The following is a 224960-nucleotide window of genomic DNA, read 5'->3' on the forward strand; positions in this document are numbered from 1 at the left end:
ACTAGGGTGGGCCACAGGATCCCTAGCATGTGGGGCCCCTGGCTCCGCCTGGCGGCGTCTCCGCCGCCTTGGTGGCTCATCGTCATCCGATGATGAGGAGGAGGATGCGGATGATAAAAGGAATGTGGGGTCATCCTCATCCTCACTGGGGCTCTCAGAGTCGGAGGCAATCTGGGCGTATGCCTCCTCGGCCGAGAACATCCAGCGGGCCATGGGTGTGTGTGCGTGTAGGTGTGCGTGTGTGGAAAACTTTATTATATGTGCGTGTGTGTGGGGGCAACGGGTGTTCACATACTAAAAAAGGCAAAAAAAAAAAGGGCAAGTGTTAGGAAAAAGAAAAGTTTAAACTTGAGCTAACAGTGGACGGACGCTAAAAAGTGCCGGCCAGTCAGCGCACGCAGAAGAAAAAAAATAATGGTGGTGAGGGGGGGAGGCTGGTGGGGGTTGGGGGGCAAGTGGCAGGGGGGGTCTGGGTTAGGGTTAGATGGATAGATGGAAGTTTGGAATAAAAGTACTTTTTCTTTTTTTTTTCCTAACTTACTTTTCCCTTCTTTCCCTGCCTAACGGTGCCTCTCCCTCACTGACCCTAACCTACCTGGATGGCGATGGGTGCAGGAGGGTGAAGCACCAGGGCCAGCACCGCCTCTCCAAATCTTCGGACTGCGATTGGTGGTGTATAATTACGCCACCGATCGCAGTCTTTTTCCGGTTCATCGGGTCACAGGACACCCGAATGGACCAGAAACGCAGAAAACCTCAGGTCTGAATTGACCTGCGGTTTTCTGCGATCGCCGATACGGGGGGGGGTCAAATGACCCCCCCCTGCGTTGTTACGGGATGCCGGCTGAATGATTTCAGCCGGCGCCCCGTTCCGATTAACCCCCGCGGCGCCGAAATTCCGATTTTAAGTCAGGACGTACCGGTACGTCCTGGGTCCTTAAGGACTCGGGAAATAGGGCGTACCGGTACGTCCTATGTCCTTAAGGGGTTAATAGTGAATGGAGAACAGGCTAATTTTCTATAATTTGACAAAGATGGGCCATATCTTTAAATGTCCAATAGTTATGGAAAATCCTGCGCTTGTGCTGGGTCCCCCATGAATTTATGAACAATTAAACGCCACCCCTCTGCCTTACAGGAGACCGTCACCACATTTCTCGTGCGAGTGAGGCCCCAGCATTTTCATGTCTAGGTTCTACCTTCTATCCTCGATACAGGCTTCATTTTGGGGTGGGTCTCATACCGGTACCATAATAACATCCTGAGTTCTTGAAAAATTTATTTTCCTGGGTGGCTAAGAGACTGGCCTTACATGTCTCATTATGCTAATCCTCCCTACCAGCTCTCTGCATTTCTGAGGTGTAAATTAACCAGGCATAAAGGTAGGGGCAATTAGCATGTGTTTAGCTTGGGTGCCTAACAATAGCACCAGGAGACCTACGGTCTGAGGTTTCCTTATGAAGCTGCATGAGGTGTGAGGTGATCTCAGCAGATGGTTATTAGGGTATATATACAAATTAAGGAGGGGCACTCTCTGCAGACGGGAACACACATGAATCGTGGAATGAATAATCAATTACTTTAATTGGACATCTACACTGCAAAATGAAATAAAATGGACAATCCTTAAAATGTTAAAATAGTACACACTGTAAAATCACATAAATCAATGTAAAATACAATCCTAAAAATCAATACATGTGAAAGAGGTAGGTAATTGGTCCACCATATCTATGTCTCTATGTCAGGGATGATAGGTCCTTAGTACTGATGCAATATATTTGTAGTATCTTCAAAGGAGAGCTTAAGGTGCACTCGTGCCGTTCCTTAATGACAATATGCAGTTAGAGCAGTTCAAAATTGTACCGTTATCCTAATACTGTAGGTCAGATCGACCTCAATAGTCCCTGGATCCGTGACTCTGGTGCGCTGTATATATCTGCCAGCCGGCTATAAGGTGCGCTGATAGTGTCCAGAGGTAAACATGAGTTAGCTTACCGGATTCTAATGTGTCCTCCTCGCCCATTCTCGGCGTCTCTTACCGGCCTCCCGCTCCATGGCGTCCCCCGCTGCCCTGCTTCTCACACTTCACGTAGCGTCCCACGTGGTGACGAAGCTGGCGTCGGTACGGCGTATCACGTGACGGAGCTCCCCCTGCTGGTCAGCTGGGTATACTTGCCGGAGGTTTTTTTTAGATCGGGCTTGCTTTGCTTCTTTAGACAGGCCTGTCGTATTAGTCGGATTTCCTTAGGTATTAGCGCTCACTTCCTGGGACCATACGCGTTTCGGGGACAACCCCTTCCTCAGTAATTGATTATTCATTCCACGATTCATGTGTGTTCCCGTCTGCAGAGAGTGCCCCTCCTAAATTTGTATATATATTTTGTCTATCTAGGCTTGAGGTGAGGCCTTTTGGAGGAGAGCACCTCATATCCAACACTGATCTGTGGGTGTAGCCGCTGTTCCCCATTATCTATATTGGTTATTAGGGTATGTTGTCTTCAGAGGCTACAGGTGCGGCCATATGACATCCTGCTTCCTGGCTTAATATTCTTAACCACTTCAGCCCCCAGTGCTTAAACACCCTGAAAGACCAGGCCACTTTTTACACTTCTGACCTACACTATTTTCACCGTTGGGTGAGATAAATATCTTGGTCAAATGCCAACTTTGTATAAAAAAATGGGAAAAGTTGTCTTTTGCCAAGATATTTCTCTCACCCAGCATGGGTATATGTAAAATGACACCCCAAAACACATTCCCCAACTTCTCCTGAATACGGAGATACCAGATGTGTGACACTTTTTTGCAGCCAATGTGGGCAAAGGGGCCCACATTCCAAAGAGCACCTTTCGGATTTCACTGGTCATTTTTTACAGAATTTGATTTCAAACTCCTTACCACACATTTGGGTCCCTAGAATGCCAGGGCAGTATAACTACCCCACAAGTGACCCCATTTTGGAAAGAAGACACCCCAAGGTATTCGCTGATGGGCATAGTGAGTTCATGGAAGTTTTTATTTTTTGTCACAAGTTAGTAGAATATGAGACTTTGCAAGGAAAAAAAAAAAAAAAATCATCATTTTCCACTAACTTGTGACAAAAAATAAAAAATTCTAGGAACTTGCCATGCCCCTCACGGAATACCTTGGGGTGTCTTCTTTCCAAAATGGGGTCACTTGTGGGGTAGTTATACTGCCCTGGCATTTTCCAGGGGCCCTAATGTGTTGTAAGTAGGTAAATGACCTGTGAAATCCGAAAGGTGCTCTTTGGAATGTGGGCCCCTTTGCCCACCTAGGCTGCAAAAAAGTGTCACACATGTGGTATCGCCGTATTCAGGAGAAGTTGGGGAATGTGTTTTGGGGTGTCATTTTACATATACCCATGCTGGGTGAGATAAATATCTTGGTCAAATGCCAACTTTGTATAAAAAAATGGGAAAAGTTGTCTTTTGCCAAGATATTTCTCTCACCCAGCATGGGTATATGTAAAATGACACCCCAAAACACATTCCCCAACTTCTCCTGAGTACGGAGATACCAGATGTGTGACACTTTTTTGCAGCCTAGATGCGCAAAGGGGCCCACATTCCTTTTATGAGGGCATTTTTAGACATTTGGATCCCAGACTTCTTCTCACGCTTTAGGGCCCCTAGAATGCCAGGGCAGTATAAATACCCCACATGTGACCCCATTTTGGAAAGAAGACACCCCAAGGTATTCAATGAGGGGCATGGCGAGTTCATCTAAATTTTTTTTTTTTGGCACAGTTAGCGGAAATTGATTTTATTTATTTTCTTCTCACAAAGTCTCCCTTTCCACTAACTTGGGACAAAAATTTCAATCTTTCATGGACTCAATATGCCCCTCACGGAATACCTGGGGGTGTCTTCTTTCCGAAATGGGGTCACATGTGGGGTATTTATACTGCCCTGGCATTCTAGGGGCCCTAAAGCGTGAGAAGAAGTCTGGAATATAAATGTCAAAAAATTTTACGCATTTGGATTCCGTGAGGGGTATGGTGAGTTCATGTGAGATTTAATTTTTTGACACTAGTTAGTGGAATATGAGACTTTGTAAGAAAACAAAAATAATTTCCGCTAACTTGGGCCAAAAAAATGTCTGAATGGAGCCTTACAGAGGGGTGATCAATGACAGGGGGGTGATCAATGACAGGGGGGTGATCAATGACAGGGGGGTGATCAGGGAGTCTATATGGGGTGATCACCCCCCTGTCATTGATCACCCCCCTATAAGGCTCCATTCAGATGTCCGTATGTGTTTTGCGGATCCGATCCATGTATCCGTGGATCCGTAAAAATCATACGGACATCTGAATGCAGCCTGACAGGGGGGGTGATCAATGACAGGGGGGGTGATCAATGACAGGGGGGTGATCAGGGAGTCTATATGGGGTGATCACCACAGTCATTGATCACGCCCCTGTAAGGCTCCATTCAGACGTCCGTATGCGTTTTGCGGATCCGATCCATCTATCAGTGGATCCGTAAAAATCATGCGGACATCTGAATGGAGCTTTACAGGGGGGTGATCAATGACAGGGGGGTAATCAATGACAGGGGGGTGATCAGGGAGTCTATATGGGGTGATCACCACAGTCATTGATCACGCCCCTGTAAGGCTCCATTCAGATGTCCGTATGCGTTTTGCGGATCCGATCTATCTATCAGTGGATCCGTAAAAATCATGCAGACATCTGAATGGATCTTACAGGGGGGTAATCAATGACAGGGGGGTGACCAGGGAGTCTATATGGGGTGATCACCACAGTCATTGATCACGCCCCTGTAAGGCTCCATTCAGATGTCCGTATGCATTTTGTGGATCCGATCCATCTATCAGTGGATCCGGAAAAATCATGCGGACATCTGAATGGAGCTTTACAGGGGGGTGATCAATGAGAGGGGGGTAATCAATGACAGGGGGGTGATCAGGGAGTCTATATGGGGTGATCATCACAGTCATTGATCACGCCCCTGTAAGGCTTTATTCAGACGTCCGTATGCGTTTTGCGGATCCGATCCATCTATCAGTGGATCCGTAAAAATCATGCGGACATCTGAATGGAGCTTTACAGGGGGGTGATCAATGACAGGGGGGTAATCAATGACAGGGGGGTGATCAGGGAGTCTATATGGGGTGATCAGGGGTGATCAAGGGTGATCAAGGGTGAATAAGGGGTTAATAAGTGACAGGGGGGGGTGTAGTGTAGTGGTGCTTGGTGCAACATATTACTGAGCTGCCTGTGTCCTCTGGTGGTCGATCCAAACAAAGGGGACCACCAGAGGACCAGGTAGCAGGTATATTAGACGCTGTTCTAAAACAGCGTCTAATATACCTGTTAGGGGTTAAAAAAAACACATCTCCAGCCTGCCAGCGAACGATCGCCGCTGGCAGGCTGGAGATCCACTCTCTTACCTTCCGTTCCTGTGAGCGCGCGCGCCTGTGTGCGCGCGTTCACAGGAAATCCCGGCTCACGCGAGATGACGCGTATATGCGTCGCTGAGCGCAGGGCTCACGCGAGATGACGCGAATCTGCGTTAGGCGGTCCGGAGGTGGTTAATATTCTTATTTTACATTACCAGTTAGCCTGATTATACTCCTCAAAAATTTTATGAATAAGATCCGGATAGGGATATGACATTGCGTAAGACCGAACTCATAGCATACCGCTGTGTGGTTGTGCCATCATCCGTCATATGACTGAATATTTCAGGAGCTGAAAAGTGGTCAAAACTTGTGATCAGTGCTTCTTGCAACCGGGGATAGGACCTGCGAGCTTGTATTAACTGATAAGACAACATGTGTATGGCTATTAGGCTTGTATTGGCTATCATAATGTTATTTATTTGGGTATGTATCTGGATAGTAAGTCCAAGAGAGCATAGAACACAGCAATAATTATTTCCTGTTAGCAATGGATCTGTGTTAAAAGTTTCATTGAAATCAATGGTTGTTATTTTGGAGTTTTTGAGGGACATACATACATATGGTACATTTGATATATATATATAAATATATATATATATATATATGTGTGTGTGTAAGGAATGATTTGCTATGTTTCTAACCATGTACAAAGTAAACAATTTGAGATGAATATAAACAATGACTTTCATAAGAGAACATGTACATTACTGAGTGTTGGCGATGTTATGTCAGCATTGTACCGGGACATTATTTTGTCTCGGATCTACGTGATCCATTGAAATGGTCCAGCATATGGTTGGACCAATTCTTCACTATGACTATTTTATTGTGCCGGTGGTCATGTGTGTGCCACAATTCAAACCGAATACTGTGGACTGTGGCGCTCATGGCAGCACGCGTGACGGGACCAGGTCCAATCATAGACATTGTACAACATGTATGCATGTAATGCAAAAAAAATGAAATACAAGTATTAGTAATTAATGTGATCATGTCACCAAAATAAGCGAAAAATTATTTATATTAATGTAAAATTTATGATTTGAGGTTACCGTTAGAATATTTCATTGAATTTAAATTGTATGTTTGTGGTGTATGAGGAATGGTGTATTAGCCATCTGAGGAGAGGTTTTCCTGTCTAGTGAATTGACGGTACGGTATGGGGTGTACAGCTGGTTCGCCTCCACGTGGTGCACCCTGGGCAACGCAAAATGAACCAGCAAATACTGAAATACTGGAGGTTGATCATTACTTCTCCTAAACTGTGTATGTGTGTGTGTGAGTGAGGAGTGGGGGGGGGGGATTAATTGAAGGAGGGGGGTTTAAGGTGGTGAAGTGTTTAAGGGGGAAGGTGGGGTTGGATGTGGGTTTTATAGCGTGGGATATACAGTGTGTAGCACGTAAATAGAGGTGCTATGTGCATATGAGAGATATTTGTCTGCTATCCAAACATACATGTTACAGACATTGTAGTGTGATGTAACCACTTTAATTTGTGCCATAATCATTTACCGCTTCACACCCAATGACGTAGCTATACTTCTGCGTCTGATGTCTGTGACCGTCAGTAATACTGATGGTGGACATTTAACCCATAAGATGCAGTGGTAACTTGTTAACTGTAACAATACAAACAATAGGGAACTTTAAACAATACTAAATTCTATCATTGCCATTCCAGCTTTGGCAAATTTGTTATAGGGGGTATTGGTAGACTTAACCTCTTCAGGACACATGACATACCAGGAACGGCATGTTGTCCTGTTACTTAAGTTTACGGCTTTACCTGCGGTTTGCGGCGGCAATCAGCAGTTCCATCGGGTCCCCATGCGGCTGTGGGGGGGACCAGATGGCATGGAAGGCAATGGCAGCACGATGCCTAAGGAAGGCATTGCACTGCCTTCCGGTTATGAGCCTGTGAGATCCAGCCCCCTGGATCTCACAGGCCCCGGGAGCTTTATGAGTAACACACACAGTATTACTCATACAGCCAATGCATTCCAATACTGAAGTATTGGAATGCATTGTAAAGGAGATTAGACCCCAAAAAGTTGAATTTCCAAAGTGGTAAAAAAAAAAGTTAAAAATAAACTTGAAAAACAATATTTTTCCCCCCCAAAAAAAATTTCATGTAAAAATCAAGTATTTTTCACCAAATAAATTTAAACAAAAAAGCTAAAAAGTACTGTGAAAAAAATAAAATAAATATTATGTATAAAGCCAATTCAAGTGCCAATAAAACCGTCATCTCATCCCGCAAAAATCATACCCTACCCAAGGTAATCGCCCCAAAAATTTACAAATTATGGCTCTCAGACTATGTAAACACTAAAACATGATTTTTTGGTTTCTAAAAATAAATCATTGTGTAAAACATACAGAAATTAAAAAGTATACCTATTAGGTATCCGTGACAACCTAGTCTATAAAAATATCACATGATCTAACCTGTCAGATGAATGTTATAAATAACAAAAAATATAAAGGGTGCTAAAACAGGTATTTTTTGTTAACTTGCCTCACAAAAAGTTTAATATAGAGCAACAAAAAATCATATTTACCCTAAACTATTGCCAACAATACTGCCATCCTATCCCGTAGTTTGTAAAATGGGGCTATTTTTTCCAGTTTCTACTCTAGGGGTGCATCAGGGGGGGCTTCAAATGGGACATGGTGTCAAAAAAAAACAGTCCAGCCAAATGTGCCTTCCAAAAACCATATGCAATTCCTTTCATTCTGCGCCCTGCCGTGTGCACGTACAGCAGTTTAAGACCGCATATGGGGTGTTTCTGTTAACTACAGAATCAGGGCCATAAATACTGAGGTTGGTTTGACTGTTAACCATTGCTTTGTAACTGGAAATAAATTAATAAAATGGTAAATCTGAGAAAAAAGTGAAATTTAAATATTGTATCTCTATTTTCCATTAATTCTTGTGGGACACCAAAAGGGTTAACAATATTTGTATAATCAGTTTCAAATACCTTGAGGGGTGTAGTTTCTAAAATGGGCTCATTTTTGCATGGTTTCTATTATGTAAGCCTCACAAAGTGACTTCAGAACTGAATTGGTACCTAAAAATTTGTTTTGTGAAAATGTATGAAAAATTTCAAGATTTGCTTCTAAACTTCTAAGCCTTGTAACAACGCTAAAAAATTATATATCATTCACAAAATAATCCAAAAATTAAGTAGACATATTGGGTATGTAAAGTAATAACAAATGTATTGAGGCATTAATATGTATTATAGAAGTAGAGAAATTGAAACTTGTAAAATTTGTAATTTTTAAAAAAAAATTGTTAAATTTGGTATTATTTTATAAATAAAAATTAATTATTTATACTTCATTTTAACAGTGTCATGAAGTACAATATGTGACGGAAAAAACTAAATCAGAATGGCCTGGATAAATCCAAGCGTTTTAAAGTTATCTCCACTTAAAGTGACACTGGTCAGATTTGACAAAAATGGCCTGGTCCTTATGGTGAAAATCAGCCCGGTCCCTAAGGGGTTAACGAATCAAACGGATATATGACTATATTGTATATAGGAATAGGGCATTATAGCATTTGGATTAGAAATGCGAATAATGCTAGTAACTATTATCTCATTGAGATTAAAACTTTCAATTCACCCTATAGGTTGAATTGATATCTGCGTTAATCCTGGCAATTGCAAGCTGTTTTTGCAATTCGATTAGTTGAACTTAAAGGGGTTGTCCCACTTTGCTTTTTCAGTCTTACGAGCAGTAGATGTCCTGATAACTTCCTGGTTTGGCTCAGGCAGTTGAGTGAAGGCCGGCCACGCCTCCTCATGACTCACCCTGAGAGCTCAGTCCTTGCGTGCTCGTTCATGTGGATGAGTCATCCTTCTGGAGCCTGCAGAGTATGTAAAGCCCATCCCCCTGCTGGGGAATCACTCAGTGACCACTGACCAATGCTAGGGAACTAATGTAGTAACTTGTGGCTGTCCTGCAGTCTAATACACTTTTACACATAAAACCTGTGTTACAAACCCATTCTGTGCAGCAAAAACAATAAATCACTACAGCCCAAATGCATGTTAGATAGTAGCCATATGATCTGTGCTAGATATAGATAGATATATTCACTGACTTATTACCCAGCTTTCCCGGTGTCTGATATTATCACTGACTTATTACCCAGCTTTCCGGGTGTACAATATTATTACAGACTTATTACCCAGCTTTCCCGGTGTCTGATATTATCGCTGACTTATTACCCAGCTTTCCCGGTGAACAATATTATTACAGACTTATTACCCAGCTTTCCCGGTGTCTGATATTATCGCTGACTTATTACCCAGCTTTCCCGGTATCAGATATTATCACTGACTTATTACCCAGCTTTCCCGGTGAACAATATTATTACAGACTTATTACCCAGCTTTCCCGGTGTACAATAATATTGTACACCGGGAAAGCTGGGTAATAAGTCAGTGATAATATCTGACACCGGGAAAGCTGGGTAATAAGTCAGTGATAATATCTGATACCGGGAAAGCTGGGTAATAAGTCAGCGATAATATCAGACACCGGGAAAGCTGGTTAATAAGTCTGTAATATTATTGTACACCGGGAAAGCTGGGTAATAAGTATCTGATAATATCTGATACCGGGAAAGCTGGGTAATAAGTCTTATAGACTTATTACCCAGCTTTCCCGGTGTCTGATATTATCACTGACCTATTACCCAGCTTATGGGGGGGGGGGGCATCTGTGGATGGCACTTATGGGGTGGGGGGCATCTGTGGATTGCCGCCTGGACTCCTTCTGGGCACCAGAGAGCACGGCGTCCTCTGTTGCTATGACGCCGTGCGCTCCCTCCTGCCGCTGGAATACAGTGATACTCTCTTATAGATCATAGCAGTATATCACTGCATTCCGGCTGCAGTAATGTCTCTATATAACGCCCACAGTAATGACCCCCAACTGCCCCCGGTAATGTTCATGCCCCCAGTAATGTCCCTATAGTGTCAACAGTAATTTCCCTCCACTGCCCCCAGTAATGTCCCCATAGTGCCCACAGTAAAGTGCACCTAGTAATCTCCCTATAGTGCCCATAGTAACTTCCTCCACTGCCCCCAGTAATCTCCCTTCAATGCACCCAGTAATCTCCCTATAGTGCCCATAGTAACTTTCCAAACTGCCCCCAGTAATGTCCTTACACTGCACCCACAGGCTGTCATCAGAAGATTACTAGCACTGGCGGCGGGCCAAGTCACTTACATGAAGCCCGCCCCGCCGGTCACCAGCAGCCTCTTGCTGAAGCTCCCAGGCGGCTCGCCGACAGCACTCATGGTTATGAGGTAAGAACTACCACAGGACCGGAGTAGAAGGACATGCTGCGTCCCGTCCAATGGCCGCCAGCTGATTGGACGCTCAGCATGACGTCACAGCCCGTCCCGTTGCCTCTGCAGATGCGGCGGCTGGAGCTGCGAATGTCGCCGGGCAAGGTATAGGAGGAGATGCTGGGGCTCCTGCTGACTTTGTCGCGAGGTTTGGGGCAGTGGTAGTTTGATTCGGGACCCTGGCCCCGGATAAAAAGCATATAGATCATAGCAGTATATCACTGTATTCCGGCGGCAGGAGGGAGCGCACGGCGTCCTCGGTTGCTATGACGCCGTGCGCTCCCTCCTACTGCCGGAATACAGTGATACTCTCTTATAGATCATAGCAGTATATCACTGTATTCCGGCGGCAGGAGGGAGCGCACGGCGTCCTCGGTTGCTATGACGCTGTGCGCTCCCTCCTGCTGCCAGAAAACAATAATACATTGCTATGATTGGGCGCCCGCGCAAAACTATGGGACGTGCGCGCTCACAGTGTGAGGGAGAGGCTGGCTGTAGGATCGCAATAGTTACCAGTGCGCAGGTGCAGCATGGATGCGGCCGGCAAGATGTGGCCGTATCCATGGGATACCAGCACAAACAAAGGAGAGAGAAAGGAGCGTTTTTAGGCTGAATGCTAAGTTTTTTTTAATTACATGTATTGGAAGAAATGTTCAGTGGGGGGCAATGATTTAATGTAACCATATTTAATGAAGTGGGACAACCCCTTTAAATTAATCGCATTGCTATTTTAATTTACAGCTATCCAGATTGAATAAGTTTTAATCGCGTTCGAATGGAACATTAGAGCTATTAGTCTGATTTACTATTGTTTGTCTCAATAGAATTAAGTTTCATTCGTACGCGAATATAACTTAGAGCAAGGTACCAATATGAAATGTGCCTGCCTATACAGTCTAAGTTTCATTCGTACGCGAATATAACTTAGAGCAAGGTACCAATATGAAATTTGCCTGCCTATACAGTCTACTATGTTTGGTTTGTTATCGCGATAATACGTAATTTAAATATTCGTGAGCGTGCGTCTGTGCGTGCGTGCGTGCGTCTATACGTGCGTGCCTGGGATCGCAAGGAGAGTGGAGAGAGGCCGATTCTACTGACGAAAATGGCAAGAAGCAATTTCGATGCAGAAGAGCTGGAATATTTGATCACTGTAAGTAATTCTACCTGGAAAAAGTATGTCACTGTGCTGTTGTCCAAGTCCAAGGTGCGGTCACTGTTCAAAGTCACTCTTAAAGGTGCGGCCCCTGTTTTAGTCACTGTGCTGTTGTCCAAGTCCAAGGTGCGGTCAATGTTCAAAGTCACTCTTAAAGGGGCGGCCCCTGTTTTAGTCACTGTGCTGTTGTCCAAGTCCAAGGTGCAGTCACTGTTCAAAGTCACTCTTAAAGGGGCAGCCCCTGTTTTAGTCACTGTGCTGTTGTCCAAGTCCAAGGTGCGGTCACTGTTTAAAGTCACTCTTAAAGGGGCGGCCCCTGTTCTAGTCACTGTGCTGTTTTCCAAGTCCAAGGTGCGGTCACTGTTCAAAGTCACTCTTAAAGGGGCGGCCCCTGTTCTAGTCACTGTGCTGTTGTCCAAGTCCAAGGTGCGGTCACTGTTCAAAGTCACTCTTAAAGGGGCGGCCCCTGTTTTAGTCACTGTGCTGTTGTCCAAGTCCAAGGTGCGGTCACTGTTCAAAGTCACTCTTAAAGGGGCGGCCCCTGTTTTAGTCACTGTGCCGTTGTCCAAGTCCAAGGTGCGGTCACTGTTCAAAGTCACTCTTAAAGGGGTGGCCCCTGTTTTAGTCACTGTGCTGTTGTCCAAGTCCAAGGTGCGGTCACTGTTCAAAGTCACTCTTAAAGGGGCGGCCCCTGTTCTAGTCACTGTGCTGTTGTCCAAGTCCAAGGTGCGGTCACTGTTCAAAGTCACTCTTAAAGGGGCGGTCCCTGTTCTAGTCACTGTGCTGTTGTCCAAGTCCAAGGTGCGGTCACTGTTCAAAGTCACTCTTAAAAGGCCGGCCCCTGTTTTAGTCACTGTGCTGTTGTCCAAGTCCAAGGTGCGGTCACTGTTCAAAGTCACTCTTAAAGGGGCGGCCCCTGTTCTAGTCACTGTGCTGTTGTTCAAGTCCAAGGTGCGGTCACTGTTCAAAGTCACTCTTAAAGGGGTGGCCCCTGTTCTAGTCACTGTGCTGTTGTCCAAGTCCAAGGTACGGTCACTGTTCAAAGTCACTCTTAAAGGGGCGGCCCCTGTTCTAGTCACTGTGTTGTTGTCCAAGTCCAAGGTGCGGTCAAAATGTGCAGCGGGAGCAATGTGAAAGGATGAAAAAGTTGAGGGTGCTGCACATGAGAAGGATGAGGGAGCAGAAGCTCCAATACTCCCATGAGTTGACCCTAGCAGAGGAGGTCAACCAAAAGGCCATGGATGGACTGCTTAAAAAGCTCCAAAAAAAAAAAAAATACCTTAATTTTTTTTTTCATTTGTTTTTTGGGCCTTCCTTCGGTTATTTATGTTAATATTTTTCTTTATTTAAAGATTGTTTTATAAAAGTTTATTATTCTATAAAATTTTTTTTTTTTTTTTATTGTAACCAATGGGGTTACAGTACGGAAAATTTTGTCTGGGCCAAAGTAATAATTCATTATCATTACATAAAGCAGCCGCCGTTACATGGAAACAGGGTAATAGACATGGTGCCGCTTATGGTCGCACCACTTATTCACTATGACTATTTTCTTGTGCCGGTGGTCATGTGTGTGCCACAATTCAAACCGAATACTGCGGACTGTGGCGCTTTTAGCAGCACGCGTGACGGGACCAGGTCCAATCATAGACCTTGTACAACAGGCACACATGTAATCCAAAACTTTGAAAATAGAAGTATTAGTACTACAAGTATTAGTACTTAATGTGATCATGTCATGAAAATTTCAAAAAAATTATGGCTATAAATGGAAAAAATTTGATTTTAGGTTACCGTTATAATATTACATTGTATTTAAATTGCATGTGTGTGGGGTATGAGCAATGGGGTATTGGCCAATGGCCATCTGAGGAGAGGTGTACCTGTGTAGTGAAGTGACGGTACGGTGGGGTGTACAGCTGGTTTGCCTCCGTGTGGTGCACCCTGGGTTATGGTAAATGAACCAGCGAATACTGAAATACTGGAGGTCAAACATTACTTCTCATAAACTGTGTGTGAGTGAGGAGGTGGGGGGGAGTTGATGGAGGGGGGTTTAAGGTGGTAGAGGGTTTAAGGGGGGAGGGGATGTTGGTGTGGGTTTTATAGCATGGGATATACAGTGTGTAGCACGTAAATAGAGGTGCTATGTGCATATGAGAGATATTTGTCTGCTATCCATACATACATGTTGCAGACATTGTAGTGTGATGTAACCACTTTAATTTGTGCCATAATCATTTACCGCTTCACACCCAATGAAGTAGCTATACTTCATACAGCAGAATAATTAAACATAGATCAATACTTATGCGGGCGCCGTGGCCACCTGCTTTGTGTGACTGCATGAACCCACGGCTAATGTCCGTGACCGTCAGTAATACCGATGGTGGACATTTAACCCATAAGATGTAGTGGTCACTTGTTAACTATAACAATACAAGCAATACGAATATTTTAGCAATAGTGTTGAATTCGAAATGCAACTAATTTTTATTGCATTGCAATTCCAGCTTTGGAGATTTTGCTATAGGTGGTATTGGTAAAAGTAACTAATAAAACAAATATAGTACTGTATGTCAGAATAGTGCATTATAAAAGTTGGATTCGCAATGTGGTTAATAATAATAGCAAATATTATCACATTGTGATTGAAACTTAGCACTGATAGATTCAATATCAGTTAAGTTCGTTAATTCTAGACCCATCCCATTAGAGACCCATCAGTAGCCTCAAGTTGAAATCGCAATGCGATTAATATAACTCGAAGTAATCGCATGGCGATTTCAACTTAGTACTTCTATTTTCCATTATTGTTAATTCTCGTTAATTCTAGCCTAATATGGAATATAGCATTGCTAAGTTGAAATCGCAATTGGATTAATTAAAGTTATAATAATCGAATTGCGATTTCAACTTGGACCTGGTTTACTATGGTTAGCTTGATAGAATTAGCGAATGTATTCGTCATATTCCTCAAAACGAAGATAACGAAGTATTCTCCATCTTCGTTTTAGCTATCTATTCGTCAACTTGGCTAATTCTAGCAATCAAATAGGAAAGTTGACTATAGAGATAGCTAAGTATAGAGTAAGTAAAGTATAGAGACAGCTGTTTTTAATTCGCTATGCGATTATATTATTTTTGTCTTTTTTTATAAATAGAATAATTATAATAATTATCAAGTATTATAATTATTCTATTTTTAAAAAAAGCAGTAATATAATCGCATAGCTAATTAAACACAGCTGTCTCTATAGTCAACCTTCCTATTTGATTGCTAGAATTAGCGAAGTCGACGAATAGATAGCTAAAACGAAGATGGAGAATACTTCGTTATCTTCATTTTGAGGAATATGACGAATACATTCGCCATATTCGCTAATTCTATCAAGCTAACCATAGTAAACCAGGTCCAAGTTGAAATCGCAATTCGATTATTATAACTTGTATTAATCGAATTGCGATTTCAACGTAATTCTCAAATCCGACAGTACATTCTAGTATGGAGAGACATTCCCATGGTGATGGGGACGCTCCATGAGCACGGAAGTCGTCAGAAGCGGCAACGGGTACTGACTGGAGCAGCCAGGAAGTCAGGAATCCTAAGGACAGGTAAGAACAACTTTAGGGAAGTGGGAAAGAAAAAAATATAACAATAAAAAAATAAAAAAAATAAATGAATATTCGAAATATCGAATTTATAGCACTATATTCGAAATATTCGCAAATTAACGAAGTGCCGATATTCACCAAAAAAATTTGATATTCGAATATTCGCGCTCAACACTATTAGTTATGAAGAAAGATTAAAAGAATTGAATTTCTTTAGTTTTGACAAGAGACGTCTAAGGGGGGACATGATTAACCTATACAAATATATAAATGGGCCATACAAAAAATACAGTGAAAAGCTGTTCCATGTAAAATCCGCTCAAAAGACAAGGGGGCACTGCCTCCGATTGGAGAGGAAAAAGTTCAGTCTCCGGAAGCATCAAAGCTTCTTTACTGTAAGAACTGTGAAGCTGTGGAATAAACTTCCTCAGGATGTGGTCACAGCAGCAACAGTAGACAGTTTCAGAAAGGGTTTAGACGAATTCTTAAAAGTAAAAAACATTAATGCTTATGAAAACTTGTAGAAATCGGAGTCTCAATTCCTTCTGGGATTCGCATCCCCACCTATCCCTTGGTTGAACTTGATGGACGTATGTCTTTTTTCAACTGTATTAATTATGTAACTATTTAAAAATCATACAATGTGATTTTTCTGGATTTTTTATTTTTTTTAGATTCCGTTTCTCACAGTTGAGGCGTACCTACGGTAAAAATTAGACCTCTCTGTTCTTTGATACACTGGTGATTTTGGAAGTTTTCCTAACTACAAATATTTTCCCCACTAATTTATAAAAAAAATGTTTTTGATATATATATATATATAATGGAAAAATAGAGCAGCACTTCAAAGTAGCAGTAAAAAGTGGTATCTTTATTCACCCATAGGTGAAGTGACGTTTCGGCTCCAACCTGAAGCCTTTCTCAAGCAATGTGAACTTTCCAAAGTGAACATATATAGTGAGAGGAAGTGACATCATCACATCAAAAAAGGGTGTTTACAAATGAACTAGCAATTAACCCATGCTGGCACGTTCAATAATAAATACATCTAAATATTACAATTGTATCAAAAAATCTTGTGTAACAAATTTATAACATCATGTAAAAAAGAGCAATACAGTAAATGTCAATACATAATTGGCACAAAATTAATGTGTACATAAAGTGCTAAAAAATTACCCATGATTAAATGGTTAAAAACAATTATTCCAGTTCATTTGTGTGTGGAAAAAACCGGAACACATGATGGTGGGTGTAGGTGAAAGCACACGCCAAGGCAACTTACACAACCCCATTGTAGATCGACCGCTATACACGGCGTCCCTGATCCTCCAGTGTGCATGCTCCAGGTGGCTGTCAGGACTGTGACTGATCCAGACAGGTCTGGGAGGAGAAGGTCGAGCGACTTGCTACTCACGATAGCTTGTGAGTTTGCTCCATGGTTCAGGGTATGTCATCCGGGTTTTGCCTTGTGAACCTTTTTGTCCTGACTGGGAGTTTGTAGGCATCCTTCTCAGGTGAGTCCTGTCTGCCACTCCCAGCTACTATATTAGTTTCACTTTCACTTGCAGTCATTGCCAGATATAGTCCTTACTTCCAGTTCTATTCTGACCTTTGAAGGAGATCGTTTGATGGTGTTGCTGTGTTGCTCTTGTCCGGCGTGGACTGTCGTGATTGGGATCGCCTTCTCTGCTCGTGACTGGATAAGTCTATCTCTGCTATAGTTTGTTTGTTGCTGTCTTCCCCTGCTGTTCTCCTAGACATGAGTGATGGTGACTAGTGCTCCCATCGGCCTTTCCCCACTCTAGGCTTGTTAGGGTGACTGAGGGTTTAGGCATCCTGCTCGCCGCACGGGTTCACACCCCGTCTAGGGTTTTAGGGCAGACAGGTGCCAGCTTAGGGTTAGTCAGGGGTGGCCATACTATTCCCATCCGTAGATAAGGGTCCCCCTTCCCCTCCGTCTGGTGCGACACGACTGCTGCCGGGATAGCGGTCGTGACAGTGGCGCATCGTATCAGTATCATATAGCAGCGTCATAACAACCATGCGCATGCGCAATACTCAGTATTCCTCCACAGTCGCCATCTTGGAAGAGGTAAAACACAGGCGAAGCACAACTATAACATAGCGTCCCCACCTGTGTGAATACCATTCAAACCATGGCGATACCATACTATTCACACATGAAACACACTGTTGCTAATAGGATCACCTACGCCAACAAAAGTTACCGTGAGGTACCAATTGTTGAAACATACACAGGGAACCATGTGCGGAAAGAGCCGAGCCACCAGCAATTCCACACAGTGTTAACCCTGCTGATCCCGCAAAATTATGAGGGATCTCCTCGTATCTTCACACACATGCACAAGGAATCTGAGCAGCCATATCACCGCAAAATAAAAAACGCATGTAAAAAAAAAAAGACGCCTAATGAATAAGTCCGGGGTTGAAGTTGCGTTGATTGTGCATCACATCGTCCACCAATCACATAGTCCCTGGTCCTTTACCACCACAATCTATATGCAGAAATAGAAAAGGAAAGAGAGAAAAGGTTATTATTCATATATCCTCCATATATTGTAATACAATAGTTACATTACAACCTAACCCTAGGAAAAAGACATAAACGCACATACAATTAGACCGGGCAAGCTACCCTCCAAATACCTATCCTAAATTGAAGTCTGCATTAAGGCCATGTGCTTTTAAAGAATTATGGGTATATATCACCATATTTCTTTTTTCTTTAATAATGAAACCCTTTTGCCCCCCCTCCTGGGCATTGGTACACAATCAATAAGCCAGCATTTGAGATCTCTTTCTTTGTGGTTGAGATCTGCAAAATGTTTAGAAACAGGCAGATCCACTCTTTTCTGTCGAATACTTAATCGATGGTTGTTCATTCTAGATTTAAAATCTGTAGAAGTTTCCCCGACGTATAAGATATTGCAAGGACAAGATAATACGTATATCACATGGTCAGAAATACATGTCAAGTGAAAACGAATGGGGTAATTCACGCCTGTAGATGGATGAATGAAGTAGAATGCAGTAGATTTACAAGCAAAGTGTACTTGGCTTGCATGCTGACCTGCATTCCCTGGATTTTATGTGGCTGTCATGGCCCATGAACAGGTGGGAACAAAAGTTAGGGACCACTCAATTGAGACGACCTTGACGCGGTGAGTGGCTTACTATGCTTTGGCCAAAATATAAACCAATGTCTCATCCAGCATGGAGGGCAGAGTGCTGGATGTAGTGTGCGATCACATTTGCATTTTCCGTTTGTGTATGTATTTCGCCATAGTGATGTGCACCTGCAGGCAGGTTGTGCGGACTCAACCCCCTATATTTTTTTCTTTGTAGCATATATTGGAGGCGTGGCGATCTCCTTTGAGTCAAGCACACCTGACCAGTTAATCTGTCCTGGAGGCTGGTTTTAAAGTCAGTATAAAACAGAGTCTGCTTATATAGAACCTACCATTAGCCATCTGGCTCCAGGAGAAGTATATGGTGGGTTCAGCATGCATGTTGGTACTTGCATCCCTGGATCCGATGAAAGCTGTAATGGCACCGGACGGGGTTACAAGCAAAGTGTACTTGGCTTGCATGCTGACCTGCATTCCCTGGATTTTATGTGGCTGTCATGGCCCATGAACAGTTGGGAACAAAAGTTAGGGACCACTCAATTGAGACGACCTTGACGCGGTGAGTGGCTTACTATGCTTTGGCCAAAATATAAACCAATGTCTCATCCAGCATGGAGGGCAGAGTGCTGGATGTAGTGTGCGATCACATTTGCATTTTCCGTTTGTGTATGTATTTCGCCATAGTGATGTGCACCTGCAGGCAGGTTGTGCGGACTCAACCCCCTATATTTTTTTCTTTGTAGCATATATTGGAGGCGTGGCGATCTCCTTTGAGTCAAGCACACCTGACCAGTTAATCTGTCCTGGAGGCTGGTTTTAAAGTCAGTATAAAACTGAGTCTGCTTATATAGAACCTACCATTAGCCATCTGGCTCCAGGAGAAGTATATGGTGGGTTCAGCATGCATGTTGGTACTTGCATCCCTGGATCCGATGAAAGCTGTAATGGCACCGGACGGGGTTACAAGCAAAGTGTACTTGGCTTGCATGCTGACCTGCATTCCCTGGATTTTATGTGGCTGTCATGGCCCATGAACAGGTGGGAACAAAAGTTAGGGACCACTCAATTGAGACGACCTTGACGCGGTGAGTGGCTTACTATGCTTTGGCCAAAATATAAACCAATGTCTCATCCAGCATGGAGGGCAGAGTGCTGGATGTAGTGTGCGATCACATTTGCATTTTCCGTTTGTGTATGTATTTCGCCATAGTGATGTGCACCTGCAGGCAGGTTGTGCGGACTCAACCCCCTATATTTTTTTCTTTGTAGCATATATTGGAGGCGTGGCGATCTCCTTTGAGTCAAGCACACCTGACCAGTTAATCTGTCCTGGAGGCTGGTTTTAAAGTCAGTATAAAACTGAGTCTGCTTATATAGAACCTACCATTAGCCATCTGGCTCCAGGAGAAGTATATGGTGGGTTCAGCATGCATGTTGGTACTTGCATCCCTGGATCCGATGAAAGCTGTAATGGCACCGGACGGGGTTACAAGCAAAGTGTACTTGGCTTACATGCTGACCTGCATTCCCTGGATTTTATGTGGCTGTCATGGCCCATGAACAGGTGGGAACAAAAGTTAGGGACCACTCAATTGAGACGACCTTGACGCGGTGAGTGGCTTACTATGCTTTGGCCAAAATATAAACCAATGTCTCATCCAGCATGGAGGGCAGAGTGCTGGATGTAGTGTGCGATCACATTTGCATTTTCCGTTTGTGTATGTATTTCGCCATAGTGATGTGCACCTGCAGGCAGGTTGTGCGGACTCAACCCCCTATATTTTTTTCTTTGTAGCATATATTAGAGGCGTGGCGATCTCCTTTGAGTCAAGCACGCCTGACCAGTTAATCTGTCCTGGAGGCTGGTTTTAAAGTCAGTATAAAACTGAGTCTGCTTATATAGAACCTACCATTAGCCATCTGGCTCCAGGAGAAGTATATGGTGGGTTCAGCATGCATGTTGGTACTTGCATCCCTGGATCCGATGAAAGCTGTAATGGCACCGGACGGGGTTACAAGCAAAGTGTACTTGGCTTGCATGCTGACCTGCATTCCCTGGATTTTATGTGGCTGTCATGGCCCATGAACAGGTGGGAACAAAAGTTAGGGACCACTCAATTGAGACGACCTTGACGCGGTGAGTGGCTTACTATGCTTTGGCCAAAATATAAACCAATGTCTCATCCAGCATGGAGGGCAGAGTGCTGGATGTAGTGTGCGATCACATTTGCATTTTCCGTTTGTGTATGTATTTCGCCATAGTGATGTGCACCTGCAGGCAGGTTGTGCGGACTCAACCCCCTATATTTTTTTCTTTTTTTTTTCTTTGTAGCATATATTGGAGGCGTGGCGATCTCCTTTGAGTCAAGCACACCTGACCAGTTAATCTGTCCTGGAGGCTGGTTTTAAAGTCAGTATAAAACTGAGTCTGCTTATATAGAACCTACCATTAGCCATCTGGCTCCAGGAGAAGTATATGGTGGGTTCAGCATGCATGTTGGTACTTGCATCCCTGGATCCGATGAAAGCTGTAATGGCACCGGACAGGGTTACAAGCAAAGTGTACTTGGCTTGCATGCTGACCTGCATTCCCTGGATTTTATGTGGCTGTCATGGCCCATGAACAGGTGGGAACAAAAGTTAGGGACCACTCAATTGAGACGACCTTGACGCGGTGAGTGGCTTACTATGCTTTGGCCAAAATATAAACCAATGTCTCATCCAGCATGGAGGGCAGAGTGCTGGATGTAGTGTGCGATCACATTTGCATTTTCAGATTTACACATATACCTACAATTGACACAACCTAGACAGGGAAAACACCCCAATCCAGGCCGTGCCAAAGTGGACTGTCTCAATACTTTTTTAGTTCCAACATCAGCCCTAACCAGCTGATCCCTCAAACTCATGGATCTCCTATAGGAGAACAATGGTGTACTGTTAAATTCCGGTACATCCTTAATAGACCCCGCTAAAGTGGGCCAATGTCGTCTGATAATACAACCAATATGATTGCTCACCTCTGTATAGGTAGATACAAAGGGAATTCTAGATGTTGTACATTTCACCACTGGATTGGAGAGGATTTTCTTCCTGTCCAATTCCATTGCCGCATTACGATGTTCTTTCAATAATTTATATGGATATCCACGATTTCTAAATTTGCATATCATGTTATCCATAGTTTGTCTAGATTCCACTTCATCAGAGACAATTCTCCTGATGCGAAGCATCTGCGAATATGGAAGAGAGCATATAATTTTTTTTAGGATGACAACTACTATACAGAAGTGCAGTGTTCTTATCTGTGGGCTTGGTGTACAACTGTGTGTGGAAAATTCCATCAACAATTGACACCTTAGTGTCCAAAAATTGCATTTCACTGGTAGAATGTACCAAAGTGAATTGCAATGATGTATAAACACCATTGAGAAAACTATGGAAATCCATGAGTTGATCCTGACTTCCTGTCCAAATGAGGAAGACATCATCCATGTATCTCCACCACCTCAGTATATACATGAAGTGGCTAGATAGATGACGTCCTCCTCAAACACACGCATGTATATATTGGCGTAAGTGGGGGCCATATTGAACGTCTTTTTTTATTTTGCGATGATATGGCTGCTCAGATTCCTTGTGCATGTGTGTGAAAATACAAGGAGATCCCTCATAATTTTGCAGGATCAGCAGGGTTAACACTGTGTGGAATTGCTGGTGGCTCGGCTCTTTCCACACATGGTTCCCTGTGTATGTTTCAACAATTGGTACCTCACGGTAACTTTTGTTGGCGTAGGTGATCCTATTAGCAACAGTGTGTTTCATGTGTGAATAGTATGGTATCGCCATGGTTTGAATGGTATTCACACAGGTGGGGACGCTATGTTATAGTTGTGTTTCGCCTGTGTTTTACCTCTTCCAAGATGGCGACTGTGGAGGAATACTGAGTATTGCGCATGCGCATGGTCGTTATGTTGCTGCTATATGATACTGATACAATGGGCCGTCTGGAGCATGAGCACTGGAGGACCGGGGACGCCGTGTATAGCGGTCTATCTACAATGGGGTTGTGTAAGTTGCCTTGGCGTGTGCTTTCACTTACGCCCACCATTATGTGTTCCGTTTTTTTCCACACACAAATGAACTGAAATAATTGTTTTTAACCATTTAATCATGGGTAATTTTGTAGCACTTTATGTACACATTGGTTTTGTACCAATTATGTATTGACATTTACTATATTGCTCTTTTTTACATGATGTTATGAATTTGTTACACAAGATTTTTTGATACAATTTTAATAATTTGATGTATTTATTATTGGGTTAATTGCTGGTTCATTTGTAAACACCCTTTTTTTATGTGATGATGTCACTTCCTCTCACTATATACAGTTGCAAGAAAAAGTATGTGAACTCTTTGGAATGATATGGATTAGTGCACAAATTGGTCATAAAATGTGATGTGATCTTCATCTAAGTCACAACAATAGACAATCACAGTCTGCTTAAACTAATAATACATAAAGAATTAAATGTTACCATGTTTTTATTGAACACACCATGTAAATATTCACAGTGCAGGTGGAAAAAGTATGTGAACCCTTGGATTTAATAACTGGTTGAACCTCCTTTGGCAGCAATAACTTCAACCAAACGTTTCCTGTAGTTGCAGATCAGACGTGCACAACGGTAAGGAGTAATTCTTGACCATTCCTCTTTACAGAACTGTTTCAGTTCAGCAATATTCTTGGGATGTCTGGTGTGAATCGCTTTCTTGAGGTCATGCCACAGCATCTCAATCGGGTTGAGGTCAGGACTCTGACTGGGCCACTCCAGAAGGCGTATTTTCTTCTGTTTAAGCCATTCTGTTGTTGATTTACTTCTATGATTTGGGTCGCTGTCTTGTTGCAACACCCATCTTCTGTTGAGCTTCAGCTGGTGGACAGATGGCCTTAAGTTCTCCTGCAAAATGTATTGATAAACTTGGGAATTCATTTTTCCTTCGATGATAGCAATCCGTCCAGGCCCTGACACAGCAAAGCAGCCCCAAACCATGATGCCCCCACCACCATACTTCACAGTTGGGATGAGGTTTTGATGTTGGTGTGCTGTGCCTCTTTTTCTCCACACATAGTGTTGTGTGTTTCTTCCAAACAACTCAACTTTGGTTTCATCTGTCCACAGAATATTTTGTCAGTACTGCTGTGGAACATCCAGGTGCTCTTGTGCAAACTGTAAACGTGCAGCAATGTTTTTTTTGGAGAGCAGTGGCTTCCTCAGTGGTATCCTCCCATGAAATCCATTCTTGTTTAGTGTTTTACATATCATAGATTCACTAACAGGGATGTTAGCATATGCCAGAGACTTTTGTAAGTCTTTAGCTGACACTCTAGGATTCTTCTTCACCTCATTGAGCAGTCTACGCTGTGCTCTTGCAGTCATCTTTACAGGATGGCCACTCCTAGGGAGAATAGCAGCAGTGCTGAACTTTCTCCATTTATAGACAATTTGTCTTACCGTGGACTGATGAACAGCAAGGCTTTTGGATAAACTTTTAAAACCCTTTCCATCTTTATGCAAGTCAACAATTCTTAATCATAGGTCTTCTGAGAACTCTTTTGTGCGAGGCATCATTCACATCAGGCAATGCTTCTTGTGAAAAGCAAACCCAGAACTGGTGTGTGTTTTTTATAGGGCAGGGCAGCTGTAACCAACACCTCCAATCTCATCTCACTGATTGGACTCCAGTTGGCTGACAGCTCACTCCATTTAGCTCTTGGAGATGTCATTAGTCTAGTGGTTCACATACTTTTTCCACCTGCACTGTGAATGTTTACATGGTGTGTTCAATAAAAACATGGTAACATTTAATTCTTTGTGTGTTATTAGTTTAAGCAGACTGTGATTGTCTATTGTTGTGACTTAGGTGAAGATTAGATCACATTTTATGACCAATTTGTGCAGAAATCCATATCATTCCAAAGGGTTCACATACTTTTTCTTGCAACTGTATGTTCACTTTGGAAAGTTCACATTGCTTGAGAAAGGCTTAAGGTTGGAGCCGAAACGTCGCGTCACCTATGGGTGAATAAAGATACCACTTTTTACTGCTACTTTGGAGTGCTGCTCTATTTTTCCATTATACATTTGGGTAAGCTTTTTCCCTTTGAGCTAGCACCCACCTGTGTTTTTTTTTGGTTGGTGCTGCCATATTTTTTAGCTTATACATTTAGCCTTTTGGCTGAGCACAACCTTTGCTCTTGTTTTTTAATTTTTTGCCTTTGATCACTATTGCTTTTTGCATCATGTCGAGTTCCGACACAAATTCATCCGGCAGTGTCACATACTCGCAGGAGGAGACTGAGCGTATCGTGCGTGGGATCCAGGGAGATGCTACCTTCCTTAACATACCATCACTTAAGAAACTTAAGAGGAAACATGAATCTCTAGCCAGGAGATCCATCTCATTACGTCTGCACATGACCACTTTGGGGGAATATTTAAAGGAATGCAGGATTCCAAGGGGTATGCGGTTGAATTTACGTACCAACCTATTTTCTGGTGATGATCTTTTTTGCAAGAGATTTGAAACCCTTTCCAATCAATATGCATTTTATTTTATTTTGATGAACATTGAATATCTTCAGCGTGAATTATGTTCTTTGACATGTGATATTGAGGACATTATACACAGATTAAAGGCGAATATGTCAGTTGATGATTTTAATATCTATACTAATGTCTTGAATGAACACCTGTTGAAGTATATACTTGGCATAGTGATTCATCGACATCGCACTACAGGGATAATAACGCATTAAAACGCAGTACAGGGAAGAAAACGCATTCCAACTGTCTCATCAGAGAGTGATTTTTTTAGGCGACAAGACACAGATACAGTCAAAAGAAAAAGTAGAACCAAACGTGGCGGTCGACGCTACAAACGAAATCAACAAATAACGCAGTTTCAAGACTCGAGGCATGTCCAGCAAAGCCGTGAACAGGAAAATGACAATACAAGTAGAAGTATCTGGGAAATAGCTCACCTCCTCACAATCACGGAGAGGTGCTCAGATCTATGTTGATCTGCATATAATATCCAGTACTAGAAGACTGGCACACTCGACATATGGAACATAATGGATGGGTTCAAATCACACAATTTATTAACATACAGATAAAATAATAATGATAAAAGGATAAAAAATTAGTATAAAATGCTTGAATATTCAAATGTTAGACAGTGTGAAAATGAGTATTCAATAGCTATCTCAATAAAATTCGCATCATAGCTAGCTCAATAAATTTGCATCATAGAATAAGATACACCATAAATATTTGCATCATATGATATAGTACACCCTTGATGTTTGTAGAGTGTCTTACACCTTTGATAACCTATAGCTACTCTCAAATGAATTCACCAGTAGTAGGTAGCATGAGAATGACTTCATTGATTATGTCCTTTATGGAAAAAATACGGGGAGGTTATTGTCCACCGCTAGCAATGACGTCAGTGATATAGCCAAGATGAAGATTGCTTAGTACTGCTTTAAGTATGATTATGTATTTTTGTGCAATATTGTTCACAGGTCCTCTAGATCTTAGGACTGTTAATGATGACCCACTATTGTGGGCTTACCTTCCCTTTGTCCTGGCTGGTCGATCGAATTTTTCGGGACCCGCTGGATACCGGCGTCCCGGCTGTTTCTCAGAATGGTTCGTAGCTCCGGAAGTGACGTAGCCAGCAGACAGGACTGGGACTTTCGATCTTTCTTAATCCCGATCTTCGATCCAACGATCGATACTGTCAAAGCGGTAATCGTATAAAAATTTTACAGTGCACTGTTGATTCGCATAATAGGGTCCGTTCTTTTTTAGAGAAGGGTCATATTCCGATCTTATGCCAGACGCGTTTCGGGGACGGCTCTCCCCTTCTTCAGTGGTAATGACCCTTCTATATGCCTTGTGCGTTTTTATACCCTTAATTGGTCGATTCCAAAACCCGATATGGATTATGTTCGATGCCATTCTTATGGATTTTGTATACTTGTTTTACTTCATTTTGGATAAAAAGTCTGTTTATCAATTTTTGTTGGTTCTGGTTTCCATCCATTTGGTTTTACACTCGATTTTTCCACTTGCGATTTTGTTGCGGTTCTTGTGCGTTTTTTTCTTAATGGTGCATTTTTTGGGGATAATTTGCAGTTTCTTATATTGCACAAGCTCCATAGGAAATTTTTATTGCACATCGCCAGGACCGGATGGCATACACCCCCGTATCCTAAGGGAATTAAGTAATGTCATAGCCAGACCCTTATTTCTGATATTTGCAGATTCTATAATGACAGGGAAAGGCCCACAGGATTGGCGCATGGCAAATGTGGTGCCAATATTCAAAAAGGGTCCAAAAACAGAGCCTGGAAACTATAGGCCGGTAAGTTTAACATCTGTTGTGGGTAAACTGTTTGAAGGTTTTCTGAGAGATGCTATGTTAGAGCATCTTAACGGAAATAAGCAAATAACGCCATATCAGCATGGCTTCGTGAGGGATCGGTCATGTCAAACTAATTTAATCAGTTTCTATGAGGAGGTAAGTTCTAGACTTGACAGCGGCGAATCAATGGATGTCGTGTATCTGGACTTCTCCAAAGCATTTGACCCTGTACCACATAAAAGGTTAGTATATAAAATGAGAATGCTCGGACTGGGAGAAAACGTCTGTAAGTGGGTAAGTAACTGGCTCAATGATAAAAAACAGAGGGTGGTAATTAACGGTACATACTCACATTGGGTCACTGTCACTAGTGGAGTACCTCAGGGGTCAGTACTGGGCCCTATGCTCTTCAATATATTTATTAATGATCTTGTAGAAGGCTTGCATAGTAAAATATCAATTTTCGCAGATGACACTAAACTGTGTAAAGTAATTAACACTGAAGAGGACAGTATACTACTACAGAGGGATCTGGATAGATTGCAGGCTTGGGCAGATAAGTGGCAGATGAGGTTTAACACTGACAAATGTAAAGTTATGCACATGGGAAGGAATAATGCAAGTCACCCGTACATACTAAATGGTAAAACACTCGGTAACACTGACATGGAAAAGGATCTAGGAATTTTAATAAACAGCAAACTAAGCTGCAAAAAACAGTGTCAGGCAGCTGCTGCCAAGGCCAATAAGATAATGGGTTGCATCAAAAGGGGCATAGATGCCCGTGATGAGAACATATTCCTACTACTTTACAAATCATTAGTCAGACCACACATGGAGTACTGTGTACAGTTCTGGGCTCCAGTGAACAAGGCAGACATAGCAGAGCTGGAGAGGGTCCAGAGGAGGGCAACTAAAGTAATAACTGGAATGGGGCAACTACAGTACCCTGAAAGATTATCAAAATTAGCGTTATTCACGTTAGAAAAAAGACGACTGAGGGGAGATCTAATTATTATGTATAAATATATCGGGGGTCAGTACAGAGATCTATCCCATCATCTATTTATCCCCAGGACTGTGACTGTGACGAGGGGACATCCTCTGCGTTTGGAGGAAAGAAGGTTTGTACACAAACATAGAAAAGGATTCTTTACGGTAAGAGCAGTGAGACTATGGAACTCTCTGCCTGAGGAGGTGGTGATGGTGAGTACAATAAAGGAATTCAAGAGGGGCCTGGATGTATTTCTGGAGTGTAATAATATTACAGGATATAGCTACTAGAGAGGGGTCATTGATCCAGGGAGATATTCTGATTGCCTGATTGGAGTCGGGAAGGAATTTTATTCCCCTAAAGTGAGGAAAATTGGCTTCTACCTCACAGTTTTTTTTTGCCTTCCTCTGCATCAACTTGCAGGATGACAGGCCGAACTGGATGGACAAATGTCTTTTTTCGGCCTTATGTACTATGTTACTATGTTACATGCTTCATTTGAGTTTGTATATCACTTCTCCAGTCTATTCGGTGTATCTGCCAATAATATCGGTTTATATCTATTCATATGCGATTATGGTGATTATGTTGTTTACATAAAACATTTAAAAACATTAACACTTTTCATGTGGTGTGTTAATAAACCTACTCAGTTCAAGCCTACATTTGTACACAATATGGATTCTCATGTTTCTATTAACTTGTACATATTTATACATGTAATTATATTCCCTCACTTTTGCATTGCCCCTTGTTAGCAGTTGTTATGCGTTTTTTTAATGTGTCGCTTCTATAGGTGACTGTCAAACTTTGTATATTTAGCAACATTGATTTGTTGCTTGTATACAAGACATTGCTATTTTCATTCGCATGATATACATTAGTCTCTTGTGTGGGTTTTTTGGGATACTTGGTCTTCATGTGAGTACCATCTTGCTAGATGGAGAGGGTGCATGCGCTCATCTCCAAGGGAGGATCGCAGTGCTGATAAACAGCCAGACATGCGATCCTCCGTCGGAAGAGGAGCGAATGCCCCATAATTTCATAGAAAACCAAATATTTCCAAATCAGCATTTAGTCCCATTGGTATGAGGCTGCCAAAATCCTATATTCATCTTGATTCAGCCCTCGACATTTTCTCAATGTGGTTGCCTCCCCCTCCAGTCATGTTCTATCTGATCCAATGCCATAAAGGACAAACCACTGCAGTCTTTGTTATGTACTTCTTTAAAGTGTTTTGATAAGGCGTTGTTTTCACAGCCCTTTGCTATATTATTTAGATGTTCAGATATTCTAACTTTGAGTTGCCTTTTTGTTCTGCCAATATATTGTTTTGGACATGGGCATTGGATCAGATAGACAACACTGGAGGAGTTACACGTCATGAAATGTTTGATATTCATGGAAAATGAGTTCTGGGTCAAAGAGATTTCTGTTGTCTTTTTTTGAAATTTAGTTTTTCTGCAACCCATACAGCATCCACATCTAAAAAAGCCATCGGGTGTTAACCAATTTTGGCTTGTTTTTTTAACAGTTGGTGCTATCTGTATGCCCAAATTGGGTGCTTTAGTATATGTAATTAGGGGACTTGTCGGTAATAACGGACCAATAAGTTTGTCATGGAGGAAATGGTGCCAATGACGTTTAATAATTCCTGTTACTTGTCTAGATCGTACATTATATGGGAGGATAATTCTAAATTCTGAGTTTTTGTTTTGTTTTTGTATTTTTCTCTCGTCAAAGAAGGACTTTCTATCCAATTTTCTCACTTTTTCGAGAGCTTCTCCCAGTAGTTGATCTGGGTATGATTTTTCTTTGAACTGCATTTTCATTGTAGATGCCTCTACTTCAAATTTGGCATCTTCCGTACAGTTTCTCCTAATGCGTCGAAACTGTCCGAAAGGAATATTGGTAAGCCAATTGGGTAGATGGCAGCTTGAAAAGAGAATAAATCTGTTTTTGGCTTTGGGTTTATGATAGGTGTTACATATATATTTGTTTTCTCTCTTAGTGATCTGAATATCCAAGAAATCTACCCTATCTGTGTTTGTTCCTGATGTAAAACGTAGGTTGTATATATTATTATTTAACTCTTCCATGAATTGTTGCAGGCTACCCTCATCTTTTCCGCCAAATGAAAATAACATCATCGATATAGTGCCGCCATAGGACCAGGTCCTCCCCCAGCCTGGGACCTATGATCTCTTGTTCGCACTGTGCCAAAAATAAATTGGCATAGCTGGGGGCGAACCTGGTCCCCATGGCGCTGCCCTTTAACTGTAAATAATAATTCTCCTCAAACAGAAAATAGTAATGATGTAAAATATGATCAACACCTTCTAGTATAAAACTTATCTGTTCTGGTTTCAGGGTGTTGTCGATATTTAGTTGGTTTTTCAGGGCCTCGACTCCCTGTTTGTGGTCGATCACGGTATACAGGGATTGAACGTCCAATGTATTTATGATCCATTCTGGATGGACGTCCAAACCTTCTAAAACACTAATGATTTGTGCAGTGTCTTTGATGTAAGACCTAGTAATTTTGACCAACGGTTGGAGTAAAGTGTCGATATACTGTGACAGATTTGCTGTCAGGGAACCTATTCCTGATAGGATAGGGCGACCAGGGGGATTTATTGGGTTCTTATGTACCTCTGACAAAGAGGCCCTGAATTTCACTATAGGATCCCTTTTATAAGTTTATATGTAGACTGGTCCGACAGTTGTTTCATACATTCGTTATTATATTCCTCTTTGCCCCAGATAACTATAGCGCCCCCCTTGTCCGCTGGGCGGATTATGTTTTGTTTTTCTGTAGTTCTTGTAATGCTTTAATTTCTCCCCTGGTTAGATTGTTCTTGCTGTATCTTTTTGCTTTTATTTTTTCTAGATCTATCTCCACATTTTTTTGGAAAGTCATCATCTCCGGGCTGATTTCAGCCCTAGGGAATTTTTTTGATTTACCCTTCAATTGGGTATGTGTAAAATAATCTGTTACTTCAGTGTCAGTAGTGATCGGATTTTTAAAAAAATACTTTTTTAGGCACATCTTTCTAATAAATTTTTGGATGCCTATGTATACATCAAACTTATTTAGTTTGGTAGTGGGAGCAAATTTTAATCCCTTGTTAAGTAAAGTGATCTGGTGTGGGGTAAGATCAATTTGACTAAGATTAATTATGTTACTTTGATCTGTGTCTAATAGTGTCCTCTGTGCTCTGGTTTTCTTTTTTCCTCTTCTTGTCTTTTTGGTTTTGGAAAATATTGTTTGTGATACTGTTGTTGGGTGTCTTGTGCATGATTCTTCTGTGCATTGTGTAAATGTGAGTCATGTTTCCTCGGATGTGTCTTTACATATGTCGGTTTTCTCTGTTCTTGGGGTGAAGTTCTGTGTCTCAAATTGTATGGTGGTCTGTATGGGGTTTGTGTTGTTATCCCTTGGTCCGGTGATCGTGACTGTCTGTGTCAGATTTTTGGTGGATGATGTGGAGGAGTCTGATCTAAAAAAGAATATTGTGCCAGGGTTTCATATCGATTCTGGGTGGGTATATTGTATCTATTGTGTTCATCATGATTATCTTGTATGTGGTCATATATTTCTCTTGTCGAGTCTACCCTATTGGGTTGGGTCTCGTTTTTCTTGGGTTTAGATATATTTTTATATTTTCTCGACATGATGTGTTGTTCCATTTTGTCTAAACTTCTACAGAGTCTTTCTTGCCACATATTATATATCTCGTTTTTCGGTAATTTATCTAGTACAGTCTTAAGTTTGGAAATTTTTTCGGATAGATTTGCCAGAATTTCAGATCTCCTTTTTACAATCAGCTCTACTAGTGCGCGTGACTGTGTCATAAGGAGTTCTTCCCATTCTTTGTTGAATTCGTCTCCCAGTAGATCTTGTGCGGGTGCTTTAATTAGTTGTAGACCTCTTGGGATCTTATTACATGTTAGATATTGTTTTAGGGAGCGTATTTCCCAGATTTGCCTTAGCTGTTTTTGCATTACATATTCAAGTTCTCTGAATGTATCTGAAATGGGTATCTCCCCGGTTTGGTTGTCATGATCTTCCTCTATTTTATCAAATATAAATGTTTCTGCTTTTGTTTTTTACTTTCCATATGGCTCCATATGTCCATGATTGTGGGGTAAGGAGCTAAATTTCCTCAATGGGTGAAGAACAATACAATACAAGTAGAAGTATCTGGGAAATAGCTCACCTCCTCACAATTACGGAGAGGTGCTCAGATCTATGTTGATTCACTCTTCAAAAATGCATATAATATCCAGTACTAGAAGACTGGCACACTCAACATTTGAATATTCAAGCATTTTATACTAATTTTTTATCCTTTTATCATTATTATTTTATCTGTATGTTAATAAATTGTGTGATTTGAACCCATCCATTATGTTCCATATGTCGAGTGTGCCAGTCTTCTAGTACTGGATAAGAAGAAATTACTGTTGTTAACCTTTCTTCCAAGGAACTCACCGCAAATCAAGTGAGTGTTCTAAATAAGGGTTTTTCTTTCTGTCCTACCATGCATGTGGATTGGTTGAAACTTGAATATGATTTATTAGCATTTTTCCGTTCCATCAAATTGAAAACTTGGTTCAAGGGTAAAAGCAATAAGGTCACTGACAAAATTAGTGAATTATCTTTACGTGACTTTGATTTATGTACCAAAAGCGGATTCACTCCTGACACGAGTGAACCTGCTGTTGATGCATTTATCAAAGGCATATGGTTTGATATTGAGAAGTTGAGATCTAGTCATGATGATTCCACCTTTAAACATCCTAACCTCACTAGGGATGAGGTACAAGCCCTGAAACAACTTAAAAACGACACCACCCTTGTGGTGCTGTTGTTGTCATGGATTCCAAGAAATATGTGGCTGAGATATTACGGCAATTGGAGGATACTGAGGTCTATGGAATCTTGGATGGTGATCCGAAATTTTGAATAAGCTCCATGATTAGACGGTGCCTTAATGATGCTCATATGGCAGGGGTAATAGATAGTGAGCTCATGAATTATCTCATTGTACCTCATCCTGTAACCCCAGTACTATATGTACTACCAAGATCCACAAGACACTGGTAGACCCACCTGGGTGACCAATAGTATCCGGTTCTGATTCTATTTTTAGTCATCCAGCCACATTCCTTGACAGATTATTAAGAGGTTTTGCTATTGGTGGTACTACTTATATTCGTGATGCCAGTGATTTTCTGGTTAGATTGAGTCAAGTGGATATTTCTGATTTTCAGAATGTAATTCTAGCATCATTTGATGTTGTTTCTTTGTATACCTCAATTAAACATTGTATGGGGATTAATGCGGTCAGGAGAATGCTGTCCACCTCCACACTGACTGATGTGGCCGTGGACTTCATTCTTAGTTTGCTTACTATCTTATTGGAACATAACTATTTCTTGTTTCAAGATACTTTTTATATCCAAAAGGGGTGTGTGGCTATGGGGTCTAATATGGCCCTCACTTACGCCAATATATACATGCGTGTGTTTGAGGAGGACGTCATCTATCTAACCACTTAAGGTATATACTGAGGTGGTGGACATACATAGATGACGTCTTCCTCATTTGGACATGTAGTCAGGATCAACTCATGGATTTCCAGAGTGTTCTCAATGGTGTTTATACATCATTGCAATTCACTTTGGTACATTCTACCAGTGAAATGCAATTTTTGGACACTAAGGTGTCAATTGTTGATGGAATTTTCCACACACAGTTGTACACCAAGCCCACAGATAAGAACACTGCACTTCTGTATAGTACAGATGAGTCATCGCTACCGCTCCCTTATTTCGCAATTTGTTACTAACTAAACGCGATTTTATCTCCTCCAGTGTATCAATACACACCAATGCCAGTAGATGGCGTTGTTGAGTTAAAGTACTAGATTAATCAGTAGTACCGTACTTTATGTGAATTTCTAGTAGTGTAACTGGATGTACAGAGCAGCATGTGCTGTGTATTAATATCGCTATCTGGCTCCTGATACAGCCCGTAGTCATCCTGACACTGTACAGGAGACGGGCGCCATAGGGGATGGCACCTGAACAGTCAATCATTAAATAAAATAATAAAAATGGGTGAGCGGAACCACACAGGCCTACAGTACATCGAGTTGGGGAGCCGCAGGTTCGGTACTGTACCCCACTGTACTGTCCTGTACCCCACTGCACCCGACTGTACTGTCCTGTGCCTCACTGCATCTTATTGTCTACTGTATGTACAGAACTGTACATGTGCTGTGTATTATTATCGCTATCCGGCTCCTGATACAGACTGTAGTCATCTCGACACTGTACAGGAGCCGAGCGCTATGGCACTAGGGTTGAGCAAACTCGAACTGTAAAGTTCAGGTTCGTACCTAACTTTACTGTGTTCGGCACCCGAACCCTAACATTTCAGTAAAAGTTCGGGTTCGGGTAATATTAATATACCATCGGATCGGAGTTTTCTCCAATCCGATGGTATATTCTAACTTGAAGCGTCCCCATCACCATGGGAATGCCTCTATGTTAGAATATACCATTGGGTTTGAGTTAGATCGTGAAAACTCAGATCCGACAGTATATTCTAACACAGAGGTGTTCCCTTAGTGATGGGGACGCTTCAAGTTAGAATATACTGATAACTGTGGACATAACTGCCCCCTGCTGCCTGGCAGCACCTGATCTCTTACAGGGGGCTGTGATCTGCACAATTAACCCCTCAGGTGCCGCACCTGAGGGGTTAATTGTGCGGATCTCAGCCCCCTGTAAGAGATCGGGTGCTGCCAGGCAGCAGTTATGTCCACAGTTCTCAGTATTAAAATCATTGGTGGCCAGTGCGGCTTCCCCCCACCCCCTTATTAAAATCATTGGTGGTTAGTGCGGCCCCCCCCTATTAAAATCATTGGTGGCTAGTGCGGCCTCTTCTCTCTTTCGCTGGGGCTCCGATCGGTTAACATGGCAGCCAGGACGCTACTGCAGTCCTGGCTGCCATGGTTACTTAGCACTTTTAGCAGCATTATACTTACATGCGCTGTCTGTGGCCGGCCGGGCGCTCCTTTTACTGGTAAGTGACAGGACTGTGCTATAAGCAATGCGCCGCACAGACCTTTCACTTACCAGTAGGAGGAGCGCCGGCCACAGACAGCGCATGTAAGTATAATGCTGCTAAAAGTGCTAAATAACCATGGCAGCCAGGACTGCAGTAGAGGGGTTAATTGTGCAGATCACAGCCCCCTGTAAGAGATCAGGTGCTGCCAGGCAGCAGGGGGCCGTTATGTTCACAGTTCTCAGTATATTCTAACTTGAAGCGTCCCCATCACTATGGGAACGCCTCTGTGTTAGAATATACTGTCGGATCTGAGTTTTCACGATCTAACTCAAATCCGATGGTATATTCTAACAGAGATGTTCCCATGGTGATGGGGACACTTCAAGTCAAAATATATCATCGGATTGGAGAAAACTCAGATCCGATGGTATATTAATATTACCCGAACACCAAACCCGAACCTTTACTGAAATGTTCGGGTGCCGAACACAGTAAAGTTCGGTACGAACCCGAACTTTACAGTTCGGGTTCGCTCAACCCTAGTGCCATCCCCTATAGCTCCCGGCTCCTGTACAGTGTCGGGATGACCACGGTCTGTATCAGGAGCCAGATATCGATATTAATACACAGCACATGTACAATACTGTACATACAGTAGACAATAAGATGCAGTGGGGCACAGGACAGTACAGTCGGGTGCAGTGGGGTACAGTACCGTACCTGCGGCTCCCCACCCCGATGTTCTGCAGGTCTGTGTGGTTCCGCTCACCCATTTTTTATTTAATGATTGACTGTTCAGGTGCCATCCCCTCTAGGGCCCGTCTTCTGTACAGTGCCGGGATGACTACGGGATGTGATATACGTATGATCTTGTCCTTGCAATATCTTATACGTCAGGGAAAGTTCTACAGATTTTAAATCTAGAATGAACAACCATCGATTAAGTATTCGACAGAAAAGAGTGGATCTGCCGGTTTTTAAACATTTTGCAGATCTCAACCACAAAGAAAGAGATCTCAAATGCTGGCTTATTGATTGTGTACCAATGCCCAGGAGGGGGCAATAGGGTTTTATTATTAAAGAAAAAATAAATATGGTGGATATATACGCTTAATTCTTTAAAAGCACATGGCCTTAATGCAAACTTCAATTTAGGATAGGTATTTGGAGGGTAGCTTGCCCGGTCTAATTGTATGTGCGTATGTCTTTTTCCTAGGGTTAGGCTGTAATGTAAAAATTGTATTACAATATATGGAGGATATAGGTATAATAACCTTTTCTCGCTTTCCTTTTCTATTCCTACATATAGATTGTGGTGGTAAAGGGCCAGGTACTATGTGATTGGTGGACGATGTGATGCACAATCAACGCAACTTCAACCCCAGACTTATTCATCAGGCGTCTTTTTTTTGACATGCGTTTTTTATTTTGCGATGATATGGCTGCTCAGATTCCTTGTGCATGTGTGAAGATACGAGGAGATCCCTCATAATTTTGCAGGATCAGCAGGGTTAACACTGTGTGGAATTGCTGGTGGCTCGGCTCTTTCCGCACATGGTTCCCTGTGTATGTTTCAACAATTGGTACCTCACAGAAACTTTTGTTGGCGTAGGTGATCCTATTAGCAACAGTGTGTTTCATGTGTGAATAGTATGGTATCGCCATGGTTTGAATGGTATTCACACAGGTGGGGACGCTATGTAATAGTTGTGCTTCTCCTGTGTTTTACCTCTTCCAAGATGGCGACTGTGGAGGAATACTGAGTATTGCGCATGGTCGTTATGACGCTGCTATATGATACTGATACGATGTGCTGCCTGGAGCATGCGCACTAGAGGATCGGGGACGCCGTGTATGTCGATCTCCAATCGGGTTGTGTAAGTTGCCTTGGCGTGTGCTTTCACTTACACCCACCATCATGTGTTCCGGTTTTTTCCACACACAAATAAACTGGAATAATTGTTTTTAACCATTTAATCATGGGTAATTTTGCAGCACTTTATGTACACATTGATTTTGTACCAATTATGTATTGACATTTACTGTGTTGCTCTTTTTTACATGATGTTATGAATTTGTTACACAAGATTTTTTTTGATACAATTGAAATATTTTGATGTATTTATTATTGCACGTGCAAGCATGGGTTAATTGCTGGTTCATTTGTAAACACCCTTTTTTGATGTGATGTGGTCACTTCCTCTCACTATATATGTTCACTTTGGAAAGTTCACATTGCTTGAGAAAGGCTTCAGGTTGGAGCCGAAACGACACGTCACTTATGGGTGAATAAAGATACCACTTTTTACTGCTACATTGGAGTGCTGCTCTATTTTTCCATTATACATTTGGGTAAGCTTTTTCCCTTTGCGCTAGCACCCACCTGTGTTTTTTTTTGGTTGGTGGTGCTGCGAAAAAAATATATATATATATATATATATATATATTTATATTAGGGGTGCACCGAAATGAAAATTCTGGTCCGAAACCGAAAATTCAGGATGCCCTTGACCGAAAACGAAACTGCCTTTTTGCCCAAATACTTTTAAAATACTTTTTTTTTAAATGATTTTATTAATAATTCTTTTTCATGAATTTAATAAATCATATTACCGTATTTTTCGCCCTATAAGACGCACCGGCCCATAAGACGCACCTAGGTTTTTGGGGAGGAAAATAAGAAAAAAAATTTTTTTAACCAAAAGGTGTGCTGTGTGTTTGGAACTAATTGTGGTCTGTGGATGGCACTATTACTGGGGATCTGTGGATGACAGACACTGTTATGGGGGAATCTGTGGATGACAGACACTGTTATGGGGGGGATCTGTGGATGACAGACACTGTTATGGGGGGGATCTGTGGATGACAGACACTGTTATGGGGGGGGATCTGTGGATGACAGACACTGTTATGGGGGGGATCTGTGGATGACGGACACTGTTATGGGGGGGATCTGTGGATGACGGACACTGTTATGGGGGGGATCTGTGGATGACGGACACTGTTATGGGGGGGATCTGTGGATGACGGACACTGTTATGGGGGGATCTGTGGATGACGGACACTGTTATGGGGGGGATCTGTGGATGACGGACACTGTTATGGGGGGATCTGTGGATGACGGACACTGTTATGGGGGGATCTGTGGATGACGGACACTGTTACGGGGGGATCTGTGGCTGGCGGACACTGTTACGGGGGGATCTGTGGATGGCACTGTTATGGGCTGGGGGGATCTGTGGGTGGCACTGTTATATATGTGCCATCCACAGACCCCCCCAGCCCATAACAGTGCCATCCACAGACCCCCCCCCCCCAGCCCATAACAGTGCCATCCACAGACCCCCCCCAGCCCATAACAGTGACATCCACAGACCCCCCCAGCCCATAACAGTGACATCCACAGCCCCCCCCCCCCCAGCCCATAACAGTGACATCTACAGACTCCCCCAGCCCATAACTGTGCCATCCACAGATCGCCCCCGCCTCCCCCCCGCTGCCGCCAGTATACAAATATAAGATGTTATATTCATTTATTGGTTATTAAACATGCCCCCTCAGTTCTATTACTACCTTACATCCTAATCGCTTCTGTAGAATTCAGGCAGCCCAAGCCGGGCGGCCGGCGCGTCTCTCACTGACGTCACTTGCCTGCGCCGCCGGCTTCATTCAGGCACATGACAAGAGTTACGCTGCCGCCCGCCTTGCCTGCCTGAATTCTACAGATGCGATTAGGATGTAAGGTAGTAATAGGACTGAGGGGGCATGTTTAATAACCAATAAATGAATATGACATCTTATACTAGTATACCGGAGCGGCGGGGCTATACTACAATGACTGCACCGCCCCGCCGCTATTGGCAGCCCCCAGATCCTCCTCCCAGTCCCTCCCCGAGTCCCCGCTCCCTCCTATATCGCAGCTTGCGATGTAAAACGGCAAGCATTCGCCCCATAAGACGCAGGGGCATTTCTCCCCCATTTTGGGGGAAGAAAAAGTGCGTCTTATGGGGCGAAAAATACGGTACTTGGTGGGTGACAAATCCCACACCCCATATTTTCTGCCGATATGTACCAATATCGGCCGAAATGGATTAGGCCCATTTTCGGCCGCCGGAATTTCGGTGCACCCCTAATTATATATATATATATATATATATATATATATATATATATATATATATATATATAATACCACAAATAATGCAGCAGCACAGTCAGATGTGGAGCTCTGGGTGCAAGAAATCCTCACAGAGGCTGGCTTGTCCTCCAATTGGCTTGACAAAGGCCTCATTGAGAAGGCAGAAACGTAGCTGGAATAAAGTTTGGGGTCGTCACCCTATCACCTAACAACTGGAAGTGCTGCCTCTTCATTCTTTGAATATATATATATATATATATATATATATATATATATATATATACATACATACATACACACACACACATACATACATACATAGATAGATATATATATACACATACACACAGTGGCATGCAAATGTTTGGTTAAGGGCTCATTCAGACGGCCGTATGCTGTCCGCAAAAATACTGAATGCTATCCGTTTTTTTGCGGATCCGCAAAAAAAATGAAACATGTCCTATACTTGTCCGTGAAAATCAGGACATGGCCCCATTGAAGTCTATGGGTCCGCAAAAATACTGAATGCTATCCTTTTTTTGCAGATCCGTTTTTTTGCGGATCCGCAAAAAAACAGATAGCATTCAGTATTTTTGCGGACAGCATACGGCCGTCTGAATGAGCCCTAACCCTGATTAAAACTACTGTTACTGTGCTTTACGGTGAACAGTTTATGCTTTTTGGAGATTTAATTTTCAAATTGCTTAAGTTAAAGATGACATATTCCCTTTGAATTTTAAGCAAAAACAACTTTTTTTTGTTTATCTTTTACATTTTCAAAATAAAACTTTGTGGTGCAACTTACAACACTGGCTAATCCCACAAACAGATGTTAAGAACTGAGACTTTAGCCAATGTATTCCTTTCAGGAACACATCTGAGCCCTTTTGCACCACCATCAAGGTATCTCTGTGTGGCATGGGTTCTTACCACTAGACTACCTACGGTGTGTGAACACTGTCTGAGAGGTGTTAAGATATAAACTTACAGTCAAGCTCCCATATACCTCCATAGTAAAATCACTCATGTAGTGGGAGAGATAAGGCTGTAAGCCCCACCTATAACAGGCCATGTGACACAGGCTACCAGGTGCCACAGAATGCTACCAGCAGTACGCGATGGCACATTCTAAGCATATCAAGAAAAAGAACTGAAATAAAGTGGCCTAAATGGGAGGAAATGCTAAAAAATAAAAATAAACACTGTGGCGTGTTTATAACCGGGGGAGCAATTCCTCTGCATGTGATCCGTTGCTAACAGCAATCCTCAGCAAAAATGCATACAATGGAGGATGCCGGCAGTGGACCACACACACCACATCTTCCATTGTATGCATTTTTGCTGGGTATTGCCGTTAGCACCGTATCACATGCGGAGGAATTGCTCCCCTTGTTATAAATATGCCACAGTGTTTGGGGTTTTTGAGCATTTCCTCCCATTTAGGCCACTTTATTTCAGCTATTTTTCTTGATATGTTTAGAATGTGCCATTGCGTACTGCTGATAGCATTCTGTTGCATAAAACTTCCGTTAGAATACTGTACGGAGTGAGCGCTCCGTACAGCATTAGAATGTATTGGCTCAGATAAGCTGAAGTTATTACTTTACAAAGTCTTGCGAGACTTCGGGTAATAACTTTAGAAATTATTACCCGAAGTCTCGCAAGACTTTGTAAAGTAATAACTTTGGCTCATCTGAGCCAATACGTTCTAATACTGTACGGAGCGCTCGCTCCGTACAGTATTCTAACCGAAGTCGATTCCCTCATCCCTAGTGATAATATATTTTGCTCCATTACTTTTTTGTGATTACTAAATAAATTACACTTTTGCTGTTATCCAAATGTACTGGTAGAGATGTATCTGTAGATACCAGTGCATTGTACATAAATACTAATGTAGGTTTTTAGTTAGAAAAATTCATTTAGCACACTAGGAAGGCTTCAGGCTCCCATAAAGAAGGTTGTGAATTTGCAACACAGTAGTAACAATTTAAAAGTAGAGACTGAAAAAAATGTAACTATACAGGAGTATCCCCATACACTGTTAGAATGCTGTGCAGTGTTTAGGAATACCCACAGGGATGCTCTATATATGGATATAGCCATATATAGAGTCAGCATGGGACTCCCAGAGCAGTGACTCCATATATGGAGTTAGCCATATATGGAGTCAGGCAGGGGACTCCTAAGCAGTGCAGGGACTCCCAATTGCGTGCTGTGTTAAGGGGGTTGTCTGCTTTTTAATATGGATGACCTATCCTCAGGACAGGCAAGAACATACTGTATAAGATACAACTTTGGTTACTTAAGGATGTTGTTAAGATTCTAAAAACATTGCTTTTTTTGAGAAACAACACACTTGTCCTCAGGTTTTCTGGTATCACAGTTAAGCTCCATAGAAATAAATGGGAACAAGCTGCAATAACCTTTCAAATCAGTCTTCATTTTGCTCCTTTGTGTGTCAAAAGGTAAATTTACTTACTGCTTTAATTTTTTTAAATGCATTTTATTACTCTTCATATGGTAATTGTTCAGAGCCTTTGGAGGCTTTCCTATGAATAGCGCGTTCCCCAGTAGCACTGGTCTTTGTTGACTCTTGAATTAAGTCTCATTGCTCCTCTGTGCTCTGAGTTTAGCCTCCACATAGGCCTCAGATCTCCTCCTATGACCACTGGAGTTTGCAAAAAGGGTCTCCACAAACAGCTGAAGATAAAAGGAGTGCAAACTATGCTACCTCCCACTTCATATCAAATTTTTGAAGATCAAGTAATCAACACAATGCAAACTGATCATATAGGGCTACAGTTTTTTTTTTAATCTTACAGTAAAATTTTGAAATAATGCAATCTACCATAATATTCCATGCAATCATTCAGTAATTGTTGCATATTAATAATGTTGTTTGCCAGAGAAATTGAAAAAACTATGCTACAGATATCACATATTCCTAATAAACATATCCATACGTTCTAAAGTCAAACTACATAACAAAGAGATTATGCTTTAGTGTTGTCTTGTGTTTCTTAAATAATTACTTTTTCATTCGATAAATTATAAGGTGCAAGGCAACAATGAACTGCGGAAGTATGTAAGTGCTCACAGATGCCAAGTCTTTGCATACTGAGCTGGTTTATTATGTGGATGTTAGATCAGATTCATATATTCATTTGTCCCAGTCTGGGAATAATTGAGTTTTGAAGCACAATACAAGAGAAAAAAAAAAAATGATAAAGAACTATGAACAGAAAAAAAAAAGAATACACAGTGCTTGTAACATTCATGGAGCAAGATATTGCCCAGAATTGAAAGAAGAGGCAGAAGTGTGCACTTACATTCACACGACTGTGTGTAATCCTTGCCGTTTTGCGGTCCGCAAATAACGGAACAGTGTGTCCACATTTTGCGGATGAATGATTTCAGTTTGTGTTCCGTATGTCTTCTGTTTTTTACGGTCCGCAAAAAACGTAAGGAATAAAAGAGAGAAGAAAAAAAATGAAGGCCTTCAATAATTCAGAAATAGAACCGCAAAAAACTGATGACATACAGAAACCATTCCGTATGGCATCCGCAATTTGCGGATCCATTGACTTGAATAGGGCTGCGGACCGATCTGTGCGGACAATAATAGTACAAGCTTCATATTTTTGCGGAGTAGAAAAGCGGAAACACGGATGCGGACAACATACTGAACGTTGTCCACACATTTTATTCACCCATAGGAATGAATAGATCTGCATCTATTCCGCAAAATGCGGAATGGATGCTGATAAAATTATACAGTCGTGTGAATGTACCCTAACTGCATGAAAATCAATAGGATAATAAATGCCTGCTTGTTAATTGATTAAAAAAATTTAAGATAAAAATAAGATGTTAGATGCAATAAAGTACAGGCATTCTGTGTTCTGGCTTTTACTAAATATTTATATAATTTTATGTTAACATGTCCCAAAGGCAGCAACAACAAAGGGCAGTCCAACAAGCTGTTAAACAGGCACTTTCTCCAGAATCATCCCTTCTTCTCTCTTCTACAACGTACACTAAGAAAGAAAAGAAAATAATTCATTAAGTCCGCTCTTCAACCACTGTACTCAATTTGGTATTTTTAATACACTGATCTAGCGTAATCGACACATCTAATCCTGTGATTTAGTAATACAATTTTACATTAAGGCCTCATGCATACAACCATTGTTTCGGTCCGCATCTGAGCCGCAGTATTTGGGGCTTGGATGCGGACCCATTCACTTCAATGGGGCAGGAAAAGATGCGGACAGCACTCAGTGTGCTGTCCGCATCCGTTGCTCCGTTCCGTGGTCCGCCAAAAAAATATAACCTGTCCCCCGTTCTTGTCTGTTTTGTGGACAAGAATAGGCAGTTATATTAATGGCTGTCCGCGCCGTTCCGCAAATTGCGGAACGCACACGGACACCATTAGATCCAGTGACGTACCAGGTCTCTGCCAAAACAGGATAGGGCAGCGTTAAAGCCCGCCCATTAGTGCCGGTGACATCACCTGGAACACTATTAGGCAGAAGCCTCCGCCTAGCAGTGTCAAAATCTAAACAAAACAGCCCTTGTCCTGCGCGATGCAGAGGGGCTGCCTGGGGTGAAAAAGAGGATATGTCTGGATTCAGCTCTGAACCCGGACAATCCCTTTAATGCCTAACTTGATAGAGATGTGAGATCTTTTTTCCGAAATAAGGCAGGTTTCTTTTTTATAAGAAATATTTGCAGAGTATGCTTTTGATGCAATGTTTATGTTTACAGTTTAAAAAAAAAAGCAAAAAAAAAAATGCATTTTAACTTTTGTTTCTGGTGGCAATACCCGAAAACTGACATTTGTTTTGCATTTTTCATCGTCCACAAGAATTTCTATTCATTAAATTTACCATTTTGGGTAAATCAGATCATAGCTTGTAGTACGACAGCGATGAAGCCATAAAAAAATATGTAGTGGGATCAGTTTGTATATATTTTTTTAGTAATTTTTTTTCCCATCACAAGGTCAGAAAATACCTTTGGATGACATTTTTTTTTTACATTATACAGTACTTTTCCACTGCACCTGGGGCTGACATTAGAATGGCTGGAAAGTGATGCAGAATGTGATTCGGTAGATGAAGCCACCTTTTTCCATTGCACCAAATAGATGGAAATAAAAACTTTTGGACTGCGTACATATGTGCTTGTAAAGGTGAAAGAAGTGCATTTGGGCCCATGTTGATATGTGGCCCCAATTCAGAAAAATAAACCTTTGTAGTTTATGCAAATTAGCTCCTAGATGGAACAAGGACATTGCTACTGCACCTGAAGCTGCAGTCAGTCACTTTCTGTGCTAGCTGCATCCCCACCACTTTGATTGACAGAGCTATGCAGTGTAGACAAAATCATGCCTGACCCTGAAATCTTGCGTCTCAATCTCTAGCCCTGTATCTATCAACATGAAACAAGGTGCGTTTCTTTCCACTAACAAGCAAATATGTACACAGTCCAATGGTTTTATTTTCAGGTATGTAGTGACAGATTGCCTTTAACCACCTCAGCGCCCCTAGCTTAAACACCCTTAATGACCAGGCCACTTTTTACACTTCTGACCTACACTACTTTAACCGTTTATTGCTCGGTCATGCAACTTACCACCCAAATGAATTTTACCTCCTTTTCTTCTCACTAATAGAGCTTTCATTTGGTGGTATTTCATTGCTGCTGACATTTTTACTTTTTTTGTTATTAATCGAAATTTAACGATTTTTTCACTTTCAGTTGTAAAAATTTGCAAAAAAAACGACATCCATATATACATTTTTCTCAAAATGTATTGTTCTACATGTCTTTGATTAAAAAAAAATGTTTACAAACTATGGTACAAAAATGTGAATTTCCGCTTTTTGAAGCAGCTCTGACTTTCTGAGCACCTGTCATGTTTCCTGAGGTTCTACAATGGCCAGACAGTACAAACACCCCACAAATGACCCCATTTCGGAAAGTAGACACCCTAAGGTATTCGCTGATGGGCATAGTGAGTTCATAGAACTTTTAATTTTTTGTCACAAGTTAGCGGAAAATTATGTTTTTTTTTTTTTCTTACAAAGTCTCATATTCCACTAACTTGTGACAAAAAATAAAAACTTCCATGAACTCACTATGCCCATCACGAAATACCTTGGGGTGTCTTCTTTCCAAAATGGGGTCACTTGTGGGGTAGTTATACTGCCCTGGCATTCTAGGGGCCCTAATGTGTGGTAAGTAGTTTGAAATCAAAATCTGTAATAAATGACCAGTGAAATCCAAAAAGGTGCTCTTTGGAATGTGGGCCCCTTTGCCCACCTAGGCTGCAAAAAAGTGTCACACATGTGGTATTGCCGTACTCAGGAGAAGTTGGGCAATGTGTTTTGGGGTGTCATTTTACATATACCCATGCTGGGTGAGATAAATATCTTGGTCAAATGCCAACTTTGTATAAAAAGAAAATGGGAAAAGTTGTCTTTTGCCAAGATATTTCTCTCACCCAGCATGGGTATATGTAAAATGACACCCCAAAACACATTGCCTAACTTCTCCTGAGTACGGCGATACCACATGTGTGACACTTTTCTGCAGCCTAGATGCGCAAAGGGGCCCACATTCCTTTTAGGAGGGCATTTTTAGACATTTGGATCCCAGACTTCTTCTCACGCTTTAGGGCCCCTAAAATGCCAGGGCAGTATAAATACCCCACATCTGACCCCATTTTGGAAAGAAGACACCCCAAGGTATTCAATGAGGGGCATGGCGAGTTCATAAAATTTTTATTTTTTTGGCTCAAGTTAGCGGAAAATGATTATTTTTTGTTTTTTCTCACAAAGTCTCCCTTTCCGCTAACTTGGGACAAAAATTTCAATCTTTCATGGACTCAATATGCCCCTCAGTGAATACCTTGGGGTGTCTTTTTTCCAAAATGGGGTCATTTGTGGGGTGTTTGTACTGCCCTGGCATTTAAGGGTCTCCGCATTCATTACATGTATGGCCAGCATTAGGAGTTTCTGCTATTCTCCTTATATTGAGCATACAGGTAATGAGATTTTTTTTTTCCGTTCAGCCTCTGGGCTGAAAGAAAAAATGAACGGCACAGATTTCTTCATTCGCATCGATCAATGTGGATGAAAAAATCTCTGCCAAAAAAAAAAAAAAGGAGGGGAAAGGCGTCTGCCCAACATCCATACCCACTTAGCCCGTATGCCCTGGCAAACCAGATTTCACCATTCACATCAATCGATGTGGATGAATAAATCATTGCCGGGATTTTTTTTTTTTTTTTTTTATATATACAAAGTGTTTGCCAAAGCATATGAACACCGCCGCCTCCTCAGCTCATATGCCTCGGCAAACGTATCTTTTACTGCAGAGGAGAAATCTCGTCTTGCAGCGCCGCATACACCAACTTGTGTGTAATCTGACAGCAGCGCAATGCTTCTGTCAGAATACACATCAGTGCTGCAGCTAGTCAATCGGTTGGTCCACCTGGAAGGTAAAAAAAACAAAAAACAAAAAAGAAAAAACCAGGCCGCAACGCAATAAATTTTATTAACTTTATAATAACTCTTGAACTGAACATATAAAACGTTATTTTTACTTTTTTAACTGAAAGTTAACTTTTTTGCTTACTGGTGTTTTTTTTTTTTTTTACCTTAATAGGACAAACCTCTCCTTCCCCATGGGACAATGTGCAAAGCGCAAATCGCCCAAAGATGTGGCGAAGTACATTATGCACTTTATCCCAGGTGAAAGGAGAGGTTTGCAGCAGCTGTGAGTAAAAGGACCCTAATAGCCCTGTGTGCCTGTCCTGTGAGATGCAATCCCTATGCTAAGTGTACCTGTGTGTGGTACTTCCGGAAACACTCTCCAAAGCATAGGGCAGGGTGGTCAGGGCAGTCAGGACAGAAATAGCGGGTGTCACGCCTTATTCCACTCCTGCTACAGACACGACATCTTTTTCGGGGTGGCAGTCGGTTTGAGGTATCAGCAACGACACTGGGGAAATGTCGCTCGTGTAGACGGCTCACTACACTGGTGGTTGGGGCCACGGAACCTCCTGGATACAGGAGGTTCGCGATGATCTCTTCCTGAAATTTGAGGAAGGATCCTGTTCTCCCAGCCTTACTGTAGAGAACAAAACTATTATATGCAGCCAATTGAAATAAATATACAGACACCTTATACCAGCGTCTGGTGCGTCGGGAAACTAAATAGGGAGCCAACATCTGGTCATTGAAGTCCACCCCTCACATGAGCGCATTATAGTCGTGGACACAGAGGGGCTTTTCAATGACACTGGTTGCCCGTTCAATTTGGATTGTCGTGTCTGCGCGAATGGAGGAGAGCATGTAAACGTCACGCTTGTCTCTCCATTTCACCGCGAGCAGTTCTTCGTTACACAAGGCAGCCCTCTCTCCCCTTGCAAGGTAGTCAGGGCAACCGACCGGCTCCAGGGTCTGATCTTTTCCCTCATAGATCCGAAATTTGTGGGTATAGCCTGTGGCCCTTTCACAGAGCTTATACAATTTGACCCCATACCGGGCGCGCTTGCTTGGGATGTATTGTTTGAAGCCAAGGCGCCCGGTAAAATGTATTAGGGACTCGTCTACGCAGATGTTTTGCTCAGGGGTATACAAATCTGCAAATTTCTGGTTGAAGTGGTCTATGAGGGGCCGAATTTTGTGGAGCCGGTCAAAAGCTGGGTGGCATCTGGGACGGGAGGCTGTGTTGTCGCTAAAGTGCAGGAAACGCAGGATGGTCTCAAAAACGTGTCCTGGACATAGCAGCAGAGAACATGGGCATGTGATGAATCGGGTTCGTGGACCAATATGACCGCAATTCATGCTTTTTGGTTAGACCCATGTTCAGGAGAAGGCCCAGAAAAAAATTTAAATTCGGAAACTTGGACTGGTTTCCACCGGAAAGACTGGGCATAAGAGCTTCCCGGGTTGGCGGCTATAAATTGAGTGGCATACCGATTTGTTTCTGCCACAACTAAGTCCAAGAGCTCCGCAGTCAAGAACAGCTCAAAAAATCCCAGGGCCGAACCGATCTGAGCTGTCTCAACCCGAACTCCAGACTGGGCGGTGAAAGGGGGAACTAATGGTGCGGCTGAAGTTGGGGACTGCCAATCAGGGTTTGCCAGCATCTCAGGGATTCTAGGGGCTCTACGGGCCTGTCTTTGCGGTGGCTGCGACGGGGTAACTATTGCACGTGCCACCGTACCAGCTTCAACTGCCCTTCTGGTGCTCGCCACTTCACCATGTTGTACGGCAGTGCTGGTACTAGGTCCAGGATGGGCTGCACTGCTGGTGTATGCCTCACCACGTAATCCGACAGCGTCAGCCCCACTCTGCTGCCCTTGAAACGGATCCTGCGCAACCTGTGGTCTAGCAAAAAGGGGCCGGGTACGCCTGGTGCTATCAGGGACCTCAACCTCCTCGTCCGAACTTTGGGTCAGACTGCCACTGCTTTCTACAGGTTCATATTCTGACCCGCTAGATTCGCCAGATGAGGGTTCCCATTCCTCATCCGACTGGGTCAGAATCCTGTAGGCCTCTTCAGAAGAATACCCCCTGTTTGACATTTTGGACTACTAAATTTAGGGGTATTCCCTGAGACTACCCAAGAAAAAAAGAAAGCCTGTCTTACAAAGGGGAGGCTAGTGAAGTACCGGAGGCCGCTGTGATTGATAAAAAAATATCAAAACAGATTTTTTTTATCGCCGCAGCGCTTGTAAAGTGATTGTGCAGTGATCAAAAAACAAAATAAAATTTGTCACTGCGGCGGGGCGGGTGTAGGTGAACGCACGTGTGGGCGACCGATCAGGCCTGATCGGACAAACACTGCGTTTTGGGTGGAGGGCGAGCTAAGGTGACACTAATACAATTATAGATCTGACTGTGATCAGTTTTGATCACTTACAGATACTATAAAAGTACAAATGCTGGTTAGTGATACGCTAATCAGCGAATAAGTGACTGCGGTGCGGTGGGCTGGGCGCTAACTACCTAACCAAGGGACCTAAACTATCCTAAAACTATAAATCAATACCAGTGAAAAAAAAAAAAAGTGACAGTTTACACGGATCACTTTTTTCCCTTTCACTAGGTGACTGACAGGGGCGATCAAGGGGTTAATTGGGGTGATGGAGGGTGATCTGGGGGCTAAGAGTGGTGTTGGTGGGTACTCACAGTGATGTGTGCTCCTCTGCTGGAACCAACCGACGAAAAGGACCAGCAGAGGAGCACAGAAGCCATTTAACACATTATATTTATAAATATAATGTGTTAGATGGCTTCTGATTAGATTTTTTAAAAATCATCAACCTGCCAGCGACGATCATTGGCTGGCAGGTTGATGACGAACTTGTCTTTTAAATTTTGCCGGCCCGCGATGCACATGCACGGGCCGGCTTTGCCCGAAACCTCGCGTCTCGCGAGAGGACGCACCGGCGCGTCCACCCAGAGTAACAGGACCGCCGCAAAGACGCAATCCTGCGTACGGCGGTCCTGAGCAGGTTAAAGAGTACCTTTCACCACTCCAGACATGTCCATTTTAAAAGCTGCATGCATTCCACATGTAGTAACAATTCTGGAGCATCTATTCTTATGTCTGTATGTTGTGCCATTTCTTTTTTTATTTCTACTAGAAGTTATGAATGAATTGCTAGCAGTCTGCAGTAAGGGTACAGTGGGGTGGTAACCAGTTTGCAGGCCCCCCTCCCCCCAACTGGTTACCACACCTCTGTACCCTTACTGCAGACTGCTAGCAATTTATTCTTGACCTCTAGTAGAAATAATAAAGGAATGGCACAATATAGAGTCATAAGAATAGATGTTGCAGAATTGTAATTACTTGGGGAACGCACAAAGCTATAAAAACAGGCATCAGGAGAGGTAAAAGGTCCTCTTTAAATAAAAATAAAAATCATTTTACTGCTACAGTATAAATTGCTGTAATTTATGTAAAAACTACATAACTGACCCCTCAAAAAAGTCCCCATCCCTACATGAACTGACCATGGAGCATTTGTATGGCTTATTCGTTCCAATTACTACATTTATTCTACAATTTATACTGTATTTTTCGCCCTATAAGACGCAACTAGGTTTTAGAGTAGGATAATAACCAAAAAATAATTTTTCGGGCTTCCGGTTCCGGCGCTGGTATGAGGAGACGCGCTTAGCGGAGCTCCGCCACCTTCCCCAACAGCCTTACCCTCCGATCACCGCCTACGGGCTCAATTAACCACACAAAGTGTGGCAAGTGTTGGCAGGCAGCGCTTTGTGCATGGAGAGGTACCTGCTACGTAGCGGGAAGAAACCGGAGGACGGAGAAGAGTCGCGGCTGGAGCGGCTACCTAAAGAGGCCAAGATGGCGGCCGAGATTGAGACCACGCCGCAGGTAGTTGAATTGAACCAGACCCCGATATCCTCACAAGAGGACTTGTTCCAGTCTACCCCGCTACCAGCTGCAGATCTCAAAAGGCTGGCATTAGAGGTCGCGGCCCACCTGGCACCTGATCTTAAATCTACGCTGGCAGCGACGATACAGGATTCCCTTACAGAGCTGCAGGAAGCCTACAACCAGCAGGGGTATCGCATAGACGAACTTGAGCAGAGGACGTCATGCGTGGAAGAAGACATGCAAGGCACACAGTCGCGAATAAAAGTGCTGATGCAGACGGTGAACGAGCTAAAAGATAAGGTCGATGACCTTGAAAACCGCTCACGTCGCAGTAACCTCAGGTTAGTGGGTCTCCCTGAGGACATACTGGGCACAGAGCTTAAACACATTTGCGAGTCAGAACTCCCCAGAGCGCTGGGACTGTCGATTCCCCGCAAAGTGGAAAGAGCGCATAGGCTGGGGTCCCTGCAGAGCCCTCCTGAGGGATCTAAGGAGGTGGCTAACCGTCGCAGAGAGGCAGACAGGTCATAATGAAATACCTCGATTTCTCTGATAAGGAGGACATTATACGCGCTTTTAGGGCGCGAAAAGAGCCTCTAACCTATAGGGGGCAGAAGATCATGCTTTTCAACGATTATTCGGCAGTGATCACAAAGAAAAGGAGAGGTTTCAGCTAAATATGCACTTCACTGTTTCAGAGGAAAATCCGTTTTCAACTACTGCATCCGGCAGTGTTAAAAGTGAAGTGTGCAGATGGAGTCTACAGGAACTTTAATAACGCCTCAGATGCTGCAGCTTTTTTTGCTCAAGGCCCATATCTCACCGAACCTGAGGATCCGGTGGAAAAAGGAAGAAGAGGGTCACAGAGTCCACAATCAGGCTCACAAGGGACTTCCAGAGACAAGCAGCAACGGAGAGATGAGATCCTGCACTTCTCGTCTGGCAATCAGCGGAAGCAGCGAAAATGAGGGGTGCCATGCCTCATGTATCTACGCCTTCATAAAGGGGAATGTAAGAAATAAGTGAGGGGAATGAAGGTTCTGGTGGTTTTCAATCCTCCATTGTAAGCTAATCAGGGGGAATTGTGTGGGTTTGAAAGATGGTACCAGAAAAAAGTGGAGCCCAGGATGTAATGTTTGGTTCACTGGCCTGTACAGGCTACTCAGGGATGTTTGTGTAAGTTTTTTCTTCATGTTTTAGTTATGTTAATATTGTCCTGCCAATCTCTTTGTCTCATACCAACGACAGCGGGGGGAAAAACCTTCTAAAAATGTGGGGTGATGATTAAGATTGTAACGTGGAACGTCAAGGGCCTGCGCTCCCAGCAGAAACGCATAATGGTGCTGCACCATCTCAAGCGCCTGAAGGCAGATATTGCGGTTCTGCAGGAAACGCATCTCCTGGAGGCGGATTTTATAAGAATGTCAAGGCTCTGGGTGGGCAAGGTATATGGTTCTCCGGCTATACAGGGCAAGGCGGGTGTGATCACACTGGTACACAAGAACTTACTACATAGGGTCCAGGGTTACACTGCTGATGATGAGGGCAGGGTGTTGATTCTGACATTGAAAGATGGGAGCAGGAATCTCAACATATATAATGTTTATGCACCCAATGTACAGCAAGGTCGTTTTTTTGCCTCCCTGAGAGATAAGATACTGGCAGATCAGGTGGGCAATATATTGGTGGGAGGGGATTTTAATGCCACAATGGTGGAAAGCGAGGATCGTAAGCAGTCAGGGTCGGTGAGGAATAGAGCTCATGGGAGAGGTGGGGTTTTGTCTTCCCTTACAGAGGACATTGCTATGGTGGATACCTGGAGGATGTCACATCCGGATGAGAGGGACTTTACCCACTTCTCCCATGCGCAAAACTCGTGGTCCCGTATAGACTACTGGTTGGCTAAGCCAGAACTCTTATCCAGAGTTAGCGAGGTAGTTATTGAAAACCTGGTGATCTCAGATCATTCGCCAGTGTTTCTGTCTTTGGCGGATATGGAACCGAGAGGGACAGAATACATCTGGAAATTCCCGTCTTTCCTAGCTGAGGATGAGACCTTTGTAGAACTACTACGGGGTTGGTGGCTGGAATACAGCACTACTAATCAGGAGCATGAATCTGACCCTCTTCTTTTCTGGGAAGCAGGCAAATCAGTTATACGGGGCAGACTGATAGCATACATAACAGGTCTCAAGAAAGCTACGAAGGCACAATTTATTAAGTGTAGTCAGGCGGTCCAAGGTTGTTATAGGATTTTTGTGCAATCTCCTTCGTCAGAGAACAAGGAAAAGTGGAGTGCAGCAAGAGAGGAGTTCGAGCTTTGGGCAAAGAGAAAGGAAAGCTTTCACACAGCTAGATGGGAACTGGAGCTGCACAAGTTCGGTAACAAGGCAGGTAAACTCCTGGCAAATCTGGCTAAGGGGCGCAGACAAACAATCCCAATCACCCATCTACGTGACTCAGCAGGGAAAGTTAGGTCCCAACCCCCCGACATCCTGAAAATCTTTAGAAGTTACTATTCTGACCTGTATAGTAGGCCTCCTGACAATGTAGGCTTGGGCCCTAGTTTCTTGGAAGGCTTAAATCTCCCAGTGATAGCACAGGAGGACCTAGATCAGCTTAATAGGCCCATCACGGAAGAGGAAATCTTGAAAACGATAGCACAGTTACCTGGGAATAAGGCACCGGGTCCGGATGGATATTCGGGTGACTTCTATAAAGCCCTTAAAGCACAAATATCACCGGTACTATCTAAACTTGGAAATGTCCTCTTGCAGGGGGGGGAGGTTATCTGCTCAAATAAATATGGCGCACATACGTATGCTCCCTAAGGAGGGTAAACCAGCAGAGGACCCCGCGTCGTACAGACCTATATCCCTCATCAATCAGGATGTTAAAATCCTCTCGAAACTTATGGCCAATAGATTAGCATGCATCCTCCCGAGCCTGATCAGCCCATCACAGGTTGGTTTCATTAGAAACCGGTCAGCAGTCACTAACATTCGTTGAGTCTTGGCGGTCTTGGATGAGGTGGGTCGGGGGAGGGGAGGGGTTTCGGCGCCCTCCATAGTCACTCTTGACGCTGAAAAAGCTTTTGATAAAGTACATTGGGAGTGGCTATGGAGGGTGTTGGACAAATTTGGGGTGAGAGACTCTTTTAGGGAATACCTTACTCAGCTTTACACAACTCCTATGGCCAGGATAGGCATGCAAGGCTTTCTTTCTGACCCTTTTAGCTTGCATAGGGGAACAAGGCAGGGCTGTCCTTTATCCCCTTTGTTGTTCGACCTAGCTGTAGAGCCTCTGGTTCGTCTTCTAAACTCGGGTGGGATTTTCGAGGGTATTAAAATAGGGAACTCTGAACTGAAAGCCATTTTTTTCGCAGATGACATACTCTTATTTATGGGTAACCCTGTGTCAGATCTACAGGCAGTACTGAGCAGCATTGCAAAATTTGGTCAGTTCTCAGGATTCACGATAAATACAGCCAAGTGTGCTCTTCTACAACTAGGGAGAGGGGAAACTATATTGAAGCCTGGGAGTACTTTAGAAGGGATACCGGTGGCTAAAGGTCACATTACATATTTAGGTATCAAGATAGGTCCTATGGCAGAATCATTATACGGTCTGAATTATACCCCCTTATTAAGTAAGGTGACTAATGAGCTGCGTAGATGGCAGAACCTACCCCTGCCCCTACTAGGCAGAATCCATTTAGTTAAAATGATCAGCTTCTCCAGACTCCTTTATCCTCTCCAGACGTTACCCTTGCTGATTAAGCATGTGGACGTCAGTAGGCTCCATGGTGAGGTGACACGCTTCATCTGGAAGGGAAAGAGACCACGAATAGGTCTGAGGAAGCGGGTGGCCCTTAAACTGAAAGGGGGAATGAACATGCCTGATGTCAGGATGTATAACCAGGCATGTCTTCTTAGACACATTATTGACTGGCTGCGTCACACAAGTTTCCATTCTGATTATACTTTGGAGAGGGAACTTTGCGCACCTTGGGATCCTTGCACCCTGTTACACACGGCCTTGAGAGCCCTACCCATGCATCTGCGGAATTCGATTATCTTCCGCCACACATGGGCAGCGTGGAGAATTATTAGGAAGAATCTACGACTCTGTCAGAAAGTCTCAAAATTTTTACCTCTGTGGGGGCATCCGGAATTTGAACAGGGAAGGAGGAATGCTCTGTTTAAAGAATGGAAGCAGAAAGGAATACTGACGGCCCAGCAATTGTTACACAAGACTGAGAATAGATGGTTATCATGTCAGGAGGTTAGGGACGTTTATCACCTGAGTCCTTTCCAAACTATTCAATACTCCGAGGTTAATAAATTCTTAACTGATAGGTTGAGGGATGTCTCTAAGGAAATGGCGACGAATGACTTTGATAAGATAGTAATGAAGGGTACAGGCCCGCAATCCATTTCTCTATTATACTCCCAATTAAGGGTGATTTTGGGGGACGGCCTGCCACACCTAGCTTTTCGCCCATGGGCTCGTATATTAGAGGACAACGTGGCAGGAGAGAAGATTCTAAAGGGATGGTGGGCCATGAGGAATTCAGTCATAAATGAAGTTTGGAGGGACACACATTTCAGGATAATGCATAATGCTATTTATGCTTTTAACCTCCCGGCAGGTACCAACAGGTCGGACAGGATCACTAGTTGCCCAAAATGTAAGGTCATGCACACTGATCTATTTCACGGTCTTTGGTCCTGCCCCCACATACAGGATCTATGGAATCAGGTGGCCCAGATATCTAAGGATAGTTGGAACCTGACGGTCCCGTTGAGCCCTATGACCTTTCTCTTTCATTATTGGGAGGAGCTAAAGGATGGGGTCCTTCTGGAATGGAGGCTACCGACCCTCTTCCATGCACTCTGTATGGTAACTAAGAGGAGAATTTTACAACATTGGCTCCGGCCCTCGGTCCCCTCAAGGGATGACATTTTAGCTTGTCTTAGAGAACTACTGAATTTGGAGCGAGGGGATGTTATGAAGCATAAGGAAGGGAAGGGAGGCAAATTCCTAAAGAAATGGAGAGGCTTTCTGACACAGTTTTTCTCTGACTCTGATATTGAGCACATCATGAGACCCTTCACTTTAACAAAATGGTATCTGGAGGAACAGTTGAAGGGGTCGCTAGGCCACTTGGCACAATAACAGGTTTCCTACAACCACCCAGAACGTTACTAGTATGTTGATATCATTTTTTTAGACCATGTCTGTCGAAAGGTATGGCGAATGTTCTGGCAGGACGATAGTTAGTTCCGAATAAGGGGTTGGGGGGGGGGAAGGGCGATTGAGTTTTCTCAGATTTGGGGAGGGGGGGGGTTTAATTTGAAGGGTTATGAGAATAATTAAAGTAAAGGACAACTTGTTTTGAGTCTCTACTGTATACATAGACATCAATGTCTGTTTTCTGAAAATATTTGTAACAAACATACAATGCTTTGGAATTGTACTTTATGTATGTCCTTTCTTTTGAAAATAAAAAATTTTCTTGAAAAAAAAAAAATAATAATTTTTCATTAGACCTCAGGTCAGACCCCAATGTGAATGACCCCCAATCAGACCTCGGCTAACAGCCCCAATCTAAATAAGACCCCCATTAAGACCTCAGATCAGCCCCCCATGCCTCCTATCAGCCCCCAGCCTCTTATCAGCTTCCATGCCACGGCACTTACACAGGAGCAGGCATGTGTGTAGACTTAGAAGCGGAGCAGGCATGTGTGGCAGGAAAGCCTGCTCCGCCCCCCATCTGCCTGCTCCCACCGTCTCCCTGCAAATCTGCCAGCCGGCCCCTGCCAACCTCCACCAGACCGGGCCGGCCGTTCTGTCACCCTGCACCGGCCACACCACCTGACCCCACCACCCAGCGGCCGTCCTGATCTCCAAGTACGCGCTGCGGCCGCCGGGCTCTCCCTCTCCAGGGTACTCTGATGTCTGGTACATGACACAGATTATGCCAGAAAGCATGTTTCTTGCAAAACCAGTGTGCAATTACATTTTCAAACTCACAATCCACTATCTGACTCTGCAAACAAGTATTTGGTATAACCACACACTGTATTAGATTTAAATAAATAATGAACCCTATTAAACCAGACATACTGCCTGCTAAGGCTAGGATGATGGGTAGGATAGCCACCTTACTACCCGCAGGAAGGGGAGGAGGTAATTTTATGTTAGAATTTTTTTTTTTTACTTTGTAATCGTTAATAATAATCGCTTTCATTGTGGAAGCACTCATTAGTACAAAGGAGCTGCCAGCCAGGGAGCCGTGAGTGTACTGCTGGCATAACTTACCACTCCCTGTTTTTGGAAGGCAGATTTTGCCAGACTGGTTTATTTACACCATGTCCCATTTGAAGCCCCCCTGATGCACCCCTAGAGTAGAAACTCCATAAAATTTACCACATCTAAGAAACTACACCCCGCAAGGTATTCAAAACTGATTTAACAAACTTTAACCCTTTATCTGCCTTCCAGAAACCATATGGCATTCCTTTCCTTCTGCACCCTGCCGTTTGGTCATACAGCAGTTTTACGACCATATATGGGGCGTTTCTGTAAACTGCAGAATCAGGGTCATAAATATAAAGTTTTGTTTGGCTATTAATCCTTGCTTTGTTACTGGAAAAAATTAATTAAAATGGAAAATTTGCAAACAAAATAGCAGTTTTGGCACAGTTTTTATTTAATTTTTTTGACCGTGTTCATCTGAGGGGTTAGATCATGGGGTATTTTTATAGAGAAGATTCTTACGAACGTGGCGATACCTAATATGTCTACTTTTTAAAAAATGTATTTAGGTTTTACACTATATTATCCTTTTTATAAACAAAAAACGTTTTAGTATCTCCATAGTCTAAGGCCTCATGCACACAACAGTTTTTTTTGTGGTCCGCAAAAAACAGGGTCCGTAGGTCCGTGTCAGTTTTTTCTTCCGTGGGTCTTCCTTGATTTTTGGAGGATCCACGGACATGAAGGAAAAAGTCGTTTTGGTGTCCGTCTGGCCGTGCGTAGCCAAACAGATCCGTCCTGACTTACAATGCAAGTCAATGGGGACAGATGCGTTTGACGTTGACACAGTATGGTGCAATCGCAAACGGATCCGTCCCCCATTGACTTTCAATGTAAAGTCAGGAGTCCCTATTATACCATCGGATCTGAGTTTTCTCCTATCCGATGGTATATTTTAACTTGAAGCATCCCCATCACCATGGGAACGCCTCTATGTTAAAATATACCATCGGATTTGAGTTATATCGTGAAAACTCATATCCGACAGTATATTCTAACACAGAGGCGTTCCCATAGTGATGGGGACGCTTCAAGTTAGAATATACTAAGAACTTTGTACATGACTGCCCCCTGCTGCCTGGCAGCACCCGATCTCTTACAGGGGGCTGTGATCCGCACAATTAACCCCTCAGGTGAAGATATGATGTTGAGTCAATATTTGTTTTTGACTGTATTTTATCTAAGGGAACAGCTTTTGCTCATGTTAGGTTTTTTCGTGTTATATTGCAAATGGAGGTATCAAACAATATATATACATTTATATGCAGGATAAATGCAGACATTTATCCTGCGCTGGTTGCAGACCGCTATTAAACTAACCGGGGGGGGGGGGGGGATTTTAATTAGGAGGGGGGGGGACTGCACTGGCCACCAATAAATGTAATACAGGGGAGGGAGGGGGGTGTGCGGCACCTGAGGGGTTAATTGTGCGGATCACAGCCCCCTGTAAGAGATCGGGTGCTGCCAGGCAGCAGGGGGCAGTCATGTACACAGTTCATAGTATATTCTAACTTGAAGCGTCCCCATCACTATGGGAACGCCTCTGTGTTAGAATATACTGTCGGATCTGAGTTTTCAGCTCTGAAAAAGCTTTTATGCAGACGGATCTGCGGATCCGTCTGTGTGAAAGTAGCCTACGGCCACGGACCACGGACAGGAAACACGGATCACGGCTGCGGATGAACAACGGTGCATTTTCCGAGTTTCCAACGGACCCATGGGTCCGCAGAAAATCACGGAGAGTCAATGGGTCCGCAGAAAATCACGGAAAACGGAACAACGGCCACGGATGCACACAACGGTCGTGTGCATGAGGCCTTAGAGTCAGTTTTATTTTAGTTTTTAGCAGATTGTCTTAGGTAGGTGCTCATTTTTTGCGGGATGAGAGGACTGTTTTATTGGCACTATTTTGAGGGGCATGTGACTTTTTGTGAATTATAGTGGCTCACTCTGTTTGACACCGCGGTAATGGTGCTCTGCTGCAAGTGATTCACCCAATCTCTTAGCAAGTAAGTAAATATAAAAATAATAGGCAGGCACTCACCATCTGTATTTCACACATATATAACACATTTATTATTATTTAAAATTTAAAATATTAAAATAAATAAAAAAAGAGAAAATGGATATCAATATACCTTAATATACCTTAATTGTGCACACAGTATAGAAAGTTAATAACCATATGTTAATATATAATATAGAATGGATAAATGTGGTAGAGTCAATTTATAAAAAAAATCGATTAAATATTCCAATAAAAAAGATCGATTATATAGTCAGATAAAAAAATCGGATAAGTGGTCGAATAAATAGCAGAGAAGTGTCTTTAGATTATTTCATATAAAATTTTCGGATATTATATGAATATAATTTTGAAAGAATGGAAACCAAACTATTTTTCTCCTTATATATAGTGTCTTTGGTTGTAATTAAAACCTGGATTTTCAGAGTGTTGGAAAATCTGGTAAGGGTGTATCCCTTTGTGCAAATATCAAGAGTGGGTCATCGTATAGTTCAGATAAATTCCAACTTTTAAGATTGTACTTTGTCTCATAGAAAGGGATACAAATAGCCAAAAAGCGCATATACGATTCTCTCATATTTTTCTTATGATTTTTCTTATAATTGCGTTTTTTTACTTATTGGATTCCTAATTATAGGATATTTTCTTTTCATATGTATCTCTTGTATTAGACATAAGTGGAGTCTCACTCAATGAAAATCCAGGTTTTAATTACAACCAAAGACACTATATATAAGGAGAAAAATAGTTTGGTTTCCATTCTTAAGCCACTGAGGAAGAGGTGAGGTCACCTCGAAACGCGTCTGGCGGATTAAAGGAACCAAACTACAGACCAAATCATCCTGCAGGATTAAAGATCAAAGAATCGAAAAAGTAAGGCTCATACAAGATTTCCAACAACTTCATCTTTTTTCCATTCAATGCCATGTGAGATGCTGACAGCTGAACGAAATCAACACATCACATAGACAAGCGCTCTAGACCTGGGTGAGTAAGCTTAACTGTGAGAGGGACGCCTCCACAGCAAGCACAATCAAATTTTATAACAAGACTATCTATACTAAACTATTAATTCGAAAATCACCCACTGATAAACTATATAGCTGCAGTGCTCTATTGTGAATATCAGATCTTCCATGGTATAAATTAAGGAAATGTATGAAAATTGATCAACTTATAATATATTATGAACATTCTGCAACTAATTTAACACTGGAATATGTTGGATTACCCATAAGAATAAGAAGACAAGTTCACTTAGCGAATTTTCAAAATTATATTCAAATAATATCCGAAAATTTTATATGAAATAATCTAAAGACACTTCTCTGCTATTTATTCGACCACTTATCCGATTTTTTTATCTGACTATATAATCGATCTTTTTTATTGGAATATTTAATCTTTTTTTTTTATAAATTGACTACCACATTTATCCATTCTATATTATATATTAACATATGGTTATTAACTTTCTATACTGTGTGCACAATTAAGGTATATTAAGGTATATTGTTATCCATTTTCCCTTTTTTTATTTATTTTAATATTTTAAATAATAATAAATGTGTTATATATGTGTGAAATACAGATGGTGAGTGCCTGCTGATTATTTTTATATTTACTTGCATGTGACTTTTTGATCGCTTGCTATTACACTTTTTGTGATGTAAGTTGACAAAAAAAACAACCTTTTTTGCACATTTTTATTATTTTTTGGACAGTGTTCATCTGAGGGGTTAGGTCATGGGGTATTTTTATAGAGCAGATTCTTACGGATACCTAATAGGTCTACTTTTTTTTATTTATTTTAGTTTTACAAAATAAAATTTTTGAATTTTTTTTGGGGTGTCTCAAGTCTGAGAACCATACGGACGGCACAAAAGAGTTGTACAAGGCAACCTGCACCAAGTAGAGCGCATCTTTTTTTGTACCATGCCCGGGTTTTGGTGTTATATGGCTTGAGGACTTGATCAGAGAGATTAACTCCTCCCATATGCAGATTGTAGTCGACGATACAATCAGGCTTGAGGACCGTTGCCGCGGTACCTCACACAGGGACACGGGTGATGCCGTTAGCGTGAATTGTGGACAGTACAAAGACATCCCTCTTGTCCTTATATCTGACCAGCAACAGGTTTCCACTGGTAAGGGCATGGGTCTCACCCCTGGGGATAGGTACCTAGAGGAGGTGGGTAGGGAGGCCGCGTTGATTTTTCCGCACGGTCCCACAAGCGGACGTGGATCTGGCGGCGAGGGACTGGAACAAGGGGATACTAGTATAAAAGTTATCCACGTACAGGTGGTAACCCTTATCTAGCAGTGGGTGCATAAGGTCCCACACAAGTTTCCCGCTAACACCCAGAGTGGGGGGACATTCTGGGGGTTCAATACGGGAATCTCGCCTCTCGTACACACGAAACTTGTAAGTGTACCCTGAGGTACTCTCACAAAGTTTGTACAGCTTCACGCTATACCTCGCCCGCTTAGAGGGAACATACTGGCGGAAAAGTCTCCCATTGAAAGCAATGAGAGACTCCTCAACCGCGACCTCCCTTCCAGGTACATAGGCCTGCACAAATTTGGCCCCAAAGTGATCGAGGGGGGACATGCTGCATTATCTGCATAATGCAGGCATTTCCGAATGACCTCAAAATGGGAGCGTGTCATGGCCGTACTGTAAAGTGGGGTCTGGTAGAGGACGTCCCCACTCCAGTACAGCCTGACACAGTTTTTTATTTACTAGGCCCATGAGCAGCACGAGGCCCCCAAAACATCCTCATCTCGGCTTCACTGACCGGAGTCCAGCCATCGGACCTAACCAAAAAGGAGCCTGGGTGTTAAGCAATGAACTGTTGGGCGAACAAGTTCATTTGCTCCACCATCAGATTCACAAAGTGGTGACTGAAAAAAAGACTAAAATAGTCATATTCAGTGAAGCCCACTGTGGGAATCTGGATTCCTGATTGGCCAACAAAATCAGGAATCATGGGCTCAAAGTCCTCTGGCGTACACCAGACAAGTTCACCGGTAGGGGGCTCAGGTGGACTTATCTGGTGGGCCGGAAAACTAGTACGAGCCCCAGAGCTGCTCGTACTAGTGTGGGCCACAGGGTCCCTGGCATGGCGGTCCCCTTGCTTCGCCTGGCGGCGTCTCTGCCGCTTTGAGGGCTCATCATCGTTAGATGATGAGGACGGGGATGACAAGAGGAAAGTGGGGTCATCCTCGTCCTCACTGGGGCTCTCTGAGTCGGAGGCAAGCAGGGTGTATGGCTCCTCGGCCGAGAACGTCTGGCAAGCCATAGGGGGGTGTGTGTGTGTGTGTGTGTGTGTGTGTGTGTGTGTGTGTGTGTGCGCGCGAGTGTGGAAAACTTTATTTAGTGTGCGTGTGTGTGGGGGCACGGGTGTTCGTGTACTTAGCCCTAAACCTAACAAAAAAATAAATAAAACAAAATTTTAAAAAAAGCCCCAAAAATGTGAAAGTGATCCGTAGCTGATCAGCGGTGGGGTGGGCGATACGCTAACAGTGGCCGGACGCTAAGAGTGCCGGCCACAGTCAGCGCACGCACAAGAAAAAAAAATATATTTGCGCCCCAAAAAATATGTGCGTGTGGGGCGGAAGGGGGGGCAGGGGGACAAGCTGCAGCACCCCTAGGGGGGGTCTAGGGCCCCAGACACCCGATCAGGGTGATGCAAAAATAAAACTTATTTATTTTTTCTAAACTTTCCCTGACTATCCCAACCTATCTAAGCTTTCCCTAACCTGTCCCTATGCATCTTTTTAGTGCCAGATGGCACTATGGTGGCTCAGTGTGGGTGCTGGGCTCTGGAGCTGGACGACGCTGCTCCTCTCTTTCCTGGATCCGGACACAGAAAGGAGGAGGAGGCAGAGCTGCAGTAAGTTAAACCGCCTGCAGCCAATCTGAAGCGATCCTGAGAGGTGATGTCACCATCACCTCTCAGGATTGCAGGATGGCGATTGGTGGTGTATTATCACACCACCGATCACCATCCTATTCCTGGTTATCGGGTCACCAGAGACCCGAATAACCCGGAAACGCAGCAAACCGCAGGTCTGAATTGACCTGCGATTTGCTGCGATTGCCGATACGGGGCGGGAGGGTCACAGGACCCCCCTCGGCATTGTCCCAGGGTGCCTGCTGATTGATTTCAGCAGGCACCCAGTGCCGATCACCACCCGCTGTGCGGCGGTGATCAGAAATACACAGGGCGCACAGGTACGCCCTGTGTCCTTAAGAAGCGGGACATCAGGGCGTACCTGTAAGCCCTGTGTCCCCAACAGGTTAACATACAGAGCACAGACAAAAAGGAATCAGAATGATAAACCCTACCAGAGAGTAGGTCTGGTTTGATAGGGTTGACCATGCTGATAGAGGCTCTTTAAAAGTGTTGTCTTTTTTATATTGATGACTAGTGTTAAGCGAATCAAAGAACCAAGTGGATTTGTCACAAAGTCGAATTTCCTAGCGCTTTGTGGTAACTAATTTGATTTATTCTATAATGGTTGCTGCCTATGTTACAAAGAGGAAGTAAGAAGCCTGGGAACAAGGGATTACTCATAATGCTGGCCAATCAGCAGATAGCCAGCCCCGGTGATGTCGCAGTCCTATAATAAGCCTCATCCTGCCCGGTCTCCACCATTTTACAGTGAACTTAGTGCAGGAAGAGACGTTACAGGCACTAGGGACAGTGATTAGTTAACACTTTATTTAGAAAATATTACTTTTGAGAAGTTCAGGGACAGCTTACACTAAATGGGGTTAAAAAGATTTCTAACACTACTGATTTTAGGTTGTTCACAATCTTTTATACATAACTCCATTAATCCTTAATCGCGTAATTGGGGCAAAACTGCGGCTTGATACTACACATTATTGGGCTGTTCACGTTCTTTTATACAAAAGTACATCCACTAATTATTGATTCTGTAGTGAAATTGCACCCTGATACTACAGATTACTGATACTACACGTTCTTTTTTTTTTACATAATTCAATCCTTAATTGTGTAATTGAGGTGAAATTGTGGTCTGATACTACAGATTTTAGGGTGCTCTCATTCTTTCACACATAATTCAATCCTTAATCTGTAATTGGGGTGAAATGGCAACCAGATACTACACATTTTGAGGTGTTCATGTTCTTTTAAACATAAGTACGTCCATTCATCCTTGTTTCAGGGGTGAAATTGCGGCCCAACACTTACTGTTACAGTACAGTATGTCCGACAGACAGGTGCCAGGCCCTTCTACGGGAACTGGCAGTGGCCAAAATGTACCACCACCTGTCATTTTGTGTTCACAGGTATTGTATGCCATCTGCTCTGCACGGCTTTTCAGCGAGGACGAGGACTTATTGAGGACAGTCAGCCAGCTACTGCCCAGCCAAGATGTGGAGGAGGAGGAGGCAAGTAGCGATGATGAGAGTCGCATGGGAGCAGGTGTTGAGAGTGGACAGGCACACGGCCCTGAGACTGGTGAGGGTGACATCAGTGATGTACAGACAGTAGTGTATGATGTAGCCAATTGTACATGGGAGCTGGGTTAAGAAGAGGCTACATCATCATCAGGGGATGAGGGTGGCTGCTTGCATGTGAGGAAGCAGAGGAGCTGGAAGGTGGTTACGAGCTAGCAGTGTGAGGTCTGGAGCCAAACGTGCCTGAAGAAGACCATCTTCTACTCAGGAGCCTATCTGTCCTGAAAGAACTAGCGGTACACCGGTTCACGGAGGCCGCAGGCAGTCAGCACAGAGTGGTGGGAGGAAAAGGCCATACTTGCCGGTGTGCAAACTTTTCATCCAGTCACGGGAGGAAGTCAGCGTGGCAGTTTGTAGAATCTGTGAAGCATGGCCAGGGTGCCAATGTTGGCACCACGGCCCTGCATAAGCACATGCAGCACCACCATAAAGTGGCCTGGGAAAGCTGTGGCACTAATGTAGTGGTACAGCCTGGCTGCATCTCCCAGTGCCCCGCACCCCTTCTCCAGCAGTCAAAACTCCACCACCTCAGCAGAAGGTAGCCGTGTATCCTTCCCATCATCACATTGCTAATGTCAGCCAGTTTAACTGTACTATTTTTATGCGTATGGATGGCACGGTTACTGAACAATTTTAACTTTGATATGCAAATTAGCCTCAAGGAGCTCTTGCTCCTGCTCCTAAAGGCTCCGTTCTCCCACCTTAAGTCACACCCTGCCGTCCTTGATTGACAGGGCCAGCACTAGTCTTCTCCTGCCGGCCCTGTGCGCTGGATAAATCATGCGCCTGCGCAGTCCCAGCACACAGGGCCGGCAGGAGGAGACTAACGCTGCCTGGCCCTGTCAATCAAGGACGGCAGGGCGTGACTTGAGGTGGGAGAACGGAGCCTCTAGGAGCAGGAGCAACGCCCTCCTGCTCCTAGAGGCTAATTTGCATATCAAAGTTAAAATTGTGCAGTAACCGGGGCATCCATAAGCATAAATAAATATAGTACAGTTAGGGTCTGCTGACATTAGCAAATCGTTAATGTCAGACAGTTTAATAGGGTTAATTCTGGTGACAGAAACCCTTTAAGTTCTTTATTCCGGACGCTAACATTGACCCGTAAGGCTGAGTTCACACTTCAGTTATTTGGTCAGCTTTGGCTCTGTAACTGACCAAATAAGTGAAGTGTGAACTGATTCTAATATTGACACCTATCAAATGCCTGCCATAATGACGTACAGTAACTGTTTTACTACCACAGTGGACCAGTTATACATGTTTCTGCAATGCACAGGGGTGTACACCGATATACAGGCTTCCTGCAGCTGAGAAATAGCAGATTTTTAACGCGCTTCGTCACAAATTAATTTGGATGGAATTGAATTTGTTTGGAAAATAATTTTGGGAAACTATGGTAAAAAGTATAAATCTTTAGGCTACTTTCACACTAGTGTTTTTTATGGATCCGTCATGGATCTGCAAAAATGCTTCCATTACAATAATACAACCGCATGCATCCGTCATGAACCCAGGATCTTATTTGTGGACAGAAAGCCAGTTTCTCAATGTATTCCTATGAGAACCTCACTGTTAGGGCTCATTCAGACAACCATATCTGTTTTGCATAACACGGATGCCGGCCATGTGAATTTCGCATTTTGAGAATTGGAACGGCCAAACCTATGATAGAACATGTCAGCATCTTTTGCGGCCCCGCTGAAATGAATGGGTCCACATCCGTTGTGGAATGGATGCAGATACAAGTATACAGTGGTCTTAATGAGCCCTTAGTCTCCTTGGAATGAATAGAGAAGTAACTGACTTCCTGTCCTGTGTCAGTTGGAGATTAGAGTGCTGGTCACATGACACAGCTGAGGATCAGAAGGGAGGGGATAGCTCACAAATACAGTCACTATTGAGAATATTACATTCAGTACAGTGTACATTATAGTCCTAATATTTCTGAGAATAAAAATTATTGTGGGAGTGCTACTTTAAGCATCTCTTTTAAATGTTCTTGGCTTTTCATTTTCAAAACGTTCCTTCAGATTCCAAGCGTAACCAACTGTACTTGAACATGTTAGCTTTTTTACTTTTTCAAAAAACAATTAAAATGTGCTTATCAATTTTTTTAACTTTGCAAAGCAGACATGGAGACACAGATTTTACTTTTCCATTCACGGGCTTGAAAGGCAATGTTTATTTAAGGTTACTGGATGCCAGGGGCATTGCTAGGGTCTCAAAAGATCCGGGGCCCAAGCCCCAATGAATATGGGGCCCAGTTCTCTAAGTCGTCCACTCTCCCCCACACACCGCATTTTGCTGTACTTGCTATACAGCAGCACATATCTTCTCTGTCATTATCTTCTCCATTCGGTCCGTACAACTTCTCTCAGCTGCCTTGTCTCTGCAGAGTTTGACACACAGACATCTTAGCTTCCTCACATTTCTATCATCATCCCCCAACCTGGAGTCCCAACAGTGTTCTACTGCTGCTCGCTGTGCCCCCCCCCCCCCCAATACCCCCAGATACTATCCTGAAGAAAAATTTGTGCCCCCATAGTAATACTGCCCCCTACAGTGCCCCCAACTGTGATACTGCTCCCCAAGAGTGCCCCCATTAGTAGAAGAGCCATCCAGTATTCACAATACCCTCACAGAGCCCCCAGTACAAATAAGGCCCCCTATTGTTACCCCAGTGGTAATAACGCTATCTACAGACCCCTCAGTAGTAATAAGACCTCCCATAGTACTCTTAGTAGAAATAAGGCGGATCTATAAGTCTCTCCTATAGAGCCCTCAGTAGTAATAAGAACACTTATAATGTCCCCTGGCAGCGCCCCCTGTTATATTCCCGCCTCCACCATACAGTCCCATGTAAATAACATCACACCATCTCTCCTGCCCCCTCCAATATACATTCTTATGTAAATAACATCCCTTATCTACAGCCCCCTTCGACATACAGTCCCAGTTAAATAACATAATCCCCTACCACAGCCGTCTTCAACATACAGTCCTATGTAAATAACATCACTCCCTCCTACAGCCACTATCAACACACAGTCCCATGTAAATAACATCCCTTCCTTCAGCCCTAACATACAGTCCCAGTTAAATAACCACAACTCCCAGAATTGCTCTGCCTCTCCCTTCACTTACCTCTCCTGATGTAGCAGACACCTCAGCTTCTTCTCCTCTTCACTGCCGCCCTCTCCTGCACTGGTCACATGATGGTGACATCATATCAGGTTCTTCTCAACCACTGACTGTTTTACTGGTCTCATAACCTGTGATGTCACCACAGGTCCTTCAGCTCTTCCATCGCATTAGATTCAATTGTATCGCCGTCCTGTGGATGGCAATACAGATGTATCTAGTAGGCAGGCAGGACATTCGGGGTCTGGGACAAAACATCAGGGGCCCAGGCCCTGAATGTTTTAACCTAGAAACGCCCCTGCTGGATGCACAGCATTTTTGGAAGCACAATGAGGATATTATTTATAGTACAATGTAAAGAACACAACACAATACAGAGCATATTCCATTGTCCACATAATCTCGCAAGCAATACTATTTCCTAGTCAAAATGTAATCAGAACTCTGAAATGTAATATAACTCCTTTTATATACCTGTTTAACCTTGAGATGCACCGAGAGGGGTTTTAAATGCAGTAAATCAGTATGTTTGTGCCATCTGTCCATGCACAGTATGGCAGATGTCAGGAAGGGGATTAATGCACTGAAAGTATCAAATAGCATTACTTAATATGTTGTTTGCATGTTAGGCTGTGTCGACATCTGCATTGTGGGCACCATTAGGGGTCTCCTCCACAGATTCCAATCAAAACATAATGGAGCAGCACGCCGCTTTGTTTTGCCTTATGTCAGTAGAATGCCGGACTCCTGAACAGAAACCTGACACTCCATAATAGTCAACTGGGTCCGTCCAGCGCAGTTCATGTCAGTTATCTGCTAGATCCATCACTTCTGTGATCAGCACAGATGTGAACACAGCCTAAGTGGACAATTATAATTTGACTGCTTACATACCAGTGTTTTTTGGAGCTTCCATATATGCTGGTGCGGGAGGTTGACCGCCTTGCCAGCCATACTGAGGATATCCTTGATAGCCGGGCTGTCCTGGCTGATACCCTGCAGGACCAGGTGGATAACCAGGATACTGAGCTGAACCATCTTGTGGTTGCCCATATGGTGGGTAAGGTGCGCCTTGAGGAGGTCCATATGGTGGGTAAGGTCCAGGTGGATTAACCCCGGTGTACGGTGGAGGATTTTCATAATTCATAGTGAACTGTAATCCATAAAACAGAAAATTAGTCCTCATAAAAGATCTGATTCTATTTTCAAAATCATTTGCATAACATTTTACAAAACCACAGCCTTGTTTAATTAGTGCAATTTTTATTACCTTCAATGTCATACTGACAGCCTCATGCAGACAACTGTACCATCCACCAGCACTTTGCACTTCAAAAGTGAAGTTTGAGCACACGTTTCCATATATTTATATTTATATTTATTTCCATATTCCATAGATTTTCATGCCGGTTCTCATGCTGTATATGGATATCCTGAATGTTTGTGCAGAAATTGAGATGCGAGAGCCATGTATGGACCTCAGCACATGCAGCGGGAAAGCGCCGTTATTCTTCTTGAATAAGAAGGCTAAATAGAAGAAAACCATGCTAATTAACGTTTAACATGGGCCTCAAGCACACTGGTTTTGTGAGGTACACTTCTTAAATATGGTCACCTGCATGAGGCCCCAAGACAATTATTTAGGTTATAGGTTAAATAAAAGTCTAAACAATTGCAGGGCCAGATTAAACAGAGGGCACACTGGGTCCTCAACCAGTTTGGAGGTAGTAGGGGCCTCCACCAGAATTGAAACGCAGGTTCGGACTTCTATACCAGCCAAACTTGCTGACATGAATGCCCAAAATAGCAGCAAGCCGCACCTGTTCCTGTGGTCTCTTCCCTCCTATAGTAATAATTATTTCATCTGTTTTAGAAAAGATAATTATTCTGTCCAGTAGGTGGCAGCATCATACACTGATGTTACCTCCAGGTGATAATGAAATTACTCTGGGCCTGCAGCATGACTGGTCCATGTTGCTAAAAAGTGAAGTAGGAAGGAAGGGAGGAGGGAAATCCACAGTATGACTCCCTCCCTCACTACAATCAGGAGAATTAGCTTGCTGTTATAATAAGGGATTCCTCTGGGTAGGTCATTAGTACCTGATGGGTGGGGGTCCTGGGTGTCTGACCCCTAACAATCAGCTGTTTGAGAAGGCAGTGGCGCTCGCAGTAGCCAGTGATGACACGTTCATTGTTCATGTGCCCTCGGCACAGCTCAGCCCAATAGAAATGAATGGGGCTGAGCGCGACACCAAGCACAGCCACAATACTGTGTATAATGCTGTGCTTGGTGAACACTGAGAAGGCCCAGGGGCCTCACAAGAGCACTGGTGCCTTCTCAAACAGCTGATTGTATGCTGAAGATAGATTATCCGTTGTAAACTCTTGGAAAACCCCTTTAAACCCTTCACTACCGAGCTACTTTTCACCTTAAATCCCAGGCCGATTTTTGCTAATCTGACATGTGTCACTTTATGTGGTAATAATTTTAAAACGCTTTTACTTATCCAGGCCATTCTAAGGCCTATTGCACACGACCGTATGGCTTTTTCAGTGTTTTGCGGTCCGTTTTAAACGGATCCGTTGTTCCGTTTTTTGTTTCCGTTGTGTTTCCGTTTTCGTTCCGTTTTTCCGTATGGCAAATACAGTATACAGTAATTTCATAGCAAAAATTGGGCTGGGCATAACATTTTCAATAGATGGATCCGCAAAAAACGGAACGGATACGGAAGACATACGGATGCACTTCCGTATGCATTCCGTTTTTTTGCGGACCCATAGACTTTAATGGAGCCACGGAACGTGATTTGCGGCCAAATATAGGACATGTTCTATGTTAAAACGGAACGGAAAAACGGAAAAACGGAAACGGAATGCATACGGAACACATTCCGTTTTTTTTGCGGACCCATTGAAATCAATGGTTCCGTATACGGACCGTATACGGACCGCAAAAAACGGCCAGTAAACGGGAAAAAAAAACGGCCGTGTGAAAGAGGCCTAAGACTGTTTTCTAGTCACATATTGCACTTCATGACAGTGGTAAAATTGAGTCAAAAAATTAAATTTTTATTTATAAAAAATACCAAAAATTTAGAAAAATTAGCAAATTTCCATTTCTCATTATTTATAATAGAGAACTATTTTTGGAGTAATTGCTATTACTTTACATTCCCCATATCCCTACTTCATGTTTGGATCATTTTGTGAATGCCATAGGATTAGAAGCAAATCTTGAAATTTTTCTGAAAATTTCCAAAACCCACTTTTTAAGGACCAGTTCAGGTCTGAAGTCACTTTGTGAGACTTACATAATAGAAACCACCCAAAAATGACCCCATTTTAGAAACTACACCCCTCAAGGTATTCAAAACTGATTTTACAAACATTGTTAACCCTTTAGGTGTTCTATCAGAAATTAATGGAAAATGGAGAGGAAATTTCAGAATTTCACTTTTTTGGCAGATTTTACATTTTAATCCATTTTATCCGCTAACCAAGCAAGGGTTAACAGCCAAACACAACTCAATATTTTTTGCCCTGATTCTGTAGTATTCAGAAACACCCCATATGTGGTGGCAAACTGCCGTATAGGCACACCGCAGGGCGCAGAAGGAAAGAAACGCCATACGGTTTTTGGAAAGTAGATTTTGCGGGACTGGTTTTTTGACACCATGTCCCATTCGAAGACCCCCTGATGCACCCCTAGAGTAGAAACTCAAAAAGAGTGACCCATTTTGGAAACTACGGGATAATGTGGCAGTTTTCTTATTTTAGGGTACATACGATTTTTGGTTGCTCTATATAAAAAGAATTGTGAGGCAAGGTAACAAAAATAGCTGTTTTGGCAGTTTTTATTTTTTGTTATTTACAGGTGTTCATCTGACAGGTTAGATCATGTGATATTTTTATACAGCAGGTTGTTACGGACGCGGCAATATCTAATATGTATACTTTTCATTTTTTTCACTTTAGCACAATAATCGCAGTTTTGAAGCAAAAATAAATAAATCATATCTTAGTGTCTCTATTGTCTGAGAGCCATAGATTGTCTTAGGTAGGGTCGCATTTTTTGAGGAATGAAGTGATTTGTACTATTTTGGGGGGGCATATGCTTTTTTAAATCGCTTGGTGTTGCACTTTTAGTGATCTAAGGTGCCCAAAAAATTTTTTTTTTAGCACAGTTTTTAATTTTCTTTTTTTGACGGTGTTCCCCTGAGGAGTTAGGTCATGTGATATTTTTATAGAGTCGGTCAATACGGATGTGGCAATACCTAATATGTCTACTTTTCTTTTTTTCCCTATTTAAAAAATATATATATAAAATTTACTTTATTTTTGGAAAAGGACGCTTTTTTTTACTTGAAACTTTTTTTTTTTTTTTTGGGGAAAACTATTTTTTTAACTTTTCTTTTACTTAATTTTTTGTCCCACTCTGGGACTTCAACATTTGGGGGTCTGATCCCCTTTACAATGCTTCTGTATAGTAATGCATTGGCTGTAAGTGTATTAACAGTGTAATACGCTTACAGCCTGCTTGCCTGTGAGATCCAGGGGACTGGATCTCACAGGCTCTCCCGGAAGGCAGCCACGATGTGTATGGAAGGCATCGAGCTGCCTTCCCTGCCATGGGGTCAACGTCACAGCAGTGCGGGGACCCCATGGACACCGGCAACCGTGAGGATACCGCACATGCCGTGGTCAGCGCTGACCACGGCCGTGCAAGGGTTAATGCTCAAGCATCGATGATTTCACTAATGCAACGCATACAGCAGGGGTCCGGCTATCAGTGACAGACGGACCCCTGCCTCTGATCGGGCGGGAGCAGCTCCTGCACCCACCCAATCAGCACGCCGTACCTGTACTGCACTGGGATTTATGTCCCGCATTTCTGCGCCGTACATGTATGGCGCTGGTATCCTAAGGGTTAAAGCGGTCCTGGGAACAAAAAAAAAAAAAAAAAAAAAAAAAAAAGAATCTAAAAAAGTGGCCCCATTTTGACAGAAGGTGGGGCAACACTATTAGGCAGGGCCCAGGAGGTGTTATCAATACCATAGTGCACCACAAAATGCCATCCCAGCAGACGCAAATACCACAGTGCAGCACAAAACACCATCCTAACAGAACCAAATACAACACTACAGCACAATATAATCCCTCCGCAGAACCAAATACCACAGCACAAAATACCTCCCGAGAAGCTGTCTCTTTGTGATGGCCATCAATATCTGTCATGTTCTGTCCTCCTCCAACTGTCCCTAATTAATATATGTAGCTGGGGGCTTAAAAAGCGAAATGTAGGAAACAGCACTGAGCCAGCCCTACTTTCACCATGCTACCTTAATTTCCCCTAGTAATGACCCCTATATTGCCACCAGTAGTATTCTCCCCAAGTGGCCAAGGAAAGAAAGAAGCCATGTTCCAAGCTGCCGTCTCCAATGCAGACCACAAGTCTTTTTCAGCCTGAGTCGCCTGTGTTCCTGGGTTTGAGTGGCCCATGTACAGCCATACAAATGAATTCAGGAGCTGCCAGACAGGTACATACAGTGGATATAAAAAGTCTACACACCCCTGTTAAAATATCAGGTTTCTGTGATGTAAAAAATGAGACAAAGATAAATCATTTCAGAACTGTTTCCAACTTTAATGTCACCTATGAACTGTACAACTCAATTGAAAAAACAAACTGAAATTTTTTAGGTAGAGGGAATAAAAAAAAAAAAATATAAAAATAAAAATAATATGGTTGCATAAGTGTGCACACCCTTAAACTAATACTTTGTTGAAGCACCTTTTGATTTTATTACAGCACTCAGTCTTTTTAGGTATGAGTCTATCAGCATGACACATTTTGACTTGGCAAGATTTGCCCACTCTTTGCAAAAACACTCCAAATCTGTCAGATTGCGAGGGCATCTCCTGTGCACAGCCCTCTTCAGATCACCCCACAGATTTTCCATAGGATTCAAGTCTGGGCTCTGGCTGGGCCATTCCAAAACTTTAACCACCCTCCCGTCCGCACGTTGACTATAAACATCCGGGAGGTGGTTTTCTACCTCTAAATGGATGTTTCTGAACGTCCATTCAGAGATCGCAGCTGCACGCTAATCGTGCAGCTGCAGATCGGGTTGCCCGCTGTCAGTGACAGCAGGGCAACCCTTAGAGAAGGCAGAGACAGTTTCCAGGTGTCCCTGCTTTCTATATCGCTGTATACACAGCGCTCATCGTGCTGACGTACAATGTGGTTAATGTGACTCATTAAGGCGGAGTTTACACTTCAGTTATTTAGTCAGTTATTTCCAATCAGTTATTGTAAGCCAAAACCAGGTGCAGATCTTTCCATTAATAGTAATTTACCCTATCAAGTACCTTCTCACATAATGGACAACATGGAGCTAATTTGCTTTGCCCAATCAACAATTCTTCACAGCAATACCATCATTCTAAAATATAACTTTTAATGCTTATATATAAAAAAATCAATACACCCTTATAATTATAAAAAATTGATAATGAAGAAAAGAAAATCAAAATCTAGGGTCAGGTTGATGTTCCCTTGCAAGGTATTTGCAATTTGATTAGCAGGTATTTGTAGGGCCTACTGGGAGCAGTATCCCTAGTTCTGACCCTAGTATAGTAGCCCTGCCTAAATACGGAATAGCCGCCCCGATAGGGGCGATCCCGTTTCTCGTGCCTCCTAGTATCCCTAGTTTAACCCTATCACGGGGAGGATACCTATAATAGTGGGAGACCCTATAGGGATGCCTAGGCTAATCTACACAAGAAAAATATTAAATATATATATATATATATATATATATATATATATATATATATATATATATATATATATATATATACCCAGAATTAGTGACAGACAACACCCTGATTATTAATGTGAGTGATATAAAGAATAATATAAGGTTAGAAGAAACAAATGTCCAATAACGTCCCTACACGTTTCGCCTGGTTGGTGTCAGGCTCATCAGGGGACATATTTGACAAAGGAGTACCTGTCACCATAAATAGTCACCTGAGCACTTCAAATGTTACTATATACACAAGTTTATTTTATTTTTCTCTTTTATGATAGAGAGAATTATTGGAACATATGATAAAAATAGGCCAATAGCTAAAACGCTGATCAATCAATTTGTAAAGTGATCAAGCCAGTTTCTGTGGCAGGAGACATTGGTTATATGGATATGGTCTAGGTACTGATATTTAGAGGTAATCTAGAATCATTCAAATGTCTCGTGCTTCAAGCTATAGCCAGACTGGGATATACCAAATTATATATCTAGGTATATAGCCCGCAGTCAAGTATAGTAAGACTGTGCCTATTTGTTTCCACCAAGCCAGAATTCAGTATGCCTATGATGCATCCCAGGTGTAAGATACAGATACACCTGACGTCTATGGCATAACAATACTAGTTATTTAGTCAGCTCTATGAAAATTACCGATCCACAAAGATATAACATCAGTGTTGAGTGGTATCAGGTGGTTTTTGCAGGTATAAAAGGCGATACTTGCGTGCCCGTTCATGGCTAGATAGATGGGCCGGTGGTGATATCCAAAAGTCGGGATGCCAATATCGATGGCAGCATAATGATGACAAAATCAACGTCACAGGCCCGGCTGTTACTGACAGCTTGTTGGTCCCTGCTGTATCCGCCGCCATCACTTAAAATGCCAATGCCGGTGGATTAGCCCTTCACATGCCACGGTCAGCGTTGATGGCGGTATGTGCAGTGTTTACAGAGGGAGGGGCTCCCTCTCTGACCCCATCGGGCTCCCTACGCTGCCGTGACAGGGGGCCGATAGTTACTATGGCATCCCCGATGCCTTATACAATTTGGAATATTTTTATTTTTTAAATAAAAGGTAAAACATATTGACTTAAATTTACAACTAACAAAGTACAAGTACTGGTCCTAAGGAGTGGGTGACAACCGCTGGAGGGTAAGATCGATCCGTATTTCCCCTAATTTGCGGTTTTGGGTTATTGTTTACTGCAGATTCCCAAGGTTCCTAAAAAGGCATCAGGGAAGTCCAAGCACAAGGAGTGTGGGGAATGCAGGGTCCCGTTACCTTCCTCCTATGCCAAACCTCTTTGCCAGACATGCATTGGGAAATTAGTAATGGAAGAATCGCAGAGCCTGTCCAAATCTATTAAGGCTTTGGTCAAATCTGAGGTCAGATCTTCTTTAAAAGGCGTTCAGGCATTCGCATCGCAAAACCCCCGTTAAACAATCCGCAGCCTGGGAATCTGACTCAGATCTGCCCGACGTGGAAGAAGTTATAGAATCAGGGGAGCTCTCCTCTGACTTTTCTTCCTCTGATCAAGATACAGCAGGAAAGTCTTTTTCCTTTGGAAGACGTGGAACCCCTGTTGAAGGCCGTTAAGTCCACGATGCAGCTAGAGGACTTAAAAGAACCCAAATCCATGGCTGATCAAGCGTTTGAAGGGTTAGGACCCAGATGCCATAGAGCATTCCCCGTTCACAAAAATATCGAGGCTTTGATCAAAAAAGAATGGAAGAACCCTGATAGGAAATTTGTCATTCCCAATTCGGTTAAACGTAAATATCCCTTTGAAGATTCAATTACCAGCGTCTGGTATAAAGCCCCTTTAGAAGATGCTCCTGTAGCTAAAATAGCAAAAAGAGCAGATCTCCCCTTTGAAAATCTGGAAGGTCTGAATGACCCGCTAGACAAAAAAGTGGACGTGTACCTCAGAAGATCTTGGGAAAGTGCGTCCACCAGCCTCAGACCCGCTATTGCAGCCTCGTGGGTTTCTAGATCCCTAAAGCTCTGGTTGGGCCAATTGGAATCCCATATTAGGGATAAGACCCCTAGGGAGGACTTACTAGCTTCCCTCCCGACTTTCCATAAAGCAGCAGATTTTCTGGCGGACGCCTCCGCAGATGATATCCTTTCTAGGGCTGCCGCCCTTTCCAATGCTGCCGGGCGTGCAGTTTGGTTAAGACCCTGGAAGGGGGGAATCAAGGATCTAAAGCAGTAATGGCGAACCTTTTACAGACCGAGTGCCCAAACTGCAACACAAAACCGCAAAGTGCAAACACGGCAATTTAACCTGAATACAAATATAGTACGGTATTTCCTCCATGTACTTTATCATGTAGCCATAATAGCCTGCCTACATTCAGTGTGCGTGCCATAGGTTCGTCATCACTGATCTAAAGCCCGCCTTTTCTCCCTACCTTGCGAAGGCTGTAGGCTGTTCGGGTCTTTGCTAGACGATATTCTAGAGAAGGCTTCAGACAATGAGAAGAGGTTTCCTACTGCGGGGAAAAAAAACTTTTTTTCGAGGGGCGCCAATCAGGGTTTAGAAATGAGAGAGAAAAAAAAAAGAGAAAGAGAGAGAGAGAGAGAGAGAGAGAGAGAGAGAGAAAAAAAAGAGAGCGAGAAAGAAAGAGAAAGAGAAAGAGAGACTTCCCAGAAAATCGGGAGGTTTTCTCTTCAAATCCAGTGAAAAGAAGGAAAGGATAAATCCAATGACGCCAGAAGCCTTGCTTACTTTCTGCCGGCCTGGAGCACAATTAAAAAAAAAATGGTTGGATTCTGGATGTGAAAAAAAAAGTGGGTTCTGGCTGGAATTCCAATCCTTACTGGTAGAACCAAAACAAAGAAAGAAGAGAAGCCCTGGAAAAGGAAGTACTTACCCTCCTGGAGAAAGGAGTAATGGAAGCGGTACCCAGTGCAGAGAGAGGCAAGGGATTTTTTTCCCCCTTGTTTCTTGTAAGGAAACCCAATGGTTCCTTCAGGGTCATCCTGAATCTCAAGTCTCTGAACAAGTCTCTGAGATACAAGAGATTCAGGATGGAGACTTTAAGATCCACTGTGTATCTCATTTCCCAGGGATGTTGGATGGCGACCTTGGATTTAGAGGACGCTTATTACCACGTCCCTATACATGCAAACTCCCGGAAATTCCTTCGTACAGCAGTCTGGGTAAGAGGGGAATGGTGGCATCTCCAGTACAAGGCTCTCTCCTTTACAGTTTCTCAGGCCCCAAGGGTCTTTACTAAGATTGTGGCAGAAGTCGCTGCATTTCTGAGAGTGAACATCATCTCTCTAGTAACATATTTGGACGACTTGCTGATTCTTTCCTATTCAGAAACACAACTCAAGAAAGATCAGAATTTCCATCTGTCCTCAAGAGAAAGAGCGTCTCTGTTAAGGTGGATGTCCCCAGATTATCTGTCGATAGGGAACCCGTGGGTTTATCAGACACAGACCATTATAACAACAGACGCCAGTCCCTGGGGATGGGGCGTACACTCAGATAACAGATGTTGGCAGGGGAGATGGGATCTAACGACCAGAAGACAGTCTTCCAATTTCAAGGAGCTGAAGGCAATTCAGATGGCCCTAACCAGTGCCCTGCCCAATCTAAGAAACCAAAAGTTGCTCCTTTACTCAGAAAATTCCACCACGGTTTCTTACATAAATCGTCAGGGGGCAAAATGGTCCCGTCTCCTCCTCCAGGATATTTTCAAGGTAGCGGAAGACAGAAGCCTCTTTCTTTCAGCTGTCCACCTGAAAGGGAAGGACAGTCCCATAGCAGACTTCCTGAGCCGGGTAGATTTAAGACAGGGAGAGTGGTGTCTGAACCACAAGTCCTTTTCTCAGATAGTCCAGGTATTTGGGGTCCCCTTCGATAGACCTCTTCGCGTCCCGTTCCAACAGGAAAACAGATTTTTCTCTCTCAACCATCTAGACTACCCGACAGTAGTGGATGCTCTGGCTCAAGATTGGAGCCAGGAGAATGGCTATGCCTTCCCTCCGTTTTGTCTCATTCCGCAGGTGTTAAACAAAGTAGCTCGGGAAAGAGCATCCATATTGGCCCAAGAGGGCCTGGTTTTCAGCTCTCCAGAGGCTAGCCTCCCTCCCTCCCTTCCCTCTACCACCAAGGGAGGATCTTCTTTTTCAGGGTCCCCTATTCCATCCCGACCCGGATACTCTAAAGTTGGCGGCATGGAAGTTGATAGGAACATCTGGCTAGATAGGGTCCTGTCAGGCAAAGTGGTGTCCACCCTACTTAAGAGCAGGAAAGAATCCACGGCCAATAAATATCTGAAAGTCTGGGGGGTTGTCTCCACCTTTCTGGGTTTTTCTCCTGACCCCCTTAAGGAGCCTGAAATTCCTAGGATTCTAGACTATCTACAAGCAGGCTTAGAAAAAAAGCTTAAGGCTTCCACCTTGAAAGTTCAGGTGGCAGCACTAAGTTATTTTTTTGACTATAGGCTAGCCAATCACCCCTGGGTGAAAAGATTTTTGAATGCTGCCTCCAGAATTCATCCCTCATTGCGGCCCCTTACTCCTCCGTGGGACCTTAATGCAGTCCTTACGGCCCTCTCCCAGCATCCCTTTGAGGCACTACAGGATTTATTCTTGGAGACCCTTTCCTATAAACTGGCCTTTCTAATAGCTATCACCTCGGCAAGAAGGGTCTCAGAGATCCAGGCTTTTTCTGCCTTCCAGCCCTACACTTCCATATTGGACGATAAAATGATCATTAGACCCATTCCCTCCTTCCGTCCTAAAGTGGTTTCCAATTTTCATATGAATCAGGACATAATCCTTCCCTCCTTCTGTCCGAATCCAGCCAACCAGTTGGAAAGTAAATTCCACTGTCTAGACGTCAGGAGGTGTTTAATCTTCTACCTGGAATCTACCGCTCCCTGGAGAGTGGACAAAAATCTTTTCATTCAATATCAGGGTAAACTGAAAGGCCGTAGGGTTTCCCGGGTAATCTTCGCTAAATGGGTTAAAAAAGCCATCCTTTTGTCCTATCCTTCTCTCTGCATTTATATATATAAAAAATAAAAAATAAATCCTCAGGTTTCCTGTCCCAGATGGGAGGTCCTCCTCGCATGGGTGCCGTCATGGGTATCGAGAAAAACAATTACCGGTAAGCAATTATTGTTTTCCACATGAAATGAAACATTTTCAAAATGTGGCTTGGTGTCACGGTAAGTGTGGAAAGGAAGAACAGCAAATAAACAAACTACAACAGTAACAGACTAGGACCCAAAGCTAGTGAGGAGGGGGATGGTAACCTCCTATATATCCCCGAGCCTCTCCCTGACTGCTGACAGTATGAGCAAATCCTAAAAGGTGGAAGAACTCATACACCGGAACCCAAGACCTGCTGAAACTGTCACAAACCCTAAATTAGGGACCGGGGAGGGGGGGGGATGAGACTGCTGGGACCTTCCACCGTGAAGGGACCAGCGTCTCCCCGAGACCTAGACACAACACACACACAAAAGTATAAGCAGGAGGACTTCGCTTGAGATGAGTAAGAAGCAAGAGAACCTCTAACAACCAGCTTAGAACTCCAGAAGGAAATAACAACCGCAAAGTCTGCAGTGAGAGGCGGCCTTAAATAGAGCCACTAAACAAGTGAGCAGAACCTGTGAAGAGGTGAGATCCTGCCCACAACAACAGACAGCAAGGAAAAACAAAGACTTGTCAGACTCACGTGCTGCAAGTCTATCTGATCTTCTTATCTGGGTGTGCCCTGTGAAAGGCCTTCAGAAGGCGACTACTGACATCATTCGCCAGAACCCACATTCTTTCTTCTGGACCGTAACCCTTCCAATGTATAAGGTACTGAAGGAAACCACGAAGAATACACGAGTCAATTATTCTGGAGATCTGAAACTCCAGATTACCATCTATCATGACAGGAGGAGGTGGCAAGGGAGATGGTTCAGCAGGTTCCACATAGTTTTTCAACAAAGATTTGTGAAACACATTATCTTCCAAGCCTGCGGAAGTTCAAGACGAAACGCAACTGGATTAATAATGGCAGAGATCTTGTAAGGACCAATAAATCTTGTCCCAAATTCCAAGAGGGTACCTTCAACTTAATGGACAACTACACTAAATCACCCACACACAGGTCCGGACCAGTTATACGTCTCTTGTCAGCCATACGATTATATCTTTCGCCCATTTTTTTAAAATTGATTTGAATCTTCCGCCAGATAGATGACAATGAGGAAGATGATCTCTCCTCTTCAGGTATACCAGAGGACTTAGTCCCAGAAAAAGTACCAAACTGAGGGTGAAACCCATATGCACCAAAAGATTGTGACTTATCAGTGGACTCCTGTCTACGCTTATTCAAGGCAAACTTAGCCAAAGACAAAAATGAAGAAGACCACTCTTCCTGATTTTTGGAGACAAAACACCTCAAATAAGTCTCCAGATTCTGGTTAGTGCTCTCAGTTTGTCTGTTCGACTGAAGGTGAAAAGCCGAAGAGAAAGACAACTGAACTCCCAGACGAGTACAGAACGCCCTCCAGAACCTGGAAACAAATTGCGTCCCCCTATCAGATACCACATCAGAGGGAATGCTGTGTAATTTCACAATGTTATCAATAAACACTTGAGCGAGTTTTGGCATTGGGCAAACCTGATAATGGTATAAAGTGCGCCATCTTACTGAAGCGGTCTACCACCACCAAAATCCCAGAAGAGCTAGGTAAATCAGTGATAAAGTCCATGGACAAATACGTCCAAGGACGGGATGGGATGGACAAAGGAAGAAGAGATCCTGAAGGCCGAGTATCAGTCACCTTGGCACGTGCACAGGTCTCACAAGCTGCCACATAGCCCTCCACACTTTTACATAAACCTGGCCACCAGAATCTCAGACAAATAAGATCTACAGTGCATCTGCTCCCAGGGTGTCCCGCAAGGACAGTATCATGATGCTCTTTGAACACCTTGTGTTGAAGCCCAGAAGGAACAAACGACCTCCCTAGAAGACAGGAATCAGGTGCCTCACCTTGAGCTCCCAACACCTCCGCCCCAAATTTAGGATAAAGGGCAGATGCTACCACCCCATCAGCCAAAATCGGAGCAGGATCCTCCGAATCTCCCCAACCCCGCCCCCCCCCCCCTTCCCCAAAATTAAATCTGGTAAAAACCAAATGACCATCTGGTCTGCCTTGGGTCCAGACGCTTCGCTGATTGCAGGTAAGCCAGATTCTTATGGTCAGTAATTACTGTAATGGGATGAATTGATCCTACTAACCAATGGCGCCATTCTTCACAAGGCCAATTTAATGGCCAGCAACTCTCTATTACCAACATCATAATTTCTTTCGGCAGAAGACAGTTTTTTAGAAAAAAAAAAAAAGCACAAGGGCTCCATTTGCCAGCAGAGGGACCCTGCGACAACACTGCTCCGACTACCACTTCCGACGCGTCAACCTCCACAATGAAAGGTTGAGACACATCAGGTTGCAGCAGAATGGGAGCAGAAGCAAAACATTCCTTTATTGCAGAAAAAGCATGTAAATGCCTCTTCCGACCAGACTGAGAAGTCCACACCTTTCTTGGTCATATCAGTCAAAGGCTTGACAATAGTGGAATAATTCAGGATACATTTTCTGTAGTAATTAGTAAATCCCAAAAACCGCATCAGCTCTTTCTGATTCTCAGGTCGATCCCAGTCTAATACTGCACAGACCTTTTTGGGATCCATACGAAAACGTGAGGAAGAAAGCAAGTAACCCAGGAACCGCCGGAGCAAAAGGGCATGACAAGTTCTTGAAGTGGCCCTCAGGGGGTATTAAAAGCAGTCTTCCATTCATCCCCCTCCCTGATTCTTATCACATTATAAACCCCTCTCAAATCCAACTTGGAAAACATCTTGGCTGCAACAATCTGATGGAATAAATCCGGGATCAAGGGAAGGGGATAAGGATCCCGGACAGTGATAAGATTTAGCTCCTGGAAATCTAAACATGGTCTAAGGGACCAAAAAAAGAAGCCAGCAGCCACAGGTGACTTAGATGGTCTAATATGTGCTTTTGCCAAACTCTCGGATATATACTCTTTCGGGTTGAGAAAGATTATATAACCAAGATTTTGGCAATTTAACTCCGGGAATAAGATTGACCGGACAATCATACTCTCGGTGAGGGGGTAACTCCTGATCTCCCCCCTCAGAGAATACATCCGAAAAATCAGAAAGAAACATAGGTAACACCTTAGTGGATACCACAGAAAGTGATGCGCCAAGACAGTTGTCCATACAGAAATCACTCCAATTACTGATTTGTCTTGCTTGGCAATCTACGGTAGGATTGACTGATAAACCTAGCACTAGAGGAGCAGGCAAACCCTTCAGCATAAAACTAAAAATTTAAATCAACATGAGAATCACCCACCCTCAAATGAATATCCTGCACGATATGAGTCAGACACTTTTGCGAGAGAGGAGCGGAATCAATAGCAAACACAGATATCCCTTTGTTTAATGAGCTTGTTTTAAAACAATGACTCTGAACAAATTGATAATCAACAAGGTTAACTCCTGCACCACTGTCAACAAATACTTCTAATTCGATATTTTCAGAGTCTAGCGCCACCATGGCAGGCAGGAGAAAATCGGGAACTACAGGTAAAAGACAAAAATACCTTCGCTGACTTCCCATTCACGCTATCAAGAGTAAGAGAACTAGATCTAATAGTTAGAACCTTTTTTTTTCTTTTTCACCTTGAGGTTTAATATAAAGGACAAACGTTAATAAAAGTTCCTTCTTTTCTCTGAACCTTGAGGTTCCTATTACCAGGGCCTTAATGAGACCTGTCCTAACTGCATATGCTCATCTCCAGACACTAGCTTAAGTGACTCAGTACCCCGAGGAACAGAAGAGATTGTTTCCCCATATGATAGTGCATTCTCCCTGACTCAAGCTACGCAGCTTAGTTTCGGCCAGAGAAACCTGGTCTGGGTCATCATAAATAAGGCCCAGGGCTCTGAAAAATGTATCCACTGATCGGAGGGATTGGGACCCGATCGGTAGAGAAAAGGCCCAGGACTGAGCATCACCATTCAGCAGAGAAATAATAATCCCCACTCTGATTCTCGTCGGCAGAGGAGATCGGACGCAGACAAATACAATTTACAAGATTCTCTGAAACAAACAAAATTATCATTTCCCCCAGAAAACCTATCTGGGAGGGCAACCTTAGGTTCAAGGTTGATCTGGTTCTCACTGGCTGAACCAGACGCCTGAGAATCCAGAAACCGTGCAACAGAATGACGGATGTCAGCTCCCTCCAAAGATCATCCCTGCATGCGATCAACTAGCGCATTAACAGCATCCATATCTGCACAAAGAAAGGAAAATAATGACGGTAAGGGCGGTTGTTAATGTCACGGTAAGTGTGGAAAGGAAGAACAGCAAATAAACAAACTACAACAGTAACACAGACCAGGACCCAAAGCTAGTGAGGAGCGGGATGGTAACCTCCTAGATATCCCCGAGCCTCTCCTGACTGCTGACAGTATGAGCAAATCTTAATGGTGGAAGAACTCATACACCGGAACCTGAGACCTGTTAAAACTGTCACAAACCCTAAATTAGGGAGCGGGGATAAGACTGCCGAGACCTTCCACTGTGAAAGGACCAGCGTCTCCCTGAAATTTAGACACAACACACACACACACACACAAAGTAGAAACAGGAGGACTTAGCTTGAGAGGAGTAAAAAGCAGGAGAACCTCTAACAACCAGCTTAGAACTCCAGAAGGAAATAACAACAGCAAGGTCTGCAGTGAGAGGCGGGCTTAAATAGAGCCACTAAAAAGCAAATGAGCAGAACCTGTGAAGAGGTAATATCCTGCCCACAACAACAGACAGCAAGTAAAAACAAAAAGACCTGTCAGATAGACTCACGTGCTGCAAGTCTATCTGATCTTCTCAGATCTCTCACAGGGCAGGCAGTGAAACTTTGTTGTTATGGTGAAAACTGGCTTGGTCTTGAAGGGGTTAAAGGGGTTGTCTCACTTCAGTTAAATGGCATTTATCATGTAGAGAAAGTTAAACACAAGCAGCTTACTTTGCTGACTTGATAAATTTTTCCATCACATTATATACTTCTCGTTTCCATGGTCACGACCGCCCTGCAATCAGTGGAGCCCGTGCTTGCACACTACAGAAAAAAACCGCTGGTGTCTCTGGTGGCCAGGACAATAGGAGCGCACATAGGCCAGCGCTTTTTACTATAGTGTGCAAGCACCGATGCTGGATTGCAGGGTAGTCGTAACCATGGAAATGAGCAGTGTAAAAATGAATACAGCCAGTGAAGGAAGCAATATTGACAATCACAATACATTAGTAAGTGCCTTCTAGTAACTTTCTCTACATGATAAATGCTATTTGCTGAAGTGAGAGAACCCCTTTAAGGCTACTTTCACACTCGCGTTTTAGGCGGATCCGTCATGGATCTGCAAAAACAGAACGGATCCATTTGTATTATCTGTAACATAGCCAAGAAAGATCAGTCTTGAACACCACTAAAAAAGTCAATGGGAGACAGATCAGTTTTCTATTGTGCCAGATTGTGTCAGAAAACTGATCCGTTGACTTAGGCCTCATGCACACGACCGTTGTGTGCATCCGTGGCCGTTGTGCCGTTTTCCGTTTTTTTTCACGGACCCATTGACTTTCAATTGGTCCGTGGAAAAATCGGAAAATGCACCGTTTTGCAGCCGCATCCGTGATCCCTGTCCGTCAAAAAAATATGACCTGTTCTATTTTTTTGACGGACAACGGTTCACGGACCCATTCAAGTCAATGGGTCCGTGAAAGAACACGGATGCACACAAGATTGGCATCCGCCTCCGTGATCCGTGGCCGTAGGTTACTTTCATACAGACGGATCCGAAGATCCGTCTGCATAAAAGCTTTTTCAGAGATGAGTTTTCACTTCGTGAAAACTCATATCCGACAGTATATTCTAACACAGAGGTGTTCCCATAGTGATGGGGACGCTTCTAGTTAGAATATGCTACTAACTGTGTACATGACTGCCCCCTGCTGCCTGGCAGCACCCGATCTCTTACAGGGGTCTGTGATCCGCACAATTAACCGCTCAGGTGCTGCACCTGAGGGGTTAATTGTGCATATCATAGCCCCCTATAAGAGATCAGGGGCTGCCAGGCAGCAGACCCCCCCTCCCTCCCCAGTTTTAATTTCATTGGTGGCCAGTGCGGCCCCCCCTCCCTCTATTGTAATATCATTGGTGGCCAGTGTGCGGCCTCCCCCTCCCTCCCTCTATTGTATCATCATTGGTGGCCAGTGTGTGGCCTCCCCCTCCCTCCCTCTATTGTATCATCATTGGTGGCCAGTGTGTGGCCTCCCCCTCCCTCCCTCTATTGTATCATCATTGGTGGCCAGTGTGCGGCCCCCCCTCTATTGTATTAATATCATTGGTGGCCAGTGTGCGGCCTCCCCTCTCCCCCCCCTTCCCCGATCATTGGTGGCAGCGGAGATTCCGATCGGAGTCCCAGTTTGATCGCTCTGGGGCTCCGTTCGGTAACCATGGCAACCAGGACGCTACTGCAGGCCTGGTTGCCATGGTTACTTAGCAATATTACAATATTATAAGCATCATACTTACCTGCTGCGATGTCTGTGACCGGCCGGGAGCTCCTCCTACTGGTAAGTGACAGGTCTGTGTGGCGCATTGCTTAATGATCTGTCACTTACCAGTAGGAGGAGCTCCCAGCCGGTCACAGACAGCGCAGCAGGTAAGTATGATGCTTCTAATATTGTAATATTGCTAAGTAACCATGGCAACCAGGCCTGCAGTAGCGTCCTGGTTGCCATGGTTACCGATCGGAGCCCCAGAGCGATTAAACTGGGACTCCGATCGGAATCTCCGCTGCCACCAATGATTGGGGGGGGGGGGGGGGAGGCCGCACACTGGCCACCAATGAAATTACAATAGGGGGGCCGACGGAGGCCGCACACTGGCCACCAATGAAATTAGAATAGAGGGGGGCAGGGGGGGCGACGGAGGCCGCACACTGGCCACCAATGAAATTACAATAGAGGGGGGGAGGGGGGCCGCACACTGGCCACCAATGATATTCAAACTGGGGAGGGAGGGGGGTCTGCCCCTGCTGCCTGGCAGCCCCTGATCTCTTACAGGGGGCTATGATACGCACAATTAACCCCTTCAGGTGCGGCACCTGAAGGGTTAATTGTGCTGATCACAGCCCCCTGTAAAAGATCGGGTGCTGCCAGGCAGCAGGGGGCAGTCATGTACACAGTTTGTAGTATATTCTAACTAGAAGCATCCCCATCACTATGGGAACGCCTCTGTGTTAGAATATACTGTCGGATCTGAGTTTCACGATGTAACTCAAATCCGATGGTATATTCTAACATAGAGGCGTTCCCATGGTGATGGGGACGCTTCAAGTTAAAATATACCATCGGATTGGAGAAAACTCTGATCCTATGGTATATTAACTCCTGACTTTACATTGAAAGTCAATGGGGGACGGATTCGTTTGAAATTGCACCATATTGTGTCAACGTCAAACGGATCCGTCCCCATTTACTTGCATTGCAATTCAGGACGGATCCGTTTGGCTCCGCACGGCCAGGCGGACACCAAAACAACTTTTTTTTCATGTCCATGGATCCTCCAAAAATCAAGGAAGACCCACGGACGAAAAAATGGTCACGGATCACGGACCAACGGAACTCCGTTTTGCGGACCGTGAAAAAATACGGTCGTGTGCATGAGGCCTTACATTGTGTGCCAGGACTGATCCATTTGGCTCAGTTTCGTCAGGCTGATAGCAAAACGCTGCAGGCAGCGTTTTAGTGTCCGCCTTCAGAGCGGAATGGAGACTGATCAGAGGCAAACTGATGCATTCTGAGCGAATCCTTTTCCATTCAGAATGCATTAGGGCAAAACTGATCAGTTTTGGACCGCTTGTGAGAGCCCTGAATGGATCTCACAAACGGTAAGCCAAAACGAGTGTGAAAGTAGCGTTAGGCTACCTGCACATGGTGCAGATTTGTATACAGAAAATACACACCAAAAACACACATAAATCGTGAATTTGGTGCGTTTTTGTATTTTTATGCTGTTTTGTTGCAGATTTTTTGTTTGTCTTATCTCTGGGTAAAAACACTGTACAGGAGTGCGGAATCACACAAACAACTAGGGCTTAAATGATTACTCGATTCAATCGAGTAAATCAACACAAAAAAATCCTCATTGCTAATTTTTTGCAGCGAGGATTTGTTTATGTCATGTGACCACTGAGCGGGAGTGAAGCGCTCCGTGGTCACCCGCTTCTCCCGGACAGTATTTGTACCACACCCTCTCAGGCAAATCTGCAGGCAGCTCTGCCTGAGGTCCTAGTGCTCCAGATTGTGATAGGTTACCAGCAGCTCGACTTGACAACCTGAGAGAAAAGAGAGAGATGCAGCAACAGGGCGGTGCGGCCCGGCCCGTGCACTGGGGGCTTATACTGGACATGGTCCACACCGGAGCCCACCATTGACTGGCACAGCTGGCTAGCCTGGGTTCACGGAGACAACAAAGCTAGCCGGGATTCTGGGACACCGCACCGAAGACTGGAGGGAGGCTGTGTCCTCCTGCCTGCACACTGCCAGAGGACCAGGTCTGACATGTTGATGGCTCCTCTCCTGATTAAAGGGGGGCTCCGGCCTGAACGACCTTCTGACATAGATGTGTGCGTGGTCACAGGGCTCCAGTGTGACAACCTGACTTACAGAATGAATGGAGCTTATGGTGTGGCTCCAGCCCATCGCTGCATGATCGTTCTCCTGGAGTTCCCCTTTAAATCTGTTTGGCCCTGTCTATAGGTTACCTGAAACCACAGCCCATGCAGAGGCCACTCAGCCATTCTGGAGATCTGTCCGCAGACTTCTCTGACCTGATGCGAGGTGGATTCTGGACATGTCCGATCATCATTTCATCTGATGAGAGTTTTAGTTTTAGCTGGTGGCACTGAGAGGGCAGCTGGTGGCACTAGGGGGGCAGCTGGTGGCACTGGGGGAAACTGATGCACTTGGGCTGATCGCACAGGAGGGAACGAAGGGTGTTGGGGACTGATGGCAGGGGGTCTGATGAGTTTTATAAAGGAAAAAACAGTCAATTAATTTTTTCTTATTAGATTACTCTATTACCGATAATCGTAAAAATAATCAGTAGAATACTTGATTACTAAAATAAACGTCTACTGCAGCCCTACAAATAACTGACATGTTGTGGATTTTAAAATCCACACACCAGCTCAACTTCCACACATAAATAAAAAGCAAAGTGTACATGTCCCAAATCTCATTCACTTTGCTGGTAGTGTACAGTAGCCCCCTCAAGTTACAATATTAATTGGTTCCAGGATGACCATTGTATGTTGAAACCATTGTAACTTGAGCAATCTGTTCCAAACAGCCTGGATAAAAAATTATTTAAAAAAATAAAAAATAATCTGATTTTTTTTATATTTAAATCTGATTTTTATTATATAAAATGCGTTTTTGAGGAAAATATATTACCATCCAAAGGTTACTCCATCATGAAATAAAGATTCGTTTTTTAAATTATGTAGAATAAGGCTGTATTATGTTTAATTTTTTTGGTAAATAAATTCTATTAATCCATTCACAATGTCATGCTCTTCCAGAGGTTTTTGTAAGATTATTGGGCAGTTTCTCTGCCTACAAGATATTGTAACAGATGCTTGGTTTACTTTTGCAGTTCTCAAAACTGAATTGGACTCAGCAGAGATCACATGCCTCTTCTTCACAGCAAAAATGTTATAACATGAACAGAATTGAGAAAAATACCTTAATCCTAACGTCTACAAACCTATGAATACAGAATCAACCTAATCAAACTAATATGAAAAGTTGTTATTCTAAAAATCTTCATCTACTTGCATATTATAAGTTATACCAGCAAGAATGAGTCTTTATGTAGAAAACTATGATTTAAATCAAGCCTTACTGACTAGTGATTTAAATCAAATCCACCCTGGTTCCAAAGACCCAAAATGTCATCCAAGATAAGAGACCATGAAGATTTAAGAAGAATAAGCAGATAACTAAGATAAACACAAGTCCTAGCAACTAATACAACTATTTTAGCAGTAAGATGGTCATGGGGATTGGTTGGATCTGAGTCTAGGGTATTGTATATCGAGTCTGGTTTCAACTTACGATGGGTCAGAAAAGTTGAAAATATTGTATCCTGAGGCAATTGTATCTTAAGGGATCACTGTATTAGGCCTCTTTCACACTACAGTATGTCCATTTCAGTGTTTTGCGTTCCGTTTTTCACGGATCCGTTTTTCAGTTTTTTTGTTTCCGTTGTGTTTCCGTTTCGGTTCCGTTTTTCCGTTCCGTTTTTCCGTATGGCATATACAGTAATTACATAGAGAAAATTGGGCTGGGCATAACATTTTCAATAGATGGTTCAGAGAAAAACGGAACGGAAACGGAACACATACGGATGCATTTCCGTATGTGTTCTTTTTTTTGCGGACCCATTGACTTTAGGCCTAGTTCACACAAACGTTTTTTTTGCGAGTGTACGGGCCGTTTTTTTGTGGTCCGTATACGGAACCATTCATTTCAATGGTTTAGAAAAAAAAAACGGAATGTGTTCCGTATGCATTCCGTTTCCGTATTTCCGTTCCGTTGAAAGATAGAGCTTGTCCTATATTTGGCCGTAAATCACGGGTCGTGGCTCCATTCAAGTCAATGGGTCCGCAAATAAAACGGAACACATACGGAAATGCATCCGTATGTCTTCCGTTTCCATTCCTTCTGAACCATCTATTGAAAATGTTATGGCCAGCCCAATTTTTTCTATGTAATTACTGTATACTGTACATGGCATACGGAAAAACGGAAAGGAAACGGAAACACAACGGAACTCAAAAACGGAACAACGGATCCGTGAAAAACGGACCGCAAAAAACAATAAAAGCCATACGGTCGTGTGAACTAGGCCTTTATGGAGCCACGGAACGTGATTTGCGGCCAAATATAGGACATGTTCTATCTTTCAACGGAACGGAAAAACGGAAAATGGAATGCATACGGAACACATTCCGTTTTTTTGCGGAACCATTGAAAAGAATGGTTCTGTATACGGAAAGCAAAAAACGGACCGCAAAACGGAAAAAAAAACGGTAGTGTGAAAGAGGCCTTACACTGCGTTTTTTCCACACAAAAATCCATGTGGAAAAACCGCACATAATCATCATCTGCAGGTACCGTAAAGGGGTTTTCCCATAAACATTTATCACCCGTCCACTTTATATCAAACTAGGATAGGTGAGAGATTTGTGCCAACAATATATTTTCCACACAGACTAGAAAACTATCAATATTAGGTTTTCAAAATTAGGAACAGAATACTGAAATTGCCAGATCCGGGCATATTCTGGACACTGCTCAATGGTAGATTGTAAGCTCTTGCGAGCAGGGCCCTGACTCCTAGTGTTTCAGTTGCATAGTATCCAGTTATTTTTGTTTTGTATATGAACCCTATGAACTTGTAAAGCACTGGGGAATATTGTGGCGCTATATATATTGTAGCTTGGAAGAAAGAAGAGACAGAGGGGATATGATAGAAACTTTTAAATACATAAAGGGAATCAACTCGGTAAAGGAAGAGAGCATATTTAAAAGAAGAAAAACTACCACAAGAGGACACAGTTTTAAATTAGAGGGGCAAAGGTTTAAAAGTAATATAAGGAAGTATTACTTTACTGAGAGAGTAGTGGATGCATGGAATAGCCTTCCTGCAGAAGTCGTAGCTGCAAATACAGTGAAGGGGTTTAAGCATGCATGGGATAGGCATAAGGCCATCCTTCATATAAGATAGGGCCAGGGGCTATTTATAGTATTCAGTATATTGGGCAGACTAGATGGGCCAAATGGTTCTTATCTGCCGACACATTCTATGTTTCTATAAATACATTTTATTATTATTATCCCTTTCACTGTAAGTGGGTTTGGTTTGTCTAGTCCACAATTTTTTTTTTCCTATTTTTGTGCTGGAATCTGTTACGGAGGCTACTGCCAGAAACTCTCGTGTTCTCTTCTGTCCCTTATACTAGGTATCTTCATGCTCCTCCAGGGTCCTTTATCACAATGCCTGAAACTGTGCTCCACATGCTCAGTAGTGAAGTTCCTCTACTACAGACCAGAGGAGGAAGTTCACCACTGGGCATGCCTGCAGTCATCTCAGAATTGCTAGAACAGGACGACTGTATTAAAGGGGTCGCCTGAGAATAAATAACCTTTCACAGGTGCCCACAGTCTGTCTTCACTATGAAAAGATTCATACTTACCTGCTACACACCACTCTGGTCCTGGTCATGTGTCCATCTTCCAGTCCAGGACTTGTTTAATTTGTCCCTTTATGGGCATGGTCATCTGCTCCTCTGAAGCCAATAACTGGATTCAACAGTGATATCTCTCTTGATGACATGTCAACGATGAAGCCAATCATTGGCTGCAGCAGAGCAGACAATCATGATTGAGAGGAAGTAAATAAGTTGAGGATGATAACATGCAGGAGTCAGAGCTTTGGCTTACTCCACAGCCCTGGAGAACAGGACCTAATCTGTGCAACAAAGACTTGGTGCAGGGAATAAGTGCAGGTCCATAGGATGAGTTACACCTGGGCTAGGTGTGATTTGTTTTTTTTGTATTGATAAGGGCCTTTCACACTGGCCGATAATTGGAACTTTTGGACGAGCGAGTTCCACACTACAGACTCGCAGCTTGAGTATGCAGCAGCTCCCGTACTGACCTCCCAGCTCTGATAGGATCGCATAGCATTATATTAATTTATGATGCTATGTAACCCTTACAGTTCTAGAATGTATTGGATAACACTGACTTAATGCTATCATTGGTCACGTGGCCTAGTTGCAGCTCTGCCCCTTCCAAGTTAAAGGGGCTGAGCTGCAATACCAAGCACTGCCGCTATGCAATGGAGCTGTGCATGGAAAGCTGCCACCGCAACTCTGGTGAGCGCAGCAGATTCCTGAAACTGCTGATCGGCAGGAGTACCAACATCCTGAGGATAGGTCATCATTATCTTTTTCAGAATAACCCCTTTATATCTGCCAAGTTTTGGGCCAACAGTTATCTCAAGTGTATGGTTGGCTGAAGAACAACACACAAAGTAAATCTGGTCATACACATTACTCTTTGTTGGCAAAACCCGTCCAACGCACTAATATGTGTGGGGAAGCCTGTAAAAATCCCAGACACTGCAATAGTATACTAAAATGAAAGTTGTATATTTAGATTTTTAAAACTTAAAAAAAAATGCTTATGAATTTTTTAACACACCTCCAAATTTTACATAAAAAAATAAACATCATTGGTATCACCATATCAGAAAATGCTGAACAAATAGAACATAAAAATATTTATCATGCACTGTGAACACTGTACAGAAAGTACCAATGAAAACTACAGCTCTTTCCACAAAAAAATTACCTTCCACACAGCCCTGTAGAAGGAAATATAAATAAGTTATGGGTATCAGAATATGGCGTTGCAAATACATTTTTTATAAAGATTTTAATCTTTAAAAGTGGCAAAACATAATAAATATGTGGTGTTTTGGGGTGCTTTCTGCGGTTGGGAAAAATGTGTGTTTTCTGCCTGTGAGTGATTAAGTCCATTGTGTTTGATAAATATATCATAGGCAGAGTCCATTGTGTTTGTTAAATATATCACAGGCAATACCCATTGTGTTTGTTCATTGTGTCGCAGACAATGCCATTGTGTTGTTGATTATTATTAGATATTTAATTTTATGCTTAAAAGTTGGGATGTTCATCTACAGTACTGCAGTGCCATCTGGAGGCAGATGGACAACATTATATTATTTCATTATTTGTTCTATACCATATTAGGAGTTGAGATAACGTCATGATGTTATTAGCATGCGAATACACCCACCCTACCTGATTGGGAATCCCTAATCTAAAGGGGATGATTCTTAGATAAGGGGGGGAATAATTATTCGTGTGCGGAGTAGCATGGAAAAGGGAGACTAGCAAGAGAAAAAAAAAGCGAGAGCTGGAGATTAAGGGAGGAAAAGAGAGAAGTGGAGCTCTCTAGAGGGGTCTATCAAGATGAAAGCCATAATGAGATGCGCTATGATGGACCACCCAGCTTTCCTAGGAGCAGAAGTGAGATTCCTACTAGGACTTGGTAAGAGACACAGAAAATGATATTTCATTTTATTAAGACTAATTTGATAGTGTGGGTGAAATTATACCATCTAGATTGGCGAATAAATAAATCTCCATATTGAGATGTAGTCTTAGGATATTGTGAGGCTTCATTCTACCTGCAGAAGAAGAATCTAGACTCATAATCTAGCAAAGCATTAAATGATCATATTATATATATATATATATATATATATAAAAACGTTCTTCGCCAAGCTAAGTGATGGATTCCCACAGGAAAGATTTATTTCAAATCCTTCCCATTTAAGATCCTAGATCCCTGTTATTTGTCTTAATAGTCTTACCAAAGTTATATATGTGAAAATAGTCCAGGATGGGGCGGAAGGATACAGTTATCTCTTCTAAGTTATATCCTTGGATGGATTTGCCCATCTTGAAGTCATGTGATGTGTAGTTGGTTAGGGGGGGCAGAATGCATTTAGCATTCTATATTGATGTCTAGGATTAGACATGCCCATCTTGATATTATGAGGTTTTCTCTGAACAGAAGTGATGTATATAACTTATGTTCATATTTTGATATCCTAACCTAATAATAGCTTGGCTATAATGTGACAAGTTATTTCCACTCACATGTATTGTTAAGCTTGTAATGCTTTATATTAACGCTATATATATTCATTTGCATGTATCATTGTGTTTATTTACTTATATATGTTTATAATCTTGTAACCAATAAATCTGCATATTTTTATAATACCTGTGTATTATTGTATAATGCAGAACTACATTTTATCATTAACATCATCTCACGTCAAAAATAACTTATTTATCTGAGGAAATAGTCGGACTCAGATGTGAATTGTATCAATTAGGTTGTCTACAATTCACCAGGTCATGATTTTAAGAAATTTATGACAAATTTTATAAAAAAAAAAAAAAAATTATGGTTAATTTTTTTTTATGACCATAATTAATAATTCATAATTGAATTATTAGCCCCAGACAGTAGGGACTGGATAGCAATAGGTTCGGGGACAGGGAGCCTCCACCATTAGGGGGTCACCCTGGGCTAAGCAGTCTATAGGGCAATTAGGGTAAGCGAGTCTGCCCTGCCCCCCACTAGACCTTGGTCCATTTTCCCGAACCTGTGGTTTTGTATCCCGTTACCAATGAATGTTTATTCTTTTGGGGGCCGCTACTCCCCTTTCAAAGTAATTTTTGTATAATTGTAGTACACAATGTTGGTATATACATACCTATACCCACTTTAACATTATTAACCACCTCAGCCCCCCTAGCTTAAACACCCTTAATGACCAGGCCACTTTTTACACTTCTGACCTACACTACTTTAACCGTTTATTAATGAATTTTACCTCCTTTTCTTCTCACTAATAGAGCTTTCATTTGGTGGTATGTCATTGCTGCTGACATTTTTAAATTTTTTGTTATTAATCGAAATTTAAATATTTTTTTGCAAAAAAATGACATTTCACTTTCAGTTGTAAAATTTAGCAAAAAAAACAACATCCATATATAAATTTTTCTCTAAATTTATTGTTCTACATGTCTTTGATAAAAAAAAATGTTTGTGTAAAAAAAAAATGGTTTGGGTAAAAGTTATAGCGTTTACAAACTATGGTACAAAAATGTGAATTTCCGCTTTTTGAAGCAGCTCTGACTTTCTGAGCACCTGTCATGTTTCCTGAAGTTCTACAATGGCCTGTCTGGCCATTGTAGAACTTCAGGAAACATGACAGGTGCTCAGAAAGTCAGAGCTGCTTCAAAAAGCGGAAATTCAAATTTTTGTACCATAGTTTGTAAACGCTATAACTTTTACCCAAACCATTTTTTTTTTTACACAAACATTACAAACACCCCACAAACGACCCCATTTCGGAAAGTAGACACCCTAAGGTATTCGCTGATGGGCATAGTGAGTTCATAGAACTTTTTATATTTTTTGTCACAAGTTAGCGGAAAATGATTTTTATTTTTTTTTCTTACAAAGTCTCATATTCCACTAACTTGTGACAAAAAATAAAAACTTCTATGAACTCACTATGCCCATCAGCGAATACCTTGGGGTGTCTTCTTTCCAAAATGGGGTCACTTGTGGGGTAGTTATACTGCCCTGGCATTCTAGGGGCCCAAATGTGTGGTAAGTAGTTTGAAATCAAAATCTGTAAAAAATGGCCGGTGAAATCCGAAAGGTGCTCTTTGGAATGTGGGCCCCTTTGCCCACCTAGGCTGCAAAAAAGTGTCACACATGTGGTATCTCCGTACTCAGGAGAAGTTGGGCAATGTGTTTTGGGGTGTCATTTTACATATACCCATGCTGGGCGAGATAAATATCTTGGTCAAATGCCAACTTTGTATAAAAAAATGGGAAAAGTTGTCTTTTGCCAAGATATTTCTCTCACCCAGCATGGGTATATGTAAAATGACACCCCAAAACACATTGCCCAACTTCTCCTGAGTACGGCGATACCACATGTGTGACATTTTTTTGCAGCCTAGGTGGGCAAAGGGGCCCACATTCCAAAGAGCACCTTTCGGATTTCACCGGCCATTTTTTTACAGATTTTGATTTCAAACTACTTACCACACATTTGGGCCCCTAGAATGCCAGGGCAGTATAACTACCCCACAAGTGACCCCATTTTGGAAAGAAGACACCCCAAGGTATTCCGTGAGGGGCATGGAGAGTTCCTAGAATTTTTTATTTTTTGTCACAAGTTAGCGGAAAATGATGATTTTTTTTTTTTTTTTTTTTTTTTATCTTACAAAGTCTCATATTCCACTAAGGCCTCTTTCACACTTGCGTTGTCCGGATCCGGCGTGTACTCCACTTGCCGGAATTACACGCCGGATCCGGAAAAGCGCAAGTATACTGAATCCGTCTTCAAAATGCTTTCAGTGTTACTATGGCAGCCAGGATGCTATTAAAGTCCTGGTTGCCATAGTAGGAGCGGTATACTTACAGTCCGCGCGGCTCCCGGAGCGCTCCAGAATGACGTCAGAGCCCCCTATGCGCATGGATGACGTGCCATGCGATCACGTGATCCATGCGCTTGGGGCGCCCTGACGTCACTCTGGAGCGCCCCGGGAGCCGCACGGACGGTAAGTATGCTGCTCCCCCGCTCCCCGCTACATTTTACCATGGCTGCCAGGACTTTAGCGTCCCGGCAGTCATTGTAACTGTTGAGGAACGGTTGAGACGTATGCATATATATATCCATGCATGCCTGCAAACACGTGCGGGCATGTATGGTATATGTGTGCATACTTCAACCACAGCATCATGGGACGATGTGCGCAAATGTGCCCAGCATCTGCGCACGTCTGCCCATGGTGATCCCCAGGGGCTCATGGTGGCCCCTGTGGGGAATATGTGCCCTCTTATATTGTAGGGGCTTGTGCCCCCTTATATTGTAGGGGCTTGTGCCCCCTTATATTGTAGGGGCTTGTGCCCCCTTATATATATGAATGTGGCCCCTTATATAATCCCCCTTAGAATGTATGATTAATGTATACATGTGTATGGATGTGCCCCAAGCATCAATACACATGTATATTATATATATTCCCCCCCCCCCCCCCTCCTACAACTGAAACCAGGTGCATCGGTGTGAATGTGCCCCAAGCATTCGCACCGATGCAATCTGGCTAATTGCATCAGAATGACCGGACAGAATCTGAGCCCTTTGTTGTAATTATCCCCAGCGCCGCTGGAGATAATTACACATGATAGAGGAAGGGGAGAAGCCTCTCCTACTTCTATTATGTGCATTCCGACAGTGCGATTACTATCGCACTGTCCGGAATGCTAGGTGCAGCAGGCGGGAGATTAAAGGCTTCTCCCGCCTGTCTGCAGCGCGTCCCCGATGTGCTGGCCGGCGCAGTGACGTCATATCACTGCGCCGGCCCACGTGGATGATGTGGGCGGCGTGGCGCGGGAGTGCGGGCCGCCGGGGGATAAATATCCGGCGGCCCCGACACTCTGTTAGTCAGGATCAGGGCCCCCCACGTGGAGGAGAGCACGTCCTGCGCTAAGACCGCCGACCCGACCGGACCCCCCCCCCCCCCTCCCTGATACAGCGCAGTCCTCCCCCCCACAGAGAAAAGAGCGCAGGCAGCCACCCGGGCTGCGCTGCGCTAATACAGAGGATCGGGGCCCCCACCATGAGAGAGAGCTTCCGGACATAGAGAGGAATGCAGGCAGTCCACACTAGCTGCTCTGCATTCTCCACCAGACCAGAGGAGAGGAAGACCGAGCAGTCGATCTGCTCCAGAGGCTGGATGGCTAAGTAGCACTGCCCCATTAACCCCTTCCGTGCCCTGTTCCCCTGTCTTGCCCATTAACCCCTTCCTGTTCCTTCCCTGATCCCCTGCTAGCATTAACCCCTTCCTGTTCCCTGATTTACCCTGGTGGCCCTGAATAACCCCTGCATACCTTGGTTAACCCCTGCTGTGCCTGTGCCCCTGATCCCTGTACTACCCCTACCACCACCTCCCCTGATTAACCCTTTCCCTGCCAGGAACCCTTTACCTTCCCCTGAGTGACCCCTGCTTCCCCTGGTTAACCCCTGATCCCCTGGTTACTACATTTGCAGGGTATACCGTGTAGCCCTGCAATACTGTATTTGTGTCGGTGGCCTGCATAAACCCTTGCAGTGCCACCGTTAAGCCCGTAGGGACAGTGAGTAGACCGACGGGTGGGTTATTGTTAATATTACTTGTATGTGTGAACTGTGTAGTTAGTTTGTGGGTGGAATTTGGGAACGTGTAGTGTAGTTGAGTACTGTATATGTAGTGCTGTGTATTGTTAGTATTGCATGCGTAGTGTATTGTTAGTAATAAATACTGTTACTTGTAACTATCTGTGTAACGTGTAGTTATTGGCGATAGTTAGTAAGGCGCATGCAGCTAGCATAGTGATCAGTGTAAAGCATAGCGAAGGTATTGTGTTATTATATAAAGGCATAAATAGGCGGAGTTATCACTAGATGGCTCCTCCCATTTATGAATATTAATTGTCAATATTTGCATAAATATTGGTGATTAATATTCCCCCTTTACAGTAACCATTCAGAAAAAGCTAAACATCGGATCCGGCAATGCGCCGAAATGACGTTTAGCTTAAGGCCGGATCCGGATCAATGCCTTTCAATGGGCATTAATTCCGGATCCGGCCTTGCGGCAAGTCTTCAGGATTTTTGGCCGGAGCAAAAAGCGCAGCATGCTGCGGTATTTTCTCCGGCCAAAAAACGTTCCGTTCCGGAACTGAAGACATCCTGATGCATTCTGAACGGATTTCACTCCATTCAGAATGCATTAGGATAAAACTGATCAGGATTCTTCCGGCATAGAGCCCCGACGACGGAACTCTATGCCGGAAGAAAAGAACTCAGGTGTGAAAGAGCCCTAACTTGTGACAAAAAATAAAAACTTCTATGAACTCACTATGCCCATCAGCGAATACCTTGGGGTGTCTTCTTTCCAAAATGGGGTCACTTGTGGGGTAGTTATACTGCCCTGGCATTCTAGGGGCCCTAATGTGTGGTAAGTAGGTAAATAACCTGTGAAATCCGAAAGGTGATCTTTGGAATGTGGGCCCCTTTGCCCACCTAGGCTGCAAAAAAGTGTCACACATGTGGTATCGCCGTATTCAGGAGAAGTTGGGCAATGTGTTTTGGGGAGTCTTTTTACATATACTCATACTGGGTGAGAGAAAGATCTCGGCAAAAGACAACTTTTCCCATTTTTTATACAAAGTTGGTATTTGACCAAGATATTTATCTCACCCAGCATGGGTATATGTAAAATGACACCCCAAAACACATTGCCCAACTTCTCCTGAGTACGGCGATACCAGATGTGTGACACTTTTTTGCAGCCTAGATGCGCAAAGGGGCCCACATTTCTTTTATGAGGGCATTTTTAGACATTTGGATCCCAGACTTCTTCTCACGCTTTAGGGCCCCTAAAATGCCAGGGCAGTATAAATACCCCACATGTGACCCCATTTTGGAAAGAAGACACCCCAAGGTATTCAATGAGGGGCATGGCGAGTTCATAGAATTATTATTTTTTTGGCACAAGTTAGCGGAAATTGATTATTTTTTTTTTTTTCTCACAAAGTCTCCCTTTCCGCTAACTTGGGACAAAAATTTCAATCTTTCATGGACTCAATATGCCCCTCAGCGAATACCTTGGGGTGTCTTCTTTCCGAAATGGGGTCACATGTGGGGTATTTATACTGCCCTGGCATTCTAGGGGCCCTAAAGCGTGAGAAGAAGTCTGGAATATAAATGTCTAAAAAATTTTACGCATTTGGATTCCGTGAGGGGTATGGGGAGTTCATGTGAGATTTTATTTTTTGACACAAGTTAGTGGAATATGAGACTTTGTAAGAAAAAAAAAAATAATTTCCGCTAACTTGGGCCAAAAAAATGTCTGAATGGAGCCTTACAGGGGGGTGATCAATGACAAGGGGGTGATCAGGGAGTCTATATGGGGTGATCACCCCCCTGTAAGGCTCCATTCAGACGTCTGTATGTGTTTTGCGGATCCGATCCATGTATCCGTGAATCCGTAAAAAACATACGGACATCTGAATGCAGCCTTACAGGGGGATGATCAATGACAGGGGGGTGATCAATGACAGGGGGGTGATCAGGGAGTCTATATGGGGTGATCACCCCCGTCATTGATCACCCCCCTGTAAGGCTCCATTCAGACGTCTGTATGTGTTTTGCGGATCCGATCCATGCATCAGTGGGTCCGTAAAAATCATACGGACGTCTGAATGGAGCCTTACAGGGGGGTGATCAGGGAGTCTATATGGGGTTAATAAGTGACGGGGGGGGGGGGGGGTGTAGTGTAGTGTGGTGCTTGGTGCTACATATTGCTGAGCTACCTGTGTCCTCTGGTGGTCGATCCAAACAAAAGGGACCACCAGAGGACCAGGTAGCAGGTATATTAGACGCTGTTATCAAAACAGCGTCTAATATACCTGTTAGGGGTTAAAAAAATCACATCTCCAGCCTGCCAGCGAACGATCGCCGCTGGCAGGCTGGAGATCCACTCGCTAACCTTCCGATCCTGTGAACGCGCGCGCCTGTGTGCGCGCGTTCACAGGAAATCTCACGTCTCGCGAGATGACGCATATATGCGTGACTGTGCGCAGGGCTGCCGCCTCCGGAACGCGATCCTGCGTTAGGCGGTCCTGAGGCGGTTAAAGGTATTTTTAAAAGTTTTTTTCCTATTTCAATTTACTCTAAAAAAACATTGTGACAAGATATCCGAAAAATCAAATTATTTGGTAGTAATTACGTAATACAAATACCATCTGACTGCGTATTAGTGGACGGCATCCACCCAAGAGCCTTTTACATCTATAAAAAAAACAAAGATTTCAAGGTCAGCATTTAGTCCGTGTGGGATAAGGGTATCCAACTCAAAGATCCATCTCGATTATATTCTGGACATTTTGTCCACATGGTTCCCTCCCCTCCAATCCAATTCAACCTTTTCTATCGCTGCAAAGCTCAGATTAGTTGTTTGTTGGTCGTGATATTCTTTAAAGGGTTTCTATCACTTCGTATGACATAATTAGCTGTCAGACACTAGCGATCTGCTAGTGTCTGCTCTGGCCAACCATCCTACTATAATCACTTGTGGGGCAGCGGTTTTGCTAAAAAACGAACTTTTATAAATATGCTAATGAGCCTCTAGGTGCTATGTGGGCGTCATTAGCACCTAGAGGCTCCGTCTACCTTCATACACAGCCGCCGCCCAGCGCGTCCCTCCAGCCCGCCCATGTCCTCCTCCGTGTGACGCAGCGGCCGAATTCTCGCGCATGCGCCGTGCGCGGCTGTATTCGGCGCATTTGAGATGTCTGAGCTCGGAGCGGTCAGACATTCAATGCGCATGCGCGGAATACATCCGCGCATGCGCATTGAATGTCTGACCGCTCCGAGCACAGACATCTCAAATGCGCCGACTACAGCCGCGCACGGCGCATGCGCGAGAATTCGGCCGCTGCGTCACACGGAGGAGGACATGGGCGGGCTGGAGGGACGCGCTGGGCGGCGGCTGTGTATGAAGGTAGACGGAGCCTCTAGGTGCTAATGACGCCCACATAGCACCTAGAGGCTCATTAGCATATTTATAAAAGTTAGTTTTTTAGCAAAACCGCTGCCCCACAAGGGATTATAGTAGGATGGTTGGCCAGAGCAGACACTAGCAGATCGCTAGTGTCTGACAGCTAATTATGTCATACGAAGTGATAGAAACCCTTTAAAATGTTTTCAGAGTGGGTGATCCATATGGCCTTTTCGGATATTATTCAGATGTTCCGCAATCCTTTTCTTTAACATCCGTTTGGTCCTTCCCACATAAATTTTGTTACACGGGCAACTTATTATGTAGATGACACTCATGGTGTTACATGTGAGATATTCCTTTATTTTATGTCTGGGTTGGTTTACCGGGAATACTATCTCAAGTGTTTTTCGTGGAAAACACGTTGATCGGCAGTTAATACACATACCGCACCTGTAGAAACCTTGGATCTCTAACATTTTCTGTATTGTATTTTTGTCAGTCTTCTTCCTTTTTATCGTGGGGGCTACCTTGAGACCTAAATTGGGAGCTTTACTATATACAATCTGCGGTATAGTCGGGATCAGAGGGCCTATCAGTCTGTCCCCCTTCAGAAAGTGCCAGTGTTTTTTGATTATTTGTTGGATTTTGCGATACTGGGCGTTAAAGGGCAAAACCATTCTTATAATTTCCTCATCTTTATTTTTTCTCCTCGATTGTGCCTGGTCAAAAAATAAATTTCTATCTAGTTGTCGTATTTTCATTATGGATGAATCCACTAGTATTTGAGGGTATTCCCTAGTTATAAATTGTTCCCTCATTTTACAGGCCTCCTCTTCAAAAACTGTTCATCCCTAGTACAATTACGTTTTATGCGCCGAAATTGTCCATAAGGTATATTTAGCAGCCACCTAGGTAGGTGGCCACTAGTGTAGGGGATAAAGCTATTTTTTGCCACATCTTTCAGAAAAGTATTACAGGTTACCTTCCCACCCTCAATCCGGATATTTATATCCAAGAATTCGATGTTTTCACCATAAATCTTTGATGAGAGGTATATATTCCTGTCAGTCATTCTTATTCAATGTGTCTATGAAGGAAGCTAAAGATCCCCTATCCTCATTCCATATTAGAATAATATCATCAATATACCTATACCATAACACCAGGTCCGTCCCCAGCTGAGGCAAAACAAACCTCTCCTCCCAATCGGCCATGAAGAGGTTGGCATAGCTGGGGGCGAAACCTGGTGCCCATGGCGGTGCCACATTTTTGTACAAAATAGCTTGACCCAAAACAGAAGTAGTTATGAGATAGGATGAAGTTCACACTTTCCTCCAAGAAACCTATTTGCTCTCTCTTCAGTCTACCTTCCATTATCAATTGATCCCTCATGGCTTCTATCCCTTGTTGGTGATTAATAATGGTATATAAAGACCGCACATCCAATGTGCACATTGTCCATTCGGGGTTAAAGTTCAACCTTTCTAGGATCTCTATAATTTGTGTCGTGTCTCGAATGTATGTTTTCATATTTTTTACTGCCGGCTGAAGATGACTGTCAATATATTTTGACAGATTACTTGTGATAGAGCCTATCCCAGACACGATGGGTCGGCCGGGTGGCAGTGTAGGATTCTTGTGGATTTTCAGCAGTAAAAAATGGACATCCTCGCTTGTGTGTCACATATGAATTCATATTCCTGTTTGTTCAGTATGTTTCTGGAGACTCCTCTTTCACAGAGTTGTTTGAGCTCCTCTTGGTATACCCTAGTTGGGTCCGATTTCAATTTCATATATGTAATCTCATCCTCCAATTGTTTCAGACATTCCATATTATATTCTTCCACTCCCCAAATTACGATAGCCCTTCCCTTATCGGCTAGTCTAATCACCACATTTTCTCTCGTTTGTAGTTCTTTTATAGCCTTTATCTCCTGGTTTGTAATATTATTACCCCTATTGTTGAGAGAGCAAATAGGTTTCTTGGAGGAAAGTGTGAACTTCATCCTATCTCATAACTACTTCTGTTTTGGGTCAAGCTATTTTTTACAAAAATGCGGCAACGCCATGGGCACCAGGTTCGACCCCAGCTATGCCAACCTCTTCATTGCAGATTGTGAGGAGAGGTTTGTTTAGCCTCAGCTGGGGACGGACCTGGTGTTATGGTATAGGTATATTGATGATATTATTCTAATATGGAATGAGGATAGGGGATCTTTAGCTTCCTTCATAGACACATTGAATAAGAATGACAGGAATATATACCTCTCAAAGATTTATGGTGAAAACATAGAATTCTTGGATATAAATATCCGGATTGAGGGTGGGTAGGTAACCTGTAATACTTTTCTGAAAGATGTAGCAAAAAATAGCTTTATCCCCTACACTAGTGGCCACCTACCTAGGTGGCTGATAAATATACCTTATGGACAATTTTGGCGCATAAAACGTAATTTTACTAGGGATGAACAATTTGAAGAGGAGGCCTGTAAAATGAGGGATCAATTTATAACTAGGGAATACCCTCAAATACTAGTGGATTCATCCCTAATGAAAATACGACAACTAGATAGAAATTTATTTTTTGACCAGGCACAATCGAGGAGAAAAAAATAAAGATGAAGAAATTATAAGAATGGTTTGGTAGCCCTTTAACGCCCAGTATCGCAAAATCCAACAAATAATCAAAAAACACTGCCACTTTCTGAAGGGGGACAGACTAATAGGCGCACTGATCCTGACTATACCGCAGATTGTATATAGTAAAGCTCCCAATTTACGTCTCAAGGTAGCCCCCACGACAAAAAGGAAGAAAACATTTTAAAGAATATCACGACCAACAAACAACTAATCTGAGCTTTGCAGCGATAGAAAAGGTTGAATTGGATTGGAGGGGAGGGAACCATGTGGACAAAATGTCCAGAATATAATCGAGATGGATCTTTGAGTTGGATACCCTTATCCCACACGGACTAAATGCCGACCTTGAAATCTTTGGTTTTTTATAGATGTAAAAGGCTCTTGGGTGGATGCCGTCCACTAATGCGCAGTCGGATGGTATTTGTATTACGTACATCCGACTGCTCCTTGGTGGAGGGCACCCACCTTGAAATCAAACGCATTCTCATATTCACCATGCTCGACACAAGCCCCCTTAAATTATTTTTGAGCATTTTCAAGCATATTTTAAGTGTTTAATTTTAACTCTACATAATATTTTTCATATTTTTTTTAATGACTGTGTATTTTAAAGGATTTGTATGATGAGTATTATTTTATATATCAGAAAAGAGGAAATGAGGGTATATCTCAGGAAAGAATCGAGACAACACTAAACCCTTTATCCAAGATGTTAAGGATGACTTTTCAGCAGCATTGGACAAAAAAAAACGCAGTGGGGGAAAAAACGCATGAAAACCACACCACTATCGCACCATGCGTTTTTTGTTCAAAAGCGATTTTTTGACATATTACATCTGTGTGATACCTACAAACTATGGAAAAATGCAATATTTTTTTATGAACCATATTTTAATACTAATTATATCACAATCAGTTCTGTATACCACAATCTGGGCCAGATCTCCGTTCTGACCCTTATCTTGGTCCAAGACAGTATTTCGTTCCAACTGGATTCTAATCAGGAAATGGGATATAAAAAGGTGGTGTAGTGGGTGCCAGGTTACCACTGAGGAAGAAGTCAGAACCTATAGGACTTGGAAACGAGTCTGGGAGGAATCTGGACCCTTTAATAGCACCATTTCTGCGTACGCTGGAGATTACCTGGACTTGTACCTCTTTTCCATCTGCTGTTTAAGAACAGATTTGTCCCGTGCTTACTAAAGAACTCCCTGGAGCAATATCGTTCCATTCCACTTTTAATCGGAACAAGCCAGGATTCGAGCACGAGGGACGCCGAAGTAGCGGAGATCAGAGGAAAAAGCTGTACTTCGCTTTGGCGGTAGGGGAGTAGTACAGCTCACAACAAATGGGACGCCACCAAAGAGCTGGAACCCCGAATAATTCAAATTGCGATAAACTTGTGAACTTTTACACAGAGTTTCTAGTATGAAATATTGACTGAGAGTTGCCCGAATATATGGTGTTGGATTAATACAACATCTGCAACTCACAGCCAATAATCGAAACCAGCTTCTTCATCCTGCGAAAATTATACAAGTGTATTACAATATATATATAAATCGGCGATCTCTGATATCGAATATCTAGTGATTATCCAATCGAAAATCCGGCCTGAACGATTATTATATTCGATAACTAGATTATATTGTGGTGGACATACCAATTACTGTTAGGCTTATGTGATCAACCAATCATCCTACGCCTCAGTGATTTTCATATTGAACCGTCATTATAGTGATGTTTTAATTGTTTTATTTTATTTCTGTACAATTTACGTATCTTGTATGACCTTTTTAGATTTATGACCTTTTTAATGACCTGTGGAACATTATAATATTGGAATGAAATAAAATCGAATGTTTGAGCAGTCCTCCAGATATGAGTGCCATATCTTCCATAACTATCTCTTTACAATTTTTCTGGTGTGTGGAGTTAACACTTAGATATTGAGCACCATCCCATCCCTATTGACTAGTAGAGCCACCCCATTCTGCCAATATAACATTTTAATGTTGTTGTGCTCTTATCATTCACAGGAAATGCCATGAAAAATAGTGCGCATGCCCAATGTATTAGCAGGGCTACTGGGATATGCAGGAAGTTGGTGGGCCACTTCTCCCATAGCTGGAAGAAGAGTGGCCTTGAGGGAGACACAAAGAGAACTCAACCTTCCAGAACATGCTATGGTGACCGACTGCTCAACAAGATGGGGTTCCACTCAGAAAATTATAGCACGAGTCATAGAGCAGCAAAATGCTCTGTCCAAGATTCTCTCCACAGACCGTAAAGTGAAACACCTACTGCCCTCATGGCAGGACCTGGAGGTTTTGGAATCTGTTAACAAGGCCCTCAGTCCACTCCAAGATTTCACAGATGCCCTATCAGGTGAAATTTATGTAAGCCTTTCCTGTGTCAAGCCTGCTCTCAATCTCCTGAACACCTCTGTGTTGGCTGAAGAGGAAGAGGACACTGACCTAACCAAGTCACTAAAATCAAGAATTCTACAGTACCTTAATGAGAAATATGAAGTCACCCAAGACCTGTTAACCACCTCAGCCCCCATAGCTTAAACACCATTAATGACCAGGCCACTTTTTACACTTCTGCACTACACTACTTTCACCGTTTATTGCTCGGTCATGCAACTTACCACCCAAATGAATTTTACCTCCCTTTCTTCTCACTAAAAGAGCTTTCATTTGGTGCTATTTCATTGCTGCTGACATTTTTACTTTTTTTGTTAATCGAAATTTAACGATTTTTTTTGCAAAAAAATTACATTTTTCACTTTCAGTTGTAAAATTTTGCAAAAAAACCGACATCCATATATAAATTTTTCTCTAACTTTATTGTTCTACATGTCTTTGATAAAAAAAAAATGGTTTGGGTAAAAGTTATAGCGTTTACAAACTATGGTACAAAAATGTGAATTTCTGCTTTTTGAAGCCGCTCTGACTTTCTGAGCACCTGTCATGTTTCCTGAGGTTCTACAATGGCCAGACAGTACAAACACCCCACAAATGACCCCATTTCGGAAAGTAGACACCCTAAGGTATTCGCTGATGGGCATAGTGAGTTCATAGAACTTTTTATTTTTTGTCACAAGTTAGCGGAAAATGATGATTTTTTTTTTTTTTTTCAGACGAAGTCTCATATTCCACTAACTTGTGCCAAAAAATAAAAACCTCCATGAACTCACTATGCCCATCACGAAATACCTTGGAGTGTCTTCTTTCCAAAATGGGCTCACTTGTGGGGTAGTTATACTGCCCTGGCATTTTAGGGGCCCAAATGCGTGCAAAGTAGTTTGAAATCAAAATCTGTAAAAAATAGCCGGTGAAATCCGAATGGTGCTCTTTGGAATGTGGGCCCCTTTGCCCACCTAGGCTGCAAAAAAGTGTCACACATCTGGTATTGCCGTACTCAGGAGAAGTTGGGCAATGTGTTTTGGGGTGTCATTTTACATATACGCATGCTGGGTGAGAGAAATATCTTGGCAAAAGACAACTTTTCCCATTTTTTTTTATACAAAGTTGGCATTTGACCAAGATATTTATCTCACCCAGCATGGGTATATGTGAAATGACACTCCAAAACACATTGCCCAACTTCTCCTGAGTACGGCACATGTGTGACACTTTTTTGCAGCCTAGGTGGGCAAAGGGGCCCACATTCCAAAGAGCACCTTTAGGATTTCACCGGCCATTTTTTACAGATTCTGATTTCAAACTACTTACCACACATTAGGGCCCCTAGAATGCCAGGGCAGTATAACTACCCCACAAGTGACCCCATTTTGGAAAGAAGACACCCCAAGGTATTCCGTGAGGGGTATGGCGAGTTCCTAGAATTTTTTATTTTTTGTCACAAGTTTGCGGAAAATGATTATTTTTTTTTTCTTACAAAGTCTCATATTCCACTAACTTTTGACAAAAAATAAAAACTTCCATGAACTCACTATGCCCATCACGAAATACCTTGGGATGTCTTCTTTCCAAAATGGGGTCACTTTTTTTTATATATACAAAGTGTTTGCCAAAGCATATGAACACCGCCGCCTCCTCAGCTCATATGCCTCGGCAAACGTATCTTTTACTGCAGAGGAGAAATCTTGTCTTGCAGCGCCGCATACACCGACTTGTGTGTAATCTGACAGCAGCGCAATGCTTCTGTCAGAATGCACATCAGTGCTGCAGCTAGTCGATCGGTTGGTCCACCTGGAAGGTAACTTTTGAACGGAACATATAAACTTTTTTGAACTTTTTGAACTGAAAGTTTACTTTTTTGCTTACTGGTGTTTTTATTTTTTTACCTTTTATAGGACAAACCTCTCCTTACGGAGACAACATCTGGTCATTGAAGTCCACCCCTCACATGAGCAAATTATAGTCGTGGACACAGAGGGGCTTTTCAATGACCGGGTTGCTCGCTCAATTTGTATTGTCGTGTCTGCGTGAATGGAGGAGAGCATGTAAACATCACGCTTGTCTCTCCATTTCACCGCGAGCAGTTCTTCGTTACACAAGGCAGCCCTCTCCCCCCTTGCAAGACGGGTGGTAACGAGCTGTTGGGGGAAGCCCACGCGACTAGTTCGCGCGGTGCCACAGCAGCCAATCTGTTCTAGGAACAAATGCCTGAAAAGGGGCACACTTGTGTAGAAATTGTCCACATAAAGATGGTACCCCTTGCAAAATAAGGGTGACACCAAGTCCCAGACTGTCTTCCCACTGCTCCCCAGGTAGTCAGGGCAACCGACCGGCTCCAGGGTCTGATCTTTTCCCTCATAGATCCGAAATTTGTGGGTATAGCCTGTGGCCCTTTCACAGAGCTTATACAATTTGACCCCATACCGGGCGCGCTTGCTTGGGATGTATTGTTTGAAGCCAAGGCGCCCGGTAAAATGTATTAGGGACTCGTCTACGCAGATGTTTTGCTCTGGGGTATACAAATCTGCAAATTTCTGGTTGAAGTGGTCTATAAGGGGCCGAATTTTGTGGAGCCGGTCAAAAGCTGGGTGGCCTCTGGGACGAGAGGTGCTGTTGTCGCTAAAGTGCTGGAAACGCAGGATGGCCTCAAATCGTGCCCTGGACATAGCAGCAGAGAACATGGGCATGTGATGAATTGGGTTCGTGGACCAATATGACCGCAATTTATGCTTTTTGGTTAGACCCATGTTGATGAGAAGGCCCAGAAAAATTTTAATTTCGGAAACTTGGACTGGTTTTCACCGGAAAGGCTGGGCATAAAAGCTTCCCGGGTTGGCGGATATAAATTGAGTGGCATACCGATTTGTTTCTGCCACGACTAAGTCCAAGAGCTCCGCAGTCAAGAACAGCTCAAAAAATCCCAGGGCCAAACCGATCTGAGCTGTCTCAACCCGAACTCCAGACTGGGCGGTGAAAGGGGGAACTAATGGTGCGGCTGAAGTTGGTGACTGCCAATCAGGATTTGCCAGTACCTCAGGGACTCTAGGGCCTGTCTGTGCGGTGGCTGCGACGAGGTAACTACTGCACGTGCCACCGTACCAGCTTCAACTGCCCTTCTGGTGCTCGCCACTTCACCATGTTGTACGGCAGTGCTGGTACTAGGTCCAGGGAGGGCTGCGCTGCTGGTGTATGCCTCATCACGTGATCCGACAGCGCCAGCCCCACTCTGCTGCTCTTGAAGCGGATCCTGCGCAACCTGTGGTCTAGCGATACGGGGCCGGGTACGCCTGGTGCTATCAGGGACCTCAACCTCCTCGTCCGAACTTTGGGTCAGACTGCCACTGCTTTCTACAGGTTCATATTCTGACCCGCTAGATTCGTCAGATGAGGGTTCCCATTACTCATCCGACTGGGTCAGAATCCTGTAGGCCTCTTCAGAAGAATAAACCCTGTTTGACATTTGGACTACTAAATTTAGGGGTATTCCCTGAGACTACCCAAGAAAAAAAGCAAGCCTGTCTTACAAAGGGGAGGCTAGCGAAGTACCGGAGGCCGCTGCGATTGATAAAAAATATCAAAACTGATTTTTTTTTTATCGCCGCAGCGCTTGGAAAGGGATTGTGCAGTGATCAAAAAAATATATATTTTTTGTCACTGCGGCGGGGCGGGTGAACGCACGTGTGTGCGACCGATCAGGCCTGATCGGGCAAACACTGCGTTTTGGGTGGAGGGCGAGCTAAGGTGACACTAATACAATTATAGATCTGACTGTGATCAGTTTTGATCACTTACAGATACTATAAAAGTACAAATGCTGATTAGCGATACGCTAATCAGCGAATCAGTGACTGCGGTGCGGTGGGCTGGGCGCTAACTGACGCTAAACTACCTAACCAGGGGGCCTAAACTATCCTAAAACTATCAGTCAATACCAGTGAAAAAAAAAAGTGACAGTTTACACTGATCACTTTTTTCCTTTCACTAGGTGATTGACAGGGGCGATCAAGGGGTTAATTGGGGTGATGGGGGGTGATCTCGGGCTAAGTGTAGTGTTTGGTGGCTACTCACTGTGATGTCTGCTCCTCTGCTGGAACCAACTGATGAAAAGGACCAGCAGAGGAGCAGACAAGCCATTTAACACATCATATTTACAAATATAATGTTTTATCTGGCTTGTGATTTGATTTTTTGAAAATCGCCAGCCTGCCAGCCACGATCATTGGCTGGCAGGCTGGTGACTAAATACTTCTTTAACTTTTGCCGGCCCGCGATGCGTATGCGCGGGCCGGCTTTGAGCGAAGTCTCGCGAGATGACGCATATATGCGTGACTGTGCGCAGGGCTGCCGCCTCCGGAACGCGATCCTGCGTTAGGCGGTCCGGAGGCGGTTAAACATGGCATCTTTTATGGACCCACGGTTCAGAACGCAGTACCTGTCAGCCGATGAGACCCAGAGCATTAAAGATCGAGTCCTCGCTGAGTTGCTGGTGAGTGAAACCAGTCTGCTTAACTGGTTAGAATTTCATGTAACATATTTCTAAAACATGCATTTTTATTTAATTTGCTTCAGGAACTTCAGCAGCAGCAACCTGAACCCCAAAGCACTGCAGCAATGGAGGGGGATAGTCATGTGGGAAACCCACCTGCTGCGAAAACCAAGAAGAAAAGTCTTGCAACTTTTTTTCAAGGAATCTACACGTGCAGCAGCACCACTGTCAGGCAACACCACATTTGATCCCATAGAACAGTTTAGAGAAGCAGTGGCTGCAGAACTCAACATTACATTTATATGCCACTTATAGATCATGGAGAAGATCCTTTGAAATGGTGGAAGTTTCACAAAATCAACTTCCCTAGGCTATGCAAATTAGCACAAAAATATCTGTGTATCCAAGCAACGAGCTCTGCATCAGAGAGGGCTTTTAGCAACAGTGGTAATATTGTATCTAATCATCGTTCCTGTCTGAAACCAGACAATGTGGATATGCTGGTGTTTTTGTCAAAAAACCTCTTAGTAGTGGTTGCAACTGCAAGTTTTTCGGATTAGGATTTGGGAAGTACAAAAAAGTTTGTGTGGATTTAGTAAGTCTGCAGGCCCAGAGTACAATTGTTTCAGGGTGCAGGACCAAAAACTGCTTCATTAAGGGGTTCTCTTTAAATAATGTCCCCAGGGAGGGATAGTTCTCTGAATTATTTATCACATCTTTTTTAGGATGCTGGACAGATGTCCCGCAGGGTGTGCGCTGTCTGCGGGAGGATTGTCTGGTCACATGTCCCCCTCTTGGGGGCGTGTGGCCTTTGCGATCTCCCCGCATCCACCGCACACCTATGCGTATGTATCAGTGCACTTCTTGTTATGATTAGTTTTCTTTTTATAAATGGCACTTTTATATGTTTTTGTAATACTCTCTATACTGTATTTTAGGTTGGTGTCCTTTTTTTTTTGCTTTAGACGTGCGCTGCGTGGGACAAGGGACGCTGCTGGTACTCCCGCCGGTGTTACTCGTCTCGCCCATGGCCCGCCTGGGTATATCATACAGATATAACAAAAAAATGGATCTTTATTTTTCACTTTTAAAAAAAATACAAAGTTAAATCAAGTAGAGGATTACAAAAGCATTAATGATTGACTGTTCTCAATCTCCGATATAACTGTCCCACCAAAAAGCATATATACAACATATGCTTTTTGGTGGGACAGTAATATCAGAGAATTTGAGAACAATCAATCATTAATGCTTTTGTAATCCTCTACTTGATGCAACTTTCTATTTAAAAAAAGTGAAAAATAAAGAGATAAAAAATAAATAAAAATTAAGTCCCCAGGCTTGTACTAAAACAAAGCTTATGCATACCTCCCTCAGGCTCTGATATTAGGGTGTCCCATCTGTCGCCAGTCCATTAGCACTTGCTTGGCTTCTCTGGGTTGCAGATTGTAGCATCTGCAGCTGACCCAGGTCACAATGCCACTCTGCCAATCACTGACTGTGGTCGGATGTGACACAGCTGTGGCCAGAGATTGGCAGACTGGCACTGTGACCTGTGTCAGATGCTGACGCTACGATCTGCAATCAAGAGAAGCCATAGTGCTAGCAGCCGCAGACAGGATTCCCTAATATCAAAGCCCAGCAGGGAGTGATGGAGGTATACATAGGCTTTTATTACCAGCCTGGGCACATAACTTTTAGAAAACCATTTTAAGATAATGTTGTATTGCTGCTGCTGACTATGGTGTTCTTTAAAAAGTTCCTGTCTGTTCACTGTTCGGAAAATCTTAATTTTAATGAACACATGTTCTTATTCTATTTTATTTATCTGTTCTGTGCAGTGCTATTAAGAAAATGGCAAGTTTTGCATTTTGTACTTTTGCAGTAATGCAAATATGTTATTTAACCACCTCCCGACCGCCTAACGCACGGATGCGTCCTGGCGGCGGTCGATTCATTCCTCCTGGACGCATCCGTGCGTCATCTCGCGAGATGCGAGATTTCGGTCAGAGCCGGCCCGCGCATGCGCATCGCGGGCCGGCAAAAGTTAGAGGAATATTTCGTCAGCAACCTGCCAGCCAATGATCGTGGCTGGCAGGTTGCTGATTTTTAAAAAAATCGAATCACAAGCCATCTAACACCTTATATTTATAAATATAGGGTGTTAAATGGCTTCTCTGCTCCTCTGCTGGTCCTTTTCGTCGGTTGGTTCCAGCAGAGGAGCAGACATCACTGTGAGTACCCACCAACACCACACTTAGCCCCAGATCACCCTCCATCACCCCCATCATCCCAATTAACCCCTTGATCACCCCTTGTCAATCACCTAGTTAGTGAAAGGGAAAAAAGTAATCAGTGTAAACTGTCACTTTTTTTTTCACTGGTATTGACTGATAGTTTGGATAGTTTAGGTCCCTTGGTTAGGTAGTTAGCGTCGGTTAGCGCCCAGCCCACCGCAGTCACTTATTCGCTGATTAGCGTATCGCTAATCAGCATTTGTACTTTTATAGTATCTGTAAGTGATCAAAACTGATCACAGTCAGATCTATAATTGTATTAGTGTCACCTTAGCTCGCCCTCCAACCAAAACGCAGTGTTTGCCCGATCAGGCCTGATCGGTCGCCCACACGTGCGTTCACCCACGCCCGCCCCACCGCAGTGACAAAAAATATATATTTTTTGATCACTGCACAATCACTTTACAAGCGCTGCAGCGATAAAAAAATCAGTTTTGATATTTTTTATCAATCGCAGCGGCCTCCGGTACTTCGCTAGCCTCCCATTTGTAAGACTGGCTTGCTTTTTTTCTTGGGTAGTCTCAGGGAACACCCCTAAATTTAGTAGTCCAAATGTCAAACAGGGGGTATTCTTCTGAAGAGGCCTACAGGATTCTGACCCAGTCGGATGAGGAATGGGAACCCTCATCTGACGAATCTAGCGGGTCAGAATATGAACCTGTAGAAAGCAGTGGCAGTCTGACCCAAAATTCAGACGAGGAGGTTGAGGTCCCTGATAGCACCAGGCGTACCCGGCCCCTTGTTGCTAGACCACAGGTTGCGCAGGATCCGCTTCAAGGGCAGCAGAGTGGGGCTGGCGCTGTCGGATTACGTGGTGAGGCATACACCAGCAGCGCAGCCCATCCTGGACCTAGTACCAGCACTGTCGTACAACATGGTGAAGTGGCGAGCACCAGAAGGGCAGTTGAAGCTGGCACGGTGGCACGTGCAGTAGTTACCCCGTCGCAGCCACCGCACAGACAGGCCCGTGGAGCCCCTAGAGTCCCTGAGGTGCTGGCAAATCCTGATTGGCAGTGCCCAACTTCAGCCGCACCTGTAGTTCCCCCTTTAACCGCCCAGTCTGGAGTTCAGGTTGAGACAGCTCAGATAGGTTCGGCACTGGGATTTTTTGAGCTGTTCTTGACTGCGGAGCTCTTGGACTTAGTCGTGGCAGGAACAAATCGGTATGCCACTCAATTTATATCCGCCAACCCGGGAAGCTTTTATGCTCAGCCTTTCCGGTGGAAACCAGTCCAAGTTTCCGAAATAAAAATTTTTCTGGGCCTTCTCCTGAACATGGGTCTAACCAAAAAGCATGAATTGCGGTCATATTGGTCCACGAACCCGATTCATCACATGCCCATGTTCTCTGCTGCTATGTCAGGACACGTTTTGAGACCATCCTGAGTTTCCTGTACTTTAGCGACAACACCACCTCCCGTCCCAGAGGCCACCCAGCTTTTGACCGGCTCCACAAAATTCGGCCCCTCATAGACCACTTCAACCAGAAATTTGCAGATTTGTATACCCCTGAGCAAAACATCTGCATAGACGAGTCCCTTATACATTTTACCGGGCACCTTGGCTTCAAACAATACATCCCAAGCAAGCGCGCCCGGTATGGGGTCAAATTGTATAAGCTCTGTGAAAGGGCCACAGGCTATACCCACAAATTTCGGATCTATGAGGGAAAAGATCAGACCCTGGAGCCGGTCGGTTGCCCTGACTACCTGGGGAGCAGTGGGAAGACAGTCTGGGATTTGGTGTCACCCTTATTTGGCAAGGGGTACCATCTTTATGTGGACAATTTTTACACAAGTGTGCCCCTCTTCAGGCATTTGTTCCTAGAACAGATTGGCTGCTGTGGCACCGTGCGAACTAGTCGCCGGGGCTTCCCCCAACGGCTCGTTACCACCCGTCTTGCAAGGGGGGGAAAGGGCTGCCTTGTGTAACCAAGAACTGCTCGCGGTGAAATGGAGAGACAAGCGTGACGTTTACATGCTCTCCTCCATTCACGCAGACACGACAATACAAATAGAACGGGCAACCCGTGTCATTGAAAAGCCCCTCTCAGTCCACGACTATAATGCGCTCATGGGAGGGGTGGACTTCAATGACCAGATGTTGGCTCCGTATTTAGTTTCCCGACGCACCAGACGCTGGTATAAGAAGGTGTCTGTATATTTGATTCAATTGGCTGCATATAATAGTTTTGTTCTCTACAGTAAGGCTGGGAGAACAGGATCCTTACTCAAATTTCAGGAAGAGATCGAGAACCTCCTGTATCCAGAAGGTTCCGTGGCCCCATCCACCAGTGTAGTGAGCCGTCTACACGAGCGACATTTCCCCAATGTCGTTGCTGGTACCTCAACCCAACCGTCACCCCGAAAAAGATGTCGTGTCTGTAGCAGGAGTGGATTAAGGCGTGACACCCGCTATTTCTGTCCTGACTGCCCTGACCACCCTGCCCTATGCTTAGGGGAGTGTTTCCGGAAGTACCACACACAGGTACACTTAGCATAGGGATTGCATCTCACAGGACAGGCACACAGGGTTATTAGGGCCCTTTCTCTCACAGCTGCTGCAAACCTCTCCTTTCACCTGGGATAAAGTGCATAATGTACTTCGCCACGTCTTTGGGCGATTTGCGCTTTGCACATTGTCCCATAGGGAAGGAGAGGTTTTTCCTATAAAAGGTAAAAAATAAAAATAAAATCACCGGTAAGCAAAAAAGTTAACGTTCAGTTGAAAAAGTTTTATAAAGTTTATATGTTCCGTTCAAATTTTATTATAAAATTAATAAAATTTATTGCGTTGCGGCCTGGTTTTTTCTTTTTTGTTTTGTTTTTTTTACCTTCCAGGTGGACAAACCGATCGACTAGCTGCAGCACTGATGTGCATTCTGACAGAAGCATTGCGCTGCTGTCAGATTACACAAAAGTCGGTGTATGCGGCGCTGCAAGACGAGATTTCTCCTCTGCAGTAAAAGATACGTTTGCCGAGGCATATGAGCTGAGGAGGCGGCGGTGTTCATATGCTTTGGCAAACACTTTGTATATAAAAAATAAATAAAAAATCCCGGCAAGGATTTATTCATTCACATCGATTGATGTGAATAGAGAAATCTGGTTTGCCTGGGCAATTTTTCATCCACATTGATCGATGCGAATGAAGAAATCTGTGCCATTCATTTTTTCCTTTCAGCCCAGAGGCTGAACGGAAAAAAAAAATCTCATTACCCGTATGCTCAATATACAGGGAGTGCAGAATTATTAGGCAAGTTGTATTTTTGAGGATTAATTTTATTATTGAACAACAACCATGTTCTCAATGAACCCAAAAAACTCATTAATATCAAAGCTGAATATTTTTGGAAGTAGTTTTTAGTTTGTTTTTAGTTTTAGCTATTTTAGGGGGATATCTGTGTGTGCAGGTGACTATTACTGTGCATAATTATTAGGCAACTTAACAAAAAACAAATATATACCCATTTCAATTATTTCTTTTTATCAGTGAAACCAATATAATATCTTAACATTCACAAATATACATTTCTGACATTCAAAAACAAAACAAAAACAAATCAGTATCCAATATAGCCACCTTTCTTTGCAAGGACACTCAAAAGCCTGCCATCCATGGATTCTGTCAGTGTTTTGATCTGTTCACCATCAACATTGCGTGCAGCAGCAACCACAGCCTCCCAGACACTGTTCAGAGAGGTGTACTGTTTTCCCTCCTTGTAAATCTCACATTTGATGATGGACCACAGGTTCTCAATGGGGTTCAGATCAGGTGAACAAGGAGGCCATGTCATTAGATTTTCTTCTTTTATACCCTTTCTTGCCAGCCACGCTGTGGAGTACTTGGACGCGTGTGATGGAGCATTGTCCTGCATGAAAATCATGTTTTTCTTGAAGGATGCAGACTTCTTCCTGTACCACTGCTTGAAGAAGGTGTCTTCCAGAAACTGGCAGTAGGACTGGGAGTTGAGCTTGACTCCATCCTCAACCCGAAAAGGCCCCACAAGCTCATCTTTGATGATACCAGCCCAAACCAGTACTCCACCTCCACCTTGCTGGCATCTGAGTCGGACTGGAGCTCTCTGCCCTTTACCAATCCAGCCACGGGCCCATCCATCTGGCCCATCAAGACTCACTCTCATTTCATCAGTCCATAAAACCTTAGAAAAATCAGTCTTGAGAAATTTCTTGGCCCAGTCTTGACGTTTCAGCTTGTGTGTCTTGTTCAGTGGTGGTCGTCTTTCAGCCTTTCTTACCTTGGCCATGTCTCTGAGTATTGCACACCTTGTGCTTTTGGGCACTCCAGTGATGTTGCAGCTCTGAAATATGGCCAAACTGGTGGCAAGTGGCATCTTGGCAGCTGCACGCTTGACTTTTCTCAGTTCATGGGCAGTTATTTTGCGCCTTGGTTTTTCCACACGCTTCTTGCGACCCTGTTGACTATTTTGAATGAAACGCTTGATTGTTCGATGATCACGCTTCAGAAGCTTTGCAATTTTAAGAGTGCTGCATCCCTCTGCAAGATATCTCACTATTTTTGACTTTTCTGAGCCTGTCAAGTCCTTCTTTTGACCCATTTTGCCAAAGGAAAGGAAGTTGCCTAATAATTATGCACACCTAATATAGGGTGTTGATGTCATTAGACCACACCCCTTCTCATTACAGAGATGCACATCACCTAATATGCTTAATTGGTAGTAGGCTTTCGAGCCTATACAGCTTGGAGTAAGACAACATGCATAAAGAGGATGATGTGGTCAAAATACTCATTTGCCTAATAATTCTGCACGCAGTGTAAGGAGAATAGCAGAAACTTCTAATGCTGGCCATACATGTAATGATTGCGGAGACCCTCAAATGTCAGGGCAGTACAAACACCCACAAATGACCCCATTTCGGAAAGAAGACACCCCAAGGTATTAGCTGAGGGGCATATTGAGTCCATGAAAGATAGAAATTTTTGTCTTAAGTTAGCAGAAAGGGAGACTTTGTGAGAAAAAAAAAAAAAGAAGAAATTTCCGCTAACTTGTGGCAAAAAAAAAAAATTTCTATGAACTCGCCATGCCCCTCATTGAATACCTTGGGGTGTCTTCTTTCCAAAATGGGGTCACATGTGGGGTATTTATACTGCCCTGGCATTTTAGGGGCCCTAAAGCGTGAGAAGAAGTCTGGGATCCAAATGTCTAAAAATGCCCTCCTAAAAGGAATTTGGGCCCCTTTGCGCATCTAGGCTGCAAAAAAGTGTCACACATGTGGTATTGCCGTACTCAGGAGAAGTTGGGCAATGTGTTTTGGGGTGTCTTTTTACATATACTCATGCTGGGTGAGAGAAATATCTTGGCAAAAGACAACTTTTCCCATTTTTTTAAACAAAGTTGGCATTTGACAGAGATATTTATCTCACCCAGCATGGGTATATGTAAAATGACACCCCAAAACACATTGCCCAACTTCTCCTGAGTACGGCAATACCACGTGTGACACTTTTTTGCAGCCTAGGTGGGCAAAGGGGCCCACATTCCAAAGAGCACCTTTAGGATTTCACAGGTCATTTTTTTACACATTTTGATTTCAAACTACTTACCACACATTAGGGCCCCTAGAATGCAAGGGCAGTATAACTACCCCACAAGTGACCCCATTTTGGAAAGAAGACACTCCAAGGTATTTCGTGATGGGCATAGTGAGTTCATGGAAGTTTATTTTTTGTCACAAGTTAGTGGAATATGAGACTTTGTAAGAAAAAAAAAAGAAAAAAAAATCATCATTTTCCGCTAACTTGTGACAAAAAATAAAAAGTTCTATGAACTCACTATGCCCATCAGCGAATACCTTAGGGAGTCTACTTTCCGAAATGGGGTCATTTGTGGGGGTTTTCTACTGTCTGGGCATTGTAGAACCTCAGGAAACATGACAGGTGCTCAGAAAGTCAGAGCAGCTTCAAAAAGCGGAAATTCACATTTTTGTACCATAGTTTGTAAACGCTATAACTTTTACCCAAACCATTTTTTTTTATCAAAGACATGTAGAACAATAAATTTAGAGAAAAATTTATATATGGATGTCGTTTTTTTTGCTAAATTTTACAACTGAAAGTGAAAAATGTCATTTTTTTGAAAAAAAAATCGTTAAATTTCGATTAATAACAAAAAAAGTAAAAATGTCAGCAGCAATGAAATACCACCAAATGAAAGCTCTATTAGTGAGAAGAAAAGGAGGTAAAATTCATTTGGGTGGTAAGTTGCATGACCGAGCAATAAACGGTGAAAGTAGTGTAGTGCAGAAGTGTAAAAAGTGGCCTGGTCATTAAGGGTGTTTAAGCTAGGGGAGCTGAGGTGGTTAATTTAGTAAAAGATGTTTTATTTGGAAAAACACTGTGCATTTCAGTTCTTGAGTAGAGCATAACTACATTTCAGCATTATCAGTAATTTGTGTGTGTTTTCGCCTCACAAATCCAAGTAAATAGACCTCTAGCACAATTCCCTTAAAATATTGCATCGCATAACGTTATCGCAATTTTTAGGGCCCTAATCGCACAAAATTCCCATATTGTGCAGCCCTAGTTTTATCCTAATGCATTCTGAACGGAGAGCAAGCCGTTTAGTATGCATCATGATGTCTTCAGTTCAGTCACTCTTACGGTATTTGGCCAGAGAAAATACTGCAGCATGCTGCAGTATTTTCTCCGCCCGGAATGCCGGATCCACAATTATTTTCCGGTGAAATGCATTAATGTTCCGGCAAAACGGATCCGGTTTTCCAATCTGCGCATGCACAGACCTTTAAAAATGCAAAAAAAAATAAAAAGAACGGATACGTTTTTCCAGATAACACCAGAGGCATCCGGTGTTTCAATGCATTTGCTAGACGGATCCGCCTACAAATGCTATCCGTTTGCACACGGATTTCCAGATCTTCACAACGCAAGTGTGAAAGTACCCTTTGTCACGGAACCATGAACCAGACGTACAACAAGAGATAAGTGAAAATAAGAAGGCTTTATTGAAAATAAAGCTGTAAAGCAAAAGTCCAAACGGATGGTGAAACCGAGCAGAGTCTTTGCGAAGCCAGAGGTCAGGAACCAGAAGGGTAGTCAGACGAAGCCAGGATCAGGAACCAGCAGGGTAGTCAGACGAAGCCAGGATCAGGAACCAGCAGGGTAGTCAGACGAAGCCAGGATCAGGAACCAGCAGGGTAGTCATACGAAGCCAGGATCAGGAACCAGCAGGGTAGTCAGACGAAGCCAGGATCAGGAACCAGAAGCAGCAGCAGTCTTAGAAGCATGTGAACACAAGAGGACCAAGCAAGGAACTGAAGCCACAGACCTCCTATATATATGAGCTAGGCATCCAGCTCCTCCCAGGGGAAGGAGGAGCCGCAGGGTGGAAGGCTACAAGAAACCCAGAAACCAAGATGGCCGCCAGCACATGTCAAACGAAGGAGAGCAGCAAGCAGGTAAGACCATGACAGTACCTCCCCCTCAAGGGCCCCTCCTCCGCGGAGCACAAAACGGTTTCTGAGGGAAGCGTGCGTGGAAGGCTCGGAGCAAGGCAGGAGCATGGACATCTGCGGAGGGAACCCAGGAACGCTCCTCTGGACCATAACCACGCCAATGGACCAAAAACTGCAACCGACCGCAGACCAGGCGTGAGTCCAGGATATTGCTCACCTCATATTCCTCACGATTGCCCACTTGGACCGGACGAGGCCGAGGAACCGAGGAAGTGAAACGATTACACACCAGTGGCTTCAACAGGGAGACATGAAACACGTTGGAGATCCGCATGCCAGGAGGAAGCGCAAGGGCATAGGCTACCGGGTTTACCCTGCGAAGCACTCGGAAGGGACCAACAAAGCGAGGCGCCAGCTTGGGAGTGGGCACTCGAAGGTTGAGGTTGCGGGTGGACAACCATACACGGTCTCCGACCTGGTAGGAAGGAGCAGGCGCTCGTCTGCGATCAGCCTGGAGTCTCTGGCGCTGCGCAGAGACCTCAAGGGACTTCTGGATCTGTACCCAAGAAGCACGTAGGACGGAAAGGTGATCCTCCACAGCCGGAATATCCTGGGGAGAGAATACCTCCGGTAACACGGCAGGTTGGAACCCATAATTGGCCATGAAGGGAGACGTCCCAGAGGAAGAGTTCACCGCCGTGTTCCTGGCAAACTCAGCCCAAGGCAGGAGGTCAACCCAATTGTCTTGGTGATCGGAGACATAGCAACGAAGGAATTGCTCCAAGGCCTGATTGGATCGTTCTGCGGCCCCATTGGACTGAGGGTGGTAGGCCGAGGAGAAGGAGAGATGAATCCCCAACTGGGAGCAAAAGGCGCGCCAGAACCTGGACACAAACTGACTCCCCCGATCCGACACAATCTCCTTAGGCAAACCGTGCAACCGGAAGACCTCCCTGGCAAAAATCGTGGCTAACTCTTGTGCAGAGGGTAACTTCTTGAGAGGAACACAGTGGCACATTTTGGAAAACCGATCCACAATCATGAGAATGACCGTATGGCCTCGGGATGCAGGGAGGTCCACAATGAAATCCATCCCCAGGTGTGACCATGGGCGCTCCCCGGTGGCTATGGGTTGCAGAAGGCCCAACGGAAGGTGCCGAGGGGACTTACTCTGGGCACAAATGGAGCATGCCGCTACATATGCGGCGATGTCGGAACGTAGGGAAGGCCACCAGAACAGACGTGAAACAGCCCAGGACAGCTGATTCTTTCCAGGATGCCACGCGGTCTTGGAGTTATGGTAGGTTCGCAACAACCGAGTGCGCAACTCCTCAGGCACAAAACATCTGCCGTTGGGTCTCCCAGAGGGAGCACCAGATTGAGCCGCCAAAATCTGCTCACCCAGGGGAGAGGTCAGGCTGGTGCGAATGGCGGCCAGGATCTGATTCGGAGGTATGACCGAAGTCGGAATCGACTCCTCCCTGGACAGCTCGGAGTACTGCCGTGATAAGGCATCCGCCCTGATGTTCTTGGAACCGGGTAGGTAGGAGACCACGTAATTAAAACGTGACAAGAACAGAGCCCATCTGGCCTGACGTGGTGTCAATCTCTTGGCCTCAGAAAGGTAGGTCAGATTCTTGTGGTCCGTCAGGATGAGAACCGGAACCACCGAACCCTCGAGCAAGTGCCTCCATTCTTTAAGGGCCTGCACGATGGCCAATAACTCCCTGTCACCAATCTGATAGTTGCACTCCGCGGAAGACAGTTTCCGGGAGTAAAACCCACAAGGAAGCAGAGGACCCTCTGGTGTTCTACGCTGAGACAGAAGGGCGCCTACTCCCGTCTCAGACGCGTCCACCTCGAGGACAAAGGGCAACCCAGGGTTGGGATGCGACAGAATCGGAGCCGACACAAAGGCGGACTTTAGGGCCTCAAAAGCTCGGATGGCCTCGAGCGGCCAGACCTGGGAATTACTGCCCTTCCTGGTCAGATCCGTGAGAGGCTTGGCCAGCATGGAAAAGTCCCTGATGAACTTCCGATAATAATTGGCGAAGCCCAAAAAGCGCTGCAGGGAACGAAGACCACTGGGCTGGGGCCACTGTAAGACAGCCGAAACCTTCTCAGGATCCATGGAGAACCCCTCAGCGGAAATGATGTAACCTAAGAAGGTTACCTGGGATCGGTGAAATTCGCATTTCTCAAGCTTACCGAACAGCTTGTTCTCTCGTAACCGTTGCAACACTCGTCTGACATCCAGAATGTGGGCCTCCATGGATTCAGAATATACCAAGATGTCATCCAAATAGACTACCACACACTGCTGCAACAGGTCACGGAAAACATCGTTGATGAATTCCTGAAAGACTGCGGGCGCATTGCACAACCCAAAGGGCATAACCAAGGATTCGTAATGACCGGTCCTGGTGTTAAACGCGGTCTTCCACTCATCGCCCGCCTTGATCCTTACCAGGTTATATGCCGCCCTCAGGTCGAGTTTGGTAAAGACCGTGGCCCCTTTAAGGCGATCGAACAGCTCGGAAATCAAGGGTATCGGGTAAGCGTTCTTGATCGTGATGCGATTGAGACCCCTGTAATCGATGCAAGGCCTCAACTCACCGCCCTTCTTTTTCACAAAGAAAAATCCAGCCCCTGCCGGGGACGAAGATTTGCGAATGTGTCCGCGTGAAAGCGCCTCCCTCACGTACTCCTCCATGGCCTCATTCTCCGCTACCGACAGTGGATAGACTTTGCCACGAGGAGGAACGGCACCAGATTGTAACTCTATGGCACAATCGTATGGGCGGTGCGGAGGTAGGGCAACCGCGCGCACCTTATCGAATACATCCCGGTACTCCTCGTATTCAGGAGGCAACAGAGAGTCCGAGGAAGTACACAGCAACTTGACAGACCCATGGATGCAACTAGCCCCACACTGCGGTGACCACGAGAGGATCTCGACCGATCTCCAATCGAAAGTCGGATTATGCTTCTGGAGCCAGGGGTACCCCAAGACCACCGAGTAGTGTGGAGACGAAATAACCTGGAGGCAGACCGACTCTCTGTGAACGGCACCAATGGCTATCCCCACTGGAAGGGTCTCATGAGTCACGTGTGGCGGCAGAAGGGGTCTGCCGTCTATTGCCTCAAGAGCCAGTGGGGAACCTCGAGCCTGCAGAGGAATGGAATTGGCGGCAGCGAACACACTATCAATGAACAAACCACCAGCACCAGAGTCCACCAACGCCTGGGTCGTCACCGAGCCCCCGACCCAGGAGAGGACAACAGTGATCAGTGGTTTGTCAACACGGGAAACCGGGGACGAGGAGACTCCACCCAAGATCTGCCCCCGACAGGATCTCAGGGTACGAGCGTTTCCCGGACGGTTCGGACATGCCAACCGAAAATGCCCACCGAGACCACAGTACATGCATCGGCCCTCGCGTCTCCGGAGTGCCCTCTCCCCCTCGGACAGGCGAGCAAACCCCAGCTGCATGGGTTCACCCCCAGACAAGTCATCCCCAGGAGGCGTGGGAGGAGAGGGAGGCACGGGTGGGACAGCAAACGTAGGCACCAATCTGTTAGAAGACCTCCGCAGGTTCTCCTTAAAGGAAGGTCTCTCCCTGAGTCTGGTGTCAATCAAAATCAGGAAAGAAATAAGAGACTCGAGCTCAACTGGTAGGTCCTTAGCTGCAACCTCATCCTTCAAGGCATCCGAGAGACCATGAGAGAAAGCAGCGACCAGAGCCTCATTATTCCAGCCCACCTCTGCTGCCAGGGTACGAAACTCAATAGCGTATTCAGCTACGGATCGTGAACCCTGTCTGATGGACATAAGGAGCTTCGCAGCAGAGGCAGCACGAGCCGGCACATCGAATACCTTCCGAAGAGAAGCAACAAAACCGGAAAACTCGGCAACCACCGGATTGTTGTTCTCCCATAAAGGGCTGGCCCAGGCCAAGGCCTTGTCCGAGAGCAGCGAGATCAAGAAGCCCACCTTTGATCTCTCAGTAGGAAAGGCATGTGGCAGCAACTCGAAATAAATGCCCACCTGGTTAAGGAAACCTCGGCACTGGGTTGGCTCCCCCCCAAAGCGCTGTGGAAGAGGGGCAGAACCGATCATACCCCGAAACACCGCAGGCGCAACAACAGGTGTCGGGGTAGACTCTGGCGCAACAACCGGAGCGGCAGTAGGAGCGAGCCCAGGAGCGACAACCGACCCATCGGCAACGGGAGCGAAATGAGCCGTGCGTTCAAGCAGGGTTTGCAACGCCACAGCGAACCGACCCAACAGGTGATCCTGCTGATCAAGTCTGGCAACCAGCGTGGGTAGCGAGGATGGCCCTGTACCGTCAGAATTCATGGCTTGGTCCTAATGTCACGGAACCATGAACCAGACGTACAACAAGAGATAAGTGAAAATAAGAAGGCTTTATTGAAAATAAAGCTGTAAAGCAAAAGTCCAAACGGATGGTGAAACCGAGCAGAGTCTTTGCGAAGCCAGAGGTCAGGAACCAGAAGGGTAGTCAGACGAAGCCAGGATCAGGAACCAGCAGGGTAGTCAGACGAAGCCAGGATCAGGAACCAGCAGGGTAGTCAGACGAAGCCAGGATCAGGAACCAGCAGGGTAGTCAGACGAAGCCAGGATCAGGAACCAGCAGGGTAGTCAGACGAAGCCAGGATCAGGAACCAGCAGGGTAGTCAGACAAAGCCAGGATCAGGAACCAGCAGGGTAGTCAGACGAAGCCAGGATCAGGAACCAAAAGCAGCAGCAGTCTTAGAAGCATGTGAACACAAGAGGACCAAGCAAGGAACTGAAGCCACAGACCTCCTATATATATGAGCTAGGCATCCAGCTCCTCCCAGGGGAAGGAGGAGCCGCAGGGTGGAAGGCTACAAGAAACCCAGAAACCAAGATGGCCGCCAGCACATGTCAAACGAAGGAGAGCAGCAAGCAGGTAAGACCATGACACCCTTAGGCTACTTTCACACTAGCGTTTTTTGTGGATCCATCATGGATCTGCAAAAACGCTTCTGTTACCATAATACAACCGCATGCATCCGTCATGGACGGATACGGTTGTATTATGTCTTATACAGCCATGACAGAGCCTTCATGAACACCATTGAAAGTCAATGGGGGACGGATTTGTTTTCTATTTTGTCAGAGAAAACAGATCTGTCCCCATTGACTTACATTGTGTGTCAGGACGGATCCGTCTTGCTCCGCATCACATCGCGGACAGAAAAACACTGCGTGCAGCGTTATTCTGTCCACGATGGGAGCGCAACCAAACGGAACGGAAAGCATTTTAGTGCATTCCGTTTAGTTTTGTCCCCATTGTCAATGAATGGGGACAAAACCGAAGCGTTTTCTTCCGCTATTGAGATCCTATGACGGATCTCAATAGCGGAATTGAAAACGCTAGTGTGAAAGTAGCCTTAGATACCATACCATTTTGATCCCTTGTAGTATTCACCCTAACAGATGTAAGGGTTTAAATGATGGGGTTCGTCGTGATCGCCACTCCCCTTCAATGCAGCCGGGTGCCTGCTGTATTATACAGCCGGGATCCGCCACGTATGGAGCAGGCTCACTGCCGCAGCCCATTCCATACAATTCCATTATGGCATTATACGTTAAGGGGTTAAAAAACAGATAATAATATGTTCCAAATTAACATTAAAATCTTCTAAGGTACACGGACACTTTTTTTGTATTTTCCATTTTTTCCACAAAAACTGGGGCATCTAAAGTAACAATCCCCTGTGGGGGAATTGTACACAAGCAGAGTTGATCATGGTCTGCAAATCTCGAGGTAATCACATATTTACTGAACAGCGCTTCTATCTTCTCCTCTTGGAGTATCACCACACTATATCCCACCAGCACGTTAAGCTGGTTTTACTGCGTTTATACTAAGTGCTGATGTCCCCTCACAAAATAAAGGATTCCCAGGGGAAGACATCCAAACAGCATCGACAAATAACAATAACTGCAAGGAATATTACCACATAGATAAGGTACTTGTCAGTGTCCGGGTGAAATAGGAGAAGATGAGTCTCACAGCAGAGCCAGTCTTATATGTTAAACCAGGCATGCTCAACCTGCAGCCCTCCAGCTGTTGCAAAACTACAACTTCCAGCATTCCTGGACAGCCTACAGCAGGGCAACGTGGTGTTGTGGAAATTTTATTAGGATGTGTATTTAATATATTGTGTATTGTCATTTTTCCTTACACAAACTTTGATGCGAGCTGATTACAACTATTAATATTTTCTACAACAGTGGGAGTTGTAGTTTTACAACAGCTGGAGGGCCGCAGGTTGAGCATCCCTGTGTTAAACAATGAAACAGTGAAAAGCTCAACTGCCAACCCCTAGAGAGACACACTAAAGCACATCCCACCACCACGCCAAGGAAGTGCTGGTTTCACGTCACAATACGGTGGAGCTCCAGAGGCAAGGAACATTCCCACAAGCAGCAGAGGCAAGGAACAATAAGTGCAAAGAAAAAAGGGTTAATTACTCTTACCGGTAATTGGTTTTTGCAATAGCCTCCACAACGGCACTTACAGGAGGCTGTCCCCGCGCCCAGGATGGGAAACAACGCAGCAGCACATGATTTAAAAGGCCTCCTCCTCTTACCTATTCAGTCTATTAAGTATTAAATGTCAAATTACATATTTTGACAAAAAAACTAAAATAGGATAAAAAAAGGGAGGGAAAAACCCAGTGTCGTTGTGGAGACTTTTGGAAAAAACAATTACCGGTAACAGTAATTAACCCTTTTCCCCAGGGCCATCCACAACAGCACTTACAGGAGGATTAACAGAGTAATCAACTCTAGGGAGGGACAACAGCAGAAAGGATTCTATGACCAAAAGACAAGTCCTGGTTCTTAAGAATATCTAGTTTGCAATGATTGAAAAAAAAGTCATAGGGCTTGCCCACGTGGCTGCTCTGCAGATCTGGTCTAGAGAAACTGAAGCAGACTCCACCCAGGAGGATGACACAGCCCTAGTTGAGTGAGCTCTTATTCCAGCAGGGGAATGGAGATCTTTCTGGACATAGGCTAAGGAAATAACATCCTTGATCCATCTCGCTATGGATAAGGCTACTTTCACACTGGCGTTTCTGGGTCCGCTTGCGAGATCCGTTTTTGGGCCGCTTGTGAGAGCCCTGAAACGGATCAGTTTAGCCCCCAATGCATTCTGAATGGATAAGGATCTGTTCAGAATGCATCAGTTTGCCTCCGTTCAGCCTCCATTCCGCTATGGAGGCGGACACCAAAACGCTGCTTGCAGCGTTTTGATGTCCGCCTGACGGTGCGGAGCCAAACGGATCCGTCCTGACTTACATTGGAAGTCAAAGGGGACGGATCCGTTTTCACTGACACAATATGGTGCAATTGAAAACAGATCCGCCTCCCATTGACTTTCAGTGTAAGTCGAAATGGATCCGTTTGCATTATCATGAAAAAAAAAAAAAGAAATGGTGATGCATGGTAAGGCTACTTTCACACTAGCGTTCGAGGCTCCGCTTGTGAGCTCCGTTTGAAGGGGCTTACAAGCGGCCCCAAACGCATCCGTCCAGCCCTAATGCATTCTGAGTGGACGCGGATCCGCTCAGAATGCATCAGTCTGGCGGCGTTCAGCCTCCGCTCCGCTCAGGAGGCGGACACCTGAACGCTGCTTGCAGCGTTCGGGTGTCCGCATGGCCGTGCGGAGGCAAGCGGATCCGTCCAGACTTACAATGCAAGTCAATGGGGACGGATCCGTTTGAAGATGACACTATATGGCTCAATCTTCAAACGGATCCGTCCCCCATTGACTTTCAATGTAAAGTCTGGACGGATCCGTTCAGGCTACTTTCACACTTAGAAATTTTTCTAAGTTATAATGCAGACGGATCCGTTCTGAACGGATGCAAACATCTGCATTATAGGAGCGGATCCGTCTGATGAAACAGACGGACCCGCTCCAAACGCTAGTGTGAAAGTAGCCTAATCACTGATCCGTTCTGAACAGATACAAGCGTTTGCATTATCGGTGCGGATCAGTCTGTGCAGAAACAAGACGGATCCGCACCTAACGCAGGTGGCTACATTTCCCTTGTTAAGACCTTGATATTGGAGGGAGGAAGAGCTGATCCGATTGTCTGAAACTATTTGTGGCACCCAGGTAAGATAACACGCTTCTTCTAACATCCAGGTTGTGGAATTTTGTATCTCTTTCAGTAGTTGGAAATGGACAAAAGGAAGGCAATGATACTTCTTGTTCACAATGAAACCTGGAGACAACTTTGGGAAGGAAGGAAGGACAATGCCTGAGAATTATATGATCGTCCAGGACCGTAAGATATGGAGGGTTGCAGGAAAAGGCCTGGATTTCTCCAATCCTTCTAGCAGTTGTTATTGCTACTAGAAAAACTTTTGTAGGCGAGTAGTTTCAAAAGAATCCACTGGTTCAAATGGAGGTTCCATCAAGGCTGAGAGGACCAAGTTTAGGTCCCAAGGAAGAATGACTGAACGGATAGTAGGCAACCTTCTCGTAGCAGCTTTTAAAAAACATTTAATAAAAGAGGCAAGTCTGCCAACTTTCTATCTAGAAAAGCACTTAAAGCTGATATCTGTACTTTGAGTGTAGCGGGCCTATGACCTTTATCGAATCCTGCCTGTAAGAAACCAAGAATTTGAGTGATGTCTGGATAAAGGCTGTTATTTGAGGATAAAAAAAAATTAAAAATAAATTAAAAAAAAAGGGTTCCAGGTTCTTAAATAGATTTTGGATGTTATAAGGTTTGTGACTCAACATTAGAGTGGCAATGACATCATCCGACAACCCTTTCTTCTTCAAGGCGAGGCATTCAGCCATCAGGTTGAGCTGGTTTATCTTTGGATGAAATACCGGACCTTGATGGAGAAGATCCGGGATCGAAGGCAAGGTCCAGAATATTCCCGCAGACAGCCAGAGCAGCAGGGGGAACCAATACCTTCTTGGCCATGGCTGGGATAGAGCATCTATCCAGAAAGGCTGATCCTGACGGGAGAGGGAGCAAAATCTCCTGGTCTGTCTGTTGTCCTTTGGGGCAAATAGATCTAGGTCTGGTATTCACCATTTTTCACAGACCTGGAATATTTGAGAATTTAGGGACCATTCTCCTTCCTTCAAAGTTCTGCAGCAGAGGAAGTCAGCTACTATATTGTTTTCTCCTCTGACATAGGCCACAGTTAAAGAAATAAGATTTTTTTTCTGCCCAAAGAAAAATGTTGCGAGACAGACCTCAGAGAGCGGCTTCTTGTCCCTCTCTGACTGTTCAGGTAAGCAACCGCTGTGGTGTTGTCCGATAACCCCTTTATGCGTTTTGGAGATGAGGGAGTGTGAAGGGAAGTAATGACCTTGTAGATGGCAGTGAGTTGTTTTACATTGGAAGAAGCCTGTAACATCTCTGCTCCCCATCTGTCCTGGACTATCTTTTCCTCAGCATGACCTCCCCATTCTGAGCTGCTGGCGTCTGTGGTTATCATTTGTCTCCCCTGTCACCAATGAACCCCCGTCTGCATTTTCTTCCCCATTTTTCACCACTTCTTTACAGCATTGGGAATGTAAATACGCTTTTCTAGAGCGGAATTTGTTCTGTGCCAGGAGGATAAGGGAAGGCCTGAAGAACCCTTGTGCGACTGAGCCCATCTGACAGACAGGATTGCAGCCGTCAGAAGGCCTAAGACTGTCATTATATTCCTGATGGATGCAGTACTTTGGTTGCAGAAGCGAGAGGCTTTTTGAAGTAGATCATTTCTCTTTTCTATAGGTAAAAAGGACATTAGTAGACGAGAGTCTAAGAGTACCACCAGGAAGATATTTCTTCTGTTTGGGGACAGGTCTGACTGAAGTTTATGATCCACCCCAGGGTGGTAAAGCATTTCTGAACCAGAGAGAGGTGGGATCGCAGGATCTCTTCTGAGGGCAACGCGATCAGGAAGTCGTCCAGATAAGGTACAATTAGAATCTCTTTCAGATGTAAATATTTAGTGACGACATTATCTTTGAAAATATCCTTGGGGCTGAGGAGAGACCGAATGGAAGAGCTCTGAACTAGAAATGGCTTAGATCTCCTATGAAAACAGCTATCCTCAAACATTTCTGATGAAGTGGATATATCGGAACATGCTAGTAAGCATCCTGGAGATCCATCGTTACCATGTAACAATTTTGAGGGAGCAAGTAGATGGTTAATTTTATAGTCTCCATCTTGGACTTCTTGTAGGCTATGGATTTGTTCAGGGATTTTAAAATGTATTATTAAACGGAAGGATCCGTTTATTTTTTGTACCAGAAATATCGGAGAATAGAAACCTTTGCCGCACTGATCTTCTGGGACTGGAAGGAAAACTCTTTTTCTACCAGGGAAGAGACCTGTGTGAAGTTGGCCCCCTATGTTCTTAAATTTCAAAAAGAAATACACCATTCGTTTGTGCTGCGTTTTTGCTGGTTTGTGCCGCAAAAATTAACGTTTGTGCCGGTTCGGTTCCTGAGATATTGCGCGTTAGATTTTTATGAAGCCCCGCCCACTTTGCACCCCATGTTTTTAAATTTCAAAAAGAAATACACCATTTGTTTGTGCCGCAAAAATGAACGTTTGCACCGCTTTGGTTTCCGAAATATTGCAAGCTTGATTTGCTGAAACCCCTCCGACTTTCCACCCCATGTTTTTAACCCTGACCCTAGACCCCCCAGGTGTGCTGCAGCTTGCCCCCCTCCCGCCCCCCCCACAACTTTTTTTGGGGCACAAGCATATAAATTTATTTTTTTCTGCGTACGCTGACTGTGGCCAAGACTCTTAGCGCATCGCACACCCCACCGCTGATCAACTTCGGATGGTTGATCAGCAAGTTTGAAATTTTTTTTTACTTTTTTTATTTTTATATTTTTGTCTGTTAGGTTTAGGATAAGTTCGCAAACACCCGTCCCCCCACACACACGCACACCAAATAAAGTTTATCACGCACACACACACTCCCCTATGGCCCGCCAGATGTTAGGGATCCTGTGGCCCACACTAGTACGAGAAGCTCTGGGGCTCGTACTAGTTTTCCGGCCCACCAGTTAAGTCCACCCGAGCCCCCTACCGGTGAACTTGTCTGGTATACCCCAGAGCGTTTTGAGCCTGTGATTCCTGATTTTGTAGGCCAACCAGGAATCCAGATTTCCACAGTGGGCTTCAGTGAATACGACTACTTTAGTCATTTTTTCAGTGACCACTTTGTGAATCTGATGTTGGAGCAGACGAACCTGTACGCCCAACAGTTCAGTGCTCAACACCCAGGCTCCTTTTTGGCTAGGCCCGGTGGCCGGACTCCGGTCTGTGCAGCCAAGATGAGGACATTTTGGGGCCTCGTGCTGCATATGGGCCTAGTCAAGAAACCTAGTTTCAGGCATTACTGGAGTGAGGACGTCCTCTACCAGACCCCACTTTACAGTACGGCCATGACATGTACCCGGTTTGAGGCCATCCGGAAATGCCTGCATTATGCAGATAATGCAGCATGTCCCCCCCAAGGTGATCCTGCCTATGACCGCCTGTACAAAATCAGGCTGGTCATCGATCACTTTGGGGCCAAATTTGTGCAGGCCGATGTACCTGAAAGGGAGGTCGCGGTTGATGAGTCTCTCATTGCTTTCAAGGGGAGACTCATTTTCTGCCAGTATGTTCCCTCTAAGCGGGCGAGGTATGGCGTGAAGCTGTACAAAGTCTTGATCTTTACTTGTTTCGGAAACGATCACCTCTGATGAAAATAACGGCTTTCCAAGGGGAATCCTTTTTCTTATCTTCTCTAGGATATCATCTAACCCTGAGCCAAACAATCTCTCTCCCTCACAGGGAATTGAGCACCGACTGCTTTTTGAACTCGCATCACCTGACCATGACTAAAGCCAGTTCGCTCTACAAGCCACATTAGACAGAGCGGCTTACCTGGCGGAAAATTTGACTAAGTCAACAGACGCGTCGGCTAAAAAATTGGAGCCTTTTTTAACATAGGCAATGAGGATAATATTTCTTCCCTCGGGGTACCAGAAGCTAAGTTGTCCTCTAATTGATTAAGCCAGACAGACAGTGTTCTGGCTGTACAGGTAGAAGCAATACTTCGGGGCGCCACATAGCCGTATTTGTCTCCCAGGCTTTTTTTTTTATAAACTCTCCGATTTCTTGTCCATGGGATCTCGTAAGACCCCATATCTTCAAACGGGAGAGAGTTTTTTTTAGAAATGCGGGCAACTGGAGCATCAACCTATGGCGTCTTGTCCCACAGATTAGACTCAGTCTCTGCAAAAGGATATTTTATTTTAAAAGGAGTTTGTTACAGCAGTTCTCCTTTCAGGATCTCTCCACTCTTTGGATATCAGAGACTTAATGTTATTATGGATGGGAAAGACCCTTCTTTCTCCCAGACCCTGGAACATTTGATCCTGAATGGAGTGGGCTTCCTTTACATCTTCAATATCCATGGTGGCTCTAATGGTCTTTAGAAGACAGTCTGTTTTTTCCGGGAGTAACAAAGGTCTACCCGAGCCGTCATTTGAGGAAGCAGAGTCCGGATCAGATAATAATTCTCCCTCATCCAGATCAAATGCCACCTCAGAATGCAATGACCACCAGGACAGTGTTCTAGGGGGATCTGTGGAGGACACAATGTGGTAACAGCAAAAGTAGTATGGTGGCTGAGAGTTAAAAATGAACAAGACCCCACTGACTCCTAGGCTTTCTGGGTAGCCACCAAGGAACTCTAGAAAAATAATTTAAGTCAAACCTGTAAGATTTGTCATAGAAGGCTTAAGTTTACCAATGGCCTGGTCCCCTCTATAGCAGGAAGCCAACTAAGGTGGATAAATGGAACCAAGCTGTACACATGGCTATATAAGCAAAAGAAGCAGTATTTCCAGTGGAGAAATGGACACCTCCTCACATCTCAGTAGGTCATCTTATTGAAGTTGGCTTCTCAGACCTCACTCTGGAGGTGCACAGCTGTTATTCCTTCCTTGTCTTGGTGGTCTCTAAAGCAGAGCATATCCTAGAAAATGCATCATTAAGATATGCCACCAAAGTCAGATCCCCATAGGTGGAACCCGCATATACATCTAGAACGGCTTGGCTAAATCCGGGAGTTCGATAGAAGTGAATAGAACGATGGCCGCACATTCATTTTTATAGGACTACTTAAAATAGCTGAACGTGCTCGCTTGGATATTTTTGGAACTCCCATGGAAATTAATGGAGAACACGCTGCACATGCGGGGTGTACTCTCTTTCCCTTTCAGGGACCCGTTTTAGAGACAGCTGTGGGTCTCAGAGGTGGGACCAGCACCTATCTGACTTTGAAGGCATATCCTAGTGATATGCCATCAAAGTCCCAGATGAAACAACAGCTTTAAGTATTAGATATAGGGGTTTCACCTGTTAGGACCATTTTGTATGCAGTTTTTTTCTGAACAAATGCAAAGGACTTGTTTACATGTGCTAGCCCTTCAGTCCCTTCTTCTAGCATAGCGCAAAATTTTTGTAGCGAAACAGATAACAGAACTGGTTATATAGCTTCCTGCCAGTTCAGTTTTGGGTTTATTGGCATGACTTTTGCCTCCAAACTTGTTCCTGAGCAGGCCCAAGAGATGCAGAGTGCAACATTTCTGTCTGGCTGTGAACATCTGACAGATACACAAGTTTGTCATTAGTTATGTCTAACCCTCCATTTTTATAACTTTCATACCTATAGAAAAATATGAATTCTGTACACCGAACTTGTGATGATAATGATATAAAACTGGAGTGACAGGAATAAAAATGCAGCATAAATAACATCTAGCGATTACCATAAATCCAGAACAAACATGACATGTGAATATGCTCTTAAAGGGGTTCCCCAACTTTTAAATATTGGTGACCTGCCCCCCACACCTAGGTCATCAATATCATACTAAACGGTGTCCAACACCAGGCATATCCACGATCAGCTGTTTGTGCCAGCCGACCGCACGGGATACATAACAATGGACAGAGTTGGAAGCAGAAGGCTCCATTCTCTGTGCAATGATCATGCCAGCGTGCAACAGCACAGCTCCCATTGAAGTTTTTTTTTTATATTGATGACCTCTCCTCAGGATAGGTCATCAATATTAGATTGGCGGGGGGAGGGGGCAGCGGCGACTCATGGCACCCCCGCCAATCATACGAGTGCTGCCTTCTGTTCACCCCTGACAGTGAGTCACTGGAAGTCTGGGTGCTGGAATATGTCACCATGTACACAGTTACTGCAGTGAAGAGGGAGTATTATATGTGCTATCTCCCACAGAGCCTCTCGTTGTAGTAGCCCTCCACTATAGATAAAAGGGGAATTCCCGTCTATAACGTCAATATGCCCTGAGCAGTAACTGGAAACTCTGCCATCAGCTGGATCTCATGGGATCATTGGGCACTCAGTAATGGAGCGGAAAACTTTAAAAAGTTCCTCACATTTTTTAAACATAATAAACTGCTTAGTAAGGTTGCAAATAATACACAAATAATTAAAAGTTCCAAATATGACATTTAAAAAACAACACAAAAAAGTGGCTGCCAGAATTAACCACCTCAGCCTCCCTAGCTTAAACACCCTTAATGACCAGACCACTTTTTACAATTCTGCCCTACACTAATTTCACGGTTTATTGCTCGGTCATGCAACTTACCACCCAAATGAATTTTACATCCTTTTCTTCTCACTAATAGAGCTTTCATTTGGCAGTATTTCATTGCTGCTGACATTTTTACTTTTTTTTGTTATTAATCGAAATTTAACTAAATTTTTCACTTTCAGTTGTAAATTTATTTTTTTTTAAAAATAAATTTCTATATAAATTTTTCTCAAAATTTATTGTTCTACATGTCTTTGATAAAAAAAAAAATGTTTGAGTAAAAAAAAAAAAAAAAAATGGTTTGGGTAAAAGTTATAGCGTATACAAACTATGGTACAAAAATGTGAATTTCCGCATTTTGAAGCAGCTCTTACTTTCTGAGCACCTGTCATGTTTCCTGAGGTTCTACAATGGCCAGACCGTACAAACACCCCACAAATGACTCCATTTCGGAAAGTAGACACCCTAAGGTATTCACTGATAGGCATAGTGAGTTCATAGAACTTTTTATTTTTTGTCACAAGTTAGCGGAAAATGATGATTATTTTTTTTTTTCCTTACAAAGTCTCATATTCCACTAACTTGTGACAAAAAATAAAAACTTCCATGAACTCACTATGCCCATCAAGAAATACCTTGGAGTGTCTTCTTTCCAAAATGGGGTCACTTGTTGGGTAGTTATACTGTCCTGGCATTTTAGGGGCACTAATGCGTGAGAAGAAGTCTGGAATCCAAATGTGTAAAAAAATGCCCTGTACAGGGAGTGCAGAATTATTAGGCAAATGAGTATTTTGACCACATCATCCTCTTTATGCATGTTGTCTTACTCCAAGCTGTATAGGCTCGAAAGCCTACTACCAATTAAGCATATTAGGTGATGTGCATCTCTGTAATGAGAAGAGGTGTGGTCTAATGACATCAACACCCTATATTAGGTGTGCATAATTATTTTCCTTTGGCAAAATGGGTCAAAAGAAGGACTTGACAGGCTCAGAAAAGTCAAAAATAGTGAGATATCTTGCAGAGGGATGCAGCACTCTTAAAATTGCAAAGCTTCTGAAGCGTGATCATCGAACAATCAAGCGTTTCATTCAAAATAGTCAACAGGGTCGCAAGAAGCGTGTGGAAAAACCAAGGCGCAAAATAGCTGCCCATGAACTGAGAAAAGTCAAGCTGCCAAGATGCCACTTGCCACCAGTTTGGCCATATTTCAGAGCTGCAACATCACTGGAGTGCCCAAAAGCACAAGGTGTGCAATACTCAGAGACATGGCCAAGGTAAGAAAGGCTGAAAGACGATCACCACTGAACAAGACACACAAGCTGAAACGTCAAGACTGGGCCAAGAAATATCTCAAGACTGATTTTTCTAAGGTTTTATGGACTGATGAAATGAGAGTGAGTCTTGATGGACCAGATGGATGGGCCCGTGGCTGGATTGGTAAAGGGCAGAGAGCTCCAGTCCGACTCAGACGCCAGCAAGGTGGAGGTGGAGTACTGGTTTGGGCTGGTATCATCAAAGATGAGCTTGTGGGGCCTTTTCGGGTTGAGGATGGAGTCAAGCTCAACTCCCAGTCCTACTGCCAGTTTCTGGAAGACACCTTCTTCAAGCAGTGGTACAGGAAGAAGTCTGCATCCTTCAAGAAAAACATGATTTTCATGCAGGATAATGCTCCATCACACACGTCCAAGTACTCCACAGCGTGGCTGGCAAGAAAGGGTATAAAAGAAGAAAATCTAATGACATGGCCTCCTTGTTCGCCTGATCTGAACCCCATTGAGAACCTGTGGTCCATCATCAAATGTGAGATTTACAAGGAGGGAAAACAGTACACCTCTCTGAACAGTGTCTGGGAGGCTGTGGTTGCTGCTGCACGCAATGTTGATGGTGAACAGATCAAAACACTGACAGAATCCATGGATGGCAGGCTTTTGAGTGTCCTTGCAAAGAAAGGTGGCTATATTGGTCACTGATTTGTTTTTGAATGTCAGAAATGTATATTTGTGAATGTTGAGATGTTATATTTGTTTCACTGGTAAAAATAAATAATTGAAATGGGTATATATTTGTTTTTTGTTAAGTTGCCTAATAATTATGCACAGTAATAGTCACCTGCACACACAGATATCCCCCTAAAATAGCTAAAACTAAAAACAAACTAAAAACTACTTCCAAAAATATTCAGCTTTGATATTAATGAGTTTTTTGGGTTCATTGAGAACATGGTTGTTGTTCAATAATAAAATTAATCCTCAAAAATACAACTTGCCTAATAATTCTGCACTCCCTGTAAAATCCTAAAAGTACTCATTGGAATTTGGGCCCCTTTGCCCACCTAGGCTGCAAAAAAGTGTCACACATGTGGTATCGCCGTACTCAGGAGAAGTAGGGCAATGTGTTTTGGGGTGTATTTTTACATATACCCATGCTGGGTGAGAGAAATCTCTAAAAGTCAACTTTTCCCATTTTTTTTATACAAAGTTGTCATTATAGAGAGATATTTCTCTCACCCAGCATGGGTATATGTAAAAAGACACCCCAAAACACATTGCCCTACTTCTCGTGAGTACAGCGATACCACATGTGTGACACTTTTTTGCAGCCTAGGTGCGCAAAGGTGCCCAAATTCCAATGAGTATCTTTTAGGATTCCAGACTTCTTCTCACGCTTTAGGGCCCCTAAAATACCAGGGCAGTATAAATACCCACATGTGACCCCATTTTGGAAAGAAGACACCCCAAGGTATTCCGTGAGGGGCATGGCGAGTTCATAGAAGTTTTTTTTTTTTGGCACAAGTTAGCGGAAATTGATTTTTTATTTTTATTTTTCTCACAAAGTCTCCCTTTCCGCTAATTTTACATGAACTCGCCATGCCCCTCACAAAATACCTTGAGGTGTCTTCTTTCCAAAATGGGGTCACATGTGGGGTATTTATACTGCCCTGGCATTTTAGGGGCCCTAAAGCGTGAGAATTAGTCTGGAATATAAATGTCAAAATTTTTTTACGCATTTGGATTCCGTGAGGGGTATGGTGAGTTCATGTGGGATTTTATTTTTTGTCACAAGTTAGTGGAATATGAGACTTTGTAAGAAAAATAAATAAATAAAATAAATAAAAAAATATAAATTTCTGCTAACTTGTGCCAAAAAAAGTGTCTGAATGGAGCCTTACAGGGGGGTGATCAGGGAGTCTATATGGGGTGATCACCCCCCTGTAAGGCTCCATTCAGAGGTCCGTATGTGTTTTGCGGATCCACGGATCGGACCCGCAAAACACATACGGACGTCTGAATGGAGCCTTACAGGGGGGTGATCAATGACAGGGGGGTGATCAATGACGGGGGGTGATCAGGGAGTCTATATGGGGTGATCACCCCCCTGTCATTGATCACCCCCCTGTAAGGCTCCATTCAGACGTCCGCAAAAACACATATGGACCTCTGAATGGAGCCAGCCTTACAAGGGGGTGATCAATGACGGGGTGATCAGGGAGTCTATATGGGGGTGATCACCCCCCTGTAAGGCTCCATTCAGACGTCCGTATGTGTTTTACGGATCCATGGATCGGATCCGCAAAACACATACGGACGTCTGAATGGAGCCTTACAGGGGGTGATCAATGACAGGGGGGTGATCAGGGAGTCTAATATGGGGTGATCAGGGGTTAATAAGTGACAAGGGGGGGGGGGTGTAGTGTAGTGGTGTTTGGTGCTACTTATTACAGAGCTGCCTGTGTCCTCTGGTGGTCGATCCAAGCAAAAGGGACCACCAGAGGACAAGGTAGCAGGTATATTAGACGCTGTTATCAAAACAGCGTCTAATATACCTTTTAGGGGTTAAAAAAAAAAAAAATCGCATCTACAGCCTGCCAGCGAACTATCGCCGCTGGCAGGCTGTAGATCAGATAGTTTACCTCCTGTTCCTTTGAACGCGCACACAGGTGCGCGCGTTCACAGGAAATCTCGCGTCTCGCGAGAGGACGCACCGGCGCGTCCAGGAGGAATAACAGGGCCGCCGCAAAGAGGCAATCCTGCGTACGGCGGTCCTGTAGTGGTTAATAAAACTCCAAGAATAAAAGCGGACAAACTGATCAATCTATGTGAGGGAAGCAGGGTTTACAGGGGCATATTTCCAGTTTAGCATTAAAAAGTAAAACATTTCTGCATAAGCTCCTGCAACTTTTTGATGGGTTGGTGCATGCATGCCACTTTTAAAAGAACTGTCTGGAAAATGATAGAAAGTGGTCAGTACAGGGCTGGGCCTAGGAAGCCCACAACATTTAATATGGTTTAAAGGGAAGTTGTCAGATCCTTCAAGCATGCCTAACAAATGGCAATGCATGTTAGGTCAGGTCAGTTTACCATAATCATAACTATACCTTTGTAATGGCTGTTGCAATTTCATCAGAAAATGAAGTTTGTGCAATATGCTAATTAGCCTTCCAAGTGCCCAGTGGGGTGTGATTAAAGGGGTTCTCCAGGAATTAAAAAAATGTAAATACTTATAAAATAATATTTAACTAGACATTAAGCCCGTTACAATAACGGACGCTAGAACAGTAGTGCATAAACATTAGTAGGAACAGTCTATCTATATTAAATGGCAAGATAACTTGGCCACGCTGACTGCTGGCACTGACTGGTGGCTGTGGTTGAGACTGGTGCCTGTGGCTGGCAGCTGTTTTTGGTGATGTGAGGTGCTAAAAAATGACTTTTTGGCACATTTTGTTTCATTTTATTTTTACGGTGTTCACCAGACGGGTTGGATCACACACTATTTTTATAGAGCAGGTTGATACGGACACAGCAATGCCAAATATGCATTTTTTTTATTTTAGTTTACACAATAAAAGCATTTTTGAAATAAAAAAAATCATGTTTTTGGGTTTCCATTTTCTGAAAGCCATATTTTTTTATTTTTTTGGGCTATTGTCTTAGGTAGGGGTCTCATTTTTTTGCGGGATGAGATGACGGGTTGATTGGTACCATTATGGTGCACATATGACTTTTTGATTGCTTGGTATTACACTTTTTGTGATGTAAGGTGATAAGGAATTGATTTTTTTTGGGCACTTTTTTTTATGGTGTTCACCAGATGGGTTGGATCACATGCTATATTTATAGAGCAGGTCATTACGGACATGATACCAAATATGTGATTTTATTATTTTTTTTATTTATAAGCATGTTTGAAAAAAAAAAAAAAAAAATGTTTTTGTCTCCATTTTCTGAAAGCCATATTTTTTTGTATTTTTTGGACAATTGGCTTATGTAGGGGCTCTTTTTTTTGTGGGATGAGTTCACGGTTTAATTGGTGCTCATTTTGGATACATATGACTTTTTGATCACTTTTTATACCATTTTTGGGAAGTGGGGTGGGCAAAATTGCAATTCAATCATATTTATATATTTTTTATGGTGTTCACCATGTGGTAAAAGTAACATGATCCTTTTATAGATCAGGTCCTTACGGACACGGCGATATCAAACATGTTTAGCGTTTTTTATTTTTTTACATTTTTAACCAATTTTATGTAGATATAGGAAGGTTTTTTTTGTTAGTTTTTTTTACATTTTTTGGACCCAGACCCACTTGGTTCTTGAAGATCCAGTGGGTCTGATTGCTTACAACACACTGCAGTACACTAAATAGTGTACTGCAGTGTATTGAACTCACACTAAGCCTGATCAGGCTTAGATATACCACAGCAAGCCCGAATGCCTGTGCCTCCCTCCCTCAGTTTACCCTTCAAGCATCGGGCTGCTGCCACAGCAGAGAAGTGGCCCGATGCTTAGCCCCCCCCCCCCCCATACAGCGGTCGCTAAGGACCACGGCATGGAAGGGGTTAAATGACCGACATCGGTGCCAGCACCGATGTCAGCCGTTTCAAGCAGAGGGTTAGCTGGACATTACAGCTAACACTCTGCCCACTTTCGCTCTGCCATCCTGAAATGGGGAAAGGTGGAAAGGGGGTTGGGGGGGGGGGCTCATACCAGAGGGCCTGCCTAGGTGAAAATGGGTGAAAAGGGCCTGCAGGTACTCCTCCTGTACACACGGGCACAGAGAGGCAACAAGCTGAGGGAGCCTTTTCACTGCCCCAATGAAACAGCGCTTCCTAAGCCCGGGAAGACTGCCACCGCTAATGGGATTATATAGGGTGAGAAACCAACCCGCAGTAGCGGATAACTAGGCCGAAACACGGACGTGGGGATTCGAGATACCAGAACAGCACAAGATTAAATTATATATTTATTTGCCTTAAAGGCTCACTAGACATAACACAATATACACAGAAAATATATACAGTGGTCTTAGTCGTAAATACAGATGGCGTGGTACAACAGGGTTAAGCAGAACAAAAGTCAGTTTAACAGATGGATGAGTCTTTGGGTGGTGATGAATAATGGGTTTCTGTAAGGCTTGGCTGTAGTCACATGGACGGCATTCATGTCAGCCGTTTCCAGGTCCCTTCCAAACAAGTATGCAGCGTGACCCCCCTTCAGAAGAAAAGACACGCCTGCCTGCTGTGGCACAAGCCTTATGACCTGTAGCCGGCCCCTCCCCTCCCGACCTCTGGGAGGAGTCCACTCCCCCTCTTCCGGGGCTGGCAGCAAATGAGTCACAAAACTGATTAGGGCTCATGGCTCCAGATCAGAATGTTGCAGGGAGGTGGTTCTCGGACCAATGGATCCGCCTGGGTTCTGGCTACCAGTAGAGTCCAAGCATGGTAACGTTATTTGGTTTCTGTGGGGAGATATGTATATCTCCCCTCCCTGGCATCCCCCCACCAAACTATGACCACAGGCCTGTTCATCGTGGCCACAGGGACACAAATATGTATCTGGTTTAGGTCTGCGATGGACGGGCGATTCATAATTCCTTATAAATCGCCGGTTCCATGTCGTCTGATAATGTTAATTGAACTGGGGAATGGCCTAGACCCCCTGCAGGGAAGCTTTCCTGCAGGATCCGTTCTATCTGAATGGAGGTGAGAAATTGTAAACAAAGGTGGCCTGCTAGATTTTCTGGGCTTTAAAGCAGGGCCCCCCGTGGAGTTCACTACCTCTTCTATCTGACAGCAGATGGTTGGTGTGGGAACATGGCTGACATTAAATAATAATCCATATTCCTCAACCCTCCCCCTTTAAGAGGGCGCTAGGGGCAGCCCATTCCTATGTTTATCTGTGCGCTCATCTGCACTGTCAGGAATAAGGAACACCTTATCTTTAGTTAGTATAATGTTTGCTGTCATATTATATGTTTTATAGTTATACGTCTAAGGCTACTTTCACACTAGCGTTCGAGTGTCCGCTTGTGAGCTCAGTTTGAAAGGGCTCACAAGCGGCCCCGAACGCATCCGTACTGCCCTAATGCATTCTGAGTGGACGCGGATCCGCTCAGAATGCATCAGTCTGGCAGCGTTCAGCCTCCGCTCCGCTCAGCAAGCGGACACCTGAACGCTGCTTGCAGCGTTCGGGTGTCCGCCTGGCCGTGTGGAGGCAAGCGGATCCGTCCAGACTTACAATGTAAGTCAATGGGGACAGATCCGTTTGAAGATGACACAATATGGCTCAATCTTCAAACGGATCCGTCCCCTATTGACTTTCAATGTAAAGTCTGGACGGATCCGTCTGAAGCTACTTTTACACTTAGAAATTTTTCTACAATATAATGCAGACGGATCCGTTCTGAACGGATCCCAAGTCTGCATTATATGAGCGGATCCGTCTGAGCAGACATCAGACGGACCCGCTCTGAACGGTAGTGTGAAAGTAGCCTTAGTGTAACATTCCGGTGTCATTTACATGTATACAGTGGATATTTATGTATTTGTATTGTAAGGCCAGCAGCCATGTTGGGGGCAATGGATTTATTAATTAAAGGCTGCATAGAGAGCCAAAGAGGTCTGCCTCACACCTGGGAAAACACCGGGGGGGTAGTTAGCACAAAGATGGTAACGAGGATCGGCCAGTTTGCTGGTCACACTTGGGACAGGGGACAGCAGACTCTCTGGCGCCTTGCGTCAGCATGGAGGCTTCCTAACCAGAGCATGAACCATAATACGTAATCCTTCATAACTTGTTCAGTAGGGATCGGATGTCCCCAAAATCTAGCTTATCAACCCTGTTATGATGGGGGCATCGCATGGACACCAGATATGGCATATCAACTTCATCTTCTTAAAGGGGTTCTGGAGTTTGTTTCAACTGATGATCTATCCTCTGGATAGATCATCAGCATCTGATCAGCACAGGTCTGATAACCAGGACCCCCACCGATCAGCTGTTTGGAAAGGCAGCGGCGCGGCCTTCTCACTGTTTACCACAGGCCTAGTGACGCCACAACTAGTATCAACTGGCCTGGGCAGGGCTAAGCTCCATTCAAGTGAACAGAGCCCAGGCCAGTTGATACTAGTCATGACGTCACTGGGCCTGCGGTAAACAGTGAGAAGGCCGCACCGCTCCTGGAGTGCCGCTGCCTTCTCAAACAGCTGATCGGCAGGGATCCCGGCTGTCGGACCCCCGACGATCAGATGCTGATGATCTATCCAGATAGACCATCAGTTTAAACAAACTGTAGAACCCCTTTAAAATGTAACTGCCATTTCACTACCAAAAATGAAATTCCTAACATATGTGATGCTAAAGGGAAGATATTCACGAAGCTGCATTTTTCAGTTAATTTTACCTTTCTGGTGTCTGTATTCAGCCCTTAGCAACCATATTACTGTGTGCATGTATTTCAGCTTCTTCCTAAAATGCCTTCTGCTGCACTTCCTGTGGTGATGTTTGCCCTTTCTTGAGGCCGTCCTGTATTTCCCTCACTTCCCATACGCCCTTGCTCTCCTCACATGCACTAGCACTAGCTTCCTCCACTACCCAAAAGCAATGTGTATCCTCAAACATGCAGCTAATCAGAGACAAGCCCTGCATTACATAAAATCAGTAAGCATTTGTTTTAATAGTCTGCTATTGTAACCTGTGCTGCTTTCCCACTGATGCTTTTACTTTACTGACCCCATCTACAGCATGATCCCTGTAATGTGAAGCCCAGGTCAGCAGGGCAATGGGAGGCAACAGACTCCAGTAGATTTTTTTTATTTATTTTTTTACACTTTTTCATTTATTTATCAAGACACATCTGGATCTTGAAGATCCAGTGGGCCTGATCTCTATACAGTGCATTGCAATAGTCATCTATTGCAATGCACTGCTACATTTACACTAAGGTTGATCAGACACTCAGGGTCTTATCAGCCTTAGATACATGGCAGCCTGGACACCTTTAAAGATACATGGCAGCCCAGACACCTTTGTAAGGCATATGGTTGCCATGGCAAATTACAGCTAACCCTAGGGCTGCAACGATAAATCGAGGTAATCGATAATATTCGATAACTAGATTCATTGCCGTCGAATCCAGATATCGAATAATCGTCCGATTCGTTGGCAGCACCGTTTACCCGCTTTCGCCCACCCCTTCATCAGACTTGCATACACATTGCCATCTGCAACGGCCACCCAGGCTCAGCCTCTTCCTCCTCACTTGCTGCAGACTCCGCCCACCGACGCTGAACGCTGGAGTCACGTGACACAGGGCCTCTGATCGCAGTGTGTGAGCGGCGCGCAGAGTGGCGAGAAAGTCTCCTCAGCTCAGTCCCATTCCCTCCGGACTGGGCCTAAAAGGTAATGTCTGCCTCAGTCTGCATGTATGATGATGACGAGCGGCATGTGGCCCCAATTATGTCTGCCCTCTCCGACTCAGGGCTGGTCCTCCATGCTCACTGCAACTAGCTGCAGGCACCACCACTGCAAATTTGAAATGGCAGGCAGTGGGGAATGGGGAGTCAGTACGTAAGTAATAATAAATGATCTGTATTAATTTATGCAGGTAAAAAGCTCTTTCTGTCAAACCTACTCATGTATGTAAGTTAGAAATAGATTTTTACTAATATATTTCTTTTTCAATCATTTTCAGTAAGAAGCAGCGCTCCATGAGTAAATTTGTGCATGTAAATCCCCAATGTACACCAGCACAAGCTTCTGTTCTCACAGATGCTGTATTAAAAATGTTAGTCACTGACATGCGAAAACTGTCCATGGTTGAAGACAAAGGATTCCAAAGCATGGTTAGTGCACTAAATCCTTCATACAAGCTCCCATCAAGAACCCATTTCACTACACTAATGGAGAGTAAGTACAGGGAGACCTTTCAGCATGTGACAGATACCATTCATCATAATGAGAACAGAATAGCGTTGACTGCAGACATATGGACCAGCGTAGCAACTGAGGCTTACCTTGGCATTACATGCCACTACATAGGGGATGATTGGAAGATGAATTCCATCTGTCTGACAACCATGCCCCTGGAGGAGAGACACAGCTGCACACATTGCAGGTTGGTTAGAAGAGGTTTTGGAGAGATTTCAAATTCCACCTAAAAAAATTATTGCCCTTGTCCATGACAATGCTGCAAACATGGTGGCTGCTGCGAACATCCTGGAGAAGCATGGATGGTCCAGTATCCGATGCACTGGCCACACTTTGCAGCTTGTTATTAATGCTGCAATGAAAAATGCAGGTATTGAGTCAGTGTTGCTAGAGGACTGGTTGAACACTTAAAAAAAAAAGTGAATTAGCCAGCACCAAGTTGAAGGAGAAGCAGAAGCAGATGGGTACAGCAGAACATAAGCTTGTGCAAGATGTCAGCACCAGATGGAACAGCACTTACTATATGGCTAACAGACTCCTTTAGCAAAGGTGGCCAGTTACTGCAACCCTGTCAGACCCATCAGTTACCATAAAGGGCAAACATTATCGGGATCTAAAGCCAGAACAGTGGACTGTTCTTGAGGAGCTTTGTACGGCACTTAAGCCTTTTGAGTGTGCCACTGTGTTCATGAGTGGGCAAGAGTATCTATCTCTATCTTCACTGCCTGCAATTGTTAAGGGGTTGTTGAGGTCCACTGAGCGTGCTTCCATTGAAACTGCGTCCATGAGGAGCTTCCAAGCCACAGTAAAGGACCAGCTTCACAGCAGTTGGCATGATATCCTATCAGAACAGGTTCTAAATCCTAATACTAATGAGCAGCTGCACACGGTAGAGCACGCCCTCCTTGCCTCTCTGGGAAGTCCCTTCGTTTGAACAAGTTGAGAGCGACGAGAGCGTTGAGAGCGACGAACACCGGAGGAATCCTAACAAAGCCACAGACATTGCTTTCGTGAGCAGGATATCCAGGTGACACCGCGCCCACAGCAAATTTCTACAGATCCGGACGTAGGACAAAGACATACTGGCCAGGTAAAACTAAGCAACACAGTTGCTCAAATCGGTGGGACGCCACCGCTGTGCAATTCAATATTACCAAAACCGAAAAAGCGCTTATAAGACTTTGCTATCAACTGCGGTTTTCCTGCGTTTTCCTTGTCTTCTGAACCCAATGACTTCAGCATCTCCAAACTGCATATGTCCAATGCCGCTATTTATTAACTAGTGCATATGTCCATTGCTGCTGCTAATTTATGTACTGATGCCGCTGCTATCCAATTAACGCATTGACTTTTGGTGTATATGTATATTATTGCTGCTAATATGGTTTAAAGTGTTTTTTTATATTTTATAGTATTTTATTGGTGAATTTTATTGTTATATTCTATTGTGGGAATAAATACCCTTATCAATATACTCCATACTTGAGTGCCTGGTTTATCCTATATAACTTAAGGTTCTAAATCCTGTCAATTTCCGCTGCACTGGACCCAAGATTTAGGAAGCTGAAGTTTCTGACACCTGAACAAATTATAAATGTGCAGGCAAAAGTGCAGACAGAGCTGCTTGCGCTAAGAAGAACCGAGATCCTGGAAGAGCAGCAGGAAACTAGCACGTCTACTTCGACAGCTGATGCTGAGCCAGGACCTTCAATATCAAGAACATCTATACTGGAGAGTCTCCTCGAGTCTGGTGGCAGCAGTGAAGAGGACACAGAGGGACAACACATGGAAGAGGATATTGTCAGAAACGAAGTACAGTCCTATTTTGCTGAGAAGCCTCTCCACAATGATGGCAACCCTTTGAGCTGGTGGAAGTCTAACGAAGACAGGTATCCTACATTGGTTAAACTTGCAAGATCATACTTGTCTATCCCAAGTACATCCACACCATCGGAACGCCTCTTCTCAGCAATGGGCAACATAGCGTGTAAGAAGAGAGCTAGCCTCAGCCCTGACCATGTGGATATGTTGTCTTTTTTACATTTAAATGCAAAATTTTTATAATTATGTAACACCTAAAATTGTTTTAATATGGCCTTTATACATATTTTTTCAAGTAAAATGACATAATCCCATTATTTTGGCTTTGTTGTTTTTTCCGATTAATCGTTGAAATTATCGGCAACTAATCGATTATTCAAATAATCGTTAGCTGCAGCCCTAGCTAACACTCTCTGCTGATGCAGCGGCTCCATTCCTGAGCCGCTGCCATCAATGCCGGCACAGAGGGTCAGGGGAGAACGGGGGAAGTGGTGGCATCTTAGGGAACTGGGGGGCACTAAAAATCACTGGGGGCACAGAAATCTTGAGGGGCACGGCGGCACACAGGGGGTCTTACCAGATTTCAGGCTGTGATCTGCAGAGTGGAGATCACAACCTGAAACCGCCATTTTTACAGTGTCACGCTCCGATTGGTTAGTCTGTATAGACTAACCAATCGCAATGATTGTCGGCAAGGGACCACTCTGATTGGTCCCTTGCGTGCATTACTAGACTCTGCACGAAGGCTGGGAGGTGGAGACAGTGTCCTACAACACTGTGAACATGCATCCAGGGCTGAGCTCCTCCTCCCAGAGCTGATCCGTCTCTTGTTTTGAAAAAAAGAATACGGACTGCACATGGCAACGCACTGAGGCTGCACTAAAGTAAAGTGACAAAAGATTTTGTGGTAGTTTTTTTCTTGTAAAACAGAAGAGGAGTACATTTTAAAACACAAATGCACATATACTGTAGGGTACACTATACCATTACAGCATAAAAAATGAAACGACAGTTACACTTAAAAATAAGAATCTCATATTCCGAGCATCCTGGACGTGTAGCGTTTGATATGCTAGGACTCGTAACAGTGAGATATGTATCATGAAGAAGCGCTGGACCATTACTCTGCCCAAATCTCCTGGGAGGAAAGGACTTTTACCACACAAAAAACTTTTTGTTTTCTCCTTTTTATTTTACAATTGTTTTCCATTTCTGTATGTCTTTTTGCCATTTTTTGTAACCAAGTACTGTCTATTTTTTATACATTAAACCTAAAAGTTTGATGGTTTGTCTTGTAACCTTAAGAACCTGTTAGCTCTATGAAGAGTGTGTGCAGTCTGAGGCTGTATGTTTTTCCGTGAGGCTTACTACCGCGTGTGTGTGTGTGTGTGTGTGTCTCTGCTTGCGAGTGGAACACTCAGGGGTGTGCTGTCAACCTTATAACTGGCTGGTGGTGGCAGCAACATTTTCATGTTATTGCGTGGGTGTGCCACAGGCTTCAGGTGGCGATTTATCGATTTATGCTCGCGTTATGGCCTGGCGCAGGGGGTAACAGCATGTGGTAGCGTGAGGTGAATCAGCCTGAAGGGCTTGGGCAACCCTTGTCACGTGACGCGGTGGGTTGGTATGCGACACGCACCCTCTCTGGTGGCGAATAACAAAGTGGTACGGCTGGAGCGCAAGGCTCCCACGTACCCACCTCCCATTCGTTCCTGACCAATGGAGTCACCCTGACTGAGCATGACACGAGGCCACAATTACTGGCGTCAGTCGGTACTATAAACAGCCGCGCAAAGTCGTCTGCCTGGGGTACAGGGAAGCTGGAAAAGGAGTTTTTCAGCGCCTAGAAGGCAGTCTTGCAATAGGGCAACTTCTTCCTGGTGCTGTCCATCAGGGGCCTAGCCAGGCTACTATAGTGGGGCGCGAACCCCCTATAGTACCCGGCAGTGCCCAGGAAGGACATCACCTGGTCCTTTTCCCGGGGAGCGAGCCATGATGCGCTGGCATCCACACTCCCGGGCTCCTGTTCAAAAGCTTCCCCGCCTGCCTAGCTGGCAATTTCCTGGCATAAGGGTCTAGCCTGCCTGGCACATATGCCCGTGCATCTGCGCCAGATTCTCTCAGGGATCCTCCCATGTAGGACCGAAGATAGCAAAGACCTTCAGGTACGCGGCCGGGTACCCTTTGAGTCTCTTAAGCAGCTTGACCACCCGCTTAGAAGTGGCAGGGGCATACTCCATGCCCAACGGCATCTCGGTGGACTCAGTCCTTCCGGGTGTTTTCGTGAAAATTTCCCGGAAGGGGCAGCATTCCAGGAGTGCACCTGCCTCCCACTCATGATGCACCTGCATCAGGTTCACGGGGAAGGCCTTCTGCCTTCCCTGGGCGTGGTCCAGGATGACCAGGTACATCCTGGCATTGAGCCGCTGGTGCACGAGGCACGGGACTTCCCAGGCCACATGAAGCTTGTCCTGAGGTATGGAAACCAGTATCCACGCTTGCTGGCCCACCTAGTGGGTCCTCTCACAAGCCTTCTGGTCGCACCCCCGCTTCTGGTTGGTGTGGGCCTGCCCCATACGGTGGTGCCCCAATCGCGACAAGGCCTGCGCCTTTTCCTGAAGCGCATGACACACTTGATGACAGACACCCCAGGGGTGGCTACGTCTCCCTTCCAGGCCTCTGTCTTAGCGGCCCCTGGGTATCTGGCCATCGGAATTTCATGCGCAACCAACAAAAACTCTGCCCTGAACGAATAGGGTACCACAAATGGTCAGGCCCCAGGCCAAGCCTCTGGCGAGTCCTGCTAGACAGTTTCCCGACAACTGTCCTTGGTCCCAGACCGCCCTCTGGAGGTCTGAGTCCAAGGGAGGCAGTGCCACCTGCTCCATGAGAGCTTTCAAGCTGGTGCTAGCCCCTAACGCCACCTGAAACCCCTGACTGGACGTGGCCAGAATAGACGAGACTGCCACATCCTCCGTCAGGTCCTCGGGACCTGTCTCCTGGCCTCCATCTGACTTGGCAGCCACTTGGTCGGTGGGGGGGAAGCCATCAGACCCCTGAGGGGCCCCTAGGGCCCCAGCACTCCCACTGCGCGTGACAGCAGCTATGGCCGCTGCCACCGCTGGTAGTGCCTGCTTCCCCTCGGCTTCCGACCAAATCGCCAGTCCAGGTGGTCTAAGGCTACTTTCACACTCGCGTTTGGTGCGGATCAGTCATGGATCTGCACAGACGGATCCGTTCAGATAATACAAATGTCTGCATCCGTTCAGAACAGATTCGTTTGTATTATCTTTCTTTATCATAGCCAAGACGGATTGGACACTATTTAAAGTCAATGGAGGACGGATCAGTTTTCAATTGTGCCAGATTGTGTCATAGAAAACGGATCCGTCCCCATTGACTTACATTGTGTGTCAGAACGGATCCATTTGGCTCAGTTTCAAACGGACACCAAAACGCTGCAAGCAGCGTTTTGGTGTCCGCCTCCAAAGCGGAATGGAGATGGAACAGAGGCAAACTGATGCATTCTGAGTGGATCCTTTTCCATTCAGAATGCATTAGGGCAAAACTGATCCGTTTTGGACCGCTTGTGAGAGCCGTGAAAGGATCTCACAAACGGAAAGCCAAAACGCCAGTGTGAAAGTAGCTTAACCTGGCCCTCTGACATCCCAGTTGTGGAGGAACCCTGCACTGAGGCTTTACCTGGGAGCCCTACTTCTCCTAGGACAGCCCTGACCTCATTTGCATGCTCCTCCTCCGCAGCTGTCTGCCCCCAGCTTTTCTCCCTCAGTCACCACACCTGAGGACAACAGGTACCAGCATGCTTGCTGGCCACACCCTGGGGCCTCACCACAGCTGGCGTGAATGACCCCCTCCCCACTGAGGGGAGAGGCACACATGACCCCCTCCCCCACCAACAGGCATGTTATGAACATAAACAGTATCAACAGGGGTGGACATGGCATCACATTCTGGGGGATCGGACCTCAGGGTGTCAGCGGCCACGTACTTAGACACAAGCCGCCCCAAATCCATCCCCAGCAAAACACTGACAGGGATATTTGAGGATACCCCCACCTCCCTCACTCCTCAACCGGCCCCCCAGTCCAAATACACCTCGGCGACGTGCAGCACCAGTTCTACTCCTCCGAGCCTGGAGACAGTAAGGGATCTCCCGGGCAATAAATCATGGGGTTCCACCAGCTCAGGCCGTACCAGAGTCATCTCAGAGCCGGTGTCTCTAAGTCCCATGGCCATGGCCTGACCCACGGTGACGGGTTGAAAATTGTCAAGGGACCTCCTACCACCCCCACCCACAACACAGTGGACGGTTTCTGGGACGGGTCCCTCGGGCGCTGTGGACACATGGCCTTGAAGTGTCCTGGCTGCTTATATAGGTGGCAAAGTCGGGGATGCCCCACAGACGTGGAAAGTAAAGCAGGGGCCGGTGCCCACTTGGGTCTAGGGGCAGGGGTAATAGGTGCTGCGTGCATCTTACCCCCTCTCCAGCTGACAGATTTCCAGGCCTCTGAAGTCCTGGGCTGCTGTTGCGGAGGCCCCCTTTGGCTTCCAGTCAGGGATGTACTGCTGGAGGTCCTCCGGGCAATTCCACAAAAACTGCTCTGTGGCAATGAGCTCCTTCAGCTGCTGGACAGTGGTGATCTCCAATGCATTCTCAGCGGATCCTTTTCCATTCACAATGCATTAGGGCAAAACTGATCCGTTTTGGATCGCTTGTGAGCCCTGTACTGCCGGATCAAAGCCTGCTTGATGTCCTCATAGCTCAGGATGGTCTCGCTGGGCAGGTACCCAAAGATTTCAAGGGCTTTTCCTCTAAGAGACATGGCGTTAGGAATCGGACCCACTGGTCCTCCAGAAGCTGGTACTGATGGCAGGTTGTCTCAAACGCCAACAAAAAGGTGTACAGGTCCCCATCTTTGTCCAGTAGGGGGAAGTCCTCCGCCTGCAATTTGGGAATCCGGATCTCTGGAGACTCACATCGGGCTGGAGATGGTTGCTAGAGTTGGAGCTGGAGCACTTGTAGCTGGTGCTCACGCTGAGCATGTGCTTGCTCGCGACGCTCTGCAGCCACCATGAGGATCTCGTAGGAAGCCTGGAGACGGTCTAGAGCAACCTGTAGGAGAGCAGCCGAGCCTGCCTGGCTGGGGGGATGGGCAGGTGGAGTGCGGCCCACCGTGGGCATCACCGCCGGCAACTAGCTCCTTGGGAGCTTTGGCCGCGCTCCCCCTCGCCTTGAAGAAAGTCGCATTCCACCTCCTCTTGGCCCATTACACCACGCAACAACAAAAAAACTTTTTGTCTGCTACTGGGCAAACACCATTTGTCCTATACTAAATCGAGTATGCGGATTACAGATCCGAAGTCAGAATTGCTGTAACACGTCACGAAATGTTGCTATGCATAAGTATGCCTAAATGAATTTAGCACTTGGAAAGCATTGGATAATTTTGAACAGAACGAGTTTTACTCCAATTACCTGATCTACATCAAACTTTGCGTAAGTAAACAGTGTATGAAAATGTAATGGAACAACAACATTTCAATAAGGGCTCATGCACACTCATTGCATTCAGTATACTGGCCGTGTTTTTTTTAGTTCAGTATGCAGTACATATACTGAACCATTCATTTCAATGGTTCAGCAAAAAAAACTAAAAACTGTCTCCGCGTGCATTCCGTTTCAGTATTTCCGTATTTCAGTACCGTGAAAAGATAGAACATGTCCTATTCTTGTCCGCAAATCACGGTGCTTGGCTCCTTTAAGTCAATGGGTCCGCAAAAAAACAGAACACATACGAAAATGCATCTGTATGTCTTCCGTATCCGTTCCGTTTTTGCTGAACCATCTATTGAAAATGTTATGCCCAGACCAATTTTTTCTATGTAATTACTGTATATGGCATACGGAAAAACGGAACGGAAACGCAACAGAAACAAAAAACTGAACGGATCCGTATAAAACGGACCGCAAAACACTGAAAAAGCCATACTGTCGTGTGCATGAGCCCCAAGTCTCGTTTTTCAGTTTAAAAGTCTTACTTGAGCAAGGCCCAGCACTGTTAAAAGTGCTTCAGGCATCTGCTTTTGCATTTGTGAACGGTCATATTTTCCCGTTGCAAAAACCAGCAGTAGTCCTCCATCATGTTGGGATTCCAGCGGCCTTGATACCTGTTCTCCATTGTAGAAATATCTTTATGGAGCCGCTCTCCATGTTCGTCACTTACGTGTCCCAAATTTGGTGGGAAAAAGTCAAGATGGGAATGTAAGGAATGCACTTTCAATGACATTCGGCAGCCAAGTTGTTCATTTGCTGTAAGCATGTTGTCTACTAATTCAGCATAGTTTGCAGCTCGTCTGTTCCAAAGGTAGTTCTGCACTACTAGCACAAATGTATCCCAAGCTGCAAGACGCACTCGTAGTGTATTTGCCACATATGTATCAGAAATTGTCTGGATCGTTCACACATTTGCGTTTATCCATCTTAAAGGGATTCTGTCACCAGGTTTCACCCCTGTCAGCTAAACATATGCTGATGTTCAGGGCCTCATCACGATTCCTAATGTGGGCTTATAAATTTGATCTGTAGCATTATTTTGCTAAAAAACAGCTTTTACTAACCTGTCACTCAAAGAAATAAGGTGCCCAAGGGGATGTCAAGCGATGCAAGGTGCCCGCCGCACCCACCACCGTTCGTGCCCAGCGCCGCCTTTCCAGACTTCTGCGCCGCCTCCTAATCCCTGTGCCGCCTCTCGCTCTCCCTCCCTCCCTCCCCCCTACTCCTGCTGTAAGATCTCGCGCGTGCGCACAGGGCTCTGCCTGATACGCCCGTGCGGACTACGGATCGACCGATATTGATTTTTTAGGGCCGATACCGATAATTTGTGAATTTTCAGGCCGATAGCCGATAATTTATACCGATATTCTGGGAATTTTCATTTTTGAGAAAAAAAAAAATTCCTACACAAATCTGCTGAAAAGAATATGTTTATTGTTAACGTGTATTTTTATTTTTTTTTGTAAATCTTTTTCATTTATACTTAATATTTTTGTGGGTTTTTTTGTTTTGTTTTACTAACTTTTAGCCCCCTTAGGGACTAGAACCCTTGTCCTATTCACCCTGATAGATCTCTATCAGGGTGAATAGGATCTCACACTGTCCCTGCTGCTCTGTGCACTGTGCACACAGCAGCATGGAGCTGAACATGGCAGCCAGGGCTTCAATAGCGTCCTGGCTGCCATGGTAACCGATCGGAGCCCCAGGATTACACAGCTGGGGCTCCGATCGGAGGAGCAGGAGAGAGGGGATCCTGTGGCCACGCCACCAATGATTAATACTGGGGGGGGGGGCGCACTGCGCCACCAATGTTTTTACTATTGGGATGGGGGTGGGGGCGCACTGCTCCACCAATGATTAATATTGGGGGGGGAGGGCGCACTGCGCCACCAATGAAGATAAGTCTCTCATTCATATACAGGAGGCGGGAGCTGGCTGCAGAATCATATAGCCGGCTCCCGACCTCTATGAGCGGTAGCTGCAATCCGCGGCACCTAAGGGGTTAACTACCGCGGACCGCAGCTACAGTTCATAGAGGTCGGGAGCCGGCTATGTGATTCTGCAGCTCCCGCCTCCTGTATATGAATGAATGAATGACTCATCTTCATTGGTGGCACAGCGGCCACAGCCCCTCCCCTCCTCTTGTCTCCTCTCCTGCCATTGGCGGCAGCGGCAGCAGCAGCACAGGGGGAGGGAGACACTGCTTCCTTCTCCCCTGTGCTGCGGAGGGAACACAGAGAGCGCTGAGAGCAGCGCGTTCTGTGTTCCCAATACGTTATCGGTATATCGGCAAAATAGATGCCGATAACGTTCAAAATCCTCAATATCGGCCGATAATATATCGGTAAAACCGATAATCGGTCGATCCCTAGTGCGGACTTCTCAATTTGGCTTCTTACAGCGAAGTGCGCATGCGCCGGCACTTCGCTCAACCCCCTGTATGACCTGCACTCTGGCGCCAGCCTCTCAGAGCCCTGTGCGCACGCGCGAGACCTTACAGCAGGAGGAGGGGGGAGGGAGGGAGAGCGAGAGGCGGCACAGAGGATTAGGAGGCGGTGCAGAAGTCTGGAAAGGCGGCGCTGGGCACAAACGGCGGTGGGTGCGGAGGGCACCTTGCATCGCTTGACATCCCCTTGGGCACCTTATTTCTTTGAGTGACAGGTTAGTAAAAGCAGTTTTTTAGCAAAATAAGGCTACAGATCACATTTATAAGCTCACATTAGGAATCGTGATGAGGCCCTGAACATCAGCATATGTTTAGATGACAGGGGTGAAACCTGGTGACAGAATCCCTTTAAGTTTTAAAACGGATAGACTATAACAGATCACTTTATCATAATCTGTTCAGCTTGCCTTATATACTTACTGCTATCAGCCTCAGTGCGTCCTAACAGGTCTGGATATGTCCATTGGAATATCTCCAATAAAATGCATTAATATTATAACTGAATAGGCTTTGCATGTATAACTTGACCCTTTAAGGACCTCCGCCATACATGTATGGCAGAAGTCCGATCCCCAAACATGGCGCCCGCTCGCACGTTCAGTGGGCACCATAGCCGCTGGGTTTCTGCCATTTTAAATAGAGACCCGCTGAACGCATACATTTTTCCTTTCAGATGCCGTGGTCAACTGTGACCACGGCATCTGCGCAGTCCGGAAGCGGAAGTCACGCACGTCCGCACCGGTAACAGCATTCCCCGGCTGAGATCGGAGAACCTGTTACATTGATCTGATAGGCTGAAGCCTCAAGCAGGCTTCGGTGCCCATTAGATGACTATACCAATATAGGCTATTAGGTGGCAGCATTGTACTGGTATAGTGCAAATGAAGTGTTCAATAATGTCTATATATACATAAATGAACACAATAGGCAATCTAATGATTGCCAGTTATTGTCACCCAAGGTGACTTAAAAAAAATAAAAATAAAAAAGTTTTTCAAATATATACAGGTCCTTCTCAAAAAATTTGCATATTGTGATAAAGTTCATTATTTTCTGTAATGTACTGATAAACATTAGACTTTCATATATTTTAGATTCATTACACACAACTGAAGTAGTTCAAGCCTTTTCTTGTTTTAATATTGATGATTTTGGCATACAGCTCATGAAAACCCCAAATTCCTATCTCAAAAAATTTGCATATTTCATCCGACCAATAAAAGAAAAGTGTTTTTGATACAAAAAAAGTCAACCTTCAAATAATTAAGTTCAGTTATGCACTCAATACTTGGTCGGGAATCCTTTTGCAGAAATGACTGCTTCAATGCGGCGTGGCATGGAGGCAATCAGCCTGTGGCACTGCTGAGGTGTTATGGAGGCCCAGGATGCTTCGATAGCGGCCTTAAGCTCATCCAGAGTGTTGGGTCTTGCGTCTCTCAACTTTCTCTTCCCAATATCCCACAGATTCTCTATGGGGTTCAGGTCAGGAGAGTTGGCAGGCCAATTGAGCACAGTAATACCATGGTCAGTAAACCATTTACCAGTGGTTTTGGCACTGTGAGCAGGTGCCAGGTCATGCTGAAAAATGAAATCTTCATCTCCATAAAGCTTTTCAGCAGATGGAAGCATGAAGTGCTCCAAAATCTCCTGATAGCTAGCTGCATTGACCCTGCCCTTGATAAAACACAGTGGACCAACACCAGCAACTGACATGGCACCCCAGACCATCACTGACTGTGGGTACTTGACACTGGACTTCAGGCATTTTGGCATTTCCCTCTCCACAGTCTTCCTCCAGGACTCTGGCACCTTGATTTCCGAATGACATGCAAAATTTGCTTTCATCCGAAAAAAGCTTCTCTGTAGCCCAGGTCAGGCGCTTCTGCCGCTGTTTCTGGTTCAAAAGTGACCTGGGGAATGCGGCACCTGTAGCCTATTTCCTGCACACGCCTGTACACGGTGGCTCTGGATGTTTCTACTCCAGACTCAGTCCACTGCTTCCGCAGGTCCCCCAAGGTCTGGAATCGGTCCTTCTCCACAATCTTCCTCAGGGTCCGGTCAACTCTTCTCGTTGTGCAGCGTTTTCTGCCACACTTTTTCCTTCCCACAGACTTCCCACTGAGGTGCCTTAATACAGCACTCTGGGAACAGCCTATTCATTCAGAAATTTCTTTCTGTGTCTTACCCTCTTGCTTGAGGGTGTCAATGATGGCCTTCTGGACAGCAGTCAGGTCGGCAGTCTTACCCATGATTGTGGTTTTGAGTAATGAACCAGGCTGGGAGTTTTTAAAAGCCTCAGGAATCTTTTGCAGGTGTTTAGAGTTAATTAGTTGATTCAGAAGATTAGGTTAATAGCTCGTTTAGAGAACCTTTTCATGATATGCTAATTTTTTGAGATAGGAATTTTGGGTTTTCATGAGCTGTATGCCAAAATCATCAATATTAAAACAAGAAAAGGCTTGAACTACTTCAGTTGTGTGTAATGAATCTAAAATATATGAAAGTCTAATGTTTATCAGTACATTACAGAAAATAATGAACTTTATCACAATATGCTAATTTTTTGAGAAGGACCTGTATATATATATATATATATATATATATATATATATATATATATATATATATATATAAAAAGTTAAAATCACCCCCACTTTCCTTAAAATAAAAATACTGCCCATACTATTAAAATATAACAATGTTAATGGAATACGGCAAATGGCGTAACGAGTTAAAAAAAAAAGCCAATTTGCAGTTTTTTTGTCACTTCAACTACCCAATAATTTTTTTTTATAAAAAGTGATCAAAAAGTTGCGCAGCACTTCAAATTGGTATCACTGAAAAGAACAGATCGTCCCACAAAAAAATGTGCCTTCCCACAGCCCCATACATACAACTACAAAAAAGTTATAGGGGTCAGAATATGGTTATAAATTTTTTTTTTTTCCCTCAAAAAGGTTTAAAAAATTTTTTTTTTGCAGTATTAAAACGCATGAAAAATTATACAAGTGGTATCGTAACTGTGCTGACCTGGAGAATGAAGATAACAGGTCAATTTTACCGCATAGTGTACAGTGTAAAAAAAAAACAACACAAAAAAAACCTTTAAAATTGTGTTTTTTCCCAATTCTACCCCATTTGGAATTTTTCCCCGCTTCCTACTACATGGTATGCAACCATAAATGGTACCATTAGAAAGTACAACTTGTCCCGCAAAAAATAAGCCCTCATAAGGCTATGTGAATTGAAAAATAAAAAAAAGTTAGGACTATGGGAAGGCGGGGAGTGAAAAACAAAAACGCAAAAATGGAAAATCCCAAAGTCCTTAAGGAGTTAAAATCTAGACGTGTCAGGCAAATTCCGAGTTCATATTTGGAATCAGCACGCTCATTTTAGTATAAATCACATGTTTTTCTCTCAGTAGCAAAATAATTATTGCGCTGTGTTATCTGGACTGCGTCCTCACCGCCACTGTTCTTAGCATCGGCCATCTCCTTAGCCTTGCTTCTTGTATTACTGGCCATCATTGCCACGGATGATCACTGACACAGACTGCAACTTGATGCACACACACCTTATTGTATTTGCACTCAGACTGTCTAGTGTTGAGCTGATCTTAAGACTCCAGCGGCAAAAGCTACTGCTGGTAGTCTTTAGGGTCTAGGAGTATTGGTAACACACACACACACACACACACACACACACACACTAGTACCTCAATCCCACTTTGCTGCCACCAATACGTGACGAATACCGCACCCCGCTGCCGCCGAAAGTCAAATACGTAGAGCCAGCGAGATACGGTACAGTCACTGGTTACCAAGGCGTGACGTTACACCGTCCCTGAGAAGCTGGTATGGTCAGCTAGGTACAGTGTTCACAGACTCCTCCTGTCCACACGGGCACAGAGAGGCAACAAGTTGAAGAAGCCTTTTTACTGCCCCACTGAAACAGCGCTTCCTCAGCCCGGGAAGACTGCCACCAGCTTCTCATTTGATATAAACCTGGTCCGATAATGGGATTATATAGGGTGAGAAACCAACCCGCAGTAGCGTATAACTAGGCCGAAACACGGACGTGGGGATTCGTGATCGAGATACCAGAACAGCACAAGATTAAGTTATATAGTTAATTGCCTTAAGGGCTCACTAGACATAACACAATATACACAGAAAATATATACAGTGGTCTGAGTGGTAAATACAGATGGCGTGGTACAACAGGGTTAAGCAGAAAAAAAAAGTCAGTTTACCAGATGGATAAGTCCTTTGGGTGGTGATAAATAACGGGTTTCTGTAAAGCTTGGCTGTTGTCATATGGGAGGCATTCATGTCAGCCGTTTCCAGGTCCCTTCCAAACAAGTATGCAGCGTGACCCCCCCCCTTCAGAAAAAAAAGACACGCCCGCTTGCTGGCACAAGCCTTTTGACCTGTAGCCGGCCCCTCCCCTCCCGGCCTCTGGGAGGAGTCCACGCCCCCTCTTCTGGGGCTGGCAGCAAATGAGTCACAAAACAGATTAGGGCTTATGGCTCCAGATCAGAATGTCGCAGAGAGGTGGTTCTGGGACCAATGGATCCACCTGGGTTCTGGCTACCAGTAGAGTCCAAGCATGGTACAGTTATTTGGTTTCTGTAGGGAGATACGTATATCCCCCCTCCCTGGCATTCCACCAAACTATGACCACGGGCCTGTTCATCGTGGCCACAGGGTCACAAATATGTATCTGGTTTAGGTCTGCGATGGACAGGCGATTCATAATTCCTTATGAATCGCCAGTTCCATGATGTCTGATAATGTTCATTGAACTGGGGAATGGCCTAGACCCCCTGAAGGGAAGCTTTCCTGCAGGATCCTTGCTATCTGACTGGAGGTGAGAAATTGTAAACAAAAGGTGGCCTGCTAGCCATTTGACTGGGCTTTGAAGCAGGGCCCCCCTGTGGAGTTCACTAACACTGCTATCTGACAGCAGATGGTTGGTGTGGGAACATGGCTGACATTAAATAATAATAATCCATATTCCTCACATATTTTTTTAAATCACCATATTCTGACCACCATAACTTTTTTATAGTTATATCTACTGAGCTGTGTGAGGGCTCATTTTCGCAGGACAATCAGTAGTTTTTATTGATACCATTTTGGTGTGTGTACAATTTTTTGATCACATTTTATAACTTTTTTTGGGTGAGAGAAGCAATGAAAAAATGGCCAATTGGCCATTTTGACACTTTTCTGTTTCGCCATTCACCTGATTGGAAAAATATTTTTATATTTTAATAGAACTGGTGTTTTGGTCACGGTGATACCCTGGATGTTTATATTTTTTGTTATTTATGTACTTATTTTACTATGCAAAAAGTATATAGTTTTATTCCTTTTTTTGTTATGATTTTGAAGCTTATATTTGAGCGTACAAAATCCAGTTTTTTATTTTTTATTATTCCTCACTGGCCGCAGAGGATGCCAGTAAGAAGCCCAGAAGCAGGAGCTTCCAGGTTTTTCACCCTTTAGATGCCGTGATCTCACTTGATCCCGGCATCTAAAGGCTTTAATTACCGCAATCAGCATTATTGCCGGTCGCGGTAACTTGCCACGAGTCTCTGCTGTTCGAAACAGCGAAGACCCGACAGCCATGACGCCCGTTGCATGTGTGAGCGGGTGCCATGTTTGGCCATCGCTCTAGCGCTGGTAGCGAAAGGGTTAAAAGATATGTTAATCATAAGAACGTGATGTAAACAATAGGTCATTTTCTGATAGCACATTTCCAGCAGTAAAAATAGACATCATTTGCATTGCAAAACGCCCATACTATTAAAATATAAGCGCATTTATTCGTTACTATGAACGCTGTAACGGAAAAATATCAAAATAGCCAATATGTAGTTGTTTTTATGTCACTTCACCTGCTACAAAAACATGAATAAAAAAAAGTGACCAAAAAGTCATACACAACCCAAAATGGTACCACTGAAAACTACAAGTCGCCCCCCACAAAACGAGCCCTCACACAGCTCCAAAGAATTTAGAGGGATCAAAATATGGAGATGAAAATAATAAAATTAAGAGGGACATTAATTAATTCATTTGTCTAGAGAGAAAATAATAATATATGCAGCACTCACCGGATCCTTTTACGGTTTCTTTAAATTTTCTTTAAAACATAGTCGCTGGTGCGGGCACTTAGGCCTCTTGCCCATGACCGTATGCCCTCCGAGATATACAGTCCGCGAGCGGGCCATATCTCCCGAAGCGGCATTGATCGTGCGCACAGGATCATAGATTACAATGATGCTGTGCACGTCCGACCGCCCGCGGGGCTATTGTCCCGCACTCAATCAAAAAAGTTATGGCTCCAGGAAAGCAGGAAGTGAAAAATCGCTGTGACATGAAGAGGTTAAAATCTGAAAACTAAAAAAGTAAACCTCTTTACGCATACCTCCCAACTTTTAAAAGTTGCAAAGAGGGACAATATTATACTAGGCTACGCCTCTAACTCCACCCAAAGCATAATTACTGACTCCTTTTTATAAATTATGTGTATAACCCGTTTATAACAGCTACTGCGGAGCTGTTTTTGACACTGCTGCTTTAATATTGTAATCAGCGCCGGTGGTATATCTTTGTATTGCTATAATTACTGACTCCGTCAGAACTGCAGCAGCTGGGGATCGGCTAGGGGAGTATAAGTTCATTATTATTTTTTTTTACAGCATGTGGAGCCCCTGAGACAATTTTTTTTTTTCTTGCACCTCAATATCTCATTTTCAATATAACTAAGGGTACTTTCACACTTGCGTTGTGAAGATCCCGCAGGCAGTTCCGCCTGCGGGATCTGGAAATCTGTGTGCAAACGGATAGCATTTGTAGATGGATCCAGATCAGTCTAATAAATGCATTGAAACACCGGATCTGTCTCTCCGGTGTCATCCGGAAAAACGGATCCAGTATTTTATTTTTGCATTTTTAAAGGTTTGAACTCAATACCAAAAAACTTTAACGCAAGTTTGAAAGTACCCTAACACTGCCCCATAGAAGATTGCAAACGCTTTCCAAGCATACCTGTATGCACTTTGTGCCTTTATTCCATGTCCAGGAAAAGCTTATTTTATTCTGCTGAAAAACTGCTCCCAAGTGCTTAGCTGAGAGTGAAAGTAAAAACAGCTTTCACTCCTGACTCGATTTCTAATGGCTATATCTTCTGAGGGCTCTTTCACACTTGCGTTCTTGTCTTCCGGCATAGAGTTCCGTTGTTGGGGCTCTATGCCGGAAGAATCCTGATCAGGATTATCCTAATGCATTCTGAATGGAGAGAAATCCGTTCAGGATGCATCAGGATGTCTTCAGTTCCGGAACGGAACGTTTTTTGGCCGGAGAAAATAGCGCAGCATGCTGCGCTTTTTGCTCCGGCCAAAAATCCGGAACACTTGCCGCAAGGCCGGATCCGGAATTAATGCCCATTGGAAGGCATTGATCCGGATCCGGCCTTAAGCTGAACGTCGTTTCGGCGCATTGCCGGAGCCGACATTTAGCTTTTTCAGAGTGGTTACCATGGCTGCCGGGACGCTAAAGTCCTGGCAGCCATGGTAAAGTGTAGCGGGGAGCGGGGGAGCAGTATACTTACCGTCTGTGCGGCTCCCCGGGCGCTCCAGAGTGACGTCAGGGCGCTCCACGCTCATGGATGACGTAATCGCATGGATCACGTCATCCATGCGCATGGGGCGCTCTGACGTCATTCTGGAGCGCCCCGGGAGCCGCACGGACTAAGTATACCGCTCCCCGCTGCTACTATGGCAACCAGGTCTTTAATAGCGTCCTGGCTGCCATAGTAACACTGAAAGCATTTGGAAGACGGTTCCGTCTTCAAATGCTTTCAGTACACTTGCGTTTTTCCGGATCCGGCGGGCACCTCCGGCAACGGAAGTGCACGCCGGATCCCAACAACGCAAGTGTGAAAGAGGCCTGATATAGTGGATATAATGCTGTGATTCTGGTATCGTTTACAAGGTCAGGCCTATATTTCTATCTGGTACCAATGCTAAAATATGAGCAGCTACAGCAGCCCTCCCCTCTTCAGTCTGGTTTGCTTTGGGCACTTGGGAGCCGTTTTCCAGCAAAATAAAAGTGCTTTTCCTGGGCATGGAATACAGACATATAGGGCACACAGGTATGTCTGGAATGTGTCTGCCATCTTCTGTGGGGCAGTGCTCTTAGTTATATTGGTGAAAAAGAGGTGACAGACTCCCGTTAACTATTAGCACGTAAAGCATCAGATTATAGATATTGTAAGGTCCAAACTGCAGCAAATAATGAAGTTATGGTCTAACGCTACTTTCACACTTACGGTAAGGGGGAACAGCCTGCCGGCTCCGTGTGGAGGTCCGGCCGCAACACAGCAAACACGCCAAGAGGTGGTCAGACAGAAACCGCAGTGTGCCAGCACAGCCTGCCGGAAAAGGCTACCGCAAGTGTGAAAGTAGCCTAATATACGGGTAGTAACCATTTAGAAAATGTAATATTACACATTTATGTATTAATTCCCCAGGTCAAAAAGAGGGACACTTGGGAGACATGTTTACCTATTACTTTATGTAACTGTATGCCAGTGAAGAAAAAACAGTTACTACAACTTTAAAATAACGGCCTTCCTGAGACAGGGATCCAACAAAGTCACCTTGGCAGCGGAATACAAGTGCAGCCCGGGGCCAGGCACAGGTGATGGGGAACAGCCTCTTCCCCCAGGGCAGGTGCTAAGGCAACACAGCAACTCTATTCCCAGCCCGACCACTGGGGGGGGGGAAGGCCGCTCCCGGTGACCACTGTATACGTGTGTACACCAGAGAGTATACGGAAAGCACATGCAGACTAGCGGGGCCCTGCTGCACAATCTCCACCCTCACAGCCAGCACATACCTCCCGTGCAACACACGGCAGCCTCCGGCACCAAATGCACTCAGAAGACGGTCGCCTTCAGATTGGAGCTGCTCCTGCTAGGTTTGGTGACGTAGGCGTCACGTGGACTATCCCAGTCACGTGACTTGTCTGCGGTTTTTCTTCACAGTCAGGGCACAGGGTGGAAGGAGGCAGAAGTGTGGGCGACGTGTCTGGCCTGGCTCCTAGATGGGAGGGGGGAGGGGGGAGGGAACAGTGGGATCAAGTGTTGCAGTACTGCAAGGGGGGCGCTCGATTTCTGGTGGTCAGATGAGGGAGACTGAAGTGCTTTATCATACCTCCCAAATGCCCCTCTATTGGAGCCATGGAGCCCTGTCCCTCTTGGTTCCTACCTGTGCATTAGACTTTACCTTATATATTTTCTTCATTATTTGGTGCAATTTTAAATGTCTATAGTAAAGATGATTGGCAGACCTGGAGCACCTTGACATGTGTACATTGCGTTAGGCTACATTCAGACGTCTGGAAATAGGTCCGCATCCGTTCCGCAATATCGGGAATGGGTGCGGACCCATTCATTCTCAATGAGGCAGAACGGGATGCGGAGAGAACACTATGTGCTCTCCGTATCCACATTTCTGGAGCGCGGCTCTGAACTTTCGTGCTTCGGCCCTGAACTTCCGGTCCGCGGCTCCACAAAAAAAATAGAACGTGTCCTATTCTTGTCCGCAATTGCGGACAAGAATAGACAGTTCTATGGGGGGGGGGGCGGCCAGGTGTATTGTGGATCCGCAATACACCACTGACGTGTGAATGGACCCTTATTCTGTAGCTGCGGCCCCTTTGGCTGCCCCAGTTACAGTGGAAAAAGTGCAAAATACAAAAAAAAAGTGTCAGTGCCCCCCAGAGGGGAGGGGGGAATCGGAGGCACGCCAAGGGAGGGGGGAATCGGGGGGCACTCACTGTAAATTGATTTATTGAAAAAAGGCAGATGGAGAGTGGTTAATGGAGGCATCACCTTGGCATGTATAAAGTTATTGGTTTAGAGAGGGGTTAATGAAGGCACCTCCAAGGTGCTTTCATTAACCCCTACAAACCAATAACTGTATACATGCCCATTGCCAAGGTGCTTCCATTAACCCCTCCAAACCAATAACTTTATACATGCCCAATGGGCATGTATAAAGTTATTGGTTTGGAGGGGTTAATGGAAACACCTTGGCATTAGGCCTCTTTCACACGGCCGTTTTTTTTTTCCCGTTTACTGGCCGTTTTTTGCGGTCCGTATACGGTCCGTATACGGAACCATTGATTTCAATGGGTCCGCAAAAAAAACGGAATGTACTCCGTATGCATTCCGTTTCCGTTTTTCCGTTTTTCCGTTCCGTTTTAACATAGAACATGTCCTATATTTGGCCGCAAATCACGTTCCGTGGCTCCATTAAAGTCTATGGGTCCGCAAAAAAACGGAATGCATACGGAAGTGCATCCGTATGTCTTCCGTATCCGTTCCGTTTTTTGCGGATCCATCTATTGAAAATGTTATGCCCAGCCCAATTTTTTCTATGAAATTACTGTATACTGTATTTGCCATACGGAAAAACGGAACGGAAAAACGGAACGGAAACGGAAACACAACGGAAACAAAAAACGGAACAACGGATCCGTTTAAAACGGACCGCAAAACACTGAAAAAGCCATACGGTCGTGTGCAATAGGCCTTAGGCATGTATAAAGTTTTTGGTTTGGAGAGGGGTTAATGGAAACACCTTGGCATTAGGCATGTATAAAGTTTTTGGTTTAGACTCAGAGAGGGGTTAATGAAGGCACCTCCAAGGTGCTTTCATTAACCCCTACAAACCAATAACTTTATACATGCCCATTGCCAAGGTGCTTCCATTAACCCCTCCAAAGTAAACCAATAACTTTATACAGCCAAGCCATCTTCTTGGCATATATAAAGTTATTGGTTTATTAGACTCTGGAGAGGGTTTAATGGAGGCACATTGGCGCTGGCAAATTGCAATGGCATCTTGTATAAAGTTATTGGTTTGGATGAAGAGATCTGTGTGAACTTAAGTTGAAATTAAAAGGTGATATTCTGATTGGGGGGGAGGGGGGTAGTTTGATCCGATGATGTTTCTGAAATTCTTCTTTTACCCCCCCGTAAGGTGTGACTGTGTCACTTAAGTTTTACTTATTGTTGCACAAAGCAAAAGGCAAGGCCTAAAGAAGTATTAATTTACTTTCAACTGTGAAATGGAGAAAGAGAGAGAAAATATAAGTGAGGCCGCCGAGGGGCGATCAGAAGAGACAGGACAGAGAAAACGGCACAGAGTGTCCAAAGTTTGGGATCATTTCAAGCTGAGAAAGAAAGAAAAGTCTGTACAGTGTGTCTATTGTAAAAGCGAACTAGCCTACCATAATAGCACGACATCAATGCTTCAACATCTGAACAGAAAACACCCAGTTTACGCATGTACTAGTTCACTGAGCGGACTGGACCCAAGGTAAGTAAGTCAAACATTTTACATAATCACACACCACCACACATGCTTCGTATTGTATGTAATAATAATTTTTTATTTAACATCTTTTTCAGTACATCGCAATCACAGCGACGTATGGACAGCTATGTGTGGACAGCTGCATCACGTTCAACTGAAGCAGCTGAGCTTACAGACAGCATCCTGAACATGATTGTCACAGACATGCGCCCGCTATCTATGGTGGAGGATGAAGGTTTTCAGAGGATGATTTCCACTTTCAATCCAAGATACACTCTTCCTTCCAGAACCTATTTCATGAAAATTATGGAGAAAAAGTATGAAGACATCAAAGGCAAGTTGACGAACACTCTTAAGGAGACTGACAGCATTGCACTTACAACTGACATTTGGACGAGCGTTGCTACAGAAGCTTATCTGGGGGTGACGTGTCATTTTCTTGGGAAGGATTGGGAAATGGAGTCCTACAGCCTGACTACGATACCCCTTGAAGAAAGGCACACAGCGGCAAATATTGCAGAGTGGCTTGAGGATGTTATTGTTATATTTGGCATTCCAGCAAAGAAAGTCAAAGCTGTTGTCCATGACAATGGTGCTAATGTTGTAGCAGCAATGAAGATTTTACAAGAAAAACATGGATGGGCATCGGTGCGATGTGCAGGTCACACCCTGAACTTAGTTGTGCAAAGCGCTCTGAAGAACCACCAAGCTATCTCTAAGTGTGTGGCTTGTGTAAGATGCCTTGTTGAGCATTTTAAGAAGAGTGAGTTGGCATGTACAAAACTAAAGGAGAAGCAACAGCAGATGGGCACGCCACAACATATGCTGGTGCATGATGTAAGTACACGCTGGAATAGCACTTATCACATGATAGCAAGATTGCTGGAACAAAGATGGCCGGTGACTGCTGCTCTCTCAGACCCAGAAGTGACTCCAAGAGGAAAACACCACTACCTTGATCTGAAGCCTGAACAGTGGAGCCTGATTGAGGAGCTAACCCAGGCACTTGAGCCATTTGAAGGAGCTACAGTATTTCTGAGTGGGCAGAACTATGTTACCCTCTCTGCACTTCCACAGCTAGTGCAGAACTTAAAGAAGTCCATACAGAGTTTAGCTTTTGAGACTGCACCATTAATGTCATACCAGGCTCATGCAGTACAACAGATAACAACAAGATGGCAAGAACTGTCTACGTTTCAACCTGACTCGTCTTCAAACACTGCCCTAATTGCCGCTGCTCTGGATCCCAGATTTAAGAAACTTAAATTCTTGTCTGCAGATGAGTCATTCAAGGTCCAAAGCACAGTACAGACCATGGCAATTGTTGCCAAAAACGAAATGACACGGTCCAGTGAACATGATGAAGCTTCTTCTAGAAGAGGACAAGAAGATAACCCTGCTGCAGCAAAGCCCAAGGATCATGCAGCGATATCATTCCTCCAGAACATACTGGGATCATCAGAGTCCAGCTCCAGTGATGAAGAGGATAAAGAGCAGCAGTTAAGTCAATCTGTGCAGAAGGAGGTCTTGATGTACTTTGGAGAACATCCCATATCCAAGAAAGAGAATCCGTTGTCATGGTGGAAAACAGATGAAACACGCTATCCAGTACTAGCAAAGCTGGCAAAGTCCTTTCTGTGTATTCCAGCAACATCCACGCCATCAGAACGACTGTTTTCTGCAGCAGGAAACATAGTATCAAAGCGCAGGGCCAGCCTCAGTTCTGAGCATGTGGATATGCTCACTTTTCTCCATAGTAACCGCCAAATGATCCTTTAGGCCACGAATCAGCAACCTTCGGCACTCTACCTGCTGTGAAACTACCACTCCCTGCATGCAACAAACATGCTATGTTCTTCTAGTTCTACCGCCTATAGAAGTGATTGAAGGAAGCATTCTGGGAGTTGTAGTTCCCAGACAGCTGTAGTGCCGGAGGTTGCTGATCACCGCTTTAGTGTAAGCCAGGGCAAGCTACATGCACTTTACCATATGATATTGATATGTACCTCAGGAGGAGATAGCCTTTATCCAAACTGGTGTAAAGGTCAACTGGTTTAGCAACCATCAGATTACACCTTTCATATTCAGAGCTCCTTTGGAAAATGAGGTGGAATCGGATTGGTTGCTAATGCTATTGGTAAACTAAGCCAGTTTTCCTTTACACCACTTTTGATAAATCTATTTTCACCCACCAGTTCTTCTTTTTGCCTTCTAAAAATGCCAGAAAGCCTCTGAAGAAAATATGTGCAAGAAGAGACAGATTCAGAGTCAGAACTAAAGTTGTCTGAAAGTCCTTCAGAGTTGAAGTTACAACAAAGGGTAAGGCAATGTTTGTCTTACTACTACTAAACACTATTCCGCTGTTGCAGTGGTGAAAGTAAATTCACAAAAACACTACTAACACGTTTCTATATAATTATATATAGATATATATATAATTATATATAGATATATATATATATATAATTTTTTTTTTTATACGATTATTGAAAAGACAAAAAACTTCATGATGTAGCCCAACGTATATATAGGCCCAAAACCCTCCGAGAGAGCAACATATAATAAAGAGGATAAATTAAACCAGGGTTCTTACTTCTTACTCACATTTCTGTAGATATCAATACTGAATTTCTCACCATTGCATAGAGGTAGATGTGATATACACTCAATCCTTGTAGGTTCCAAGACCGGAGTACTATAGCATATTAACACCAGGGATTGTCTGTGTGAATATGCTGGTCTTGGAAGGAACCTACAAGGATTGACTTGACTGTATCACATCTACGTAATGGTGAGCTATTCTGATATCTACAGAAACGTGAGTAATCCAGAACCCTGGTTTAAATTTATCCTCTTATATGTTGCTCTATAGGAGGGTTTGGTAACTTTGGTTTGGGGCTGGAGTGGACCTATATACTTGGGCTACAGATGAGTCTGTAGTTTTTCCTCTTTTAAATAATTGTAGATGTTTTATATAGAAAGGTGTAGTGTTTTTGTGAACTTGATTACTTTTTTAGTAATTTAGCATTTTTACTTGAAATCTGCTTTTACAAGTTAAAGTATTTTGATCATCTTATTAACAGCTTAGCTTAAGCCAAGTTAACTTCACATTGCAGTGTCAACACTGGGAGTCAGTCGACTCTGATCAGCTGGCGACTGGCTGGAGTCCGGCAAAAAAATGCTATGTGAGAATGTGACTCTGACTCACTTCACTACTCACTCTGTGCAGCATTTTTTGTCCTGATCCCCATTACAGTCAATGGGCATGATGCCCAGGGCATCTATCTAGCTTGACAGATGGAGCCGGGTGTACTCCAGCAGTCCGATCCTCCACCGGAATAGACTGACGGAGACACAGAGTTCACAAATCACAACATAACCCGAGCCTGCTGGAGTATACCGTAATGGGTATAGCCGGATACAACCAGCTATATGCTCTGCAGTGCTCTCATAATCTTATTGACTATAATGTGTTCCATATCCAAGGCCATCTGGCCATGTTCTGGCATTCATGCTGGATATCGTCCAAACTTCGCTTGAATGCTGTAACAAGGCAAGACCCTTTACACCATTACAGTCAATTGCTGCAGCAGCCGGCAGTATCCAGTTATACCCCATATGGTACATTCTGGCTGGCTGTTCTTCTGACAGAACCAGAATGTATATTGCAGCTGTGAAAGAAACCTTATGTCATGTGTGTGCAATTATTTGCTATACCATACTACCACTGTAAGAAATAAAAATATTGTTTTTATAAAGAAAAACGTAATTACGTACATTATTTTAAGAAGGCTTTTCTTATTAGATTACTTGATGAATCGAGAAATATAATCGATAGAATACTCGATTACTAAAATATTCGTTTACTGCAGCCCTAGCTACAACGGTCGCATAAGTTATGGTCCGTGGTAGCGGAATCCATAACGGAATTCTTATAAAACCAGAACCCAACCTTGTTCACCGAACTTGAAAACAGACGTTCGCTCTCATCCCTAGTTAAGATGGCTATCTTAGGCCCTTTTTTTACACGAACAATGCGGTTTGTGTCAGGGTGCTATCATTGAAACTCGCACCATTTTGCAAGCAAGTCCAGTCAGTTTTAGCTGCGATTGCTTTCAGTTGTTCAGGTTTTTTCCCCGCGCGGGAGCAATCCATTTTGATGCGTTTTTCTTGTGCGTGAAAAAAAACCTGAAGGTTTACAAACAACATCTCTTAGCAACTATCAGTGAAAAACGCGTCGCATCCGGACTGCATTCCACTGAAGCCCCATTCACTTCTATGGGACCAGGGTTGCAGAATATAGAACATGCTGAGATTCTCGTGTAACGCAGAACTGATGCGTAAAAAAAAAACTGCTCATGTACACAGACCCATTGAAATGAATGGGTCAGGATTCAGTGCGGGTGCTATGTGTTCACGTATCACACCCACACGGAAAACGTAAACGTTGGTAAGTATGCTGTTTAGTGTCCCCGGTAGGTGCTGGGATAGGCTGATATAATTACAGCACTAGAGGGGCATGTAATATAGTGAGAAACTCTCTGTAGGCAGCCATTTTAGTTGGTGCCCTCTGCGCTGTGTGTTAGCTGGCTGGGACTTATGGTACACCACCACTATACTGTAAAAAGAAGAATTTCTAGAAGTGCTGCAGTTATTACAGGGAGTGCAGAATTATTAGGCAAGTTGTATTTTTGAGGATTAATTTTATTATTGAACAACAACCATGTTCTCAATGAACCCAAAAAACTCATTAACCACCTCCGGACTGCCTAACGCAGGATCGCGTTCCGGAGGTGGCAGCGCTGCGCACAGTCACGCATATACGCGTCATCTCGCGAGACGCGAGATTTCCTGTGAACGCGCGCGCTCAAAGGAACGGAAGGTAAGAGAGTGGATCTCCAGCCTGCCAGCGGCGATCGTTCGCGGGCAGGCTGGAGATGTGTTTTTTTTAACCCCTAACAGGTATATTAGACGCTGTTTTGATAACAGCGTCTAATATACCTGCTACCTGGTCCTCTGGTGGTCCCCTTTGTTTGGATCGACCACCAGAGGACACAGGTAGCTCAGTAAAGTAGCACCAAGCACCACTACACTACACTACACCCTCCCCCCGTCACTTATTAACCCCTTATTAGCCCCTGATCACCCCATATAGACTCCCTGATCACCCCCCTGTCATTGATTACCCCCCTGTCATTGATCAACCCCCTGTAAAGCTCCATTCAGATGTCCGCATGATTTTTACGGATCCACTGATAGATGGATCGGATCCGCAAAACGCATACGGACGTCTGAATGAAGCCTTACAGGGGCGTGATCAATGACTGTGGTTATCACCCCATATAGACTCCCTGATCACCCCCCTGTCATTGATTACCCCCCTGTCATTGATCAACCCCCTGTAAAGCTCCATTCAGATGTCTGCATGATTTTTACGGATCCACTGATAGATGGATCGGATCCGCAAAACGCATACGGACGTCTGAATGAAGCCTTACAGGGGCGTGATCAATGACTGTGGTTATCACCCCATATAGACTCCCTGATCACCCCCCTGTCATTGATTACACCCCTGTCATTGATCAACCCCCTGTAAAGCTCCATTCAGATGTCCGCATGATTTTTACGGATCCACTGATAGATGGATCGGATCCGCAAAACGCATACGGACGTCTGAATGAAGCCTTACAGGGGCGTGATCAATGACTGTGGTTATCACCCCATATAGACTCCCTGATCACCCCCCTGTCATTGATTACACCCCTGTCATTGATCAACCCCCTGTAAAGCTCCATTCAGATGTCTGCATGATTTTTACGGATCCACTGATAGATGGATCGGATCCGCAAAACGCATACGGACGTCTGAATGAAGCCTTACAGGGGCGTGATCAATGACTGTGGTTATCACCCCATATAGACTCCCTGATCACCCCCCTGTCATTGATTACACCCCTGTCATTGATCAACCCCCTGTAAAGCTCCATTCAGATGTCCGCATGATTTTTACGGATCCACTGATAGATGGATCGGATCCGCAAAACGCATACGGACGTCTGAATGAAGCCTTACAGGGGCGTGATCAATGACTGTGGTGATCACCCCATATAGACTCCCTGATCACCCCCCTGTCATTGATTACCCCGCTGTCATTGATCAACCCCCTGTAAAGCTCCATTCAGATGTCCGCATGATTTTTACGGATCCACTGATAGATGGATCGGATCCGCAAAACGCATACGGACGTCTGAATGAAGCCTTACAGGGGCGTGATCAATGACTGTGGTTATCACCCCATATAGACTCCCTGATCACCCCCCTGTCATTGATTACACCCCTGTCATTGATCAACCCCCTGTAAAGCTCCATTCAGATGTCCGCATGATTTTTACGGATCCACTGATAGATGGATCGGATCCGCAAAACGCATACGGACGTCTGAATGAAGCCTTACAGGGGCGTGATCAATGACTGTGGTTATGACCCCATATAGACTCCCTGATCACCCCCCTGTCATTGATTACACCCCTGTCATTGATCAACCCCCTGTAAAGCTCCATTCAGATGTCCACATGATTTTTACGATCCACTGATAGATGGATCGGATACGCAAAACACATACAGGCGTCTCCCTGGAGCCTTCCAGGGGGGGTGATCACCCCATATAGACTCCCTGATCACCCCCCTGTCATTGATCCCCCCCCCCCCCCTGTCATTGATCACCCCCCCCTGTCATGCTGCATTCAGATGTCCGTATGATTTTTACGGATCCACGGATACATGGATCGGATCCGCAAAACACATACGGACATCTGAATGGAGCCTTACAGGGGGGTGATCAATGACAGGGGGGTGATCACCCCATATAGACTCTCTGATCACCCCCCTGTCATTGATCACCACCCCTGTCATTGATCACCCCCCCTGTCATTGATCACCCCCCTGTCATTGATCACCCTCTGTAAGGCTCCATTCAGACATTTTTTTGGCCCAAGTTAGCGGAATTATTATTTTTTTTTCTTACAAAGTCTCATATTCCACTAACTTGTGTCAAAAAATAAAATCTCACATGAACTCACCATACCCCTCACGGAATCCAAATGCGTAAAATTTTTTAGACATTTATATTCCAGACTTCTTCTCACGCTTTAGGGCCCCTAGAATGCCAGGGCAGTATAAATACCCCACATGTGACCCCATTTCGGAAAGAAGACACCCCCAGGTATTCCGTGAGGGGCATATTGAGTCCATGAAAGATTGAAATTTTTGTCCCAAGTTAGCGGAACGGGAGACTTTGTGAGAAAAAAATTAAAAATATCAATTTCCGCTAACTTGTGCCAAAAAAAAATTTTTTCTATGAACTCGCCATGCCCCTCATTGAATACCTTGGGGTGTCTTCTTTCCAAAATGGGGTCACATGTGGGGTATTTCTCTCACCCAGCATGGGTATATGTAAAATGACACCCCAAAACACATTCCCCAACTTCTCCTGAAAACGGCGATACCACATGTGTGACACTTTTTTGCAGCCTAGGTGGGCAAAGGGGCCCATATTCCAAAGAGCACCTTTAGGATTTCACAGGTCATTTACCTACTTACCACACATTAGGGCCCCTGGAAAATGCCAGGGCAGTATAACTACCCCACAAGTGACCCTATTTTGGAAAGAAGACACCCCAAGGTATTCCGTGAGGGGCATGGCGAGTTCCTAGAATTTTTTATTTTTTGTCACAAGTTAGTGGAAAATGCAGATTATTATTTTTTTTTTCATACAAAGTCTCATATTCCACTAACTTGTGACAAAAAATAAAAACTTCCATGAACTCACTATGCCAACAGCGAATACCTTGGGGTCTCTTCTTTCCAAAATGGGGTCACTTGTGGGGTAGTTATACTGCCCTGGCATTCTAGGGGCCCAAATGTGTGGTAAGGAGTTTGAAATCAAATTCTGTAAAAAATGACCAGTGAAATCCGAAAGGTGCTCTTTGGAATATGGGCCCCTTTGCCCACCTAGGCTGCAAAAAAGTGTCACACATCTGGTATCTCCGTACTCAGGAGAAGTTGGGGAATGTGTTTTGGGGTGTCATTTTACATATACCCATGCTGGGTGAGAGAAATATCTTGGCAAAAGACAACTTTTCCCATTTTTTTATACAAAGTTGGCATTTGACCAAGATATTTATCTCACCCAGCATGGGTATATGTAAAAAGACACCCCAAAACACATTCCACAACTTCTCCTGAATACAGAGATACCAGATGTGTGACACTTTTTTGCAGCCTAGGTGGGCAAAGGGGCCCATATTCCAAAGAGCACCTTTCGGATTTCACTGGTCATTTTTTACAGAATTTGATTTCAAACTCCTTACCACACATTTGGGCCCCTAGAATGCCAGGGCAGTATAACTACCCCACAAGTGACCCCATTTTGGAAAGAAGAGACCCCAAGGTATTTCGTGATGGGCATAGTGAGTTCATAGAACTTTTTATTTTTTGTCACAAGTTAGTGGAATATGAGACTTTGTAAGAAAAAAAAAAAAGAAAAAAAAATCATTATTTTCCGCTAACTTGTGACAAAAAATAAAAAGTTCTATGAACTCACTATGCCCATCAGCGAATACCTTAGGGTGTCTACTTTCCGAAATGGGGTCATTTGTGGGGTGTTTGTACTGTCTGGGCATTGTAGAACCTCAGGAAACATGACAGGTGCTCAGAAAGTCAGAGCTGCTTCAAAAAGTGGAAATTCACATTTTTGTACCATAGTTTGTAAACGCTATAACTTTTACCCAAACCATTTTTTTTTTTTTACCCAAACATTTTTTTTTTATCAAAGACATGTAGAACAATAAATTTAGAGCAAAATTTATAGATGGATCTTGTTTTTTTGCAAAATTTTACAACTGAAAGTGAAAAATGTCATTTTTTTGCAAAAAAATCGTTAAATTTCGATTAATAACAAAAAAAGTAAAAATGTCAGCAGCAATGAAATACCACCAAATGAAAGCTCTATTAGTGAGAAGAAAAGGAGGTAAAATTCATTTGGGTGGTAAGTTGCATGACCGAGCAATAAACGGTGAAAGTAGTGTAGGTCAGAAGTGTAAAAAGTGGCCTGGTCTTTCAGGGTGTTTAAGCACTGGGGGCTGAGGTGGTTAATATCAAAGCTGAATATTTTTGGAAGTAGTTTTTAGTTTGTTTTTAGTTTTAGCTATTTTAGGGGGATATCTGTGTGTGCAGGTGACTATTACTGTGCATAATTATTAGGCAACTTAACAAAAAACAAATATATACCCATTTCAATTATTTATTTTTACCAGTGAAACCAATATAACATCTCAACATTCACAAATATACATTTTTGACATTCAAAAACAAAACAAAAACAAATCAGTGACCAATATAGCCACCTTTCTTTGCAAGGACACTCAAAAGCCTGCCATCCATGGATTCTGTCACTGTTTTGATCTGTTCACCATCAACATTGCGTGCAGCAGCAACCACAGCCTCCCAGACACTGTTCAGAGAGGTGTACTGTTTTCCCTCCTTGTAAATCTCACATTTGATGATGGACCACAGGTTCTCAATGGGGTTCAGATCAGGTGAACAAGGAGGCCATGTCATTAGATTTTCTTCTTTTATACCCTTTTTTGCCAGCCACGCTGTGGAGTACTTGGACGCGTGTGATGGAGCATTGTCCTGCATGAAAATCATGTTTTTCTTGAAGGATGCAGACTTCTTCCTGTACCACTGCTTGAAGAAGGTGTCTTCCAGAAACTGGCAGTAGGACTGGGAGTTGAGCTTGACTCCATCCTCAACCCGAAAAGGCCCCACAAGCTCATCTTTGATGATACCAGCCCAAACCAGTACTCCACCTCCACCTTGCTGGCGTCTGAGTCGGACTGGAGCTCTCTGCCCTTTACCAATCCAGCCACGGGCCCATCCATCTGGCCCATCAAGACTTACTCTCATTTCATCAGTCCATAAAACCTTAGAAAAATCAGTCTTGAGATATTTCTTGGCCCAGTCTTGACGTTTCAGCTTGTGTGTCTTGTTCAGTGGTGGTCGTCTTTCAGTCTTTCTTACTTTGGCCATGTCTCTGAGTATTGCACACCTTGTGCTTTTGGGCACTCCAGTGATGTTGCAGCTCTGAAATATGGCCAAACTGGTGGCAAGTGGCATCTTGGCAGCTGCACGCTTGACTTTTCTCAGTTCATGGGCAGTTATTTTGCGCCTTGGTTTTTCCACACGCTTCTTGCGACCCTGTTGACTATTTTGAATGAAACGCTTGATTGTTCGATGATCACGCTTCAGAAGCTTTGCAATTTTAAGAGTGCTGCATCCCTCTGCAAGATATCTCACTATTTTTGACTTTTCTGAGCCTGTCAAGTCCTTCTTTTGACCCATTTTGCCAAAGGAAAGGAAGTTGCCTAATAATTATGCACACCTAATATAGGGTGTTGATGTCATTAGACCACACCCCTTCTCATTACAGAGATGCACATCACCTAATATGCTTAATTGGTAGTAGGCTTTCGAGCCTATACAGCTTGGAGTAAGACAACATGCATAAAGAGGATGATGTGGTCAAAATACTAATTTGCCTAATAATTCTGCACGCAGTGTATACTGTTCATTTGCAACAATCAACTTCAAAAAGGGAATTGTTAAAACTTCACTTTTCTTTGGCTTATTAAAATCTTGTATTCTGAAGTTGGCGGATAGCGCACATACGTAATCTATCCGGATATGCTGGAAAACAAGTCTCAAGGTTGGGGGTTATTCAAACACTACATGTTAATAACGGCCTTCAGCATTGGCATAGTGGAGCACTTGCCATTAGATCCCAACCGGTGCACATTCCTAATCCCTAACCTGATGGTCCCTGGCACTAGTGGGAACTAAAGGCATCTCCAGCTTGTTTCACCAAATGAAGTGACTAGCATGGTCTGTACATAACAGTAAGGGGCAATGGCAGGAGCTTCCCGCCTCACTCTCTCTTTTACATACGAAGCCCTGCCCCTCTAGAGGCTTGATAGCCTGGCTGGCCAATGGGAGATAATCAGAGCACCCCTCTCTTTCTTGTCAGTGAGGCCATACCGATACTGTCAGCATATATGGGTCCACCCTAGGGGTGGGCGATATGCGATATAAATTTGTGCCACGATATGGATTTTGTGTATATCGCCGGACCGCGATATGACCTGTAGTGAATGATCGCGCTCTCGGCGCGCACCATGTTCTCCTGAGCCGGCACAGTGGAGAAGGAGGAAAGAGTCTCTCCCTCCCCACTGTGCGCAGCTGCCGCTGGCCACTAATAAGAATAGAGGAGGAGGGGAGGGACTGTGGCCACTGCGCCACCAATGAATGCCTGAATACCAACGTAGCGTTCATGTGCCGGCCATATCCCGGCCCCTGACTGCACGCTGCGATCCGCCGCAATTGAGGGGTTAATCGTGCGGATCACAGAGTCCTGTCAGAGGCCGGGTGCCGGGAATGTTCTTCAGTCTCTGCATTGGTGGCAGTGGGCAGTTCCAATCGGAGTCCCAGCAGTGTAATGCTGGGGTTCTGATCGGTTACCATGGCAGCCAGGAGTCACGCTACTGAAGTCCTGGCTGCCATTGTATGTTAGTGAGCAGCATTATACTCACGTGCGCCGTGGCCGCCAGTCGCTCCTTCTTCTGTCTGTGCGGCGCATTGCCAATGCTTATAGTATTAGCAATGCGCCGCACAGACCTATGAGAAGAAGGAGCGCCCGGCGGCCACGGCGCACGTGAGTATAATGCTGCTCACTAGCATACCATGGCAGCCAGGACTTCAGTAGCGTCCTGGCTGCCATGGTAACCGATCGGAACACCAGCATTACACTGCTGGGACTCCGATCGGAACTGCCCACTGCCACCAATGATGGGGGGGGGGGACCCTGTGGCCACTGCCACCAATGATTAATACTGGGGAGGGAGGGGGGGTGGGTTTGAGTTACCAGAGGGGGCTGATAAGAGGGAGAGGCTGGGGGGCTGATCAGAGGCTGGGGGGCGGATCAGGGGCTGGGGGGCGGATCAGAGGCTGGGGGCGGATCAGGGGCTGGGGGGCGGATGAGAGGCTGGGGGGCACATGAGAGGCTGGGGGGCTGATCAGAGGCTGGGGGGCACATGAGAGGCTGGCTGCCATGGTCAGCTCCCTGCTGTTGTGTGCACAAAGCACAGGGCAGCAGGGAGAGTGTAAAGTCCTATTCACCCTAATAGAGCTCTATTAGGGTGAATATGACAAGGGTTCTAGCCCTTAAGGAGGCTAATGGTTATTAAATAAAAAGTAAAAAAAAAAAAAAGTTTAAACACCCCCCCAAATATAGAAAACAATATATCGCGATATATATCGCATATCGCACATGCTTAAAATTATATCGCAATATAGATTTTAGGCCATATCGCCCACCCCTAGTCCACCCCTCCCTCACAGGTGGCGCACAGCTCCCCAGCCTTACAAAAACGAAGATAGGTGGGAAACTGCCCTCCTCCTGCTCATTAAGGACAGCCCATGTGTCACTCATGTGAGGGAAAACTCCATGTTAAGCCTTAGGCCTCATGCACTCGACCGTGCCGTTTTTGGCGGTCCGCGGATCCGCAAAAAACGGAAGCCACCCGTGTTGCCTTCCGCAATTTGCGGAACGGAACGGGCGCCGGCAATATAAATGCCTATTCTTGTCCGCAAAGCGCGGTCAAGAAGAGGACATGTTATATTTTCTTAGCGGGGCCGCGGAACGGAGCCACGGATGTGGACAGCACACAGAGTGCTGTCCGCATCTTTTTGCGGTCCCATTGAAGTGAATGGGACCGCATCCGAGCCGCATCCGGCGGCTCGGATACGGACCCAAACAACGGTCGCGTGCATGAGGCCTTATTCACACATCAGTGTTTTCGTCAATTTTGGGAGCAGTGTTTATTGGGAGCCAAAACCTGGATTGGAGCCTCCACAGACATAAGGTATAATGGAAAGATCTGCACCTGGTTTTGGCTCAAAAATCACTGATGGAAATCACTGACCGAACACTGATGTGTGAATGAGGCATTACTAAGGAGACCTATTTTGCATGTCTCCTGGCTGGCAGCTCATCATCTTTTTTTTCTCCTTATCTGTGTTCATTTATTGGGCGCCATCAGTACCATACTGATCGTATCTGTGCAGTTTTTTTTTTTGTGTGTGTTAAAAAAGAGGTAGATAGCTTTATATATCTAGCTAGCTATATACAGTCGTGGCCAAAAGTTTTGAGAATTACATAAATATTGGAAATTGGAAAAGTTGCTGCTTAAGTTTTTATAATAGCAATTTGCCTGCCTATATATACTCCAGAATGTTATGAAGAGTGATCAGATGAACTGCATAGTCCTTCTTTGCGATGAAAATTAACTTAATCCCAAAAAAACCTTTCCACCGCATTTCATTGCTGTTATTAAAGGACCTGCTGAGATCATTTCAGTAATCGTCCTGTTAACTCAGGTGAGAATGTTGACGAGCACAAGGCTGGAGATCATTATGTCAGGCTGATTGGGTTAAAATGGCAGACTTGATATGTTAAAAGGAGGGTGATGCTTGAAATCATTGTTCTTCCCTTGTTAACCATGGTGACCTGCAAAGAAACGCGTGCAGCCATCATTGCGTTGCATAAAAATGGCTTCACAGGCAAGGATATTGTGGCTACTAAGTGCACCTCAATCAACAATTTATAGGATCATCAAGAACTTCAAGGAAAGAGGTTCTTGTTAACAAGGCTTCAGGGCGTCCAAGAAAGCCCAGCAAGCGCCAGGATCGTCTCCTAAAGAGGATTCAGCTGCGGGATCGGAGTGCCACCAGTACAGAGCTTGCTCAGGAATGGCAGCAGGCAGGTGTGAGCGCATCTGCACGCACAGTGAGGCGAAGACTTTTGGAAGATGGCCTGGTGTCAAGAAGGGCAGCAAAGGAGCCACTTCTCTCCAAAAAAACATCAGGGTTAGATTGATCTTCTGCAGAAAGTATGGTGAATGGACTGCTGAGGACTGGGGCAAAGTCATATTCTCCGATGAAGCCTCTTTCCGATTGTTTGGGGCATCTGGAAAAAGGCTTGTCCGGAGAAGAAAAGGTGAGCGCTACCATCAGTCCTGTGTCATGCCAACAGTAAAGCATCCTGAGACCATTCATGTGTGTGGTTGCTTCTCATCCAAGGGAGTGGGCTCACTCACAAATTTGCCCAAAAACACAGCCATGAATAAAGAATGGTACCAAAACACCCTCCAACAGCAACTTCTTCCAACAATCCAACAACAGTTTGGTGAAGAACAATGCATTTTCCAGCACGATGGAGCACCGTGCCATAAGGCAGAAGTGATAACTAAGTGGCTCGGGGACATAAACGTTGACATTTTGGGTCCATGGCCTGGAAACTCCCCAGATCTTAATCCCATTGAGAACTTGTGGTCAATCCTCAAGAGGCGGGTGGACAAACAAAAACCCACTTATTCTGACAAACTCCAAGAAGTGATTATGAAAGAATGGGTTGCTATCAGTCAGGAATTGGCCCAGAAGTTGATTGAGAGCATACCCAGTCGAATTGCAGAGGTCCTGAAAAAGAAGGGCCAACACTGACTCTTTGCATAAATGTCATGTAATTGTCGATAAAAGCTTTTGAAACATATAAAGTGCGTGTAATTATATTTCACTACATCACAGAAACAACTGAAACAAAGATCTAAAACTTGTGCACAGCCATTTTTCCTCCAACGTGACGCATTCCACCTGGCTGCGGTAAAAGATCGTGGGCTGTCACAAGTGTGGCAACTGTGTAGGGTGTAAACATATACAGACTACAAAATCATTTGTGAGTTCAATTACAGGCAAACAGTACTCCATCCCACATTTCATTAACTGCAGGTCTAGAGGAGTTATATATCGCATTCAGTGCGAATGTGGGATGGAGTACATAGGTAAAACCATACGTGAATTCAGGAGGAGGATAGGGGAACACCTGGGGGATATCTCACACAAACGGGATACCCAGGTGTCCAAGCATGTACAAACAGTCCATAATGGCAGAGCCCAATTAAGATTTATGGGCATTGATCTTGTCAAGCCTCCATTCAGGGGAGGCGATTGGGATAAGAATCTTCTCCAGCGCGAATCACGCTGGATATTTTGTTTGAAGACTTCTGCCCCCCTGGGTCTTAATGAGAGGCTTGATTTTGACTGTTTTATTTAAACACCCTCCGAGGTTTCTCTTGGGGGGGGGGGGGGGAATGGAATACTAACTCCTTAATTGGTATCATATTTATATGGCATGTGGCTTCATGTCCTAGTCTTCTCTATGCTGAACCCTGTTCTTTGTATCCGTGCAATAAATGTCATTGTTACCTTGCTGCGATTTGGGGTCGCAGCGTAACTATGGACGCGCTAGATTGTGAGCGCTCTGTATGGTTGCCTACCTACCGCTCTCTAGGCAACCTCCATAGCCGCCTCCCCGCGATTGTGATTGGCCGCCTGAATCATGTGGTGTCTGCGCCAGTGTCTGTTGTGTCGCGCGCGGTGCATGCGTGTGATGTCAGACACCGGAGCAGATGATCGCAGGGCGGTCCTGCTAGGAAAGGCGCGCATGGGTCTTATTGAAATCCCACAGAGGTATGTATCAGTGTGGCTGGTAAATGATTAGTATATTCCCCAAAACTATAGGGACACTACCTTAAGTGAGGACCACCATACCCTCATACACTGACCAGCAGAGGAACATCCATCCCTCTGCAGAACTGCATCCCAATGTCGGGGGGTGACAGTCCATAAGTTCTTCCTAAAACTGCAGGAGCTTTTTTGCTGCGGGGTCTTTTTTACCTGCGGTTTCATACTTTGCTCTTCCTATGTGTACCATCTTCCCCTGAGGAGTCGACACGACAGAAACGTGCCACGTCAGAAGGTCTGAAGGAACGTATATTTTTTGTATTAGAGATCAGGTCCCAGATAGGGACAGGTATCCGGAAAGGGTCGCCCCTTTCGGGGCAGGTGCTCTGTGTAGATAGGCAGTATGGGAGCAGTCCCCTTCCCCTTTCTCTAGAGTGAGATAGGGCACAGTTCCATCACTGCCTCCATTGACACCACTCCACCACGGGACGCCCTCTGGTCCAGGCATTACCCAAGTCAAGTGGATTATCTTCCTACACTGATCCTAGCCGTTTGGTTGGTCTGGTAAGACTGCGTGCACCCTCACAGGTGTAGCAGATCTATTTTCTTACTACCAGTATTGGGGTACCAAGATTGGACCCCCATTGTTTGTTTGTTATGTTGATGCATCCCTGTGGTGTATTTTATTGCATATCTTATTAAAAGTTACATTTTATTGAGCATATTCCCCCCCTTTTCTCAGTGGGCCCTTTTGTGTTGAATCTTGGAATATTAGTGAGGCAGTTGAATTCTGAGCCTCATTCACATATTTCCTGCAATCGCTGGGCATCAAGTAATGATCTCTGATTGTATGCTCAGTTTTCGGCTCGTGATTTTATTTATTTTTTTACTGTAGGAATATTATGTTTTTACTTTTTTTACCTTAATATATTTTTCTCCTAGATACACACCCCTGTGAATAAAGAGAGTTAAAGGGCTGTCTGACTTCAGAAAATAGCATTTATTACGTAGAGGAAGTTAATACAAGGCACTTGCTAATGTATTGTGATTGTCCATATTACTTCTTTTGCTGGTTGGATTCATTTTTCCATCATTGTCACGTACGTACCGAGACATACGGACGTTCCTGCGACAGGTAGCAGGAGATCTGTCAGACTGGCAACACATGGTTTGATATGGCATGTTTTTCTTTTGGATCAAATTATGTCTGTGTTGTTTCTGGTGCTTGCTACACCTTCTTTCCCCATGTGTGGCTATGGAGGTAATTTTCCCTTCTCTATTTATTGTTGTTTCTCCCACTATGCTATGCGGTTTATATCTTCTGTTGGACTTTTATATCTTCTGTTGTGTTTGGTTCTTGGCTGAGTTCCTGGTGCTACCAAAGCTTCTTTGAAGATAAGTGTTTCCTTTCCCTTTTGTATTTTGTTTATTATATGTGTGTTTTGCCTTTCCCTGTTGTTTGTCATTAGGCCTGAGGGAGACTCCTGTTCGTCCTTTCCTTTGGGGGAACAGGTAGACTCAGTCCTGACATTATCCCCTTTCCCTCCTATGCTCGGTGTGGTGATTTCCTCCCACACACGAGGGTGACAATCATATTATGCACTGCTTGTTTCCACAGTTACGACCACCCTGTAATCCAGCAGTGGTGGTCATGCTTGCACACTGTAGGAAAAAGCGCCGTCCTCTTTGGTGGCCGGGACCATGGGAGTGCATATAGGCTAGTGCTTTTTCCTATAGTGTGCAAGCACAGCCACCATTGCTGGATTGCAGGGTGGTCATAACTAGGGATGAGCGAATCAACTTCGGATGAAACATCGAAGTCATTTCGCATAAAACTTTGTTCCAATACTGTACGGAGCAGGAGCTCCATAGAGTATTTGAATGTATTTGCTCCGATGAGCCGAAGTTATTGCTTCTCGAAGTCTCGCAAGGCTTCGGGTAATAATTTCATAAATTAATTTGTACTGTAAAAAACTATTTCTCGAACTCGGGTTCGATTCCAAGCCGAGTTCAGGAACTGGTTTTTACAGTACAAATTCATTTATGAAATTATTACCCGAAGTCTCGCGAGACTTCGCGAAGCAATAACTTCGGCTCATCGGAGCCAACACATTTGAATAATGTACGGAGCTCCTGCTCCGTACAGTTTTGGAACGAAGTTTTATGCAAATCAACTTCGGATGTTTCATCCGAAGTTGATTCACTCATCCCTAGTCATAACCAGGGAAACGAGCAGTGTATAATGTGATGGAAAAATTAATCCAGCCAGCAAATGAGGTAATATGGATAATAACAATATATTAGTAAGTGCCTTGTATTAACTTTCTCTACATCATAAATGCAACTTACTGAACAAACCCTTTAATAGCTAAGAAGACGTACAGCATCATTGCCTCTAATACGGTGAGGAGAAGAGAATGCCACATTCCTCTAATTCTTTTCCTCCTCCTCATCATCCAGTGATGAGGGACCCTGAAGAAAGCACCACAGGACACCAGCTGAGGCAGTCCTAGAGTGATCCCATATAGACCCCAGTTTACCGTATGGCCATTACCCGCATATGATTTGAAGCAATTAGAACATTTTTACAATTATAATGTACAGTGCCCTCCCTAAGAAGACCTGAGATAAAACTGTCTGTTTAAAATTTGGCCAGTCCTTAACTACTTACTACAATTGAGTTTGCTGAGATGTACACCCCTGAAAAACATAATATATGTAGACTTTTCCCTTATATATTTTAAAGGGAAGTTAAAATTCCGTCAATACCGTTGCAGCAAGAGAGCAAGATATGGCATTAAAATGCATAAGCAGTGTGTGAGATGACCTCTGGGTACACCCACAAGTTCCAGGTTTATAAAGGAAAGGACATGCAGAATGATCCCCCCAGAATGCCAACCCTTTGTCCTAGGATTTAGTGGGAAAACAGTGGGGGATCAGGATTATTATCTCTATGTGGCTAACTATCACACCAGCGTAAGGGCTCATGCATACGAGTGTATCCACAATATACTGGCACCGGCTGTGTGCGCTCCTTATGACAGATGCAGACCCATTGACTTGAATGTTTATGCAATTCTCAAGATACAGAGTAATGCGGAGGCACGGATTGGAAGCACTTAGAAGTGCTTCCTTGGGATTTTGATACGTGCCTCCAAACTGCAAAAAAATCAAACATGTCCTATTTTTTTGACATGTGGACCGTCTCTTTCGGATCGCAGACCCATTCAAGGGGTCCACATCTGCAAATGGTGTGCACACGGATGATGCCCGTGCATTGCAGACTGCTATTTGCGGTCTGCAGCATGGGCATGGGGCTCACAAGCTCGTCTACAGGAGCCCTAACACTGTATATTGTGGCGTGATAAGCAAAAATCAGAGAGGCTTCCCTAGGTCCCTCCTTGGGCAACTACTCAAAAAAGAGTAACGGCAGGGCTCTCTGCAATGTTATTGGTTAAAGGGGTTGTCTCACTTCAGAAAATGGCATTTCTCATGGAGAAAGTTACTACAAGGCACTAACTAATGTATTGTGATTGTCCATATTGCTTCCTTTACTGGCTTCATTCATTTTTCCATCACAATATAAACTGCTCTTTTCCAGGGATTACTACCACCCTGCAATCCAGCAGTGGTGGCCGTGCTTGCACACATCGCTCGTTAGTGATGATCTGGCAGTGTAAGGGTCCATTCACATGTCCGTAAGTGTTTTGCGGATCCGCAAAACACTGACACCTGCAATGTTCAGGCCTCTTGCACACAGCCATTGTGGTTCTGTTCTATGCATTGGGGACTGCAATTTGCGGTCCCCAATGCATGGGCAACGTCCGTGCAGCGGCCGGGACGGATCCAGACCAATTCAACTGGCAATACGGCCACGGAAGCACAACTGCCGTGTGCAAGAGGCCTCTTTGTTATGGCGTTCACTATGCAGTAAAATTGATCTGTTACCTTCATTCTCCAGGTCAGTACGATTGCAACAATACCAAGCTTGTATAGTTTTTCTTGTGTTTTCATCACCATATTCTGACCCCTATAACTTTTTTTGTAGTTATGTGTACAGAACTGTGTATTTTAATAGTATGGGCATTTTGGCACACGGCAATGCCCATGATGTTTTTTTTTATTGGTTAAGTATTTTTATTTTGGGGAAAGGGGGGTGATTTGGACTTTTATATATTTTTTATATTTTTTTATTTTTATTCACCCTGGGTGACTATAATTGGCAATCGGGAATATTGGGGAGTACAAATAATGATAATTATATTTTTTATTTAATGTATCACGTTTCGAGAGGGATTAAAAAAATGATGGGTATTAAAGGGGTTGTCCGGGTTTGGTGATAATTAGTAAATAGGCTGCTTTTTACTAACAGCCTACATACAGTCAGCTGAGAAGCCAATTGTCCCATTACTCCCTTAACAAGTGGGAGGCACATAAGCAAAATGTTGTAATTCCTACACCGTTCACCTGATTTGGATGTAAATACTCTCAAATTAAAGCTGACAGTCTGCAGTTAAAGCACATCTTGTTAGTTTCATTTCAAATCCATTGTGGTGGTGTATAGAGCCAAAAATGTTAGAATTGTGTCCATGTCCCAATATTTATGGACCTGACTGTATATGTGGGTTCTACCTTTATTTATTTATTTCTGATGCCTCCATTCCTTACACTGGATTTGCGGACCGGAAGTATTCTTTTTTGTTCAGCTGGTGATGTACCGGGCTCCTTACTGGTGTGCTAAGCCTCGTCTGCTGCTTAGCAAAGAGCCCGGTGACGTCACCGGTACCGAGAGGTGTTCTGGAGCGCTCAAGGAAGCTGTTTTGTAGGAGGGAACTGGCATCACTAGAGACCGCTCCTTTGTGCCGTTTACGTCACCGGGCACAGAGGGGCGTTATTCTGGGCTGAAGGAGGTTGATTTGGATGCAGGGAACTCTGCTGTTTAGCATAGTGCACGCCTCTCATGTGCATTTATACTCAATGGGGCCGCATGGATTATGCCTATTCAAGTGCTGTAGGCACGCCTCCCATGTCCTTACAGATGAGGGGGAGGAATGGCAGGAAAAGGAATATTGATTAGAGGGAGTGGTTGCAATTGAGACGTCAATCTACAGAGTCGCACTGCCTTGCGGGACCCATAAAGCAGTGCGGCAGGAAATGACATAGAGGGAGCGCTGCAATGTAAACAATACCGAGCACCGCTTGAACCCGTAGGAGTGAAAAAAAAAGTGGGAACCTTCAGGTGGAACAGATACATTTAACGGTGAATACTAATGTTCAAGGATATACAGATTTCATTCCTATATGAAATAATATTAATTTGCGAGAAATGCAGAAAATTAAACACTATGTAAATTGGGAAAATAAGGGTATTTATTTGTTGTTTCAATTGTTTCAGGGGGATTTATTAAAAGATTTGGAAACACTTAAAAAAGAATTTGGGATTCCGAATAAAGAATGTTTTAGACGTTTACAGTTGAGAGAAGCAATTAATTCATCACTAGTAGACTCCCAGAGATATAAAAAGGCACCTATGGAGAATATTAATCAATTTCTTGATAATAGAAAGGTAAAAGGATGTGTTTCAAGAAGATAGGTTATTGTTGAAAATTAAACAAAGTAATATCATCATAGCGGCTAAAGAGAAATGGAAGAAAGATATTGATGGGATATCAGATGAACAGTGGGATGATGTATTGAAGAATATGAGGGCCTCACATGGGGTTTCTCAATTTTTTTTTTTATTCATGGGCTATATCGATCTCCTCTATTACCCATATAAGAAATGGGTATAAAACCCACAGATAAATGTCCTAGATGTGGTAGGAAACAAGCAGGCCTTTTCCATCTGGTATGGAGATGTCCTAAATTGTTCTGATATTGGTCGGAGATAGAGGTTATTATTAAAAAAACTATCGGAGAGACAAATAGAGGGAGATCCATTGGCTTGTATATTAGGAGGTATGATACATTTGCGGGTCTCAAGAATTGATAAACAAATTCTTTATAAATTATTGTTTCAAGCAAGTCTCCTTATTTTAAAAAGATGGATTAAAAAAGACCCCCCTCTGTGATAGAGTGGAAGAGATCGGTGGAAAATATTATAAGGACGGAGAGAATAATATACAGTCGTGGCCAAAAGTTTTGAGAATGACACAAATATTAGTTTTCACAAAGTTTGCTGCTAAACTGCTTTTAGATCTTTGTTTCAGTTGTTTCTGTGATGTGTTGAAATATAATTACACGCACTTCATAAGTTTCAAAGGCTTTTATCGACAATTACATGACATTTATGCAAAGAGTGAGTATTTGCAGTGTTGGCCCTTCTTTTTCAGGACCTCTGCAATTCGACTGGGCATGCTCTCAATCAACTTCTGGGCCAATTCCTGACTGATAGCAACCCATTCTTTCATAATCACTTCTTGGAATTTGTCAGAATTAGTAGGTTTTTGTTGGTCCACCTGCCTCTTGAGGATTGACCACAAGTTCTCAATGGGATTAAGATCTGGGGAGTTTCCAGGCCATGGACCCAAAATGTCAACGTTTTGGTCCCCGAGCCACTTAGTTATCACTTTTGCATTATGGCACGGTGCTCCATCGTGCTGGAAAATGCATTGTTCTTCACCAAGCTGTTGTTGGATTGTTGGAAGAAGTTGCTGTTGGAGGGTGTTTTGGTACCATTCTTTATTCATGGCTGTGTTTTTGGGCAAAATTGTGAGTGAGCCCACTCCCTTGGATGAGAAGCAACCCCACACATGAATGGTCTCAGGATGCTTTACTGTTGGCATGACACAGGACTGATGGTAGCGCTCACCTTTTCTTCTCCGGACAAGCCTTTTTCCAGATGCCCCAAACAATCGGAAAGAGGCTTCATCGGAGAATATTACTTTGCCCCAGTCCTCAGCAGTCCATTCACCATACTTTCTGCAGAAGATCAATCTGTCCCTGATGTTTTTTTTGGAGAGAAGTGGCTTCTTTGCTGCCCTTCTTGACACCAGGCCATCTTCCAAAAGTTTTTGCCTCACTGTGCGTGCAGATGCGCTCACACCTGCCTGCTGCCATTCCTGAGCAAGCTCTGCACTGGTGGCACTCCGATCCCGCAGCTGAATCCTCTTTAGGAGATGATCCTGGCACTTGCTGGACTTTCTTGGACGCCCTGAAGCCTTCTTAACAAGAATTAGTTCTTGATGATCCTATAAATTGTTGATTGAGGTGCAATCTTAGTAGCCACAATATCCTTGCCTGTGAAGCCATTTTTATGCAACGCAATGATGGCTGCATGCGTTTCTTTGCAGGTCACCATGGTTAACAATGGAAGAACAATGATTTCAAGCATCACCCTCCTTTTAACATGTCAAGTCTGCCATTTTAACCCAATCAGCCTGACATAATGATCTCCAGCCTTGTGCTCGTCAACATTCTCACCTGAGTTAACAAGACGATTACTGAAATGATCTCAGCAGGTCCTTTAATGACAGCAATGAAATGCAGTGGAAAGGTTTTTTTGGGATTAAGTTAATTTTCATGGCAAAGAAGGACTATGCAATTCATCTGATCACTCTTCATAACATTCTGGAGTATATGCAAATTGCTATTATAAAAACTTAAGCAGCAACTTTTTCAATTTCCAATATTTATGTAATTCTCCAAACTTTTGGCCACGACTGTATACTAATAGGGGAAACAAAGATTTGTTCTCCAAATTTTGGAATCGCTGGCTGAATAATAATAATGCATAATAATGTTTTTTATTTTATTTTTATTTCTCTCTTTCTCTCTCAGGGGTAGGATTAGTTGGGGTTGGTTTATAGTAATAGGATGGAAAATACATTTTGTTTTGTGTGAAATTTTATATCTTGTACTTTAATATTGAATAATAAAAATTATTTTAAAAAAAATAAAATAATTGGCAATCATTAGATTGCCCATTGTGTTCACTGATGGCTATATAGCCATTAGAGTTGAGCGAAGTGAGCTTTGGATGCTTAAAGGGATTCTGTCACCTCGTTTTAGCCTATAGAGCTGTGGACATGCACGGCTAGATCGCCGCTAGCATGTCCGCAATATACCTGTCCCATAGGGCTGTGTGCTTTTATTTACAGCGATCTAACTTTGTGAGCAAGGAGGAGATTTGTAGGACACAGGCGGTGCTGGGCTCCTTCACAGGGGGCATGCCTGGGCTCCAAGAAGGTTAATACAGCCCCTTGGGCTCCTTACCAGGCTCATTTACATATCTTTAAAATAATTTTTTAAACACAATAAAAGCACACAGCGCTATGGGACAGGTATATTGTGGACATGCTAGCGGCGATCAAGCCGTGCATGTCCGCAGCTCTATAGGCTAAAACGAGGTGACAGAATCCCTTTAATCCAAAGTTGTTTCGTTCAAAACTTCAGAATAATACTGTACAGAGATTCGTCTCCGTTCAGTATTAGATTGTATGGGCTCCATTGAGCTAAAGTAAGTTATTCACAAAGTCGCGTGAGACTTCATTGAATAACTTTGGTAATTGATTATTACTGTGAAAAACCACTTCGGTTCCGAGTGGTACCTTGGAACTGAAGCCAACTTTGGTTCTAAGGTTTTTCCCTGTAATAATCAATTACCGAAGTTATTCAAAGAAGTTGCGCATGACTTCGTGAATAACGGACTTAAGTACATTCTAATGTTGTACGGAGAAGGATCTCCAGTACAGCATTATAACAAAAATTTTTGTTCTAATATATTTAGCATCTGAAGTTGCTTCGCTCATCTCTAATAGCCATCATTGAACAAATCATTTTGAATACAACAGTACAGTGCTGCCACCTAGTGGCCTGTATTGGTGTATTCCTCTAATAGCCGCTGAAGCCTGTTTGAGGCTTTGGGCTATTAGTGCATTGTAACAGGTTCCCCGAACTCACCCGGGGAATGCTGGAGCGGGAGCGCGTGGCTACAGCTTCTGGCCTGCTCAGATGCCGAGGTCACATTTGACCATGCCACCTGAGGAAGAAATGTATGCAATCAGCCTTATGGCTGATCGTACATATGTGCAGAAGGAACCCAGTGGCTATGGTACCCTCTGCACTCGCGATCGGGTGCCATGTTTAAAGGATAACTGTCATATTTTTTTTATTTGCTAGTTTATTAGAGCTAGGCATGTATAACTGAGTTAGGCTACTTTCACACCTGCGTTTAGGTCGGATCCGTCTGGTATGTGCCCAGACGGATCCTCACCTATAATGCAAACGCTTCGATCCATTCAGAACGGATCCGTTTGCATTACCATGAACAAAAAAAAAAATATATTTATTTTTTTTTGTTCATGATAATGCAAACGGATCCGTTTTGACTTTACATTGAAAGTCAATGGGAGACGGATCCGTTTGAAAATTGAGCCATACTGTGTCAACTTCAAACGGATCCGTCCCCATTGACTTACATTGTAAGTCTGGACGGATCCGTTTGCCTCCGCACGGCCAGGCGGACACCTGAACGCTGCAAGCTGCGTTCAGGTGTCCGCCTGCTGAGCGGAGCGGAGGACAAACGGAGCCAGACTGATGCATTCTGAGCGGATCCGCATCCATTCAGAATGCATTAGGGCTGGACGGATCCGTTCGGGGCCGCTTGTGAGACCCTTCAAATGGAATTCACAAGCGGAGCCCCGAACGCTAGTGTGAAAGTAGCCTAAGTCTCTCAATGATTGTCAAAAGATCTGTAATTACTTTATAATAACAGCTTTCATTAATGTCCTCTATCCCTTTCACTGCTACCTTAAAAGACTGTTGCTATGGCTTGTCTGTCTTCCTTTTAGTATAAACAGAAGACAGAGGGACGGTCCTTCACACTGCATGCCTGCATTAGGCTTCAGAGTGAGGAGACGTGTCTCTCAGTAATCCAATCTGATTGGCTGTCAGGGAGATGCTGGCTACAGCAAGTGTGTATGTGAAGTGAGGGAAAAGCAGTTTTGGCCTCAGAGAACTGGCAGAGGAGCAATCTTGAGGAGGTCCTCAAATTGTAAATGTTTAAACAGCCGTAACTAAGGGAAATACTCCAGGAAAACAGTGGTATGTGAAGAAATGAAAGATTGCTTTATGTATAATGCTGATGCAGCAGTAACATATGCTAAAATAGATATTTTTTATGAAAAAGTGACTTACACTGTATATATACGGCGGAGGTCATGAAGGGGTTAACTGACAGATAAAAATTTTGGTGACACATTCCCTTTAAGCCATACAGTGCCATGCAGAAAACAAAGATGTGGTACAAAAAGCTGGGCATGCACATTGTACAGATGGCACTGTATAATGCTTTTGTGTTATTTAAATCTGCAGGTGTCATGAATGCGGTGTGGGTGGGAAAACTCCATACCAAGCACAGGAGGAAAGGGGAAAGGAACTAGGCCTGGAAACTAGGGTAAAGGAAAAGGTCACCTCCTAGAACAACCCTAATCCAAGTCCTGACTAACTATCAGTATGAACTAACCTCGATGGTAGGAAAGTTCATACACTGGAACCTAGAGCCCTAACACACCTTGTAGGGCCCTGGTATAGTGACAGGACTTGAGACAACCTATTCCTCCACCAGAAGGATGAACAGGAGTCTCCCTCAGGCCTATATACAAAAGACAGTGAAATACAACAGTCACAGTGCTCTTCTCTGTACCTGAGTTGCCCTGTAGGCTGGCTGCATGCTCCCTTGCGTACTGGCTGCAGGCCGAAATCCTGTGCAGGCTGGTTGCTAGGGGCTGCGTGCTGGCTTCTGTATCCGTGTTGAATCGCCTGTGTATGTTTTCCCTCCCTAATTGTGTTCTATGGTTCAGTTCCGGTGCTTGGTTTGTAGTTATTCCCTCTTGTTCTGGCTCAGTTTTTCCATGTATTCTGGTTGCCAGGGGCAACGACCTGCACTTCTGCCTGTTAGTTTTGCCTGCTTCTGTTGGGGTTAACTCCGCTGTTCTGAGTCTGGGTGGGGCTTTCTCAAGTGCCTCGTGATGCAGCTTTAAGTCCCTGTGAGCTGTGGAGCTTGGGGTCAGTATGTCCTGTTCTAGGTGTAGCTCCTTGCTGCTGACCCAAGGGGTCTTACCATCTGCCCGTTTGTATGGTTCCGCCTAGGTTTACATTGTTGTATTCTGTCTCTTGTTTATGCCATGTCCTGTTCTGTCTGTACCTCCCCTGCATTATGTTATGTTCCTGGTCTGTTTCCTGTTCGCCTAGCAGTGCGTAACTGCGTCCGAGAGCCTGGCAGTGCTTAACTGCTTCCGATGTACAGTACAGACCAAAAGTTTGGACACACTTTCTCATTCAAAGAGTTTTCTTTATTTTCATGATTATGAAGGCATCAAAACTATGAATTAACACATGTGGAATTATATACATAACAAACAAGTGTGAAACAACTGAAAATATGTCATATTCTAGGTTCTTCAAAGTAGCCACCTTTTGCTTTGATTACTGTTTTTCACACTCTTGGCATTCTCTTGATGAGCTTCAAGAGGTAGTCCCCTGAAATGGTCTTCCAACAGTCTTGAAGGAGTTCCCAGAAATGCTTAGCACTTGTTGGCCCTTTTGCCTTCACTCTGCGGTCCAGCTCACCCCAAACCATCTCGATTGGGTTCAGGTCCAGTGACTGTGGAGGCCAGGTCATCTGGCGCAGCACCCCATCACTCTCCTTCATGGTCAAATAGCCCTTACTTTCAAAGTTTTCCCAATTTTTCGGCTGAGTGACTGACCTTCATTTCTTAAAGTAATGATGGCCACTCGTTTTTCTTTACTTAGCTGCTTTTTTCTTGCCATAATACCAATTCTAACAGTCTATTCAGTAGGACTATCAGCTGTGTATCCACCTGACTTCTCCTCAACGCAACTGATGGTCCCAACCCCATTTATAAGGCAAGAAATCCCACTTATTAAACCTGACAGGGCACACCTGTGAAGTGAAAACCATTTCAGGGGACTACCTCTTGAAGCTCATCAAGAGAATGCCAAGAGTGTGCAAAGCAGTAATGAAAGCAAAAGGTGGCTACTTTGAAGAACCTAGAATATGACATATTTTCAGTTGTTTCACACTTGTTTGTTATGTATATAATTCCACATGTGTTAATTCATAGTTTTGATGCCTTCAGTGTGAATCTACAATTTTCATAGTCATGAAAATAAAGAAAACTCTTTGAATGAGAAGTTGTGTCCAAACGTTTGGTCTGTACTGTATCCTGTCCCATGTCTGTCCTGCTGTGTCCATTAGCTTAGCAGAGCTTATCTGTGTCTGTTTCTGTTCTTGTCAGTTTCTGTCCATGTCTGTATCTGCTTGTTTCTTGTCTGCCTTCGGAATCGCCATCCGTGTGCAGCTCTGCCTGGGGCCGCCTAGCTTGCAGCGCAGGTAACTGCTTCTGCCTTTGCTATGCCTTGTCTGTCTGTGGTATCTGTTTCTGAATCTGTATCAGTATCGCTGTCTGACTCTGCTGGTACCATTGTTGGTATCTTCTGGTCTGCTGTACCAGCTGCCACTGACTCGGTTTACGCTCTGGAGTCGCCCCTGGCAACTACCGTGGCTCAGGTCTATCCTCACCACCAGAGGCGCTAGTGAAGACCAGGTGTTGCTTAGTTATGCCCCCTCCAGAGTATTGCCAGTCAGTGCCACAGTGGGCACACACCCGCTGGTTCGTTACAACAACAAACAAAATACAAATAGGGAAGACGACACTTAACTTCACGTGGAGCAAAGGCAGCACCAGGAGCTCAACCGAGATCCAACAACCAGCTAGCCCAGAAACTGAAGCTATAAACCGCTTCCACAGAAGGGGTAAGCAGTAATAAAAAGGGGACGTTAAATGACCAAACCAACACCTGCAAGAAGTGTGGTCATTACCAAAACAACATAGACACAAATGATCCACAAGGAACCAGTTGGATTAACCCACGTGTTGCCAGTCTCTCTGATCTCCTGGCCACTGTCATGGGAGTGTCCATGACAGCAGGCCAGGTGGAAAAATTCCTTCATTTTCAAGGAGTGGTGATTAAAGCCCTAATTTTTCAAAATCAGGAAGAGGAAGGTCCCAGTACTTCTGGAACTGACAGTGCTCATATTGTACCAGGGAAATGTTGCCCTGGTGAAATCCCACATACAGCAAGGAAAGGAAAGACCTCAAAAAGATGTAGATTGTGCTCCAAAAATGGTATACAAATGGACACCATTTATCATTGTGAAATCTAGCCTGAAAAACCTGGCCTCTGTACAAAGGATTGCTTAAAAGCATGCCACACATCCATGAAGTATTCATTTTACCGTTTATGTACCCTGTAACTTTACTACATTATTACACTCAGATATATTCCGCACAGCTTACATATACACCAACCACTACACATCCATTTCTGGAAAACACATGTGGGGTCAGAATGCTCAACACACCCCTTCAAAAATTACTTGAGGGGTGTAGTTTCCGAAAAGAAGTCACTTTTTATTGGGCTCTATTTTATTTCACATCAGAACCTCAGCAATTGTCAGACAATGCTGTGTAAATCACTATATTAGGCCTCCATTGTGCATGGTGTACTTTCACTTTGGAGCCCTGTCATATATCCAGACTACACATTAGGGGCATATGTAGGGTGTTTCTATCATGAAATGCAGTACAATAACAAAGAGCTGACTTTTCAAAGTGGCACAACATATTGGGCAGTGAAATTGCATATCTGGAAAAATTTAAATTGTTATATTTCACCCTCTACTACACATTCATTTCTGGAAAACACCTGTGGGGTCAAGAATGCTAAGCAGACCCCTTGAAAAATTCCTTAACCTGTTGGGGACACAGGGCGTACCTGTACGCCCTGATGTCCCGGTACTTAAGGACACAGGGCGTATAGGTACGTCCTGTGTATTTCCGATCACCGCCGCGCAGCAGGAACTGGGTGCCTGCTGAAATGAATCAGCAGGCACCCTGGGTCAATGCCCTGGATTTATTGTCCTGATTCTGTAGTTTACTGCTGTATGGCCACACGGCAGGGTGCAGAAGGAAAGGAACGCCATATGGTTTTTGGAAGGCAGTTTTTGCTGGACTGGTTTTTTGACACCATGTCCCATTTGAAGCCCCCCCTGATGCACCCCTAGAGTAGAAACTACACCCCTCAAGGTATTCAAAACTGATTTTACAAACTTTGTTAACCCTTTAAGTGTTCCACAAGAGTTAATGGCAAATGGAGATGAAATTTCTGAATTTCAATTTTTTGTTACTTTGCCTCACAAAAAGTGTAATATAGAGCAACCAAAAATCATATGTACCCTAAAATAGTACCAACAAAACTGCCACCTTATCTCGTAGTTTCCAAAAGGGAAATGTTGAGTTTTGTTTGGCTGTTAACCCTTGCTTTGTATGAATTAAAATGGAAAATTTGCCCAAAAAAAATCTAAATTCTGAAATTTTATCTCCATATGCCATTAACTCTTGTGGAACACCTAAAGGGTTAACGACGTTTGTAAAATCGAATACCTTGAGGGGTGTAGTTTCTAGAATGGGGTGTTTTCTATTATGTAAGCTTCACTGTCATGGTCTTACCTGCTTGCTGCTCTCCTTCGTTTGACATGTGCTGGCGGCCATCTTGGTTTCTGGGTTTCTTGTAGCCTTCCACCCTGCGGCTCCTCCTTCCCCTGGGAGGAGCTGGATGCCTAGCTCATATATATAGGAGGTCTGTGGCTTCAGTTCCTTGCTTGGTCCTCTTGTGTTCACATGCTTCTAAGACTGCTGCTGCTTCTGGTTCCTGATCCTGGCTTCGTCTGACTACCCTTCTGGTTCCTGAACCTGGCTTCGTCTGACTACCCTGCTGGTTCCTGATCCTGGCTTCGTCTGACTACCCTGCTGGTTCCTGATCCTGGCTTCGTCTGACTACCCTTCTGGTTCCTGACCTCTGGCTTCGCAAAGACTCTGCTCGGTTTCACCATCCGTTTGGACTTTTGCTTTACAGCTTTATTTTCAATAAAGCCTTCTTATTTTCACTTATCTCTTGTTGTACGTCTGGTTCATGGTTCCGTGACATTCACAAAGTGACTTCAGACCTGAACTGGTCCTTTAACCCCTTAAGGACTTAGGACGTATCGGTACGGCATGGGTCCCGAGTCCTTAAGGACCCATGACGTACTGGTACGTCATGAGTTTAAAATAAGATTGCGGCGCCCGAACGGAATGCCGGCTGAAATCATTCAGCCGGCATCCTGTCACAACGCCGAGGGGGGTCATGTGACCCCCCCGTATCGGCGATCGCAGCAAACCACAGGTCAATTCAGACCTGCGGTTTGTTGCGGTTTCTGCAGTTTCTGCAGTTTCTGATCCCCGCGGTCCCTGACCACGGCGATCAGAAACTTTAGTGTGGCGAAAATATATATTTATCACCCCCCTGCACCTCTGAATGATTTTAGCCCGGTGGGAGGTGCAGGGGGGTGTCGCAGGCGGTGCGGGAGGCGGGTGGTGCGGCAGGCAGGATCGCGATCCCCCGCCCGCCTCCCCTTGAATAATCGTTGGCTTCTAGTGGGTATACCAGGGTGCCAGCACATTGCTGGCACCCTGGTATGAACGGCTGACATCGGTGATGCGATGTCAGCCGTTTAACCCTTTCCATACATCGGTCCGTATGGACCGCTGTATAGAAAAGGTTAACAGCTCAGGGAGCTCCCTCCCTCTCCCATCGGGGGGCTGCTGTGCCTTTGCAGCCCCCCGATGGGAGAGGGAGAGAGCCCCCAGACAGCCCCCTGACAGCCCTGTCCTTGCCCCCAGACAGCCCCCCGACAGCCCTGTCCTTACCCTTCCCCGTCTGCGAAGTTCTGAACACTACTGAGCAGACGGGGAAGGTTCCAATGGCAACAGGACGCCGTCTCAGGCATCCTGCTGTCCATGGTGCTGAACAGATCTGTGCTAAAGGCAAAGATCTGTTCAGACAAAGTGTAAGTAAAATACAGTACAGTACAATATATATTGTACTGTACTGCATTATACAGACATCAGACCCACTGGATCTTCAAGAACCAAGTGGGTCTGGTTCAAAGAAATGAAAAAAAAAGTTAAAAAAGTTAAGATTAAAAAAAACATATTTATCACTGAATAAAAAAAAAAAAAGAAACTTCCCTACACATGTTTGGTATCGCCGCGTCCGTAACGACCTGATCTATAAAACGGTCATGTTACTTTCCCCGCACGGTGAACGCCATAAAATAAAAAAATTAAAACTATGAGAAAATTGAAATTTTGCCCACCTTACTTCCCAAAAAAGGTAATAAAAGTGATCAAAAAAGTCGCATGTATGCCAAAATAGTACCAATCAAACCGTCATCTCATCCCGCAAAAATCATACCCTACCCAAAAACTGAAAAAACTATGGCTCTTAGACTATGGAAACACTAAAACATGATTTTTTTTGTTTCAAAAATGAAATCATTGTGTAAAACTTAAATAAAATAAAAAAAAGTATACATATTAGGTATCTACGCGTCCGTATCGACCGGATCTATAAAAATATCACATGAACTAACCCCTCAGGTGAACACCCTGTAAAAAAATAAAAATAAAAACGGTGTAAAAAAAGCCATTTTTTGTCATCTTACGTCACAAAAAGTGTAATAGCAAGCAATCAAAAAGTCATATGCACCCCAAAATAGTGCCAATCAAACCGTCATCTCATCCCGCAAAAAATGAGACCCTACTTAAGATAATCGCCCAAAAACTGAAAAAACTATGGCTCTTAGACTATGAAGACACTAAAACATTTTTTTTGTTTTAAAAATGAAATCATTGTGTAAAACTTACATAAATAAAAAAAATTGTATACATATTAGGTATTGCCACGTCCGTGACAACCTGCTCTATAAAATTACCACATGATCTAACCTGTCAGATGAATGTTGTAAATAACAAAAAATAAAAACGTGCCAAAAAATCTATTTCTTGTAACCTTGCCGCACAAAAAAGTGGAATATAGAGCAACCAAAAATCATAAGTACCCTAAACTAGTACCAACAAAACTGCCACCCTATCCCGTAGTTTCTAAAATGGGGTCACTTTTTTGGAGTTTCTACTCTAGGGGTGCATCAGGGGGGCTTCAAATGGGACATGGTGTCAAAATAACCAGTCCAGCAAAATCTGCCTTCCAAAAACCGTATGGCATTCCTTTCCTTCTGCGCCCTGCCGTGTGCCCGTACAGCGGTTTATGACCACATATGGGGTGTTTCTGTAAACTACAGAATCAGGGCCATAAATAATGAGTTTTGTTTGGCTGTTAACCCTTGCTTTGTAACTGGAAAAAAAAATATTAAAATGGAAAATCTGCCAAAAAAGTGAAATTTTGAAATTGTATCTCTATTTTCCATTAAATCTTGTGCAACACCTAAAGGGTTAACAAAGTTTGTAAAATCAGTTTTGAATACCTTGAGGGTGTAGTTTCTTAGATGGGGTCACTTTTATGGAGTTTCTACTCTAGGGGTGCATCAGGGGAGCTTCAAATGGGACATGGTGTCAAAAAACCAGTCCACCAAAATCTGGCTTCCAAAAACCATACGGCGCACCTTTCCCTCTACGCCCTACTGTGTGCCCGTACAGTTGTTTACGGCCACATATGGGGTGTTTCTGTAAACGGCAGAGTCAGGGCAATAAAGATACAGTCTTGTTTGGCTGTTAACCCTTGCTTTGTTAGTGGAAAAAATGGGTTAAAATGGAAAATTAGGCAAAAAAATGAAATTCTCAAATTTCATCCCCATTTGCCAATAACTCTTGTGCAACACCTAAAGGGTTAACGAAGTTTGTAAAATCAGTTTTGAATACCTTGAGGGGTGTAGTTTATAGAATGGGGTCATTTTTGGGCGGTTTCTATTATGTAAGCCTCGCAAAGTGACTTCAGACCTGTAGTGGTCCCTAAAAATTGGGTTTTTGTAAATTTCTGAAAAATTTCAAGATTTGCTTCTAAACTTCTAAGCCTTGTAACATCCCCAAAAAATAAAATATCATTCCCAAAATTCTACAAACATGAAGTAGACATATGGGGAATGTTAAGTCATCACAATTTTTGGGGGTATTACTATGTATTACAGAAGTAGAGAAACTGAAACTTTGAAATTTGCTAATTTTTCAAAAATTTTGGTAAATATGATATTTTTAACTATATAAATTAACTTTTTTGACCCAATTTTAGCACTGTCATGAAGTACAATATGTGACGAAAAAACTATCTCAGAACGGCCTGGATAAGTCAAAGCGTTTTAAAGTTATCAGCACTTAAAGTGACACTGGTCAGATTTGCAAAAAATGGCCAAGTCCTTAAGGTGAAATAGGGCTGAGTCCTTAAGGGGTTAAAAAGTGGGTTTTTGAAAATGTCAGAAAAATTTCAAGATTTGCTTCTAAACTTCTAAGCCTTGTAATGTCCCCAAAAAATAAAATGTCATTCCCAAAATGATCCAAACATGAAGTAGACATATGGGGAATATGTAAAGTAATAACAATTTTTGTAGGTATTACTATGTATTATAAAAGTAGAGAAATTGAAACTTGGAAATTTACTAATTTTTCCACATTTTTGGTAAATTTTTGTATTTTTTTTTATTAATAAAAATGTTTTTTTTTTTTACTTCATTTTACCAGTGTCATGAAGTACAATATGTGACGAAAAAACAATCTCAGAATGGCTTAGATAAGTCAAAGCATTTTAAAGTTATCCCCACATAAAGTGACACTGGTCAGATTTGCAAAAAATGGCCTGGTCCTTAAGGTGAAATTGAGCCCGGTCCCTAAGGGGTTAAGGAATGTAGCTTCCAAAATGGGATTACTTCTTGGGGGTTTCCTCTGTAGGGGGCAGCTCAGAATATCTTGAAATGTGACAGAGTGCCTAAAAACCATTTCAGCAAAATTTTCCCTCCAAAGTCCAAATAGCTCTAGTTCCCTTCTGAGTCCTGCTGTGTGCCCATTCAACATTTTATGACCACATTTGGGGTGCTGACATATTCAGGAGAAAATTGGTAAGAAATTATGGAGTGCATTTCTCCTGTTACACCTTGTGAAAATGAAAAATTTAGGGCTAAAGCAACATTTTATTGTAAAAAAGTAATTCTTAATTTTCATGGCCAAGTGTTTCTAAATTGTATGAAACACCTGTTAGGTCAAAGTGTTAATTAGAACCCTTGAAAAAATCCTTGATGGGTGTAGTTTCCAAAATGGGGTCATTTTTTTGGGTTACCACTGTAGGGTTCTTCAAATGGAACATGGGACCTGAAAACTATTCCAGTACAATCTAGTATTTAAAAATCCTACAGCACTCCTTCCATTCTGAGCCCTGCCGTGTGCCCATACAACAGTTTACGACCACATATGGGGGTGTTCCTTTAGACTGCAGAATCAGGGTAACCAGTATTGAGGTTTGTTTTGCAGTTAATCACCCAAGATAGAGGAATAACTTAAAACGTAACCTTTAATAATTGTGGTTAAAATGAACATGTTTGCTATGAACACACTATAAATATACTATGAATGGCTACTGCCATTCTGAACTCACACCCATTCATATGCTGTTCCTAGAAGGAGGAGCTAGCAGTTCTAGCGAAATGCAAAGGACAAAACAGGGGCTTGATAGGAAGTTTTAGGCTCCAGTGCCGGCCGGGGTCACTATTTTTAGGGTGAGTGCTCTGAATATGCCGGAATAAGGCTAGATTTTGAAAGGACTCAGCAAGTTGATATATAGTTGAAATTAGTACCTAACTCCTAAAATAGGTTAATATGTGACCTGGACATGAGGAAAGTATAAAATGCACCAGAAACATACAAAAATATTAGCTATATGTTTATAGTGTGTTCATAGAAAATATGTTCATTTTAACTGCGATAATTGAAGGTTAAGTTTTAAGTTATTCATCCATCTTGGGTAATCAGCTTTTGAATAGGAGGTAGCAGAATAGTGTACCTAAAACATTAAGCTGTATATGAAGTAAAGTGTTCTGGGGTAAATAGGCTGTATATATTGAAAATGTTCCAGTATTGTGGGGTTAATGGGCTGTATATGGGGTAAAGGTTCCAGTGTTGTGGGGTTATTAGGCTGTATATATGGAAAAGGTTCCAGTGTTGTGGGTTAATAGGCTGTATATGGGGGTAAAGCTGGCAGTGTAGTGCGGTTAATAGACTGTATATAGGGAAAAGGTTCCAGTGTTGTGGGGTTAATAGGCTATATATGGGGATAAAGCTTCCAGTGTAGTGGGGTTAATAGACTGTATATAGGGAAAAGGTTCCAGTGTTGTGGGGTTAATAGGCTATATATGGGGATAAAGCTTCCAGTGTAGTGGGGTTAATATGCTGTATATAGGGTAAAGGGTCGAGTGCTGTGGGGTTAATATGCTGTATATGGGGTAAAGGGTCTAGTGTTGTGGGATTAATATGCTGTATATGGGGTAAATGGTCTAGTCTTCAGACAAACCTGCTTCTTTAGCTGTGGATAGGGTTCCCAGCCCCGTCAACTTTATGTAGTACAAATCACAGCAAGAGAATTTGCGAAAGTTGATTGTATTTTTATTCAGAAAACGTGAAATGCGTCTCTCTTAGTGCGAACGTTTTCGGTCGAAAATTCAGCCTTTGTCAGGCACTACAATTGTCCAATGGAACGTAATCAAAATAAGGCTTGTGTTATCATACATCAAAAATAATGTGACAATATATAGCATAAAAAAATCGCATAGAAAGCACATTTATATACTCAAGATATACCGCCATATAGTAGTATTTTGCGTTTACATCTTCAAGAAATAAAAAAGGAGAAAACAACAGCATGTCATCTGTGCGCAGTTATTAAGTGTCATGGTCTTACCTGCTTGCTGCTCTCCTTCGTTTGACATGTGCTGGCGGCCATCTTGGGTCCTGGGTTTCTTGTAGCCTTCCACCCTGCGGCTCCTCCTTCCCCTGGGAGGAGCTGGATGCCTAGCTCATTTATATAGGAGGTCTGTGGCTTCAGTTCCTTGCTTGGTCCTCTTGTGTTCACATGCTTCTAAGACTGCTGCTGCTTCTGGTTCCTGATCCTGGCCTCGTCTGACTACCCTGCTGGTTCCTGATCCTGGCTTCGTCTGACTACCCTGCTGGTTCCTGATCCTGGCTTCGTCTGACTACCCTGCTGGTTCCTGATCCTGGCTTCGTCTGACTACCCTTCTGGTTCCTGACCTCTGGCTTCGCAAAGACTCTGCTCGGTTTCACCATCCGTTTGGACTTTTGCTTTACAGCTTTATTTTCAATAAAGCCTTCTTATTTTCACTTATCTCTTGTTGTACGTCTGGTTCATGGTTCCGTGACATTAGGACCAAGCCATGAATTCTGACGGTACAGGGCCATCCTCGCTACCCACGCTGGTTGCCAGACTTGATCAGCAGGATCACCTGTTGGGTCGGTTCGCTGTGGCGTTGCAAACCCTGCTTGAACGCACGGCTCATTTCGCTCCCGTTGCCGATGGGTCGGTTGTCGCTCCTGGGCTCGCTCCTACTGCCGCCCCGGTTGTTGCGCCAGAGTCTACCCCGACACCTGTTGTTGCGCCTGCGGTGTTTCGGGGTATGACCGGTTCTGCCCCTCTTCCACAGCGCTTTGGGGGAGAGCCAACTCAGTGCCGAGGTTTCCTTAACCAGGTGGGCATTTATTTCGAGTTGCTGCCACATGCCTTTCCTACTGAGAGATCAAAGGTGGGCTTCTTGATCTCGCTGCTCTCGGACAAGGCCTTGGCCTGGGCCAGCCCTTTATGGGAGAACAACAATCCGGTGGTTGCCGAGTTTTCCGGTTTTGTTGCTTCTCTTCGGAAGGTATTCGATGTGCCGGCTCGTGCTGCCTCTGCTGCGAAGCTCCTTATGTCCATCAGACAGGGTTCACGATCCGTAGCTGAATACGCCATTGAGTTTCGTACCCTGGCAGCAGAGGTGGGCTGGAATAATGAGGCTCTGGTCGCTGCTTTCTCTCATGGTCTCTCGGATGCCTTGAAGGATGAGGTTGCAGCTAAGGACCTACCAGTTGAGCTCGAGTCTCTTATTTCTTTCCTGATTTTGATTGACACCAGACTCAGGGAGAGACCTTCCTTTAAGGAGAACCTGCGGAGGTCTTCTAACAGATTGGTGCCTACGTTTGCTGTCCCACCCGTGCCTCCCTCTCCTCCCACGCCTCCTGGGGATGACTTGTCTGGGGGTGAACCCATGCAGCTGGGGTTTGCTCGCCTGTCCGAGGGGGAGAGGGCACTCCGGAGACGCGAGGGCCGATGCATGTACTGTGGTCTCGGTGGGCATTTTCGGTTGGCATGTCCGAACCGTCCGGGAAACGCTCGTACCCTGAGATCCTGTCGGGGGCAGATCTTGGGTGGAGTCTCCTCGTCCCCGGTTTCCCGTGTTGACAAACCACTGATCACTGTTGTCCTCTCCTGGGTCGGGGGCTCGGTGACGACCCAGGCGTTGGTGGACTCTGGTGCTGGTGGTTTGTTCATTGATAGTGTGTTCGCTGCCGCCAATTCCATTCCTCTGCAGGCTCGAGGTTCCCCACTGGCTCTTGAGGCGATAGACGGCAGACCCCTTCTGCCGCCACACGTGACTCATGAGACCCTTCCAGTGGGAATAGCCATTGGTGCCGTTCACAGAGAGTCGGTCTGCCTCCAGGTTATTTCGTCTCCACACTACTCGGTGGTCTTGGGGTACCCCTGGCTCCAGAAGCATAATCCGACTTTCGATTGGAGATCGGTCGAGATCCTCTCGTGGTCACCGCAGTGTGGGGCTAGTTGCATCCATGGGTCTGTCAAGTTGCTGTGTACTTCCTCGGACTCTCTGTTGCCTCCTGAATACGAGGAGTACCGGGATGTATTCGATAAGGTGCGCGCGGTTGCCCTACCTCCGCACCGCCCATACGATTGTGCCATAGAGTTACAATCTGGTGCCGTTCCTCCTCGTGGCAAAGTCTATCCACTGTCGGTAGCGGAGAATGAGGCCATGGAGGAGTACGTGAGGGAGGCGCTTTCACGCGGACACATTCGCAAATCTTGGTCCCCGGCAGGGGCTGGATTTTTCTTTGTGAAAAAGAAGGGCGGTGAGTTGAGGCCTTGCATCGATTACAGGGGTCTCAATCGCATCACGATCAAGAACGCTTACCCGATACCCTTGATTTCCGAGCTGTTCGATCGCCTTAAAGGGGCCACGGTCTTTACCAAACTCGACCTGAGGGCGGCATATAACCTGGTAAGGATCAAGGCGGGCGATGAGTGGAAGACCGCGTTTAACACCAGGACCGGTCATTACGAATCCTTGGTTATGCCCTTTGGGTTGTGCAATGCGCCCGCAGTCTTTCAGGAATTCATCAACGATGTTTTCCGTGACCTGTTGCAGCAGTGTGTGGTAGTCTATTTGGATGACATCTTGGTATATTCTGAATCCATGGAGGCCCACATTCTGGATGTCAGACGAGTGTTGCAACGGTTACGAGAGAACAAGCTGTTCGGTAAGCTTGAGAAATGCGAATTTCACCGATCCCAGGTAACCTTCTTAGGTTACATCATTTCCGCTGAGGGGTTCTCCATGGATCCTGAGGAGGTTTCGGCTGTCTTACAGTGGCCCCAGCCCAGTGGTCTTCGTTCCCTGCAGCGCTTTTTGGGCTTCGCCAATTATTATCGGAAGTTCATCAGGGACTTTTCCATGCTGGCCAAGCCTCTCACGGATCTGACCAGGAAGGGCAGTAATTCCCAGGTCTGGCCGCTCGAGGCCATCCGAGCTTTTGAGGCCCTAAAGTCCGCCTTTGTGTCGGCTCCGATTCTGTCGCATCCCAACCCTGGGTTGCCCTTTGTCCTCGAGGTGGACGCGTCTGAGACGGGAGTAGGCGCCCTTCTGTCTCAGCGTAGAACACCAGAGGGTCCTCTGCTTCCTTGTGGGTTTTACTCCCGGAAACTGTCTTCCGCGGAGTGCAACTATCAGATTGGTGACAGGGAGTTATTGGCCATCGTGCAGGCCCTTAAAGAATGAAGGCACTTGCTCGAGGGTTCGGTGGTTCCGGTTCTCATCCTGACGGACCACAAGAATCTGACCTACCTTTCTGAGGCCAAGAGATTGACACCACGTCAGGCCAGATGGGCTCTGTTCTTGTCACGTTTTAATTACGTGGTCTCCTACCTACCCGGTTCCAAGAACATCAGGGCGGATGCCTTATCACGGCAGTACTCCGAGCTGTCCAGGGAGGAGTCGATTCCGACTTCGGTCATACCTCCGAATCAGATCCTGGCCGCCATTCGCACCAGCCTGACCTCTCCCCTGGGTGAGCAGATTTTGGCGGCTCAATCTGGTGCTCCCTCTGGGAGACCCAACGGCAGATGTTTTGTGCCTGAGGAGTTGCGCACTCGGTTGTTGCGAACCTACCATAACTCCAAGACCGCGGGGCATCCTGGAAAGAATCAGCTGTCCTGGGCTGTTTCACGTCTGTTCTGGTGGCCTTCCCTACGTTCCGACATCGCCGCATATGTAGCGGCATGCTCCGTTTGTGCCCAGAGTAAGTCCCCTCGGCACCTTCCGTTGGGCCTTCTGCAACCCATAGCCACCGGGGAGCGCCCATGGTCACACCTGGGGATGGATTTCATTGTGGACCTCCCTGCATCCCGAGGCCATACGGTCATTCTCATGATTGTGGATCGGTTTTCCAAAATGTGCCACTGTGTTCCTCTCAAGAAGTTACCCTCTGCACAAGAGTTGGCCACGATTTTTGCCAGGGAGGTCTTCCGGTTGCACGGTTTGCCTAAGGAGATTGTGTCGGATCGGGGGAGTCAGTTTGTGTCCAGGTTCTGGCGCGCCTTTTGCTCCCAGTTGGGGATTCATCTCTCCTTCTCCTCGGCCTACCACCCTCAGTCCAATGGGGCCGCAGAACGATCCAATCAGGCCTTGGAGCAATTCCTTCGTTGCTATGTCTCCGATCACCAAGACAATTGGGTTGACCTCCTGCCTTGGGCTGAGTTTGCCAGGAACACGGCGGTGAACTCTTCCTCTGGGACGTCTCCCTTCATGGCCAATTATGGGTTCCAACCTGCCGTGTTACCGGAGGTATTCTCTCCCCAGGATATTCCGGCTGTGGAGGATCACCTTTCCGTCCTACGTGCTTCTTGGGTACAGATCCAGAAGTCCCTTGAGGTCTCTGCGCAGCGCCAGAGATTCCAGGCTGATCGCAGACGAGCGCCTGCTCCTTCCTACCAGGTCGGAGACCGTGTATGGTTGTCCACCCGCAACCTCAACCTTCGAGTGCCCACTCCCAAGCTGGCGCCTCGCTTTGTTGGTCCCTTCCGAGTGCTTCGCAGGGTAAACCCGGTAGCCTATGCCCTTGCGCTTCCTCCTGGCATGCGGATCTCCAACGTGTTTCATGTCTCCCTGTTGAAGCCACTGGTGTGTAATCGTTTCACTTCCTCGGTTCCTCGGCCTCGTCCGGTCCAAGTGGGCAATCGTGAGGAATATGAGGTGAGCAATATCCTGGACTCACGCCTGGTCCTGGAGCTGGATGCCTAGCTCATTTATATAGGAGGTCTGTGGCTTCAGTTCCTTGCTTGGTCCTCTTGTGTTCACATGCTTCTAAGACTGCTGCTGCTTCTGGTTCCTGATCCTGGCCTCGTCTGACTACCCTGCTGGTTCCTGATCCTGGCTTCGTCTGACTACCCTGCTGGTTCCTGATCCTGGCTTCGTCTGACTACCCTGCTGGTTCCTGATCCTGGCTTCGTCTGACTACCCTTCTGGTTCCTGACCTCTGGCTTCGCAAAGACTCTGCTCGGTTTCACCATCCGTTTGGACTTTTGCTTTACAGCTTTATTTTCAATAAAGCCTTCTTATTTTCACTTATCTCTTGTTGTACGTCTGGTTCATGGTTCCGTGACATTAAGGTAATAAAAATGCATGAGATATCCTAAGTAACCAAATGCCCCTTGTAATAAGGTGTTGTTGCTTGATATATAAAGAGATAATAATGCCATAAATTACATTCCAAGAGGTGTTACAATACTTCTCACATATTCTCAAAAATATTTTAAAGGGATCCCTATTTCAAATAATCCAAAAAGTCTATGCTATGGTAGGTATCTCTCACTTACCTGTGCCGCTGGAGGGTAGAAGTTCAGAAGGAGTAACACCAGTTGTGGCAGAAGGGGGCATAAAGGCCGCCTGGAGTAGATGGTGTGATATGACTGCCGTGTTATGGGGTTAATATGCTATATATGGGGTAAAGGTCTAGTGTTTTCTAATTTTCAAGTTTCTAAGAAAAAACAAACGCTAGTCTCAATATAGTAAGGCCTTTTATGGTTATTATATGATTGTGTATTATTTATTATAGTATAGGCTTTTATTATGGGTTAAATGAGAGGGACAAAAATTACGGGGAAAAAAAGTTTATGTAAGTGTTACAACCAGTGGGTGAGACCCAGTGGTCAAACCAGAGAGCGTGTGAATTCTCTGTGTCAACCAAGGGATGGCCTCCCCTAACCCCTAGGGCAGTGGTGGCGAACCTATGGCATGGGTGCCAGAGGTGGCACTCAGAGCCCTCTATGTGGGCACCCGCACCCTGGAAAAAGTCTAAGGTGTACCAATATGTCTTAGACTTTTCCTGCCATTCATCAGCGCAGGCCGCACTGTGAACGGCACAGGCAGCACAATAAATGTGGGCAGGCTGTTATAACTAAATGATAGTACATGGAAGATATACTATTGGACTGTAGTATTCAGGTTAAATTGCCGTGGTGGCACTTTGCAATACATAAGTGGGTTTTGAGTTGCAGTTTGGGCACTCGGTTTCTAAAAGGTTCGCCATCACTGCCCTAGGGTGTTATCCTCTCACAGGAGACAAGACTGAACGCCTCAAGAGAGAAACTAAACCACTACTTATAGGATTAGCTAATATGTTTGACAGCTGACTCACTGATTCAGACAACAGGTAAGGCTCCAATAGCTCAAGTTGCGGTTACAACCACAGTTAGTGAGTCCAATAGCAGACATGGTGGTGAGCAGTAGTATTGCTGAGAATACTAGAGTAAATGCAGCAGCAGATGATGATGATGATGATTGTCAGAGGCAGAAGCTGAATCGTGGTCAGAGAAAAGCCAGAGGTCAGAAGCCGGTATCAGAAAGAAACGTGTGTAGCGGAGTAATAGTATAATCCACGGTGTCTCCACTGGTAGTCCTATCCAGCATACAAGATACAAGTAGCGTAAGTATAATCCCGTTGTCCCAGGAACTGGCCGACACACAGTCTGGGAGTCAACAACCTTTTATTGTAATGTAAACGTTTATATACGAGTCCCCATGCAAGGGGTTTCCATAATGGCCTTCCAGGGGTTTCCCCATACAAGGGGTTTCCATAATGGCATTCCTAGGAGTTTCCCCATGCAAGGGGTTTCCATAATGGCCTTCCAGGGGTTTCCTCATGCACGGGGTTTCCATAATGGGATTCCAGGGGTTTTCCCCTGGTGTACTGTGGAAAACTTAACCTGCAATGCTATTCCCTTATGGCAGGGGTCTCAAACTCAATTTACCTGGGGGCCGCAGGAGGCAGAGTCTGGGTGAGGCTGGGCCGCATAAGGGATTTCACGAAAAAAAAGTCCTCAAATGTCATTAACAGTTTTAATTATTTCTTCTGAACATGAAGTGTCCTGAACATGAATAGAACATTGAGTGAAGATCGTGAACAGTTCTTCTGAACATGGCATCTTTTGCCTACTCCTTGCTGCCAGAGACTTGACCGCGCTTCTTCTCACAAATCTGAACCACATTTGGCTTTAGAGAGGAAGCAGTTGAGACCCTCAGTATGGCTTGAAGATGATCATCATTAAGTCTAGACCTGTACTTTGACTTATTGAAGTTCAAGGTGGAGAATAACTTTTCACACAAATATGTGCTCCCAAAAAGGCACATGGTCTGCTTGAACATTCGGGAAAGCTCAGGGAAGCTGGGGGGCAATTCTCTCAAAAATTGCCCATGCATGTCTGCTTTTCCACTCATCTCCCTGAACTTGGCTTTGAGATCAGAGTTGCATTGCAGGTCAATGAGCTCCATTTGAAGCACAGGAGGGGCACCTTGCACATCAAAGGAAAAGGGGTCCACAAAAATTTGGAAAGTGGCTCTGTGCCTTTGAACTACTGTTCGGGAGAAGGGTGAGGGGTCCCTTAGATCTCATCTGAGAACATTGTGAAGGGGAGGTGAACACTAGGGGTACCCCTATTGTCCCATACGTGCTAGAGTTTCGTGAGCGCCCGGAGGAATTGACTCAGACAGTGCATACTAACCTCCAGGCAGCCCAACAATGACGCAGATGGTATGATAAGGGGGCCAGAGACCGCAGCTTTCAGATAGGGCAGAAGGTGCTAATCCTGAGGCCAGTCCAAAATGACAAGCTGCAGGCCTCCTGGCAGGGCCCATACAAGGTGGTAGAACAGATCTGTGATACCACCTATGTGATCGGCCCCTGCGATGGGGCGGGTGGCAGACGCATGCTCCATGTAAATATGCTGAAGCCATACTACGAGCATGTGCAAAAATGTAGCCGCCATCTGTGCCTCCACCGCAGAAGACTTTGATAACTTACCCCTCCCAGACCTCCTAGAGAGAGGAGACCAGAACGAGGGCCTGGGAACAGTACAGTTGGGGGAGCGCCTGAGCCCCCAGGAATGGGCACAAGCACAAAGGTTAATTCAGGATAAAGGGGCCACGTTCTCTGATCGCCCCGGGTACACACCCCTAGCTACCCATAGAGTAGAGACGCCCGGACAAACCCCGCTACGACAACCCCCGTACCGCATACCTGAGTCCATAAAGGAGAACATGCGCAAGGAGATTGAGGAAATGTTACAGTTAGGTGTTATAGAACTATCTGACAGCCCCTGGACCTCCCTGGTAGTGCTAGTGCCGAAGCGGGATGGGACAACCCGCTTCTGCGTAGACTACAGGTGGCTCAATGACAAAACCATATCTGACGCCTACACTATGCCCCGGATAGATGAGCTCCTGGATAAAATGGCCAGAGGCCAGTACCTCACTACAATAGAGCTGTGTAAGGGGTACTGGCAGATTCCCTTAGCCGAGGAAGCCGTCCCCAAGTCGGAGCTTGTCACCCCGTTTGGCCTGTACCAGTTTAAGGTCATGCAATTCGGGATGAAAAATGCCCCGGCTACTTTTCAGAGGATGGTGGATAGGTTATTGGACGGGTGCCAGGAGTATGCTTGTGCCTATTTAGATGACATAGCCATTTTTAGTCACTACTGGGCTGAACACCTGACCCACATAGGAGCCGTACTAGACCGGATCAGGGAGGCAGGGTTAACCCTTAAACGCAGTAAATGCCATATAGGGATGGCTGAAGTCCAATATCTAGGCCACCGAGTAGGGAGCAGCCAACAGAAACTCGAGCCCGCCAAGATGGATGCCGTGGCCAACCCCCCATACTAAGACCCAAGTCCTAGCCTTCCTGGGTACCGCCAGGTACTACCGGAACCTTGTGCCCAATTACAGCACCCTAGCCAAGCCCCTCACGGATTTTACCCATAAAAACCTCTCTAAGCTAGTAGTCTGGGCCCCAGAGTGTGAACAGGCATTCCAGCAACTGAAAAGCGCCCTGATCCAATGCACCTGTACTCGCCGCTCCTGATCCAACTAAACGATTCCTTGTCCACACAGATGCTTCTATGTTTGGATTGGGAGCAGTGCTGAGCCAAGTCGGAGCAGATGGCGACGAGCACCCAGTAGCTTGCCTAAGCAGAAAACTCCTACCCAGAGAAGTAAGTTACGGCACCATCTAAAAAGAATGTCTGGCCGTGGTATGGGCCCTTAAAAAGCTGCAGCCCTACTTGTATGGGCAACCCTTTTCCTTACTCACAGATCACAACCCGTTGGTGTGGCTAAACAGGGTATCAGGAGACAATGCCAGGCTGCTGCGCTGGAGCTTGGTGCTGCAGCCTTTTGACTTTTCCATCCACTACCGCCCTGGGAAACAAAATGGCAACGCCAACGGGCTATCCAGACAAACTCAACTTGAAAAGGGATCTGTGGGTACTCCTCTGGACATCCCCAAGCAGATCCGTTGGGATCAGACTGTGTATGCCGGCTTGCGATTCTAGGGGAGCATTGTTGCAAACCTAGACACTTCGGTATATCAAAGACTGGGTTGATGTGTCAATTTTACACTCTCAAGATTGAGGGCATTCCTATGCTAGTTTCACGAACAAAAGTTGTATGCCACACATCCCCTCCCCTCAGCTGAGGGATAAGCCAATTGACATTGTAGCCATTGTGTTTCTGCTAAATAGCCAGACGAGGGCTCGGCCGGTCCCTGATTATTTTTTTCCTACAAGTAACGAACCATAAGGGAATAGCATTGCAGGTTAAGTTTTCCACAGAGTCCATGTCACGAGGGTGTCAAGAGCCACGCCTGACTCCGTTGTACCCGGGGTCAGGAGGTCGCAGCGGTTGGCTGCGCGCTCTATGTAAGATAGGGCTGTTTCCTTATGGTAGCTTTCTGGGTTTGCTTTGCAAACCCTTTTGGCTCACTCAGGGATCCGTAGCTCCTTCTCCTCAGCTGTTCCTTGTCCAGCACTCCCAAACCTCCTTATATTCCCCTCTCACACTTCTCTGGTTGCCAGATATAGAGCTTCCTGCCTGGACATCTATTCTGACCCTCTGGAGCTGTGTTGCTGCGTTCTCTGGTTGTTGATCCAGAACGCTACCCTCCGGATCCCTGTTGGACCTTTGTGGACTGCTGCGGTCGCCCACCTGGGTGTATGTGTTTGTCTGTATTGTCTGTCCTCTCCCTGGTGTTTCCCTCTTAGTTCAGTGGTGCGGACTAGCGATCCCACCGGCCCGTTCACTATCTAGGGCTCATTTCAGGGAAAGCCAGGGTTTAGGCACGTGATCGCCGCACGGGTGAGGAACCCGTCTAGGGACGTCAGGGCAGTCAGGTGCCAGCTGCAAGGTGAGTCAGGGGTCACCACCTTACCCTCTCCCTTGGGCAGGGCTTTCCCTTTTCCCTCCCTGTGCGTGACGCCGGTCATTACATTATATCTGGCCCTTATTTTTGTGTAGGTAAAAAAAAAAAAAAATTACCTACTTAGAATCCAGTATGGATCAAATTGCTGCTCTGTCCAAACAATTTCATGGCCTGTCTTTGGAGGTGGCAGGATTGAAGGCGTCGGTCCTCCAGCAACAGCAGCAATTACAACAGACCGCAAGCCCAGCGGTTGCTACTGGTAACCAGGTTGTTGCGGAACCCAAGGTCCCTCTCCCTGACAGATTTTCTGGGGTAAGGGAAAAGTTTTTGACATTCCGTGAGGCCTGTAAATTACACTTTAAACTGCGCTCTTACTCCTCTGGTAATTAAGAACAGCGGGTGGGGGTTGTTATTTCCCTGCTGCAGGGAGACCCGCAGTCCTGGGCATTCTCTTTACCTACTGATTCCCAGGCGCTTCGGTCAGTGGATGAGTTTTTCGGGGCCTTGGGTCTCATATATGACGACCCTGACCGAGTCGCACTGGCTGAATAAAGATTACGGAGACTCCTACAAGGAGAGCGGCCGGTAGAGGAATATTGCTCTGACTTCCGTAGGTGGGCTACGGATACCCAATGGAACGACCCGGCTCTCAGGAGTCAGTTCTGCTCTGGGTTATCCGAAAGGGTTAAGGATGCGCTTGCATTATATGAGACCCCCTTTTCCCTTGATGCGGTTATGTCCCTTTCTATCCGAATAGATAGACGCCTTAGGGACAGGTTGAAAAAACCGGAGCCATTGGTAACCTCTCCCAAGCAGCAGTTAGTCTGTACGGACTTAGACGAGCCTATGCAGCTAGAAGGAACTACTCGTCAGGTCCGTCCTCCTGTGGCTCGCCGTAGGCGTGGGGTTTGTTTTTTTTTGTGGGGAGAGGGGTCATTTCATTAATGTCTGTCCTTCTTTCCTCAGAAACAAAAGACCGTCGGAAAACTACTAACCCCAGGCTGTGTGGAGGATGTCAGCCGGGGGGTATACGTTTCCTCCATACGTACATCGCAATTTGTGTTGCCAGCGGTTATTGTTTTTGGTGATAAGACAGAGACTATTTCTTTCTTTCTAGACAGTGGAGCAGGGTTAAATTTGATAGATGCCCATTTTGCCTGCACTATGGGTTTGTCTCTCTGTACGCTACAGAGACCTATTCCCATATTTGCTATTGATTCTGCTCCTCTGTCTCAGAAAAACCTCACCCACATTGTTTATAATTTACACCTTCGGGTAGGGGACCACCATAACGAGATGCTTTCATGTTATGTTCTGGAGGGTATTCCCACTCCGGTAGTGCTGGGTCTTCCCTGGTTGGTAACGCACAATCCAGTGGTGGATTGGCAGGCCAGGGAGATATTGGAGTGGAGTGAGCAGTGCAGAGAAAATTGCTTAAATAGCAATTGCTTAGTCGCCTCCATAACTACCCTACCTACATTTATTTCGGATTTTGAGGACGTTTTTTTCTGAAAAGGGTTGTCAGAAGTTACCACCTCATCGTCCTTATGATTGCCCGGTTAACCTTATTCCCGGCGCAAAATTACCCAAGACCAGGTTATATAATCTTTCAGGTCCAGAGAGACAAGCCATGAAAGATTATATCTCCGAGAGTTTGGCTAAGGGACACATCGGACCCTCTTCTTCACCCGTGGCTGCAGGGTTTTTCTTCGTTAAAAAAAAAGATGGGGGCCTGCGTCCTTGCCTAGATTTTCGCGAATTAAATCGGATAACCATCCGAGACCCATACCCTCTTCCTCTCATTCCTGACCTGTTTAACCAGATTGCGGGTGCTAGGTGGTTCTCCAAACTTGATCTTAGGGGGGCCTACAATCTGATTCGTATTAAGGAGGGGGATGAGTGGAAGACAGCTTTTAACACCCCTGAGGGGCATTATGAAAATCTAGTTATGCCTTTCGGTCTGACCAATGCTCCTGCCATCTTTCAACATTTCGTTAATGACATTTTTAGTCATCTAATCGGCAGGTTTGTGGTAATATACCTAGATGATATTTTAATTTATTCGTCTGATCTGAGAACACATGAGGTGCATGTCAGACAAGTACTGCAGGTCCTACGGACGAATAAATTATATGCTAAAATTGAAAAATGTGTCTTCGCCGTTCAGGAGATACAATTCCTAGGTTATTTTCTATCTGCTTCAGGTTTCCGTATGGATCCTCGGAAGGTCCATGCAATTTTGGATTGGGATCTTCCTGAGAACCTCAAAGCACTACAACGGTTCTTGGGCTTCGCAAATTTCTATAGGAAATTCATAAAAAATTATTCACTTATTGTAAAACCCCTTACTGACATGACTAGGAAGGGGACTGATTTTTCTAAATGGTCTGACGCCGCTAAAGTTGCTTTTTCCTCTCTAAAAGAGAGGTTTACCTCAGCACCTGTACTAGTCCAACCTGATGTCTCTCAGCCTTTTATTGTTGAAGTCGATGCATCAGAGGTGGGAGTGGGGGCTGTACTGTCTCAGGGTCTGTCTCCTGGCAAATGGCGTCCTTGTGCTTTCTTTTCTAAAAAAACTATCTGCAGCAGAAAAGAACTACGAAATTGGCAATAGGGAACTGTTAGCTATTAAACTTGCGTTTGAGGAGTGGCGTCACTTTTTACAGGGGGCAGTCCACCCCGTCACTGTGATTACGGACCACAAAAATCTTCTGTACCTCGAATCAGCTAAGCGTCTCACCCCTAGACAGGCTAGGTGGTCGCTATTTTTTACCAGGTTTAACTTTGTGATTACCTATCGTCCTGGGGCAAAGAATACCAAGGCTGATGCACTATCTCGTTGTTTCCCTGGAGGGGGTAATGTGAGTGATCCGGTGCCCATTCTTCAAAGAGGAGTGGTTGTGTCTGCGGTACACTCTGTTCTGGAGGGGAAGGTGTTAGAGGCCCAGGGGGACGCCCCGGTCTCTTGCCCCTCAGAGAAATTGTTTGTACCGTTGAACCTACATTTCGAATTATTAAAGGAACATCATAATTCGGCACTTGCTGGACACCCGGGTAGTAAAGCAACCTTGGAGCTATTGTCTCGTCGTTTTTGGTGGCCAAGGTTGCGTCAGGATGTATTGGATTTTGTGTCTTCTTGTTCTACCTGTGCGCGCGCAAAAGTTTCACATACACGTCCTGCAGGGTCTCTATTACCACTCGTCATTCCCAATAGACCATGGACACATCTGTCAATGGATTTTATCACTGACTTACCTTTGTCTGCGGGTAAAACTGTTATTTTGGTAGTAGTGGACAGGTTTAGCAAAATGGTACACTTCATTGCGTTACCCGCACTACCTAATGCTAAAACTCTTGCTCAGGTATTCGTCAGTGAGATCGTGAAGCTTCATGGGGTCCCCTCCGGTGTTGTTTCGGATCGGGGTACCCAGTTTATTTCAAAATTTTGGAAAGCTTTTTGTTCCCGTTTGGGGGTACACTTGTCCTTTTCCTCAGCTTTCCATCCTCAGTCGAATGGACAGACTGAGCGTACCAACCAAAACCTTGAGACATATCTAAGATGTTTTGTGTCTGAAAACCCAGAGTTGTGGTCATCATATTTACCGTTAGCTGAGTTTGCCATAAATAATCGTCGTCAGGAATCCACTGGCAAGTCACCATTTCTTGGTGCATATGGTTTTCATCCCCAATTCTGTACTTTCAAAGAGGGGGGTCTTCTGGGGTTCCCGAAGAGGAACGGTTTTAGTCATCTCTTTCATCGGTATGGCAGAAGGTGCAAGCTAACTTGAAAAATATGGGAGGTAAATACAAATGCATGGCTGATAAGAGACGGTCGCCAGGTCCGGACCTAGGAGTGAATGACTATGTGTGGTTGTCTACTAGGAATATCAAATTGAAGGTTCCCTCTTGGAAACTGGGTCCTAGGTTTATTGGTCCTTACAAAATTGTAGCCATCATCAACCCCGTGGCTTTTCGCCTGGAGTTACTTCAGACTTATAAAATCCATAATGTCTTTCATAAGTCGTTACTCAAAAAATATGTTCCACCTCTAGAACCGTCACCGCTGCCACCCCCTCCTGTTGTCGTGGATGGTAATCTAGAATTTCAGATATCCAAAATTATTAATTCTCGTCGGGTCCGCCGCTCTCTTCAATATCTGGTGCATTGGAGAGGTTATGGTCCCGAGGAAAGAATGTGGGTTCCTGCGTCTGAGGTAAACGCCAACAGGCTAGTTCGGGTTTTTCATGCCTCTCATCCTGAGAGACCTGGTCCTGAGTGTCCGGAGGCCCCTCGTAGAGAGGGGGGTACTGTCACGAGGGTGTCAAGAGCCACACCTGACTCCGTTGTACCCGGGGTCAGGACGACGCAGCGGTTGGCTGCGCGCTCTATGTAAGATAGGGCTGTTTCCTTATGGTAGCTTTCTGGGTTTGCTTTGCAAACCCTTTTGGCTCACTCCTTCTCCTCAGCTGTTCCTTGTCCAGCACTCCCAAACCTCCTTATATTCCCCTCTCACACTTCTCTGGTTGCCAGATATAGAGCTTCCTGCCTGGACATCTATTCTGACCCTCTGGAGCTGTGTTGCTGCGTTCTCTGGTTGTTGATCCAGAACGCTACCCTCCGGATCCCTGTTGGACCTTTGTGGACTGCTGTGGTCGCCCACCTGGGTGTATGTGTTTGTCTGTATTGTCTGTCCTCTCCCTGGTGTTTCCCTCTTAGTTCAGTGGTGCGGACTAGCGATCCCACCGGCCCGTTCACTATCTAGGGCTCATTTCAGGGAAAGCCAGGGTTTAGGCACGTGATCGCCGCACGGGTGAGGAACCCGTCTAGGGACGTCAGGGCAGTCAGGTGCCAGCTGCAAGGTGAGTCAGGGGTCACCACCTTACCCTCTCCCTTGGGCAGGGCTTTCCCTTTTCTCTCCCTGTGCGTGACGCCGGTCATTACAGTCCACCAGGGGAAAACCCCTGGAATTCCATTATGGAAACTCTGTGCATGGGGAAACCCCTGGAATGTCATTATGGAAACCCCGTGCATGGGGAAACTCCTGGAATGCCATTATGGTAACCCCTTGCATGGGGAAACTCCTGGAATGCCATTATGGAAACCCCGTGCATAGGGAAACCCCTGGAAGGCCATTATGGAAACCCCTTGCATGGGGACTCGTATATAAACGTTTGCATTACAATAAAAGGTTGTTGTTGACTCCCAGACTGTGTGTCGGACAGTTCTTGGGACAAAGGGATTATACTTACGCTACCTGTATCTTGTATGCTGGATAGGACTACCAGCGGAAACACCGTGGATTATATTACTCTGCTACAATTTTTTTTTTTTTGAGGAGTCAACAACAACCTTTTATTGTAATGTAAACGTTTATATACGAGTCCCCATGCATGGGGTTTCCATAATGGCCTTCCAGGGGTTTCCCCATGCACAGGGTTTCCATAATGGCATTCCAGGGGTTTTCCCCTGGTGGACTCTATGGAAAACATAACCTGCAATGCTATTCCCTTATGGTTCGTTACTTGTATGACAAAAGTAATCAGGGACCCGCCGAGCCCTCGTCTGGCTATTCAGCAGAAACACAATGGCTACAATGTCAATTGGGTTATCCCTCAGCTGAGGGGAGGGGATGTGTGGCATACAACTTTTGTTCATGAAATTAGCATAGGAATGCCCTCAGTCTTGTAGAGTGTAAAATTGATACATGACCCTAGTCTTTGATATACCGAAATAGCTAGGTTTGCCACAACGTAGTACAGAGGATCAGACAGGCTCAGGGTCAGACAGATCTAGTACTCGATGTAGGGGGCAGGCAAACAGGCTGGGTCAAACACAGAAGATTGGAACAGAACACCTCTGTTATTACTGTTAGTAACTCAACGCTCAGACAACTTCCTAGGAGAGGAAGCTGCAATTTAAATTTTTAACCTCGCCCAGGGGCCATGCTAGGAGGCAGGAAGCATGCACCCTTGATAGCCGCCCACGTGTACAGCAATCTGTAACTAGCAGCTATCTCTGTATTCACACGTACACTAGGGATGCAATCAATCACAGATAAAACACCCCTCATGTTCAACTGAAGTTAGAAATAACAGGGATTGAAATGTTTACTGAATCTTTTCCCACAACACTATACATTAATCTGCTCAGCTTCACCTGCTTTATAACATGCTGACAGCAGGTTTCACTGCATTTTGTGGTGACAAGTCCTTTTTAAGAGTATAATTTTGTATGTTCAGAAGGAATGTAGACCTCCAAAAAATATGATAGTTGTGGTGTGCAGTTTAAAAAGGAATTTTATATGAAACCTCACCAGAGGTATGGATGACACTGAAAGCCTCATTCTGAGGCCTCATACACACAAATATATGTTCTCTACACATTCGATCCATATTTTTTGCAGATCTGATGTGGACCCATTGGGGTTGACCCCATCCGTATGTCCTTTCTGCGACACCACAAAAAAGAAAGAACATGTCCTATTCTTGTCCGTTTTGTAGACAAGGATAGGACATTTCTACAGGTGTTTGATAAAAATTATGGCAATGCACATGACCAGGATCCATGTCTTGCGGATCTGCAAAGAGCGTACAATCGTATGCATGAGGCATCACTATAAATTGTTCTAAAGTTACTCAGTCTCCTGAATGTGTCAAATTCCTGTATGAGTAAAAAGGAAGAGGGTTGGGAGATGTATCCATATCTACAATAGACAAGAATGGACTGTCCACATATGCACAGCCCCTCACCTACTAACTCAGATAGTAGGGGGACACAGGAACCCAGTTCACATAATCAGTAAGGATTACAATGTGGGAACTGTGGGAGTCTAATTGTTGTGTTTCACTAACCCTAAGAAACAAACAAAAAAAGTGGGTTCACATCACGTTTTTCCAATCCTTTTAACACATACAAACAAAAGTATACGTTAAACGGATGCCTCAGACTCATGCCATACAGTGGCATCCGTTCACCATAGAGTTCCATTTACATTTTTGTATTCTTCTCTTTGTAACATATATGTCAAACAGAAGTATAAAACCTGATGGGAACCCACCTTAAACCGGCTAAATCGTCCATATCGCACAGTGAAAGGATAAGAGCAGTGGTATATCTGGTGAAAAATAATTTGCAATGTGCTGAGTCACTACTACTCTCAGCAATATTTAATACTTAAAAGGGTTTTCCGAGATATTTTAACTAGTGGCATCCTCAGGAGTATGGGAGTAAAACCTGCCAAAATTAAAATGAAATTGAAAAACCTAAAATTATAAGGAAAAAACATTTTAGGGTAAGGGCTCATGCACACGACTGTATGTTTTGTGGTCTGCAGAAACCGGATACGCAAAAAATACGGATGACGTCCGTGTGCATTCTGTATTTTGCGGAACGGAACAGCTGGCCCCTAATAGAACCGTCCTATCCTTCTCCGTAATGCGGTCAATAATAGGACATGTTCTATTTTCTTGCAGAACAGACATACGGAAGCAGAATGCACATGGAGTAACTTCCATTTTTTTTTGCGGACCCATTGAAATGAAACGAACACGGAAAGAAAATATGTTCGTGTGCATGACCCCTATGTGTCAGGGTTTGGTCGGTATTAAGGTTACGGTCAGTTTTAGGGCTCATGCACACGAACGTATTTTCTTTCCATGTCCATTCTGCATGCGGAACCATTCATTTCAATTGGTCCGCAAAAAAAAACCTGAAGTTACTCCATGTGCATTCTGTTTCCGTATCTCCGTTCAGAAAAAAAATAGAACATGTCCTATTATTGTCCGTATTACGGACAAGGATAAGACTGTTCTATTAGGGGCCAGGTGTTCCGTTCCACAAAATACATAATGCACATGGACGACATCTGTATTTTTTGCAGATCTGTTTTTTGTGGACCGCAAAATACATACAGTCATGCGTATGAGCCCTTAGGGTTACGATTCATAACAGGGTCAGTATTAGGCTTACTGTTATTATTACGGTTGGTATTACAGCTAGGAGTCCATATTAGGATTAGTAATAAGGTTAGGGTCAGTATTACAGTTTGGATCAGTACTAGGGCCAGGGGTCAGTTTTCGTGCACATGAACAGAAAAGGGAAGGACGGTCTCAATCTGTCCCAGAGGGGTCCCACGATGATCCTGCAGCGCTGCAGACAGGCCTCTTCTGGCAGGTCTGCTCTGGTGTAACGGGCGCAGGTGGCGCGATGACATCATCTCCATCACAGAGAAGTGCCTGGAATGGAGGGACAGGGAACCAATAGTTCCCTTCTTCCACCGGAGCTGTCAGATGCTCAATTATATTTGCGGCTAGTATACACAGATATAATTGAGTGCAGGAGCTCCAGAAACCAGGTGAATTCACCTGGGCCAGTGTTGGACCGGGGTGCCTAGGGCCCACCAGAAGAACTGATTCTGGGGCCCACCCTATAAATACATGGAAATATTAGGGTACATCATGTCACACTGGACATAAACGCTGTAGATTTGCTGCGCACAAGTATATGGTGGCAGGTCCACAGCATTTACGTGCTAGCAAAGTGGATATGATTTTAAGGGGTCTCAGCCACGTTACAAACCAAATTCACTGCACAAATTAGACTGCAGTGCGGATTTTAATTCAGTGGCATGATTTGCTGAGGATTTTACTACTGCAGATTTACAAAATGACGGACCCTCCCCTGTTCTTCAAGACTACGCCACACAGAACTATATTGTGCACTACCATATATCAATATCGTAGGCTGGGGACCAGCAACCTTTTGGAGCTCCAACTGTTCTGAAAATACAGCTCCCAGGTTTCACATCTATGGGCGTTACAAGAACAGCTGAGTGAATGTGCATGCTGGGAGTTGTAGTTTTACAGCAGCTGGAGTGCCGAAGGCAGTGGCGTAGCTAAAGGCTCATGGGCCCCGTTGCAAGAGTTCAGCTTGGGCCCCCCTTCCCTCAGTGCTTTGTGGCCAGGGGCAGGGAAGCACATAGCCTTTGCTGTGCCTGAGGCAAAAATTGAAACGGCAACACCTAACCCCCCCATGCCAAATTTTTGAAAACCCTTTCTCTTCAGACAGAGGAGTGACTTGACCAGCATTTACTTTGTATAATACGATGTGTTCTTAAGCGGCACAGGGGTCTTTGGACTTCTGGGCCCATTAGCGACTGCTACCTCTGCACCCCCTATAGCTATACCCCTGGCCAAAGGTTGCTGAGCACTATTGTAGCCATCAATACTGATCATGGGGTCTGAACTCTCCCACCAATCAGCAGTGATGCCAAGGATGCTCTGCGTTTCTGCAAGTCATGCACCCTGATTTTTGGTCACACGGAAACAATGGAGGACATTTACTAATCGTTTTATGCCACTATACTGATGTAAAAAGTCAACGATTATGGCGCATGACATATGTGTACCATAATTTGCGACTTTTTAATCTTCTTGGCACTTTTCTGGAACAACGTCCACCACGTCCTCACTCAAGTATGGCAGAGCGGATTAACCCCATAAATGCTGCGGGTGCTTAGGCACCATGGCATCTAGGGTGTTAACAGGGCAGCAGAGTTGATAATATAGTCATAATCCTAGTATACTTCACTCCTCAAAAAAAATCGCACCATCTATTAGACCAGAGGTGGGCAAACTTTTTGACTCGTGGGCCACAATGGGTTCATATATTGGACCCGGGGGCCAGACTAAGAGTAGATAGATGGGGCATTTGTGTGAATTAATATAAATTAAATGTAAATTTCATAACATTATAGGTTTAGTTTAATTCAAGGTAGAAAAGCATAAAAATAGTTATTGTACAAAACTTTTATGCAATGTATTTCTTTCATAACACAGGATGTATAACTCACCTTCAATTTTAGTGGAAACCCTGTTGTTGGTCTCCCTTTTTTTTGCTAAGGCATCAAAGTCTCCATAGTACCCCCCCATATTGTGCCAGTATATAGGGCCCCCATAGTGCTTCCCCTCTTCTCCATAGTGCCCCCCATATTTTGGCAGTATATAGGGCCCCCATAGTGCTTACCCTCTTTTCCATAGTGGCCCCCATAATGCTTCCCCTCTTCTCCATAGTACCAATCCATATTGTGCCAGTATATAGGGCCCCCATAGTGCTTTCCCTCTTCTCCATAGTGGCCCCCATAGTGCTTCCCCTCTTCTCCATAGTACCAATCCATATTGTGCCAGTATATAGGGCCCCCACCCCTCTTCTTGCCACAGTATACTATAAATGATAAAAACAATAAACACATATACTTACCTTATGCTGCTGTCAGTGATGAGATGCAGGCCTCTTCCAGGCTGTGTCCCGCTCTGTACGGCTCAGGCGGCGCGATGACCGGCCTCTGTGCCTGTAGCCTATCAGAGGAACGGGCAAGGAAGACGCCTCTCCCTTGCTCCTCCGCACCATTCATCTGTATCGCTGTTCTGAGGACGGCGATACAGATGAATTTGGATATAAGCTGCTTCCTCCAGACAGAAAGGGCCCCACTCCGGCGCTGGGCCCTGCTGACAGCATCCCCCTCTTCTGTCCTCCTCGCCCGGCTGTAGAAACGGCCCTGGGAGGAAGCATGGAATCTGGAAGCCGCCTGAACTCCACCCCGTCTCTGTCACTTCCCATCTCAGTCGCATGAGCAGTTCTGCGGGCCGGATAAAAAGGTTTGCTGGGCCGTAGTTTGCCCATCACTGTATTAGACTCGGAATCTTATCCTATGCATTCAGCACAGTACTAAGATTTCACTGTCACAGCGCCATCTATTGGAATGATAAACTTGATCCTGTGTTAGCTGTTGGAAATGTGGAGAAGCACAGCGCCCTCTAGTGGAGATACAGTCACTGTCTGGTCAGTCAGGAATTAAATAACATTTTGCATGCTCCACCACACCCACTACTGCTCATTTGAATGAATCTGAATGTTAGTACAACCTTAAAATGAAAATTCAAATGGGATTTCTTTTTCATTTGAAAATGCCTGCAAGAGATGAAATTGATA

General features: G+C 44.5%; 2 protein-coding genes across 2 annotated transcripts; one reads left to right on the forward strand and one right to left on the reverse strand.

Moving 5' to 3' along the window:
* Positions 1-43069: 43069 nt before the first annotated feature.
* On the reverse strand, positions 43070-165097 carry LOC121009484 (cysteine-rich and transmembrane domain-containing protein 1-like). Its single transcript, XM_040442634.1, has 3 exons — positions 164919-165097; positions 68702-68960; positions 43070-43435 (listed from the first exon to the last, which is right to left on the reverse strand). Exons 2-3 carry the CDS (start codon positions 68952-68954, stop codon positions 43329-43331), a joined length of 360 nt encoding a protein of 119 aa, XP_040298568.1. The 5' UTR covers positions 68955-68960; positions 164919-165097; the 3' UTR covers positions 43070-43328.
* A 2424-nt stretch (positions 165098-167521) lies between these two features.
* LOC120977642 (E3 SUMO-protein ligase ZBED1-like) lies at positions 167522-169183 on the forward strand. The gene has a single exon (XM_040405701.1). It carries the CDS (start codon positions 167522-167524, stop codon positions 169181-169183), a length of 1662 nt encoding a protein of 553 aa, XP_040261635.1.
* The last annotated feature ends 55777 nt before the right edge of the window (positions 169184-224960 follow it).

This window comes from Bufo bufo, chromosome 1 (assembly GCF_905171765.1).
Source record: "Bufo bufo chromosome 1, aBufBuf1.1, whole genome shotgun sequence".
In the NCBI taxonomy this organism is placed as follows: Eukaryota; Metazoa; Chordata; class Amphibia; order Anura; family Bufonidae; genus Bufo; species Bufo bufo.

Coding starts and splice junctions, on each gene's coding strand:
- LOC121009484 (XM_040442634.1), bottom strand. CDS start 68,954: ATGAATTATGAAAATCCTCCACCGTACACCGGGGTTAATCCACCTGGA. Junction 43,436..68,701: donor GGAAGCTCCAAAAAACACTG/GTATGTAAGCAG, acceptor TTTCTTTCTTAG/TGTACGTTGTAGAAGAGAGA.
- LOC120977642 (XM_040405701.1), top strand. CDS start 167,522: ATGGACAGCTATGTGTGGACAGCTGCATCACGTTCAACTGAAGCAGCT.